The 288,358-nt window shown below is 30.9% G+C and overlaps 9 protein-coding genes and 4 long non-coding RNA genes across 13 annotated transcripts; 4 read left to right on the top strand and 9 right to left on the bottom strand.

The window, feature by feature from the left end:
* Window positions 1–7,522: 7,522 nt before the first annotated feature.
* On the bottom strand, window positions 7,523–107,829 carry LOC127279696 (uncharacterized). Its single transcript, XM_051302232.1, has 4 exons — window positions 107,486–107,829; window positions 58,909–59,031; window positions 24,053–24,197; window positions 7,523–7,985 (listed from the first exon to the last, which is right to left on the bottom strand). The coding sequence occupies exons 3-4, from the start codon at window positions 24,171–24,173 to the stop codon at window positions 7,636–7,638; spliced, it is 471 nt and encodes a 156-aa protein (XP_051158189.1). The 5' UTR covers window positions 24,174–24,197; window positions 58,909–59,031; window positions 107,486–107,829; the 3' UTR covers window positions 7,523–7,635.
* Window positions 96,393–129,672, top strand: LOC127279708 (uncharacterized). The gene is made up of 7 exons (XM_051302236.1): window positions 96,393–96,609; window positions 96,747–96,918; window positions 96,990–97,993; window positions 98,074–98,143; window positions 98,275–98,443; window positions 98,555–98,663; window positions 129,529–129,672. The coding sequence occupies exons 1-7, from the start codon at window positions 96,478–96,480 to the stop codon at window positions 129,670–129,672; spliced, it is 1,800 nt and encodes a 599-aa protein (XP_051158193.1). The 5' UTR covers window positions 96,393–96,477.
* A 12,107-nt stretch (window positions 129,673–141,779) lies between these two features.
* On the bottom strand, window positions 141,780–142,679 carry LOC127279709 (uncharacterized). Its single transcript, XM_051302237.1, has one exon. It carries the CDS (start codon window positions 142,677–142,679, stop codon window positions 141,780–141,782), a length of 900 nt encoding a protein of 299 aa, XP_051158194.1.
* Window positions 142,680–160,498: 17,819 nt separating this feature from the next.
* LOC127279702 (uncharacterized) lies at window positions 160,499–163,440 on the top strand. The gene is made up of 5 exons (XR_007842671.1): window positions 160,499–160,616; window positions 160,686–160,901; window positions 162,734–162,954; window positions 163,095–163,174; window positions 163,273–163,440. It is a non-coding gene; the product is annotated as an uncharacterized LOC127279702 (long non-coding RNA).
* A 3-nt stretch (window positions 163,441–163,443) lies between these two features.
* LOC127279707 (uncharacterized) lies at window positions 163,444–164,855 on the top strand. Its single transcript, XR_007842675.1, has 3 exons — window positions 163,444–163,605; window positions 163,741–163,854; window positions 164,219–164,855. It is a non-coding gene; the product is annotated as an uncharacterized LOC127279707 (long non-coding RNA).
* A 3,394-nt stretch (window positions 164,856–168,249) lies between these two features.
* Window positions 168,250–169,473, bottom strand: LOC127279710 (uncharacterized). The gene has a single exon (XM_051302238.1). The coding sequence runs from the start codon at window positions 169,471–169,473 to the stop codon at window positions 168,250–168,252; it is 1,224 nt and encodes a 407-aa protein (XP_051158195.1).
* A 2,397-nt stretch (window positions 169,474–171,870) lies between these two features.
* On the top strand, window positions 171,871–173,435 carry LOC127279711 (uncharacterized). The gene is made up of 3 exons (XM_051302239.1): window positions 171,871–171,908; window positions 172,106–172,190; window positions 172,560–173,435. The coding sequence occupies exons 1-3, from the start codon at window positions 171,871–171,873 to the stop codon at window positions 173,433–173,435; spliced, it is 999 nt and encodes a 332-aa protein (XP_051158196.1).
* Window positions 173,436–176,064: 2,629 nt separating this feature from the next.
* LOC127279713 (uncharacterized) lies at window positions 176,065–179,025 on the bottom strand. Its single transcript, XM_051302240.1, has 3 exons — window positions 176,790–179,025; window positions 176,412–176,681; window positions 176,065–176,357 (listed from the first exon to the last, which is right to left on the bottom strand). The coding sequence occupies exons 1-3, from the start codon at window positions 179,023–179,025 to the stop codon at window positions 176,065–176,067; spliced, it is 2,799 nt and encodes a 932-aa protein (XP_051158197.1).
* A 17,454-nt stretch (window positions 179,026–196,479) lies between these two features.
* On the bottom strand, window positions 196,480–197,809 carry LOC127279699 (uncharacterized). The gene is made up of 4 exons (XR_007842668.1): window positions 197,527–197,809; window positions 197,114–197,197; window positions 196,886–196,964; window positions 196,480–196,748 (listed from the first exon to the last, which is right to left on the bottom strand). It is a non-coding gene; the product is annotated as an uncharacterized LOC127279699 (long non-coding RNA).
* Window positions 197,810–242,042: 44,233 nt separating this feature from the next.
* On the bottom strand, window positions 242,043–242,747 carry LOC127279705 (uncharacterized). Its single transcript, XR_007842673.1, has 4 exons — window positions 242,671–242,747; window positions 242,500–242,595; window positions 242,285–242,420; window positions 242,043–242,150 (listed from the first exon to the last, which is right to left on the bottom strand). It is a non-coding gene; the product is annotated as an uncharacterized LOC127279705 (long non-coding RNA).
* A 21,912-nt stretch (window positions 242,748–264,659) lies between these two features.
* Window positions 264,660–265,931, bottom strand: LOC127279714 (uncharacterized). The gene is made up of 3 exons (XM_051302241.1): window positions 265,708–265,931; window positions 265,037–265,450; window positions 264,660–264,753 (listed from the first exon to the last, which is right to left on the bottom strand). The coding sequence occupies exons 1-3, from the start codon at window positions 265,929–265,931 to the stop codon at window positions 264,660–264,662; spliced, it is 732 nt and encodes a 243-aa protein (XP_051158198.1).
* A 5,932-nt stretch (window positions 265,932–271,863) lies between these two features.
* On the bottom strand, window positions 271,864–273,660 carry LOC127279715 (uncharacterized). The gene has a single exon (XM_051302242.1). It carries the CDS (start codon window positions 273,658–273,660, stop codon window positions 271,864–271,866), a length of 1,797 nt encoding a protein of 598 aa, XP_051158199.1.
* A 1,036-nt stretch (window positions 273,661–274,696) lies between these two features.
* LOC127279691 (protein PFC0760c-like) lies at window positions 274,697–277,514 on the bottom strand. The gene is made up of 4 exons (XM_051302225.1): window positions 276,533–277,514; window positions 275,620–275,788; window positions 275,154–275,473; window positions 274,697–274,905 (listed from the first exon to the last, which is right to left on the bottom strand). The coding sequence occupies exons 1-4, from the start codon at window positions 276,705–276,707 to the stop codon at window positions 274,760–274,762; spliced, it is 810 nt and encodes a 269-aa protein (XP_051158182.1). The 5' UTR covers window positions 276,708–277,514; the 3' UTR covers window positions 274,697–274,759.
* Between the last annotated feature and the right edge of the window lie 10,844 nt (window positions 277,515–288,358).

The raw sequence follows: 288,358 nt of genomic DNA on the forward strand, positions 1-288,358 counted from the left end.
CCACTAATAAAATGCAAGTTTGCTAAAACTTGCATGGAAACAACGAGGTGTTGATTGCAAAATCAACCCTCCCACAACTTAAAATTGTATACCAACAGGGTGTGATCGTTGCCATCGAATTATTCTTCGAGAAGCCTTATTTTGTTTTTCCCGCAAAAAGGCGGATGATTATTAAGTTTTACTCCCACTGAGAGTGGTTGAGGTTCTGTTTGTTCCCCGTAGTAAGGGTTGAAAGTGTTGAATTTATCAATAAAATACGAGTGTATATCCTACAATTAGTGAAAAATATTAAATTATAAAAAAATCGTTTAAAAAAAACAAGAGAAGAAAAATATAAATATCCAATTATCAAAGAGCCATAAATGTTAAAAGTGCAAATTACATTTAAAATTCAGAAAGTGATTCTTTAATTTTTTTTTACAACAATTGTTTATATCTCAAAATTAACTATTTGGAAAATTCAGGTTTGGTGAACCCAAACTTCTGAATTTTTAATAAGCGGATTTTTATAATATTAAAATAATTGTTTTCAAGTCAATAAATATTACAATTTTAGAAAAAAGACATTTATAGAGAACAGAAAAAGGAAAAATATACTTCCGCATGTTTGAGAATCATATATAAAATATACGAAGGTCAGATTCTCAAGCGTTCAAAAGTAATTAGATACTTTTCGGTATCATTTATTTTACTATCATTTTGGTGAGTTTCTCTGGATTTATATACATTTATATACATAAAACATACACTATCACACTTACTTCAAAAACACGAATTATTTTCTTGTTGTTAAAGTCATTTCTTTTAATATTGAACTCTTTATTGTGCTTGCAATAAATGATATTTTGTAAGACTTGATTTTGTTAATCAAGTAGCTTAAAGTAAATATAATTTAAATTGTAAACCTTTTCTATTAAAAATCAATTGGGAAACTAAATGTAAACTGTTTGGGGGTTGAATGAATAAATGTAATCTGGTTTTATGTTAATTCAAGTTTCGATTTATTTAATCACCTTTATATGTTTTTATCTCATTTCTTTTCGTTAATCATTTTCAATAAAATACCGTCTATTCGGGTTTATGGAATAAATAATATTTCTAAGTGACAGTCCACTACCTTTTTCTAACTTGTTTAGCGAAGAGCAATTTACGCGTTCCAAATAAGCGGAATTTTTAAATAATAAAAATTGGTTTTCTTTCTAAATATTTATTATTTCTTTTTAAATTAAAACACAGGCCTACAGATTTTAGACCCAGAAACCGGAATAGTCATTTCCGATGTAATTTATCACGCTAAATCCAAAAATGACAAGCAAATTGCTCTATCACGTCAGCATTTTTAGATATTCTAACCTAAAAGTGTAAAAAATGCCGTTTTTGGCAATATTTGATACTCTATAAAATCGACAAAATTTTTGTTTAATCATTCGTCCAATTTTTTTTCTCTGAGATACAGCCATTTGCGTTTTACATTGCATGAACTAAAATCTCATTAAAAAAGAAAAATATATTGCGAAGTACTCATGGCACTGAAAATTGTTACTCAGGGGGTTTTAAAATCGCTAATTACGAATGTGATATCAGATTCAAAAATCTGACATTCAATTCGTAATCAGCGACCCTAAAAAACCCCAAGTAATGAATGACAAGCGAATTCGGTAAATTTTTTACAAAGTGTCCGCCATATGGGATTCGACATTTTGAAATTCAAAAATCTGACGTCAGATTCGTAATTAGCGACCTCAAAAATCCCCGAGAAATAAGTTTCAGTGATATGAGTACTTTGCAATTTATTTTTCTTTTTAAAAGGGATTTTAGTTCATGTAGTGTAAAACTTAAATGGTTGTATCTCAGAGAAAAAAAATTGGATTAGATCGAACCTAGAAAATTTTGAAAGGAGAAATATAATACTTTCTTTTGAAATTTGGACCAATGATTAAAAAAATTTTTTGTCGATTTTATAGAGTGTCAAATATTACCAAAAACTTCATTTTTCACGCTTTTAGGTTAGAGTATCTCAAAATGTTGACGTGATAGAGTAATTTCTTTGTCATTTTTGGATTCAGCGTGACAAATTACATCGAAAATGACTATTCCGGTTTCTGGGTCTGACAAAATCCAAAATTTTGTAGGCCTGTGTTATCTATCTTTTTATTTTTGTTTGTTAATTAACATCCGTCATTAACAGCTAAGATTAAATATTTGCAGAATTTTTTGAATTTTTTTAGAATTTTAATGTTGATAATATTAAATTCGAAAATTTTTCCGCACACCATTCGAAAGCTTACATTTTTCTGCAAATTTTAAGGGGTATTTGAACCTTTTTGGGATTGAATATAAAGTGGGCAGTATGAGTGTAAAACTGAGAAAGAATGACCCATAATTATCCAGAGAAATCAACTATTGCTGAAATAAGCGATAAAACTTTCGAATCAGCGTCTAGGGTTTTTCTTCTATTTTTCCTGCTTCGTTTGTGTCCTTCTACTGGGTTGATTTCCAATAACATCCTAAAAAATATTTTGTTCTTTAAGTTTTTGAGATCAGTCAAATTTTACTATTTGAAACATGTTTTTGTAATTACCTTTGAATAAACTCCAATGTTAATGATTTTTTTCGTCGTAATTATAGCCATACGTATAATGGCTTAAAGAAAATAGAAGTAAACCTTCCAACAGGCTGTCCGACTTAACCAGAATGGTATTTTCAACCACCACAGACGTTTGACAATTTCCCTGGTAAATTGACAGATCTGTAATGTTAAATTTCCAATTTTATATTTTTATCTTTATTTCCTCATTTGTAGCTTCTTTATTCTGAAATTTCAATTAATAATATACAATAAGTAAAAAATATTGTTATTTAAGTGCTTAGAAAAAAACTTACTATCAATATATAGAGATCAGATTCCTTAAAAAATGCTAAAAGGAGCTAAATAAAGCCAACTGTTTTCGGATACTGACTTTTTAAATTTTCCGATTGTGTTTTAATGTCACTCAAGATGGACTGAATATTTTTTATTTTTACATTCATATTATTGGAAGATTAAAAATGGCCGCTTTGTTTTTCGGTATAGAATATGAAGACGACAGTATTTCTTTCCGACACCGCTCGCCTCTACTCGATACTTGAAATTTAGTTTCCCCGACAAGAATTATTTAATGCAAGAAAGTTTGTTGTGACGCGTTTCGACACAGAATTTAATGTCCTCATCAGATACATTTCTGTAAGGATAAATGGTTTTAAAATTTGTTCCAAAACATGAATATTTGAGAAACATTTTACACAAAATAGATACCGACATAGTCACGTCTGTTTCACTTAGTTATTAACATATGTATTAAATTTTTTTTATATTTATTATGATATTAATTAACTTTTTTCATAGTTTTACGGATTTGAAAATGAGAATGTTACCCTTAACGTCAAAACTTCAACCCCCTCTACTTTCTACAAATATTTTTTTAATGAGTTTATATTTTAGGGATTTATTACTATCATATAGGACAACAATTTACCAAAGTATGAAGCCAATCCCAGAACATTGACTTTTTGGGCTGGGGCGATTGAAAAAGAATCTCTCGTATAGAGAGTCTAATATTCACAAAGGTTGGTTCACAAAGCGTATATTACGAAATATTTTTTATGAGATTACCTGTAAATAAATATAACTTAGCTTTTCAACATCAGTTTTAAAGTTAATTGAACTATTTTCTTTTAAGATATAATACATTTCTATTATTTTTCGTTTGCGTACATTTTTATCAGGGATTAAAATTTTAACCTCGTTAGATGAAAAATTAAAATGATGTTTTAATTCTGTTGAATGTTTACAAAGGGTAAATTATTTTCAAATTTATTTATAGTTTTAAAACCAACTTTAATATTATATTTATTAAAAATTCTAATTAAAGTACCTGAAAATTATTTATACACGGAAGTGATACAATGTTTGAATAGTTTAAGTTTTTTTCAGTTTTATTAGTATTATCGTAATATTCAATTATTATTATTATCTTATAATAATCTTTGTATTCATTCCTTCCGTCATTCATTCACATTTTCTTAGCACTTGAATTTTCACATTATTATTAGATTATATATACATATATACCTTTGCTTTGATAATTAGGGTTCTCAAGGGTTTCTACCTAAAATTTGTTTTGTCAAAACAGCCTTCGGTTGAGGGTTCGTAAGATGGTCGATGACCTTTTAAATACTGTCCTGTAAGGCGAAGTTGTGTCCCCCAATTTACTAGCCCGGCCCGAACAATCACCATGTGGTTATATGTACTGGAGAATAAAAAGCAAGAAGAAAATTTTTGGTGCCAGCACCTTTGGATTAAATCGGTTTAAAACACATCATGTAAGTTTATTGAATTGAACTAAAATTATAAAACTTTTCAATATTAACATTTATTATTATTGGATCAATATATGCTCGTAATCGTGAACTTCTGAGGAAAACGAATATGTCAAAATAAATTAAACAATGTTTATATTTAAGAATTTGATAATTTTATTAAAAAACTCATTAAGCGTCGTAAAATAATATTGTCATTAAGCCCGAGAACGCCACACAGACCCCCGCTGTAATTGACTTACTCGAGGTCTGAGCCCGGGACAGGCCGATAGAGTGAGGGTATACCACTTCCCTTTTCAGGACCCAATCCGTGATCGCTCGATTTGTCCAAACAGACTTGGGTTGAGGGAAATTTTTTTTATTATTGTATATGAGAGATTCTTTTTCAATCGCCCCAGCCCAAAAAGTCAATGTTCTGGGATTGGCTTCATACTTTGGTAAATTGTTGTCCTATATGATAGTAATAAATCCCTAAAATATAAACTCATTAAAAAAATATTTGTAGAAAGTAGAGGGGGTTGAAGTTTTGACGTTAAGGGTAACATTGTCATTTTCAAATCCGTATAACTATGACAAAAGTTAATGGATTTTAATTTATCTATAATGAATTTTATTGCATTTTTCACGTACTTTTCAAAAATCTATACGAAATTTAAAAAAAATAATTTTTAACCCCTTTTTTTTCAAAATCAACCCTTATTTTTCGATTTTCACCCCTTCGGGTATTTTTTTTTTTTTTTTTTTTATTTTCATTGGAAAGCTGAGGTTTTTTCCGATGAGCTATGTAAATATGAAAATGGGACAACAATAATTTTGTGAGTAACAGAATATTAAAGTAGGCGGTGCCGATAAGGGGTGTACCTGGAGATCATCTTTGAGGATTTAGATAGGCACCGCCTAATTTAATATTATGTTTCTCACAAAATTATTGTTGTCCCATTTTCATATTTACATAGCTCATCGGAAAAAACCTCAGCTTTCCAATGAAAATAAAAAAAAAACAAAAAAAAATTCCCGAAGGGGTGAAAATCGAAAAATAAGGGTTGATTTTGAAAAAAAAGGGGTTAAAAATTATTTTTTTTAAATTTCGTATAGATTTTTGAAAAGTACGTGAAAAATGCAATAAAATTCATTATAGATAAATTAAAATCCATTAACTTTTGTCATAGTTATACGGATTTGAAAATGACAATGTTACCCTTAACGTCAAAACTTCAACCCCCTCTACTTTCTACAAATATTTTTTTATTGAGTTTATATTTTAGGGATTTATTACTATCATATAGGACAACAATTTACCAAAGTATGAAGCCAATCCCAGAACATTGACTTTTTGGGCTGGGGCGATTGAAAAAGAATCTCTCATATGCAATATAGATGATAACCGTTTAATCCCCGTAAGTGAGTAGTGTCGCTAAAAAAAAGCTTCTAATAGTCTCAAGTAACTTAACTTGATTATTATAAATAAATTTTGTAAAATTAAATTTTTTTTTCGTTAAATGAAATCTACCATTCAAACTTCCCGCTATAGGAACAATTTTTCCAATCCTATTGGAAAAGCGGCGTTAGAACACAATTTCGTAAGAAGAAAAAAAAATTTTTTTACCGAAGGTGTAAATGCACCTTAAAACGTTTGTATACCTCACCGATTCCGAGTATACTCCAATGGTACACGACGCAAGTATACTCGGGATTGGTGAGGTATACAAACGCCTTTATTTTTTATATTGAAAACAGTGAAAAAATTTGATTTAATTTTGGAGAGATCCTTTTGTAAAGTCAGTCTATGGAGAGAAATAAAAATTTTATTTATTTTAGGAAAGCTCTTTTGTAGCCACATTTTTTTGCAAGTTTTTGTAGAATATGTTTGTGTACAGTCAGTTTCTAAAGGTTCGAATATTTAGCATTTGTTTTATTAATATACAGTAACTATGTGTAGAGTCCGTCAGATAAGAATAAATTTTCATTAATAAATTATTTTGTAGAATTAATTGTATATAATCGGTCTGTAAGTAATCAGAAAAGGTTGAACTGGGTCCCTGCCATATTGCCACAAATCGAACTGAAACCTGACCGAGCTTCGTCAACTTTTCGGTTTCCACAATCCGCCAGGGAAAATAAAAAAAACGATTTTTTTGACCTAAAAAAGTTAGGAAACCCCTTAAGGGATATGTTTTAATAAAAATGTTATACATTATTAATAAGTATAAAATAAAAATAGATAACGATTATGTAGGTACATATGAAATAATAAATATGCCGACAGAGCAACGATTGTTTATGAGAATTGCAAACCGCGTTAAAGTGAAACGAATTTTTAGTACATGAAAACAAAAAATTCGAATTTTACAATTATGGGTTAAAGGAATTAAAAATGTCAAAGTATATCTTGTTAACCCTTGCGTGCCTGAGCTGGATCCCTCGGACCCAGGCAATTTGCTTTTTCATCTACTTCTATTTAAGAAAATTATTTTTTAGAATCGTTATCAAATTGGAGAAGCTGATGCTGATTTGTAATCAGCGACATCAAAAAACCTAAGAATACTCAGTAATACTTAAATTACAGTTAATTACTTTTTTGTACTGTACACTCATATCCGCCTTGTCAAAAAAGGTGTCACGACGCGACTTTTTGTCGGCTATTTATGTACCTTGGAGTGTCAAAAGATTAAATATTTTTTATAATTATATTTGCAAAATATTACAATTATAATTTAGAATTGAAATATTGAATATCCTGCTATTATATCTTGTTGTTTATAGAATTTAAGTAGCTGGGTCTCTAGGACCCAGCAGAGGCACTCACGTTAAAAAGTGAACCCAGGCACGTGAGGGTTAAAAAACTTTTACTCTTTTCACATCTTACATTCGTTTAAATTAATTAATTATCTTTGGAATTTGATGCTCTATCTAAGATAAAATAAGATATTCTGGTGCATTATTACGAGTAAATTACAATAAAAATGTAGCGATCGTCAAAGTATGTTCCGTATAATTCATGATTCTTTTCACAGTTGTTCAATTCACATTTTATTATTGCACTTTAATTTTATCATATATTATAATGTATGCAACAAAATGCATCAACCGCAAGCTTACTCTTTCATCATGACATTTTAACCTTTAAGAGATTTTTTAAAAAAATTTACTATATTTTAAGATCTTAGTTTTGTAATGTTTATTTTAGAAATGTTTAAATAGAGAAATTGAGTGTAACAGTACTATGTAACAAGACAAAAGGATAATTTATTGTCTTCTTGTTATCGATTGTAATTTTTAAATTCGTGGTTTGTATGTTAAGGTAACATGAAAAGTTTGTACATCTATTTCTGTACAATCTTGAGGTCCTACAGTAATATTTCGTTCTAAAGAATTATATTTTTTTTCTGTTGTAGCATCTTCCTTTTTGGCAATGCCTTCTGATTGTTGGTTCACTAATACACTAGCTGAACTTAATTTTATAGTTTCTAGAGAATGAGATTTGCAGGTTTCTATAGCTCGAATTTTTACACCATTCTCTTTGTTTTTTCTTGATGAACTACGATGTAGATGACATTTTTCTTTAGACGATGTTTTGCGAAGACATGATCTTTTAATTGAATCAGTACTTACACTAAGTCCTGTAGCTGAAACAAAAAAAATTTTATTTTGTGTTAAAAACAATTGTCAAATTGTATATTAAGTGGGGAAACTCGTGAAAAATGCATTTTTTCAGAAATTTTTAAAAAACTGGTAAAGTTTATTGAATTAAATACCTTATACCTTAAATACCTTAAAGTATAGCACACCTTAAAGTACACAATAAAAGCTTTATAAAAAAAATTTTTTTAAATATATTGTATCTTTGATTTTACGCCGTGCAGCCTACTGGTCACAAATCTTGTAACTTTCCAGTGGGCACCGGGACGTCTAAAAGACGTCTTTTTTGTCCGCGGACATCCTGATAATGTCTCGAAGACATCATAAAGACATACAAAGGACTTCTTTAAGACGTTCTATGTCTGACCAGAAGACCGTCTAAAAGACATCCGAAAAGGATGTCTAAAAGACATCTAAAAAAGACGTCTTTAGGACTTAGAGATTTTTTTTTCATCAGAATTTTTTTTAAGTTAAAACACATTAATTACACAGCCCCACAAAAAAAATGTCATGTACTTTTGACCGGAATACCCTTACCCTATTTATTTTGACGCGCTGACAACGAATCCGAAGTCCGTTTTGCTCCATCACGTCAGGATTTTTTTCTAACCTCAAAAAACATGTCGGATTTTGAGAAGTAGGCGATTTTTTTAAAAATTGATGTATTAACTTCAAACTTGGTATCTGGGGGTTTTTTGTGTCGCTGATTACGAATCTGAAGTTAGATTTACAAAATCAAAAATTTGAAGTAAATCTTAAAATTTTTTCAAAATTCGTCCGCCTTATTGGATCTGCCATTTTTCATTTTGAAAATCTAACTTCAGATTCGTAATCAGCGACACAAAAAACCCCCAGATACCAAGTTTGAAGTTAATACATCAATTTTTTAAAAAATCGCCTACTTCTCAAAATCCGACATGTTTTTTGAGGTTAGAAAAAAATCCTGACGTAATGGAGCAAAACGGACTTCGGATTCGTGTTCAGCGCGTCAAAATACATAGGGTTAGGGTATTCCGGTCAATAGTACATGACACTTTTTTTTTGTGGGGCTGTGTTATTTATTATCTTACTTCAATTTCGACTTTATTTTGATTTTTGTTTTATTTGTACACGTTTATATAGAAACCAGGAAGGGAAAAATCCACCCGGACATGGGATTGACTCCGCGATACATTGGGTTCAAACTCTACGCCTTAAGCATCTGAGCCAACGGAGACAGACAAAATCCTTTACAAAGTTTACGAACTTATTTCACCGAGCTCTGGAGTGAATTTAAAAAAAATTTTAAGGTAACTCAAATTTTCCAGTGGATTATGTCTCTGGGTGGTACTAGAATGAAAATAAACGTTAAATCAAAAAAATCCACTTGGCGTTTTTGGCGAAACTTTTTTATTTAATTAAAATATAATATTGAAATGTTGAAAAACAATTTTTTTTCGTGAGTTTCGTTCTAAAATATGTCAAAAATCACAAAACGCAAGATCAACGAGCACTTCTCCGCTTAATAAAATTTTTTCTAGTAATTACAAATTTAAATAATTTTCATATAAAAGCTATACAAAACGAATAATTTACATATCCTAGAAATTGTTTTTATGCGTTACTTACATTTTTAAAAATGTTCTTCTTTAAAATAAATTTGAGGACACGATGACAAAAAGAAGATAGACGTTTTTTTATAATTATTAAAATATTATTTTATTGATTTTTTAATTGATTTTAACACTTCTCTATGCTCACATATTATCAAATTCATATCGTACTTAATTTATTTCATAGTTTAAAAACATTTTATGTGCTATTTGCGAAAAAAAAAATTTTATTGCAAAACAACGCGAAAAAAAACTTGGCAATTTTTTCGAACAGTCATGTACATAAGGCATGTGATTTTAAATTTTGAAAGATAACTGTAAATAATTTATAAAAGGAAACTAAAATTTTTGTTTTGGTGTCGGTCGGTGTTGGTCGATTTAGAACTTAATATAATAAGAAGGAAAGGATATGCGGAAAATAAAAATCGCCATAACTTTCAAAAAAATGAAATTTTTTTGCTCTATTTAAAATAGTGACGTATTTTATTTGGAATTAGCGGAAAAAAAATTGCAAAATAATTTTGTTGCTTAAAATAACGCCAAAAAAAATTTGGCATTTTTTTCGAATAGACATGTATGTATAGTATGTGATTTTAAATTTTGAAGGATAACAGTAAATAATTTATAAAAGGAAACAAAAATTTTTGTTTTGGTGTCGGTGGGTGTCGGTCGTTTTAGAACTTAATATAATAAGAAGGGAAGGATATGACGGAAAATAAAAATCGCCATAACTTTCAAAAAAATGAAATTTTATTGCACTATTTAAAGTAATAACGTATTTTATGTGCAAATAGCGGAAAAAAATAAAAAACTGCAAGAAAATTTTATTGCAAAAAAACACGCCAAATAAAATTTGGCATTTTTTCGAACAGTCATGTACATAAGGCATGTGATTTTAAATTTTGAAAGATAACTGTAAATAATTTATAAAAGGAAACTAAAATTTTTGTTTTGGTGTCGGTCGATTTAGAACTTAATATAATAAGAAGGAAAGGATATGCGGAAAATAAAAATCGCCATAACTTTCAAAAAAATGAAATTTTTTTGCTCTATTTAAAATAGTGACGTATTTTATGTGGAATTAGCGGAAAAAAAATTGCAAAATAATTTTGTTGCTTAAAATAACGCCAAAAAAAATTTGGCATTTTTTTCGAATAGACATGTATGTATAGTATGTGATTTTAAATTTTGAAGGATAACTGTAAATAATTTATAAAAGGAAACAAAAATTTTTGTTTTGGTGTCGGTGGGTGTCGGTCGTTCTAGAACCTAATATAATAAGAAGGAAAGGATATGACGGAAAATAAAAATCGCCATAACTTTCAAAAAAATGAAATTTTTTCGCTCTATTTAAAATAGTGACGTATTTTATGTGGAATTAGCGGAAAAAAATTGCAAAATAATTTTGTTGCTTAAAATCACGCCAAAAAAAATTTGGCATTTTTTTCGAATTGACATGTATGTAAGGCGTTTTAGAACTTAATATAATAAGTAGGAAAGGATAGGGTAACTGTGGGTATTGCTGTGCGTGATGGTATTACTGTCATTTTAAAAAAATTATTATTATATATAATTTATAAATATATTTTTTTTCAAAATGATTACAAAATTTATTATAAATTTTACTTAATGGAATAGTCAATAAAAATGTGCATTTCATTAATTGGTTATTTAATTATTTATATTTAAAATTGATTATGATTGAATTCCATGAAATTATCAAATATGGCTGCCGTGAACACTTATTCGGAAGCGTTAATATTTTCAATATTTTCAATAATATACACAATTCAGTGTTATTACTTAATTAAGTATGCTTCAATGTTATAAAAAAATACTAATTTATCTTTATATTATTTATTTATAATTAATATTTTTTATAACTGTATTACCAGCAATAATTTCACTGCTTGTTGGCATTACTGTCATTTTTAAATACGTTAACTGCGCAACTCGCCGCAAAGGTAACCTTATCTTTTTGTTGACGTTTCTCTAACCTCCATTCTCATAGACAGCTTAATTAATTAATTTCTAGTTAACTTTAGTTAATTTTTAGTCGTGTGTAATCAAAATAGTTAAGTAAAAAGAAAAATGGATAGTGAAGAAAAGAAAAATGAACGAAAAAGACAAGAATTTCGTATTTAAAAGAAACCTTAGCTCTCGCTCTCGAGGAACTTCGACACGGGAATTCTTCTGACATGCGCAGCTCGACATGCAGCTCGATTTTAACAGTAATGCCGGCACAGTAATTGCCGTTTTGTTAGTAATTACCGCACAGAAATACCGAAATTTTAACAGTAACACATGCATTTGCCATTATTTTTTAAATGGATGTTTTAAATAAAAAAATGGCCAAACTAATCTCGAGTTTAATGATTAAGTAAAATTTAATAATTAAACTTTTATCTACAATTGGAATAACAACATTTGATGTATTTTTGAGGTTAAATTGAGCTTTGCAAAGTTAGCATATACAAAAAAAGCACAGTTACCCTATAACGGAAAATAAAAATCTCCATAACTTTCTAAAAAATATAATTTTTTCATTCTATTTAAAATAGTGACCTATTTTATGTGCTATTAGCGAAAAAAAATAAAAAATTGCAAAAAAACGCGCAAAAAAAAATTTGTCATTTTTTTCGAATAGACATGTATGTAAGGCATTTGATTGTAAATTTTAAAGGAAAACTGTAAATAATTTATAAAAGGAAACGAAAAATTTTGTTTTTTTCCGTCGGTGTCGGTCGTTTTAGAACTTAATATAATAAGAACTAGAGATATATTCCTCGCTCGCTAACGCTTGCTTGGTTGAAGTTTTACTTTTTTTTCTTTACGTATTGTAGTTTATTCATATGTATATTTATTTTTTGTTTTAAATTATTATTGCATTATAAATTATAATAATTCAATTTTTTTAATTATTAAATTACTTTTTAAAAAAAATTTAATTTAATGTACTAAAAGAAATTTTATATGTCTGTTGACCTAAACTCTGATTTTATTCTACAATAATTATTGTAAATTGTTTCTCTTTTTTCAATTGCTACTAAATGCTATGTAAGGAAAACTGGTGAGGGCCTTACCACTTTCCCTAACGAGTACCCTACTTTTTAAAATTATATAGTATTCAAATTTGTAAATCTAAAAATATATTTTTAATTCAATATAATTAATTAGTATTTTTAATTAATTATTTAATTAAATATATAATCGAACTGATCCTCGTATTTATTAAAGCCAAAACGAATGTTAAATCGTTTTAGCGATCACCGTAATCAATCATTTTAAAATCTAAGTGTTATATCTTCGGAAATGTGCATTGATTGAGTGCATTTGTGTATGATTGGGAGTGAGATGAGATGCTTTATTCTTTGTTTTTTTGTAAAATTGTCAAGAATTTATAATTAAAAATTCAAATTTTATAAATATTTTTAAAAAAATTTTATGGTGTTGCTGTTATTGAAAAATTATAATACAATGTAATGAATATGAACATGAAACATCAATTCAAAAAACAAGATTTATTGATTCATTATATCGAAAAAAATAAAGATATATCAAATTTTAAATTATTATTGTTTAATAATAATTAAATTCTTAAATCATAACAAGTCTTATTTGTAACAAAGTCATTTGCGACGCCATAATTTCAGTCATGTATGAAATTATTGACATTTTTTTCATTTTCCATTTCCATTTTTTAATATTATATAATAAAGGAACCCAAGCAGCACGGTGTTTCCCTTCAACATCCCTTGAATATCACCGTATAATATTCCCATGATTTTCTAAGAAAACCAAAATATATATATATATATCCAAGTAATATTGAGGGAATATTCCAGTGATATGGATGAAATATTCCACGGTTATATTAAATTAAAATTTTTTTTAATCTTCCTCATTATTCAAATAACAATCTATAACACAATTCCATGATTTCAACACTTAAAAAAAGTGGTTCATTTCATGACAATATTTAGCTTCCTCATCTTGATTAACAGCACTTATACTATTAGTTTTAAAAAATTAAATTTTTTGTGAAAAATAATGCCAGCAATTTAATTCTGACAAAAATCAATTAAAATTTCTATATAGGAAAAATTTATTTAAAATAATTCAATTAAAAAATAAGGAGAAATGTAAAAAATATCGAATTAAGAAGAAAAAAAATTGATAAAGATGGTCAGTTAAAAAATAAAATAAAATTTAAGGAATATCGTAAAAGTATTAAAAAAAATTGAAAACGATGTGATGTTAAAAATTAAAGATGAGGAAAATGATAAACAATTACAATAAAAAAATATCGACAAATGTAGAAGATATTGGAAAATGAAGAAATAAAATTGCAAAATATTGAAAAATGTAAAGAATATCGAGAAAATTGTAGAAAAAGAATATTAGAAGCCAATAATAATATTAATTCAAAATGTTGGAAGTTAGCAAATAATATAGTAATTTTTCAGAATAAAGTTAAGACAACAAACAACAAAAAACCTTTTAAATATATTGCAATGACCAAAGATGAAGATAGAATTACAGAAAGTTTTTTAAGAAATTTGGATGTTATTTGTCAATTTTGTACAGCTAAGCATTTTCTTTCAGAAATGTCAAAGGATAAAAAGTTTAGTACATGTTGTCATAAAGGCAAAGTTTTGTTATCTGAAGATCCATTATACCCTGTAGAATTAATGGAAATAGTATGTGGTCAAACTGCAATTAGGGTAACGGCACCAGTGAAAGAACATTTAAGGAAATGCATACTTTTATCATTTATTATTTTTGAATGCAGTTATTGAAAATTTTTTTACCAATTTTTTTTCGATAGCTAATTAAGTGTAGAATGCGAAGGTCATATTTAATTTTCATAAATATAAGATGTTAATTAAAATTTTAATTAATAAGTAAAACATACCTATTTCACCAGTGAAAGAACAAATTGTCTAATGAAAGAATTTTCTGCATCCAGTGAAAGAACGATGTGAAATATATATTTAAAATATATTTAAAAAATATATTAAAACATAGATAAAGTAATAAAATGTTTGTAATATACTAAAATAAAGGTAAATTAATGATAATTATGAATATTTTTTAACTAAGTTTGCAGAATCTTATTTTTAATTGAAAATGCATTTATAACCTACAATCAATCATCTAGTTGCAATTTATTTTGACAATATTATTGTAACCTAACAGTGTTAACCTATTTGATTTTGTCATTTTTTTGTTTGACTTCAGACTATTCGTTGAAGGTGTTCCTTCATTGGATTGCATTGGAACCAGTGAAAAAACATTTCTGTTCTTTCACTAGTAAATAAAAAAAAAACCCCAATGACGGAATTTGCTTTTCTTATGGCAAATTAATATTTTATTAGCTTTTAAATGAAAAGAAGTATTTCTAATACACAAGATAAATTTAGTTTAAAGAAGACCGACGATTTAAGGCAGTTTAAATTAGTTAAATGTGAAAAAAGAAATAACGTGTCAGAGAAGAGTTCTTATTGTTGAAGATAAATTTGCAACACAACATTTAAAAAATTTTTTTTTTATAAAATTTACGTGCACACTTGGCTTCAAGTAGATTTAGGTTTTGCAAAAATGGTGACGAAATCGGGAAGTGGCATGTTATTCTTCTTTATTTAAAGGTTTAAAAAACGTAAAGACCAAAATCTTAGCTGATCCTTTTCTCAAGTTATTGTCAAATTAAAATTTTTTTAACGAAATTTATATAAGATAATAAGAGAATAATTATTACACATTAGTTTAATTAAAAAATTTAATGTTTTAGTAACAATTAACTATCTTAAAAATAACAACGAAGATATTTTTCTTAATTATTTTAGTTTTAATTAACAAATTTAACACATTGGAATCATTGACAATTTTCTCAAAGGTGTTTTGAAGAGAACTCGATTACTGCTTTTTTGAATCGAATTAAATAGGTAGGATCGTCAATCAAATTAATTTTGTAACGCTCCCAAAACTTTAAAAATTCTCGGTGAATTGATTCACCAGCCTGTTCTGACCACAAATCTAAACCACGATTTCCTAAAAAACTCAAACTTTCTTGAATGTGTGATACTGCGACATGAATTTTTAAAGTTTCGGTAGCTTCCGTACCTCTAAGCACACTTGGTTTCAAGTAGATTTAGGTTTTGCAAAAACATCACACATTCAAGAAAGTTTGAGTTTTTTAGGAAATCGTGGTTTAGATTTGTGGTCAGAACAGGCTGGTGAATCAATTCACCGAGAATTTTTAAAGTTTTGGGAGCGTTACAAAATTAATTTGATTGACGATCCTACCTATTTAATTCGATTCAAAAAAGCAGTAATCGAGTTCTCTTCAAAACACCTTTGAGAAAATTGTCGATGATTCCAATGTGTTAAATTTGTTAATTAAAACTAAAATAATTAAGAAAAATATCTTCGTTGTTATTTTTAAGATAGTTAATTGTTACTAAAACATTAAATTTTTTAATAATAGATAAGAGTTATATCCTTCCATAGTTTATTTAGTGTTTGTATAATATATGATCTTGGGAAGGTAAATTTGAATAAAATTCAAAAGTGTGTCGTTAAATTGGCGACGTTTCGTTGGCTAAGGTTTGCCAACCTCATTAGGCTAGAAATTTTTTATTAAAACATATAGATTACACTTCAATTTTTATAAAGGTCCGACAGTGCTTATTTTTATGTAAGTTATCAACAATGACATACCTAAATTAGTTAGAACATATGCTAACACGTCAAAATAAATTAAACATTGTCAAAATTATAAAAAGTTAAAAAATAAAAAATAAAAACTAAAAAAAAAACTAAAAAAATCGTTCCACACTTATAGAAATAAAATTTCAAATATACGGAAGTCATATTAGACCGGCAGTTCACTGTCAACTGAAAGAAATTAGAATTTATTGAAATTATAGAGTCAAGATAATATATTTGTAAATAAAAGAGAAGTCAATGAGCTGAAATGTAAACATCGTTTGAAATGAGAGACAAGTTCTTTCTCATGGACACGAGACCATGTGTCTAAGTAAAGGAAAGAATGTTTTGTTTAAGGTGAAAATATCTTCCTTCCTGTTAATAGTAGAACGATTTGTTTTTATATGAAGCATTTCAGATATTCGTCTTTTTATAAAATTAGGTTCATTATCCAACCTTAGCCAACGAAACGTCGCCAATTTAACGACACACTTTTGAATTTTATTCAAATTTACCTTCCCAAGATCATATATTATACAAACACTAATTAAATTTTTTAATTAAACTAATGTGCAATAATTATTCTCTTATTATCTTATCTAAATTTCGTTAAAAAAATTTTAATTTGACAATAACTTGAGAAAAGGATCAGCTAAGATTTTGGTCTTTACGTTTTTTAAACCTTTAAATAAAGAAGAATTACATGCCACTTCCCGATTTCGTCACCATTTTTGCAAAACCTAAATCTACTTGAAGCCAAGTGTGCGTGTTAAGGGGGGAACACCAGTTGTAACTCAAAAAATAATGCTTTTTTCAAGAATATTTTCCAAAAGAACAATGAATCTTTTTAAAGAATACTATTTATTAGTTAAAAGTACATGTAAAAAGCTGTAATTTAAAAGAAAAAAAAATTTTTTTAACAAAAACTTTTGGAGATATGAGCCATTGAAGTGGCGTCTTAAGAAAAAAGGCGAATTGCGGTGACCAGCATTCTGCAAGTATACTTCGTCTGAAATACAAAAATGAAATTGATTTACATTTATTATAAGATTATCTAGTTCGTGATCGAAGGATTAAAAAAAAAAAAAAATTTGACAAAATGGCGACCTGTCAAAGTCAAAAGTATGATTTTCGTTAAAAAAATACGGTCGATTTTCAGCTATATAAAAAAAAGTTTTGCATAAAAAAAAATCCTTCGATCACGAACTAGACTTATATGTGTAAATGAAGCACACTAAATTTTAAATAAATCCGTTTAATGGTATTCGAGTAATCGTGGTCACCGACTTGGAAAATTTTGTTTCCAAGTTACAAAGAGTCATCGATTCCTGGACCATATAATAACTCTTCCGCAGTGGTTGCCGATTCTAAAATGCCAATTTGTTGCCATCTGTCGTTAGGGTCAGGTATGGCTGGCCACCTTGTATGATTCCACGACACATTTCTAAATATGTATACTTTAAGAAAATGCACAAAAAAAATCGATTTTTCGAAAGTTACAACTGGTGTTCCCCCCTTAACTCTCTAGGTATCTTAGATACTAAAGACGTAAATTAAATAAGGAACATAAAAACATATAATTTATAATACCAAATTGCTTATTACACTAATTAGAATGCAAAACATGAAATTTGTTCCTCAAGTCTTTAAAATTTGTGGTCAAATTTACCATAACACATATTCATTACACCGTCCGACACGATTTTTCACACACGAAAAAATCAATGATTTTCATAAACTAGGACCAAAAAAAAGATACCCGTGTCTGGCCGTTTTGCTATATCAGGTCATTTTTTGCTTTTAGGGGTAAAAACAGCCCTTAAGGGGGCGTCTACTTTATCGGGTCAAAAAAGCGATTTTTTAAAAGTTGTCTTAACTGAAAGTACAACTATCAGAGAATATGCTCTTAAAATATTACGTCAAAATACAAAGTATTTTTCGAGTTACAGCTTGTAGAACGCAATAAAGCGCGTGGCCTGGCGCGCGACTCCACTCGCAGTCTCTAATACTTTTCATAATTTGTTGCGCTTATCTACTATTATACCAACCATTAAAATTACCATTTATCAGTAAAATGTCGTCTTATCCAAGAGCTACCCATACACAAATAGTCGTTCATCGAGGCCGCGAAAAAGACGTAAGTTTTTAATAAACAGCACTTACATGTTTTTCAATCTTTAAACTCGTTGTTCTCAAAACACTGTTTTTGTAGTTTGTGTATACGATAGACAAAAATCTATTCAACCAATTAAGGTCTACCTGGGCTTGTTATGAAGATAAAAAGTGTCTCTTCTGTATGAATTAAATTTGTTTTTGATAGAGTTACATTTAGTGCTTTCTTTTAAAAAAAATGAAATTTTTTTTTACAACCCTAGGTTGTACGCAATGGGAAAATTTCAGCAGCGAGGCGTTATATATATGGCGTTTATTTTATTATTAAATTCTATTTTCATTTAATCAAAAATTATATTTCAAAGATTTAAATATATAAGAAAACATACACTAAATCTCGCATCGATTTATTTAAATATGTTTGAGAAAAAAATTCCTGAAATGTACGCATTTTTTTACCTTCTAAAGTAGGCGCCCCCCTTAAATGAAAGGTGATAGGAAATCTTGTACAAATTAATAATTTTTTATGAAACCTGGTATCTCGGGGTTTTCCAGGTCGCTGATTACGAATCTGATGTCAGATTTTCAAAATTCAAAATGGCGGATCCAATATGGCGGTCGAAATTTATAAAAATTTACCAATTCATTTGAAAGTTGTTACTTAGGGGTTTTTTGGGTCGCTGATTACGAATATGATGTCAGATTTAAAAAATTCAAAATGGCGGATTCAATATGGCGTTTGAAATTTATAAAAAAATAATATTCTCAAAAAGCAGAATTTCTGATAATAGTTTTGTTTTGTACCGTACAATCCGTATTTATTTTTAAGAATGAATGCCCACATTAATGTTGAACCAATATGTTCATCGTTACATTCAATTAAGTACCTTTTTAAATATTGTTATAAAGGAAATGATTGTGCTTTAATTGAAATGAAATCTATTTTTAATAATAAAATTACAGTCGAAAAAAGGAATGCAATCATGATAATAGTGAAGTAAATAATATGGAGTATGATAAAATAAAACAATATGTGAACACAAGATATGTATGTCCTTCTGAAGCAATGTATGGAATATTAGAATTTAAATTGCACGACATGTCACATACGCAGTGGCGGATCCAGGGGGGATCAATAGGGTCATGACCCCCCCTGGAGCAAAATATTTGTATTAAAAAAAAGGTCACACAAAGGTGGTCGACGGACGTCGATCATCTATGGATGACCCCCCCCTGGAGTAAGTTCTGGATTCGCCACTGCACATACGATTTACAGATTAGCTGTTCACAATGAAAATGAACAAAATGTATATTTCAAAGAAGGTTCAGAAGAAATTTGTTTTAATAAGAATGTAAATACGACACTGACTGCATGGTTAGCTTTAAATAAGACAGATATAGGAGTAAGAAGTTTATTCTATTCGGAAATTCCACAACATTATGTCTTTAATAAATGCAGTAAGACATGGAATAAAAGAAAGATGTCCAAAAAGCCTATCATAAGTAGAATGTATGTAGTTAGTGCACGTCAACGTGAAAAATTTTACCTAAGATTATTACTATTATTATTGCTTGTGAAATACAATATCTAACAGCAATATGCGAACTTTTTGCCTACATATGTGTATATCATAATCCAATTAATGCCCGCGAATTATACGATAAATATAAAATGCATTTTTATTTTTCTAAAATGCAACCTGAACAAGGAGAAATATGGGCTCTACAAATAATCAATAACATTTTAACTATGAATACTTTTTCTCTACAAGATTTCAATTTACTAACATTAGATAATGAAATACATTTTCAAGAGTCTTTTTCAAATTGTAACTTACATTCATCTATTAATAATATAAATACTTTAACCGAAAATTAAAAATATATATTTGATTCTATCACAGATGCCATTTATAATAATAATGCAAATAGAAATTTTTATATTAATGCTGCTGCAGGTTGTGAAAAAATATTTGTTGACTCTTTTAAAATTGTCACCTATTTTATAAGCTATTAGAAGAAAAAAAAATTGCAAAATAATTTTTTTGCAATAAATCGCGCCAAAAAAGAATGTGACATATTTTTCGAATAGACATGTATGTAAGGCATGTGGTTTTAAATTTTGAAGAAAAACTGTAATAAATTTATAAAAGAAAACGAAAAATTTATTTCGGGTGTCGGTCGGCTTCGGTCGTTTTAGAACTTAATATAATAAGAAGGATATGAGGGAAAATGAAAATTTCATCATCGAAGCCTTTAGCGACGTAATAATTTGTGTATTAATTTATAAAAATAATACATGCGTACATTTTTTTATAATACACACTAATACATTTTACTTAAAATTTAAAAACACTTACATTCATTCTAGCCTTAACCCATTAACGACCGCCAGGACGAAAAATTTACCTTCACTTAGCAGCTGTTATTTTATATGAAAAAATAATTCAAAAAATTCAGGATAGCCCATTTCTAACGTAAAATTTATCGCTCTTTTCGATTTTAAAGTCCAACTTTAATTATAATTAAATCCTTAATATTTATAACAATTTTATTGCAAAAAAACATGATTTTCTGCAAAAAAATTTTTATTCAAAAAATATTTTGACATGGAAAACCACAGTTGAATTGCTCCGAAACCCAAAATATCGCGTCCTCGAATACCCAGTTACAAAACTATATAGTTGTGAATTTTAAAATTTAAGATAGCGGACGACAAAATGTCGATTTTCCACAAAAAAAGATTTAAAAAATACTATTTTGCAAAAAATAATATATTGATGAATTATTTTTATTTCTGCACAATATACTTATGTTTTTTGGGTCACTCAACACGAATACGGTATAAGTTATCAAAAATTCAAAATGGCGGCTATTTTAAATCCGCCATTTTGAATTATTGAAAAGTAACTTCAGATTCGTAACCGGCGACCCCAAAAAACCCCGAGTAACAAATTTCAGATAAATCCATTGAGTTTTTGAAATAATTGTCCGCTATATTGGATCCGCCATTTTGAATTTTTGAAAACTTATACCGTATTCGTGTTTAGTGACCCAAAAAACATAAGTATATAGTGCAGAAATAAAAATAATTCATCAATATATTATTTTTTGCAAAATAGTATTTTTTAAATCTTTTTTTGTGGAAAATCGCCATTTTGTCGTCCGCCATCTTAAATTTTGAAATTCACAACTATATAGTTATGTAACTGGGTATTCGAGGACGCGATATTTTGGGTTCCGGAGCAATTTAACTGTCGTTTTCCATGTCAAAATATTTTTTGAATAAAAATTTTTTTGCAGAAAATCATGTTTTTTTGCAGTAAAATTGTTATAAATATTAAGGATTTAATTATTATTAAATTTGGACTTTAGAATCGAAAAGAGCGATAAATTTTACGTTAGAAATGGGCTATCCTGCATTTTTTGACTAAAATTATATTTATGAAAATGTATTATTATTGAAATACATTCTTATAATATTTTATTTGAGGAAATGTGTTTCAAAATATTTATTAACTATTAATTTTAACGTCCTAATTACGCTGTTATAAAATAAATTTAATGTAGGATCTGGAATGTAGGATCTGGAATGTAGGATCTGGAATGTAGGATCTGGAATGTAGGATCTGGAATGTAGGATCTGGAATGTAGGATCTGGAATGTAGGATCTGGAATGTAGGATCTGGAATGTAGGATCTGGAATGTAGGATCTGGAATGTAGGATCTGGAATGTAGGATCTGGAATGTAGGATCTGGAATGTAGGATCTGGAATGTAGGATCTGGAATGTAGGATCTGGAATGTAGGATCTGGAATGTAGGATCTGGAATGTAGGATCTGGAATGTAGGATCTGGAATGTAGGATCTGGAATGTAGGATCTGGAATGTAGGATCTGGAATGTAGGATCTGGAATGTAGGATCTGGAATGTAGGATCTGGAATGTAGGATCTGGAATGTAGGATCTGGAATGTAGGATCTGGAATGTAGGATCTGGAATGTAGGATCTGGAATGTAGGATCTGGAATGTAGGATCTGGAATGTAGGATCTGGAATGTAGGATCTGGAATGTAGGATCTGGAATGTAGGATCTGGAATGTAGGATCTGGAATGTAGGATCTGGAATGTAGGATCTGGAATGTAGGATCTGGAATGTAGGATCTGGAATGTAGGATCTGGAATGTAGGATCTGGAATGTAGGATCTGGAATGTAGGATCTGGAATGTAGGATCTGGAATGTAGGATCTGGAATGTAGGATCTGGAATGTAGGATCTGGAATGTAGGATCTGGAATGTAGGATCTGGAATGTAGGATCTGGAATGTAGGATCTGGAATGTAGGATCTGGAATGTAGGATCTGGAATGTAGGATCTGGAATGTAGGATCTGGAATGTAGGATCTGGAATGTAGGATCTGGAATGTAGGATCTGGAATGTAGGATCTGGAATGTAGGATCTGGAATGTAGGATCTGGAATGTAGGATCTGGAATGTAGGATCTGGAATGTAGGATCTGGAATGTAGGATCTGGAATGTAGGATCTGGAATGTAGGATCTGGAATGTAGGATCTGGAATGTAGGATCTGGAATGTAGGATCTGGAATGTAGGATCTGGAATGTAGGATCTGGAATGTAGGATCTGGAATGTAGGATCTGGAATGTAGGATCTGGAATGTAGGATCTGGAATGTAGGATCTGGAATGTAGGATCTGGAATGTAGGATCTGGAATGTAGGATCTGGAATGTAGGATCTGGAATGTAGGATCTGGAATGTAGGATCTGGAATGTAGGATCTGGAATGTAGGATCTGGAATGTAGGATCTGGAATGTAGGATCTGGAATGTAGGATCTGGAATGTAGGATCTGGAATGTAGGATCTGGAATGTAGGATCTGGAATGTAGGATCTGGAATGTAGGATCTGGAATGTAGGATCTGGAATGTAGGATCTGGAATGTAGGATCTGGAATGTAGGATCTGGAATGTAGGATCTGGAATGTAGGATCTGGAATGTAGGATCTGGAATGTAGGATCTGGAATGTAGGATCTGGAATGTAGGATCTGGAATGTAGGATCTGGAATGTAGGATCTGGAATGTAGGATCTGGAATGTAGGATCTGGAATGTAGGATCTGGAATGTAGGATCTGGAATGTAGGATCTGGAATGTAGGATCTGGAATGTAGGATCTGGAATGTAGGATCTGGAATGTAGGATCTGGAATGTAGGATCTGGAATGTAGGATCTGAAATGTAGGATCTGAAATGTAGGATCTGAAATGTAGGATCTGAAATGTAGGATCTGGAATGTAGGATCTGGAATGTAGGATCTGGAATGTAGGATCTGGAATGTAGGATCTGGAATGTAGGATCTGGAATGTAGGATCTGGAATGTAGGATCTGGAATGTAGGATCTGGAATGTAGGATCTGGAATATAGGACCTGTAGTTTGCTTATTTTAGTTGTTTAGAATTTTGAACAGAGCTCTGTGCCGGGGTTGACGTGAAACGTCCCAGATGTAAAATTGTAAAAAAATTTAGTTAGCGCTTTCTTTTAAGACAGAAATTTCCTTCTTTAGGTAAACATCTTTAACAACAGTTTTTCAGTGCAGTCTATTTAAAATTTTAAAATAATATTAAAGTAATTTACCTAAATTTCCAGAAGATGATTTATTCAAACCTCGAAGTATGTACAAATGTGTCGAATCATTATCAAAATCAGTCAGTTTCTCAACTTCGGGCATCAAAAACCATTCTGATCTAGTTTTCATACGCGCTGTTTGCCTTTCATGTACCTTTAATAATAAAATATCAAATTAAATTAACCTAGATTTAGTAAAGGGGTAAGTAGAGTAATCGAATAATAAATTTAGTTTAATAAATTAAATTTAAAAATTGAATGTTAAAGTATTAAGTAAGATACACTAGTAGACTGAGAGCCTGCAACGTAAGAATTCACGTCATTTCTTAAGGGGTTAGTACCCCGTCTTTTTTCAAAAACATCGAGTTTCTAAAAACTGCATATTCTTGTAGTAGATATATGTAGAAATCCTATGGAAACCATTATTTTGGTTAGAAACTTCGGTAACGAGGACAGTTTTTTTAAATTTAAAATGGCAGACTTTTTTTAAAAATCGTTCGGATTTGCTTGAAACTCTCTACTCGGGGGTTTTTGGGGTCGCTGAAAATGAATCCGGAGTCAGTTTTTCAAAATTCAAAATGGCGGATGCAACATGGCGGACAAATATTTAAAATCACTGGAAACTACTTACTTCAGACGAATACATTAAGTTTTTTCAAAAGTTGTCCGACATATTGGATCCGCCATTTTGAATAACTGACCTCTGATTCGTAATCAGCGACCCCGCAAATCCCCAAGTAAAGAATTTTACAAGGATCAATAAAAGATATCGGTTTAATTAGTAATTTGTTCATATAATTTGTTTATAACAAATTACGTGTGTTCCACTAGAACATAATTTTACAAATCACAAATCTGTAGGAGTACTTTAAGTGTATAATAATAATAATAAATATTTCTATTTTGTTGATAATACATACGATTCACGCAGGAAAAAGGTACTTTTTATTTGTTTATTTATAATAATATAATTATATATACAAAATGAAAATTAAAGATTGGGGTTTAGCAATATCTTAAAAATTTAGTGATGATTATTTTAAGTCAAGAAAATCGAAAATTGTTAAAAAATTATTAGTTTTACGCTGTTTTCAGTGCTTAATGTATATCCTGTGTAACGTCCTGCGTTATTTTATTAAATTTTATGTTCTTTTTTCTTTTAATTTTTTGTAAATTTTGTATGGAAAACATCTGTTTTATCTAAACTACGTCTCATATTTTTTGTGTAAATTGTTTGTCTTTCTTTTAAAACCGATAACGAGACAAAGTACTTTCAGTAGTCTTCACTCGTGGGATGCACTTTGAAATTTGGAAAATTCAATATAGATAAGAATGTAGCTATTAAATCTTTTAGAAACTCTAAAGTGCATCCTTCCAGCTGTTGACTGCTGGGGTCTTTTTCATATCTTATCACTTTCCCACGAAGGTCCAAGAGTTTCTACCATCAAATTACATCTGTTAGTCATAAAACTATAAAAAATATTAGGATACAAAGTCTGTTGTATTTCTATTTTTCTAAATAATATCTCACACGTCGAATAAGTGAATTTTAAATAATTTTAAATAATTCTTAAAAATATATTTTTTTTAATTTTTAGTTAAGTTTTAATATTAATGTTTGGAATTTCAAATTAATTTATTATTTATAATTATATAGTTTTAAAGGAGAGGGGAATAGAGGATGGATTGGTAGAAAGGATAAAGCAGTTGTACGAGGACACCAAGGAACGGGTGAAAATTGGGAATAGGTTGGGGAGGGAATTTTGGTTGGGTAGAGGGTTGAGACAGGGCTGCCCCCTGAGACCAATACTGTTTAATATGTTGATTGCGGATCTGGAAGAGAGAATGAGGAAGAGAGGTAAAGGGGGGGTTATACTAAGGAATGGAAGAATATATACGCTGGCGTATACGGGTGATGTGGTTTTGATGGCGAAAGATGAGAATGGAATGAAATTGTTAATGAATGAATTTGAGAAATATGTGAGGGAAAAAGACTTAAGGGTGAATGTGGAGAAAACGAAAGTGCTGAGATTTAGGAAAAAGAAGGATAAAGAAGAGATAGAATGGAAGATGAATGGTAAATGTGTGGAAGAGGTGAATGAGTTTTGTTACTTGGGGTATTGGTTTATGTATAGTGGAAAGCAGGATTTGAATGTGGCACAAAGAGTGGAAAAAGGCGGGAAAGCAATGGGTCAAGTATGGGGAATCGGAAAAAGGAGATTTGAGGATGACTGGAGAAAAAGAGAGTGGCTGTTTGATGCGTTGGTATGGTCGATAGTGAGTTATGGAGTGGAAATATGGGGGTGGAATGAAATCGGGAAGTTGGAAAGTATGCATGAGAGATATTTGAGATGGACGATGGGGGTGGATTGGAAATGCCCGGGGTATATGTTGAGAGAGGAAATGGGTAGGGAAAAAATGGTGACGAGGCAGAGAAAGAGGGCGAGAAATTTCGAAGAAAAATTAGAACAGGGAAAGGGAAGTAAAATAGCGCAAACATGCTGGGGATTAATTAGAGAGGGTGAGAGGGGGTGTAAAAGATGGGAAAAAGGAAGAAAGGATGCGATACAAGAGGGGAGAGAAAATATGGGAAGGGGGAGGGATTTAATCGAGGCCTGGGGGTGGAGAGATAGAGAGGAAAGGTGGAAAAGGATCATGGAATCAAAGTACAATAAATGGTACAAATTTATTAAAAGGGAGGAAATGCCGAAATATTTGGGTAGAAGATTAAGGTATGAAAGGTGGAGTAGGGTATGTAGGTTTAGAATGGGTGAAGGTATGAGAGAATGCAAGTATTGGTTGGAAGAGGATGAAAGGAAATGTAGAATATGTGAGTTGGAAAGTGAAGATTGGGAACATGTGTTGGATAGATTTAATGGATGTTTGGGTGGAAAAAAAGTGTTAAGGAAAGAGTGATTTGGATATTGGATGAGAATGGTCAGGGCGAAAGATGGATGAATGAGCTGGAAGATTTGAAGAAAAAGAGGACTGAGGGTTTAATTTAAGATCGTATCCGTGGGGAGGGTTAGTGAAAAAGTAAATTTGAGGATGCCAAAAAGGGCACAAAAGTACTGGAAACGAAAGCCCTGGCACTGGTTGACAAGGCACGATAAAGTTATTTAGATTGTAAAAGTAGGTAGTAATAAGTTAGGTAGTTTTAAGTTGCGTTAGTTTTAACTTATAATGTATTTGTAGGTTAAGATGGTATTAAGATTGTATGGTTAGGAGTTTTGAACCCTGTATAATGCAGGGAGAGTAAATAAAGATATATATTTATAATTATATATTCAAATTACTAAAAAAATAAAATTAATTAAATCTTAATTAACAATTTAAATTAATATTGAAATTGTAAACATTATTATGAAAATAATTAATCATTTACACTATAAGTAACAGAAATTTTACATGTTTCTTTTTTAACTATTGTCATTTAATTATATATAATTAATTTTACTTAACTATCTTTTATATTTATATATATGTATAAAAAAAGGTATGTGTGTGTAATTGAAAGTGTAAATTTTTAATATTATGTAATTAACTATTCATAAAAACATGTATTTCATAAATAATTTTAAGAATTTTTGTACTTTTGAAAATTCGTTTAAAAAGTGAATTTTGGCTCCATCTTTTAAAAATAGTGTAAACTATAGTTCCCCACTTTTTCGAAACACCCTAATCTTAAAGATACGCCCACGCAAAGTCATCACTTGCAAGGCTGGGCCTGAAAGATCCAATGACATCTTTCTTTTAGATAAGTTTTTCATAAAAAACCCAATCACTGATCTTTTTAACTTCCCACTCTATAAAATATTCATCTCCAAATTTCCACCCAACTAAAAAATTTAAGTAGGGATAATAATATAAAACCTGAAGATTTGAATTAAACAGGCAGTCAAAATTCTAAAGTCAAATTTCTCAAGTTCAATTTCTTAATTCTCAGTGCAACAAGTCAAATTTCTGCAGTCAAATTTCTCAATTCTCAGTGCATTTAGTCAAAGTTCTAAGTTCAATTAATTTAACTCTTAATTCTTAATCACCATGCCAAGACTCAAAATTCAAATTTAAACGAATTTTCAACGAGCTTCAGCAATTATAAATAAAACAAAAAAAAGTAAGTACTTTTATTCCATAATAAATTACTTTTCTCCTCATATCTATTTTTTTCTTGTCATACTTCTAATTCCGAAGGTCGTGGTGCGATTAAGTTGCGCATTTTAGTTCTTTCATTCCTTAAAAGATTTGATCGTTATTTTTTTTATTAAACACCTTCCGAAAAGATTTTGGTGTATTCAGTGCATCATTATCTTTTCAATCCTTTTAAATTCTCCTTCAAATAAAACTAACCAATTTGACAGTGTCCCGAGTTGTGGACAATGCGTCTAGACTCAAAAATAAATTAAAATTTATTAACTATGTTGCGTTATCGGACGTAACACCTTTCTCAAAAGTGCCAGACGAATGAGAAGCAGACGAATGAGAATTTGGCAGTTTTTTTTAAAAAAAAGGTAGAAACAACATTAAATAAAAAAATAAGCAATTCTATCCGATAGAGAATTCAAGTTTGCAATACATAAGCCTATAAAAGGACCTAAACATACTATTTTTTTCAAAAAAATTGATGCCAGACGAATGAGAATTTGTCTGGTCACAACGCAATCATGGTCACAAATTGAGAAATCTTGGTTAATAGAATAACAAATTAAATAAAACTCGCGTGGTATCACATTTAGTTTAGTTTAATTAACAACAATAACGAACTGTAACTCCATTAGAATTTTGATTTTTAATAATTTTAACGTGTTTTCAACTGCCAGACGAATGATGAAAAAATCCAGGGACAAAATTCAAGAAGATATTTTATAAATAAGGTATAGAGTAATGTCATAATTATTTCCATATTAATAATCTACAACTATTCAAAATTACTAATCCAGTATGAATTTTTCTCTAAACACTTGAAAAATAATATTTTTTCACAATATGAACTGTCAATTACACTGCGGGACATGCCAGACGAATGAGAATTTAGCACTTTGATGTGTATTTTTTGCAAGAAATATTTTTTTTCGTCGGCTGCTTTTTAGTGCCACAATAGAAACCATTTAGATTTACAATTTTCATAAAAAAATTATTTTTTTCAAAATTAATATACAAAATAAGCTTGACGGCTCATAATTCCCTCGTTTGTAGAATCACCCATATACATGGAGAGAATTTTTTTAAATTCCTGTAGCGTACTAAGTGAAAAAAAGTTGATCAGATCGGGCTGTAACTTGCACATAGTTTAGCCCTAGGAGTAAGTAATTTAACCACGAAGTATTGTTAGGTTTTTTCAGGAGGGGGTTGTATTTTTTTGAAAAATTTAAACAGTGAATTTTTAAAGACTTGTAACTTTTAAACAAAAAGATAAAAAAAAATTTGACCTATATGTTTTCAGAAGGTTTTTTGTGCTCTTTCAAAGAATTAAAAAAAATTTCAAAAAATTCAAAATTAGACATTTTATTGAAAATCAAAAATATTTATGACTTTTTTTTAAGCTCGTTTTTTTTTATTTTTCAAATTTTTTTTAGAAAATTTAAAACTTATACTTTCAACACAAAAAATTTGGACATGTCCTTCTTCGTTCCCATCGAGATATTAATTAATTAATTAATGTTACTAAAAAATGATATATTTTATAAACAAATAAAGTAATTGTAATTCTGATGTTACTAAATGAAAATTAACGTAATTCCGAATCCAACGAGCACTATGTGGAGTTCTTTAAATTGTTGGATTGTTAATAAACAATTAGCTAACATTGAAATTGTTTATAAAAAATGCTCTAATCCAAAACAGTTTATATAGGGCTTGTTGGATGCGTAATTACGTGAGCATTCAATTGGTATCTTTAGAATTGCAATAACTTTATTTATTTGTAAAATATTTTATTTTTTATTAACATTAAATAATAAATTAATTAATATCTCGAATGCAACGAAGATGGACATCTTAATATTTTTTGTGGTGAAAATACACATTTTTAGCTTTCAAACAAAAAAAATAATTAAAAAAATATTAATTAATTAATGTTAATAAAAAATGAAATATTTCACAAATAAATAAAGTTATTGCAATCCTAAAGGTACCAATTAAAAGTTGACGTAAATCCGCATCCAACGAGCCCTATGTGGACTATTTTGGATTAGAGGATTTTTTATAAACAATTGCCATGTTAGCCAATTGTTTTTTAACAATCCACTAACCCAAAGTACTTCATATAGGGCTCGTTGGATGCGGAATTACGTCAGCTCCTAATTGGTACTTTCAGGATTGCAATAACTTTTTTTATTTATGAAATATTTCATTTTTTATTAACATTAATTAATTAATATCTCGAAAATAATAAAGAAGGACATCTCAATATTTTTTGTGGTTAATATACACATTTTTAGCTTTCAAAAAAAATAAATAAAAAACATGAAAAGGACCGAACTTAAAAAAAAATTCGAAAAAAGTTTAATTTTCAAAGAAATGGGTCAAAATTTTAATTTTTTGCAATTTTTTTTCACCATTCGAAGGAGCAGGAAAAAACCTTTCGAAAACATATAGAACAAATTATTTTCGTTCTTTCTGTTTAAAAGTTACAAGTCTTAAAAAATTCACTGTTTAAATTTTTCACAAAAATTCAACCCCCTCCCTCTACGACAGCATATATACATGTATATTAGGGCGTTTTACAGAAAACTTTTTTTCGATTTTCTAAAACCTTAACCCGAAAGTAGACTCCTTTTGACCCACAAAATATGTCAGATATTTTTCAAATTTTTTTGAAGGTCATTTCGAAGTCGCAATTTCGATTTTTATGCAAAATTTGTGCTATTTATATAAATTTTTTTTTATTTTTAAGTGTTCAAAATTTAAAAACTATGCAAATTTTTACTAGAGGTTACCAAATCAGTTAAAAATATTGTTCCTAGTTAAAAAAAAAATGTTTGAAGCTTACTTCTATGACTTTAAATGAAAAGCGGTCTCCTTCACGTTCAAAGTTACTTTTTTTAGATTTAAATCCTCTTGAAAAATTTAATTCTTTTTCAGCATGTATAAATAGACAATATACCTTAATTCGGTAAACTTTTTTTTCCCAATTTAGTAACCTCTATCACTAAAGCGCATAGTTTTAAAAAAATTGATAACTTGAAAATAGAAAATAAATTTTTTTATATATAAGAAGCACAAATTTTGCATAAAAATCAAAATAGCGACCTCTAAATGACCTTCAAAAAATTAAAAAAAAATCTAACATATTTTGTGGGTCAAAACGAGTCTAAATTAGGGTTAAGGTTTTATAAAAAAAAAAGTTTTCGGTGAAACGCCGTAATGTACATGAACCTACATAAGAATATGTACAAGAACATGTACTTTTTCTTGTACACAAATATTAAATATATTTTCTTGTACAAGATCGTGCACAGTATCTGGTACAAGATCTGATACAAGAAGTAGAATTTATTTTATTTTTGAAAATGCAAAAACTGACAAAAATTAGTTAAATCTTCATAAATTGGAGTATTTTTATCCAATCGGGTTCGTTAACTGTTTATTTATAAAATTAATATCTATTCAAATAGGGCTCGTTAGATGTAGAATTTAAAACGCTTTAATACCGCTAGAAGAGAAAAAATATTTAAATTAAAAAATTAACGATGAAAACATCAGTTACAGTTGAAAAATCGAGAAAAAATGACAACTTCTGAACATTTTTGTAATTTTTCACTTATAAATATTAATTTAAACAAAAATAACGAATATGGGCTAAAAAGCTCTGTTTCTCAGCTTCAAAATGAAAAAAAAATTTGAAATCGGTGCAGAAATAAGGAAGTTACAAAAGTTTTTATGCATAAACATACGTAAAAATGGTTTTCCGGATCTAAAATGAAAATTTAGGGGTGTTTGGAGAATTTTATATACACTATTTTTCTTAGTTTTTTGTGACCTACAACCTCCAATAGGTTTCATAAGAAGTATATTAAAAAAATTTTTTGTAGCACCGTGTAATCTATATTAATAAAATCAGATTTTTGTCTGTACATTGCTCAGAATGCAAAATTTTTGACATAGTTTGTTCTTATGAACAACAAGGAGTCTAAAAATGTCCATAAAAAAATAGTGTCCGCAATATTTTGTTCCAGCATCACGTAAGAACGGTTTGACCGATTGATTTGGGTATAATTTTTCTGGGTCATTCCATTTTATTTCATCTATAGTCGTTGCAGCCTATTTTTAGAAAAATTTGATATTTCGTATTAATGACTTTGAATATCCGTACAATTCATTTTTGACAATTATTTTATGAAATTTTTTTTATTTACGTTGAAATTTAGTTTTTAAGTTGAGTTGCACGGAAAATAGGTTAGTTTGACAACTTTGGAAATTTTATAAAAAAGAACAGAAATAATTTAGTTATTAAATTTTTTTTCATTGAAATTTGTTGAAAATAGTCTAATTTACCAATGTCAATTGATAATTGTGAAAAAAAAGGTCAAAATACTACGTAAAAATTAATATTCAAACTTACCTGTAAAATGTCAAAATTTGTCACATCCCTCACAACAAAAGGATATTCAGGATATCCTTGGGACGTCCTGGGGATATCGATTTGTTTTCGGCGGTTTGGATATCCCTGGGATATCTTAGAGATGTCCATGGATATCCAGAGGATATCTTAGGGATATCCGAATCGCCAAAAGCAAATGGATATCCCCAGGACGTCCCAGGGATATCCTGAATATCCTTGTGTTGTGAGGGATTTTATTTTTATTTTCCAAGAAAGTTTATAAATATTATAAAATTCATTACTACCTAACAATAAGTACCTTCCAAGTACTTTCACATGATATGTTGGCTTTTTATTTTTATAATACAGAAATATGTGAAATTTTACCTTGAATGTTGAACTTTTCAGGATTTTATCTGATTTTGAACACTTATATCTTCACAGGCGATTAATGAAAAAATCCAATTTTGGTTTTAAAATTTAAGTTAAATCTTCTTTATTCATCTTATCAAAATTTGGTGATGGAGAACGAGCTATTTTTTATTTTTATTCACTTTAAAAAATCCACCGTAAAATACGAATTTGAAGGTTAAAAAACAAGTATTTTTATAAATAAAATTCACACAAATAAATCTATATTGAGAAAACCAATTTCAGTTTTATAAAATTACTTGTTTTTTTAACCTTTAAATTCGTATTTCAAGGTGGATTTTTTAAAGTGAATAAAAATAACAAGTAGTTCGTTCTCCATCACCAAATTTTTATAAGATGAATAAAGAAAACTTAACTTAAATTTTAATACCAAAATGGGATTTTTTCATTAATCGCCTGTGAAGATATAAGTATTCAAAATCTGATAAAATCCTGAAAAGTTTAATATTCAAGGTAAAATTTTATATATTTCTATAATATAAAAATAAAAAGCCAACATATGTGAAAGTACATGGAAAGTACTTATTGTTAGGTAGTAATAAATTTTATAATATTTATAAACTTTCTTGGAAAATATAAATAAAATGTACCAAATTTTGACATTTTTATACATTATTTTGCTGTAGACTTTAATCCCTACAAGATACGAATGAAAAAGTAAACAATAATTTTAACTATCCTTGCCCCAGTACCGGGACAAGGATAGTTAAAAGAATCCAAATACTAAAAATGTCAGAAAATCTGTAAATTTTCGTTTTCTTTATTTTATTGGATTTAGACAACAGTAATTATATTAATTACAAGTTTTAAATTACTTAGGCAATAGTTTTTATGCAATTGCAAACATCAATTTTTAACATATTGATTTCACTGAAAAAATTTTTAAAAAAATTTTGGGGGGTTTAACCCCCATTTTACTAAAAAAATTTTTTTAAATCCTGAAATCTCAGACAATTTTAATACCCGAGATCATATTCAGCGCCCAAAAATACATTAGAAACCACTTCAATATAAAAAAACAAAACAAAAGTTTTATTTTTTAATCCTGTGTGATTGATTCCGTTCACTGAAGCTATTATTAACTTTGCATTACACTGTTGACATTTTGCACGTTTTTCGCTTATAAAATAAAAAAAGGTTATACTTATATCGACGTAGTTGATAGGCTGTGGGCGTTCTGGATAGTAGGAATCTGTTACCGACATTACCGACATTTTTGTCGAATATTATAATTGCGAAATATTGCGCAACTGTAAAAAATGTTTGGTATTTCCTGTCTTGACGTGTTAAATATTATTTGACATTATCGCGATTAGATTTAATAAAATAATATGTTGACAAGTTTATAACTTCCCGGTTTTTTGTTTTATTCGTAGAATTTTTGTTAAAAAAATATCCCTTTCAGGTCTACAGTAGATTACATAACGTAATTTGTTTAATCTACTATTGGTTTTTATAATTTATGATGATTGATATAGGAATTGTTTTTGTTAATAATAATTATTATCTCATCAGTCTTGAATTAAATTTTGAAAACGATTCAAATTCCAAACAGTGTAAAAAGAGAAGAGTTGCATTTTCGAATAAACAGTCTCTTGAAGGAAATTCAAGGAATAAAACACAGCCTTGAAAGTGTACAAATTTCTCGTCGTTTAGTAAGAGATTTTGAAAAATTAAATATATGTAAAAATGAGCTTCGCTAAATTAAACAGTGCTGGTAAAGCAAAAAGCTTTCTTCCAACAAAGAAATTAAATGAATTGGAAAAGAATCAATTGTACAACGTTTTGAATGTGAAAACAGTGAAAACCAGATTTGGACTCAGGGTTGTCGTCGAATTTGAAAAGCAGTTTCAAGCGTTTTTACCGAAGAGAATTGCGGATGTGATTAGTGAAGACGACACTTTATTACCATATTTAAAAGAATTAACGGCACAGCAAAAATTGTCTATTAAATATTTGGGAGGGCCTCATAATTTTATTGAATTTGTCGAACTCTGAAAAAAGTTTAAAATGGATTGTGTGCCAAAAAATCATCTAATTTTCTCAAATTCATTCAACCTGAATTCATCTTTCACAAAACAACTGACAACAGGACCCGAATTTTCAACAACTGGAGAATTAATCAATGTTGTAAAATTTGTGTCAAGTCATCCGCGAAGTAATATTTCTTTTGATTTTGAAGATTGGAAAATTTTAAAACATCATATTAGGATTATAGGAGCATATTTTAATGGTGAAGAAACTCCTCGAGAAATAAAATGCGGTAATTTTCACCTACGATTTGGAATTTTATATGGAGAAAATGCAGTAGCACTAGAGGATAGAAGAGACAGACAGTTTTATTACCCGTTTATTTTTAAAGAAGTATCTTTTAAAATTTTTGAGAATATTATTCCATGTGTTAATCAGCGACTTGAATATTTATTTTCTATGCGTTTAAAAGAAGTGTACAAGTTAATTGTATAATCTATTGTGGAAATTTTATTTTATACACATGTTTTAAATGCAAAAGAAACTGAAGTTTTTATTTAAAAAAATTATAAAGCGTTAATGATAAGACTTGAAAGAAAAAATGACTTTTCATCCAGTTTAGAATTTAAGACTTTATTTGTTGATATAATTACTTTTAATCTGAAACATTTGTCAACAACTATTTGTGAAGTTATTCGTAAAGATGGTAGCATTGGACATAGTGTAATATAAACAACTTGTGTAGAGGCAGGCTGCAAAGAAGTAAGTGAGCTTGATATGTGAGATGATATGTGCGATGACGTCATTACATAATACAGATATATTGTACTTGATTCGTGAAAAACTAATTGATTTGAATTTAAATCTATGGAACGATGATGATTACGATAAATTAATGTTAGCTATAATAGATTATTGTAATCTATCTGAAGCATTTTCTTTGCCGTATTAGAAATCAGATTTGAAAATTTTTTAAAAAATTATTCCTGACGATTATTGTATTTATTCATTAATGTATAGTGATTATAAGTTTTCGAATCATTTTTTAGAATTTTTTCAAGAAATTTTTGATTGGACAACAATATGTTGTTTTGAATTGAGGGATATAGATAAGGATCTTCTATTCAGAATTTCACCTGACAAATTAGAATGGCAATGTTTATGTAATGACTTACAATTGTATGAAGAACTATTACTGTAAACAAACATGTAAGAATGTGAGAAGAGGAAAAATAAATGTGAAGTAATGAAAAATCAGCTTTTTTATTTTTTTAACCTTCCTTTATTTATAAAATTTTATTAAAATACATTATAAATCTGAATCATTTATCCAACTATTATGAGTATTATCAAAGCCTAACCATTTTACAAATAATTTTTTACCTTGTTTTTCAAGTATTTTTTCTACTAAATAAATATTTGAATATTTAACTTTTGAAAGTTCCTGCTCATAAAAGCTACCACTAATTGGATTATCTTGGTAATCTTTAAAAAGGTAAGTTATGGGTTCTGTATTTTTTATATGACTAACAGTAAAAATTTCTGTAGTCCAATTCGGAGTATATCCTTTTTCAAAAACATGCTTAAATTTACTTATACGCACTTTATCTCCTACATTTTTGAATTTTTTCTTTATTACAAAAAAAATTTTCTTTTTGTAAATATTAATTAATAATTGTTTTTCATTTTGTGCAGTTACATTTTTTGGTTTCATTTTTATAGTTTGATGTTTAGTATTATTGTAAGAAGATATTAAATTAGATAATATATCTATCCACTTGTAATTACCGTGCAAACTGAATTGCATCCACATTTTATTTTTTAAAGTACGATTAAACCGTTCACAAATTGATGCTTTCAAATTGCTATAAGTAGAGTACATATGAATATTATAATTTTTCATAAGATTTACAAAATGTGAATTATAAAATTCTTTTCCTTTATCTTCTTGTAAATTTTTCAGTACGCGTTTTTTACTTAAAACAGATTTCATTGCCGCAGTAACATCTTCACCTTTCTTGGACTTTACGGGAACAGCCCAGGAAAATTTGGAGAATACATCGATGATGGTTAACATATATTTGTAGCCTTTATTTTGGCGCTCATATGATTGCATTTCAACGAGATCAGCTTGCCACGTCTAGTCGATACACCGAATGTCGACATTTCTTCGTTTATAATTTTTTCTCGCTGGTTTGTGTAACTCTTTCACCAACTGTAGTTTTTCATTTTCCATTTTTATAAATCTGGCTTTCCTACTGGTGTTTGCAATCTGCTGTCTAATCGAGAAATACTCTCTTTCATAGATAACAACTTTTCTTCAATATGCGTTTTAAGATTTTCAAAATTTCTTGTTGTAGTATCTTCTAATGCTGAAATTCTTACATTATTGTCAGTTCTTAAAGATTCTATTACATCATAGATGGCGTTTTCTTTAGTTTCTATAAATTTGTTTATCGTATTCATATTCACTGCATCACCGTTACTCTCAGGATCCGCCACGTTACATAATTTTTTATTTTCTATATTAAAATCTCCCTTTGGTGTAAGTTTAAAACCAAGTCCTGGAGGACCGCGATTTGGAGTTTCTGCACTCCTAAACTGACGACCGAATATATCGATGCTCATCTTGCAAATGATATAAAATTGAATATGTTAATGATTAATAAATAAATCTAGCCTCCCGTAATTCTTCAATAATTGATAATATCTCATTATTATGGCTAGGATTTCCAGCAGCTTTAGAGGCTAAAAGTAATCTTAAACGATCGACTAATTCATTAGGATCATCCCAATAAATATAATCAATATTTTTGTCCTTTCGATCAATCATATAATGTGCAATTAGACCTTTACCAGAATGTGTGGCTATATAATTTACGTATTTTAAACTCTTTCTGTCACGAATAGCGCCATCCGTTTTGAAATATTTTTTATGAGCATTTGTGGAAATAACAATATCTTTATAATTTTCACGATCTTTCAAGCTGATAAAATTTTCTTCAGGTACCTTTTTAAATAAAAGTTCAAGTAAACCCTTAGTAGCAGAATAACTTGAGTTGTTAATTAAAATATCATTTTCTTCAAAATTTATTATTGAATCACCAATCATTAATTTTCCTTGAGTTAATTTCCTAACACCATATACATTGTCTAACTCCTTTTTTTGTTATCTAATAATTTAAAGTACACATTTATAATATTTTCTTTTAAAAATATTTTTGGAGAACTTAAACCTTTTGACGTGTTATATTCAATATTTTTATTATCAGCTGTTCTAAATGAAATGTCATTATCATTATCTTCATTTTTAATTTGCAAAAAAATCGTTGTCATTGTTTACATCAATGAAATCAGAATTTTCTTCATTCAATTCTTGTTTGTATTCATCTTTTGTTTCTACTTTTGTTGGATGAATATGTTTCACTATTTCAATATCGTCTACTAACTTTTGAATAGGTGTTACTATTGGTTTAAAAGTATCATTTAAAGACTGTTCAATTTGTTCCCTGCCTAATTTTAGTAATCTATGTTTCCGTCGAATCGCTTCACTCCCTTTAGCAATTTCTCCAAAAATTTTTTTTTGTCTTAAATTTTGCGTAAACGTCATGTCAGTATTTACATAATCATCGTAAATGTGCTTAAGATTCATTTCATCTTGCCTAAATAATACTAATAAATTAACATTATCACGAATTAAATGTTTCGGAATTCGCGCGTCAGTTTAGCATAAATAAAAACAGTCAACCGCTTTATGTCTTCCCATAGCAAAAAAGGCCTTAATATTATCTTGTTTCTCACAAGCTACATCATCAAATATAAACATTGAATTAGGTCGCGCATCGTTTCGTGTTATAACATCTGCATGCTCATTAAATGCAAAATATTTAACGCCATCTACGGGTCGCAAGATACTTTCCAAAAATTTATATTTTGGTTGATATAATGATTTTGAGTAGATATATATATGGGACGTTTCATGTCAACCGGACCAGATCTCCATCCGAAATTCTAATCAACGAAAATCAACTTATTACGGCTCAAAATAATCGTCAGCTCATACTGCTTCGAATAAAAAGTGGCGAATTAAAAAATTCAAAATGGCGTCCTTACTGTACCATGTTTTGCAAATTTTTTTAATAACTCAGCAAACAAATGTATTAATTACCTTAAGAAAATAATTGCAACTTGTTGGATAATGGGTCACTCTTATATTTTTGGGGTCGCTGATTACGAATCTGAAGTCATATTTAAAAAAATTGAAAAATTCAAGATGGCGGATCCAATATGGTGGACATTTTTATTAAAATTTAATCAGATTCGCTTGAAACTTGCTACTCGGGGGTTTATGGGATCGCTGATTATGAATATAAAGTCAGATTTTCAAAATTTAAAATGGTGGATCCAATATATCGACCAAAATTTTTTTTAAAATTGTCAGTTTTGCTTGAAACTTGTTACTCGGTGGTTTTTAGGGTCCCTGATTACGAATCTAAAGTCAGTTCTTAAAAATTTTCAAAATTCAAAATGGTGGATCCAATATGTCGACCAAAAATTTTTTTTAAATTATCAGATTTGCTTGAAACTTGTTACTCGGGGAATTTTGGGGTGGGTGACTACGAATTTGAATCTGGATTTTATAAAATAAGATTAGTGGTTTTAAAATGGCTAATAAAATATTTAAAAATTGGATGGATTCACCACCTTTAACTCCATAAACCACCCCTTTCACATTATTCAATTAGTTGTTTTAAATTTTTCTTCCATACAAATTTAGGCTTCATTTAAAAGATCTTAAATATCATAAAAGTAATTTTTCAAAACTACCCTTAATCCCCAAAACTACCCCTTAATATAGAAATTTAAGATTTTTTAAAATTTACTCTACATAAATCTTTTATAATTTTAGCTAATTTGAGGATTTTAAATAGCCTAAAATTAAATTTTGAAAAATCTACCCTTAAATTACTTTTTTAAAATTTTTCCTTTCCTTTATATAAAAATTTCCTCTATATCATTTTTTTACAATTTAAGCACAACTGAAACTTTCAAATATTCTCAAACTTAATTTCAAAAACTGTCCTTAACTCTAAAAACCTTAACCTCAAAAATCAGCCTCATTACATTTAAGTTTATAAATGCAAACAAATTTTACAATTTTACATTTTATAAAATTAGAAGATTAATACAATGAAACGACAATGTAATTTTAATCATTGAACTAACAACATGCCTTCTGTACAAGTAGAAAATTTACGACAGCAAAAATATATTCTTGGTGAAATTGCTAAAGCGAGTGAAGCGATTCGACGGAAACATAGATTACTAAAATTAGGCAGGGAACAAATTGAACAGTCTTTAAATGATATTTTTAAACCAATAGTAACACCTATTCAAAAGTTAGTAGACGATATTGAAATAGTGAAACGTATTCATCCAACAAAATAAAAGTACAAACAAAAGATGAATACAAAAAAGAATTGAAAGAAGAAAATTCTGATTTCATTGATGTAAACAATGATAACGATTTTTATGCAAACTATGGTGTTAAAGAAGCGTCTAGAAAATTTAAAAAAGAAGAATAATAACCGACTTTTGCTGAATGGTAATACTGTGCTTAAAGAACAATTGATGCTAGATGACGCAACTGATGAAAATAATTCGATTAATAGTTCTCCGAATTTCTAGACTTGCGATTCTAATAACGTAAAGAAAATAATAATAATAATACAATTCATTTTGCTTCCTCGTGGAGGAAGCTTTGTAGTCCTTTCGTATATAAAATTTTTCAAAATGGCCTAAACAAATTTTTCTCTATATAAAAACATGTTATATGAGTTTCTGATCAATTGTCCGGATGTATGTATGTGTGTGTATGTATCTGTGGACCCTTTTTTTGTGAACACGATAGCTTTAACAGGTTTTAATGGATTTGAGTAAAATTTGGTAGGCTTATTTATCACATTAATATCTTAAAATTGACCAAAGGATTTTAAAAAATATCCCAAAAAAAAAAATGTTATCGTCTTTTTTCCAAAATTTTTTTTTAATCAAAAAAATTTTTAAATAGCATTTAAGGTGATATATAATAAAATCGTATTCCTTACGTCAAGATAAATTGATTGCTATAAATAAAGTATAGATTTGATTTCAATTTAAAGAATTAATAAAAGTTAAAAAATCAAAAATTCTCATTTTAGCTATAAAATTTTGTGTATTTTTAAATTCAAATGTAGACATGAAATATTGTTATTCCTTGCATTCAATTGATTCGATTGGTGTATATAAAGTATTCATTTGATTTAAATTTAAAGAATTAATAAAAGTTAAAAAATCAAAAATTCATATTTTAGTTGAAAAATTTTATATTATTATATTATTTACGTATGTTTATTTCAATGTTAATGCTTTCTTTACGAAAAAGCAAATTTTTTTGCTGATCGTAAAGAGGAAGCAAAATGTTCATGTAATGAACATCTGAATTTACAACTTGTTTAATAAATAATCAATTTTTGACAGAATAATAAATTGCTGGAAAATTTAAAAATGTGATTGAATCCTTAAAAAAAGATAATGCATCCCTTTCAGAGGAAGTAGAGATGTTAAAAGAGAGCTCATCGAAAAAACGTCAAGAATTGGAAAATAACAAAAATGTAATAAATTTCTTCAAAGATGAAGTACAGAGAAAAGAAGAGAAGCTGTCCAATCTTCGAAAATTAAATGTGGAATGGCAAAAAGCAGGATTCGATAATTACAAGACGTTATTAGGTAATTTCAAGTAATTCAATTTGTATTACTTATTTCAGAAAATAATATACTTTTCTTTTATAGAAGTTTACAATGCGACAGTAGAAAACTCTTCCACTCCCCAAGAGGGCTTTAAGCTCCCTGCAGTCGGATTCATCACAGAAGACAGAAGTCAGGTTAAATATTTTACTTCTGTTATGTGCATGAAAATATCACAATTTAAATATTTTTTGTTAGACGTCTAGGGTGAGATAGTTATGGGTTTTTTAAAATAAGAAAACCAAGGTTTTTTCCTTTGATTTTATACTTTCTTGAAAACACATTTTCATAAAAATTTTTATTGTCATAGTAGTAAAAATTATTATTTTTATTAACTTTTTTAAACAAACTAATGTTTTGGACATTTAGTTTCCTCACTTAGTGTAACAAATTTATCAAATTTTTAAGTTGATCTTAAAATTCTCTGATGAAAGTTGACCAGATTTGTAAAACATGAGTCATAAGAAATTATGTATTGACACCTTATACAATATACAATTTTTAAATTTAAATAAATTTTTTACAGATTCATGTTGGTAGGGGCTTATACTTATCCATTCTGGCATGGAATTTAGCTTTTCATATACCTAAAAATAGCATATTACTTTTGCCAGAAATATTTTGGTTGCTCTTTGTGGATACGATTACTTATCAGACACTACTGTTCCTGGCAAGGGAAGTAAAAGGAATCAACAAACTAAAGTTCCGCAAAAAAGGCTGGATCCGAAAGTTTTGCTTGCTGTTAGAGGTAGAGGAATCACCTTTTTAAAAAATTATTAACAAATATCATCTACTAAATAAGTTTTAATTTAAAAAAAACTTCTTTTTTTCTTTCATTGTGAAAGAAGACACATATTTACAGTCAAACCTGGATAAGTGACACCTGGATAAGTGACACCTGGATAAGTGAAAAACCTCTTTAAGCGACGGAAATCGCCAGGTCCCTTCATTTTCCCATGTAAAAACCTCTATAAATGAGAATTTGTAAGTGACCGATATTTTTTTCGGCCAGACCTCTATAAGTAAAAGATGCGCTTCTCGAACCTCTATAAGTGACAATTCTTTCATTTTATTTTCTTGGATTGACCTCTATAAGTGAAAGACGCATGTTTCGAACCTCTATAAGTGAAAATCGTTTCCGTATTTAAATTTTCAACAGGGCAATAGAAATGAGTAAACAGTAAATAAAATGTCAATAGAGGTATAGAAACAAAGGCGCTTTGCTCAAATAATAATTTGTACACTCGGTACGCAGAAAATTTTAGATTCAAACCGACCGTAATAGGTCCAAGAAATTTCAATTCCAAAGCTTCAGGAAGTTTTAAGTGCTCTGGATACGGTCCATAGATTTTTTGAATTCTCGACGAATATTGATTAATCTATTTTTGATAAAATTTATGAAATTGAAACTTATGTTAATAATAGTGTAATCAAAAAACAAACAAAATTGACAGACTTTTTTCATTCAATTAATTAATTAGTATTTATGTTAATAAACGATTCATTTTCTGATAACACTTTTTTTCAAATAAATAAATGAATGAATTTAGTAAATTTCGCATTGTTAATTTGATTTGTCAAAACCTCTATAAGTGAACGCAGCCATGCTTGAACCTCTATAAGTGCGAGAACCTCTATAAGTGATAGAGACCGCACTTCGACCTCTGTAAGTGAAAACCTGTATTAATGAAAAACCTCTATAAGTGATAAAAAATTGTTGGTCCCTTGGGATGTCACTTATCCAGGTTCGACTGTAATAGGAAAGTGCAATGATATTTTAACTCATATTTTTTTCATTTTTTAAATTCATGTTTCTTTTAGACTTCTACAGTCACTATCTAGTTACGGAAAAAAAGTGGAAGGAATAAGATGCTGATGTCGCAACTGGTAAAGTTCATTCTTATATTAGCAAAAAAATTGCTCAAATTAAAGAAACAAAAGAGAAAACGCTTAAAGAAAAAAAACAAAAGAAACTCTTAGGTACAGTGGAAGAAGAATCTCCTGTTCACGATGCCTCATTAAATGAGAATAGATCCGAAATTGCAGAAGGATTGACTTACGAATCAGTAACAGAAGTGTTTTTTGGAAGAACGAGATGAAGAAACTTATGTAGATATAAATAGTACTGAAATTGAAATTGACCTAGGAAACGGAAAAAAATTTCTCTTTCTGATTTGGATGAAAGTCAACTTCTTGATCTCACAGTTAGTAACAAAGAAGACCTTTACAATTGGACACCACTTTAACTAACATAAAGTTCAAATATTTCTTATTGATTAGTCATTAATATCTTTAGTGCAATTTCACAAAAAATTCACTACTTTTTGGAGTACCGTACCAAATTCACTTGATACTTCGTAAGTATATATTTATTGGTCTAAAGTTTCAGAAAATAAATTTTTTAATTACAACAATAGTTGTAAGTTTGTTAATTAAAAAATATGGGAAATGATAAATTCATTTCAAATAATTTTTCAATTAGGCGAAAAATGTATTTTTATAAACATCAGTATAGAAAGTGAAAATAGATTTTATAGATAATCGTCTCTTGTTTTTTAAAATTTTTAATAAAAAACCAAACTTATCTATTTTTATAAATGGTTAAATGATATATTTATTTAAATAATTTTAAGAAAATTGTATAAATGAGCAATTGTTTATACTTAAAAAGTTGATTTGCAAAAATTTTAGATCGATAAACGTAATTGTTGCCAAGTTTTAAATCAATTGACGAAAGTGCTCCGAATAGAAGTAAATTTCTTATGAAACTGTTCTTCAATGACTATATTTCATCTCTATTTTAACAAAAGATTGATCTTCTTATTTCACTTGTAAATTCATTTTTCTCATCGTTTTATGTTAGCGCAAATTGCTTAATATTTTATTTTAAATTTTAATTGAACTTTCCATTAATAGTATAATCATGTTAAACAGTTAAAAGTTCTTTTACAAATTGGCTGTTATCACATATTGTGATAAATATTTTCTTTCAGTTTAAAAAATATTACAATTAATATTGCACACTGTACAAAATATGAAGTACTGTTCATTGAAAGACTGCATAATACTTAAAAATGTTTATTATTTATTACTATTCTTTGTGTTTTATATTTTAAGTCTTAATATAATACAAATAAGGCGTTGTCCGCAGTGGCGAGACAGCCGGTGTGGCGAGACATTAGGATATTTCAGACAGCTGAACTGACTGTGCTGGCACTTCTGGTCTGAAAGTCAAGTTTTATTGTGCTTTAACTTTTCAATATGATACATACGTTTTTGATGTACGAAATATCGCTATACTGATAATAACAGTTTCAAGATATTTTAGAAGTTTTATTTCCCATCGGTATAAGTGATAATATATAAAAATTTCCGGAATTTTCTGAAGGGTTAAATGTTTTGAGTCTTTAGTATTTAAGTTTCCTTCAAAATTTCCAGAGCACTATGAATTATTGTTCGATGCATAGAATTGTACATCGTCATTACCGAAAAATGCTGTTTCCGCATTGGCGAGACACTTGTTGTCGGCAGTGGCTTTTTAATATCTAATAATATTGTACATGTCCTAATGAATTTGATATAATTTTTGTACGTTTTGTCGACAATATTTTTCATAACTATAGTTTAAATTGAAAAAGATGAACAGGAAGAAAAGCTTATTTGTTTTTAATAACTGTGACATGGATTAGCGGCTCACAATCAGAAAAATATTTGCCTGTATTTTTATGATTGAATGAAACAATATTATGATTTAAAGGCATCAATTATTATACTCTTTCTCTTTGATTCCTTTGTTTTTGTTACGTTTGAACGATAAAGACTCTGATTTTAAGATAGTGTCTCGCCACTACGGACGATTTTTTATGTCGGTAGTCGCGAGACATTATCGTAAATCGGCAATAACTTTTTTTTCCAGTTCTGTAACTGTATAAGTTAAATTTGCAGTATAGAGTCACACCTGTCCATGGATATATATACAGACTTGATGTTCTTGAAAATGTGAGTGCTATAACAAAAAAACAAAACGTGTCTCGCCACTACCGACTCTCCCTTACATTTTAATTTTTGTGTTGAAATTAAAAAAATGATAAATGTCTGTAATTGAAAAGTATTATTTGTATAAATATGGAAGGTCTTCACAATAGAAATTGTCATTGCACGAAACTTTTAAGTATTGACATCTGAGATTGCATAATACTATAAAATGGTTACTTACTAATACCAAAAATCGGACACAAGGATTTCTAAAACTATCCACACAATTTTTTTGGGACCATTTTTTCAAAAAGTCAAAAATACATTTTTTGATAAAAAAGCTTTTTATTATAAAAATTTCACTTTATTTATTTTGAAAACGTATTCTTTGCATTAAAACGAATTTTTTAAGCTATATTAAGTTCATATTTTACCTAAATTTATAGATGAAATCATTATTTTTATTTTTTCAAAAAATTTAATTTTTTTGTTTTTGTTAAAATTTTTTTTTCTTTTTTCTTAATAAAAATTTTCAAAAATTTTGTAAATTTAAATTAAATAAAATATTTTCTGCGAGGAAGCATAATGTTCGGAAATGAACATCACATTTATGTAATATAAATGTCCACCCCTTCTTGTTTTATTCTATTGCAATGACTGTTAGCATTTTAATGCCATCTAATAGCAGCTTCCTCTTTATTCGGAATTTATCTATTTGTGGACAAAAACGACATTAAATTAGATAGAAACGTTTCTATTCTTTTCAATCCACTTCTTCTTACCGGTCAGTTAATAGTGATAAAAAATTTTGTATGGTGAATTCAACAAGGTACCCAGTCGAAAATCCTACGATATGTTAAGCTGAACAAAAAGTTGTTTTGAAGTATTGAGATAACCATTAGAGAATTGTGAGACAGTAGATAACTAGCTATAGAAAACTTTCAGGAAGCCTGTTATGGCCGATTTTTCGCTTCCACGGAAAGCTTGAAAATAACAAATTTTGTACGTTTTAAACAAAGCATTCAAGTAGCTTTGAGAGAGTTATCAAAGAGTTGCAGGATTTTGCATATACAAAAAAAAAGCGTTCAGGTGGCGAAAATTAAATGAAGCGTCATGGATGTTTCAGGAAACAGCGGAAAAATGACAATGATCAAAAATTAAATTTAACCTTTCTTTCCATCTTTATTTATCTCGTAAAAATATTATGTATTAGATTATTATATTTAAATATTGAAGAATTAAAGAAAAATTATTTACGTCAGACTCGGTATTTCCACAGTCTTTTTAAATTTATTCTAAAAGAATAAAGAATATATTATTTATAAAAAATATTCATAAATATCAAGTTTAAAAATAATAATCTTTTTTTTTAAATATTAAATATTTTGTCTTTTTTTAAGAAATTGTATTCATTATTCGATATAAAAGGTTTTCACCGTGTTCGTATTCCTAACCCCAAATTTTGCTCAAGTTATATATAATTTTTTTCGTATATACTTTAAGTGTTTAAAAATAAACGTTTTCTTTGAAAAATAATTTTTATATAATATATAAATAATAATTATTAATTGTATTAAACGGATTTACAAATTACTATAGAATTTTTATGATTTTTCGATTTAGTTTAATTTAATGAAATTATTCTAGTTTTCAGAAAGTGTAAAAAAGGTAATTAAATTACATATTAATTTGTAACTTGTGAAAAGCAAATAGAATTGCTTTCTTACACATTATCGCATTAAACAAGGCATTAGGAAAGCATTCACCAAGCAAACTGGTAGACCTTTTGCTAGAAGCTGTCCACAGATATTCAACAAGCTGTAGAAAAAGCTTCCCGTTAAGAAGTCAGAAAGCAAATATCACAGAATTTTAGGTCTAATGTATAAATAGTTGCCATGAAGCTTTTGAAACCTTCATAACAGTTACCTGAAGGCCATGTGAACCCTTCAGGGAAACTTACGATTTTCGACTGGGTAAGTTATAATATTCAGAAAAAAATCGGAAAAGTGCAAGTTGCACTCTCATTAAAACAGAGGGTTCCGTACCCTTAAACCTAAAATTTAAAGGGGGTTAAAGTGTGAAGACAGGTGGAAAAATTACAATTTTGCTTAATAATTCCTGTAATGTGAGCATGAAAACACATAGTCACATAGATCGAAAATCATCAGTTTTTCCTTGAAAACGCTATAATAATCAACTTTAATCGTTCTTGATATATTTTTTTGTAATCTACACTTAAAAATACGTAAAAATGTATAAATTTGAATCCCTTAAGATAAAATTTTCTTCTTAAATTAATATCTGTTTTTTGAAATCGTGTACCCCCTCCCCCTAGCGGCCACACAAATTTATCTGGAGGGCTGAAATTTACTACACATGTGTATTTTTGCGTGTAGATTACAGGAAAAATATATCGAACTTGATTAGAATTGATTAACATAGCGTTGTCAAGGAAAAACCACGAATTTTTAAGAAAAATCCCTAAAAATAACTATATACCCCACCTAGCAGCCACATCTTATGACATAGAGAGCTCAAATTTGGTACACTTACGTATTTTTACGTGAAACTTACAGGAAAAATATAGCGAACTTGATTGGGATCGATTTACATAGCGTTGTCAAGGAAAAATCAAAAATGTCGAAAGAAAACGGTTTTATCCCCCTAGCGCACACAATATTCAACCCAGAAAGTTCATTTTAGGTGTATAAATGTATTTTTGGGCGCAAATTATAGGGAAAAAGATGTGAACACGATTGGAGTTAATGATTAATTTTTATCAAATTTTTAAAGAAAAATGATAATTTTAGATAAAGTAATGTATTTTGCGACCAAAAACTAAGAAAATTTTATCTAAAGTAATTCAAATTTATATATTTTTACGTATTTTTAAGTGTAGATTAAAAAAAAATATAGCGAGGACGATTAGAGTTGATGGTCCTGGTGCTGTCAAGAAAGAACTGATAATAATAGAAAAAATCATGAATTCTCTCCCAAAAACGAAGAAAATGTTATCTAAAGGGCTTAAAATTTATTCATTTTTACGCATTTTTGTGTGTACTCGAAGCGAACTTATTTGATATAAAGACAAATGTTTCAAAAATATGTGTTGTATGACAAATAATATAAATGATACAAAAAGGAACAAATTTGGAAAAAAAATTTAAGAAAATTGTTCCTCCTTTGGTATAAAAACAAATGTTTAAAAAATATGTGTTGTATGTTAAATAATATAAGTGATATAAAAAGGATCAATTTTCTTAAATTTTACAAAATTGTTTATATTTAATATACAAATATATTTTTACGGGAAAAATACGTGAAAAAAAACGGTCGCGATTAGAGTTGATGATTAACTTTTTATCAAGTTTTTCAAGAAAAAATAACAATTTTAGGAAAAAAATGTATTTTTCCACTAAAAACAAACAAAATTTTATAAAGGAAATCAAATTTTTATATATTTCAACGTATTTTTACGTGAAAATTACAGGAAAAATATAGCGAACTTGATTCGGATCAATTTACATAGCTTTGTCAAGGAAAAATCAAAAATATCGAAAAAATAGTTTAATCTCCCTAGCGCACACAGACTGTTCAGATTTGCTGTATAAATGTATTTTTGTGTACAAATTATAGGGAAAAAAGGTAAGCACGATTGGAGTTGATGATCAATTTTTATCAAATTTTTAAAGAAACATGATAATTTTAAGGAAAAAATGAATTTTTCCAAAAAAACTAAAAAAGTTTATATCAAGTGATTCAAATTTATATATTTGGACGTATTTTTACGTGTATATAACCCAAAAATATAGCGAGGATGATTGGAGTTTAATTTTCAGGTGGTGTCAAGAAAAAACTAATAATTTTAGAAAAAAATTTTATTTATTTATTTATTAATTAATTAAATTTATTATTTTCACGTATTTTTATGTGTAGATTATAGAAATAATTTAATAAACATGATAAGAAGTGGAAAAAGTGGAATTTTTCCTCGAGTTTATTTCTTCAGACGTTACAAATTTAAAATAAAAAAAATCGGACAAGTGCGAGTTACACTCTCACTGAAATCAAGGGTTCCGTACTCGAAGCGAACTAATTTGATATAAAAACAAATGATTAAAAAATATGTGTTGTATGTCAAATAAAATAAGTGATACAAAAAGGAACAATTTTGTAAAATTAAAGAAAACTGTTCCTCTTCGTCCAAGGGTAATTGTTCCGGGTGTCTAATACACCCAGTGGACAAAAAACCATGTTCGTTCTAAAAACGTTTTAAGGACGTTTTAGAAAGTTTCATGTCTGCCAAATAATGTTCTGGAACATTACTTAAACATCCATGTTCTTACAACGTTCCAGAACATTATTTGGTGGACATGAAACGTTCTAAAACGTCCTTAAAACGTTTTTAGAACGAACATGGTTTTTTGCCCACTGGGCATTCTTCGTCAACGGGACCTGTTCTCCAAAAATGGTTTACGTTTATATTATCGGGCATAGGCATAAAATTTAGGTAAAAACGAATACTTTTGAATGCAGAATGGCACTTTTTGAGGTCACTGATTACGAATCTGATGTTAGAATTTCTAAATTCATTATGGCAGACGAATTTTTAAAAAGTTCTTGGATTTGCTTAAAACTTGTTATTCGTGGGTTTTTGGGGTCACTGATTACGAATCTAAAATCAGAATTTAAAAATTCAATATGACGTATCCAATATGGCAGACGAATTTTTAAAAAGTGATTGGATTTGCTTGAAATTTGTTACTCGGAGGTTTTTGAGGTCGCTGATTACGAATCTAAAGTCAGATTTTTAAAAATTCAATATGGCGTATTCAGTATGGCGGACAAGTTTTTAAAAAGATATTGGATTACAGTAAATATTCGGTAAGGTAAAACGATTCGAAGTTTCGGTTTGCGTTGAATCAGGTACTGGATGTACAGGAATATGGATGGGAATAAACTTCCACTCATTCTCGATGTCAACGTCTCGATTGAGTTCCTTGGGTGATTCAGGAGGTTCGATTTCATCTGACACCATCGGTTTCTTGTGTTTTTTCGTTTCGTTGAGCATGGGGGATCATATTCCCTAGCAAAACAGATAATTTGCTCAGCTGTTTGTCGGTCATATTGTTCGTAAACACTTTCCCAATCATTATCGGATCGTGATTGGAAACGAAAGTATACTGGTACAGAAGATTGCAAATTTTCGGAACTAACACTATTAATCCGCGAATTTTGTGTTACTTCAACAGTTCCTTCAATGTTAGAGACTGGTGAATCCATGTTTTCGAGATTGACGGCTGCTGTTACCGTTTCAGATGCATCAATCGAACTGCTGCAAATAAATACTCCACCTCGCGATTCGTCCGGGGGGACTTTGGATCGATTGTAGCCATTATAACGAAACGTGGCCGGTTAAAACAGTAAACGTATAGCCTTCGAGATAGTACCTAAGTTTAGAGATACACCAAACGACTGCTAGGCACTGTTTTTCTGTAACCGGATAATTTCTTTCGGCATTATTTAACATTCGACTACCGTACGCGATTAATACTTCTTCTCCGTCGATTTCTTGAGTTAAGACAACGCCTAGTCCATCTTTATTTGCGTCGGTCTGCAGACAAAAAGGCACAGAAAAATCAGGGACAGCAAGAACGGAAGCCGTCGCCAATCTCTCCTTCAATGTCTTAAACGCAACGTCTTGTACGTTTTCCCATTTCCACTTATTTTTCTTTTGCAAAAGATTCGTAAGTGGTTTCGCGAGCGTGGAACAGTCGGGAATAAATCGGCAATACCAGGAAACGATACTAATGAAACGACGTAATTCAGTGGTATTTTCTAGCGTTTTAACCATTTAAGGACGGGAAGGACACTTTTTTAGAGCAATTTTCAATGACATATTTCTCTGCGACTAAGAGTTTTAAAAATTTGAGAGGAAGTGTGTCTTATGTATTCGATATCGCTATTTCAGAATCCATATTCAAAATTTTGAAAAAATCAACATTCAAAAAGTTACGGCCATGTTTTTGAAAAAAAACACGCTTTTTTGAAAATTTTTTATTGTAAATTATTATTTTTCGAAGCTGTTCGCTTTAGGACATGCATAAAATCCTAAAATATCGTATCCTAAATGTTCAGACATGAAAATGGTGCAAAAGGTTTTTTTTTTAATTCAAGATGGCGTAACAAAAATGGTGTCCAAATTTAAAATTTTTTACAAAATCATAACCTAGTGGACGAAATTTTAAAAAATGCTCAAATGTGCTTGAAATTTGTTACTCGGGAGGTTTTTGGGGTCGCTGATTACGAATCCGATGTTAGTTTTCAAAATTCAAAATGACGGATCAAATATGTCGGACGACATATTAAAAAATTGATCCAATTTGCCTGAAATTCGTTACTCGGGGGTTTTTGGGGTCGCTGATTACAAATCTGAAGTCCGTTTTTGAAAATACAAAATGGCGGATCCAATATGGCGAACGACTTTTTAAAAAAGGCTTAAATTTGCTTGAAATTATTTACTCGGGGGTTTTTGGGGTCGCTGATTACGAATCCGATGTTAGTTTTTCAAAATTCAAAATGGCGGATCCAATACGGCGGACGACTTTTGGAAAATCTTATGCAATTCGCTTGAAACTGGTTACTCGGGGGTTTTTGGGGTCGCTGATTACGAATCCGATGTTAGTTTTCAAAATTTAAAATGGCGGATCAAATATGTCGGACGACTTTTTAAAAAATTGATCCAATTTGCCTGAAATTCGTTACTCGTGGGTTTTTGGGGTCGCTGATTACGAATCTGAAGTCCGTTTTTGAAAATACAAAATGGCGGATCCAATATGGCGAACAAATTTTTAAAAAAGACTTTAATTTGCATGAAATTATTTACTCGGGGGTTTTTGGGGTCGACCATTACGAATCCGATGTTAGTTTTTCAAAATTCAAAATGGCATATCCAATATGCCGGACGACTTTTGGAAAATCTAATGCAATTCGCTTGAAAATGGTTACTCGGGGGTTTTTGGGGTCGCTATTTACGAATCCGGTGTTAGTTTTCAAAAATTCAAAATGGCGGATCCAATACGGCGGACAAATTTTTGAAATTGTTAAATTCGCCTGAAATTTGTTACTCGGAGGTTTTCGGGGTCGCTGATTACGAATCTGAAGGCAGATTTTGAAAATTTTCTTAATTCAAAATGGCGGATTGAACATGGCGGATAAAATTAAAAAAATTAACCCAATTCGTTTTAATTCGCTTCTCGAGGGTTTTTGGGGTTACTAATTACGAATCTGAAGTCAGATTTTTAAAATTTCTAAAAATTCAAAGATGGATCCAATATGGTGGACGAATTTTTTAAAATCGTTCTGATACGTCTGAAATTTATTACGGTCTTCCACACAACCACCATCATCATAAATTATTCATCAAAAAGACTCCAAAAACCCCTGAGTAACAAGTTTCAATCGAATTGCATTAGATTTTCAGAACGTCGTCCGCCATATTGAATCCACCATTTTGAATTTTTGAAAACTAATATCGGATTCGTCATCAGCGACCCTAAAAACCCCCGAGTAACGAGTTTCAAGCGAATTGCATTAGATTTTCTAAAAGTCGTCCGCCATATTGGATCCGCCATTTTGAATTTTGAAAAACTAACATCGGATTCGTAATCAGCGACCCCAAAAACCCCCGAGTAAATAATTTCAAGCAAATTAAAGTCTTTTTTAAAAATTCGTTCGCCATATTGGATCCGCCATTTTGTATTTTCAAAAACGGACTTCAGATTCGTAATCAGCGACCCCAAAAACCCCTGAGTAACGAATTTCAGGCAAATTGGATCAATTTTTTAAAAAGTCGTCCGACATATTTGATCCGCCATTTTAAATTTTGAAAACTAACATCGGATTCGTAATCAGCGACCCCAAAAACCCCCGAGTAACCAGTTTCAAGCGAATTGCATAAGATTTTCCAAAAGTCGTCCGACATATTTGATCCGCCATTTTGAATTTTGAAAACTAACATCAAATTCGTAATCAGCGATCCCAAAAACCTCCCGAGCAACAAATTTCAAGCACATTTGAGCATATTTTAAAATTTCGTCCACTAGGTTATGATTTTGTAAAAAAATTTTAATTTGGACGCCATTTTTGGTACGCCATCTTGAATTAAAAAAAAACCTTTTGCACCATTTTTATGTCTGAACATTTAGGACACGATATTTTAGGGTTTTATGCATCTCCAAAAGCGAATAGCTTCGAAAAATAATAATTAACAATAAAAAATTTTCAAAAAACCGTGTTTTTTTCAAAAACATGGCCGTAACTTTTTGAATTTTTTCAAAATTTTGAATATGGATTCTGAAAGAGCGATATCGAATACATAAGACACACTTCCTCTCAAATTTTTAAAACTCTCAGTCGCAGAGAAATATGTCATTGAAAATTGCTCTAAAAAAGTGTCCTTCCTGTCCTTAAAGGGTTAAATTCAACGATTGCTTTAATTTTATCTGGGTCAGTATGGATACCTTTTCCATCGACGATATGACCAAGATACGTTATGCGCGTTTTGAAGAATTCCGATTTTTCCGTATTGATTTTCAAATTCGCTTCGCGTAAGCGTTTCACAACTCTCCGGACGTTTTTCAAATTTTCGTTGACCGTGTTGCCTAAAACAATTACGTAATATAAGTAAACAAAAGCATATGCCGGGTTCGGAACAAGAACTTTTTCGACGATTCGTTGGAAGCTTGCAGAGGCGGAATGTAATCCGAAGGGCATAACTTTGTATTGTTACAACCCACGACCGAAAATGACGAAAGCTGTGATCGTACGACTTTCTTCAACTAAGTTATGTTCCAATATCCGTTACGAAGCTCGATTTTCGAAAAATATCGCGAATCTCTGAGTTTTGTGAATGAGGGAAATACCGGACGAGGTACAATCTCTTCATTCCTTGTCGCTCATGGTACTACCATTGGAACTCCTACCGCAGTGCTACCGCTTCGTGCAGTGATGAGTCTGACGCTCTTCGCCTGGGCTCTGACATCGGTCACCGGTGGGGGTAACGTTGCGCCTGATTGGTCGGTAGGATTCGGGAGCCGTAGACGCACGAACTTTATACTTGCCTGCGCTACACAAGTTACTAGTATGACTTAAACAAATTATGTTAAATAAACATTATATCAAATGAATATTATTTAAAATAATAATTATAATAAATAAACATTATGTCATGAATAATTGTGTCAAACAAACATTATGTAAAATGAAAATCATAGCAAATAAATATTATGTTTGTAATGTTAGTTAATTGTTAAAGCCGGGAAGACCGCTCGCCGGATGGAGCCAAGGTCAAAAAATAATTGTGAAAGAGAAAGATTTCGTGAAGCGCCATCTACAAGACTGTAGTTATTACATAATTTTATTTGGAGGACCTTATCCTTGAAGCCAGAGAGGAGAGGGGTAAATTCAATAAAACACCTTAGATGCATTCAATACATATATTTAAGAATAAGAAAGAAAAGACCGTTACAAAAAGAAAGTAATTTATAAGTTTGTTTTACATGGCTCACATTATTTCGTCGCCGACAGATTTCGAAAAGGTAGAGAACGCTGCCATGTAAATTAAAAGAAAAATAGAAAATTAAATAAATTTTCGGAAGCCGCAGCTGGCTTAATCATACTTCTCCATGAAGACCCTAGGTGCGCTGAGTGTCAATCATCTAGAATTTTACAAAGGAAACGGCGGATGTTAATTCGTACCCAGGTCTATTTTGGAAATACGCTCTGGAAGCCCCACAACAAAATAATGGGAATCTTCGTAGTCCAGGTATGGCGACTAGCCAGGCAGTCCTCGAGGCACTCCAGCCATACCTGAAATTTCGGGTAGGAATGTCAACTTAGGGGACGAACGTCATCCCCAGGAAGTACCCTGAGGGATAACTCGATCCCCTATCTTCTTCGTTGGACGAAAGAGACGTATCTCTATTCGTGCAACGAAGGGGTGAAAACCGAGAACGGAATGTATGGGAGGAAGATTCGTCATCGGACATGGAAGCACCCATTGTCCAGACGAATGGTTTCCTTATCTTCCTAAAATAGAGAGAGAAGCGCCTCTACTCTAAAGTAGGAATACCCAGCATCCTCCTTTTGGTTTATAGCGGGCCGAAGGTTTGTTCACACACACAGAGAAGCTCCTCTAGTGTGTGATTCCAAACCTTTCCTCCAGAGATAGTAAGAGACGCACCTCTATACTAGCTCTGGAAGCACGGGAGGGAATATTTCTCCTGTTGTTCATTGATTGTCATAATCGTTCACTCACACAGAGAAGTTCCTCTAGTGTGAGATCACGATCCTCGCGTTCAGAGTTGACAAGAGGAGCGCCTCTATGCCAAAGCTGGACGTGCGAGAGAGAAGAGACTCATTACGCATTGCCCCTCGCGTAGTCACCTCCGCTAGTGCGAGTCGATGGCGGAAGCACCCGCATATCGACGCTCACCCCCAGCTGTGACTAGGCAAGTTGGCCCGAGAAGCACCTCGAAGCCAGGCAAGAAGCGAACTGCCTCAAATCGCCCGTGTTCTTCTCGTATCTACTCTTCCCGGCTTTCGGTAAGAGGTAGTACGAGAGAGGGGAGGGCGGCGCGAGATAAGCGACGCAACAGTCATAACAAATAAATATTGTCATAAATAATTGTGGAAAATAAATATTATGTTATTGAATATTATAACAAATTAATATTATAAATAAAAGACTATGATTTTTGTTTGTCTTAATGGCATTTTAATAAATATTATAAAATATTATAATAATAAACATTTATATATTATAAATTTAATAAATAAATATTATATTTAAAAAATGTTAAAACAGATTAATATTATGTAAACAATAATTTATACAAAATGAATAGTCAATTGATACTTATTGTAAAGCACAATTATGACCAATTAAAATTATATAAATACTAGTTCTGTCAAATTTATTTATGTTATAAATAAACATTATGTCATTTGAGTTTTGGGGAAAATACTGGCAAGCCTTAATTGACAATTTAGTTATTAATTATATTAGGCAAATTCGAGTACTATCATTATGCTACTCGGCACCATCAAAGATGTTACAAAAAATATGGTTATGTTACCCACTACAATCAGGATGTTACTCCGTACAATCTGGATTGTAACTAATAGAATCTAGATAGATAGAAAGATAGTCCGTATATGTAAAATCAAATATGGTACCCTTGTAACTTTTTTATTTTTGTACCGATTTAAAAGTTTTTTTATTTTGATGCTAAAAAGCAGGGGTTTTTAACCCACATAGAGTTTTTTCTTAAAAATAATATTTCGAAGAGAAAAGTTAAAAGAAAGTTTAGAAATTGTCAGTTTTTCTTAATTTTTTATTTTTAATTCTTTTATGAAAAGTGCTTCTGAAGTTTTGACAATTTTTCGTATCTTGGTCTTTTTAAGAATAAGTTTTTCTGTAAATATTAATTTTATTTTCCATATAAGAAAAACAGAGATAGCCTCATAAATAAAATTGCAACATCTATAAATATTTATTTTTTGCACTTCCATTTGGTCTTCTTTCCCGTAAACCTTGGGCAAGTAAGTGATGATCAAGGTGACAGATTTCATCAAGAAATATATAAACAATAAAAAACGCTTTTAAAAGGAAAGCACAGTGAATACCCTACTGAAAATCCCTGTACAAGATCTTGTACAATTTCCTGTACAGGATCAGCAACTGAACTTGTACAAGTTCTGACCAGTTCCTGTACAGGAAAATGCATACGAATTTGGAACAAGTTCATGTGTGAGATCTTGTACAAGATCTGGTGCAAGATCTTGTACAAGAAAGATGCTTGTACAAGAAAATGTTCATGTACAATTTCATGTATAAGTACTTGTACATGAACACATCCATGTTCTTGCACAAGTTAATTCATGTTTTTCTTTACTAAAAATTAAAAACTTCAAAGGCTGCGCAATAGTTTACTTTAACCTTTACAGCTGCGCAATAGTTTTTAGCATGCATGAGTTACGAATCTTAGTGGTTAAAAATTATCAAAATCTCAAATTTTATTAAAAAAAAAATTTTACAACTATTTCATGTGCAAGAACATGAACGTGTTCATGTACAAGTACTTATACATGAAATTTTACAAGATCATGTACATTTTCTTGTACAAGTATCTTTCTTGTACAAGATCTTGCACCAGATCTTGTACAAGATCTCACACATGAACTTGTTCCAAATTCGTATGCATTTTCCTGTACAGGAACTGGTCAGAACTTGTACAAGTTCAGTTGCTGATCCTGTACAGGAAATTGTACAAGATCTTGTACAGGGATTTTCAGTAGGGTATGATCTCCGAATATTGCTGCACGCTTAAATGTCACGAGGACGATTCAAAGATGAAAATAAAAAGGCTGAATAAACAATTCTAATTTCAAAATGGTTTGAACTTTCGTATATTTTTTTAATTTAGTAATTAATTTTAAGAATGTAAGTTGAATTTTACTTAGCAATGAAAACATTCTTGACAAAAAGTATATTTGTAAAACATGTTACAATTTCATTTTTGAGGCTAACTACGTTTTTCTTATATGGAAAAACATAATTAATGCGGTAAACATCAGTTAAAGTTGTAAAATTGAGAAAAAACTGACAATTTCCACACTTTCTTAGAACTTTTCTCTTGCAAATATTACTTTTAACAATAAAACTCTATGTGGGTTGAAAATCCCTACTTTTTAGCTTCAAAATGAAAAAAAATTATAAATCGGTGCAAAAATAAAAAAGTTACAATGGTTTTAGTCATAAATATACGTGAAAACGGTTTTTTGGCTCTAAAATTAAAATTTGGGGTGTTAGGGAAATCTTTAATATACCATTTTTCTTAGTTTTTTGTTACCTCCAACCTCTAGTAGGTCCGATAAAAAGAGATTTCGGCTCTCGCACAGTGTTATTTATTATATTATAATTATATTATTATTTTATATTTTAAATTATATAACTTATACGAATATTAAACAAAATTATATGGTTTACTCAAAAAGGTAAGTTTTATAACTAGCACATTCGAGATCACACTAATCGTGTGACTTATCGACTACCGTCTGAAACAACATGGCTGTTGAACAAGCCGAAGATTATTACCTGAGGCAAATAGCTTAGACTTTTCGTACTCTCTGCATAACGATTCACTGCTCGGAGTTCATCTAATGTTAAAGTAGCATGGTCTGATGCATGACTGTCATTGCTTAAGGACTTGCTGGATACCTAAAAAAAAATATATTTAAATTATATTTTAATGGTCAAAAAGCAATTCTCATTTCAAAAAATGTGTTTTATTCTTCACAATATCAAAAGATTCTTGCATAAGAAAATATGCTACCGTTTGCTAGGTACGTCTTAAATAAGACAGAAATATCATTTTATCCTGTATTATCTCATTTTATACATACATATGGGGATCCCAGGTGAACTGATCAAGGTTCAAAACATTTTTTCTCCGATCACGCTTAACCCCTTCGTTGCCACAGACACGTTAAATTTTTCCGTGCTCTACGTGGCATTGACGCGTTTACGCGTCAACCATTCATTTCATATACCCTTTCGTGCCCCAGCGAGTCGTCCGTACGGATTTGCTTCAAACCTCCCATTCGGAGGTTTTTAGGGTCGCTGTTTACGAATCCGATCTTAGTTTTTCAAAATACAAAATGGCGGATCCAATATTTCGGACAAAATTTTCAAAAATTACTTGAATTTGTTTAATAATTTGTACTCAGGGGGTTTTTGGAGTCGCTGATTACGAATTCGATGATATTTTTTCAAAATTCAAAATGGCGAATCTAATATGGCGGACTTTTTTCAAAAATCGTTTGGATTTGCTTAATAATTAGTACTCATGGGTTTCAGCGGTTGCTGATTACGAATTCGATGTTAGTTTTTCAAAGTTCAAATTAGTGAATACAAAATGGCGGATTAATTATGACAAAAATATTGGTTTCTTTAAAAAAATATTGGATATTCGCGAAAATGGGTATCTTAGGGATTTTGGTGTGGCTTATCAGCCATTTTTAATTTTTCAAAATTTTAAGAATCTGACTTTAGATTTGTAATCAGCGACAGAAACCCATTTTTAAGAAAATACAATGATTTAAAAAAAATTCTGCTATTTTGAATTTTGAAAAACTAACATCGAATTCGTAATCGGCGACCCCGAAACCCCCCGAGTAGTGAGTTTCAAGCGAATCTGAACGATTTTTGAAAAAAGTCCGCCATATTGTATCCGACACTTTGAATTTTAAAAAACTAACATCCAATTCGTAATCAGCGACTCCAAAAACCCCTGGATACCAATTTTCAGGAAAAGAAATTTTCTGTACATTTTGGGCACTTTTTTCGAATTCCTTCAGCCAACGAAAAGGTTAAACTCGGGGCATTTGTAGTATTCATAGATGTTAATGTTTGGTAAAAATATTTTTTCATTTAGTCCAATATATTTCGAGGGGGGGAAGTGAAAGTTTTGGATTTTACGGTACACCGCATGTTTCAATAATTTTTTTTCTTAAATATCAAAATAAATTTTTTTATCAATATCAGTTTCGAAAGCTTTTTTAAAGTTCTTGCGATTGGTAAAATGCATTTTTTAAGAAAATTTTTTGACCAAAAAAAATAAAGCTCAAAAATAAGTTTGACTTTTTCGGGTTAAAAGATACTATTTTTTTAAATCGAAAGCTGAGGATTTTTCCAAAAGAAGTATACAGTTGAAAAAAGGGGCAAGAATGTTTAAGGAGGGAAACTCTTGTAAATGCACGTTTTTTCAAGATTTTTTAAAAAAGTAGTAAAGATTATTGAATTAAAATAAAGCGGACCTTAAAGTGTACAATTTGTATAATAATTTTTTAAATTAAAAATATTGTAAAATGGCAGCTTTGCATGATGAAGAGAAATTAAAAAAAAAATTTTAGGAAATTTGGGACAATTTTGAAAAAAAATAAATTTTTTTGTAAACAATCTACACACAAAAAATCTAGTCTCACTTTTGTTGGGACTTAAAATGAGTCAATGCTAAACTACATAGAAAGTGGCGCCACCAACCTGTCCCATTTTTGTTTAATGTAATGTAGTAGATAAGTAATGTAGGTGTTACAAAGCGAAAAATTTATTAATTAGAATTTATCAACTTGAAGGTTATGGGGAAGCACTGAGCTGCCAAATTTCAAAGAATTAAAACGTGTTACTTTAAAAGACTCTAGAATTTTATTTATTATTTTGCGGGATCGTTTATCTTATTTTAAAAACGTTTCTGCTAAGCCACTATTATCACTATTATCATTTTAAATTTTGATGTTCAGAGTGCAAAATGGGTATAACACACAATAAAACAAAAATTACCCCTTATTAGATTTATTCAATTGAAGAAGCTCAATAAAGTATCAAGATTACAATTAAGTTGAAAAATACCGAAAACAAAACTTGTCGTTTACTTAAAACTACATTAATGAAATCGATATAAAGAAAAGAAAATAATTAAATGGAACGATAAGTAAAAGTTTTTAGTCCTTACCAATACGGCTTACAACTACCGTCAGAAGTCGTTGATGCTCAAAGCTCACAGTTTGTCTTCTGGCGGGCAAAAGAAAATTTTAGTATCGCGAAAGCGCGAGAATTTTGTGACTCCGCACGACGTTGAGACGGCGTGAGCAAAAAACTATGCAACCAGCCGGTTATAATTCGGGTTACGACTCGCGGACGGGCTTAGTCGCGGCGTTTCTAAATCCTTTCAGAAATTAGCACTTGCCAGACCAGAGCCATGGAAAGGTATTAATTTCAAGATTAAGAAAGTTTTACTGCGATGGTTGAAATCTTGCGACAAGCCTCTAGCCCTTGTCTTTGTCTTAGGTGGGATAAATTTTAGAATTTAGGGGTAATTAGAATTAGGAGTAGGGAAACTGACTACAGCTTATTGGTCATTTTATTTTTGCTGACGTTTTGGATCTCACGCTGGTCTCCGTGGGAACGGAAATTGCATGAAAATCTGATACTTTTCTGAAATAATCGAAATTATAACTATAATAATTTTTTAACAATAATTATAATTACAATTCGAAAAATATTCCCTTCTCTTATTTCTGTATCCTAAGTTAATATAAATCACAGACAATAATTTATTATTGCTTTTTAACAATTATTTCTGTCAGTTATATAACTCCAGCATTTCATTGCGAACTGGAAGTTGCAATGAAATGTTTAACTATGGCATTTTATTCCATTGGTATAAAATATGGATGAAAGATTTGGAAAAGTACATTGAATATTTGGCGTAAGTGACATTCTTATGCACACATACATTTGCTTTGATGCTGTGATCCGTCAGCCTATAGGCAGCCAGGGGAAGAAGAAGAGGTTTTAATAGGAGAGACAGCGAGTAGAGGCAAGCTACACTGGACACAGCGCCTGTATAGAACGCTTGAATGTAAGCACATGTAGTATGCACGATCGTAAGATGGTAAGGGTACATGTAGCCAAGAAAGTCCATGGTGATGTGTGTTGTCGTAACTGGACCAACACATGCGAATCCACAATGGAGGTTTTTACTGCAATACATCTATACGTATTTCTTTCTTTTTTTAATTCTCAAGAAATGCTTTTCTTTCTCCTCTTTTTTTACAACGAAGATACAATAATGAATATTATTGTTATTTATTTAAAATATTCACTGTAAACTTGATGGTATCATTTTGGAATGCAATGTTTTGATTCGATATAAGGTATCAAATTGATCCAAATATTTGGATCATTTTCAAGAAATGATCCAGAATATGGGATCATTTTTTGATACCTGAATTGGTATCAAAGTATAACAGTCATGGCTGGCATGCTCTTATTGACAAATTTATTAATTAATTTATTCACTGCACTGAATATTCAGATATTAAAAATACTTTTATTATGAATTTTAACAAAGAGAGAAGCGAAAACTTATAAATTGCGAGCAATTAAATAAGAAAATATTTATTTCGAAATAAAATGAAATTCACTAACCTTTATTTTATGTTTATCACATAAGATTTAAGTTAATAAGTTCACAATCTCAACACTTGAAAATTTTTAATTATTTTTATGGTTCAAATAATTATCAATATTTTATTTATTATAAATGAACAAAATTTAAGCAATGCACGCTTGATAAATATTTCTAATGCGTTGTCAATTAATGCAATTAATAATTTCCTATTACACAATATCATAATCGACATATATGACATTTGTAGACAAACAGGGTTGGGAAACAAGAGCCCAAAATATGTTCGTCCAAAGCAGAGTTGGGTAGTATTGAAATTATGTCCAACAATAATTTTCAGAAAGTGTATGCATTTTCCAAATTCTCGCTATAAGCACTCAGTTATCACGAAAAGGTTCTCAACCTGTTTATAAAAGTATAGTTTAGTTTCATTGATTGAAACATTTAATTTAAATTAACATTAAACATTTAATTTTAACATTAAACATTAAATTTCATTAGTTAAAACATTGCAATTAAGAGGTGAACGTGAAACAGACTATAGTTTTTCATGTTTTTGATCAAGACAACGTTCGACACTCTTATCAGAATTTCTAATTAATAGAATTTTCATTTGTCTGAAAAAAGATCGCAACATTTAAATTTTTTTCATTATTTTTACAATTCAAATTATTTTTAACAAAACTATTAAAAAATAATTATTCAGTTTTTCCCTATTTCAAAATTACATGTCCGTTAACTTTAAACGTGAAACAGAATCCTACCCAACTCTGCTTTGGAAGAACATATTTTAGGCTCTTGTTTCCCAACCCTGTTTGTTTACAAATGTCATATATGTCGATTATGATATTGTGTAATAGGAAATTATTAATTGCATTAATTGACAACGCATTAGAAATATTTATCAAGCGTGCATTGCTTAAATTTTGTTCATTTATAATAAATAAATTATTGATAATTATTTGAACCATAAAAATAATTAAAAAAATTTCAAGTGTTGAGATTGTGAACTTAACTTAAATCTTATGTGATATACATAAATAAAGGTTAGTGTATTTCATTTTATTTCGAAATAAATTTTTTCTTATTTAATAGCTCGCAATTTATAAGTTTTCGCTTCTCTCTTTCTTAAAATTCATAATAAAAGTATTTTTAATATCTGAATATTCAGTGCAGTGAATAAATTAATTAATAAACTTGTCAATAAGAGCATGCCAGCCATGACAGTTATACTTTGATACCAATTCAGGTATCAAAAAATGATCCCATATTCTGGATCATTTCTTGAAAATGATCCAAATATTTGGATCAATTTGATACCTTATATCGAATCAAAACGTTGCATGAGTTGATCTTAATTCTTGTATCAACTTGATACACACAAGAAAACTGTGTTATTATTATTTATAACTAACGCGGATGCATTAATTGCGCCGAATATGCGTGATACAATATTAGAGTAGTCCTATAAACGCAACGCGCGCTATTTTACACTCATATGTGTTGGAATTTTTTTTTAGAAAATCACAAATTAGGACTAGCTGTTGATTATTCTCAGCGTAGAAAAGAAATGATTTTATCATAACGGCCAACTTCGTTTCCTTTGCGGGCCAAAATCTTTTTTTTAAATTGGAAATTAATATTTAACATTCTTAGCGCTATGCCAGGGTTCATTGTTATTATAGCACGGGCAAACCAGCACTAACAATAAGCCGTTATTTATTGAAATTATTTAAATTACCCGTGTACACAGGGAAAAAAAGTCTTACTCCGAACATAGTCTAATTTTTTATTTTGATTAGAAAGTAGCCGCTAACTAATATTGTATACAGTTTTGATTATTTTTTGTAAGTGTAATTTGTTTTTAAATTTATAGTTGATGATTTCTAAAGTTTGGGTTGTAAATCAGTACACATCACTTCACCAAATAAATGATATATTTTGAATTAAATTGAAGAAAATTAACAATAATCTCAATGCGGAATTAAACTAAATGTAATTTTTAATGTAATCAAAGCTAATTAATTTTAGAATTATTGGATAAATCGCGAATAATAAAATTGCTTTTGCGAGCACATGTTTTCAAGAGCGAGGCCCGGAAGTTAGTGGTTTTAATTTATTGATTTGCGCAACTCGAGTTACTTGGCGAAAAACAAGTTCATCACTATATCTCGGGTTGTCAACCGATAGGCTTTCATTAAATAGGCAAATTACTTTAATTTCGAACAAATATTAATCACAAATAATGGTCTAAAAATGAGCCGTTGAGGTCTTAATGAAAAACGAGATATTAATATGAAAAATATTTAATTCTATTAGATTCAAAACAAGCCTTTGTGGTCTTGGACTCAATACAAAATTTTATTTGCTAGAAATGAGATGTTAAAAGTCTTCAATTAAGCCCATGAGGTCTCTATACTATTGAGTTGTAACTAGACGTACAACGAAATTGCGCGAGTGCAAAGTATCATGGACGCCTTTCCAAAAATGTGACGCGTCTATAGTTAATCAGAACTAAAAGAATTAATTCAAAAGACTCACATCTTCATTCCTGTATAAAAAATTTAAAAACTATATTTATAAAACATTTTCATATCATGAATTGTTTGTTTTATATATATATATATATATATATATATATATATGATTTATATCAATAAGATGTTGTTTGATGTTTTGAAACTTGTGTAAAATTTCAATAATATGCTGTTGACAGGTTTCATAAAAGTTTAGGTTATGTTAGCTAATTTTTATACCGCGCAGTGGCCATAGACATATAGAAATGGACCGCTCACCACTCTGGAGAGACGGGATATGGATGAGTGAGAGAGAGAAAATATCAACTTATCCTATACTCTCTCTTTCTATCAAAATTTGATTGGTTAAAGCATTTTGTGACGTCAGTGCTCCAGGGCTGCGCTTTGTAGCAATAGTACCTTGTACATGTATTTATGGTATCTTCCAAAGATACACGTGTGAAAAATGTTGATTTAATTTTTGATTGTAAATAAGTGATTTTTAGAAATAATGGTGGTAAAGTGTTGTTATTGTCATTGGTCCTATAACAAGGACAATGGATCTGTAATTTTCCATAGGTAAGTTAAAAATTTTATGTTAAAAATTGATTGAAAACTACAAATGGTTTACATAACCTCAAAGTCAAAAATTAAATTCACGTAGTTATTACACAATCAGTGTATTACTTTTCACCGAAAAAATTCCATATTTCTTTTTCTACATTTACAAAATTCAACCATGGGTCCACTGATTCCTTCGAACGTCCCTGCTTTGGAAAGAGAGAGTGTGGGATAAGTCGTGTCTTTCTCTCTCTTACTTTTTTCCTTCCCGTCTCTCCACAGTGGTGAGCGGTCCATTTCTATATGTCTATGGCAGTGGCTTAATTTAAGCCTAGGTTCAGGCTTGTGGCTACTTTCTATTTCGAAAGGCAGCTGATTGTTAGCCCCTACAGTAGGCTTAATGTAAGACTTATTCTATGAGGGAGTTAGAAACTATATCAGTCTAGTTTGTGTCCCATATTGAAACTAGCTTCTTTTCGGGTTTGAAACAAAACTTATTTTATCTTGTGTATCTTGGAGGGAGTTTACGAATTCCTTAAAAAATGTCATGGAATTTCGATTCAAGTTTTGAAAAGGGGGTATAGTATACGTAGATCCTAAGATCGGTGTCGAAATTCAAAAAAAGCATAAAAAATCGCGAGGGATGTCGCGTTCGCAAGGTAACGCTGGGGTGGCGATGCGCACGCGAGAGACAGTTCGCGGCCTGCGTCAAGCGAGAGCCAGCGAGTAGTAATGTCGACCTGTAGCTCGGATGACTGAGAGTCGACCCGTACTACTGTAGAGCCAGATTTTTTCGTGCTAGCTGCGTAGTAGAGAAGACACTTGTGTACATGGAGCCTTTTAAGTACAAAGTTAACTTCTGTCACGTCACCGTAAGAATTTTGTTATAAATAAATAATAATAATTATAAATAATTAATTTGTATAAATAAAATAAAAAAATATTTATGTAAAATTAATTTTTTAAATAAATAAATTTGTGAATAAATAATTGTTTTTAAATAAACAAATATTTGTAAACAAACAATTGTTTATAAATAAATAATTATTTATAAATAAACTAATGTATTTATAAATAAATAATTGTTAATGATTGAAACTAATACTTGAAAAACAATTGTTTCAAATATATAAATAAATAATCATGTAATTAATATTAAAAAATTATCAATATGTAAAATTAAAATATTTCTTAAAGATGTACCTAATGTAATTAATATTTGGTGTTATGAAAGATGATCTAAAAAGAAGAAAATTAACATACAGAGTCACCACTACTTAGAAAAAAGCCATAAAACGTTTTCGTGTCTGTGAGGTACCGATTTTGAATTGAACCCATAGAGGCGAGCTGGTATCGACGCGAGAAATACATTTGAAAATATTACTATAAAAAGGGAAACCTTTCACTACGAAGGCAGTCCCAAATTATATACACGGAGTTCGTCGTAGCGAGTGTTAGATACAGTTTCCAAAATTATCATAGTTCTCAGTGGTTACGTGCGGTAATAAAAATCTTTAACGACCAGAGGATTCAATCTTAGGAGGTCACTATCACATAAAAACCTAATTGCAGATTTCTCAATTTACATCTTAAGGTAACCGTACCAAACATTATAAAACATAAAGGAATATTTGATTGTCTTTCTTGTAACAATAATTATCAAGAATGTTTTATTTTTTTGTGTAAAATAAATAATTTTTATATTGTTTTAATATAAACATTAATTTAATAAACCTTTCCCTAACTTAATTAATTTAACTAAGTTAAATTAAGGAATTAGAATAGGGTAAAATTATAAGTTCAGACAAGGCAAAATTAATAATAATATAAATTTTAAATAAATATGACATGACACTTCATTGTTTCTTCCTTTAATATACACATATATATGCATAATAAAATTTCTTTTTTTAATTGAAAATTAACATAGATTCTATTTGTTATTATTTAATAATACTCCAATATTATTTTTAAAAAATAGTTGTGATTTTAAGATCGTTGTGTCAAATTTTATTTAATAGACTTACTAATAGTATATTTAGTAGATATTTAAACCTAATAAAAATTAATTTTACTTTTAATTAATTAAAATATTTTTTAATCCGTCTTCATTAAATAGTATATTAGTATTAAACAATTTAGTTGACTTGAATCCATAAAAAAGTTATTGCATCAAATACTCTTCAATTGTTGCAACAAAACGAAATACCTGATTGAAATAAAGAAATGATTAGTCTTAAGTAAACCATTATTTGCAATAATTAAATTCACTTATCAAATTCAATTCATTATTTACCTGAACCAAATACGACATATTAGGTTTAAACAAGTGTGGTTCAAATAATTTAAGTTATTTAAATCAAATACATATTGCTTGGAACCAAATAAAAAAATATTTGAACCAAATAAATATTTTTCAAACAACTTGAAGTATTTGAATCAAATAAATCCCTTCTTTTTCAGTGTACATTCAAATTTCGTGTGTTTTTATTATCTAATCCTACAAGAAGCAACGTTGCCAAGCGTTGTGCTGCGTATCTTCTAATTGTAAAAATGCTGCTTTTTTAAGGGTGTTTGTTAAATTTGGACCCTGGAAACCAGCGGCTTATCAGCTAGAAGGGGGGTGCTAGGGTTTGGACTGGAAGATATATGGAATTCAGCAGAATAAATCAAATAGTTAAAACGGATTTCGAGAAATATCTCTATTTTATTATGGGCAGATACAACACTTCTTGTGTTACAAAAAGACTAACTATATCTCACCTTATTTGGTTGGTACGCCATCTTGTTTCAATTAAGTACTAACCTTTTAGTATATGAAAGAGCGCGATTATTTGAATGATTCAGAAATGCTTATTTTAACACCCCCTTTCAATTCTGTAATCTTACAAATTATCTTTTACCAGTATTACATAAAATTTCTGCTATTACAAAGCTTTTACATTTAAACGATTTCTGAAATACTTGAATTTAGATCAGAGTAATTGTTTTGTAAACATGTCTGCTTCTTGCTGATTTGTTTGGATATAAAAGAACTTAATTTTATTTTCAGCTACACAATCCTTTACAAAATAGTACTTTCCGTCTATGTGCTTTGTTCGCTTTGGTTCTAAAGTTGAGGCCATTTTTATACAGCTTTGGTTATCCTCAAAAATCTTTATTGGATAAACATCAAGATTTGCAACTTCTAACAACATTTGAGCAAAAAAAAAACTTTCGGTTACGCAACTCGACAATGCAACATACTCGGATTCGGCGCTAGAAAGAGTAACAATATTTTGCTTTTTTGTTTTCCAATAAATCGCATTATTGCCCAACTTTATTACAAAACCCGTAATACTTTTTCGATCAACAATACTGTTGGCAAAATCAGAATCTACATAAGAGATAAATTGAACGCCTGAATTAACACATTTTGTAAACTTCAAACCAAAATCTTTTGTTTGCTGTAAATATCGTAAAACATTTTTCAAATGATGCCAGCGCTCTTCAGAATAACAGTTTTGAAATTGACAGAAATACGTTACGGAAAAACTGAGGTCTGGTCTAGAACCTAACATCAGGTACATCAAACAACCAATCATTTCGCGGTAAAACAACTGTTTATTTACAGTGTTCGAATGTGCAGACAATTGAAGTTTTGGCTGCATAGGCAGATCCAATGGTTTACATTCACACATGTTAAATCTTTTTAAGATTTTTTCGATTAATTCCTCTTGAGAAATATGCAACTCATCATCGACTTTGACAATTTCTATACCAAGAAAATGTATTTTCTTGTTATCGAGTTCTACAATCATCTACATATACCAATAAAAACAATATCATCATTGAAATACAAACAAGGATCTTTTTTTGAACGTTTGAAACCCAAATCGGTTAAAACTTCATGAAGAAGTGAATTCCAGCATTTTGATGCTTGTCTAAGCCCATACAATGACCTGTTCAATTTACATACCAAATTTAAGTCGTTTTTGCATCCATCAGGTGGGTACATATAAACCGGCGTCTCCAAGACATCGTTCAAGAACGCCGAACTCACATCCAATTGTATGACATCCAAATCATTCTCAAGAAACATCGATAACAATAATCTAAGGGTCACCATACGAGCCACTGGTGCATACACATCCTCGTCCAAATTTTGTTGTAGAAAACCTCCAGCAACGAGGCCTGCCTTTTTAATCACTACACCATTTAACACTTTTTCACAAAACACACATTTTGAGTCGATAATTTCTGAATTTTCAGGTGGTTGTACCAAATCCCATGTTTGATTCTCTTCGAGAGAATTCATCTCGTCCTGAATTGCTGCTTTCCAACCGTCATCAAAAATTGCCTCATTGAAATTTCTAGGTAGATCAGATAATAAACAACCTGCTGATAAAGCTGTCATCAGATTCGCCTTAAATTCTGGATTGAAGTCAATCTCAAAATCTTCTAAGTGTTTTGGAGGTTTTCTGTTCCTCGTGCTTCTTCTCAAATTGACATCTTCTTCTGTTTGTTCCGTATTCTCGTTTGTTTTGTTTTCCTCGTTGACTTGCGGTTCTTCGATGACTTCATCATGAGTAATTATTCTGATTGTTTTCTTTGTTTTAGTTCGTCAAACACTACATTTCTTCCGAGAACAACCTTTTTGTTTTCTCCATCCCACAATCTGTAGCCGTTATCTGCATATCCGACCATTACTAATTTTTTACTGTGCGAATCTAGTTTCGATCTTCTATCTTCTTTCGGGATAAGATTATATGCAATTGAGCCAAATAGTTTTATTTTGCTCATGTCAGGTTTCTCGTTGTACCAGATTTCTGCCGGAGTCAGATTGATTGGCAAGACACTGGTTTGCGTTCGATTTGTAAGAAATACAGCAGTCCTTACAGCTTCGCCCCAAAGGGATTTGTCCAGATCGGAATCGAAAATCAAGCATCTAGCTTTGTCCATGATAGTGCGGTTATATCTTTCCGCAACACCGTTCTGTTCCGGATTCCTTGCGATTGTAAATTGGCATTTTATTCCCTTTTTAATGCAGAAATTCTTCATCTCGTCAGACGTATATTCGTCTCCATTATCACACCGGAGTCTTTCAATTTTCGTCTCGAACCTCGCCTCCACAAGTTGAACGTATTCTTGAAATTTTTGAAAAACTTCACTTTTCTTTTCTAACAAATAGCACATTGTAAAATGCGAATAATGATCAATGAAGGTTACGTAATATCGTTTTCCGTCATATGTTGATGGATTTATCGGACCACAAACATCACTTGATATCACTTCCAAAATGCGATTTGCTTTCCGTTCCTCAGGCATATTTTTAAACGGAAGCCTTGTTTGTTTTCCTTTTAAACAAATGTCACATGTACCAGGAGCGGGAAAACGAGATGAGTGCCCCATCCTTCTGTGTTGTAGCGCATTTTCTACAATTGCATGAACACAATCACTGGAATTACGTAATGAGTTTAATGTCACGATATATAAATTTCCTTGTAGATTACCCTTTAATATCACTTCACTATTTTTCATTATATAAACTTCTTTATTTTTGAACAAAATGTGAAATCCTTTTTCTTCCAACTTTCAAACAGATAATAAGTTATAAAGTAACTTGTCACAACGCCATACGTCTTTAATCACAATATCTTTCTCGTAATTTAACTTTAAACGTAGATTTCCTTGTTCTGTAGCTTCCATCGTTTCGCCTTTCTTTGCTACATTTATCAAATGCGAAATTGATTGTCTATCTTCCAAAAGATTTCCTGTAGCTTTGTTTACTAAATGATTTGTAGCACCACTGTCGATTATGAACTTTATTTCTTGTAAACTGTGATTAAAACTCGTCAATGAACTTTCAGCTGTTGTTAAAAACGATATCGTATTTTCATCTTCTGTATTTTCTCGATTTTCTGCTACATTCACTTTTTCACTTTGCTTTTTAATTTTAGGACATTCGAATTTTTTATGCCCTACAACACCACAACCGTGATATTTAAACGGAAAAAAGTTTTTCTGCACATTTTTTTTTTGTTGAAATTTTTATTCCACTTTTTCTTATAACCTGATAAAGCTGCTTGATTTTCACTACTTTCTGATCGAGCTTTTATTTATCGCGATTCTTCCATAAGCAATTTATTTTTCACAAAATCGATTGTTATCATCGATTCGTCCTGACAGAACATTATATCAATTGCAGTCGTTACTGTTTGATAAGATTCGGGCATTGACGTCAATAACTGTAACACGATTACACTTGATTCCATTTTTCCATCGGCACTTTTTAATTTATAAACTGTCTGTTCAAATTCTGTCAAAAAAACATTCAACGCTGTACCCTCAGTATATTTTAAACTTCTAAGTTTCCCTTGTAACTGAACTCGTGTTGAAATTCCTTTTTTCTGATAAGTATTACTAACAAAACTTTTGACAAAAAAAACTGCTCACTAATAAACTTCCACGAGTTATTTACACATTTCTCGTTCCCACCGAAATAACATAAAATGATCCTGGGCCCATAACCTATGGAATTCAGTAGAATAAATCAAATAGTTAAAACGGATTTCGAGAAATATATCTATTTTATTATGAGCAGATACAACACTTCTTGTGTTACAAAAAGACTAACTATACCTCACCTCATTTGGTTGGTACGCCATCTTGTTTGAATTAAGTACTAACCTTTTAGTATATGAAAGATCGCGATTATTTGAATGATTCAGAAATGCTTATTTTAACAAGATACTCTTTAGTAGCAAGAAGCGGTGCTACTCTCGCAGCCTCTGGCACCAAGAATACAAATGGTGTGAGAGGACCGAGCAGTACCTGAGCCAGGGTTATTGGGCTACCGTAAGTTTACATGCTTATTTTATCCTGGTTTTTATTTAAGTTATAAAATTTTTTTTTTATTTATATTTCTTTGTTGTTTTTTAGGAGGATTTTACAAACCCGGGAATAGTGCGACAGACCGACCCTAGGTTGGAATTTATCGTCCGCTGTTGGGAGTCTGGCGGAGGAAACAAAATTATGTAAGTTATTTTGAGAAAATATATATATATATATACCACACATTTACATACATGGGCGACCAAATATATACTATATAATAATTTTCATAAGATTATTGTTAATTATTTAAGAACATTGAGGGAACTTTTAAAAAATTATACGCCTCCTTGCATCGGAGCACAGCCCCTCAAGAGAGCACTAGCACTCTCTTAATTACAGAGGTTTCTCTGAAAGGAAGGACTAGAATAGCAGCGCGCTGGCAAGTGGTAAGTGAACAAAATAAGCAGACAACAAAACTCTACTCCTCGATAATAGTCCTATTTCCATTATTTCAGAGTTTTCACATCAAAGTGGAGGGAGGTTTTGAGGAGACTGGTCAACGGGGCTTTCTATTGTGGTGGGAAACCAGGATTCATTTAAAAAGGCGAAAATTCAGGAAGGACCTTAAAAGGCTGGAAAATCTCAATATTGAGTAATGAAGACGGAGATTTGACATAGAAGAAGGAAGGGAAAGAAATGAAAGAAGACTCGAAGAAGGAAAATGGAAAAATTAGTCTAAGATTACACTGAGAAAATATTTAGTATCATCTACCAAATTTTGGTTCTCCTTACCAAGTGTTATTTAATATAGATGCAAATAGACCGTTTGGTTGGCAAAAACAAAATTTTTTTTGAATCATTTAGTTCGGTCTACAAAATTTTATTTTTTTTGTTTCGCACAACTAAGTTAATGTTTTTAAGCAATCGAAAAAATTTGTTTATTTATTTTTTTTATATTTTTATTCGCTTTATATAATTTCTAACGCAAAAAAAATTAATACTGTTGGGGCTTAAGCCCTTAGACTACGCAATGCAAGTTGAGAACGCTGATCATTACTGTACGAATCCTACTAACAATTGAGATCAAATCATTTTTAAAAAAAAATTTTTTAGAGCCAACCAAACTTCCCGATTTATTGCAGCTTTTTTTTATTCTGTAGTGACAACCATATTTCAGTAACGCGAACCTTGAGTACCTTTTACTCAACTAAATTATTTTCTTATCACTACAAAGTTATTTTTTTTAAGTCTAAGAAGAGTACTAAGATTACTAAGACTACTAAAACTAAGTTTATTATCAATTAATTAGTTCAAATATTCTGGTTTTAATTATGTACCCTTTCATACCTTCACTTTGTTTATAAAAAAACAATTTTAATAAAATATTTTTCTTAAATTTTAAACTTAACTTCTCTTTATTAACGTTTCTTGACTTCCCCCAATTTTTTTAAATAAAATTTTTCTCTCCATTTTTTCTTTAAACAAAATAAGAGGCCTTCTTAAATGAAATTATCAGCAAGACAAATTAGAATTAACTGGAGTAATGCTGGTTGGAGGTGCTGGACGGGTATTCGTGTTAGTTTCTTCGAGTTGGTTTTCAGTGGAGATCTTAAGGGTGATGAAGATGTAAGTGCTGGCTCGTTTTCGCATTCCTCTAGATACTTCACAATATTCAGTTTATTTTTAACCGTAGATGTTGATGTTGATTTCAGTCATTTAATCTTCGAAAATGCAGTATCTTCGGACGTTGCTGACTTTTTTTCGCATTAGTGTTGTAGTTTACTCGGAGGATGCCCATTCCTTTTCAGAAATTAGTTGGTCACTTCTGACGGTTGCAATTACCTTTCTCGGAGCTGCTACTGCTTCCGTATTCAATGGAAATGTATTTTCTACACCTTGATTAACTAAGACACAAGGAAAGATTGTTCACCTTTTAAATGTTTTAGAAGGTAGTAAACTTTGCTTCTGTTGCTTTCTCATAAGGCGATACAATTCTTGATCCGGTTAATAAATAGTTATATTTCGATAATAAAGACGAGAGATCTGTTAAATTTAGGTGCAGGTCTGATTCGAAAATTATTTCAGATTCTTTGATCTGTGATGTAGTAGCCGGTATAATTACATCCTTGGCATTAATTCGTCTATGCTTATCCTTGGTCCGGCTAAAGGAAACTTGACGTCCTTCAGATTATCCTGTACTTCTTGCAGGATAGGCTCCAGTTGTTCCGATGTGATGAGACCCGGATGAAGGTTTCCTTTCCTAGCTTCATCATCCGCTTTCAGCATCGTTGTTGTCGCCTGGATACTGTGATCAAGTCCCAACCTCAATGCCCTAGCCAGAGCATACGTCAGATTCATCCGTACCATTTCAGCTGGTGATTTCCGACGGTCTACGTGACAGAGTAGGTCTTGAAGTTTTCCTTGCAATTCTTTCAGCAAGGAGCCATGGTTTTGAATCTGTGAGAGCAGCGTGTCGAGTTGTGATCAGACTACATGAGTTTGTTTGCCTACTAGATGAGATAAGTTGGCCGCTCGCGTCTTTAAGGTTTTGGATTGCTTTGTTAAATTTTTCTCCATCATCATATGTCAACATGACAGCTATGGGTCCAGCGATCTTTACGAGGAATACCAGCAATGGGACTGCTCGTCGTTTTTGTAGGTGAGAAGTCATCTTCCTGGGTAAGGTTCCTTTAGTATTATCTAATTCCTCGATTTGGGCTCGGAACTGTTTTTCTGGCTCCGACGCCATTTCCCACCTATCTTTCCACTGATAAATCCCCACTAATTCTTCACACCATTGTTCATTAGATCTGCACTGCCTTCTTAGCCTTTCCAGCTAAACTTCAAATCATCGAAGAATAGGCATTGTTTACCGATATCAAGGAAAACTGTGATTCTCCAGTTGCTGACAGATCTCCTCATTTCACCGATGTATTCAAAATACATCCTGCTGCTGGCCTTGAATAAGGTGATTTGGAAAGGGTCATCGTAGTTGGTCCGATTGGATCTGTTACAGTTGCTTTGAGTTGCTGGTGCTACTGGGATTCGGAAGAGACACAGCACTATTAAAATCATCGTGGTCGTCGTCTTTGTACCTCAGCTTGTATACTTTTTCTAAAGAATGCCACATTAGTAAAAGTTAAAAGAGGGGTTATCGATCATAAATGGGCAACCATGACCTTGTCCCAGTGTTTAAAAAATCTTTCGCCGTTTTCATTTTCTAGAATTACGTTGTTGTTTTGCGTGAATCCTACGATGGTGTACGGACCATCCGCTCGCCTATCAAATTTATTCGTTGACTTCCTTGTAGCCCTATCAAAAAAAATACACGTGTAATTACAGGTGTAGTTACACGTGTAGATTTGGCCATATGCAATTAGACGTGAAATTCGTACTTCGAATTTGAAAGTAATTTTTCAAAAAATTCCACGTGTAATTACACGTAATCTATGCTTTGATGTTTCTTGAATATTTTAAAAACTTTTACACGTGTAATACATACTTTGAAACTTTTTTAATATTTTAATTGTTACACGTGGAACTATACTTTTATATTTTTGACAAAATATTGTCATACCGAAATTTTTTGGACTTGATATTTTTATGTATCTTTACGTTTCTTGACCTCAGGAATACAAAAATCATATTTTTAAAAAATGTTGTTCTGTTTGTGTGTGTATATATACACAACATTTTCTTGAATATCTCGAATACTGTAATAGCTAAAAGAAAAATTTTTTTTTAAATTGTTGGACAAATAATGAGAGTACTTTGACCAATATTAACAAAGATTAACTATTAGTTTTTAGCATTTTAAAATTTTTGAAAAATAATTTTTTGCTTATAACTGTTGGAATTATTGTATATTCGCGCTTATATCTCGCTTGACTCTAGCAGTAGTTGCTCCTACGTCACAATCTTATGCGCACGCATTCCTTCCTACTTCTTGTTCTTGCTTCTACCGTGAACGTCTCGATTATCAACGAGCTCCAAATAAAAGACCGTATTTATCCTTATTTCCGTGTTTTTATTTACTACATCCTGCCCTAAATAAACTGCATGCCGACAGGTTATGGGTCCAGCAACGATTCGACTGCGCTGGATGTAGTATTCGGTAAGAATTGTCGAAAATTCGGTTCGTCGAGTTTGGCGTGCTCGCGGCGTCCTTGGCTTGTCGCGCGGAAGCCATTGTGATATTGTGTGTGACCAGAACTGTAACGAGGGTTCAAACGATTTGGAACGAAGTGTGAGAAGATGTGAAAGGGACTCTTATTAAAAATGTCGACAATAAGGTGAGTACGTACTCGAGAACGAATAGACGCTCTGTGCGTTGGCCATTTTCTGTGCAAACAAGAAAACACATTTCAAAAAGATTTTTTTCTTTGATGACTATTAACGACAGGAATTTGGGTTGCAAAAGGTGGAACGAATGGTTTGAGTGGGTGGAATGTTTTACATTTCAATAATCCAAATTTATTTGACGACGGTTGCAGTTCTGTTTAATAACTGTTTTTAACTTTTATATAAATAAGGCTTGGCTTCTTGAAGTTTTCAATGAACGACAGTATATATAACCTATAATTCACGAATAGCTTAATTCTCGAGAAAAGATATTTTAAACTAACGAGTGATTATTTCATTGCATTTTATTTACTAAATATCTTTAAATTTAATTAACGAGTTTATAATCAAAGTCAAAAATATTAATATAATAATTAAATTAAACGATTTGTGAACGAAATTGTGCATAAAAAATTTGACTATTGGTCAGTAAATTTTCTACCTTATCCGCTGTGGTTTGGTAAGTGTATTGTCCGCTAGATGACAGTCTTTAATTGCAGAATAAAATAAATACGACTGTTTTGGTGTTGAATAATATTTACAGTAAATGACAGTTTTAACACTAGATATATATGGTTAAGCTCTAGTAGATGACTGATTTAATGACGATTATTTGATGGATGTGTCTAGTAACAATTCCAACCTCAAATTAAATAACAAGTGAAAATAAAAAAAGTTAATTTTTAACGAATGAAAGAGTTAACCTAAAAGTTGACTGTCTTGTTTCATATTTTATTTAATGAATGTTACAAGAAATAAAATTTATTTAACGACTGTTGACGAATTTAATAACTAGTTAATTAATGATGGTAATGCATTAGAAAATGAAAAAAGAGGTATCAATACATAAAATTCAAAAATAAAAGAAAGTGCACAAATAGTTTCTGTTTAAATTATATACATGTATAGGAAACGATGTTTCAGCTGAAAATATTACGACTGTTTGACTGTGTTAAAAATTCTGTTGTAGAAAAGAATTAAAATACGAAAGTGTTTATATTTAAAGAGTATACAGTGTGACGAATTCATTTTACTATATTTTACTGAATTTGTTATAACTATATAGTTTATCAAAAAGTACTTTTTAAACAAATATTTAAGTTAATACTTAATTATTACTTGACGCCGTTAAAAATAAAACGCTACAAAACGAGAGAAGGACCAGTTTTACAAACGAAAGTTTATATTTTGACGAAAAGTTTTGTTTTATTATGACAGTATTTAATGCCGAGGAGTTATAAACTCTTGAGAATTTACTTGTGAAATTCTAAGACACATAAATCCGTTTATCTGGGTTGTTTCTTTTTGGGCGGAGTTGTGTTCATTCCCGAAAAACTGAAACAACTAGGTTTGTTTTTCGTAACTATCGACAGTAACGAGGGTTGGAAAAACGAATCAGTTCCAAATCATTTTAGCATGTGTTCTGTTTTAATGTTTTAGGAGCAGAGTATCTTTGAAGCACAAAAATTATTGAATGACAGTTTTTCTTGGTTGTGTCAATTGACAAATGTTTATTTTGAAATTTAATTATCGATTTGTTTTTAAGGTGAAATTCACTTGAATACAAATGAATAAGTGCGGAGAAAGGGTCAAATCCAGTTGACGGCGACGTTCGCTAGCGTTGGAAAGTTAATACCCAGTGGATTTTGCCACAAATAACTCTGAATATTCCAAGAAAATTGACAGAAATTTATTTTCTGATCCAATCAAAGGAACGATAATCATCTGGAAAATTCAGAATTTTATCTACGACTGTTCAATTTCTTCGGATAATGGACGATTAGTAATCGAATTAAAATCAGATTGTTTACGACAGTATACGAATGTATATATAACGATTTGTTTATATTTAACGACTGTACGAGTGGGTTATCGACAACATTTTTAAGTGACTGTTTTATAAACTTTTAAATATGTCTGGTAAATGTGTCGCCAGAAGAAAATAGAGGTCCTAGAAAGAAAAATAATTACGAAAAGAAGAAATTGATTAACGAAACGATTAAGATTTCTATCCCTCAGAACAAAACTGAGACAATTAAAACGTCTGTTGTTCATAAACAATGACTGTTGAGGACGGTTAAAAACGATAAATTACAAAACGACATGTAGTTTAAAGATAGTAGAAACGAAAGTAAATTAAATAATCACAATAATTATTTATAAATTATAAAAGGATGTGTAATTCAAAGATAGTAAATACGACAGTGAATTGGAAGACGATTATTTATGAATTATACAACGGTATGTAGTATAGCTTAAAAATAAAAGTAAATTAGAAAACGAGAGTAATGAACGAAATGATTATAAAAACGAAAGTATTTTTATAATAAAAACGAAAGTATTTTTAATAATAAAAACGAAAGTATTTTTAATAATAAAAACGATGTTGATCACTATAAAACGAAAGGAGGTATTGACGATCAATCAGAGACGGAAAAGAAAGATTACAGAACGAAAATTTATTTTGTGATTTTAATCATAAATGAAAGTTTAAATGTAAACGACAGTATTAACTCAAAATTGGAAGTTTTAGCCCTTTTAAAGATATAGTGCATGACAAAACGACACTTAGAACGACTTTGAATATGACGTTGATGATGCATAACAAAATGCAAGAGAAGGAAAACTGTAATTTCAACAACGAGACAATGATATTAAACATCTAAAACGAGTTAGAATTATAAATAAATTAGTTCTTTCACAAATTTAAAAGGACGACTGTTCCTCTTATTGAAATGACATAAGTAGAAAATAATAAACGAGTGATTAATAAAAAAAATAAACGACAGTAACCAACAATGATTTTAAAATTAATAACTGATGCTTTCAAAATTAAAGTTTGAGAGGCAACTGAAATCGAATTTACTAGTAAAGACAGTAATATTAATCATGATTATAAATTAAGTTCACCAGTTGAGTTCAAATATTTATACGAGTTGTTAAAGTGTAAATTACAGACGGTAGATTTGTTCCATATTACACCGTCCGACAAAATTCAACTTTTATTTTAACACACGAAAAAATCAATGATTTTCAGAAACTAGGACCAAAAAAGAGATACCCGTGTCTGGCCGTTTTGCTAGATCAGGTCATTTTTGGCTTTTAGGGGTAAAAACAACCCTTAAATGAAAGGTGATAGGAAATCTTGTACAAATTAATAATTTTTTATGAAACCTGGTATCTCGGGGTTTCTCGGGTCGCTGAATACGAATCTGATGTCAGATTTTCAAAATTCAAAATGGCCGATCCAATATGGCGGTCGAAATTTATAAAAATTCACCAATTCATTTGAAAGTTGTTTCTTAGGGGTTTTTGGGGTCGCTGATAACGAATATGATGTCAGATTTTGAAAATTCAAAATGGCAGATTCAATATGGCGTTTGAAATTTATAAAAGTTCGTCGAATTCACTTGAAACTTGTTACTTGAAGATTTTTGGGGTTGCTGATTACAAATTTGATGTCGGGTTTTTAAAATTCAAAATGGCGAATCCAATATGGTGGTCGAATCTTTAAATCGTAAAAATAAGCGTCTAAAATTTACACAAACGTAATACAAGAGTTGTTATGAAATGCTTCTATTAATTTTATTTTATTGCATTATATTTGTTTAATAAATTTTGATTATAACCTTTTGAATTTATTAATTCTAATAGAAACTCAATTTATTAAAAATCACTTAAAATAAAAATTTTAAAATGTTGGCTTGCAAACTTTAACAAAAAATTCATCTAACATTTAAATTTTCCAAATTATTTTTCAGATTTGTGATTTTCACCTTTATTAGATTTGGCGTTTTTATTATTCTTATCTGACATCATTTTCGTACTCAGAGACGCTGAAAGCACTTAGATACCAAGTTTTATAAAAAATTAACAATTTTTATAAATTTCAACCGTCATATTGAGTCTGCCATATTGAATTTTAAAAATCTACAATCAGATTCGTACTGAGCGACCCCAAAAACCCAGAGATACGAAGTTTTATAAAAACTAATAACATTTATAAACTTCGACCACCATATTCGATCCGCCATTTTGAATTTTGAAAACCCGACATCGAATTCGTTATCAGCGACCCCAAAAACCTTCAAGTAACAAGTTTCAAGTGAATTCGATGAACTTTTATAAATTTTGACCGCCATATTGAATCTGCCAATTTGAATTTTAAAAATCTGACTTCAGATTCGTACTCAGCGACCCCAAAAACCCCTAGATACCAAGTTTTACAAAAAATAATTAATATTTATACATTTTGACCGCCATATTGGATCCGCCATTTTGAATTTTCAAAATCTGACATCATATTCGTTATCAGCGACCCCAAAAACCCCTAAGTAACAACTTTCAAATAAATTGGTGAATTTTTATAAATTTCGACCGCCATATTGGATCGGCCATTTTGAATTTTGAAAATCTGACATCAGATTCGTAATCAGTGACCCGGAAAACCCCGAGATACCAGGTTTCATAAAAAATTATTAATTTGTACAAGATTTCCTATCACCTTTCATTTAAGGGTTGTTTTTACCCCTAAAAGCAAAAAATGACCTGATCTAGCAAAAACGGCCTGACACTGGTATCTTTTTTTTGGTCCTAGTTTCTGAAAATCATTGATTTTTTCGTGTGTGAAAAATCATGTCGGACGGTGTTATAAATACGACAATTACTTCTCTACAATCCTTTTAACGATGAGTTAAGAGACGAACAAATTAAAATTTTGAGACATTAAAATTGATGTATAGCTAATCAAACGAAAATGTTATATATTAATATAGTAAATCAGGTATATTAAATCAAACTATTATTCCGTCAATGCCTAATAATATTTTCACCTAATTAAAAAAATTATATTATATTATGTCTTAATAAAAGTACCTATTTATTATTTCGATGGTAAATAACTAAATGTGCAAACTAAAATGAAAATGCAGATTTGGTTAGTTAAGATAAAGAAACGATTAGTTGAGTTTCAAATAATAACAAGTTTCCTGATTTAGTAAATAAAATATACAATATATACAAACTTATTTTCAGAGAATTCTGTTATCAATTCGATAGTTGTTTGAGTCAGGTTCTTGATTCATTTAAATAATAATCATGTGAATATTTTTAATCCAAAAATGAACGATTTGTTTGCGTCAAGTTTACATTAAAATCTATAGGTTCAGCTACTTCAGATAATTTTTTGTTTGTTTTTGACACGACTGTGGTTTATGAAAAACCGAATCAAAATAACGAAATTATGAAAGCCTGAAGAACAAATAAACAAACGACTTGATCAAAACGACTGAAAAAGATACAACTAGTGATAATTATAGATTTACCAAATTTTACGAAAGGACAGTGATAAAATGATGGACGACAGTTGTAAAAATGTTAACAATTTTATAATTTCAAGTATTGGCACTTTATAATAAAGTGAAGATCTACGAATGAAAACAAACTACTTATAATAAATATTCTAAATTAATTTATGCCTTTTGGGCATTCTCATAACCATTATGCAAAACTAATAAAACTATACAAATTGATACGAATTGATTATACGAATGTTGGGAATGTCAGTCTGTAGAGTTACGACAGTATTCTAAATTATAAAGTATGTTCATTAATTAAGTAAAAGAAGTTTTACTTTTGAAACGACAGAAATAAAATAACAAGACCGTTATAAACTATTTATTCGAATCATTAATAATAAAATTTTATCGTATACACTTTCTCAAAAACATCTGGATGCTTATAAACGATTTTTCTCGAAAATCTTTAGTTGAGAAACTGTAAACGAAATGAGTTTTTGCTTAAGAAAATTTATTACAAGATCGCAAAATTTGTTTGACAATAACGAATATATTAATGAATAATTGAATAAAAAATTAAATTCACAAGAGAAACTTTTGAGATTCATAGTCAGAAAATAGATGAAATTAGTTAAAACTAAAATTTTTAAATTTACGATTGTTTTGCAAAATTAAACCTTATCGAGTTTAAAAGATGAGTTCATTAGGACGGAAAATAAAACACAATAGAAATTTTTATTGTACAATTCATATTAAAATTAGTGACGATTAGTTTACTCTTAAACAAACGATAGAATCTAAAAATAAAAACCATTGGTTACGAACAATTAATAACGAATTGTATTCTATGATAAAAAGTTGTCTTTGCTATAATGGATTAACTAATGACAGTCAAGAATGATAAAAAAAAGTCAAATATCGATTTGAGATGAGCTTTTCAAACAAAAAATACGACAGTTTATGATCTGTTAAATTCAAAGTAAGGTTAGTAATTTGAGATTTAAAAAATTAAAATTTATACGAATTAAAAGATATTTATGCGATAGTATCTAGATTACTTTTTGTACGAACAGTTTTAGCGATGACAAATCATAATAATTTTCTAGAAAGTCAACTATTGATTTACGTTGACGATAAATTATTATTTGTTAATAACGACAGTAGAAAAATGTTAAATTATAAATAAGAAAATGTTAGAAATCGAAAGACATGTTGATAAATTTGTTTAAAGGTATAAAGTTAGGTAAACTAAAATGTATGTTAGATATGAGAAAAAAAAAAAAAAAAAACGACTAAAACACTACAGAAATATGACAGTTAAAAATATGACAAAAAGCATACGTTGAGAAGAATTTAATAAAATTTTGTCCAGATAATTGTAACATCCCGGTACCAAAAAATTCTTAAAAGAATAAATCTTGAACAAATTAAATTATCTCTTTTAAATAAAGGTCATTACATACATATGAGTCATTCACGATGTTAATAGTGAAAGATAGATGTAATATAACACCTCTGAATGCTGAAGACTCGCATAAAGCAGATGTGTTATATATATAGTAGATTAAAGAATTCAATAAGATTATTGATCATTACTCGATATTAATATTATTTTTCATAATACCAATTGTCGATCACTATACATCCTAAGTGACTGCAATCAACTAATTAATAATCAATAGGAAAACTAATGCAGATATATAATAGTTTTGATTGTCATTAGTAAATTAAATTAAACATTAAATTCATAGACATAATAATAAAAAGAACTTTGATACTTTATACATGTTTATATGAACTGGCAAGAATACGTGACTTTTGCGATATTAAAATATTGTATGTGATTCTTGCGGTTTTTGCAAAGTATGATACATCAATGAATTAGTATATAAACCCCCATTTTTCTATAAGAATTGTCAGTTAATCGGACGAGCTTCTGCCCGAATAGTGTTTAAGAATAGGCCCTTCAGTTTTGTAACTGTTTAAACTTCGTTTTTAAATCCCCCAAGTAGCACGATATATCAACCAGATGTCACGGTGATATCACTGAGGAATGTCACCGTGACATCAGGAAAATGTCAAAATGTCCGCCTTACGGTGATATTACACGGTGACATCGAGGTGATATCATGGTGACATCAAGGTGATATCACAGTCATATCACGGTGATATCACCGTGATATCATGTTGATATTTTACAGGGACTTAAAATTTTTAATAATTTAAAAAATAATAATTTTTAAAAAATTTTAAATCCCTGTAAAATATCACCGTGATATGACTGTGATATCACCTTGATGCCACCATGATATCACCTCGATGTCACCGTGTGATATCACCGTAAGGCGGACATTTTGACATTTTCCTGATGTCACGGTGACATTCCCCGGTGATATCACCGTGACATCTGGTTGATATATCGTGCTACTTGGGTTGAGACTTTTATAGAATCCCGTCGGGAGTTAAAATTTAACTCTCTTTTTTTACAGTGTATCTCAGAGATATCCCATGGATATCAAAGATATCTCTGGGATATATCAATTCGTAAGATATCCATGGGATATCCCAGGGATATCCTTTTGTTATGTGGATGATTAATAAAAGAACATTGAAAAAAAGATTTGTTGAAAGGAAAATATTTTTAAAAAAGTGTGCGTTGAGAAAAAAATATGTTGAAAAAAATGTACGACGGAATAATAATAGGTTTGGAATTTTAACTATTGGGAAAAATGGATTGCGAAAAGATTTCCGCCCACCATTAATTATTATTGCAGAAAATCTTCAAATTAAAAATAGTTTATTGTAATAAACTTATCATTTTTTATTCAAACATTACATAAATTATTTTGATGAATTGAACTTATTACACGGAAAAACTTTATTCAAGAAATATTTCATATTTTTTTCTCAACGCACACTTTTTTAAAAATATTTTCCTTTCAACAAATCTTTTTTTCAATGTTCAATGTTCTTCTTCGATTAAAAATGAAGTGAAAGTGAAGTGAACTTCGATTGAAAATGAAGTGAAAGTGAAGTGAACTTTGAGGGAAAGTGAAGTGAAAATGAAATGAACATCAAGTGAAGTGAAAGTGAAGTGAACTTTGAGTGAAAGTGAAGTGAACTTCAAGTGAACTTCAAGTGAACTTCAAGTGAAAGTGAAGTGAAAGTGAAGTGAACTTCGAGTGAACTTCGAGTGAAAGTGAAGTGAAAGTGAAGTGAACTTTGAGTGAACTTCGAGTGAAAGTGAAGTGGAAGTGAAGTGAACTTCAAGTGAACTTCGAGTGAAAGTGAAGTAAACTTCAAGTATCGGTAAGGGCAACGACGACGACGACCTACGAACAATCTTTTTAATATAATAAGGATAATAAGGATTTTTTGTAAACTGCCGCCTGCATAAAGCAGCCAACTGAAAATTCCCGAATGAAATCCTATATTGTTTCCTATATGTAAATCTATGTGAAATCTTAGGTTGAAATTTCAGAATCTACATGAAATCTTATATGATTTCTTATGCTTAAATCCATTTGTGTTATCATGTGTAAGAATGCACATGAAATCGTGTTCCATTTGACATGGAAAAATTTTTCATAAAAATGATAAAGGATTTCACATTGGGTTTGACATGGGAAAAATTTAAAAAAAATGATAAAGGATTTCACTTAGTATTTAACATGGTATTTAACATGGGATTTGACGTGGGAAACGAGTCTCCTCGTTTTGATTTTTTCCTATGTCAAATCCTGTCTCAATTTCCCATGGGGTTTTATATGGGAAACCATATGGTTTCCTATATAGGAGTGGGGTTTTACAAAGTTTTTGTCATAGGATCTCATGTGGTTTCTCATGTGAGGATTTTCAATAGGGTATACTTATCTTTTGCACCTATTCTGGAACCGCCATAACGTGTATTCTTGGGAAGTATGGATGGAGTGTACTTGTTTTTTGGTGCGAAGAAAAGGAGAATGCATAATACTCGAGTATACACTTTATCAAGCACGTGCTAAAAAACCAAATTCGGAAACGGCTTAAGGCTGCAGTCTTATAATAGCGTTTTGTGTTTTGTCATTATACCATTAGTGGAAAAGAGATACAGATATATGTTTGCTATGTTTACACTCATGGACTAATTTCAAATGCCATTGGAGTGCAACCTGAATGTGATTGGTTAAAACATTGCAATTAAGAGGTGCTCGTGAAAGAGAATAGTTTTTCGTATTTTTTACTAATACAGGTGTGCTGGTTCTGTCGTTATTTAGGAATTTTTATTCTTTACAACTTTATACTGAGCGAATTTTATAAGTTTTATAAGTATACGAGTATGGAAAGCGTGAGATAGAAAAGGGACATAGTTAGTTTCTGTCCTTTTCTATCTATTCTATATCCCACTCCGTGAACTTCAGTGAATCCCGCTTAGCGACAAATTCGAATTGCAGCTATGTTGCAATTCTCCTGAATTCGACAAAGTTGTATTGAACTTCCAAATTCTCTATTCGTACTAATTTAATGCATAAACATTTGTACTTTATTTTTTTTCAATTCCCGTACTCGTATACTTGATTCTGCTTAGGCCTTTATTCTAGTCTCCTTCAGCACGAATTTCGAAAAAATTAGCTCAGTATAAAGTTGTAAACAAAAAAAATTCCTAAATAACGACAGAACAAACATACCTATATTAGTCAGAAATATGAAAAACTAGCCTCTTTCACGTGCACCTCTTAAGGGGGGCGCCTACTTTAGAAGGTAAAAAAACTGCGTACATTTCAGGAATTTTTTTCTCAAACACATTTAAATAAATCGATGCGAGATTTAGTGTATGTTTTCTTATATATTTAAATCTTTAAAATATAATTTTTTGAATAAATGAAAATAGAATTTAATAATAAAATAAACGCCATATATATAACGCCTCGCTGCTGAAATTTTCCCATTGCGTACAACCTAGGGTCCACAATTCTTATCTAAAACAAAAAAACAAAATTTTTTCTTTAAATATACATTATTGCCTTCTGTATGAATTAAAAGATTTCAATAGAAAGTAAAAACTGACATTTTTACATGACTTTTTAAAAAAAAAATTTAATTTTCGCCAAAAAAAATCTCATTTTTTCTTTAAAAGAAAGCACTAAATTTAACTCTATCAAAAACAAATTTAATTCATACAGAAGAGACACTTTTTATCTTCATAACAAGCCCAGGTAGACCTTAATCGGTTGAATAGATTTTTGTCTATCGTGTACACAAACTACAAAAACAGTGTTTTGAGAAAAACGAGTTTAAATATTGAAAAACATGTAAGTGCTGTTTATTAAAAACTTACGTCTTTTTCGCGGCCTCGATGAACGACTATTTTTTTATGGGTAGCTCTTGGATAAGACGACATTTTACTGATAAATGGTCATTTTAATGGTAGGTGTAATAGTAGATAAGCGCAACAAATTATGAAAAGTATTAGAGACTGCGAGTGGAGTCGCGCGCCAGGCCACGCGCTTTATTGCGTTCTACAAGCTGTAACTCGAAAAATACTTTGTATTTTGACGTAATATTTTAAGAGCATATTCTCTGATACACTGTAAAAAATTTTGGAAATTTTTCTATTGGAATTGTTAGAAATATTTCGAAAAACGTTACGAAAACGATTTTTCTACACAAAGTTCGATATTTTTCGAAAAGTGTAGAATAAATTCGAAACTGTTACGAAAAATTTCGAAAAGTCAGTAAGATTAAATAATTTTCGTAAAGTGTAAGAAATTTTTCTACATTATTTCGAATATTTTCTTAACTAAATGTGAATTATAACAAAATGTTTTGAGAAAATTTTCATTTTTGTTGAGAAATGTAATTATCTACATTAATTCGAATATTTTCTTAACTAAATATGTAAAATACAAAAATGTTTTAAGAAAATTTCCAGTTTTTGTTGAGAAATTTAATTTTCTATATTAATTAGAATATTTTCTCAACTAAATATGAATTAAAACATAATTTTTTGAGATAATTTCCATTTTTGTTGCGAAATTCAATTTTCGGAAAAATGAAAATATTTTTCTACTCTGAAGTGAGATATGTTCCTAACAGAATTAAGAAAATTTTCTTAACAATACAGAAACTTTGTAAAAAATAATTGTTATCTTAAATTTAGTTTAATAAATTTTATTTTTTATCAAAGGGTAAATATTTATCGGGGTAGTGATATTTCACGATAATATTGAAAGAATATTTCGCATTACTATTGAGGAAATATGAAATAATATGGTAATCATGAAAATTATAATAATTGTTTTAAATCCTTTGATATTACCGGCTAATATTCTTTTAACTTCTTGAGTATTCAAAATGAATATTATCATGATATTTAATACAAATATTAAATAAGAAAAATAGTATAAAATAAGAATGTTTTAAAATTATTTTGGAGTAGATTGATATTTTTTTAAATTTTTAAAAAAAATTGTTATTTAGCAAGCAGTTAAAAGAAACTGTTTCCTATTGTAATTATAAATAAGCACTGGTATAAATTATTGAAAATCATAAAATATTATTATATATCCTGAAATATTTTTTCTATAAAGTAAGGATAGAAAATTTTTTTCTTATCTCCAAAATATTTTGTCTTTTTGAATAGTTTGTCACATCTGGTTTGGCTTATGTTGACCAGCTATAAAGGTTTCCTATTGCAAGAGGGACTATTTTATGACGTTTTCGGTACCCGTTTTTTTTCATAGATGTATGCAAACCCGAAGTTTGTGAATTTTTTTGTTTTGAAATAGAAATGTTCGAAACTTGTCGATGTTTTCCGAGGACTTTTCTTCAAAAAGCCTTTCGATCCTCAGTTGCTCTTCAGCATTTGCTGGGCAGATACTAAATCCGCGAGTGACAACTCTAAATCAAAGTTATTTTCTCTGTGAAGTGATCGGTTCGAGGATTAATATTGATATATATAATTAAATAACAAGGTAATTACTTTTTAAAAGTATAAATAAATTTAATGTGACGCGTCGCAGAGAAAGGGACCTTAGAAGTAAAAAATAACAGGTTGTATTTTGAAATTTTAAAGTAAAAATATACAAACAGGATTAAATTTTAATGCAAACCAGTGATGTTTAAGTCTTTTCTTTCTATCTTTCTTCTTCTAAAATTTTAATTAAAGTAAAACTGTCATAAACATAACCTACACTGGTAGAAAAAATTCGTGGCACTAGCTAGCACTGCTAGATTACATAAGCGCCACCATGTAATCTATAGCAGTGCTAGTTAGCGCCACGAACTTTTTCTACCAGGGTATAATTAATTTTCGTCTAAGGTACCTTTCTTGGCAACGCGTCACAAATGAATATAAAATATTATTATTTTAAGTAGACTTTTTCTTGAATCAGAAGCCATCATTTACAAGATATTAATTTTTCTGAATTTTAATGATTTTTTTTTTTTGAATGATCATAACTTCCTTAAAAATGCATCAATTGTAATAGTTTCTTTAAAAATGTGTTTTTAAACATACTTCTCAAAAACAGAAATTGAAAATTTTTTTCAAACGATATTACTATAAAATTTAAAAATTTTAAAGATAAAAAGTCACTTTTCTCTATTAAGAAACGTGAACTTGAGTCGAAGAACCGACTCTTCGTTCGAACCGCACGCTCTCATACCAGTCGGGTAGCAGTGAGCACCTCTTAGGCACACACTGCTACCCGACTGGTATGAGAGTGTGCGGTTCGAACGAAGAGTCGGTTCTTCGACTCAAGTTCCAGTTTCTTAATAGAGAATCGGAATTTGAATTTTTTAAAAATATCTCCATTTTTTTATACTACTTACATTTATGTATATTGGTGCGGTGTTTATGAAAATTATACTGACAGTATAATGTAATAATTAATTAAATATTTATTAAAAAATAATATTTGTGATGGTAAAGCACAGATACGTGCTAATAACAATGAAATAGATAGCACATTTTTTTACTCTATCATTACAAATAGGTAGGGTAAGTCCAGGGGAGTTGGCCATAGTTTTTTTAAAGGCCTGTAAAAATAAGAAGAAAGTGATTTATGTATTAACTTTTATTGCTAATTAAACATTGAACATTTAACTTACAAATAATAATAGAAATGATAAATTTTTTAAATGTAAACAATCTTAAAATTAATATTTTCTAAAAAACACGTTTAGCCATCTCTCCCGGAATGTACGGAGGAGATGGCCATAGGCGTATGGGAGAGATGGCCAATATTTGAATATCATTCTTTGGCTTTTCGCTTTATCAGAATTCTTAATTTAAAGTGATTAATCACAGAAAAAACCTAGTCTTATTTTTGCTGCTGTTCAAAATGAGTTATTATTATTTGATCATATTTAAATTTGAAAATCTTTGTTGGAGTGTCTTGTTGTAATATATGTCATAAAAAATGTCATTTGCCACAGAATTAATGTTTTTTTATCGAACACACGAATCTCAAGGGTGCCAATAACTTAAACAGTATGGCCATCTCACCTCGAAAAAACATGGCCATCTCTCCTAATGTAAGAAGACAAATTGACACAACTAAAATATAAATAAGTAAATAAAATTTTTGAATAAATGTAAAGTTATGACAAAGTTTGGGTCATGTACTTTACAAAAAAACATGAAATTCAAAATTATTCTATAAAATAACATAACACCAGTGGGAAACGTAAACTCATCACTTTTTTCTGAACTAGTCAAAATAACAAATCAGATTTTTACATACTTTTTCAATATTTATCGTGAAGTTTTTTCTTTTAATTGTGATTTGCCATAAAACAAAAAGAATTAATCTTTAATAAGCGATAACTAGCAGCAAATTCTATAAAATATTTGAATTGGCCATCTCTCCCGCATGTCCAACTCCCCCGGACTTACCCTATCATTTTTTAATAAATATTGACAACTATAGATACTTTTATTTTATTTTTTAAAGTATTCTTAGCATTTTTAAAATTATCACGACTTAAATAATGTAAATAAACAATTTTCCTATTAAGTAGTAATAGTTCTAACAATGCTAAAAAAAATTATAGAAATTTTATATATGTGCATATTATAATTTTTAATATATATTTTATATTTAGAAATTCAGAAAAAAGTTAAATATTATTAATGTTACGTTCTAAATTTGAATCAGTGAAAAAGTCACTGGTCTCAAATCAGTCGCTAAATTCTAGCTATTTGAATCAGTAACATTTCACTGATTTTCAGTCAAAGTAATTAATTCTCCAATGAAATGTCACTAACTGTCAGTGAAAACCACTGATTCAAATAGCTAGAATTTAGCGACTGATTTGAGACCAGTGACTTTTTCACTGATTCATATTTAGAGAGTAAATAGTTAAATAATAATTAATGTTAAAATATCAGTTAAATATTATATATACTAATACTATATACTAATTCAGAAGAGATTGAAATTTTTTTGCGCATCCTGTTATAAAAGAGCGGATTTTTTAATGAAAAATATAGCCAATATAAAAAGGAATGTAACATGTGTTACTTTTCCTATAAGGAAACTCTAGAGGACACATTTAAAATTTGAAAGGCCTTTGTACCTGGTCCGCAATAGACGGGTAGAAGGGTCTTTTATGGTTTTATGCCTCAAAATTTGTAAATGTATGTATATATGAAAAGGGACCACTTTTTCGATTTTATTTTAGGAAATAATCGCAATCAAACTACAAAGTGTTCTTCGTTATATTATGCATTCACGATGACTTCATTGTAATTAAAACAACTAATATTCTGATTTTTAATTAACATGGGAGCTAATGGTAGATTTGAACTTTAAACTCATTTTTCTCTATTAGATTTTTGGCACTTCTAACTCATACAGAAAACTCCAATAGTACCAAAGTGGTATCTTTTCATCCGGACGTACACATATGTTTGTTTGATTTTCATGTAATTGGCTACATTTTTTATAAAAAAATTTAGAAAACGCCTTTTTCAATTTGATGGGTTTTGTTAATACCTTCTTCAGAATATAAATCTATAAACGTTGATTATATAATATAATCATAGTAATATCCCGCGTGGAAATGAAACTATGAGTAAAATCATAAAAACCATGGGCGAAATCGATTGCCAAGGAAGAAACGATTAGACCCATGGTTTAAACCTTGGAAAAAATCTCAAAAACCATTGCTTATGTTCGTTTCCCATGGTACAATTTCCCGTAGGAAATTTTTTTTTAATTTTACGGATTTTTAACCATTGCTAAAATCTTGGAAACAATGGGAAAATTAATTTTTTAATTTTACTAATTTTGGGCCATTGCTAAAATCTTGGAAACCATGGGAAATTTTTTTTTATTATATGGAATTTGGACCATGGCTAAAAACTTGCAAACCATGGGAAAATATTTAATAATTTTACGGATTTTGGACAATGGCTTAAAACTTGCGAACCATGGGAAACAATTTTTTAATTTTACATGAGCAATGATTTTTAAGATTTTTGTCAAGGTTTAAACCATGGGTCTAATCGTATTTACCTTGGCAATCGATTTCGCCCATGGTTTTTATGATTTTACCCATGATTCCATTTCCACGCGGGATAAAATAAATATTTTAGGTGAAACATAATTAGTGTACTGACCCTACATACAATAAAAATTAATGTATGAATAGTAAATACTTAGAAGAACAATATGTTTACAGTTTGAAATCATGTACTTCTGCTGCTTTTGCATCCATCAAACGAAGAATTTACTGGAGCACTTGGATCATCAAAAGTTCCATTCTAGTTTGAACAAACATATATGTTGTGGTTGGCAAAATTGTAAAAGAGTTTTTAAAACAGTCGTTTCTTTAAAATTACTTATTTTTCGTGTACATAACATAAAATATCGTAATGAATTAAATAAAAGTATTTCATGCAATATTATAAATAAAGATGGCAAGTTCATTTGTAATGTTTCATATTGCCGTAAAAAATACATTAATTATCAGCTATTTATGAAGCATTTAAAAGAGCATTTAAACAACAACAAAAGTGTAAAATGTCCCATTGTACAATGTAAAAAAAATTACACTAATGTCAGTTCATTTACATCTCACTTATCAAGATGCCACTCACATATGTCTAATGCAATTATAACATCAGTAGACAAAAGTGAAACAAGTGTAAAAGAAGTATTTGATACTAATGCATCTTTTATAGGCGATGAAAACACTCACAGTCCTATGTATCATGATAATGAAATTCCCATTTTAGAAGAAGACAATCAGATCTTAATGGTACCGCACGCAGAAAGTGAAGATTTTGAAAATTTATATTTAATTAATATGGCTCAAATGTATATGAAACTGGAAGCTCAGTTTTTGGTGCCTGCTTCTACAATACAATATTTTATTCTTGAGTCAAGAAATATTGACAATATAAGAATGAATCTTCTAAGAAATCGAATACGTGATGAGCTTCGTACATCAGGAATGTCTAATCTTCAAGCAGAGGAAATAATAAAAGCAGTTACGGACAAGGATCCATTTACTAATTGTCATTCCCAATTAAAATCAAATTTTTTGAGAAAGAAGTTGTACAAGGATCGTTTTACTTATGTTCAACCAGTACAATGTTCGTTAGGGATTATTAACGGAAAAGAAAGATTTTTTCATTATGTTCCTCTTAGAAAAACTCTAAAAGCTTGTTTTCGGGATAAATCTTTTAATATTAATTTAGAAACTCCTGAAAGTAATAATACAGATGTTTTAAAAGATTTTTCTGATGGAAGTGTTTTTTTGAATAATGATTTCTTTAAAAACAATCGTATTTCACTTAAACTTATTTTATATCAAGACAGTTTTGAAGTAGTAAATCCTATTGGTCCAGCACGTACAAAACATAAGCTTTTAGCAGTATATTTAAGTATCGGAAACTTGCCTGACTATTTGCGTACACATATTAATACAATACAACTTGTTGCACTTTGCAATGAAAAATTCTTTAATCACGAGAAAGTTTACGGTAGAATAGTCAATGATTTAATTAAAATTGAACGAGATGGAATTGAAATATCGCCAAATATATTTGTAAAAGGTACTATTGCATTTATTTGTACAGATAATTTGGGAGGACATGGGTTAGGAGGATTTGTTGAAAACTTTAGTAGAGCGGAGTATATTTGTAGATTCTGCTTAATTACTAGAGAAGAATTCTATAAAAATATTATGCGTAATACTAGCACAGAAAATGAAGAACAAGGAGTTGAAGATGAGAATGAGAAAATCAATGACGAATCTGATATAAATGATGAAGAAATTGGAGAAGATGTAGAAAGTGATGAAGATGAAAATAATGAAGAAAATAATGAGGAAAATGATGAAGAAAATGAAGATAATGAAGATAATGAAGAAAATGAAGAAGTTGAAGAAGATGAAGAAATTGATGAAAATGAGGAAGATGAAGAATTTGTAGAAAGTGAAGAAGTGGGAAATATGGATTATGTTTCTATATCGTATAAACCAAGAACGATTAAGTCATATAATGAATCGATACGAAAAAAGAAAAAAAACGCATTGCATTATGAAGGAGTAAAGTTCAATTCTGTTTTCAATCGTTTGAAAGGATATCATGTTTGCAAACCTGGATTGCCATCATGCTTCGCACATGATTTACTTGAAGGCATAGTAGCTTTCAATTTTTTTTTAATGATAATGTACTTTGTCGGAAAAGGCTGGTTTTCTGTTGAATTTCTCAACAGGAAAATAGATTCTTTTAAATATTCTCATTCTGATGGAAGAGATAAGCCCACCAAAGTACCAGAGAAAGGAAAAGGAAAGAGAATAGTTGGCGGAGCTTGGCAATTGTTAGTACTACTTCGATTATTTCCCCTTCTTGTAGGAAACAAAGTAAATCTTGATGATGATGTTTGGTTGTGTCTTATGAATCTAACAGAAATTGTCGAATGGTATGCGCCACGGAAATTGATAAATCTTTTGTTCCCCATTTAAAATTTTTAATAGATGAATATCTCAGTAATAGGAAAAGATTATTTCCTAATATAAAATTACGACCAAAGCATCATTATTTATCTCATTACCCTGAATTGATCCTCCAATTTGGTCCTTTAATAAAAGTTTTTACATTGCGTTTTGAAAGTAAGCACACTTTTTTCAAAAGAGCAATAAGACATTTAAAATGCTTTAAAAATATTACATTAACTTTATCCGAAAAACATGAAATTTTGCAAAGTTTTTTGCGTGCAGGAGGTGGATTAAGATGTGAGATTCAGCTACTCGAAGAAATTGAATTTTGTATGTTTCGCTATTCGGAAGATATTCAAAAAGCGATACGTAATGCAAATTTATGTGGAAAAATTACTGAATGTTCAGTTGCTATGTTTAGAGGTACTCAATACAGGAAGGGAAATGCCCTTGCTATAAGACAAGAATCATATGAAAATAATGTTGAGATGGGAAAGATTGTTCTTATTTTATGCAATAATGAAGAATCTTTAAATATAGTTGTGGAAGTTGTGGAAACAAATTTTCAATCAAAACTTCGATTATACGAATTGGGTTGTCACTTAAGATATGAATGTATACCCATTAAAAAGTTATTAAGTTATAGCCCTTTACACATTTATGTACATGATACTAAACAGTATGTGAAACTGAACTATGCTTTAACTTCTACATCTTTGTGTTGATTCTATACTTATTAAATCTAAATATAATTAAGTAATTTATATTAAATATTGTTTGGAATAACTTATGAATATAATAATTTTTTATTTTTTATATTAATTTTAAATTTGTATGCTCTATATGTTAATTATTTATGAGTCTAAAACTTCGCTTAAATATTGAATTTAAGATAATATGTTCTTCTTTCTTCAAACTGTTTGTATTATTATTAAGTTTTTTTATATCAATGTACACGTGCATTCGACGAAATATTCTACCAAAGATCTAACTCTTTAAAAATGATCCGCTTCTGTCTTTAAACAAATTTGCAAGATGCAACATTTAATAAAACAGTAAGTAAATATTTTGCAATAGTAATGTAAAATGTTTTCCCAGAATTTTACTATTGTAAATCAATGCCTAAAAAACAAAAATTGAGGCCTATTGAACTGATGTATAATACTAACCTTGTTAAAAAAATTTGAAATTATATTTAAAATTTATAAATCTGTTTTTTTATAGAACAATTATGGTTTCGCGCTTGTATAAAATTACCAACCCAAGTAGAAATAGCAGAAGTCTTGTTTGTGGTAATACCTTAGAAGAATTGATATCTGAAGCGTGCACAAATTTGAATATTAACTTGGACTCATCGTGTAAGGTATTATTATTTCTATCTTGTTTAATTGCATTAAATATTGTTTTATTATGTAACTCCAAGTTGTTTATTGTATGAAGAATTTTATTTATTGAGCAGTGTACAGTTTTCTTAAATTTCATTTTTTCCCGATTTTATAGATTGTTCTTGAGGAAGATGGTACAAGTATTTCAAAGATGTGTATTTTGGAAAGTCTGGCGGAAATGTACCCAAACGTCCCTTTACTACTGATGGTCGTTTATAAAGATGCGCCCTGGAAACCGATTTCGGAGATTGTTTCATCAGCAGTGTCAATAAGTCCAACTATTACAAGTAATATATTCAGTTATATTTAAAAATTATTTTATTTTTTATTGTTTGGTTATAATAATTTGTTGTTTCAGATCAACAAAATGAAGGTTCACAATCTTCTTCTTCCTTCAATATTGAAGAACAAAATAGTATTGTAAGTCTGTCACCATCCAGCAGCGACAGAATATCAGCTCTTCCTTGGGATTCTATAGTTCCCAAGAAATTAAAAAATATTGAATCGAATCCTTCGAGTTACGTATTAGATTTTATTAGAAATGCCGCAGACTATATGATGGATGATTTAAAAGATGACAGATTCAGCACTGCAAGACGTGTCGCAGAACTTATGGTACACAAATTTCCTTATGTTTTTGGCTTTTCAATATGGACTGAAAATGAGTCTCGATTAGAAATTTCATCTGGTGTGAAGTCTTTGCAAAAAAGACTGTATGACCGTATTAAGAAAACTCAACAAGGGAAAAAGAAGCGTCCACGTCCTGCTGACAGCGATGAAGAAGACAATACAACGAATTTAATTATAGAAAGATACGGTAAAAACCAGGATAGTTATGGCTGTGTAGCATACGAACCTCCACTTCCAGAAAATGAGACAAACGAGACTCAAAATATAATGAAAAATAGCCTTTTGCTTTCTATTTCGAACCCTGAGATGCAGCTACCAGTTGAAGATGAAGCAAAGTATTTAAATCTTACCTACGCTACCCAGCGAATTAATTTAAATAGAAGGGAACAGCTTCACTTGAATTTGGCAGATATATTACAAAATCATTGGCCCCATTTAAAACAAGAAAAACATTTTCTTGCACATGCTGAGACTTTGCTTGGCAAAAAAGTTCAAAACATATGGCTTGAAAACGCAAAAAATAAAATTCCTGCAATTTACGAATATTTCAGAGATTATTACACGAAATACAAAAAGGCAACAATAAAACCTAAAATTGCCAAAAATTTGGAGTCAGTTTTGAGTGAAATAAAAAATGCTTCGTCAACTTTGGATTCTTCATTTCCAAAAACGATTGGATTTCTTCCACTTCTAGCCTCTTTTTTTAACGAAGAGCCTATTTTTAAATTGGCTGTAAGTATAACCTATCTTTTGAATTATGATTCGACAATTAAAATTAACAAATATTTGTACTAAAAAATTTTTTTTTTCAGGACATTGACGCTTCGGATGAGGAAATTATAAAAATGGCTAATGTTACACGTCCTATTCTCATCATAAAAGGTTTATATCATGTTTAATTATATTTATAATTTATACATAAAATCTTTATCAATGTTAGTAAGTAGTTAATAAATATTAGTACACATGTAACAATAATTACTTAATAATAATATTCTTACGTTTTCTTTCAGGAAGAAGTCTGTTTGACGAATCTTTACAGTGTCTAATAGTAGTCGAAGATACGATTCTAATAAGAACTTCCAATGTCTTACAAGGGATTTTCTTATTAGTATTATCATACTACGTTTATGGGTTTAATTATGAAGCAAAGAAGGCATCGACCTTCGAATTTATTCAAAGGTAAAGATTTATATATATATGTTATATTATACTTATGTATAAATATCCAAATTTTCCTTTTAATTATTATTTATTAATTTAATATTAAAAATGTTTTCACATTATTTTCAGACTGCTTTTAGATATAAACCCATCAAACAAAGGCAGTAGGAGGCAAAGAAAAAGTAAATCCCAAAAATTAAATGAAGAGGATTCAAGGACAGCCAAATTAATAAATAATGTAATAAAACATATAAATCATTGTATTTGAGGGGGGAAACTCGTGTAAAAAAAAATTTTTACAAATTTTTTTTTGTCATGCAAAGCGTATTTGTGTATTTTAACGATAAAAGTTTTATTTTTTGATTTTGGTTGAGATTTGAGACCAGTAGGCTGCACGGCGCAAAACCAAAGATCTAACTTTAAACGCCTGTATCGCTGTCATTTTGCAAGATTTTTAGTTTAAAAAATTATTATACATAGCTTATATTGCTTTAAGGTATGCTTTATTTCAATTCAATAAACTTTACAATTTTTTTGTAAGAAAATCTTGAAAAAACTTGCATTTACACAAGTTTTTTCCCTTAAGTTACGAGTATCTATAAGTTGAATATTTTAATATATTCAAATCTTATTAATGTTATAATTGAAAAATATGTATAACTTAAATTTTATAAACTTTTTTGAAAAATATATAAATTGTATCTAATTGTAAGACAAATGTAAAGTTTTTTATATTAATTAATTTAAAAAAATTATAAATATCTGTAAGTTACCAAAACTTTGTCACACATAATCATTAATGCAAATATAGTTAATGGAAAAAAATCAAATTGTTTTTAGAAATTTTTCTCAATTCTTGGTTAGAAAAAATCAAAAGTAGTTACGAAATTTATCTTAACACGTTGCTAAAAAGACCGAACATAGTTTTGAAATTTTTCTTAACGCTTTATTCGAAAAAAATCAAATATTTTTTAGAAAATTTTCTCAATTTTTATTTAGAAAAAAGTCGAAAGAAGTTTCGAAATTTATCTTAAGGCGTTGCTGAAAAAATCGAACAGAGTTTCGAAATTTTTCTTAACGCTTTGTTCGAGAAAAATCGAATAATTTTTAGAAAATTTTCTCAATTTTTATTTAGAAAAAAGTCGAAAGAAGTTTCGAAATTTATCGTAAGAGGTTGCTGAAAAAATCGAGCAGAGTTTCGAAATTTTTCTTAACGTTTTGTTCGGAAAAAATCAAAACAGATTTCGAAATTTTTCTTCACTAATATTTCGAAAAATTTCTAACCTTTTCGAAAAAAAACTGGCAAACTATTTTTCGAAAAATTTCGAAAAAATTTTTTACAGTGTAGTTGTACTTTCAGTTAAGACAACTTTTAAAAAATCGCTTTTTTTGACCCGATAAAATAGGCGCCTCCCTTAATTGCAATGTTTTAACTAACCACATTCAGGCTGCAGTCCAATGGCAGTGTTTTGAAAATAGTCCATGAGTGTAAACATAGCAAACATATATCTGTATCTCTTTTCTACTCATGGTATAATGACAAAACACAACACAAAATGCTACCATGAGACTGCAGCTTTTTTTAGCGCATACTTGCGAAAGTGTATACTAGAGAAGTGTGGGTTGTTTCCGAATTGGGATTTTTAGAGCGAACTTGATAATGTGAATACTCGATAATTATGCAGTGTCTTTTACTTCGCACGGAAAAACAAGGACACTGCATACTTCTCAAGAATACACTTTAAGGCAGTTCCAGAATCTTATCTCTGTTTTCCAACTTTACAATTTTTAATTCATACTTGATAAGGCGGTTTCAGAATAGGTACAAAAGCCAAGTGCAAGTCCAAAGTGCCAATCTTATTAGTGCGAAAGAGTTAGGTAGTATATCTTTTTGTCTTGCATTCATGGGATTTGCATTTGGAGTTGTAGTTGCACTTGCTTTTTGCACCTATTCTAGAACATCCTATAAAGTGTATACTAGAGAAGTATGCAATGTCCTTATTTTTCCGTGCGAAAAACAAGGACACAACATACTTCCCTAGTATACACTTTACTATGTATGCACTATAATAATCCGAATTCGGAAACGGCCCTAACTTCCTTAGTAAACACTTTGGCCGTTTCCGAATTGGGATTTTTAGTGGACTTTCGATAAAGTGTATTACAAACCGCAGAACTGCGATACGCCATCTGGTGTCGACCCACTTGTGGTAGCTTTTTTTTGTTCCGTCTCCCTTTTAACATATGTTTAAGAGAGAGATGAAATATCAAGATGGCTACCGCAAGTGGGTTATTTTTCCCATGATTCCCTATGATTTCTGATCCTAATAGCCGGGAAGTGTGCTGTGTCCTTTTTTCGCACGGAAAAACAAGGACACTACATATTTCCCGAGTATACACTTTATTAAAAGTACGCTAAAAATTCCAAATCGGAAACGGCCAAGTCCAAGTGCATATCCCATGAGTGCGAAAGAGATAGGTAATCTGTCTATTGTAGAACCTCTATCTAGTGTGCACTAAAAATAATAATTCGGAAACGGCCTATCAAAAATGCGCAAAAATCCTCAATTCAGAAACGGCCTCAATGAAACTTTTGTTACAGTCACTCCTTCACTCCGGCCAATCAGAGAGTCAGTAGATTTAAATTTGAATTTTCTGTCTCTCTTACTCTTGTACTGCGTAGTGGGAGGCTGCCTGTGTAGAAGTGATAGGTAAAAGTGCTTTTCTGAAGGTTTTCTACATATAATACATAAACGACGTATTATACGTATAATACTGTAGAAAACCAGGTTTTCGACATTGTAGCCGCATTAACCTCTTTTTGTTATTTACGTTATTTACGATAAATCAAGGTGTTTTCACAATTTGGTCATCATCAATGTTTAAATTATTTATTTATTAAGGAAATATCAATGATAAATAATCACTTTAAGTTAAAGTTAGTTTTTCAAATATTAATTGAGTTTGATTCTTATAAAAATCTTGAAAGATTGACTTGCTGAGAGGATTATTTATTAATAAGATGCAAATGGTTTTAATTAGTACACTGATGTTTTTATTCAGTTAATTAGTAGAATCTAAGTTCTTAGAATACTTATGAAACGTGCTATTCGCGCTTGCTTTTCAAATTAACTCTTTTAATAAATCGCACTACTAGTTCAAACTGTCAGAGATGACCTTGTATGCAGGTGTTCCAACTGTCAGAAATGACCTTGTATATATTGATCGTATTTTCCACTCAACAACAGATAAATTCCCACACAGCACAACATCTTACACCAGGCCTACAGCAGGCTTACATGTAAGGTTTGTAAGGTAACATCGTAAGCCCATAGTAGACTTACAGTAAACCTAAAATGTCCGCCTTACAGTAAGCTTACATGGTAGGGTCGAGGTAAGCTTACACGGTGAGGTCGAGGTAAGCTTACATGGTAGGGTCGAGGTAAGCTTACACGGTGAGGTCGAGGTAAGCTTACATGGTAGGGTCGAGGTAAGCTTACACGGTGAGGTCGAGGTAAGCTTACACGGTAAGGTCGAGGTAAGCTTACATGGTAGGGTCGAGGTAAGCTTACATGGTAGGGTCGAGGTAAGCTTACACGGTAAGGTCGAGGTAAGCTTATGAGTAAAGGTTGTGGTAAGGTTATTATTAAGTTGTAAGGTTGAGGTAAGGTTGTGGTAAGCTTACAAGGTAAGGCAAGTTATATTCAAATAATAATATTAATAATAAATAAATATTCAATAAAAAAATTTTTCTTTTGCCTTATTCTATTTTGGGAACCTATCATTTCGCAGAAAGTTTTGAAAATAAATTTGGGAGGAGTAGGATTCGAACCCGGGACCGAAGTATATACCTAACAACCTAACCAACTGAGCTAAACGGGGAACTGACAATGAGAAAAGTAATCTTGCTTTTAAGGAGTTGATTATCTTCTTGGTTCCACTTTAAAAGTAAGATTACTTTTCTCATTGTCAGTTCCCCGTTTAGCTCAGTTGGTTAGGTTGTTAGGTATATACTTCGGTCCCGGGTTCGAATCCTACTCCTCCCAAATTTGTTTTCAAAACTTTCTGCGAAATGATAGGTTCCCAAAATAGAATAAGGCAAAAGAAAAATTTTTTTTATTGAATATTTATTTATTATTAATATTATTATTTGAATATAACTTGCCTTACCTTGTAAGCTTACCACAACCTTACCTCAACCTTACAACTTAATAATAACCTTACCACAGCCTTTACTCATAAGCTTACCTCGACCTTACCATGTAAGCTTACCTCGACCCTACCATGTAAGCTTACCTCGACCCTACCATGTAAGCTTACTGTAAGGCGGACATTTTTGGTTTACTGTAAGTCTACTATGGGCTTACGATGTTACCTTACAAACCTTACATGTAAGCCTGCTGTAGGCCTGGTGTAAGATGTTGTGCTGTGTGGGTTAACAATAATACTTGAATTGTTTATTTTATGGCAACCTACCCAACCCTGCAGACAAATACCAAAGCAGCGTTACAAACTCATGTATAATACGTATATATTACATGTATAATACAGAGATATTTCTGCTGTGCAGGCAGCTGAAGGTGTGACCGTACCTTCAGATATAATTTTATAAACAGGTTGAGAACCTTTTCGTGCTCACAGATTAGAACTTTCGTAGCCAGAATCTAGAAAGGCCTTTTGTTTTGTTTTCGTGTCGTTATGCAAAGCTGCGTCTACAACAGGAAAAAAATGTGTATCGTTCGTGTAGTATTGGCCTGTGTACATATGTATAACAATTCTTGAACAGAGTTAGAGTACAACTATGATTAAGGTTATGTTATATTCCGTAAATTTTTAATTTTTTTTGTTATATATTATTTATTAAATATAATATTTGTTAACTAATATCACAAATATGTTGTCAATTATATACCAACAACATACACAACACACGCACTTCAAATTTTCTAATGTTAAATATTCAATTATTATTTCAAATTAATTTAATAACTATTTATAATTTTATTTTTCATTTATTTTAATTTTAAAATCAATGGTTATTTCGCAAATGAATCGAGATTATTGAAATTCATATTGCGAAATAACATGAATTAAATTACAAATCAATTTTGCTAATTGTGGACAAATATATTTTTTTCTTGTTCTGTAGTGAAAAAAATGAGATACGTATTTTTTTCTTTTTTTTTTGAAAAATTTTCGAGTTATGAATTTTCAAAATTTCAGTTTCTTCAATGTAGTCCTATTTTCAATGGCTCAAAACTCGAAAAAAATGGATTTTTTCAATTTTTCATAAAAAAAGAAAAGTTTCAGTCTTTCTTTCACTTTTCAATAATGATAACAAAAAAATTTTTTTTCATTTTTTATAAACAAATTAAGTTTTTTTTAATTTGGATATGATATTTAAAAAATTTTTTTTTTTAAATATACCTGGAAATACTAAGAAGATTTTGCAAAAAAATTTAGAGTGGGCCGATAAGTTTTATAGGTTTAAATAAACATTTAAACACCGCACGCAGCATTTTTCGTATTTTTAAAAATTAAAAAAATTTTTAAACTGTTAAAAATGATTTTTTTTCATTTTTTATGGAACCTGAAATCATATTTCACTATGAAAAATGAAAAAAAAATAATTTTTAACAATTTTACAATTTTTTTTAATTTTTAAAAATACGAAAAATGCTGATCGCGGTGATTAAATGTTTATTTAAACCTATAAAACTTATCGGCCAACTCTAAATTTTTTTGCAAAATCTTCTTAGTATTTCCAGGTATGTTTAAAAAAAAATTTTAAAAATATCATATTCAAATTAAAAAAAACTTAATTTGTTTATAAAAAATTGATATTTTTTTAAATAAAAAATGAAAAAAAAATTTTTTGTTAACATTATTGAAAAGTAAAAGAAAAACTGAAACTTTTCTTTTTTTATCAAAAATTGAAAAAATACATGTTTTTCGAGTTATCAGACATTGAAAATAGGTCTACATTGAACACGGTGGGTAGGAAGCGACGATAGGTTGAACAAAAGTGTCAAGAAAAACTGAAAGTGGGGTTGTATTTATGGATGATTGTAGGTGAAAAATCCGTTTAGAATGAAATCCTAGCTGCTCCTATTTCAAAGTTATCCACATTTTAATTTTTTTAATAGGATCAATTTTTGAAAAATAGAAAAGGCGCGAACATTTCTTTGTGTTTGTGTGTGTACGTGTAGACATATGTTCACATACGATTTCCACACTTGTAGCCAAATATAGCATCCTTTGTAATTTCCCAATTATAAAATAATAAATATTAAGTGTTGAAAGTCACTAGTAGACGTGGCAAATAACACAGCCCCACAAAAAAAAAGTGTCGTGCGCGGCAGACCAGACTAGTCATTTCACATGTATTTTGACGCGCTGAACACGAATCCGAAGTCCGTTTTGCTCCATCACGTCAGGATTTTTTTCTAACCTCCAAAAACCTGTCGGATTTTGAGAGGTAGGCTATTTTTTTAAAAAATTGATGGATTTACTTCAAAATTGGTATCTAGGGGTTTTTTGGGTCGCTGATAAAGAATTTGAAGTTAGATTTTCAAAATTCAAAATGGCGGCTCCAATATGGCGGACGAATTTTGTAAAAATTGATGGATTTACTTCAAACTTGGTATCTAGGGGTTTTTTGGGTCGCTGATTACGAATCTAAAGTTAGATTTTCAAAATTTAAAATGGCGGCTCCAATATGGTGGACGATATCGACCCTTCAAAGGGTCGAATTCCGCCCTTACACACGAAACTAGGAGCAATTAAACAGTTTGTCAAAGCCTTAGATAAAAAAGGAAACTGTTTCAAATACCTGGAACAAAAGTTTCCAGAAATCTCTGATGCGAAACTAAAAGAAGGGGTTTTCGACGGACCTTGTATTCGCAAATTGTTAAAAGATGAGCAATTTATCACCAAGATGAATAAAAAGGAGAAAGCCGCATGGCTTAGTTTCAAAGCAGTTGTCGAAAATTTTCTGAGTAATCACAAGAGTGAAAATTGGGAGCAAATAGTTAGTGATATGATTAAAAACTTTGGTAAGTTAGGATGCTTAATGAGCATAAAGTTGCATTACTTAGACTCGCATCGGGATCAATTCCCTGAAAATTTGAGAGATTACAGTGAAGAACAAGGAGAACGATTCCATCAAGATCTGAAAGATTTTGAGCTTCGTTATCAAGGAAGAAGGGATGTAAATATGATGGCCAACTACTGTTGGATGCTGAAAAGGGATATTGTACATGGAGGCACCAATTTGAAAAGAAAACCATTACACAGATCCTTTGAGGACAAAAGAGTGCGCTACCATAAAAAGACGTAAATACCTTACTTATGTATATAAGAATTTCCATTTCTAGTATTGAAAATCTAACTTCAGATTCGTAATCAGCGACCCAAAAAACCCCTAGATACCAAGTTTGAAGTAAATCCATCAATTTTTACAAAATTCGTCCGCCATATTGGAGCCGCCATTTTAAATTTTGAAAATCTAACTTCAGATTCGTAATCAGCGACCCAAAAAACCCATAGATACCAAGTTTGAAGTAAATCCATCAATTTTTACAAAATTTGTCCGCCATATTGGAGCCGCCATTTTGAATTTTGAAAATCTAACTTCAAATTCGTCATCAGCGACTCAAAAAACCCCTAGATACCAATTTTGAAGTAAATCCATCAATTTTTTAAAAAAATAGCCTACCTCTCAAAATCCGACAGGTTTTTGGAGGTTAGAAAAAAATCCTGACGTGATGGAGCAAAACGGACTTCGGATTCGTGTTCAGCGCGTCAAAATACATGGGAAATGACTAGTCTGGTCTGCCGCGCACGACACTTTTTTTTTGTGGGGCTGTGTTATTTGCCACGTCTACTAGTGACTTTCAACACTTAATATTTATTATTTTATAATTGGGAAATTACAAAGGATGCTATATTTGGCTACAAGTGTGGAAATCGTATGTGAACATATGTCTACACGTACACACACAAACACAAAGAAATGTTCGCGCCTTTTCTATTTTTCAAAAATTGATCCTATTAAAAAAATTAAAATGTGGATAACTTTGAAATAGGAGCAGCTAGGATTTCATTCTAAATGGATTTTTCACCTACAATCATCCATAAATACAACCCCACTTTCAGTTTTTCTTGACACTTTTGTTCAACCTATCGTTGCTTCCTGCCCACCGTGTGAAGAAACTGAAATTTTAAAAATTCATAACTCGAAAATTTTTCAAAAAAGAAAAAAATACGTATCTCTTTTTTTTCAGTACAGAACAAGAAAAAAATATATTTGGCCGAATTTAAAGGGTCGACGAAAATCTCACGTGATTTTTCCCATATATAAATCATAAAGGTAATTCAGGTGGTTGAACCGATCACGCCACCAATATAATGCAAGTTTGCTAAAATTTGCATGGAAACAACGAGGTGTTGATTGCAAAATCAACCCTTCAACTACTTAAAATTATATACAAACAGGGTGTGATCGTTGCCACCGAATTATTCTTCGAGGAGTCTTAACCACTGACAGTGGTTGAGATTATTGTTTATTCCCCGCAGTAAGGGTTGAAATTGTTGAATTTGTAGGTCGGTAATCCTGGAAGTACCACTTCCACAAAAAAAGTTTTTATATATGCCCACATTTAGGGCTCAATTAGGGCTAATTTAGTACCACATGCAAAAATTTAGGGCCTTTTACCTATTTAAAATAACCCTTGGTCCTGCTAGCTTGAAGTCAAGCTGGAAGTACCACATAAAGGAACCTAAATATTTTTCAAAATTTCTTCCATATGAATTTAGGGCTCTCAACTGGGACTATTAAAAATTTTCAAAGACCACACCTACGTACAAAAAACATCCCCAATTATTTAAACTCGATTTAATCAAACAATTATCATATAGGAATTATGAGCTAAATTAGGGTTTTTTAATATGCAGCACTAGGGTCAGCCGGGGTAAATCCGAACAGGGGGTAAATCCGAACGCTAATTATTTCAGCTTAATTAAAATTTTTAAAAATAAGTTCGATATGAGAATTTTTACCTCAGATCCTCTTCAAGAGATTCTAAGTATTATCCCATTTTTCGTTTGTTAATTAGCAACAGCATAAACAAAGATAACGAGTATTGCAAAAAAGATTGAAAATCAAAGATGACACTCTTTCAGTATTTTGTCTCGTATTTGAAGAAAAAGAAGCTGAAAATTTATTTTATTATTTATAATTGTTTGTTATGAATACTAGAACAGAAACTATTTTTCATTTTTGCCTTCTGTAAAATTTTATTAATAATATCAGACCGTTCGTATTTACCCAGGAAAATTGGAAAACCGGGGTAAATCCGAACGGTATTTTCAATAATTTTTTTTTACATCAGAGCCACACAAAATTGTTTTTCTTTCATTACACTATTATTTTAACATTATAAAAGTACATAGAAAAAAGTTTTTCTTTCTATACGTATCTTCGTTAGTAATTAATAAGCAGAAACTTAATCTCTGTTCTCTCGAAGGAGTGTTTCAATTTTTTTGCCAAATGGTTTGTTGAAAAAAGTTTTTTAGGATCTTAATAAAATTTGGTATTCTACAGTTTTTGGGATCGCTAATTACCAATTTGAAGTCAGTTTTTCAAATTTCAAAATGGCGGACGAGAATTAAAAAATTCATTGGATTCGCTCGAAAATTGTTATTCGGGGGGTTTCAGGGTCGCTGATTACGAATTTGGAGTTAGAAAATTTGATCATTTTTAAAAATAATTTTTAGGAAAGTCCGCCATTTTTAATTTAAAAAATTTGACTTATTTTTGTATTTACATTCAATCACTCCAAAATACTTTCTGTAGCAAGTTTTGCAAAAATCCGTTATGATTTGATAAAGTTATTGAAGGTTTTAATTGTGTAATGCATTTTAATTTTTAACCTGTTTGATTTTTGTATTTGGGACGTTTCATGTCAACCGGCCCAGAGCTCCATCCAAAATTCTAATCAACGAAAATCAACTTATTACGGCTCAAAATAATCGTCAGCTCATACTGCTTCGAATAAAAAGTGGCGAATTAAAAAATTCAAAATGGCGTCCTTACTGTACCATGTTTTGCAAATTTTTTTAATAACTCAGCAAACAAATGTATTAATTACCTTGAGAAAATAATTGCAACTTGTTGGATAATGGGTCACTCTTATGTTTTTGGGGTCGCTGATTACGAATCTGAAGTCAGATTTTAAAAATTTTCAAAATTAAAGATGGCGGATCCAATATGGCGACCAAATTTTTTTAAAAATTATCAGATTTGCTTGAAACTTGTTACTCGGTGGTTTTTAGGCTCGCTGATTACGAATATAAAGTCAGATTTAAAAAATTTTTAAATTCAAAATGGTGGATCCAATATGGCGACCAAATTTTTTTTTTTAAATTATCAGATTTGCTTGAAACTTGTTACTCGGGGGTTTTTGGAGTCGCTCATTACGAATCTAAAGTCAGATTTTACAAATGTTCAAAATTCAAAATGATGGATCCAATATGGCGAACAAAAATTTTTTTTAAATTATCAGATTTGCTTGAAACTTGTTACTCGGGGATTTTTGGGGTCGATGATCACGAATCTTACGTCAACTTTTAAAAATTAGGTCACAGATCACGATTCTGATGTAAAAGTTGTTAAAAATTCAAAATGGTGGAGCCAATATGGCGGATGAAATTGTAAAATTCGTTTGCATTTATAAACTTAAATGTAATGAGGCTGATTTTTGAGGTTAAGGTTTTTAGAGTTAAGGACAGTTTTTAAAATTAAGTTTGAGAATATTTGAAAGTTTCAGTTGTGCTTAAATTGTAAAAAAATGATATAGAGGAAATTTTTATAAAGGAAAGGAAAAATTTTAAAAAAGTAATTTAAGGGTAGATTTTTCAAAATTTAATTTAAGGCTATTTAAAAGCCTTAAATTAGCTAAAATTATAAAAGATTTATGTAGAGTAAATTTTAAAAAATCTTAAATTTCTATTGGGATCTGACATTCGTACACATGCCATCTGGTGTTGAAAAATGTAACTAGTTTTGGATAACTGTTTGTGTCACTTGCAATTGTAGTTCCGCTGTCATTGTTAATTATTTTATCATTATGAATGAAGCTACATTTTTACCGCGTGAGAAATCTTCCTCCAGAATTAAGTGTTCTGTGAGAGGCTGTGGCAGTACTGTAGCGAAAAATTTAAGCGTAATTTTCCATAAATTTCCGAAACCAAAACCAAAATTACACGATTTACACCACACTTTATAATGTGCCCGGCTTGCAAAACGCGTTCACCTTCAATAAATTTTCGTTGAGCAGGATTTGTACCTGCCCATGCGCAAATACTGTCCATAGAAATGAACATTTTCTGCATCCCATGTTATTCCCATGTAAATTCACTAAAAGTGTTACCCAATTTACGCCATATTGCTTTAGGCCCCGCCCCCATGTCAGATCCCAATATTAAGGGGTAGTTTTGGGGATTAAGGGTAGTATTTTGAAAAATTACTTTTATGATATTTAAGATCTTTTAAATGAAGCCTAAATTTGTATGGAAGAAAAATTTAAAACAACTAATTGAATAATGTGTAAGGGGTGGTTTATGGAGTTAAAGGTGGCGAATCCATCCAATTTTTAAATATTTTATTAGCCATTTTGGAACCACTAATCTTATTTTATAAAATCCAGATTCAAATTCGTAGTCACCGACCCCAAAATTCCCCGAGTAACAAGTTTCAAGCAAATATGATAATTTAAAAAAAATTTTTAGTCGACATATTGGATCCACCATTTTGAATTTTGAAAATTTTTAAGAACTGATTTTAGATTCGTGATCAGGGACCCTAAAAACCACCGAGTAACCAGTTTCAAGTAAAACTGACAATTTCAAAAAAAATTTTGGTGGATATATTGGATCCACCATTTTGAATTTTGAAAATCTGACATTATATTCGTAATCAGCGACCCCAAAAACCCCCGAGTAGCAAGTTTTAAGCGAATCTGATTAAATTAAAAAAAAAATGTTGGTCGCCATATTAGATCCACCATTTTGAATTTTGAAAATTTTTAAAATCTGACTTTAGATTCGTATTTAGCGACCCTAAAAACCACCGAGTAACAAGTTTCAAGCAAATCTAATAATTTTTAAAAAATTTTGGTCGCCATATTGGATCCGCCATTTTGAGTTTTTAAAATCTGACTTTATATTCGTAATCAGCGACCCCAAAAACCACCGAGTAGCAAGTTTCAAGCGAATCTGATCAAATTTTAATAAAAATGTCCTCCATATTGGATCCGCCATCTTGAATTTTGAAAATTTTTAAAATCTGACTTCAGATTCGTAATCAGCGACCCCAAAAACATAAGAGTGACCCATTATCCAACAAGTTGCAATTATTTTCTGAAGGTAATTAATACATTTGTTTGCTGAGTTATTAAAAAAATTTGCAAAACATGGTACAGTAAGGACGCCGTTTTGAATTTTTTAATTCGCCACTTTTTATTCGAAGCAGTATGAGCTGACGATTATTTTGAGCTGTAATAAGTCGATTTTCGTTGATTAGAATTTTGGATGGATGTCTAAGCCGGTTGACGTGAAACGTCCCATTTATATATGATGCATTATTACATAATAGGTCTATTATCGTATTTTTTTGAGTTTTTATTTAAGTTTAACAATTGCAATAGGTACTTTAAATTTATTTGCCCTAAGATTTTTCTGAAATACAGTGGCGTTCGTATTTACCCCGGTATTTTAGGAAAGTTGCAAAGTATCGAGGTAAATACGAACGCTAAGTTTCCTGCGATTGTAATTTATCAAAAAATTTTGCTACCCCATAAAATTGTTCTATGGAAGTAAAGTAACAACTTCATGCACCAGAATACCGGAAGTATTTTTTTTAAAGAAAAAACTTATGTTATTGTTGAAACTTACTAAAAGCGTTCGGATTTACCCCGGTTGACCCTAAATGGACTTTTTAAAAGTGCACCCCCAACCACTTCAGCCAAGTAACTGATGGATAGTCAACCACAAAAACTACCCTCAACTAGTTAAAACTCAATATTTTCAAAAACAAACACATACGCATTTAAGGCTAATTTAGGGCTCTAAAATATACTTAATTAAATGGGGACCATTATATGTAAAGCTGAGCCCAGAGGGCAGCACCATAGCAAGATCGTGGAGCGCCAAATTTTTGATTTCGGTTAAAATGACATTTGATTTTCTTCTTGTTTTTGATAAAATAAAAACATGAGTAACGAGATAAATAAATATTTTTCTTGGTCGTGTGTGCAATTGAAAAACGAATTACGTAAGCGAGGACTTCGTCTTACAGGAAAAAAGAAAGTTTTACAAGAAAGGTATGTATAAAATAATATAATACATCAAAGAAAATGTGTAAATATATGCAAGTATAATCATAAGTAGAAATCTTTCTCACATAAAGTTTCAATAAATTATGTTTAATTTGTCTTAAAATTATTAATATAATTAATAATAATAATAATTTATTATTAATAAAATCCATTAGTCCACAATAAAATTCTGCTCGAAGTTTTTGTTGTTGTAAATGAATATATTTTAATCGCTCGCCCTTTACTTTCGACCAGACATCAACTACATATTGCTGAGTTGTTTTCCCTAATGCTAAACATGGATTAAGTGCTTCTCTAAATGAAAGACGAAACATGTTAGATTGTAAGGCAGTAATATTGTGACTGCCTTGAGTTTGTTTTATGTTTACAGTCCATCCCTGATCACCTGAAGGAAACATTAAAGAATAAGTCATAGGGTCAACATTCGCACTGAGGTTGGAAATTGGAATACTTTTGGAATCTTTAGGATGTATATGTTAGGCTCCAAATGCGAAAACGGTCATTGAGCGAAAAAAGCGACCACAACGCGTTGTGGCTTATGAGATTTGTCCGCAACCCGAATTTCGTTTCGTGGCTTACCTAAAAACGGTCACAACGCGTTGTGGCAAAGTTAAAACGATCAAAAAGCGAATTCGTTTTACGTTTCTTCTTATATTGCACCACAACGCGTTGTGGCAATAAGGAAAGGCCACAACGCGTTGCGGATGGTTGTTTGAATTCAAACACTTGAGTAAAATATTAAACAACAATTTAATGAAATAAATGAAATGAACAATATTAAGTGCCTCTTGCACTTCCTGGAGTAACGTTTCGTATCGTTCATTATTAAAAATAGTACTATGATCTGGGCTTGTCTTGGTTAATTCACCTAATTTATTATAAAAAGCAACTTTGCTTGGAGTCATATTGAATAGCGCACAAATTAACGTTTACTCTATTCGAAATACGAAACAAAACTAAACGATAACTTATTCGCAGTTTGTTTACATTACATTACGCTATAATGTAATTAATCAAACTATTATATAATTATTTAATATTATTTTGGAAGTGTGTTTAATTTCCAAACATAATGAGAAAACACGTTACCTATTACAAAATTTAAATTATAATTTTAATTTAATTTCTTTATATTGATATAAATTTAATTTTTAAATGAACTGATTATTAATGTTATTAAAATATGAATGATATAGATGTTATGATTTTTATTTTCAAGTGTGCTAAAAATTATTTATTTTATTAATTTACTTATAAATATTTATTTATAATGTATTTATTAATATTTATTTATAATTTACTTATAATAAATTATAATTTTTAATTATTAATATTTTACATATTTCTTAAGTGTTTGAATTCAAACAACCATCCGCAACGCGTTGTGGTGCAATATAAATAAGAAGATACGTAAAACGAATTCGCTTTTTGGCCGTTTTGACTTTGACATAACGCATTGTAACCGTTTTTGGGTAAGCCACGAAACGAAATTCGGTTTGCGGATAAATCCCATAAGCTACAACGCGTTGTGGTCGCTTTTTTCGCTCAATGACCGTTTTCGCATTTGGAACCTAACATATACATTTATTATTTATTCGTTATTTAATCTTTCTTTTACAGCTGCCTTTGAATTAATTATATATTTACGTTTATCGTCATCATTGGGTGAAGAGAGTATGTACAATGATATACTTGTCCATGAATGCGAAAAACATACGGACCTTTTCCATTTGGAACTTCTAATTTAGATACCATGCTAGCAAAAGCAAATGAACTGTTATACAAACGAATATTTTCTCTGTAATTTTTACCCACAGAGGTAGACTCACCTAATAAATTGGTTAAATACTCAGGATACGGTGTTAAGTCATTTAACTTTACTTTCCCTTTGTGACAACAGCTATTAAAATTATTATCTGAAGACCCTTCACACATAAAGTTTAACGATTTACAAAACTTACATTCAACATTTAACAAACCTAAATAATTTTTAGAAATATTTTTTTCATCAAATTCATCTAAAGACATAATTGCAGTTCCTAATGTTTTCAACTTTTTAGTATTCTTTTTATTTATTTTATTGGTTAAATCTTTTTCTTGACGCTCTTTTTTATTAACCTCCGTTTCCAATAAAAATTTAATATTCTTACATACTACATTCCTTTGTTGGTGCTCTTTCTTTCAACCTCTGTTTCTGTCAAAATTTTTACATTTTTACGCATTAAATCATTTTCTAGACGCTGCTTTTTTCGATTTTTGTTTCTAAACGCAATTTTTTATTTTGGAAAAAGGGAAAAATTTGGATTTTTGCACTTTAATTCTTCGATGTGGACAATAAAAAGTCGCTACCACTCGTTTTCAATAATTAAGTTTCTAGTTTCAGACGTTATTTTTGCAGGAAAAGGAAATAAACAATACTTTTTAAACATTAAGATTAAATGCTGCCTCATTCTGCTGTGAACGTAATCAAGAGTATTCGTCATTATATTAAAATATAAAGATGTTGCAAATGCTATTGCAAATATTCCACAATCAACACCATTTGATTGTTGATAAACTTTTGCAAAAACTACGGTTGGTTTAAAGGGATATAGTCTTTCTAAATATTTTATTTGATCCTCATTTAAAAAACTTTTATTAAGACTATTATAAATATAAAGTCTTAATCCATCATAATAAGTGTAAATCCAATGACCAAGACTACAAGAACCACTAAAAAGTATTTGAATATACTTTTCATTTCTGCTAATCGGAATAATTACATCAAGAATTTGCAAATACAAAGAGTTTTGCATATCGAAAACAGATTGTGATACTCTTGCAACTTCATCTTGAGTTTCCATTGATATTTTTCTATATCTATAATTTCTTTTTTTTGCATATCAAAATTTTTTTTGCTCTTCTTCTTTCGTATTTCTCTTTCTGTTTCATTAGGAATACGTTTTCTCAATCTATCATTCTCCTGTCTAATTATTTTCTGCTCACATGTAACTTCGCGCCTTGCAATCCTTTTTCTTTCCTTCTCTTTAATTAATCGAATTATCTTTTTATCATATTCTTCACTCAGGAAATTCTTCATTTCTGAATATTCAAGAGGTGAAATTTTGTTCACATTATTATTAGTTGTATGAATTATTTTCTTTTCACTAGTTTCATTAAGAGAATGTTTAATTTCTAAATCTTGTTTTAATAGAACTCTGTTAATATTATGACTGGGAAAAGTATTAAAAACAGAACAAGGGTTTAAAATATTATTTTTAAGTTCCTGAGCTCGATTTATGAAAAGACGCTTCCAATCATTCACTACTATCGAATTCCTATTAGGAGACGTTCTTACTGCCGGAAAATGATTTAAGCGATTATTTTCAAACATTGACTTTAAATGGTTTTTCATTCTGTTATTGTCAGTTTCATAATTTACGCTGTTTGGCATTACGTTAAAAATATAGATGTTGCAAATGCTATTGCATATACTCCACACTCAACACTACCAAAAGGTTGTTCATCAACAGCTACAAAGACTACTGTAGGTTTAAAAGGGAACAATCTAATTAAATATTGCATTTGATGCACATTTAAACACTCCTCACTAAGGCTATCAAAAATATAAAGCCTTACTCCATCGTAATAGACACAAATCCAATTACCATAATTGTCATTACCGCTAAAAAGTATTTGAATATGTTTATCACCTTCTTTAATTGGGACAATAAAATCAAACATTTGTACAAACAAAGTACTTTGCATATTAAAAAAGAATTTGAATCTTTTCTTAATAAATCTTCAAATTTGTACATATGCATGTAATTTAACTAATTTTTAAATCTTTAACACTTAAAATAACATACTCTTTTATGTTCATAGTATACTTCGTTCAATTTTATTTTTGATTCATGAAAATCTAAATATCTTTAACACCTTTGCTCACTCTTATATAAGTAATCAGTAGTTCATTACAAATAACATATATGAGGCAAAATTCCTGAAATGTCCGAACAAAAAATTAAAAGTTCTCGAATTTAATCCATACTTTTCTAAAATGTTATTATTGTTGGTGAAAGTCTAAAAATCAATTATTATTGAATTTAATAAAATAGTTTTTGAATTACAACGTTTTTAATTTTTGACTTTTGAAAAAAAAATTTTTTTTCAATGTACAATATTTATAAGTAGAATGCATAAAAGTTAACATATATATAATGATTTTTAAAGCTTTTTTGACGGCCTACACGCTGTTAATAAATTTTTTTTTTAAATAACATTTGACCTTGAAATTCAAGGTCAAAATGTTAATTTAAGTTTATCTCAAAATAGGATTTTTTAAAATTATTTTTAACTATCTCAATGGAAAGCTTGACTAATTTCCTACAAATCATGTAATTTTTAGAGTGGGATCTTTTAAAGTTTTTGAGTTATTAATTAATTAATTAATTAATTAATGTTTATAACAAATGAAATATTTTACAAACGAATAAAGTTACCGTAATTCTGAAGTTAGCAATTGAAACTTAACGTAATTCCGCATCCAACGAGCCCTGTATGAAGTATTTTGGATTAGTAGATTGTTAATAAACAATTAGTTAACATTGTAATTGTTTATTAATTGGTTAGTTTAGATTCACGATAACTTTATTTGTTTGTAAGATATTTCATTTTTTATTGTTATTTAACTAAAATTGAACAAAAATACTTCATATAGGGCTTTTCGATGCTTGTTGTTAGTAAAAAATAAAATATTTCACAAACAAATAAAGTTATGGTAATGCTGAACTTACCAATTGAAAGTTAAGGTAATTCCGCATCCAACGAGCCCTATATGAAGTATTTTGGATAAGTAGATTGTTAATAAACAATTGCAATGTTAACTACACTCGAACCTCGCTAACTGAGAACTGGATAACTGAGAAACCTCTATAAGTGAGAATGATTTTCAGGTCCCGTCATTCTTACATGTAAAAACCTCTTTATGTGAGAATCTGTAAGTGAGAATCATTTTTCTTGATTAGACCTCTGTAAGTGAGAAAAGCGCGTCTGTCAAACCTCTACAACTGAGAATTTTTTCTATTAGACCTCTGTAAGTGAGAAAAGCGCGTCTGTCAAACCTCTACAACTGAGAATTTTTTCTATATTAAATTTTTCTAAAAGTCAATAGAAATCAATAAACAGTCATTAAAATTTGAATGGACATATAAGAACAAAGGTTCTTTGTTCAAACTACAATTATACCTATCTCATAAAATAAAATTTAGTTTCAAAACGACTGTAATAAGAAGCGTTTGTGAATTTTAATATTTATTAATATTCAAAATGTCTAAGCAAAAACTTAAAGCTCTTTCGTTAAGTGAAAAATTAAAAATTATAAGTGAATTTGAAAGTGGTAAGAAACGAAATGTTATAGAAAGTAAATTTCATGTATCAACTGCCACATTTTATCGCATAATTAAAGAAAGGGATTTTATAAAATCTCAGTGTTTTGAAGGTCGTGGAAATATGAAAAGAAAACGTTCAGCTGAATTTGAAGATCTTGAAAATTGCCTTGTGGAGTGGATTAAACAAACTTTAGATAAAAGTATCCCTCTAGATGGACCGTTGTTGAAAGGAAAGGCTCTAGATTTTGCGAAAAAATTAGGAATGAAGGAATTTACAGCAAGTAATGGTTGGTTTGAAGGTTTTAAAAAACGAAATTCTTTAGTTTTTAAAAAAATAGTTGGGGAAATTAAATCTGTCGATCAGAATGTATGCGATCAGTGGACTGAATATTTGCCAACTCTTCTAAAAGAATATAACTCTGACAACATTTATAACGCAGACGAGACCGCATAATTTTTCAAGTGCCTACCGGATAAAACATTTACGTTTAAAGGACAAGATTGCCGCGGAGGAAAGCAAAGTAAAGACCGCCTTACTGTTCTTCATTGTGCCAATATGACAGGAACAAAAAAATTGCCTCTTCTTTTAATTGGAAAATCAAAAAAACCTCGATGTTTTAAAGGTAAATTATCTATTTCTATGTAATATAAAATTAATGATAAAGATGACAATATTATTCCATTCCAAAGCACCAAGATGTTATAAGTGCACTAGAAACTATTCACAGATTTTTGGAATTTTCGACAAATGTTAATAAATCAGCTTTCGACAAAATTTATGAGCTTGAAAATCATGTTAGAAATAGCTTAACTAAAAAACAAACTACAATAACAGACTTCTTTCATAAAGCTTAAAAAAATAAAAATTTGTTGTATTTTTTAAATAAATAATTATATGAAATTTCTTAATACGCAAAAGTGACACTCTATTACTGAAAAAACCGCACTTGAACCTCTATCAGTACAATAACCTCTGTAAGTGAGAGAACCCCCTCTTCGACCTTCATAAGTGAGAACCTGTGTAACTGAGAAACCTCTATAAGTGAGAAGAAATTTTCGGTCCCTTGGATTCTCACTTAGCGAGGTTCGACTGTAATTGTTTATTAACAATCTACTAATCCAAAATACTTCATACAGGGCTCGTTGGATGCGGAATTACGTTAAGTTTCAATTGCTAACTTCAGAATTACGGTAACTTTATTCGTTTGTAAAATATTTCATTTGTTATAAACATTAATTAATTAATAACTCAAAAACTTTAAAAGATCCCACTCTAAAAATTACATGATTTGTAGGAAATTAGTCAAGCTTTCCATTGAGATAGTTAAAAATAATTTTAAAAAATCCTATTTTGAGATAAACGTAAATTAACATTTTGACCTTGAATTTCAAGGTCAAATGTTATTTAAAAAAAAAATTTATTAACAGCGTGTAGGCCGTCAAAAAAGCTTTAAAAATCATTATATATATGTTAACTTTTATGCATTCTACTTATAAATATTGTACATTGAAAAAAAAATTTTTTTTCAAAAGTCAAAAATTAAAAACGTTGTAATTCAAAAACTATTTTATTAAATTCAATAATAATTGATTTTTAGACTTTCACCAACAATAACAATATTTTAGAAAAGTATGGATTAAATTCGAGAACTTTTAATTTTTTGTTCGGACATTTCAGGAATTTTGCCTCATATGAGAGATTCTTTTTCAATCGCCTCAGCCCAAAAAGTCAATGTTCTGGGATTGGCTTCATACTTTGGTAAATTGTTGTCCTATATGATAGTAATAAATCCCTAAAATATAAACTCATTAAAAAAATATTTGTAGAAAGTAGAGGGGGTTGAAGTTTTGACGTTAAGGGTAACATTGTCATTTTCAAATCCGTATAACTATGACAAAAGTTAATGGATTTTAATTTATCTATAATGAATTTTATTGCATTTTTCACGTACTTTTCAAAAATGTATACGAAATTTAAAAAAAAAATTTTTTAACCCCTTTTTTTTCAAAATCAACCCTTATTTTTCGATTTTCACCCCTTCGGGTATTTTTTTTTTTTTTTTTTATTTTCATTGGAAAGCTGAGGTTTTTTCCGATGAGCTATGTAAATATGAAAATGGGACAACAATAATTTTGTGAGTAACAGAATATTAAAGTAGGCGGTGCCGATAAGGGGTGTACCTGGAGATCATCTTTGAGGATTTAGATAGGCACCGCCTAATTTAATATTATGTTTCTCACAAAATTATTGTTGTCCCATTTTCATATTTACATAGCTCATGGGAAAAAACCTCATCTTTCCAATGAAAATAAAAAAAAACAAAAAAAAATTCCCGAAGGGGTGAAAATCGAAAAATAAGGGTTGATTTTGAAAAAAAGGGGACAAATTTTTTTTTTTTAAATTTTGTATACATTTTTGAAAAGTACGTGAAAAATGCAATAAAATTCATTATAGATAAATTAAAATCCATTAACTTTTGTCATAGTTATACGGATTTGAAAATGACAATGTTACCCTTAACGTCAAAACTTCAACCCCCTCTACTTTCTACAAATATTTTTTTAATGAGTTTATATTTTAGGGATTTATTACTATCATATAGGACAACAATTTACCAAAGTATGAAGCCAATCCCAGAACATTGACTTTTTGGGCTGGGGCGATTGAAAAAGAATCTCTCATATACATATTTATACCTGTATTAAAACCCCGGAACAAATACCACAAAAAAACCAACCCTTGGGCAATAGAATCTTTGTTAATGAGGAGTAACTCTGAGGACCCAGGTAATAATTACTTTTCTCCTATTTATTATATAGAAAAATAAAGATGTACCAACCCTTGGCCAATATAACCTTTGTTAATGAAGATTAACTCTGAGGAGCCAGGTAATAATTTCTTTATCCCTATTATCACATGGAAATATAAAGATAAAAGTAAAAAACTGAAGAGGTAATGTATATCTCTCTTTCTCACATCAAGGAATATAACATATGAACTTTTTCATTTAATATTGCATTTCTCTGTCTAGAGGATTCAAAATAACATAAGAATATCTTCGCCTAAAAATCTTACTCTTCTTTTTTTCTGTTTTCAAAATAAAAAAAATATGTATATACCAGTATTGGACCCTCAGAACAATTACTACAAACAATACCAATCCTTGGACTATAGAGCCTTTGTTAATGAAGATTAATTCTGAGGGGCCAGGTAATAATTTTTAAATTTTTTTATTAAAATTTTCTGGGGCTCTAATACAAGTAGGGGAGAGTGATAAACAGTGGGACAGTTTAAACAGTAGGACACTTTAATTTTCTGAAAAACTACGTAAAGAAACTCGAACAAAATTTAAATGTAAACCATTTGTATGACAACACACTATCTCCAAAAATTTTAGCCACATTGATTCATTATTTACAAAAAAAATTGAAAAAAACTGTTTTGGACGTTCCGGAGTAAATTTTTTTTTGAAATACAATGCTGATTTTTATATAGATAGGACAGTTTTAAAAAAAGTGTAATTATTACTTCGTTTACGCGATTGCTCAATTGAAACAGTGGGACATTAAACACTGGGAGAGGCAAAAATTTAAGTTTATGAAACGTTGATTTTGGCAACACTAATTATAAGTTGTGTCATCTATACGCATGCGCATTTATACTTACACAGCGACTAAAAATGTGATTTTTTTATGCTAAAAAATATTAAAAAATTCAAAATTTATAATTAATAGTTATTACAATTATTATATAGTGTATGAAGTAATATATACATACACATACATATATTATTATATATGAATATTTATTTTTATTTTTAAAACAAAAATGAATAAGATTAAGATTTTAGACGAAGATGTTCTTATGCCATTTTTAATTGTCTAGATTGAGAAACGCAATGTTAAACAAAGAAGTACTTATGTTATATTCCTTGGTGTAAGAAAGAAAGGTATGCGTTACCTATTCAGTTTTATACTTTCTTTGTAGCTTTTTCACGTGATAAAGGGAGAAAGACATAATTACCTGGGTCCTCAGAGTTATTAATTAATCCTCTTTAACAGATTGCAGGTCAAGCGAACCCTCATTTGCAAAATAAAGATATATCTTTCTCTCTCCATAACTTGTTCTTCTCTCTGTCACTGAAAACCCAGCAAGGGTCCTGACGGAATGAATGAATGACTGACTGCATGAATACGAAGATTATTATAAAATAATAATAATTATTATTTTTATCCTTCTTCTATTTTTTTCACGTATTCTGGGCCTAACAATTTTACATGCCTATGACAATCCAATATTTAAATCGTAATTTTCAAAAAAATGGAAAAGGGTAAATGTACCTAAAACAAAACATTTTTCCAACAAGGAAAATTCATAAAATTAATAGATCCAAAAGAAAAGAAAACAAGCATTTGGGTTAATAATAACTCATGCTTGATTTTATCAAGTGCATATTTTTATATGGTCTTAATTAATTGTTTTATTGCGTTTTCATCCCTTTAATTTCTCTTGATTAACGTAACTTGGCAGTTTCTTTTAAAATAGGATACACGATCCCATAAAATAAACAGAATTTTATTTTAATTTCGGCAGCTTGGTTACTCCAGGACAAACAAAAGGATAATAATTTTAATAATTAATATTTTTCAGTTCGTAATACTTTTTCCCTATGAATCGTATGAATATCACAATAAAATCAAAGAAGTTTTTTATTATTAGACACTTAAAGTTACTCATACAGATTTGTGATTTTTAAAATTGTGTTCTAGCAGATCACACTTAATTTGTTATTAACAAATTATATAAACAAAATGCTATTAATAAAAAAGATATCTTTTATGAACCTTGTGAAATTTATTACTCGGGAGTTTTTGGGATCGCTGATTACGAATCAGATGTCAGTTTTTAAGGGGTTACATGAGTCAAACAAAAAAAAGGTCGAAGTTTTTTTCTTTTTTTATTTGATAGTATAACATGACAAGAATATTTTCCCATAGTTTTATGGTAATTTGAATAAAACTCTAGGAAAGAGAGAGAATTTTCGAAAACGCTTTTTGGTTCGACCAGATTTGTAATCAGCGACCCCAAAAACCCCAGAATGAAGATTTTCAATCTAATTCAATGAAATAAAAAAGAAAATCCGACGTTTATAGCATTCAAATTTGAACGCTATTTTCTTAAAACTGCATTTTTGATGTCGGTAATCATGATTTCTCAGAAACTAATGAACCGATTTTTCTGAAATTTGGCCCACTTCTGCTATATAGTATTGACTAGTCGGTGTATAAAAATCTTCTGGAATGTCTAGAGTCAAGCTTGGCGCAAGCTAAAAAGCGTCTGACACCGCTAGTCTGGAAAGTCTGGCTTGGCCCAGTTCTGTTGGTACTTAACCACTAGTCAGACCCTAAATAGCGTCGCTGGTCTGGATGGTCTAGCCAGAACCAGCTTTGATGATGTTTACTATTTAAAGAAATTACATATAATAATTTCAAGTGGCTGTCTGTCCCGCATGTTCTATATATGTATATTTTGTCTGTCCGCATGTATTACTATATAAAATTCTTTCTTAACACATTTGAAGAGTGGGATATGTATCATTTCCTTATGGTGTCAACTAGAGAGAGAGAGAGAGGAAGAAAGAGAGAAGGAGAAGCGGAAACCATTTTGTCAGCCCACATTTGAAGAGTGGGATATTTAGCCCTCCTTTCTGGTTTCAACAAAACAGACAAAAGTAAGAGAGAGAGAGAAGTGTAAACCAATAAAATTTTTAAATTCTCCCTTCTCTCTACTTCAATATACAAACAAAAAGGAAAATGATTTTCTTATTGGTTTACATAGATAGCGCATATCCAATTCATTTTCAATATTTTTACTTGATAATTAGTTAGAAATATTTTTATTCAGTTTAATAATTACACAGTCCTGCGAGGGTGAGTTTCTAGAATGGCTGTACTTGTTTCTTGTAGTTTTTTATGCGCTGAAAACGAATCTGACCTTAAAAATGCTTCATCACGTCAGGATTTTTAGTAAATGAAGCCTAAAAGGTAAAAAAATTGCCATTTTAGCCATTTTTGATAATTTTTTTTGGGATAGAATTTTTTTTTCAATTTTCGACGAAAAAGTCGCATAGTACAACTCTTTAGCTTTAAAACCGATTTTTCAAAATTATTGTACGATTTTAAAAAAAAAAGTTATGACATTTTAAAATTAACAGTTTCAGTTACGCCAATAGACGTTATACCCAACGAATCTTTAGACAGTTCTTGGGAAAAATATTTTCTAAGAAATCTTGTTTCTATCTAATTGGCTTGAAATTTGTTACTCGGGGGTTTTTGGGATCGCTGATTACGAATCTGAAGTCGGATTTTAAAAATTCAAAATGTCGGATCAAATATGGCGGACAAATTATACAAAAAATGATCTAATTTGCTTGAAACTCGTTACTCGGGGGATTTCGGGGTCGCTGATTACGAATGTGAAATCGGATTTTAAAAATTGAAAATGGCGGATCCAATATGGCCTGCCTTAACTGGTTCAAAAACCTCAGAGAAACGAATTTTTATTGAAATTCTTTCAAAAATGGAGGCCATTTTGGATCGCACATTTTGAATAATTAAAACTGACAATAGATTTTGTATAAGTGACCACAAAAACCGTTGAGTTACAATTTTCAAGGTATTCCGACAATTTCTAATAAAATACGTCCGCCATATTGGATCCGCCATTTTGAGTTTTGAAAATTTGACTTCATATTCGCAAGCAGCGACCCCCAAAACCCCCGAGTAACAAATTTCAAGCGAATACAATGAATTTTAAATTTTTCTGACATATTCGATCCACCATTTTGAATTTTTAAAATCCGATTTCACATTCGTAATCAGCGACCCCGAAATCCTCCGAGTAACGAGTTTCAAGCAAATTAGATCATTTTTTGTAAAATTCGTCCGCCTTATTGGATCCGCCATTTTCAATTTTTAAAATCCGACTTTAGATTCATAATCAGCGACCCCGAAAACCCCCGAGTAACGAGTTTCAAGGAAATCTGATCATTTTTTGTAAAATTTGACCGACATATTTGATCCGATATTTTGAATTTTTAAAATCCGACTTCAGATTCGTAATCAGCAACCCCAAAAACCCCCGAGTAACAAATGTTGGGCCATACAATAAAAAAAGTGGTTTTCTCAAATAAGACCACTAATTTTCAGTATCAAATTCGTAATCCTTATGAAATTCTGCGTTCAGACATATTTATAAGTGCCCAAAATATTGGTCCCAATGTCTGAGATTGGGTCCAACATTTTTTGACAAACACATAAATAAATTTTTAAAAATCTTATTTTTGGGGTCACAGAATTAGAAATTCGAAGCTAATTTTTTAATTGGGCACAGAGCCCAATGTGAGATTCCACGGCCCAATGTGAGGCCCACAGTAAAGAAATTAGTTTTCTTAAATAAAACCCACTAATTTCCAGTATTCATTTCGTAATCGTTCTGAAATTCTGGGTTAAGACTTGTAGTACAAATGCCAAAAATATTGGGCCAAATGTCTGGGATTGGGCCCAATATTTTTGGAATTTCATAACGATTACGAAATGGATGGAAACTAATTTTTTACAGTAGGTCTCACATTGGGCCCCCAAAGATAAGATTTTTTTAAATTTATTTATTTGCTTGTCAAAAAATGTTGGGCAAAAAATTTTTTTTTTCATGAACTATTTTTTTCTTAAAATAGCATCTTCTTCTGAGCAATTTAAGAAAAATTGATCTCATTTGGATAACAGGAAAAAAGTTACATGGTCTTTTTAAAAAAACAAATAAATTTTTAATTGGAAATATCTCAAAAAATTTTAAAAAATTGTTTGTGGGCTTTCATTCTGTACAAATAAAGGAACATATTCACAACGTTTCAATAAAATTGCTCCAATCATCAAAAATTCTTGTGATCACATCCCATGGAATTGCTCTATAACGTCTATTGGCGTAACTGAAACTGTAAATTTCAAAATGTCATAATTTTTTTTAAAAAATCGTATAATAATTTTGAAAAATAGGTTTTAAAGCTAAAGAGTTGTACTCTGCGACTTTTTCGTCGAAAATTGAAAAAAAATTTCTATCCCAAAAAAAATTATCAAAAATGGCTAAAATGGCCAATTTTTTACCATTTAGGCTACATTTACTAAAAATCCTGACGTGATAGGGCATCTTGAAGGTCAGATTCGTTTTTAGCACATAAAAAACTACAAGAAACAAGTACACCCATTCTAGAAACTGAAAAAAGTTAAATTTTGCAGGCCTGTGTTATTAATAAAAAAAGTGTGCATTTATTTAATGTTCGGTACACTCACAAAACAGTCTATTTACGTAAAAAGGAATCCTTTAACCGTAAGCGGATTTTCCTCTCAATATTTGTCTAAGAGGATTTCCTTTTCTATTAAGAGGAAATTCCTTTAAAATATGTCCTTTAATTATTAAATGACTTTAGTTTACTATTTAAAGGAAGTTTTATTACTATTTTGATTTATTTGTATTATTAGTAATTAATTAATTAATTAATAATGATTAATAATTATTTAGTTATTTAATTTTTACTAAAGTTTAAAAAGTATTTCAAATTAATTATTAAATTTCTTCCATAAATTCGACATAAACTTTTGTTGAAGATTGTTAATTCAAAAAAATTGTGATTTTTCAAAACATAAATTTTGAAATAATAAAAATTTTAATATTTTCAAACAATTTTATTTAATTTAGAATGTACAAAATATTTTACACTTTGTTACTTAAAAATAAACATTTTTTTTAAACGCAAAAAATTATATTATTAATAAATAATTAATAATAATACATTATATAAAATTTCCCATCTGATGCGAAAACGTGTTTTTCAAACAAATCAAAATTAGATGATGGGGAAACTTCTAAAATTTGCCAAATTTGCGCGGCTTCAACTTGATACGCATGTACTAATTCATTAAATCCAACCGTTACCCATGATTTTAAAACAAAATAGAATTTTTCATCATTTTCGAAACTAAAAATATTTAGTATTTCGAGAAAACTAGGCTCAAAATCGTCTTGACTTTTGTCAACTAGAAACTGTCCTAATTTGTATTTTTTATTATTTATTTGTATCCATTTTGTCTCCCTGACAGTTTTTGAAGCTTCAGTAGTCGGAAGAAGATGACCAAAAGATTGATAATGTTTCATAGACTTAATTCCCATTTCCCAACTAAGACCTGTAATTATTTTCTTGCATTCTGAACTTACTTCTCCAAAATGGGTAGCCAATGTCAATTGGTGCTTTTCAGCAAGAGAATATGGAACATTCCTAAAATTTTTATTATTCTTTGAATACGCTAGAAGTTGTTGATGTTTTGCCTCAAAAGCCATACACCACAAGAGAATGATGGGACCTAATAAAAGAATCAAATCCGGATAATGTAGAATATAGTGATGTTTTGGTTTTAGTGTCTCCTCCGGAAATAATTCCTTGCGTAACGAGAAGTACTCTGATAAAAACATTTCAATAAGTTTACAGCTTCGATTTGCAAGCTTTTACACATCAAAATGTCTACAATTTGACGCAGTTTTAAGAACAGAGTCCACACTTGTTCTTCTTTCTTTATTAAATCACCAAAGAGGAAAGTGAAATACTTCACAAAAGTAATCATTTGAGACGCGTAGAAAATAATACATTTTTGCTTCAAATGCTTCGGACTAATTACTGGTGGCTTATCATTTTCATCAATGCCGTAATTGAAATTTAGAATTCTTGAATTGATATCATTTAATGAAGTATTAGTGCGTTCCATCAACTCTATTAAAATCAAAGCCATATCGTAACGAAAAAATCCTAAGTAAAAATCGTGCATTAAATCACTTGAAAAATTTTCTACTGCATTGTAGCTTATTAATCGATTAAATATGCACCGTTTGCCTATTCCAGTTTTGGAAATATCTCCTATCTTAAGATCTTCCTCATAATTTTTAGGATTTCTTAATAAATTTGGATCTAGTGCTTCGCCCTTACGAATAGAATCAATATCTGCTCTACAAATTATACAAGGATATTTTGCAATAAAACTTTCAGTAAACCCTAGCATGCCGTGTACTCCTAAATTGTCTCCTGCTAATATAAACATAGCAAAATGTACTTGAATAATTTTTCCGTCAATTTCAAGAGGAATCCCTTTTTTTAAGATTTTCCAATTCGTCTAAAAGGACTTTAAACATAATTTCATTACCGTATTCTACTCTGTCACTTGAATTGAATATTTGTGCTAAGAAAATATTTTCTAACTTTGTTGCGAATTCAGGAGAAAATGCAGGAATATTGTAATAAACAACACCTATTTTATTTTTAGAAGAGTCAGGACCTAATGAATTGCCAACAGTGAAGTCATCAAAATATAATACGAGTGGCACCACATATTTATTAGGAAATCTTTCCACAATATTTTTCCATAAATTACCTTGACAAAGGTGTCTGAGATTTCGAGGATCATCTTGTTTTATTTCAGTCATGAAAACATCAAGCATTTTGACATTATTTCCCTTTTTCTAAGAACTTTTTCAACACAGGTGCTATTGGAATATACTGTCCTACGGGTACTTTACCTGATAAGGCATTTTTTTCATTTAGCTGAATACTTTGGGGTGCAATATAAGATTTTGTTTCTAAAAGATGTTTTTTCGCAAATAACACAGCCCCACAAAAAAAAAGTGTCATGTACTTTTGACCGGAATACCCTAACCCTATGTATTTTGACGCGCTGAACACGAATCCGAAGTCCGTTTTGCTCCATCACGTCAGGATTTTTTTCTAACCTCAAAAAACATGTCGGATTTTGAGAAATAGGCGATTTTTTTAAAAATTGATGTATTAACTTCAAACTTGGTATCTGGGGGTTTTTTGTGTCGCTGATTACGAATCTAAAGTTAGATTTTCAAAATCAAAAATGGCGGATCCAATATGGCGGACGAATTTTGAAAAAATTTTAAGATTTACTTCAAACTTGGTATCTAGGGGTTTTTTGGGTCGCTGATTACGAATCTGATGTCAGTTTTCAAAAATTGATAATGGCGTATCTAATGTGGCCGATAGAAGTCCATGTTGGATATGCCATTTTGAATTTTTGAAATCTGACATCAGATTCGTAATCAGTGACCCAAAGAACCCCCAGATACACTATTGCACATTAATTTTTGAAAAATTTCGTAAAATAATGTCCCCCTACCAAAAAAAATTCAAGGGGTATTTCCACCCCATAAATCAGCTTTTGGGGAAAAACAAAACATACGTGTCAAATTGTTTTCAAAAAACTACAAAACTGCCAAGTTTCAGAAAAATCGGCGTATGGCACTTCCCTAGTGTTACTTGTCAGCAACTTAGAAAACCTGTAGATACCAAATTTCATAATAATCTGACAATTTTTTAAAAATAATTCCTTAATATTGAATCAGACATATCGAATTTCGAAAATCTGACATCAGATTCGTAATCAGCGACCCAAAAAACCCCTAGATACCAAGTTTGAAGTAAATCTTAAAATTTTTTCAAAATTCGTCCGCCATATTGGATCCGCCATTTTTGATTTTGAAAATCTAACTTCAGATTTGTAATCAGCGACACAAAAAACCCCCAGATACCAAGTTTGAAGTTAATACATCAATTTTTAAAAAAATCGCCTACTTCTCAAAATCCGACATGTTTTTTGAGGTTAGAAAAAAATCCTGACGTGATGGAGCAAAACGGACTTCGGATTCGTGTTCAGCGCGTCAAAATACATAGGGTTAGTGTATTCCGGTCAAAAGTACATGACACTTTTTTTTTTTTGTGGGGCTGTGTAATGAGAATTCAAATGTGTAAAACATTCAGAAAATGCAGAAAATAGATCTTTAATTTCTTCTTTTTTATTATCATCACAATCAGCCACCGAAAGTACAGCATTTTCAAATGATTCGAGTACACCATTATTTAAAAACGAATCACATTCTTTAACTACTTTCTGAACAACAGAATATGGAAGCGATCTTGAACCATTAAAAGTTTGTACAAAACCATTTGCTGCATTTTCAATATTCTCTAAAAAGTTTTCTTTTGCTATCTCTGATTTTTGAGAATTATTTACAGACACTGTAACTGAAGACTTATTATCTAAACTTGAATTTATAAAGTCAGTTTTACTAATACTGCAGTTATTAGAAATTTTATAAATCGAAGTAGAAGTATTTGTTTCTGTACTTGAAAAAGTTGACGAAGATGCTTTGTTCCCTAAGCCTAAACTTACGAAATCATTTTTTCTAACATCGCAATTGTCATGAATTTCATAGGTAGAAGTAGAAGCAATATTTGCTTCTTTACTCGTAAAACTTGCCGAAGATTCTACGTCATTTTTGGAACAGGATTTCAAATGTTTCGTAAACGGAATTTTTCCAACAAAAATTCTTCGACAACTAACGTTACCACAAGTGTAAGGACTCGTTTGTGAATAATGATGTTCATGTTCATAGTGTAAAATTAATTGTAATGTAGTCAAATAAGAATTACTACATTCACTGCATTGGAACATGATTTACGTCAAAAATTAGAAAAATATGATTGATTTAAGGTTGATTTTTTCGGAAAGCAATCAGATCGTTAATTGCGCGTGTAATAACAGGTATTTTTTTGTCAACTTTTGGAAGATGAATATCGTACAGCATTTTTTGTAAGAAAAGCCATATGTGATAACAATCTGGTGGGAATTCGATGTTTAAAACAAAATATAATTGAAAGAGAAAGTCCAGAGCATTGATTGTAGATGAAAATGACCACAACTGGTCGTCCAGAGAAACGAAAACATTGTCAATTGTAAGTAAATCTGTCGATATAACAGCTAAACACGGCTGACAATGAGATTTGTTTACTCTGTAGCGTTGTTGTCTTTTTTCAATATCTGAAATTAAAGTGTGTCTTGATTTGGCACATACAATCAAACCATTTTGCACTTCTACAATAGTCGGATTATTCATAACGCCATTTGTCTTGACTTTACTTTTCGAGACTAATAAAAAGGGTAGCAACATTATTCTTAAAACATCTAAATCAATTTTAGTCGACGAAGAGTCCTTCGAGATGTTTCCATTGTTTATTGCTTGCATTGCAACATCTTCGACTTGAATAACGTCTACTTGACTTTGGTTAACGGGTAGAGACGATTCATAAATTTCACACAATTTTTTCCCATCGGGTTTTGTGATGTTTCTTTTCTTAAGTGCATATAGATCTGCGAAAAGGTTATTCCAATAATTTGTCGCTCGCAATTCTCTACCAGGATATAATTTGTCAAAATCGAGAAAAATCTGTAATATATCCAAAAATTAAATTAGTAATAATTAATAATTTTTTGATTCATATAAGAATTATAATTTGAAAATAATTTAAAATTAAATAAAAATTTTTATTGTATAAAGTACCAGTCGAGTCGCTAAATCCGAGTTCAAAACAGGCCACTCGGTAAGAAGTTCTTCGAGACTTAAATTTTTAATTCGTTGACGACGATATTCTGTCGTGGTTTTCCAATGTGGTTGCACTTCTTCCTATTTTCTGTGCGTCTTCAGCCAATTAATGTGACCGGATGCAGATTCTTCTGGCAGTACATAAATAGGTGCACTTTGAACCGGTAATTGAGGTGATTTTTTTTCCAAAATTCCGACCGAACGAAGGCGAAACAATACGTTTCTCCATTTATCCGCTAGTTTACCTGGTAATTTTTTTTTATTAATTTTAGTTTAAGTTTTAGGTTTACTTTTAGTTTTATTTTTAATTTTAGTTTTAGTTTTTAGTTACAGTATGATTGTAAATTTGTTGCTTATAAGTATATCAATTAAAATTTTTTTATACAGTACCCTTCGCATTCTTAGAATCATTTCCATCTGATAAAGGTTTAATGTAATAAATGTCCTTTGATTCAGTTGAAAAAATTTTCAGAATTAAATCAGACAACCTGTCAAAAAATTGCTGCGGCTTTTTTATATCTCCGACTTTGCACCGATTTATTAAAATTGATACTATTGTTGAACGGTCCTTGTCATCAAGCAACGAGCCGTTCTTACATTTCCCTAACACAGCTTGTCCCTCCAAATTTTCAAGCAAGAGAGCTTGAATTAACTAAAGGAATTTTAAAAAATATATAACAATTTTCATTCATTTAAAGAAAATGACTTTTATCATTTTATTAAATATAAATTAATTAATAATTATATGTTAAAGTAATTTTAAAAAAATTACTTCTCTATTTAAAGAATTATCAGATAGATACAGTGACGATGAAATCAAAAAGGCTTCTGTTTCAGAAAGGATTTCATCACTTGAAATTAAAAGTTTTTGATTTTCGGCAGGGCAGGTATTTTTTTCGTTCAACGGTATTACATTAGAGCTACTAGAAGCATTAGAACAATTTCTTTTTTTATTTAATTCGTCAGAATCACTGTTAAATTTTCTTTTTGAATTGAAATTTGATTTTTCCTTATTTTGACTTAATAAACGATCACCAAGATCATGATGATCATCATCAATAGAATTTTCTTCAAAGGGAAAAACCTGCAATTTTTAATAAATTATATTTTACTTTTCGAATATATAAATAATTATTACAATTATCTAACAACTTAAAGTTTTGTAACTAAATAATTATTATTATAAAAATTGCGTAAATTACCATTGCACCGTTCAAATTTAAATGATTAAAATTATTTTCTTTTTCTTGTTCGCTTTTGAAAAATTTTTGAATTAGAATTTTTGAACCGATGCTAATATTAAGGTTATATCTTTTGAAATCATCGTCACACATTAGTTTCAAAATATCAAAAGTAATATCATTTTCTAACATAAAAAATAATAAGAATATATAATTTTAGTATAAATAAACAAGGACAAAATATGTAGGTTAATCATGTGATAAGTTCTTAGAAATTTCGATTTTACATTATTTTGTATATATTTACAAACTGAAGAAAATTTATTTTAGAAAAAAATTTTTTGTGGTCCAGGGGTGCGTTCACGTAACTCTCACCCTCACTCTCACCCTCACTCTCACTCTCACTCTCACTCTCACTCTCACTCTCACTCTCACTCTCACTCAAAAGGTGAGAGTGAGAGAAAAAAATTTTTGAGTGAGAGTGAGAGTGAGGGTGAGAGTGAGAGAGAAAAATTTTTGAGTGAGAGTGAGAGTGAAAAATTTTTGAGTGAGAGTGAGAGTGAGGGTGAGAGTGAGAGTGAGAGAGAAAAATTTTTGAGTGAGAGTGAGAGTGAGAGTGAGAGTGAGAGTGAGAGTGAGAGTGAGAGTGAGAGTGAGAGTGAGAGTGAGGGTGAGAATGAGGGTGAGAGTGAGTGTGAGAGTTACGTGAACGCACCCCAGTATATAAGAATTAATAATTCACTTACCGATTAATATATCCAAATCACTTTTTTTTACTCCGAATTCGTTTAACTTTTCCATTCTTTACGAAAATCAGTGCAACTTTTGATATACTAACTGACACTAACGTCAAATCAAAAGAATTGACTATCCTTTTGGGTTAAAAGGATTTCATTTCAAAAACAAAAGAAATCGTTTACTATTTAAACCTTTTTCTTTTTTTCAATAAATTTCTAACATTTTTAAATTAAAAAGATTACTTTAACATTAAAACTATTTCTGCTAACCATGAAAGGACATGATTTAAAAGGAAATTAGTTTTATATTAAATAGATCATTTCTGTGAGTGTAGTGTTCAACTGATTGTAAAAAGAAAAAACTTATTTCCATCTGTAAAAGTATGTAATCCTTTTTTTTATTAAACTCATTAAGGAAAAAGAAGCATAATAAGACAAAAAACTTTGGAATATAATAAATATATTGCTTAAGAAATTTTTTTCTTTAGTATCGAATGAATCCATCTATTTTTATAATTTAAATATTAAAAAAATGTCCTCCTCATGGTAATATTGACCACTGTCATAGCAACGGTTGCTTTAGAAATCAACTATTGCCATAGTAACTGTTGGCATAGTAACTTTTGCTATGCTAACTATTGTCATAGTAAGTAACTTTTGCCATAGTAAGTAACTGTTGCCAGGGAAGCAGTTACCATGTACGAAGGACGGACGAAAGCCAAAACGAAACTATAAGGCTTTTGGCCCTGGGCTACGAAACCCTAAAAATTATTAAAACTTGCGGTGTACTGTAAAATTCCAAAACTTTGACCTCCTCCCCCTCAGAAAATACGGATCTATAATCTAAATGAAAAAATATTTTTACCAAAAATTAACATTTATGTCCTGGGGATGACCGGAAAGTTTAACATCCCTAGGATGTCTCAGGTATATCCGTAGATTTCTTGAGGACATCCTAGAGTTATACAAATTTCCGGATGCGGGTAGGACATCCATAGGATATTATTAAAAGCCCGTTGCTGTTAGGGGGTAATAAAAAATTCTGACATTAAATGTCTTTCAAACCACATAAGAATTATGTCAAGATAATGACGAATAAGAATCAGATTACATAACATAAGGCTATTTAAAATATCAATAAATTTAAGCACCATTAAATTAAAATATTTTAAAATTTGTAATACTATTTTAAGGTGAATTATACAGAGGAGGATTTTTGTGGGGTAAGTTGTCAAACTTACATATGTAAATTGCATTAAGAAAATCATGTTACAAAAAGAAAGGTATGTTAATTAAAGTGACGCAGATTTTAAAATTATTGATGAAGAAGGAGAAATGCTAAATGATAATTATGATAAATGATAATAAATTTGAAAAATTGTTGAGAAGAGAATCTAATTCTAGTTTCAACATGCAAAGTACCTTGTATTTAAATATGCTTGATCAAATTTGTTCTATTAAAAAAAGTCAAAAGCATATTCAAATACTTTTTAGTGGTTCTTGTGTTGCTGGTCATTGGATATGCACTTATTACAATGGAGCAAGACTTTATATTTATGATAGTCTTAATTTAGGTTGTTAAAATGAGGATCAAATGAAATATTTAAATAGATTATATCCTTATCAACCACCAGTAGTTTTTGCAACAGTGCATCAACAACCGAATGGTATTGATTGTGGTTTATTTGCAATAGCAATTGCAACATGTATATTCTTCAATTTAAAACCAAATAATCTTGATTTCGTTCACAGTCAAAAGAGAAATCATTTAGTTTTTATGTTTAGAAGTAATCGTTTAAGTCCCTTTCCTTCTATAAAGACATTAGATAATAGGCGTTTATTTGTTGAATATGGTGAAGCTGTTCAGGAAAGGTTAAATAATAAATATAATAATAAATGTTTGCCAAAATTATTTTCGGAATTAGATATTTTACTTTGAAAAATTAATCCATATGCTGAAGCATTTAGAATGATGCGATCTTTTGAGATTGAAGAAGAAAAGCGAGCGGCTTTAACAGAGAAGCCTGTAAGAGATATTGAAATGTGGATTAAACGTAATAAATTATTAAATAATAAAACTTTAAATATTCCGCATTGTAATGAAGTAGCTGTTGTATTTGCTAACGAAGATGGCGAACCTCCCATGAAACGTGATATATGTATACATCCAAAAAGTTTCAAAAGTATTCCAATTATAATTATTCAGTACAATTATGTATTTTTGTATTTTTAAAGAAAAAGATAACTGCCCAATGAACACATTCCACAATTATTCTATAATATGAAAAAACATAGTTCTAGAATATTTGTACCAATAAAGTTATACAACTATTCTAAAACAAAGGAGTAATAGAGTTCTAGAACGTTTCAATAATGTTACAGAAAAGTTCTGAAATTTTGTTCTGGAATTTTTCTGTAACAAATGTTCTGTAATTATTTTAGAACATTTTAATCGCAAAGATTATAGAACTTTGTTCTCGTTTAAGTTCTAGATCTGTGTTGTTACTCTGTTAGGTAACATATCTAAAACGATATTCTACAATCGTTGTAGAAAAATATAGAGCATTATTCTGAAAAATTCGTTTTATATAATTAATTCAGAATACGAAAGTTGAAAATGTTTTCGAAATTTTGTTCTCTTTTTATTATATACCTAACAATTTTAAGTAATGTTTACATACTTTTTTTAAATTCAGTGTTGTTTAACAATTGTTTTTTAAATTATAAATTTATTCTAAATTTTGTCAAATAAAAACAACAAAAATTCTTTACAGTTTTTGTAGAAATTACAAATATGTGACATGAAATGAATTCAAACTTTGAAATATTTACTATATTACTATCTATTTATTAATTTCTATATTCACACAATTTTACTTTAACAATTATTGTAAAGCATATTTAGTTATTAAATTTACGCGCGCTTTGGCGCGCGTAGACAGCTAGTTTTATATTGAACCCATTTAATTGCAAAATTATAAAACATAATAATAAAAAATAATTCTTTCTAATTTTTTTTATATTGAAAATTTTAAAACTATTCTTAAATAGTTAAATTAAGTAAAATTAATAATATAAATCACGATTTTTAGAATTGTAGTTCACATAGACAATTTGAAAAAAAATTTCCAGTCGATTTAGCCACGATTGTTAAAGCGTTTGATTACGTCTTAGGTTAGGTATAGGTTCGATCCCGTGGGTGGTAAATTTTAATTTAATTCTTAAAATTTAATGTTAGACGTGCAAGTTTACTAAGTTAATAAGAATTGTGGATACTAATTTTTATTGTATGCGCAATTTTTTTAAGTTCATAAATATAACAAATGTTTCTTATAAGTTAAATCAATTAAATTTAATAGAAAATGCTGGTCATCTGTCCAGCGCCAAGTCGGACCATCTGACTAGCCCGTCTGGTCAGCGTCTGATCGTTTCTAGCGTTACACTTTTGGCCAGCCGCTGGCCAGAATTTCTGGGTAGCTACTACTCTGGAAACTAGGCGATCTGGTTAGAATCAGGCCAGCCCCAGAAGGTTTTTTTACACGGGAAAAAATATAACTCGTACGAAATGGGTTAAAGTATACTCTTATACATCTTTATTTCATAATAACGGATAACAACATTTAAGAATCAACTCTTATGAATCAAAGTCAAAACCACTTTCTCGAACTTATTTTTAGTGTACTAAAAAACACAATTAAATGCCTTTTTCCAATATGTTCCTACATGTTTGAGTTGCGTGACTAACCCGCTGGTTCGCAAGCGCTGTGACGTCATCAAAGCATTGATACCAATTGCGAACAAAAAGTTTGGCTTATGTTTTTCTTATCCCTGTTTTCCAACTTTACAATTTTTAATGCAAATGTTTCTCGACGATTTTTAATAATTTTAATTATTTAATATTTATAATTAAAAAATTCAGTGTCTTAAAATCATAAACCAAACCAAACTTTCTGTTAGCGATTGGTATCAATGCTTTGATGACATCACTGCGCTTGCGAACCAACGCGTCAGTCACGCAACGCAAACAATTAGGAACCTATTAGAGAAAGGCCTCAAAACAGCTTTAAACTTAAATCTTATGGATAAATATATCTACTTTTACAGAACTTAAACAATTCTTTATTGATTTTATTTGTATCCAGAACGTTGTAGGGAAAAATTTTTCAGTTTTAATTAAATAATTTTTTCGTCGTTGTTACAATTACTACGAATAATTAAATTTACATTACCTGAAAAAATTCATTTCCTTCTAAACTAACCGACAGACGAGTGTAACTTTCCATTAATGTATTGTCTGGTTTCATACCTAAACAAGAAGTCAATTCTAAACTTTCAGGAACATGCATTAATGCAGTAGTTGATTTAGATTCTTCTTTTCGAAACATAGCTGAAACAAATAATTGTCAGATTAAGGGGGGAAACTCGTGTAAAGAAAAATTTTTACAATTTTATTTTCTTGCTTTAAAAATTAGTTATTTTATTAGTTATTTAATTAGCTACCAAATACAGTTAACGGTGCGCATGAGATCGCTTTATTCTTTCGCTTTCCTGTCAATATAATTTTATTAATTGTCAGAAGCAAGCACTATTAACAAGTGATAGTAAATCTTGATTTTAGTTCAATAGTTATTTTCGAATACATAACGTTTTCAAGGCAATAGTTAAAACTATACTTTTTTGTTTCGAAAACTTTAAGGCTTAATGGGAAGTTGCCAATACTTACGATTGGTTCAATAATGGGCCATTCTTGGCGCCCAATCGTTTTCACGCTACTGACAATGATTGGCAGCCAAGCATTGACCTAATATATGGCTGCCAAGAAAACAAATCTGATTTTCAAAGGCAACAATCATTGTCAAATTATTGGCAACAATCATAGGTAACCAAGAATAAGCCAATATTAAAAATTTTAATAATTAAAACAATCAATTATTTTAAAAAATATTTTATTTTTATTATTTTTTAATAATTATTATTTTATTTTAAATAATTCAATTAAAATAAAAAAATGGTCATGACAGTATATAGTGAAACCATTTCTTCCAAAAAAAGTTTGTCTCACATCCTAAGAAAAGGAGATACATGGGGCAGAAAAACATTTTAACGAAAAAAAAATTTAGTTCACTTCTAATATACAAATCTAGTGACACCTCAACTGCGAGAAAGATTGATGTTCGCTCTCTCTATATGGCGTTAAGCGAACTAAAATCCAGAGCAGAGCCAGCCGCGCAGCGTGGGAACATTTGAAAAATTTGAATTAATTAGATATTTTATTTCTTACTTTCAAACAAATAATTAGATTCATATAACAATTAATGTAATAAAATTTAATTTAATAAATAATTATTTATAATAATGTTATATTTAATAATTAGTAAAGCAATTTTTTTCAATGAAAATTTGACAAAAAAATTATTTGTGGCCAAAAAATATTAGGATACGAAAATTATTTGTAGCCCAAAAAAATATGACGATGAGAAAATAATTTTTTTGTCAAATTTTCTCTGTAAAAAAATTATTTAACTAAAAACTCCAATAATTAGTTGATTAATTTTTTTTACTACCTTAATTTTTTAAAAAAATTATTCGTATCACAAAAAAATATCACGATGAGAAAAGAATTTTTTCTTCAAAATTTTCTTAATAAAAAATTATTTGAAGCCCAAAAAAACATCACCATTAAAAACTAATTTTTTTTGTCAAATTTTTTCTGTAAAAAAATTAATTAACTAAGTAACGTAATAATGAGTAAATTATTTTTTGCAACACTAACCTCTAAAGTTAAATTTTACACACCAAAAATTGTGTGTAAAGAAGCTCTTTTTTAAACGGTGTGTAAAGTGATTCACTTTACGCACTGAAATTTACTTTACGCACTGAAATATTACTTTACACACTGAAATTTACTTTACGCACCGAAATTTCTCTCACATAATATAAGGATTGTTTTAGACTATACAAAACCACAAAATTAAAAAACGAACTTTACTATTAAATTTATACACTTCTGCTTAATGATATTTTTCCTGATCTTCGATTGATTTTTTTATTTCTATACAATCGAAATTATTCTAATAGAGAGTTGGAATTCCACATAATAGGTACTTAACTTAAGAGGTGGGTGTTGCAAAAAATGTTGTATGATACACGTGCGTAAATCTGATTATACTCGTGTGCATCACTCGGCCTCGCCTCGTGCTGCAAACGTCACACTCGTATAATCACTCACTTTACGCACTTGTATCATAAATAACTATTTTTTTACTACGAAAATTTAACAAACAAAATATTCGTAGCACAAAAAAAATAAAACGATATGAAAATAATTTTTTCTTTAAATTTTATTTGTAAAAAAATTATTTGTGGACCAAAAAAAAATTTCACGATGTGAAAATAAATTTCTCTTTACATTTTCTTTGTAAAAAAGTTATTTGTGACCCAAAAATTTAACAAAAAAATTATTTTCTCATCGTGATATTTTTTTGGGCCACAAATAATTTTTTACGAAGAAAATTTAAAGAAAAATTTATTTTCTCATCGTTATATTTTTTTGTGCTACGAATATTTTTTTTGTTAAAGCGAACATCTATCTTTCTCGCAGTTGAGATGCCACTCGACTTGTATTTATTATTATTTATTTTATTTGTTTTAGGACAATTGTCCATACAAAGAGGTTGCGTCTTTTTACAAAATAACACAAAATTAAGTAATAACATTCATTTTTCCTAGTATTGAGATAAAAAACGTATAAAAATTAATGACAGTTTCATGACGAGGATCATTCAATACATTAACAACGGCATTAATCGTGTTTCTCTCATTGCACTCAACAGTAACAAATTTCATTCTCTCTTCATGATAAAGTAAACATTCGACCAAAATATGGTGTAATACGTCACCTACTAACAATCCACATCCATTGCATGTGCCACATTCTTGTAATTTGTATATTTTTTTATTAAACTTAAGTGAGGATTGGTAAATGTTAAAAAGTCTGATTTGTGACATAAATCTATTGTATTTTAAAGGTTAATTAATAAGAAAGTATTGTTGGAAATTGTCTGAAATAGATAGGTGTGGTAGGACACACAGTGAACGAGACTCACACAGGTTTCTTAAATCTTCCGCATAAAGAAAATTTTGGTAATCGCCAACCCATGGAACTTTGTTTGCTCGTAGGCTATCCAAGGTTAAATTCTTCCAGTCATTTTCCTTATCAATGTATTGAAATATTTTTCCTGTTTGTGAATACCAATTATATTTAGAATACTTATCGCCGCTTTTTGATATAGATCGTAGTTTTAAAAAACATAATTTAGGATATCGTTGATCATTCATGTTTAAAATTTTCTCTATATAATTCAATGTGTGTTTGAATATCAAAGCTGATAGTTTATATGAGCCCGTCTCTAATCTAATCGCATATCCGGGTGTATTTCTAGGTAAATGCAAAATAACCTTATAAAACAAAGACTGTATCTCCAAATACCTCCAACCCCATATGCCCCATACATTAAAACACTAATGACCAAACTGATAAAAAGTTTTCTGACTGAACACCAGTTTTTTAATTTTTCGATCAACGAGGTCGTTGTACTCAGTGCTAATTTAGTCTTGGATACCGCATTGTTACTGGCGTTCAGAAATACTGCAGAAAAGGGAATACCTAAATATACATAGCTCGAGGCTATCTGAATTTTTTTATCTTTTTCAATAAAAAACGAGTCATATTTTTTGTCATGACCGTGTCCTCCTTTTTTTGAAGATTACTATGTTGGTCTTGCTAATGTTAATATACAAATTGTTTAATTGACAATATTTATGAAAAGCTCTCAAAATTTTTTTCATTTCAATAGCTGAATCCGCGAGCAGGGCTATATCATCTGCAAAGGCCAAAAGGATAATCTGAGTTAAGTGATTCAGCGACACACCCCTGATACCTTCTTTCCTTAAAAATTCCTCGATGTCCGCGATGAAAAGAGTAAACAAAATCGGACTCATAACCTCTTCCTGGAGGACACCCCTCGTGAATCTTACCGGCTCCGAGATCCCCGCCGATCCCCCAACCGCTATGGTAGCCTTAGAATAAAGATCTTTTAATATTCCTTGTAATTTTTTTTTAGTAATTTTTTCTTAGTGAAGCACTCGTCATCAAACAATGGCTTTGAATTAAATCCGAACCCATGCACCCTTTTAACCATTCCCAATTTTATGGCATTTACAGTAATTACATTAATTAAATTATCTCCCCATTCATCAATAAAATCAATATCTTTTGAGCCTATATCAACTTCAGGCGATTGGTATTCCCAAGACTGCATAGGCTCGGAAAACTCATCTAAAAGATTATTATTCCACTTGAGGCCAGAGGTTGAGGACGATAGCTTGACTTTATTACAGAGACTAATAAGAACTGGGAAATGATCCGAATTCGAAACAATAGTGATCACTTGCAAATCAACTATGAAGTCCAAACCATTAAGGTTCGACCATACCATGTCAATTATAGATCTACCAACACCGCTGACAAATGTAAAATTTTCTGGGTTGTCACTCCGGGATCTGCCATTAACAAGACTGAGGCCACTATTTTCCATACCAGTATCTAAATTAACTCACCTTTTATCATGTTTTATATCTAAACTATCTCTTTCATGATCAATAAATAAATTTTTCGATAAAAACTCGTGTGGTAATTGATTCAATCTCCCACTCTAGGATTAAAATCTCCTCCTATGTACAATAGCAGATTCGGGAATTTAGATATAACAATATTAATTTGATCGTCAAGAACATTTAAAAAATTAGCAAAATCAGCATTTGGGCCAACATATACAAAACCTACGATAAATTTAAAATTCTTATTTTCAAATTTAATAAAATTACAATCATCTGTAGAATAAAGTTTTTCGGCGACATATTTACTATTATGAAAGGCGACGATGAGTCCTCCCTTCGCTCTCCCTCTTAGTGCTGTCCGTGTTGTCGAGCTGTAAATAACATCAAAACCCTTGAGGTAAGATGCCATGTAGTAAGTTGGATCGTAGTCTGCCCAAGTCTCGTTGATACACACAATATCCGCCTCATTAATCGTTGGTAGTATATCTGGCAAGTTTCTCAATCCCCTGGCATTCCAAAATACAATCCTCGTCGGGTTCACTGACTGCTATGACACCTCTGACTCATTCTTCTTATCATTTCGCATCGGCTTACTAAGATAGGAAGAAATTATTTCTCTGGTATCTCGAACCGGTTGACTTTTAATTTTCTTATTATCACCATTCTTTTTGTTTGTTTGTGTTCTAGATTTTTTGTTGTTGAGGTTGGGAGTGGAATCATGGGTGGAATCGTCAATCTCACTAGACACTCTCACTTGTTGATCCTCTTCGTTTACAATGGTATCTTCACCAGTTGAGGATAAATATTCCGAGACCGTAACTGCATCATAGAATTTGTTATCCATTACCAAGTATCTGCCTTTGATAGAGACCACTATTCCCTGTTTTTCTAAGAGTTGTTTATAATCCAGAAGCTCTCTATGTTCTTTCCTCCTTTTTTCTCTGATCTCCTTAGGAAGATCATTCGAGAGTCGAATATTATTTTTACCAAAGTTTACAGCTTTTTGGAAGATCATCGATTTGGATCCCTGGTTAGTCAAAGTAACTAGGATAGGTCTAGCACCAGCAACTTTACCCAGTCTCCTTGTAGCCACAATGTCCCTCATTTCCAAAGTAACTTCAGCGTGATGGAAAATATCTCTAAGCGTCTTGAGCAGATTTTCGTTTTCAGCAATCGTGTCTTTAACCTTGAACAAAATGATATTTTTAGCCCTCTCTCTGTTAAGGAGGGAGTCGATTTTTGATTCGCAGTTAAGAATTTTATTTTCCAAAAAATCATTTCTTGTCTCGAGTTTGTTGACCTTCTTAACCATGAGTGAGATCTCCTCAGTACGGGCAGCATTTTTCTTCACCAGCGCTTTTATTTCACTTTCAACTGTGTCAAGTTTACCACTAAGCTCTTTTTTAATATCAATTAACAAAGATTTCAAATCGTCGTTAGTGGTCATTTTCACAGTTCACGTTAGTGACACGAAATTAGAAATATTATAATTCTCGCACTGATTAAATGTAGATACTATTGAAACTATAAATGTAAACAAAACTTTCAAAGCAATAGGGAACGATTATACAACACGTCCGTTCGGCTCGACAGCCCAGACGCAACTTCCTCTTGACTTCTATATAAGAGGTGAACTAAAATTTTCTTTCCTTGGAATATTTTTCTGCCCCACGTCTCTCCTTTTTAGGATGTGAGACAAACTTTTTTTGTAAGAAATGGTTTCACTCAGGGTTGCCAGCACTTTTTCCTTATAATCGATGCCATTTTGCGAAAAATGCATTTTTTTAAAACGGTTACGTATTCCTCTAGATTTTTAGTTGCAGATATACTAATGCTTTTTTTTATGTAGCTGAATTCTGGACGGAGTTATGGTGCCCACCGCACGGCAATCGATTTTTGAAGCACTCCGCCATAAATTATTATTTTTTAATAAAAAACGATAAATTAATTTTATTTTACATATATAATTTTAATTGTTAAAAATAAATTATTTATGTAACTTTTATAGCTTTGCCATGGAAAGTTTTTGGTCTGCATTAATAACAAAAAAGTTAGAAGCGGATTTTTGAGAGATGTTTTTTACTCAAATATTTTTGTCGGGTGGATTGAAATGATACCGAAAATATTTTTAAAAATATGAAAAAATGTTTCGAAAATGGTTTTCTAAGCGCAGCGTTTACTGATTAGTGTCATGAAGTACAATAATAGTACAAACAACTATCTCAGTAAAAAAATAATAGGGAGTAAGAGAAAAGAATTGGCGATGACCAGCGGTTTCGCGTCTAAACCAAATTGGGAGGTTACAGTGTATTCTTTTTTTCTTACCTTGAATTCTTTTTAAGCTGAATCGATTGAATTTACATTTATTGATTCGAGTTGGCATTATAAATGAAAGAAGTGATTGTTGTTAACTGTGAAAATGACGATTACGAACAAGAAGTATGAAATTTTGTTAAATTGTGAAAAAGATAAATTTGATTGACAGGCAGTATAGTGTTGATCTATTACCATATAATTTAGGCTGTTTTTGTGGTTCGCGCTGTGAGCATAAGTGAATCTTTTTAGAAAAAAGGTAGAAAAAGTTAACTTATTCACACAGCGCCCTCAGCGCGAAATAGATCAACACTATGCTTTTACCTGTCAAATTTGTCATTTTCCCAATTTAACAAAATTCCATATTTCTTGTTCGTAATTGGCATTTTTACACTTAAGATCAATCACTTTTTCATTTATGATGCCAACTCGAATCAATAAACGTAAATTCAAACGATTCAGGTAAAAAGAATTCAATGTAAGAAAAAAAGAATTCACCGTAACGTCTCAATTCGGTTTAGAGACAAAACCGAATTCAGCTTAAGTCACCGCCAATTGTTTTCGCTTACTCACAATTATTTTTTTTACTGGAATAGACATAACATGACTATGTCAATACTTCGTAAATGTTATTTTTGCTGTAACTGTGAAAAAAATGCATTTCCCAACACACCCGCTGTGCTTACCCACCCGACAGTAACTTATATTTTTGAGAAACGCGCGATTTTGGGCAATTTGAATGCGGTGCGACTTTGGGCGACATATATGCGCAGTGACTGCGATTTGAACAAGTAGGTATCTGGCAAACTTGGTTTCACTATATACTGTGAAGACCATTTTTTTATTTTAATTGAACTATTAAAAATAAATAATAATTATTAACCCCTTCACTGGCAGGGTCATAGAACGCCATTTGGAACGCCCCGCCAGTGAAGTGATTAAAAAATAATAAAAATAAAATATTTTTTAAATAATTGATTTTTTTAATTATTAAGAATTTTAATATTGGCTTATTATTGTTTGCCAATGATTGTTGCCAATCCTTGGCCGATCTTTCGCAGTTAATAAAAAATCAAGCCTTTGAAAATCAATTGTGTTTTTTGGCAGTCATTATATTAGCCTAAAGCTTGGCTGCCAATCATTAGCTGTAGCGTGATCATTCCAAGCTATAACAAATGGTGGTTGCCAATCATTTTTTTTAATAATGGCAGGCTGTTTGCCAAGTATGTCCCATTATTGAACCAATCGTTCTTTTCCTATTGGAAGGAGGCTGGACCCGTATAATGGGGTCAAATTATCAAAACAATTTTTTTTATTAATTATAATAATAAATATATAATATTTATTGCGTAACCGTAATCTGCGTAATCTATTATTTAATAATTAGTTTCTTTCTTTTCTAAATAGCAGCGTTATACATATATATTATACAATTTGTATTTAAAGGGTACTTTATTTTTGAAGTCCTGTATATAAATAATATATATATATACAGTCGCCTCTCGATAAATTGAACTTCAAGGGACCGTAAAAACAGTTCAAATTACCGAGAGTTTTATTTATCGCATGTTTTAATTATCGAGGGGAAATTTGGGGAAATTCAAAATAACAGGAGTATTGAAAATTTAATTTTTACGTATTTTAAAAAGACATTCTTTACAGTTGGATATAGTCTATGTAATCTTTTTTGTTTTAATGTACTCAAACGTGCAATATCTATATATTTTTTTCAATTGTCATTAGATCTGTAAAAACTTCTCCGACTTCCACGCGAAGTGCATATGAGTGCAAAGCATTCAAAGATGATCTCGCCTCTTTCAATGTGACATCTTTTTTTGTTGCTCCTCTCTCTACCACCTCAATAACTATTTTCCTTTCGGAAAAAGATAAATTTTTATTGGTTCTTAGAAACATTTGAAACGATATAAACCGAGGCAGATAGCAAAATGAATTAAGAAATTACTCAGCATTGTTAATAATAAGGTAATTAGGTATTGTATTGACAAATGAAACAATACAATAACTATTATTAAGAAGAGAATATTTTGTACGTAAATATGTAAATTTGTATCGCAAGAAAAGTTCAAATTATTGAGAGTTTGGTCTGGCTGAATTCAATATATAGAGAGTGAATGGAGAAATTGACCAAAAGATACTTTTAATTATCGAGAGTACATAAAACCATTGTTTATTTTCAATTTACCAAGAGTTTTTCAAGGGACTGGACTGTTACTTCAATTTAACGAGAAATTCAAATTATCAAGAGTTTAATTATCGAGAGTCAACTGTATATATATATATATATATATATATATACTGTAAGAGGAAAAATCTATGAATCAGTCCTAAGCGTGCGTGCGAGTTAGACGCTCATTGACCAACGCATAAGAATGAATATAATTGTAAAATTGTAAACCTAAAAATTCGATATTTTTAATACAATTTTATAAACAAATTACATTATCTAGGGGTTCTACCCCTCTGATTGTGATGAAACTTAAATAAAGTGTATATGGCAGTCTCCTCTTTAAGTTCCAAAAACAAAAAATTTGTTTTTTCCACTGGAAGTGTATTAAACGAATTTTTTATTGTGACGCGCGCCATATCACCGTGAGCGTCTCACCTGCCGAACATCCAAACATACTGGAGCATGATGCGCGAAAAGAAGTGGTTTACATTTTTTGTCTATTAGTAAAAATTCTACTACCGTTCCTTAGTTGAATTCACCTGTGTTAACTCTCACGTGCCTGAGTTCATTTTTTGAAGTTCGTGCCTGAGCTGAGTCCGAGGGACCCAGCTGCTTAAATTCCATAAAAAATAAGATTTAATAGCAGGATATTTAATAATGTAGTTCTAAGTTATAATTGTAATATTTTGCAAATATAATTGCAAAAAATATTTAATCTTTTGACACTGTGGGGTACATAAATAGCCCAAAAAAAGTTGCGTTGTGGCACCTTTTTCGACAGGGTGAATTTAAGTGTACAGCACAAAAAAAGTAATTATTTTAATTTAAGTATTACTGGGAATTCTTAGGTTTTTGGGGTCACTGATTACAAATCAGACGTCAGATTTGGGAAATTTTAAATGGCGGATCCAATATGGCAGACGAATTTTCAAAAATTAAACATATTTTCTTGAAAATAGTTACTCGGGGGTTTTCGGGGTCGCTGATTGCGAATTTAAAGTCAGTTTTTCAAAACTCAAAATTGTCAGATCCAATTTGGCAGACAAATTTTTAAAAATTAAACATATTTGCTTGAAACTCGTTACTCAGGGGTTTTTGGGGTCGCTGATTTCAAATCTGATGTAAGTTTTTCAAAATTTAAAATGTCGGATCTAATATGGCGGATAGAAAAATTAGAAATCAACACAAGTTACTAATATCAGATTCGTAATCAGCGACCTTGAAAACCCCTGAATAACGAGTTTCAAGCATAATCGTCAAATTTAAAAAAATATATCCGCGATATTGGTTCCGCCATTTTGAATTTTAAAAAAGTAACATCAGAATTGTAATCAGCGACCCAGAAAATCCCCGAGTTACTATTTTCGGATGAATATGTAAAGTTTTTTCAAAAGTCGTCGGCCATATTGGATCCGTTATTTTGAATTTTGAAAAACGGACACCGAATTCGTAAATTTTAAATATATCTTTAAAGGCTAAATTCAGCGTAGGTTGTCGCAACCCTGCTTACAGTGATATGGCGCGGCGGTTAGCGCGGGTCACAATAAAAAATTCATTTAATACACTTGTAGTGGAAAATACAAATTTTTTCTTTTTATAACTTAAAGAGGAGACTGCCATGTACACTTCATTTAAGTTTCATCACAATGAGAGGGGTAGAACACATAAATAATGTAAATTGTTTATAAAATTGTTATTAAAAATATCGAATTGTTAGGTTTACAATTTTGCAATTATATTCATTGGAAAAAAGCAATTTTTTATATTATCAGTATAAGTTTTATTAATTTATTGCAAACGTTTGTTGAGTTATTAATTTTTCTTTAAAATGTTGTTAAATTTGTTTATGCAAAAAAACTAACAAAAATTTAAAATTTCAAAAAACGGTTAAAAGTGTTTTTTTGTTTTATTATAAACTACAGATTTTCATAAAAGTTTTAACATTTTAGAAAATCAGTGAAAATTTGCTGACCAGAAGTTGCTCTTATATTTTCATTAAAAAAATTTGTTTTTAAATTTGTTTAAACAAGTGCAACAAATTTTTTTTAACATTTTAGGGTAGTTGCTTTGTATTTTTAGGACCTTAAACTGTAAGAAACCACCATAAAAAAGAAATCGATTTTTTGGTCGATAACACCGTTTTCTCAGACCCGGTCACATATATGTGAACTCTATTTACAGGTTAGAGTTAATCAGGATCCTTAGAACTTACGTTCTTTAATGTTCGTTTATGTCTGAACTTTGTTGTTTTCCTTCTTATCTCATCTCCTTAGTGGGTGTGTTAATATTATTTTGCCAAGAGCAAAGAATGAACTTCATTGGTGCTTGGAGAGTTTTCTGCTAACTTGGGATAAAACGGAAATAAAGTTTTTAAACTAATAGTTAGTACAACCGTTTTAACCTTGTGTCCGTAATAAACTTAAATTAAGGACGATTTTTTTTAGGATATGACGGTATTTACAATCATAAATTGCCTATTTTTAAATACAAAATTGTTACGACATAACAGTACATGAAAAATGCTTTAAACCCTATTGGCAAATTAAAATCCATAAAGTTTTGAGACAGTTATGTGGATTTGAAAATGCCAATGTAACTCGTGACGTTGGAACTTTTACATATAGGCAGCAATTTACAAAACTTAGAAGCCAATTCAATAACTTCTCATTTTTAACCTGGACAGATTTAGTAATTTTCATCCATACAAAGGCTAAGGCAAATTGATGTATCCCTGAGATAAAATTTTTCACCAAATATTTTTTCAAAAACTTGATTTTGTAGAAGTTATGGAGGGAAAAGAAAAATAAAAAAATTTATTTTTCTTGAAAATTACTGAACCAATTTTAATAAAATTTATACAAGTTATGTAAACTTAAGGGGAGTTACGGTGATTTTTATGCTTTTTTCAAAGATTTTTTTTATAGTGAAAAAAATATTTATTACTTCCAATTTTTAAAAATAAAATACATGTCTAAAAGAGTCAAAAACAATTTTTTAAAAATTTGTATTAATCAACTACCGAAAATGGCTGCCGAAAGTGGCACACTCTAAAAGTATGTCTTTTGAATTTTTCGACAAAATTTTGCAAATTAAATTGATTATAACTTTTTAAAATATTAATGAAATTTAAAAATCCTAGTTAACACGAAAACTACACATTCAAGGAACATACTGTCCATATTTAAAGTTAATTGGTTGAATAATTTTAAAATAAAAGTGTGACAAAGTTAAAAATATGCATTTTCGAGAAAAACGCGTTTAAAGTTTTTTAAGTGTAACAAAAAAGTGATTATACTCAATTGGCGATTTCGGCTCTGTGCATAGTACATTCTTCGGATTGTAAAAGATCAAGTAATCTAATGCCAGTCAAGTAGTAGTGAGTACCTCTAAGCCATTTAATGCCACCCGACTAGTATAAACGCGTCGATGTTAAATTTAAAAATTCAAAATGTCGGATCCAATATGGGAGATGACTTATTTTAGAATTCATTATATTTGATTGAAACCCGCTACTGGGTAGTTTTTTGGGTTGGTGATTACGAATTTGGAGTCAGTATTTCAAAATTAAAAATGGTAAATCTAATATGGCGGCCATAATACCATGTTTAATCAACATGTAGAAACTGCCATAGCGCCATGACAATGTAACTTAGTGTTTATAATAACAATAATTATATTTCATTTAAAATATTTTAATAAAATTATTTTAATAACTTTCAAAAAAGTTTAAGTGCAAACATGATAAAGCTCTAGATATTTTTGTAAATATAATACTTGGATAACTTACATTCTAAATTAAATTTAAGTCCCCATTTTTGGCATTCGTACTGCAACCAAGTATTTTCTGCTTCTTGTGATAACTGCCCTATAAAATTAAAACCAATTAATTACAAAATAAAAATTATCATAAGTAAATTAAACATTTATTGTCCACACAATATCTCTCACCAAGCCTAAAATAAAACCTTCATTCAGGAATAAAAAAAAAGACCATGTCTTAATAGTCTAAGAGCTAGCGACAGTTTTAGTGAAGGGTTTTTTATAAGGCCTATAATTGGAGAATAGGTGCCTCCTACACTCCTCTCTACAAAAATGCAGGTCTGGATGCATTCATCCCCTGCGTTTTCACATATGAGACAGTTAAAAAAGTCGAAAATTTATTTAATATTTATAAGGACCAGACTCATATGGTGTCAACCCTTTATGTCTAATTGTCATTAAAATATGCCACACCTGTCAACCTCTGCCAAGGACGTGCCTGACTCGTTGTTTATTAGTAAAAAATTGTGGAATTTGCAGCGTCTTTTATAAGTCCGGCTTTTTTTGGTACTATTCCACATGTACTTCCTGCTAAATATCCTATCTTCCTATCTTAAAATCGAGAAGTGTAATCGACTAACTTCAAGAGTAGATATCATTCCTTATTGGTTTAAATCAACGTCGTGAAATCTTATTTTGCTTAAAATCAAATTCGTGAAATCTGATTGATTAGAAGTGACAACAGGTAAACTGCAGCTAACTTCAAGTGCAGATACCTTTCCTTATTGGTTGATTTCATATTTTCTTTAAATTTTATTGGTTAATATATCGTTTTCATGATGGTTGGTTAGTTAACATACAAAGATATTTTCTTAAAGAGGCACATTTACCATTAGTGATCTGACGCCACGAGACCTATCGCGCGCCACAGCGCGCGTGTTTTGGGTTTTTGTTAAGCAAATATAAATTTGTAAAACATATTTACTTGATCTATAAGAAACACAGAGCTCTACTCCACTGTTAATTTCATCCACATCAACATTTCGTGCAGAGAATATTGCATGTTTTGCTAAATCATCATATTTTCGTCTGGTTATTAATTCTCTGAAAATTCTATCTACTAAATCATTGTTTTGTACACAATGTTCTAGAGAAACTAAATTATTATTACTATCATTTAAAGTACTGTCTCCATTTGCTAATAAGTATTTCGCAAATTCAACTTTTTAGGTGAAATTCGCATATTTTGTAATAATGTAAAAGTTTTAAAATAATTCCATAAAGTACTGATTCTAATAGTTAAATTGATATGACAACATTTAAAATTTCATCGACAATATCCTCCTGATTATAATTCAACTGAAAATATTGAATTTCACCAATGTCTTTATACTGATGCAATAAAATTTTGTTAGTAATATCATTATCTACAACAATGTTTAAATCATATAATTATGAAATTTCCTTAAAATTTGGAATATCAGATCCTTCATGACGAAGAAAATTACATATTTCAATATATGTTCTTTCATAAGCATCAGGTGATGCATAATTTTGTTGAAAATCTTGCGACTACGAATCTTTGAATTTCTTCCATAGTTCATTTGGGTTAAATGGTTTACAGTATATTAAAATGCGTACAAATAAATGTCTTAATTGGCGGGGCATCATCCATACTTCTCTTCCTTCTCATTCTTTATCTTCTTCGATAAGACCTAACGCCAATCATGAAATTCGAAAAGTTTCATGTGCTCTGTTATCAACTGTACGCAAATGTTCAAAACTTGTAGTACTCTTCTTTACTGTTAATTCCCATATGAGATCCTTTATAAGATCGCTTATGGTTTCTTATATGAGATTCTATACGAAATCTTATAAGGACATCTCATAAAAAAAATCTCATTAGAGTCCACTTAGGATTCTATATAGGATCCCATAAAAGGTCGAAATTTGAAAAATAAAATTTGTAAATATCTCAAAAACGGTAAGAGATACGCAAAATCGGACAAAATTTTGAGTTCATTTTATATAACGCAAAAATATTTTATGTTGAAAACCTAAAATATGTCTCATATTTAAAAAAAATAACTACTATATATTCCCATGTGGGATCCTATGTGAGATCTCATATATAATTCTATATGAAGACTCATGAGATTTTTCTCATGAGTTTCCATATAGGAATCTTGAATCATGTTTCTTATAACAATAACACGGAGTACAGGATTCTCCGATGGACAGAAATTTTATCCTACCTTCTTCAACTTTCACATAATTGTTCCGTGTTAAACAAAAACTTACGTAAGTGACATTGGCGCTTAGGCTGATTTTGATGCATTTTACTACTGAAAAACCGACCAAAACAAGAATGTCACTTACGTAAGTTTTTGTTTAATACGGCAGAATTATCATCAATCCATTGCTGAAATAATCGTCCACCGTTTAACGTTGTCATCTCTAGACGCTATTTGAGATTTGATACATACAGTGCCGCTCAGCAGATTTTGCCCACCTTTGAGAATTTTACGCTTGGCGAAAAGTTTTATATTTCGGTTGCTAATAAAGATATAATAATGAGTGAGGACTTTTTTGAAAGCTTATATCTTCTACTTTTATGATATCTAAAACAGACATTAAAAAAAAAATTTTTTTATTGTTTAATTGCTCAAAATAAAAATCCAAAATTTCCGGTTTTTTTTGTAATTTTAAAATCGCTGCAGTTTTTAAACCAGTCAGCACATTTTAATCGTTGATAAGCCATTTGAAAGCTAATTTTATCACCTTTAAAATGATTCCTTGTAAACTTTAATACGATAATTTGTAACAAAGATATGGACAATTGTTTAAAAAAACTGCACTTTTTTTCAACTAGTCATAACTCAAGAACGATTGATTTTTGAAAAAAATTGTTCAGAAGAAAAATGTGCCTTTTTATGTATAGAATTAGAAAAAAATATTTAGACATAAAAAAAAATTTTTTTTTTTTTTTTTACATATTTTGATTTTTTTGAAAATCAGCACTTTCTGTAATTAGTAATAAGTCGAGAACGGTTAGCTTTAGAAAAAAATGTTCAAGATAAAAAATGCCTATTTTTATGTATAGAATTAGAAAAAAAATATTTCGAATTAAAAAAAAAAATTTTTTTTTACATATTTTGAGTTTTTTTGAAAAACAAAATTTTTTAAATTACTAATAAGTCGAGAACGGTTAGCTTTTGAAAAAAATTCTTAATATAAAAAATGTGTATTTTTATGTTTAGAATTGAAAAAAAACACATTTTTTATATTAAGAATTTTTTTCAAAAGCTAACCGTTCTCGACTTATTACTAATTACAAAAAGTGCTGATTTTCAAAAAAATCAAAATATGTCAAAAAAAAAAAATTTTTTTTTTATGTCTAAATATTTTTTTTCTAATTCTATACATAAAAAGGCACATTTTTCTTCTCAACAATTTTTTTCAAAAATCAATCGTTCTTGAGTTATGACTAGTTGAAAAAAAGTGCAGTTTTTTTAAACAATTGTCCATATCTTTGTTACAAATTATCGTATTAAAGTTTACAAGGAATCATTTTAAAGGTGATAAAATTAGCTTTCAAATGGCTTATCAACGATTAAAATGTGCTGACTGGTTTAAAAACTGCAGCGATTTTAAAATTACAAAAAAAACCGGAAATTTTGGATTTTTATTTTGAGCAATTAAACAATAAAAAAATTTTTTTTGTGCAACACGTATATAGAAAGTATCATTTTACATGCCTGTAAAGTAGGCGCAAAATTGTACTTTTCCGCACATGTGCAGCAAAGTACTTAAAAGGATATTAACCAGAATTAATGCTCTTTTCTATGTTATATACATGAGTATACTACTGTAATTTATTGCAGTATACGTTTTCTATGTTTAAAATACTTATTACAGTAGAAAAAAACATGTATATTACGTTAGAAAATACATGTTCCGAACCCTGCTAAACACTGCGTATGCTGGCGCCATCTTTTAACACAAAACGGAAGGTTTTAGAACTTTGACTTGTGCTCGCTAGTGACAGTTAGATTTGTTTACAAATTTTGTTATCTCTTCGAGTGTTAATGGTTAATAATTGATTACTGATAATGGAATTAGAAATTAACGAAGAAGAAATAACTGATTATTTAACTCCTCCGGAAATTGCTGCGGTGGCAGCACAAGCAAAATTAAATTTATTAAAAACTAATTGGCCTTTTCCTTTAAATAGGTGTTGCACAAAGTACTGTGTGCACCACGTACGAAAGAACATTTTCCGACTTCGTGCAAATTGCTGCCCTCGCTTCGCTCGGAGCAGCAAACTTCGCACTCGTCGGAAAACAGGTTCTTTCCGTACTTGGTGCACAATATACTATTTAATGTCTGTTTTAAATATCATAAAAGTAGAAGATATAAGCTTTCAAAAAAGTCCTCACTCATTATTATATCTTTATTAGCAACCGAAATATAAAACTTTTCGCCAAGCGTAAAATTCTCAAAGGTGGGCAAAATCTGCTGAGCGGCACTGTATATGCAGACCATGAAACACGCTTATTAGAATTAACACAAGTCATATTTAGATCGCAACCTCTCGTACCACATGGTGAAATAATTGATATATCCATGGCTCAACATTAGGGTTCATAGAACTTACATATTGCAAATTTTTAGTCCTTTTATTATACAAAGTTACGTTTGATTCTGGAATATTACCATCTGCAGTTGTAGTAAAAATTGCAGCAACTTAATTAACCTTGTGTACATTGTATCGTCTACAATCCGTTCCAGGTTTCAATGAAAATAATAATTGTTATGTTTAGTCATTGTTTTTTTATTTCTTCATGTATCGTACGGTAGTATTGTGCGAATATGTTACAATCCCGAAGAGAATTGTTAATTGCATTAATAATATCCCAGTTTAATGTCCGAAATTGTATACATCGAATGTCTGGATTCGTTCAGATCCACAATAAATAATTGAGGTGCTGATAGTAAAAGTGGGTTATAATTTGAATGGGAGTAAAAATGGGTTAAAAGCATTGCGAGCAAAAATGGATTAAAATATTTTGATTAATTTATCTATTAAGAAGAGATATTGATCACTTTCCTTTTACAATTATTATTTAAATAAATATTCCAAACCTGAAATTATTATAAAAAAGTATAAATGTTTTTACTAAATAGATTAATTAATTAAAATATTTTAATTTTTGCTCGCAATATTTTTATCCCACTTTTGCTCGCACTCAAATTTTAACCCGCTTTTGGTATCAGTGTCTCAATTGTCCAAATAAAAGACTGTCATTACCTTCCCTATTGAAAAAATCGACATCGTTTAGGTCGTAGAAAACTACGTAGAAGTATATGTAAGCAACGACACAGTAGGTGATGTCGTATAACACTGCGTAAACATGGATGGATACTACGTAGAAATTAACATAGTTTTCAATGTCGAAAATTGAGATAGTAAATGACATGGCTTACGACATCGTTAACTACATTGTATAAGACATTGTAATGATTTATCCTATAACTGACGATTTGGTTTACCTCATAGTTTACGGTATGGTTTACAACATTTAATGGTATATGCTATGAGTGACGATTTGGAATACAAGTCGTTAACGACATAGTTTACGACATGATTTGAAACACAGTTATGGTTCGTGCTGTGACTGAGGATCTGGATTATGATGTCATTTACGACATGTTATACTACATGGGTTACGAAATGTTTTACGTTATAATTATAAGGTGATTTTTAAAACCTTTTTGCCAATTAATTGTATTATTATTTTGCATTATCTTTACGATTGTTAACCATAGAGAAAACAACATAATACATTTTGTAGAATAATTTCACTTTATTATTAATTAAATTATAAATAGTTTTTGTAAATTTTTTATTACAGCTTAACATTAAAATAGAAATGTTTAAGTAAAAAGTGTACTTAAATTAAAATCTGTTGTCAGAAAATTGACTTTTAATAAATATAGATAGAACTGTTTAATAAAGAATTCTAGTGGAAAATTTAAAAACGTATGAGTATTCCAATTAACTGATCGACCAATATCATATAGCAAATAGATGTCCTAAATATCAAATTTTAATATATATATAGTTACAAAATGCCATGCAGATAACCCACTTGTTCAAATGTTCAGGTAAAATGATCTTAAAAGTAAAAATCATGCAAAGTAATGACTATGGTTGCAAATTAAATTTGCAAAAGTTATTATATTTGAAAATGATAATCTTATCTTCCAGTATCCAAAATTCTAAATAAGGAAATTTAGATAATTAATTATATTTTTTAACAAAACGAGTGACATTGATTTTGAACAAAGATAAGTTAAATATGTAAATTATCTTATATGTATAATGCCCAAATGACAAAGTTAGCAGAATTTTACGAAAATTAATTTATTGAATTTTAGGGAAGCAACTCCCTGTAATTTACAAGGAATAACTCTTGGGAATTTATAACTCACTCGCTCCTTGAAATTTCCCAGAAAATTCTTGGGAAAATGGGAGTCGCTCGTAAGAAATTCCCGAGATTGATATATTTGTCTATAATTGAAATTAAGTGCATTTTAAAAAGTATTTTATAATGTATTTAGAGAATTGGAGTGAAGTAGTAGTTTTAGACTAAAATTCTTCGTTAAAATCTTATGCATAAAATAAATAAATTTTGTAAAAAATAGTAACAAAAAAGATAGGCTTACAAGTTTACTTTATTACATTGTCTTTAAATGCAATATATTAAAAATAATATGGAATAAACTGTTAATTTTTTACCCTCAGATAGAACTGTACATATCGACAATTAATCTTTAAATTTTTCGAGAAGCCGTCTGAAAGTATAAACTGAAATATCCCACCTGAAAGAAAAAATTTAATATTCATAACGAGTTCTTAGTAATAGTGCAGATTTGGTACAGCACATAAATATTCGAAGTTATTCACAACCATGTGAATACAAACTTTTGCGATGTCATTCGTTCAAATTACCGATTGTTCATCATATATGTGTACAATTTTTTGCAAAGAACTGCAAACATTGTTGTAATAATATTTTGAACAATGGTATATTCATTTAGATTTTTTTGATCTGGTAAAAACGAGTGCAATTTTACATAGGATGTATTGTTTAATTGTGCATAAGAATTATTAGATTTTTTATTATTTCTTAGTGACGATATATACAAGCAGCCATTTTTTACAATTTTTTGATAAAAAACGCTATTTTCAGGTAAATTTCATTTATGTGAACAATATGCACTTTTTTTTGAAAAACTAAAATATCGAATATCTTTAATCTGAAATGTTTGCTTAGCAGTTGTACCGATAGTGTTACAATAATTTTTCACAGTAAATGAGCTAAATGGAAGAACATAGTTTTTTAACATTAATAAACTATATTTTAAACTAATTTGTCTGCATATCTGTTGATGCACTCCTTTAGCTGCGTGGATAACCTTTAGCAAATCTCCATTACCTTATTTAAAGGCATAAGCATTATGACACCACAATGGCCCTCAATCCAAAACACTTTTTGACAAATGCAAAAACAAATGCAAAAACAAATGCAAATTTAAAGCCATAGCCACGTTTGAGTATAAAACTTGTGTTTGGGCAACAAACTCATGCAGTAATCTATCTGCTAAATCGGTTTCATCGACTCGAATATTGTCTTTAGTTAAGATATAAATCGCCTCTACAAATAATGCCCAATGCATTAAATGTTTTTTTGGTAGTATGTCATTAAGAATTATCATACTATAAAAAAGGATGAAATTCTCCAACTCGCGGGCTTTCCAAAACTGATTCTCAGAAAACGCTCTAGTCATTCTCATTATTTGATGGGGTACTTTTATATTAGCCATAAGTTGATCAATTTCCAAAATGTTATTTTTAGAGAACAATCCACATTTTTTGTTGTTTCCAAACCACATTGTAGCGAATTGCTTTGCAATTCCAGCCAAACAATGCATGGGTTCAACAACACACCCGTAAATAATATTATAATGAGATAGACGAATTAGCTACGATGGATATTTGATACCAAAAATTGGTTTTTTTGACGAGAGAGCTTTCTCCATGTGATTAATCGTATTAGAAACAATTATTTTTTTCGGAACCTTTGACATCAATGGGAATTTAATACACCCTGACTTTGGATTATTTATATTATATTGAACCCATACTCCCGGATGAAGACAGTGGTTACAACTATAGTGTCATTAAACTGTGTAAATCCTTGAACATGAGCGCGAACAACTGAATCGACGCAACAAATAAATGTAAAGAATTTTATGCACATATTGGTACCGTTTATAATGCACTTAATTCCTCTACTAGAAAGCTCATTCATAATATCTACAAATGGTTCCAAAAATACATTCATATTTGGCTTTTCTTTCCCAACCAAAGTCCAGCTAAAATCAATTCTTTCGTCCTTACTTGAAATGGTAATTCATTTACCATTAAAAAAATTGGCTAAATAGAATATTTCGAACTTTTAAATAATGGCGCACCATCAGTGTTAAACACAACCGAAGCATAACTGATGCGTTTATTTTCTTCGTTTAAACTTTTAACGAATTCTCTATACATTTTACCATCGTAAATTTCGTTAAATTGGTTTCTTTCGTGGACTCTATCATTTATAATATAATTATAGTAATCACCATTTCATTCAAGTAAGGAGCGAATGGGTGTTTCTATATATCTAACATCACAAAAAATCATTAAAATCGTCACTTTTAACATTTGTTGCTGTTTTACATGATTTACACTTTATAGAACGATCTTTTCTTTGAAATTTCCCGATATAAGCATGACATTTTGGACAATTTGGATTATTAATGAGGATAAAATTGTAAAATTACATTTTTTACTTCAAAATATCATTCTTGGTAGTATCTAATTTTGTAAAAAATAATAGGTAAATAGTATTTCGTTCTAATAAAAACTATTTACTTTTTTAAAATACTTAATGAAGATTTTCCATTTTATATTAATCCGTTGAAAATAAAAAATTTACTACTTATTAATCAAAATTTAATGAGGTTATCTTTTGAATTTGATATGATTTTGTTGAAAACTAATTTTGTACATCTCATTTAATCTCTTTTTGAATTTTTCTGAATGAGATTGAACTTTAATTGTTTTTTTTATTGAAACATATAAATATTTTTTTAGAAAAATTTATTAATTCAGGGTTTTTGTTTTTAAATTTTTTGTTTATTTCTATTCTGAAAAGCTGAATTTTCCGTATAGAAAATAATTCAAGATTTTCAAGATGCGGTGAACGCTAACATTAAAAATCTTAAATATATGTTTAACAAAAAGTTTACCGCTTTTTTCTCAATAAATGGTTCTTCAATATTTTTTACAATTTTAAGAAATTCCATGTTTTCAGGTATAGATTCTGATTCCAAATCTTCTGTAAATTCTTCATCCATTGAAATTGACTCCACTGAAGTCTCTGTGTTATCTAAATTATTCCAAGAATCCACAGGCTTAATAAAGTATACTTTATATTACATTTCTATTATAAATGTAAAATAGACTTATAAAGAGAAGATAAAATGAAAAAGTAGTTGATACACAAACTAATCGAAATTAAAAAAAAATTTTTTAAATTGAGAATGTAATAATCTAAAAAGGTGTAAAAGGAAATGTATTAAATTATCTGTTCCTTATATTATCATTAAATTTTATTTTTAAAAAACCTTTTTTCATTTATTAGTTATTTTCTGAAAATAGAAATAAATATTTCTTTACAACTCACGTTTTCTAGGCGTAATTTTTTGTATCTGCACCATGATGGAGCTGGAATTTCATCAATTCATCCAGGTTCTAAATATTCTTTGTATCTCCTGGATTTTTTCATTTTAAATTCTTGAAATAATTTAAATTGCTTTATTAAATTTTATAATACATATATGCTTATCAAATATTTTAATTAATTAATTTTTTTAACTATGAAATTGTAATTATTTGATTTTTATATCAATTCTAAATAATATTTAATAAATTTAAATTCCCTAAATAAATAATTAATAAAATAACAAATAAATTTCAGATACACTGATATATTATTTTAAAATTTGCATTACAAATTAAATTTTGGTACTTACTTTTTCAAGAAATAACAGTTAAGTAAAAAATTCCAACTTAACCAATTCACATAAAAATTTATAAAATTAATAAAATTTTAGGTAATTTGTAGAAAATTTTGAAAACATTTTCAGCTTTTCAATACTTTCTACACATAAAATTAAAAAAAATTTTTTTGATCAATATTTTACCCGTATTTTCAAATGCAAATAGGACCAATGAGAAGTTTACATTGAAAAATGACGTATATTTTCAAATTTTTATTTTCTTATGTCAAAATGTCTGTCAAAAAAACAATACAATGTATTAAGATTTAATTTTCCTAGTTACATTAAAATAAACATTTTCAAAAAGGATTTTTAGTTTGTGTCACATTTGCGAAAAAAATAATTAAAAATGCCTATATCACACGCATACGTATTTTATACGAATGGCAAGTATGAAATTGTGCCTATTGCTTTAATTTCAAACTTTTTTCCCAAGCACGAAAAGGATTTCCAAGCCAATAAAAAGTATAAAATATGGTGAAAAATTGACTCCGAAAGAAATAAAATTTTGCTCAACGCTTACATTTTATTACTGGGATGTATGTATAATTGTTTTTAAATAAATTCAAAATCCCAAAATTTTTGTTAATGTAAATTAATTAATAAAAATTTGTTATTTTAATTAATTAAAACGAATGGCTATTAAGTTCTTTTTTTCGAAACAATTATTTTTTAAAATTGTTTGTTTTTAATGACGTTGTTTGTTATTAAATAAATTATGTTATTTAAGCATTAATGAAAAATTTTAGATTTTAAGAAATGTATATTTGCTGCTTTTTCTAATTTCCTCACAGAAATTAATGTTATATTTTTGTTCATTTAGGCAGTAAGAAGAACGTTGAAAAAAATGAAAATGATTCTCGTGTAAAATTCCCCAACAAAAGAAACATGAGCTTCGCATCGTCTATTAGAGAGGTTAATAAATGAAAAACCGTAAAATCAAAAGTGGTGAGATTATATAAGCACATAGTCACTTTTAATATAATTTTAAAATTAAAAACAATTTTTTTCTTGTAGAATGATAAAAAAAACTTGAAGCCTTGAGAGAATCAGCAAAACGAAATAAAGATAGAAATATTATTAAAAGATACAACCAATTAAGAAATTAGCGTGAACCACTTTGGGAATCATTAGAAGATTTGCAAGATTATGATTTCATGGGAACCCAAGACACGGTTTTACTGAGTCCGAGCTTATCTAATACCCTTGAAACTAATAGCAGTAATATCAGTGGTAAATAGAATTTTTAAACACTTTTTTAAATAATTGTGAATTGATAAAATAATGAGTTCCAAGAAAAAAATGTATTCTTAAATATATAAAAACAGACACAGGGTGTCTTTAAATTCATACCAGTTACTATTTTTTAGTTGCTGCAAAATGCATTTGCTGCATTTAATTCAAATATACAATTTTAATGATTAATGTTAGAAATTCTAATTTTTTAAACTCAATCAAATTACTTTTGTCTCTGTCATAAAAAAAGTTTCTAATTATATATTTCTAATCCACAGGAAATCAATTACTTACATGATTAAAAATATTTTTCACAAAAACACTGATTTGAAAAGCTTTTTTTAAAATTAGTAAAATGGTACACGGTGAGCTTCGTTTTGGTTCAACCTAAACTGCCTGACCCTTCTCAGGTTTTTTTTTATATCAATTCGGTGATGCCTCACGATCATTTTAAGACGAAAATTAAAATAATCGTTGGAGGGAAACTCAAATTATATTGATTTTTAAATTTTTTTTCTAGATTCTTGAAGATATTTTCATTAAAATACCGTTTGGTAAAATACTTATTGCTTCAAAAGCTACAATTTAACATAAAAATAGATTATATATAATAATTAAACCATTTTGATACATAGAATTAAGAAACTGTTTAAAAATAGTCGAAAAAACTGAAATTTTTCTAATTTTTTAAACTTTACTCCTTTATTTAACGTTATTTCAATAAAGTCATGTAGAAGTGAATTAAAGTACATAAAATTTCCTGTAAATCAAAAAAAAACTCTTCTATCTATTATTGTTACAAAAATATGGTCATTTGAATTTTAAATTTAATGGATAAATAGTTAAAATTTACCATTAGGTCTAGATTATTTGGTAAAATTGTTTTCGCAGAACCTCATCTCAATTCCATAATTAAATCGCATTCTTTGTGAATACAACGGCCTTCACGCATTTTAAAAATATCGTGGTTGTTACCAAATATTTGTACCTTACCATTTACTTTTTAAAAAAGTAAATATTTTAAATATGATTATGTTGCATTTTTCAAAATAAACGGATTTTTAAAAACTACTCAAATCTCTCTTATAGAAATAGACATTCTTTAAACCAATGTAACTTTCGATGTAAGTGAGATAAATCAGTTTTTTCAATTTGAAACTGTTCAAGATTAAACCTTCTTATACGTATTATATTCTGGAATTGAGATGAGGTTCTGCGAAAACAATTTTACCAAATAATCTAGACCTAATGGTAAATTTTAACTATTTATCCATTAAATTTAAAATTCAAATGACCATATTTTTGTAACAATAATAGATAGAAGAGTTTTTTTTTGATTTACAGGAAATTTTATGTACTTTAATTCACTTCTACATGACTTTATTGAAATAACGTTAAATAAAGGAGTAAAGTTTAAAAAATTAGAAAAATTTCAGTTTTTCGACTATTTTTAAACATTTTCTTAATTCTATGTATCAAAATGGTTTAATTATTATATATAATCTATTTTTATGTTAAATTGTAGCTTTTGAAGCAATAAGTATTTTACCAAACGGTATTTTAATGAAAATATCTTCAATAACCTAGAAAAAAAATTCAAAAATCAATATAATTTGAGTTTCCCTCCAACGATTATTTTAATTTTCGTCTTAAAATGATCGTGAGGCATCACCGAATTGATATAAAAAAAAATCTGAGAAGGGTCATGCAGTTTAGGTTGAACCTAAACGAAGCTCACCGTGGGTATTAATAAAAAAATAAATAATTTCAAAAATTTACATTAATAATAATGATAATAAAAATAATAATTTAATTGTTATATGTTTTAGAATATTTAAGAAATTCGTGTGAACCACTTCGGGAATCAGAAGAAGATTTATTTATTTTTATTTATTTTTAACTAAAAACGATTTTAATTTTATGCTTATTTGGAGCTTCTACTTCTGGTGCATATCAAAGGCAGCAGTCTCCTCAATCTGGACCATCAGACGAAGAAGATCACTCAGATATTGAGTTTTCTGAAATACCACTTGAGGATCTTCAAGAATTAGTAAAAATAAAATAATTATAATCTTTTTCATTAACAAAAAGTATTCTGATTTAAATGAAAATTATTCCTAATTATTTATAACTTAAACGCAATAATCAATTAAAGTCAATTAAAATCATCGTGACTATTCCTATATGTAGATTGCACTACCAGGTCAAAAAGTTGCGAGACAAATGGTGGAAATTGAGAATCGTTTCAAGAAGAAGAAACTGACGATTTGGTAAAAATTAATAACATAAATTAATTAATAAAAATTAAATAAAAATAATTAAATAAATCAGCTTCATTAAAATCCTTGTCATATTTTTCAATATATAGAATGCACCAAGAAATCAACAAATTGTGAGACCACTTGCGAATCCTGAGGCATTGTCAGGAGCGAGAAGAAATGGAAATGGAGAACCGTTTCAAGAAGTAGCTGACGATTGAATAAAAATTAATTAAATAAATTAGTTAATAGAAACAAAACAAAATTAAATAAAAATTATTAAATAAATCAAATTTATTAAAATCCTTGTCATATCTTCCAATATACATATAGAATGCACAAGAAATCAACAAATTGCGAGTCCAATTGCGAATCCTGAGGCGTTTTCAGGAGCAAGAAGAAATGGAAATGGAGAACCGTTTCAAGGAGTAGCTGACGATTTGGTAAAAATTAATAAATTTAATAAATTAATTTATAAAAAAATATAATTGGAAGAATTGAAATAACTAAATTAACATAAAATAATGAAACAATAAATTCAAGTCAATTAAAATTCACGTAATATTTCCAATATTCAGAATGCATTACAAAATAAACAAGCTAGACGAATTGCGCATCCTCAGGCATTGATAGCAAGAAGAAATAGAAATATATATGTCAATGGTGAAAGATTTCAAAGGGCTGAGGATCTGGTAAAACAAAATTAAAGTTTTTATTCTTGTAACTTTCTTCTTGTCTTGTAAAATTAATAAAAGAATCTTTAGACACTTTTTCAATATCAATTAAATTTTTAGGAAACTTTGCAAAATTAACATTATAAGAATTAATGAGAAATTTTTAAGTAGACATTCTAACTGTCTAATTTTTTACAAAAGAACTTAATTTAATTAAGAGTTAAAATATTCTTTTTGAAATAAATGAAATTAATTTTAAAAAATATATTTTATATTTTGGTTGAATTTTGATTAAAGAGACAATATTGTTATCTTTTTTAGTGTGAATAAAGCATATAGTCGAAAAATATGTCAGTACTATAAATATTATACTTTTTTCCAGATATATTTGACTCCTGATACACCAATTCATAAAGATATTTATGAATTGATGAAAACCAGGTCGGATGCACGATTCGTAAGGGAAATGGCTCAAACAATGTGGGGAACTGAAGGACTTCAGCAACGCTGCTTGAATGTCGAAAGAGCTAACGCGCGAAATAATGGAGAAATAAGATGAATGCCTCTCACTCCCGAAAAATATGAAATGTTAATGTATAATAAATTTGTAAGATCCTAATTTTATTTTCATCGTAGATTGCCTTTATGAGAAAATCAATGAGTCAGGTGTAAAAGGAAAGCAAAGAGCGCTACGCATGAAAAAAATTCCAAAGATCATGAGAGCTGAATTGTATGATGTCTGCAGAAGATTAAAATAAGTTGACTTACGTTAAGAAATATTCTAATTGACATTTCTTGAAACTGTTAAATCAATTTCATTTTTCCGTTCTTTTTTATATTATTTCCTACGTTACACTTTCACATAATACACTACTTACACTACTACTTAAATCACGTCCAAAATAACATAAGAGACCACGTCCTAAACAATGCTATATAAATTACAATTATATAAAAAATCATGTCGTAAAACACATTTTAAACCATGTCCTAAACTATGTCGTTAACGACTTGTAATCCAAATCATGTCCAACCATGTCCTAAACTATGTCGTTAACGACTTGTAATCCAAATCGTCACTCATATAGCATATACCATTAAATGTTGTAAACCATACTATTTATTATCATTTATTGTCATTTACTATCTCAATTTCCGACATTGAAAACTATGTTAATTTCCACGTAGTATCCATCCATGTTTACGCAGTGTTATACGACATTACCTACTGTGTCGTTGCTTACATATACTTCTACGTAGTTTTCTACGAGTAGTAGGGCTGTGCCAGTTCTAAAACAGTTTGACCTTGAACCCTTTTTTCAGCCCTCTTGGCCCCCCACCACCCCCTAATTTGCATATTAACCCTTTCATTCACCACCCACCACCCCCTAATTTACATATTAACCCTTTTATTCACCACCCACCACCCCCTAATTTGCATATTAACCCTTTTATTCACCACCCACCACCCCCTAATTTGCATATTAACCCTTTTAATCACCACCCACTTTCAACCCTCTTGGTTACCCACCTTTTGAATTTTAATCCGTTTGATCACCCCCCACCACCCCTTACCACCCACTTTCAACCCTGTTGGCCACCCACCTTTTGAATTTTAACCCTTTTGGTCACCCACCTTTTGAATTATAATCCGTTTGATCACCCCCCCACCACCCCTTACCTTCCACTTTCAACCCTGTTGGCCACCCACCTTTTGAATTTTAACCCTTTTGGTCACCCACCTTTTGAATTATAATCCGTTTGATCACCCCCCCACCACCCCTTACCTTCCACTTTCAACCCTGTTGGCCACCCACCTTTTGAATTTTAACCCTTTTGATTACCACCCACCACCAACCCTTACCCCACCTTCTTTCAACCCTCTTGGAAACCTACCCCCCCCCTATTTTTCATATATATTTTTAAACTTTCACCCTTTTGGTCGCCCATCCACCCTAATTTGCATAACCCTTTTCAGTATAAACATATACGGTCCCAAAAATTCAAAAATCATAATTAGAACCTCGAGGAACAAAGGGTTCGCGAGATACCGCGCGGGACTGTGGGTGGTTGGGAGTGGGTGGCACACAGTGGATGGCTCAAAAGTGAAAGGTGCGCGGCAGATGTGCGCGTACGGTCACCGGGGCCCGTTGGTAGTCCATGCGTCAAGTGGGGATGGAGTTCAGTGGTGGGATGTTGTGTATGGTGGGGACTACATGTACCTCAGGCGATTCTTGTGGCAAGAAAAGTCATTCTGTTTCAGCTTCCAGTATGAGCAGCAGTAGACCTTCAGCACTCCCAGCAGTAGAATTAAAATAGAGAATCCCACCCACATTCCTCCCACTTGGTCACCCTCTACCACCCACTCACGTCATTTTAAGCTTCCCTCCAACTTTCCACCCACTAATTTGCATGCCGATTATATTTTTCATGGTATGTAACTATTTTACCATATACTAATGTTGTTTTTTAGAAGAAAAAGGCACTTTTTAAAACTTCTTTTTTCCATGGTAAGCCCCTATTTTTCAATGGTAACTCTACTTTATCATAGACCGATGTTACCGACTGTTGTCGCAAGATGGCGCTGTTTCTCGCGGGAATTTTTAAATTTTTAACCCCTTTGCATAAGTCCCTATTTTTCAGTGGTAACTCTACTTTACCATAGATCGGTGTTACCAACTGTTGTCGCAAGATGGCGCTGTTACTCGTGGGAATTTTTAAACCTCATTGCATAGTCATTTTTTTGAACATTCTACCCACTTTCCTCCCACTTGGTCACCCTCGACCAACCACTCATTTTTTAGCTCTTCTCCCACTTTCCACTCTCTTGACAACCAGAGTGGGGTTCATGCGCACTCCCTCTCTCGCCCCATCAACATTGCGCGCGCATTATTATAATAGAGTGGGGGTACATAGTATATGGTGTGTTGCGTGCGCAGTTCTTTTTTAAAGTGGGAGAAAAAGAAGAGTGGGGTTGATGGGATATAATGCAGAACACAAGCCCAGAGATAGCATAACTGTTACAGATATACTGATGCAACAACATCAACAGCAGCCACAGCATTAGCATCACTACTCCATCTTCTATAAGGTATATATATTCTACTTTAAATCCTTTTTTTTAACGCACTCCCCTCACAGCTTAATATTGATTTTTATATTAAAAATTTTCCATTTACTTCTGCTTACAGATATAAAAAGAAATCATGGATTTACAAAAACTCAACGCTATTGGTCACATGGAAAGCTTCCTGCCAACAAAACCGCTTGCTGAGTTGACTCCAAATGCTTTATATACTGTAACCAAAATAAAGAGGGTGCAGACAAAATTCGGAGGTAGGATTGTAGCAGAACTAGATACTACATTCAACACTTTCCTCCCAGCAAGGTTCGCGAAGCTGTTCGAAACTGAACCTGCATCATTCACAATGATGGAAGAAGCCGCACAATCTCAAAAATTACAATTAAAATATATCGGCGGCAAGTTTAATGTAATCGAATTTGAATATAAGTAATATTAAAAAATTATTAAAATATAAAAAGAAAAAATAATTGTAATATAAAATTGTAAATATTCATAATGTGAGAAAAATAAATGTATTAATTTACATAAAAAAAATGGTTTCTTTTCTTATTTTACCTTCATTATTAGTCTTAATACTAAGGGTATAGGTTCAAGTAATAAATAGACGTTTTTTTATTTTTTAAAAACTAATAAATTAATTTATTCAGATAAAGTATTTAAAATTTATTATACATAAGATTCAGAATTTTCATAAAAAGATTTTAAAGTAGTATAAGTACAATCCACTTCATCGACGCCATCTGATAAATTTCTCAATTCATTCGATACATTCAGAAACCAATTTCGAAGAATCATAACAATGTTTACAGCACAATGATTAGTTTGAGTAATATGATGTGTACATGTAGTTAACAATGATTCAGTTTTAATATTTTTAATCGCTGGACAGTCTATATCTTCTAAATTTTGCACATTTAACAAATATTTTTCTAACCACTGCTTTTTTTCAACACCTTTCGTGTAGATAGTTTTTGCACCTCGTAATGTTTCTTGTATAATAGTACGCAGTTCATCATAAGATACATCTCCAGACATCCAGTGGATTCCATGATAATTGTTTGTTAGCCAGAGATTTTCACTTTTATAACGTTGAGGTAATGAATTCCAAGCACATGGAGGTTCAAAGAGGTAAACTCGAGGTTGAGCATCAGCTTCAAGAGGAAGTATAGCCAACTCTTTGAAAATGAAATCGTTGCAGGGTTTCTTGAAGCCTTGAACGTCTACGATGAACTCCATCCTGGAATAGAAATAAATTTCTATCCCAGGAACGTGAGTTATATACCTCTCAGTTCAACCCCCACTACTTTCATTTTACCCCCTCCACTGTTTTACATCTTCTTAACTATACCGCTGATTGGTTTATACTGTACAATGCGATCATGTATGATGAGGCAATAAGCAGTTGTTTCAGCAGGTATATTATTTCTAGCTTCAAATTCCAAACGTACATCAACTGACGTTTGTTTGAGAAACTCGTTTTGTTTTGAACAATCAATAACAATTAGACGAGCCAATGATTTAAAAGTGTCAAGCTTTAATATGGGTTCAGAATCTCTTCCATAGTAGGAAGATTGAAAATTAGCATACATATCATAAAGTATAGAATATTGATTTTGATTAAAATTTAAATTTAAATTTCCATAAGGATATGATTGTGAATTCAAAAAGAGTTTTACATTTGTAATGTCGCAGTGATCAAAATAACTGGCAGACTTTTTACGTTTATCTTTTCTTCCTGTTTGGAATCCAACAATTACATATCGAGGCTTCTCTAATTGTGTTGACGATTTTATTTGCCACATGACTCTTGTACTTGACGGAATTAATGGATATTCAAACATTTCCCATGATCGAAAACTCATTGAAATTAGTGGATCTTTCTCGATAAATTTCAATAATTTGATTTTATTATTATCAGATGGTAAAACATATGGCACTAACCATTCCACTTTATTAATTTGTACTTTGAACTGTTCATCTGCACCTTCGCCCGTTTGAATAATAGAATTTAAATCACTACGTGCTCTTATTAAAATCAGTTCATGTTTCGCATTCATAACAATTTTTTTATAATCTTCAGCAAAACCAAAAATCATACCAAGTGGTACTGATACATCAAAATATCCATCTTGTAATGACATTCTTGTATTCAATTCCATATTCAAAATTCCTGCATTTTCAGCGCGGTTAAGTTGAGGTGGTGTTAATGAAACCAAGCTTTTCATAGTAGTTGTATGTCCAACATACTTGCAACGGTCAATCTCAATACCATTCAATTCATAACGAATTTCATCAAACAAATAGGCTATCGCATTGTTGGTGAAATGAATATTTTGTGTGGCATCAGTTCCATCAGCATTAGTCAACCTTCCAAAAATATGTAATACACTATTGCTTGGTAAAATAGATAAGTCTTGATTTTGTACAATAATGCGAATTTCATCACTATTGTTAAACGATGAGGATGCATATAGTTGATGACTGTGAATCTCATAATTAGCTATGGATTCATCAAAATTCACTGATGCTGGAATGCTGAGAATCTCCGCCATTTTTCTTATAACAGCGACACAAAATAAACAAGAAAAAATTTTCTCCTCTTCTCTTCTTTCTCTTCCTTAGTTTTGATTTCTGACTCGTAGACCTAGCTGCTTCAGGAATTGTCGACTCTGAGGTGTTAACACCTTGCGAGCTGTATTCAAACTGATCTTCGATGGACATGGTGTTTGAGTTTTATAACTACTTCCGACTTTTCGATTATAAACAATACCCATTACATTGATTTAATGTGTAAACGGATTGTTATTGTCTCTCCTCTAAAATTAACCAAAATACCGTTCTGATCTACTATACGTAGCTGAATGTTATGTATTGTCCTTACGGCGACTGGAAGGTAAATGATGTGTGCTGGAACTTCTACAATCTTATATCCTGGTGGAACAGTAGGGAAAAATTCATGTATAGTGTGAACTTTTTCACCATTTATATACGCTCCAGTGGTAATACTACATTCAATGCGTAGAGCATTCACTTTCAATATTTTTACAGGTAAATCGGAGAAATGTTTTAAATTCGGCATTAGTTTGCGAGCAGTGAATCCCAATAAACTAGCAATAGAATCTTCAGGAGTAAAGTCAATCCAAAGATTTGATTTAATATTGCATCCTAATGTACTATTGTTGGAATCTATTGCTAAATAATCTTCATCTGGTAATTGACGTCGCAAATATTCTTCTATATCTTTAATTTCATAACTACCTGTAGGTATAGTAAACTCAAAATCATCTATGTAAAATTTGTTGGAACTTTCATCAATATTAGGAATTGAGTTATATGTAAATAAATCAACAAGTCCAAGTGTATAATTTTTATTAGGTGAAAGTTCAATAGGTGGGAAGTATGAAGCCTCGAGAACTGAAGACTTTCCCGTTAACGTTAAAGTAAAAGAGTCATTCATGTTGGACATCTACTTTTATACTGATGGTTATAATAGTTTACATATTCTTATATAGATTAAAACTGTTCTTAACGTTAAGTTGCTTACATAAGAATTTAAGACATAAATGACCACATATAAATGTATCAAAATTTTGATATCTCTCATGATTATATTTTATATAGCTACCAACACCAAGATAAACAATGATTATCAAGATTAATTATGGCTGATTCACATTTATAAGGTTCTGTAATAGGTAATTCATTTCTCATAAAAATTTCAATCCTTTTCCTTCATGTGGTTTAATATAAAGACCAAGTCCTTTACGATAGGGTTTCAAATATATACCCTTTCCTATAGCAATGGCCTCCATTGTTTCATTATGTCGATGAGCTTCTGAAAGTTGTTTTTTAGCAGCATTAGCATCATTTACTGCTTTTACAATACCACTGACTCCACCACTAAGTGCTCCTAATGCACTAAGCCCGGCAAAAATTGGTATTAGCGGTAAAATACCGCCAACTTTTGAAGGTACAGGAAGAATTCGAGGTGATGAAATTTTACATTTACTACCAAGATTTTTAACTGCATTTTGTGCACCAATCATTGCCGTTTTAATAGTGTCCGTTGCGTTATGATTTTTTTTCATATTATTTTTAGCAGCATGAATAATCTTCCCTAATGTCATGCGTTTATTTTTCTTGGAAATTGTATTCTTCTTCTTCGCCTTCTTCGACTTCTTCTTCTTCTTCACAATCTTTTTCTTAATATTATTATTATTTTTTAAACCCATCCCAAATTTAGATTTAGCTTTCATTATATTAGTTACAGCTAATGCAGCTGCTTTTTCACTAATTTTAGCGTCCTTGGAAATTACTCGTTCCCACGCCTTTTCAGCTAGTATTTTGTCTGCAGTATTTCTTGCAGCCACGTCTTTATCTTTTGAATAGGCTATATCATGCTCCTTACAAGCCGTATCCAAGGGATTTATACCAGGATCCCCTCGTGCAAGACGTTTTGCCAACTTTGTTCCAGGTCCACAATATTGATAACCAGGAATGTGACACTCGAATGGTAATTTGTTAATTAAAGTATTGAGAAATCCTTGACCACTGCAAGAATTTTTCTTCACTTTATCGTGAGTAATCATTCCTCACTCGACAATGGTCTATAACCAACTGATTGAGGGCGACTATATAAGTGGGGTATTTATAGTTTTTTTCGTTAGTCAATTCCAAGATGCAGTTCAAGGTACAAGCTGTACAACTCCCGATTGCAAATGTGGATAACCTCATTGAAACTTAAGATAATGGGGTTAAACGACATGGAAGTTTATTTTCAAATAGTATTCGAGCAGCTTTTTGTGGACCGTCAAATTGTGGAAAAACGAATGCACTTCTTTCTCTGATTATACATCCGAATGGTTTAGGATTTGAAAATATATATTTATATTCAAAATCATTACAGCAGCCGAAATATAAATTTTTGGAACAAGTACTTAGTAAAGTAGATGGCATCGAGTTCTGCCCATTCAGTGAACATGAACAAGTTTGTACACCTAAAGATGCAAAAACTAATTCAATTTTCATTTTTGATGATATCGCTTGTGAGAAGCAGGACAATGTTAAAGCGTTTTTTTGTATGGGGCGACATGTTAACGTCGATAGTTTTTATCTTTGTCAAACATATGCTCATATTCCAAAACATCTTGTTAGAGATAATATTAATTTGCTTGTGCTATTCAGACAAGATGAAAGGAATCTCAAGCATGTTTACAATGATCATGTTAATACAGATATGACGTTTACACAGTTTCGAGATTTATGTTCAGTATGTTGGAACTCTGACAGATATGGATTTGTAGTTATTGACAAAGATAGAAATATAAATGATGGAAGATATAGGAAGGGATTTGATTGCTTTATCCAGTTATAAATATTAAGCATTTCAAGAGAATTGTATTAGTTCAGTTTGAGACTTTCATAAATAAACATGTTTCGAAAGGAGCGAGAGACACTACATCAAATAGCTGCAGCAAGTGATGCTATACGTCGAAAGCATCGTATTCTTAAAAGTGGCAGAGAGTCAGCTGAAAATATATTGAAAGAAACCTTTCAACCATTAGTTACTCCATTGGAAAAATTAGTAAATATAACTAAAAATCCTATAAAGATTGAAAATTTTCAAAACCATGTAAAGAAAGAAGAAGAAGAAGAAGACTTTGAATCATCTTTTAAGACTGCCATTAGTAAAGATACACCTTTCAACAAATCTATTTATAATGATGATGTAACGTTTTATGATCCTATTTATGAAGAAGAAGACATGCAAAATTTATCAAAAGAAAATATAATTGATAGATTGTCAAATCAAGAGAATCATAATGTTATTACTAATGAGCAAAATAATAATATACTTAATGATGACTTTCATGAGCAAGGCATGTACGATATTAAAGATGAAAGTAATGTGGTTAATACTGTGGAAGAAGATTCTGATAAATTGACAAAGAAATTTCTACAAATGTTGGACAAAAATAGAAAACAATATATTGATACAGTTTATGGAGTACGTAAACTTCCCGACGGTACATATATGATTGGTAATACGCAAATTGATTTTGAAGGTTCTTACATTAACCTAGTTGGGAAGAAAAAATATTCTAAAACGGATGGATTATTAGAACTCATATTCCGTCAAAAACCTGATCAGAAGTTAACAAATGCTAATGATTTCGTAAACTATAAAGAAATCCTGCGTAGTACGAATGCATATAGAAAGAACTATAGTCCAAATAAACCTATTCGTAGTAATAAGACTTTCAAATATACTAATGTTATTGCAAAACTTTTGCTCAAATCTGGAGATTCTTATTTGAAGAGAAAAACTCAATTACCACAATTTATGACGGTGAAGAAGGAATCATATCCAGACTATGTCTATTGGGATGATCCAAACAAGATTGTTGAGCGTCTACGCTTACTTGTCGCATCACAACAGGCTGGCAATTCAAGTCATAACAATGAAATTATGTCAATAATTGAAGAATTACGGGAAGCTCAAATTATATATTAAGAGTGAACTTGTAAAATCAAGATCATTATTATATTGAATATCGTTCTATCAAGATCATTTTTTGTTACAAATCCTTGAACATGGATGATAAAAAGTTAACAGTTGTGACAGAGTTACATAGGCAAGCTCGGAGAAATTATCCACGTCGAAAATTAGAAATGCATGGAATTGATGAAACCTGGCAAGCAGATTTAGTTGAAATGATACCTTATTCAAAAGTTAATAAAGGTTTGAAATATATGCTTACAGTTATAGATATATTTTCCAAGTATGCATGGGCTATTCCAGTAAAAAGTAAAAGTGGAAAAGATGTTTCTGAAGCTATGGAATCTATACTTGTGAATGGACGTGTTCCTAAAAACTTGCATACTGATAAAGGGAAAGAATTTTATAATTCTGTATTTGAAAGTTTAATGAAATCATATAAAATTAAACTGTATTCAACTTATAGTAATTTAAAAGCTTCAATTATTGAAAGATTTAACCGCACATTAAAAAATATGATGTGGCCACAGTTCAACTTACGAGGAAATTACAAATGGGAAGACATTTTACCATCTCTTGTTAAAAAGTATAATAATAATAAACATCGTACTATTGGAATGAAACCTAAAGATGTCAGCAGAGAAGATGAAAAGAGACTGTTGAAACGCATATCCAAACAAAGGAAAATTTTACCTAAGAAAGCAAAATTCAAAGTTGGTGATAAAGTGCGAGTTAGCAAGTATAAGAATGTTTTTGAAAAAGGATACACACCCAACTGGACAACTGAAATATTCACCATCACTCAAGTAAAATCAACAAAGCCGGTAACATACAAGCTGAAGGATTATCAAGATCAACCCATCGAAGGTGGTTTCTATGTAGAAGAAATTTCCAAAGTCAAATATTCAGATGTTTATCTTGTCGAGAAAGTTCTTAAAAATCGTCATAATAAAGTCTATGTAAAATGGCTTGGATTTGATAATTCTCACAATAGTTGGATAAATAAATCGGAAATTTAAAATTTTTTAAAAGTTAAAGTTAACTATTTAAAAAGTTAAAGTTAACTATTTGAAAAGTTAAAGTTAACTATTTGAAAAGTTAAAGTTAACTTTTAAAAAAGTTAACGTTAACTATTTGAAAAGTTAAAGTTAACTTTTGGAAAAGTTATATGTAAAATGCATGTAAATATTTGAAAAGTTAAAGTTAACTATTTGAAAAGTTAACGTTAACTATTTGAAAAGTTAAAGTTAACTATTTGAAAAGTTAAACTGAGTTTGAAGTAATGTTGAACTAAAATGTAATAATGTCTTGTATTTATATGGAAGTTACTTTTAAATAAAATATGTATAAAAAATGTAATCTTTTTAGTGAATTTCTTATTTCCTAACTGTTAAACTATATTAAGGTTCTATTAAATAAAAGTAGACAAAGTTTGAATGTATATAGAAAAAATTTTTCATTTATTTAAAAACCAATGTGTATAACAACATCAATAAAATATTTATCAATATAATAAATAACATCAATAAATATTCATAAATATACATAAAATTAGATTTCTCTTTTCTATTTACAATATAATACTTATATTCTATTACAATAAATACTTAAATTCTATTTTATAATTCTATCATTTCTACATCGTTTTCTATGACTTTATCTCTTTCTATAATATAATGACCCCATGCAAGAGTGTCAGTGTTGTGTTTCAATAAAAATCTTTTGTCATCGTAGGGACTTAGGGCTATTTTTTTCTGTTTTAAAGTAAGGACCTTGTGGAGTTTGGAGCGAATGGAATATTGAGTTCGAGATTGGATTTTAATATTTTTTAAACAATAAATGTAATCATTAAAAGTTATATGTTTCTTAACTACATTAGACTTTACACCTTTTGCCTTTTTTAAGAAATCTTGATTATCCACACGTAAACTATACATTTTACTACGCAAACCAACAAATTCAGTGACAATCCTCCCATTGCATTCGTCTTTCATAAGACCTAACACTTTTTTGTTGGCTTGCGGAATGCCATATACATTATTCATGGGATAATCAGAAGTATCAAATTTGAAAATGTCTGCTCTCATATCAGAATAGACATCCTCACATTTGATATTATAAATAAGGCTGTCAGTGTCAGTATAAAGCAGTTTACAATTCATTCCATACTTTTTCCTCATGTAATCATAGTGAAAATCATACATCAGAGTTTTTGAGATGTCTAACACGCTAAGACCTATATAAATCGGCTTATTCATGTACACCTCAGTCTTCCTAAGTTCCACGGCTATCAAATTTTCGTTAAAGATAGCTCGCGTGTGGAACTTAGGTTTAGCAATTAAAGCTTCTGCCCCATACCTACCCTCCCACTTTGTCACGAGTTTCACGTTTACGTGATTACGTACATTCTCCATTGTCTTACCATACACCGCATTGTTCATTAATTTAAACAAGTTTTTCTCGAATTCATTACTAGCCTTTGTTCGTTGACTAGTATTGGGATCTGAAATACTGCGATACGCCATCTGGTGACGACCTCGTTGTGTCAGCCATTTTTCGTTTCATCCTTTTTAAAATATATGTAGAAGAAAGAGATAATAAATCAAGATGGCTAACGCAACGAGGTCAGTTTCCCCATAATTCCCTATGATTTCAGATCCCAATTGAAATCGACATAATCTTTAAGCCAAGTTGACTGTTTAAATTGTAAAATGCGGTGGATGTGAACCAACATAAGCCCATTGGCTAATGCTTGTTTAAGTGCACGATAATGGAGAATGTATTTTCGTTTCGGTTGGAGAGTAGTTAGAAGCTTTTCTTGCTTTGACCCTGGTGGTTTCAAGTGTTCAGGACAAAATGGGAAATCATTATGCATATTATGTAGTTCTGTAGGATAATCTAAATCAACTTCCAAAATATAACCTATAGTTGCATCATCTACAACGTTAAAATTAAAGTTATTGTCAAATTCTAAAACCCACTTGAAATCACCATAGGGAAGAGACTGTACCATGGCCCAACCATATAGATTATTAGCGTCTAAATATACAATGTAAGAAGTCTCCTCATTGACATTGTGCTCTTTCATATATTGATTATTTGCTTTGGCATAACGATTTGTACATTGACTTATACCCCCTCTTATACCACGTTCAATAAACATTATCATATCAATGTCAGTGAGCAGTTCTAGTTTTACATTTGTATATTTTAACATAGCATCCCAAGTAAAACCCGGTGTCGTGCAATAGTGTGCAGGATCTTACCCGTATGCTTTTAGGCATTGTTTACGGAAATTTTCAAATACATCAGCAAGCAGCAAGATGTCAGTTTTCATATATAAATAAACATAATCACAAAGATTTTTACAATTAAATTCTGACCATACTTGCTGAGCATGTAAATATTCTTGATCTGATATATTTGAATCATTCAATGTACTATAAAAACGTTCTTTTTGGGGTAACTGAGTTTCTTCGAGTTTTTCCTTAGATTCGAGATACTCGTAAGGAAAAACTCCTTTTCGGGTTAACAAATTAACTTTATTATCGCTATAGTTTGAAAAGTTTGATTTAACAATTTTGTATTCGTTTAAATATGATGCTAATTTGTCTAAAGATGATGCCATAAATCTAAATGAATCTATGAATCTAAATTTAATGAAACTTGCTTCAACATGTTTGGTAAAACTAATATATTTTTCCTTGTTAATGGGAAGAACGTCAATTTTACCTTCAAACTCATTCGCGATTGCTTTAATAATAAAATGTGCATCATAACCACTTAAATTATGGAAGACTACAGGAACTATTCTAGAATCTTGATAATTGACATTACAATCTTGATGGGCTGCACCTCGATACACCCCAGTCAGATGGCAATGATCTCTAACTTTTACTTCTCCATGCTTGATAGTTTTCATACAAATATGGCAAATATTAGCTACTTTAAATGCGGCTTTTTGATCTGCATTTAGAGTATCCATTGGAATATTTACCATAAATGTAGGTTTAATTTCTTCCGCCAACTTTTTCAACTCTTTTGCAAACCATCTCGCCGGATCTTCTTCATTCCTGGGTGATGCCCGGTATTCATTTAAAGAGTCATCATAACTCTTTAAATAGAATCCAATGCTGAGAAGTTGATGTTGTTGAACTACTTCTGTGTGACATCCCATAGATGAAGAATTCTCCCCTGGAACTAGTAGACTCTCGCAATCTGCATAAATGATGAATGGTACTTTTTCTTTATTACTAAAGTTCTTGAATTGGATACTATTATATCCAGGTTTAGGTAAGATGATTTTGGTGTTATTCATTTTCTGGCAATCCTCAACGTGCTCAGTAAGTTTATCGTTGCTTCTGAAGTAGTGAAGACAGCGATCGCAAAGAAATAGCGCATGCCCATTTGATGAAACTTGGTTATTTATAAGACGCGATAAAGATTTTATCCAAACATAGTGGAATTTGTTGGAACTTCCGGAATCTTCTTTATCATCATCCTCATCAATGTAGTGACCATCAACGCGTAGAAGATTAACATGTTTGGATTGTTTCTGCGAGGTTAGGTGTATTGGCGAGACTGTGAATTTCCCCTTTCGTTTAACAAGACAATAAACGTTTACTGAAATATTGTTAAGCACTTCAAATCTTGTAACGTCATTGAGTGCTACGGGGAATTTAATATTAGTGAAATTTAAATGATGTTGAATATATTCATAGTTTTGCAAACGAGATGGGTTTGAAGAAGCTTCATACAATGCCGATAATATTGCCCACTTGAAGCATTCATTATCCTTTTCATTTCTAACATTGACACAGGCACGTTTAGCTTTAATAGATGGCGGTAGATCAATGAAAGAACCAACACGCAAAGGATTGTATTTGTTAATATTGACATCTAATCTATGGATTGAATAGAGTTGCCAATTTGATTCTTTATCTTGAAAATCTTCAATTTCTTTAAGTGTTTTCTGCTTTACATAATCATTATACCAATCGCGTAACTCAGTTGAAGGGAAAATTGACTCTGTCTTATTAATGAAATATTTTATATCGAATTCTGTAGTACCGTCAGGTAAAACCTTTTTATATTTTGCATTGAATACTGTATATACTTTCAACGGACCGAACGTGTCTAAGCAAGTTTTAATGTGATTTTCAAAAGGAACAAAGGCATCATCTAAAAATTCATTAACATCTAAGTGACTTAAATTAATGACTGTACCGGTTTGTAATCGATTATTAAAAGCCGAATCAGTTAGAGCCCATTTAATTTTTTCATTTGATTGATTAAGTCCTGCACCGCGCTTCATCAGCGAATCAAAGTGGCATTTCAAGTAATTTATATGATGTAATAACGTTAAGATCCTATGTTTTTGAGGAACTGAGAAGCTATATTTTCTAAAAAATTTAATTAAAATTGCATAATTTTGTATAGACTTGTGATGCCATTGAATCGTGATGAGTCGATCCTCATCGGAATTTCTAGAGCATAACTCTATATTGGCAGCATCAATGAAATTGTCTAAGGCTTCACAAATCTCATTGAAACTATCAATAGAGGTGTATGGTTTAGATGTTTCGATATTTCTACGATTAGCCATTTTTTTTTTAAATTCTGAAAAAGATTGTATGAGGATTAGCTGAAAAATCTGAAAAGAACGTTGAAAATAACCTAAAAAAAATCTGAAAAACCTATGAAGAGAATTTGGAATAAGTTGTAAAGGAAGTAGTGGAAGTGTAGGGAGTGGGGTGGGGTATAGTCCTCGATGACAACTGCTTTTTAAAGATGTCTACCGAATACGATGTTGCGAAGCTTCACTTTGCTCGTTTAAGTATAACTGAAACAGAAATAAAATTACAATCAATTTAATGTACATTAAGATAAATGTTTGCGAAAGACATGTAAATTGAGTAAACTTACAATGCTGCTACACAATTTGGCAATGCAAATGAATGTTTGTCTCTTGTAGGAATATTAACTTGCTAATTTTTTTGAATCTATAACAGAAAAAAAGGATTATGATTAATTTGATATAATTTATACATAAGAAAATATAAATAAGATTAACTTACACTGATGCTCTTGGTAATGCTTCTTCAACAAAGTTTTGTACTGGAATAAGACCTCTGAAGAGAATTGCTGTAGATATATGACTAGTGCCAGAGGTCTGATGCTGCTGATTCTGGAAGCTAGAACAGAATGACTTTCCTTGCCACGGGAATCGCCTGAGGTACATGTAGTCCCCACCATACACAACATCCCACCACTGAACTCCATCCCCACTTGACGCATGGACTACCAACGGGCCCCGGTGACCGTACGCGCACATCTGCCGCGCACCTTTCACTTTTGAGCCATCCACTGTGTACCACCCACAGCCACCCACTCCCAACCACCCACAGTCCCGCGCGGTATCTCGCGAACCCTTTGTTCCTCGAGGTTCTAATTATGATTTTTAAATTTTTGGAACCGTATATGTTTTTACTGAAAAGGGTTATGCAAATTAGGGTGGATGGGCGACCAAAAGGGTGAAAGTTTAAAAATACATATGAAAATTAGGGGGGGAAGGTGGGGTAAGGGGTGGTGGGTGGTAATCAAAAGGGTTAAAATTCAAAAGGTGGGTGGCCAACAGGGTTGAAAGTGGGTGGTAAGGGGTGATCAAACGGGTTAAAATTCAAAAGGTGGGTGACCAAAAGGGTTGAAAGTGGGTGGTGATCAAAAGGGTTAATATGCAAATTAGGGGGTGGTGGGTGGTGAATAAAAGGGTTAATATGCAAATTAGGGGGTGGTGGGTGGTGAATGAAAGGGTTAATATGCAAATTAGGGGGTGGTGGGGGGCCAAGAGGGCTGAAAAAAGGGTTCAAGGTCAAACTGTTTTAGAACTGGCACAGCCCTACTACTTCTACGACCTAAACGACGTCGATTTTTTCAATAGGGTTCTGTATATAAAGATGTATTCATTTGATAATATATCTGACCATGTAATTTAAAACAAAAAGGTCCACGACGTGTATTATTAAAATCTACTAAATTTGCATTAAAGGATGCAAATGCAAGTGAATTATTCTAACATCGAACACGTTGATGAAAATGATTTGATAGTTCCTGTGTTCTATCAAATAAACTCTACAATATTGGTGGTAGCATAGGGAAAACTTCCTGTATAACTTCATCAAGCTTATAACAATCATTAAACGAATTTTTATCCTAACAAATAGGACGTAATATTACAGTAACATTAAAATGTCCTCCTCATGGTAATATTAGTGAAGAATGAAGCAAGGATAGTTAGTTGCTGTTATGCTTAGACGGTTTGCTCAAAAATCGCGTCATTCATGGTATATCAGTTTAATAAAAAAAAAAGTAAAATTGTAATTTGTAGTTTATTGCAGTAAAATTTCCTTGAATTAAAAAAGTAACCGTGCCCAAATAACACGGTACGTCACATAAATATCATTGGAATATTTTTTGGAATATTCCTGTGATATATAATGGAGATCAAAATGTCCGCTTCATGATGATATCTCAGTGATATTGGGAGTATTCTCCCATTGATATGAAGGGAATATTTCACGGAAATGATTTTTTAAATATTTTTATAAATTTCTATTTTTTACAGTCTTGAGCCACTCTAGTAGCACCACATTTATAAAACAGCTGTTCGTTACATATTTGTTTCAGAACAGATAGAGAACAAATCTGAAATACAGTGATAGATCTATTATGTTACATTTTTGTAACACTGTTCTATAACGCTGCAGTAACAACGTTACTTTAAAAATTCTAGAACTAATTAAACACAAATGTTCTAGAACAAATGTTACATCTTCCTTATAGAACAGAGTCAGAACAACTGTTGCAGAACAGGTCTAGAACACAATTCCAGAACTGTTCTATAACAAAATTGTAACACTTGTTCTAGAACAAGTTACACTTTTTGTTCTAGAACAGTTACATAATGTGCACGCTGGGTTTATTTGTAGAAGGTAACTACAGTCATTTATTGTGGATTTAAACGAATCTATAGACATTCGCTGTAAACAATTTCAGACATTAAACCGGGATATTATTAATGTAATTCACACTCCTTTTCGGAATTGTAAGATATTCGCACAATCCTACCGTAATTGTCAAGGGAAAATTATTTGATGATGTACTTGCATATGTGTATGTTGTTGAGTATCAAAAGCGTGGATTGTCTCACATGCATTTATTAGCAAACTTATGTATATTTATATTTTATATTTTTTGAAATAACTTTTTCTTATATAGAAATATTAATAAGTTCATGTCAAATTTGTATTCCTGGCATGAAAACGAATCGATTGATGTATATTAACTTCACATTTTATCAATATTTATAAAATTAATCGCTATTTTAGTTGTACTATTTCATTTAATCTTAAATATAAGTGTATTATGATGAGGAAGCTAAATAGTAATTAAATAAACACCTTGTTAAATCTTCTTTTTTGACATTATTAGTATAATTATAGAGAGAGCAATATGGATCATTCCATACCAAGTTACCGCTGCATTTGAGGTTAAAATCAGAGCTAGAATACTAATATAGGTAGATATATTGATCATTTCACGTCAAATAGTGGATGGGTGTGAGGTTAAAATCAGAGCTAAAATACTAATTTAGGTACATATATGGGTCATTCCACGGCGACGCACAGTGGGAAAAAAATGATCCTCTGTGGACAAAAATCTACCGACAACACAAATCTTAATCGATTTTAATATTTTTTTTTTTAAAATACTCGGAGAGGTTTTTCCTGTAACGCACAACTGCGATAAATTTGATTTATTTCAAACTAACCTTAAAAATGATACCTATATATAAAATTACGTTATTAGGATGGTTTAAAAAATAAAAAAATGATTAATTTTGATATAGCAGAGAGTATTGTGAACCCTTTTTGATCACTGAATGCGAATTTGACATTAAAATTGCAAAATTTTAAAATTCAAAATGGCGGGTGCAATATGGCAGGCAATGTTTTATAAAAGTCACCAAATTCACTCGAAAGTTGTTATTCAGGGGTTTTTAAGGTCGCTGGTTACGAATCTGAAGTCAAATTTCAAAAATTCAAAATGGCGGATCCAATATGGCGGATAAGAAAATCAAAAACTAATTGGATTTGCTTGAAAGTTGTTACACGGGGGTTTTTTGGGTCGCTGATTACGAATCCGATGTCACATTTCCAAAATTCAAACTGGTGGATCCAATATGGCAACCAAAAAAAATTTTAAATTCACTAGATTTGCTTAAAACTTGTTACTCGGGGGTTTTCGGGGTCGCTGATGACGAATCTGATGTTAAATTGTCAAAATTCAAAATAGCGGATATAAAATAAAAAATAGGAAAAGAACTAAGCGCAATTGCGCCTACATCTAGGGTTTCGTGGCGCTTTAAATTTTAATTAAAAAAAATCAAAAATAAATAATTTAAAAATAAATAATAAAATTTATTTTATAAATTAACCTAAAACATTAGGTAAAATGTCCATTCGATAATGTCCACTATTAAGACATGTCAACTCTTGGACATGTCAACTATAGAGACATGTCAACTATAGGGACATATCAACTACTGGGACATGTCAACTATAGGGACATGTCAACTATATGGACATGTCAACTATTGGGACATGTCAACTATTGGGACATGTCAATTACTGAGATAGGTCAACTACTGGGACATGTCAATTGTAGGGGCATGTTAACTAATGGGACATGTAATGTCCATTCATGTAATGTCCATTCGGGAAAATGTCCATTCAGTAAATGGAGATTTGGGATCTGTGGGGTCCCAAAATTTGAATTTGGGAGCTATGGTGCCCCAAATTTTGAATTTTGTCAACTATAGAGACATGTCAACTATAGGGACATGTCAACTACTGGGACATGTCAACTATAGGGACATGTCAACTATTGGGACATGTCAATTACTGAGACAGGTCAACAACTGGGACATGTCAATTGTAGGGGCATGTTAACTAATGGGACATGTAATGTCCATTCAGTAAATGGAGATTTGGGATCTGTGGGGCTCCAAAATTTGAATTTGGGATCTGTGGTGCCCCAAAATTCAAATTTGGAAGCTATGTTTGCCCAAAATTCGAATTTGGGATCTGTGGGGCCACAAAATTTGAATTTGGGATCTGTGGGGCCCCAAAATTTTAATTTGCGATCTGTGCCTTAAAATTTTATTTTGGGAGCTGTGGTGCCCCAAAATATACTACGGACAGTCGGACGCCAAAGTGAAACTATAAGGCTTTCGGCCATGGGCAACGAAACCCTAAAAATTAATAACTTTTTAAAAATTTGATCGCCATATTGGATCCGCAATTTTGAATTTTTGAAATCAGACTTCAGATTCGTCCCAATAGTTGACATGTCCATATAGTTGACATGTCCCTATAGTTGACATGTCCCAGTAGTTGATATGTCCCAGTAGTTGATATGTCCCTATAGTTGACATGTCTCTATAGTTGACATGTCCAAGAGTTGACATGTCTTAATAGTGGACATTATCGAATGGACATTTTACCTAATGTTTTAGGTAAATTTATAAAATAAATTTTATTATTTATTTTTATATTATTTATTTTTGATTTTTTTAAATTAAAATTTAAAGCGCCACGAAACCCTAGATGTAGGCGCAATTGCGCTTAGTTCTTTTCCTATTTTTTATTTTATATCCGCTATTTTGAATTTTGACAATTTAACATCAGATTCGTCATCAGCGACCCCGAAAACCCCCGAGTAACAAGTTTTAAGCAAATCTAGTGAATTTAAAATTTTTTTTGGTCGCCATATTGGATCCACCATTTTGAATTTTGGAAATGTGACATCGGATTCGTAATCAGCGACCCAAAAAACCCCCGTGTAACAACTTTCAAGCAAATCCAATTAGTTTTTGATTTTCTTATCCGCCATATTGGATCCGCCATTTTGAATTTTTGAAATTTGACTTCAGATTCGTAACCAGCGACCTAAAAAACCCCTGAATAACAACTTTCGAGTGAATTTGGTGACTTTTATAAAACATTGCCTGCCATATTGCACCCGCCATTTTGAATTTTAAAATTTTGCAATTTTAATGTCAAATTCGCATTCAGTGATCAAAAAGGGTTCACAATACTCTCTGCTATATCAAAATTAATCATTTTTTTATTTTTTAAACCATCCTAATAACGTAATTTTATATATAGGTATCATTTTTAAGGTTAGTTTGAAATAAATCAAATTTATCGCAGTTGTGCGTTACAGGAAAAACCTCTCCGAGTATTTTAAAAAAAAAAATATTAAAATCGATTAAGATTTGTGTTGTCGGTAGATTTTTGTCCACAGAGGATCATTTTTTTCCCACTGTGCGACGTGCAAACTTGAAACAGCGGCGGCGTTCGCGATACTTTTTTATAACATAGCCCCATTTTTTTCCACTTGAAGACATCATTTTTAAAAGAGTAAGAATATTAAAATTATTTAAATTATATCTAATTTTTGAGGTTATGTTCGTTTCTTGGTTAGGGGTTATTGAGGTTATATATGTCGGACACGGTCTTAAACACACGGTCTTCACAGTGAAAATTCTCATAAGTTTTGAGGTTATGTTGGTTTTTTCGTTGGGGGGAATTTCCTGCCAAAATTTGCCCTAAATTTGAGGTTATGAGGGACATGATACTGCCATTGTAATAACCGACAGTGTGAACAGTGTAACTTCTTTAGAATGTGATGAAATTCGAAATTTCATTGAAACTCAATATCTAAGTCCCGTTGAAGCATATGATAGAATATTTAGAAGACCAATACAAAATAAAAGTCATTCTGTTACCTGATTTCCTGTTCATTTACCTCATAAATACATCGTTACTATTAACCAAGAAGATAATGACGATGCTATCAGATCCGTTTTGCAGATTTGGACAATATTATTAGAATACTTTGCTTTAAAAGAATGTGATGCAGAAGCGAGGCAATTTACATATGCAGAATTTCCATGTTATTATGTTTTCAAGAAGAAACGTGGTGAAAGTACATTCAACTGGTTAAGCCCGGCTGAAAAAACTTGTACAAGAATATGCACAAGTTCTTGTACATGTTCATTAACGAACTTGTACATTTTTTTTGTACATATTCAAGTAATGTTCTTGAACAAGTTCAGCATCCTGAATTGAGACATATTCTTGTATCAGAACTTGTACATGATCCTGGACAAGGAAATATACTTGTACAAGAAAATGTACAAGTTCATTAATGAACATGTACAAGAACTTGTACATATTCTTGTACAAGTTTTTTCAGCCGGAAGACGTGAAAGACTTTTTAATGTCATTGGACGTTATTATTCTATTAGTCCGAGTGAAGATGAACATTTTCATCTCCGTTTACTGTTAATAGTAGTTAAAGGTGCTACAAGTTTTGAACTTGTATTACGTCTTATCAAATATGGTGAAGAATGGGATCCAGCTTTGACTTAAGGAGAAGTATGGATGATGCTCCGTCAATTAAGACATTTATCTTTACGCATTTTAATATACTGTCACATAGTTAACCCAAATAAACTATGCAAGATTTTTAACAAAATTATGCATCTTCTGAAGCTTATGAAAGAGCATATATTGAAATATCTAATTTTCTTCGTCATGAAGGATCTGATATTCCAAATTTTAAGGAAATGACACAATTAAATGATTTAAATATTGTTGAATTATAAACAGAAGGATATTGTTGATGAAATTTTGAATGTTGTCATGTTAAATGAAGCAGTGCCAAATTCTAAATGTTTTTACACTAATGGACCTGGGGGATGCAGAAAAACGTATGTTTATACTTTATACAATTTGTTCAGAATTAAAGAAAAAATTATTGTACTAGGGCATTCACAGGCATTGCAGCTATATTACTTCTACATAGGAAAACTGTTCATAAAACGTTTGGAATACCTGTTCCATTATTTTACCATTATGTAACAAAAATTAAAATTTAATCAAAGGAAGCTGCATTGATAAGGGATAATGATGTTTATATTTGGGACGATGCAGGGATGGCACTACGTTATGCTATGGAATTAATTGATCGAACGTTAAGTGACTTCATGAATGTTGATATTCTATTTGGAGAAAAAGTTATGTTATTGGGTGGCACAGTGAGCTTAGACTAAATTCAACCCAAAAGTTCTTGGTTATCCAATTTTTTTTCTATTATCATTTTAGTCATGACACGCGATAAATTTAAGACCAAAACGAAAAAAATTAATTAATAAAGTTTTAAATAAAATTAATTTTTTTAGTTCAATTAAATTAACGCCTACAAATTTCAGTTTGCCTTCATATCTTCCTATTGCCATCGAGGAATATGTTCCAATATAAAAAATGTTGATAATTACTTTAAAACGGTACAAAATTCAAAAATAGACGTAAAAATAGTCGTTTATCGTCAATTTTCCAAAAATTTCTCACCTGTGATGTATATTACAATATAATGACGCAAAGAGGAATCAAGTACTTAGAATTCTGAGTTAAATAAAAAAAATTCAGTTTATCTAGGATAGTTTTGAATATATCATCATTTAACTCCATCCGTCAGGGAGAACCATCCAGATTTTTTTTAATTTATCCATTAAATTCAGTACTTTAGGGAATCATTTTAAAACTTTTACGTTATCTCAAAATATGGGAACTTTACCTAAAGAAGTTGAATTTGCAAAATACTTATAAGCAATTGGAAACAGTACTTTAAATGCTAGTAGAGGAGAGTGGGGAGTTGTGCTCCAGGTTTTGTTTTTCGATGAAAACTATTACATAAATTAATAAAAAGTTGAGAAAAATTCGATCCTTGGAAGGAATAAAGTAACATAAAAATTGTATGTTATTAATATTGTTTTTTGACAATAAACAATATTAATAAAATACAATTTTTATGTTATTTTATTCCTTCCAAGGATCGAATTTTTCTCAACTTTTTATTAAACATTCCGGAAGGGAAAATCCTTACTCTACAAATATTACATAAATGTTTTATTGACTATTCTATTATATAGAACTTTTTGTACACGTACAAACACAACTATTGGCATAATTGATTAATTAAAATTTTAAATAGAAATTTTTCTTGTTTTTCGAAAATACTGGTTTTATGACTTTTCAAAAACAGTGGGGAGTTATGCTCCACCGTTGAAAATTGAAGAAAAAGACATATTTTTAGAATATTCTTTATTTAAATTAGGAAATGTGAAAAAGTAAGATAACTTACATCAAATAAAGTAATAGATAAGATAATTAAAGATTAATTTGTGATAGTTTAGATAAAATTAAATTATTTTAAAAATAATTGAATACAACTAGGTAATTAATTTCATTTACAGTGAATACAGATGTATAAAGTATCATTTCACTAAAGAACAATATTTAAATTGCATAAAACATTCTAATTATTCCTTTTCTTAATGAAATCTTCTATTTTTAATATAGCTGACAAACATGCCAGGAGTTCTTCTTAAAAGTTGCAGGAAACTTTTATACTTAGAAATCGAACAGAATTTCGCTCAGATTTGTACATATTGTATAGTAAAGATTTTCGCACAGATTTTGAACAGATTTGTACAATAAAGATTTTCGCACTTGCACAGTTCTTTAAAAATAACAGTTTCGAACAGTTTTTTAACTAGTAAGAATTTCGCACAGATTGGAAGGAATTTTGCACTAGATTACAGTTGTACAAATTTTGGCGAATATCAATAATTATGCGTAAACTGAACAAAACAAGAAGGTAAAGAAGAGAACTCGCATAGTAACATGGCAAAGAGTAAAACTGCGCGTAAAAAAGTGGTAGAGAGAAGAACTGACTTCCGTAGATTCTTTTTGCCTTTTATATACAAGTCTGTAGGCTAAAAAGGCAAAAGAACATCCCATCGGGAAGAATTTGTTTCATAGGGAAGATTTGTGTCAAAAACATTCATTCTACCCGATCGATACAATTGAAACACAGAGTAAAAGAATGCGTGGGTGACCCTTCATAATACTTCTCAACTCAGAGATACATATACAAATAAGTTTGTTTATAATTTTTTAATTTGTTTCAACAAATATTAATTTTATAAATTTTATGCAAAAAATACATACATGTTAAATACTTCACGGGAACATGACAATGGTCATAGAATAATTAATACATCGAATGTTTATGCGAATTTTTTTTGTACGTTGAAAAGTTAGTACTGACAGCTAACACAAGCACACAAAAAAAAGTTGTCTGTTTCTTGATCTAGACATACTATTCCTATAGTATTTTGGCACGTTGAAAACGAATATGAAGTCAGAATTGCTCCATCACCCTCTGATTTTTTTTAAATCGAAAAAACCACCCTTAACCGGACAAATTGAATCTTAGGGGATAAAAAAATTAATAACAGATTTTTTAATTAAATAGAACCTTACAACTGCGTATTTCGAATCCACTAACTCAAACACAAAGCCAAAACTGATCCAGCACCTTCTGGGTTTTTTTTAAATCGAAAAACCACCCTTAATCGGACAAATTTAAACTTAGGAGATAAAAAAATTAAATAACAGATTTTTTTAATAAACAGAACCTTTCACTTTACCTAATTTTTTGCTCCACTAACTCAAAAACAAAACCAGAACTGATCTAACACCTTCTTATTGTTTTCAACCGTAAAAAACCATCCTTAATCGGACAAATTATAACGTAGGAGACAAGAAAAAGAAAATAAGAAATGTTTTTTTTTTAAACAAAACCTTATACCTACGTATTTTTGCTCCACTAACACAAAAATAAAATCAGAACTGTTCCAGCACCCTCTGAATTTTTTTCAATCGAAAAAACCACCCTTCATCGGACAAACTCAAACTTAGAAGTATTATAAAAGTAACAATCTTTTTGGCATGATGGTTTCTTCCGTATCATAGATACAGAAAATTTTATTTGTACTTGCTTTCGAATTTCCTCTCAACGAAATAGCTAAGTTTGAATTTTTATAATTAAGGGTGGTTTGTTTCGTTTAAAAAAAATCTGAGGGTGCTGGATCAGTTCTGATTTTATTTTTGTGTTAGTTGTGCAAAAATACATAGGTGTAAGGTTCTGTTTATTAAAAAAAAAATTTTTTTTAATTTTTTTAATCAGCTTTTGAATTTGTCCGATTAAGGGTGTTTTTTTCGATTGAAATAAAATCTAGAGGGTTCTGGATCAGTTCTGATTTTATTTTTGTGTTAGTGGAGCCAAAATACGTAGTTCTAAGATTCTGTTTAATAAAAAAATCTGTTATTTAATTTTTTATCTCCTAAGTTTGAATTTGATAATTAAGGGGGTCAAAATACTATAGGAGTGATATGTCTAGTTCAAGAAACAGACAACTTTTTTTGTGTGTCTGTGTAATTTTTATGCAATACACATTGTGATCACTTTGAAAAAATTAGTGGAGATGGCCTAAACATAATTAGACAAAAAAACTATTAAAAAACAATTTTAACACACTATCTGTAAAGTCACGAAAAATTATTTCAAGGATGACGGGTACCACTTAAAAAGTTAGTTCTTAACGAGAAAAGAATACGCCAATAGTTGAAATTTGTCATATTAATTGCCATAATAAAAAAATTAACGTGGAGCACAACGAGGCACAACTCCCCACTCTCCTCTAATTATAATTTAGAAGCTTCACAACATTGCATACAAAACAATGATTTAGTTAATACAATTTTCAGAGAACTAATAACGAGACGAAAATACGATGATTTAGCAAGAGTTGCAATATTGTCTGCACGAAATGTGGATGAAATTAACAATAGAGTTGGTCGGTCTCGTGTTTAAAAAAATGTTACAGTTGCGTAATTTTGAACAAAAAATGATGAACTGTTCGAGTAGGTGTGGAACGGAGATACTTCCCAGTGAGGGAAAATGCGCGTGGAAGATACGCCGACTTGATATCTTAACTCTCAAGCCATCCATTTCACGCGCATTTCCCGTCACTGGGAAGTATCTCCGTTGCACGCCTACTCGAACCGGCCCTTATTTTTTATTCAAAATTACGCAACTTTTACTTTTTGTTTAACATATTTAGCAGAGGTATTTCGGTTTAGCTTTTTTATGGTGACATTTATATGTGAAATACTACAAAAAAAAGCCAGACTTATAAAAAACGCTGCAAATTCCACAATTTTTAATTAATATATAACGAGTCTGGCACGTCCTTGGCAGGGGTTGACGCTCTACGCTTGAGGCGGACGCCTTAAATCCAGTCAGGTGTTTTAAAAATGGAAAAAAATAAAAGTCAAAATTCTTTAAAAACGCTATCCTATAAAAAATAAAAATACGCACTTTTTTCCTTTGATATTTTTTAAAAAAACGAATATTAAAATTAATAAAGGTAAAAAAGTAGAAAAATTGTTTTCCATAATTTAATTGACGATCGAGGGAATTTTTACTCTATAGAAACTTCTGGCAACAAAGTTTTTCCAAAAGTTTGGAATTAATTCTTTAAGAAATAAAGAAATTATAAGGAAAGTAGTGAAAAAATATTTTTCTTCATACTGCAGCAACAGCAGCCATGACACCCCACGGCTTAGTTTCTTCAGGAGCGTTTTCATTATATAATTCGCCCTACACTCGAACATAAGGTCAAGATAATTACATATAAATAAATTTTTGTAACAATTATCTTTCAGGTTAAAAAAATTTTATTATTTAATTTAAGGACTTTTATCCACGGAAATGTAGACCTCTAGAAAAAATAATTAATTAACATTTAAATAATTAAAATAACATTATTAATTGTACTTTCTGAAAGATGAAATAATAATTTCCAAGAAAAAAATTTGTAAACATGCAAAATTTATTTGTTTATACAATTTTCATTGTATGAAATTTTTTCGTGATATCGCTTCTACAGAATTTTTTAAACATGATTTGATTTCAATGTAATATGGATTAATTTCTTCAGAAAATGATTCTCTACAACTCCACAGTGGGGATTTTTAAACAAGCAAGCCGTTTGGCCATATTTCATTGAAATCAAATCATTTTTAAAATATTACGTTAAAGCGATAAAACAAAAAAAATGTATCCTTTGCAAATTGTAAAAACAAATAAATTTTACAAGCTTTTGAATTTTTTTCTTGAAAATTAATATCTCATCTTTCAGAAAGTACAATTAACAAAATTATTTTAATTATATAAATGTAAATTAATTATTTTTTTCAAGAGGTCTGCATTTCCGTAGATAAACGTCCTTAATAAATATATATTTCATAATAAATAAATAATTATTATTGTATATTTGAGTGTAGGGCGAATTATATAATGAGAACGCTCAAAGAAAAAAAGGTGCGGATTTTTATTTCATACAGGATAGCGTTTTTAAAAAATTTTGACTTTTATTTTTTTCCATTTTGGACCACCTGGCTGTATTCAAGGCGCCCGCTTCTAGTGTAGAGCGCGTTATAGAATCAGGGTCCTCCATTATAAGCCTTAAAAAGAAACCTTCATCAAAACTATCGCTAGCTCTGCGTCTCTAACCTCTATTGGATTACTGGCAGAATGTTAGTGGTGATAATTGTCAGCAGGATTAAACATGAACTTGACTACACGGAGAGAACTCTCTTACTAATATCGCACAAGTAGGTGTCGTTCGCTTTTCGTAACAGAAGCGCCGTGCTAATTTAGGTTAGATTCATGCGTTAAGTGCAACGCTAGTTCCTGTGCGCTAGTAGTAAAAGTCACGTACGAATTCTCCACTCAACTGTTACTACAAACGCTCCCCACTTCTCCGTGCTGCATTTGCTCGAAATCCATGAAAAATCAGCATGGATTTCTTGCAAATCGAGGAAAAACGTTACTCGCGTGCGCGACGAATTTCTTGTCCTATATATATATATATATATGACTGAAAAGATAATATAATGAGTAAATTTACTTTTCATTTATTTGTTTTCATTTTTTCCTCTTATTCATTTATTTATTTCTTGAATATAATTATTTTAAGTTGTACATAAAGAACTTTAAGAAGCAAAAATTCAAAGGTCATTGAAAGAAATTCCGCTCTTCAAAATAAATTCAATTGTCTCTATATATGTATATAAATATATGTATATATATATAAATTATTTTCTGGTTTATTCTTACAATTGCAGTTAGTTTATTACAAAAATAAATTTTTATTTTCACTTTCTTTTGTATGCATTAAAATTAAAACAATTTAAAATTTAAAAACAACAATTAAAATGAGAAAATTGTATATAAAAAAGATAAAATAAAAATAAATAAAATTTTATAAATATAAAATAATACAAATATAAAATATTTATATAAAAAATAGTATAAAATAATTAAATAAAATTATAACATATTTGCAATAAAGCGTAAGTGAATTAAGATTAATTTCAAGATAATTTTTTTTATATTTGTAATAAAAATTTTAAGTATGAAATTATATTCGAAGCTATTTTAATGTTATAAATAAATTTTTTCAAATAAAATACATCAGTTTCAAAAATATAATTCATTATGTATTTTTTTTGTTTAAAAATTTTTGAAAATTCATATATCTTTTTATTGCCATAAAAAATATTTTCAAAATTGAAGGTTTTAAAATAATTAAATTATTTAAAATTGAGGTGGTAATTTTAATTTCGTTTTAAAAATCAAGGTTTTAAATTCGACATAAAAAAATGTAGAGATAAAATGTTTTAAATTTTTAGTTTACAATGTCGATCTTCTTACAAAACTTCCTTATTACATTATTTTTAAAACTGTTTATAAATATTTTTCAGTTATCTCATAAAAATATAAATTTATTATGCAAACTTACATAAAAATCATTTTCAATACAATTATACATTTAAAAATAAAACTTTTATATCTTTACATTGCCTTGTCTTACGTTCATACGTTAAATCTCGTGGCAATAAACTCGTCAGTTTTCTTTTTTATATAAAGACATGGAGGCAATTTCGGAATCAATTCAATATTAATGAAAAGAGAACAGTTGTGGTCGTTAGAATTAACTCTGTACGAATGATAGTAACTGTCAAAATAAATAGTATCGAATTCGCTAATTAGAAACTAAACGCTATTGTTAACTTTGAACACTTCTTTAATTACGCCAAATTTAGGATAATCCTCTGTAATTTTGGTTATGAGAACCGTTCCTTCAGAAAATCGATTTCCAAGGATTTCGATGTATTTTAAACTCATGACAACACTACTGTGATATTTCTGGAATTAGTTTCTTTAAAATGATTAATGCATTTGAATTTTTCACTGGACCTAACGAAATCTCTTCTTTTAAATTTTTACAAAACTCCATATTGTAACATTGCTGCAATTGATGTCGAAGGGCGATTGTGTAGGGCAAGTTAATATTACTCGTTTTACTGACAGCTGTTTTTTTTTAATTCTTTGTTTTTTCTTTCGAACATCAAAGTAGAAAAATGAATAACTGGCTCATTCAATAACATAATAGTCACATAATGAATCAAGAAATGCATTTTAGGTTTCAGTGGACCAATGAGAGATATAAATAAAGAATTATGCTTTTTGATTAGATCTTTGAGGTTTTCTATTTTTCCTCTTGTTAATCTTGGAGACGTTAAAACAGCAAATAGATCGCGGAGAGCTATATACAATTTCCAGTGCTCATTATTTGCTGGAATTAAGTGTCCTACCATTAGTCCAAAGTACCTAACCAGGCAGAGCATTTCCGAAGCGAACTGTTTGATTTTTAATTGTTTAGATCCGTTTTGTTTTGAGCATAATACAAAGGTCTCGGTTTATTCGGTTTTTCAAATTCGGGGTATGGAAAGCTGTCAATCATGTTATTTATCACATCAAGCTCCAGTATATACTCATTTATTAAGTTCTCTATTACTCCACCAAGCGTATAAACTGCAAAGCCTTCTGGACCATCGTGCGCGAGATCAACAGCTAAATTTTCAGTAATATTGTACTTTTTTAACAAGTGAAATATGCATTTTTCTACTATGTCTGTTCCCTTAGCATCATTTTTTAACAAATCTTTTTCGTCCGAGTCACGAGTTCTCAGTAATTTTTTAATTTTTTCAACCATTTGTTGGCATTCGCTAGAAGAAGCTTCACAAATCCTACAGAAATGATCTGCGTTAAAGCTAATTTGAAAACCGCATATAGAATTGATTCCTAAATTGTCTCCTACAACAAGAATGCACTCAAAAACAACTTTAATTTTTTCCCCATTAACAGTAATATTAATTCCTTCTTCAGATAAAATAATTAGAGTTTCAAGGGTTTTTGAGAAAACTTTGCTATTTCCGAATTCTTTTAAATGCTTAGAATAACAAACCGTGGAAACAAAAATATTTTCCAATTTTGCAGTCTATTGAGGGAGTAAACACGGAAACGATACATACGCTCCACCAAACTTTTGCTCGCCCGCATGGCTGCCTAAAGGGTTGCCAGTTTGAAATTCGTCGAAAAACAGTATTATCGAAAAAACGATTTTATCTTCATTTAATGGACAGTATTTTTTTAGCCAAAGATCTCCTTGCACGATATTACTCAGAATGTCTTTTTCTGTAGAGATCTTTTTCACATAATCATCCATTTCTTTAAACATTCCCGGTATTTGGAAAAAGTTTTCGAAAGTTTTGTTTAAAGGGACGTGAACTGCATGGACTTTTTTCATTTTCACTTCAGTCTTATTTTGATCCTTAATTACATGTACTGCTTCTTCTCCAATCTCAAACGTTTCCGGAGGTACAAACAAAGTTTCCTGCTCATAAATTTTAAATCTTAAATGCTCAGTACTAAATTTATTGAAAATGTGTTTGTTATTTTCTAAAATAAACTGAACTTTGTTTTGTGATTCTTCGTGTGTTATATGATTTTTTATTTCATTTTGTATAAATGAAATATAATGGTCTGAAACGAAACTATCTAATGACGATATTATATCGTTGACTGCCTTTCGCGATAACAGTGAATTATTATAAAGCTCGAGAGTAAATTTCAACATTTCCCTATCTAAGGATACTTTCTGTGAACCTATTGTACTTTTTAAATTATTTATAAAATCCATTTAAACTTGAAAAACGATTCTTATACCATTAACGTAAGAATATTAAAGCTTCTGTAAATTTTCAATAACACTTGCTACTGAGACAAATGTATCTTTAACTTCGAATTTGTAAATATCTTTTTCTATAAACTGCCAAACATGATTGCATACAGGTGACACCTTTTCGTTAAAAATTTTCATACATTGAAAGCAAAGATCTACTGCCAAGGTCGGTGAAAGGACTTGATACTTGTGATTGTCTAATATCACATAAGCTGATCTAATCTCACTCAGTGACGGTCCGTTAATTATAACGTACGGCTGTAGACGAATTTTGTGGTCAGTGTGCATCTGCTGCAGCTCATTTTGAACCTCTTCTAGTAATTTCTTGAAATTGTCAGTTTCCTACATATTCAATAATAATTTTAAAAAATTGCTGAGCATAAATATAATTAATTTTGTAAAGAGTAAAACCATTATATTTTCACGAAAATTGTTACGATCTATATTTAAAAAAAATTGATACTCTTAGCAATGATTCGGGATTAGAGTCCGAAATAAAAAGAATTACAATAATTAATAATTCTCTTAAAATATCAGTTTTAAATAGAGCAAAAGAAGGATAAAATGTTTATTGCTATAATATCTGATAGATGAAAAAATGATAGCTTTGCTCACATTTAGTGATTTAAATTAATAATTCAATGAAAATAATAGAAAGTTTTAGTTAATTACACTACCGCCCTCGAATAGGCAAAAGGGAACGCCTCTTTTACTTGATTGAAAAAAGCTTAAGATGTACAAAATAAAAAGAACGAAAATTTTTCGTATTTTCTCTCTGAAAGCTGATAAAATTATGAAAAGAATGTCACAAAACAAAGAATTTTTGTTAAGTTTTCTGCCAGTTATAGAAAGAAGTGAATTTTGCATGATTTTCTTAATTCTTCAATTTATCGGCAACTGATTAATGATTTTAACGTTCTTGGATTAAAATTAGTTTTACATTAGGTGGTCTCAATTTAATAAAGTTGTTTACCTGGTTTTAGATTTTCTATGAGTCCATTTGTCGTTTTTCTTGAATCCTTTTAATTGTGGTTTGTTGGGGATATTGTTTGGCCGGTTTGAATCCTAGACTTGTACTTGATTCTGTGTATTGACAATGGTTTCTGATGACATATGGGATATTCCATTTTGTATTTTGGACCAGAAATTCTTCTTTTGAATACGGGTTTAGAAATAATTGGCTTCAGAAAAAAGGGGGGCTGAAAATAAGTGAACGAATTAATAGGAAGACAAAATTAAATGATAAATTAAAACTTGAATTAAGTTGAAGTAAATGACTATACTTACTTAGGATAAAACAATGACATGACGAGGAAGCACAAAACAATATACTTACTAATAAAATATTGTTATAAAAACGTAGAAAACAGCCTTTTTTTTACAAAAAATTAACTTGGTCCCGGGATTCCAAAGAGCTAAAAAAAATACCACAAAGAATTAATTCTTATTAAAACTATAATTTTTTTTTTAAAGGCAAATCAAATTAATTAAAATTGTTTAAAACTAATTTAAATTAAAAATCAAAATTTCATTTAAAAAAAAATGAAAATTAAATAATAATTACATTATAAAAGGGGATCTAAAGAATTATGTATAAAATTATGCTTATCTGATGAAATATTGGCCAACAATAATCCAAAACACTAACCTGAAACAAGAAGGGAAAAATTAATATTATTTAGAGTTAAAAAAAAAAGAAAAAAAAAAAGGGGGAAGGTAATAAAGTATTTAACTATAACAAATAATATAGATATAGAAGGAAAGGAAAGGATTAAACATTAAAACAATTTTGAGGTTAGGAAATCTGTCAAAGTATAAAAGGAATAACAAGTCATTTAAACAAAGAAAAAGGGAGAATGAATAAATAAAATTCAAAATTAATTCAACCAAAAGTGAATTATTAATAAAGGTATTTTAATTTAAAACAAAAAAAAATGAAGCATTAGTCGTATTAAAACAACTACAATTAATACTTACGAAAAGAATGCACAAGTAGTTCCTATCGAGCACCACTTCACTCATTATATTATTTATTATTATATAGTATAATATTGAAAAAAAATTCGCTCTTGAGATCGAATTTTTTCTATATGGGGGAGAGTGTAACATTGTCAGGTCTAGGTTGGGTCACTGTTTAGAGGTTGGGAGTGCTTCCCGAAGGCCGATTCTACAATAACATTATGAGAAAATGTAAAAACTTACGTAACATAACGTAAAATGTGAATGTAAAATATAAATGGTAATTTATATATATAAATTGTTGCAAAAATGGTCTGATTTATGGATTTTGAGCCGACTTATTCACAAAAATAAATATTTAGAAAATAATATGTATATATTTAATTTTAAAAATCGATTTGAGATTATATATAATAATCTTAATAAAACAATTAGAGTGATTATTGAAATTAGAATCTTATAAATAAATAATGAAAAGTTAAACGTTGGGTACAAACAAATTGGGTTAAGATTATAAAATTCATAAAGAAAATATTCAAGTAATTTAATAATTAATGTTAATAATTATTTTTAGATAAGTACTCAGAAAGGGTTTTCTGCAGTTTCCCCTTTTCTCTAGAGGATTGTTCTAGGTGAATACGAGTACTTGTTAAGCTTCGCTGCAGAAAAAAAATTGAGTCTTGATAATTATAAAATTATAATTATAATAAAATTATACGCATAAAATAAAGAAATGTAATCAACATTTAATTTAGGATAAAACGTAGAATAATAAAATTTCAAGTCGTAAAATATTCACAAATAAAGAGATAAAATTCATAATAAATGTGCAGGTGTCTCTAAAACGCAAAATCTTTTGCGTATTAAATAAATAAATCCATAAAATTGAGGTAATAAAAGGGATAAATCATAGAAATTCTCAGAAAAAAACAAGAATACTGCGTAAAAGACTAGAAATCTTGTGAGAGAAATTTTAGATGTCAATCAAAAGAGGGTGAAAATTGTTCAAAAATAAAATATTAGGGAAACCATGCATTAGTAAAACGCAATTATTATGACTCATTTTAAGAAAATACGTTGCGGAAATGTTGAGTGAATCATGTGTAAAAATCCAAGATGGTACCTGAAAAAATGGGCAGAGAATGAATGTGATTGGCAATAAAACATAACATGGACTCCAAACCGTATGCTGTAATTGGATGACAGAGTAATTGGGGGAAAAGGGACCCAAGTTAGGAGTAGGAAGAGAAATATAAAAGCTAAATTTTAGAGTAGAGAGTTAGATTTTTGAGCGATTTTCAAGTGCGTTGATTTGAAAACTCGTCTCTTTCAACGCGATAAAATATAAAAAGGAAAGGTTAGATTATCAGGATAGTGAATCTATTCTTTTAAGTCGCGAATCAAGACTCAATTTCAAAAACAATATTGAAGTTTTAAATAAATCAAGTTTTTCTGTTTGAGTGAAATTTGTTGTTTTTTTATTTAAAAAAAAAATAATACATAAAAAAAACTAATTATTTACGTTAATTATTGCATAAGAAATAAAATTATTATAAGTTTAATAATTTACTATAAACTTCTTTAAATTTCTGTGATTTAAAGAGAAAACAATTTGAAAAAGCTTTCTCAACAAGTAAATTCTTTTAAGAATTTAAAATCGATTTGAACTCAGATAATTGTTTTAATAAATAATAAATATTTAAAATCTAAAACACAGAAGAAAATAAGCAAACCATTGTGAACAGTGCATTAAGTTTCAAGAAATCCTTAAGCTGGCTGTTACAGACGATTATTTTGGTGATAGCGAGTTGGGGTTATCTAAAAAATTAATTTTCTTTATACGTGTATGCAAAAACCTCGTTTGGCAACCACTTTCAGCTATCCAAAATAATTGAATCCCTCACCGTACACGCGGACGACGAGCAAAATGTTTTGGTCACCATTTAACAATGAGTAAAATATTTTGCTCATCGTCCGCGCGCACGATGAGGAGTCAATATACGGAATGAAGATTTCACCTATAATAAACAACTCGCAGTCACCAAAAAACATGGTTGCACTTACAGGAAATATTGAGGCTAGGCCGGTACCTTAATTTTCCATGTCGCTCACTGATTAATAGATGGCGCAACGATATATTTCGCTGTGGGGATTGCAGCACGATAAATGCGGTTCCTGTAACTGCGCGACTTTTCTCTCGCACGAAAAGCGAGATACTGAATGCGTGACGTTTCTCTCTCTTACGTGAAGAGAGATAGAGAGATAGAATGCATGTTCGTCTGCTGTTCAGTTGCGCTGGAACCACGAAATGCTAAGCACGCACTTGGCGTAAATATATATAATTAAAAGTTAAATAAATCAAAGTTTATTAATAAAATATTATTTATTAAATACAATTAATTTGTCCACAATTGTGGGGATTCCTACTGAACTTCTTATAAACATTTATATTAATAAAAATCCCACATCGCTGCATTGCATTGAAATTTAGAGTGCCGCCAAGTGCGTCATCTGAAATTTAGATGCGGAAAATTCCCGTGCCTAAACTGTGATTTCACCTGTCATAGTGTATACTTCGTTTATAGGTGTAATCTTCTTTCAGGTTAGGCTGTTCTATAAAATTTATTATTGTTACTACGAGATTAATTCTGAAAAGCGTGTTTTTCTAACCACAATAGTGAAATTCATCGCTGAAGATGAATATCGTTTGATTTTGTCAATTTATTAAATTTCAAGAAAATAGTTAGTGAGGATGGTAAGGACCCCGCAGGATTTACATTAGTTTTGGCTCTCAGTCGATTTTTGTGTAACTTTAGGATTTGATAGTTGTTTGCATTCTGAACAACTTTTTCCTTTGGCAAATTGCTAGATATGGAGCTGGTTTTAAAATACAAGCAATTGAAACCCTTAAAATCGTTAAACGCGGTAACTACCGGAGTTTCAAATTTGAACAGTTTAAAAAGGATTGAATATTGTTTTAAAAAAATAAAATTACATTTTTATGCACTCAAAAGTGCTTTTGATACTTCCTAGAAATGAACGGTAACAACGCATTTGGGGTTGCCACCCTTATGTCCAACAAACAACCCCTAGCATTTACATTCTCCGTAACTTATGTTCAAGATTCAGATGAATCTAATGTTTTCTAGGATTTTTTAATAATATGATTTCAGACAATTACAATTTATCATAAGAGATAAAGTCATTTACAAATCAACCCTTAAGATTAGAAACCAACCTCTTTACCTCAATCTTCATGCATTCAAAAGTCGCTTTTATCTCTACAGAAAAATGTGTACAATTGTTTAAGGATACACTTTCATTCAATTCTAATTGAAATTAACGATTTTAAGGGTTTCAATAGCTTGTATCTTAAAACCAGCTCCATATCTAGCAATTTGCCAAAGGAAAAAGTTGTTCAGAATGCAAAAAACTATAAAATCCTAAAGTTACACAAAAATCGACTGAGAGCCAAAACTAATGTAAATCCTGCGGGGTCCTTTGTTTTGTATTTTAATATTGTAGTTAAGATGGTAAATAGGTGTCTCCTATTAAGTATTTCATTAACCTAATCATATCTGATAAGGTAGAAATTTAATTGACTAACAGTCAAATTTTTATGTACAAAACTCGTACAAATATTTTTCGTACATGGTTTCTAAAAAAAGTGGGTCGTTTCTCGCTGCTGGGGTATGATCCCAGAACCTTCTTATTGCCGGTAAGATGCTCTACAAATTGAGCTGCAGAGAGACCCGATTCCACTCAATTCAGTAACCATGCACACGACTTTTCAACGTCAATATTAAGAACTTTACAAAATATCTAGTGATGACGGTAATTTTGTTTTGAATTTTAATATTGTAGTTAAGATGGTAAATAGGTGTCTCGTATTAAGTATTTCATTAACCTAATCATATCTGATAAGGTAGAAATTTAATTGACCAACAGTCAAATTTTTATGTACGTAAGATGCTCTACCAATTGAGCTACAGAGAGACCTGATTCCACTCAATTTAAAAACCATGCACACGACTTTTCAACGTCAATATTAAGAACTTTCATGAATTCATGAATTCAAGAATTTCATGAAAATATTTATGATTTTTCGAGAAGTATATTGGTGGAGGGAGGTGTTGACTTTGCAGACGAAGATTGTATGTTTAAGAATATTGTAAAATTCATTTTTATGTTTCATTTTCAGCTCCATGATGACCAACGGGTTCTTTCTATTATTGAAATATATTCATAAGTCAAAATTTTGCATTCGACACATTTTTGACGCCCAACGTGACTTTTTTTTCATTGGAAGAAACTAATTTTCAATGCCATGATTGTGTTCACATATTCATGGTACTCAACTTGTTTCAACTTGTCGCGTTAAAATAAGTCATAGTGTCTCAAACGCGGAAAAGTAGCTTCCATTTCAGCCCTTTCGCACGCGTTAAATAACACTTGAGGAACAAAGTTTTCACCTATTGAGTATTAAAATATGGCTCCCATTTTTTCTAACTTTTTTTTTAATACTGTTATAGGATTTTTTGCTATCAAAAAAGTACGGCTTTAAACTGCTTTTCATGCATGACATTAAGGCGTACTTGCTTTTGCGACGACGAAATAGACACCTCTTTACAATTTTTTTTCACAGACATTTTAATATAATTTTAAAAACTTTTTTTATACCTAAAAATACATTAATAAAACTACAAAAATCAAAAATTGTTTTGTTTTTTTATTGTTAATTACGATTTGTAGAGGGCGCCAAAGTAGAAATCTAAAATTTGTAAGGTTTTGCGGCACCCACTGTAGAGCCGCTCCGGACAGTCCAAAATCAAAGAACTAAAATTTTTTTTTTAGTATACATGAATACCCAGTAGACTTATATCATGGAATTAAGAAAAATTTAAAAATACAAATTGGCGTCCTTTTAAAATTAAAATTTAAAAAATCACTGTGTTTTTTAAGTTTTTTGCTATAAAAAAATGTAAAAAAATTTAATTTTCAAAACTTTGATAATTAGTCCACTGAAGAATATGTTTTCTAATAACATGCAAAAAAAGAAATTCTCAAAATCTCGTTTAGAATTTTTGTTACATGGGGTACCAGTTTTAAAAACATTGTTTCGAGAATAACAAGTTTAAAGTTTATGTTCACATCGTTTTTGCTATAGTTTTTGCGTACATGCAGGTATGTATTCAGGTATATATATATATTATAAATATATATATTTTTTTAAAAATCAGAATTTCTTCATAATACTTTACACACGTATTTTTGGCATTATAAGGATTTAAAAAATGTAAAAAAATTCAAAAAAATTTTTTTCAAACGCAAGTAATCCTTAATCATTAATTTCACTTATTACTATTTTTACAAATAACTCGTTTTTTAAGTTATTTTTTGTACGTGTAATCAAATTGCTTTGCTTTACCAATATTATATTTTATTGTATTGTAATGAACTCAATAACCATGGCATATTTTTTCCATATATAAATGTAGGGGAAAGTGGAGTGCCATCTCACTGAAGAACAATATTTAAATTACATAAAACATTCGAATTATTTATGAATATTGCGAAATAAAAATGGAGAATGCGTATTAGTATGAAAAACTGTAAAATATGATGTAAGGAATAACTCCTCACCAACGCTGGAGCATAACTCCTCATTTTCTACATTTTCAAAATAGTCATAGAAAAATTTGATACATTGAATGTTTATGCGAATTTTTTTTGTACGTTAAGAAGTTATTAATGCCAGCTAATTTTTATGCACTTGTTAATTATTTGGGTAGCAAAGAGAGAAAAACTATTTTTATTTATTAACACATTTATTATATAAATATATATTATATATTAACATATAAAAAATCAGGAAAAGAACCAGGCGCAAAGCGCCTACATCTAGAGTTTCGTGGCTTTTTAAATTCATATCAAAAGTAAACGGTTGCTATGGAAATGATTGCTATGGAAATGGTTGCTATGGTAATGGTTGTCATGGAAACGGTTGCCATGGTAACTGTTGCTATGGAAATGGTTGCCATGGAAACAGTTGTCATGGTAACGGTTGCCATGGAAACCATACGACTGTACGAAGAACGGACAGACAGATGACGGACGGATGGACAGACGATTGCTAAGGTATCTGTTTCCATGGGAACCATTCGAGTGTACGACGGACGGACGGACTCCAAAGCGAAACTATAAGGCTTTCGGCCCTGGGCCACGAAACCCTAAAAAAGATTAATTTGTTTATTTAAAAATGATCTTGTCTATACTCAATCGAGAAGTATACTGAGTGTGTCAAGCGCGCATCCCCACCGATGACGTGATCCACTACAATTCTAGAGATGGCGCGATATATATTCAAATTCAAATATAAATTTACTTATAAATTAACACACCTCCTTAAATTTATATTGAATGAAATCTTTATAATAGTTTTAACATCTTACTAAAATTTTCGAATTTGTTTCGTTCGAGAAATTTTGTTAAAATGTCTGCAATATTATTTTCCGTGTAGATATTTACAATATCAATTATTTCTTTTTTCATCCTGTAAAGGGCAAAAATGTTTGAAACTTTTTGTTTCGCAAAGTAAATTTTGAAGCGAATGAATATTTTGTGTTAATAAATTGATCAGAAACTAAACTTACCTGTCCCCCACTTTTGGCAAGTCATTCTTCCAATACAATTTCACAATTAATATCTAGTAAGGACAAATCAACATTGGACATAAATTTGGCAGATATTCCATGCCGCACTCAGTCTGTGGAGCGCTGTGTTAAACTTGTAACACAAGCCTCCTTAAAAGTTTATAGACCAGAAAGACGTGATGGGTTCATAAGAGCAACCCTCACCTCTCGTGAGGGTTGAATCTATGCCTAAATTTGATACTAAATTAGAGTTTGCTATTCCGCAATAATTTTCTACATCCATTTTTGGTTGGTTGGTTGGGAAGGGAGTGGGTGGAACTCGCTTTGCAGCCACCTTCATGTGGTGAGTTCTGAGCCGTACAAAAAAGTGCGGGCGAAGAGCTGCACAAAAGAAATAACATTTTTATGTAGTGTACCACAAGTTTATTCTATCTACATAAAATTAGCTTGTTTGGACATCACTTGCGAAGTATAAATGATTACATACCATTTTTGGTAAATCTATTCAATTTTTCTTTAAATTAGAAAACTTTAAATGCGTTGCGTGAACGGAAGATATTGTCCGATTTCAATTTTTCGCTCCAGTCTACTCTATAGGCGCTTCTGTGGGAGACCAGGGTATTCCCCTTTCCTTCTGGAGAACCGGACTTCCTATGGGTACGTCCGTGGAAGGCTAGTGAACCAGGTTCACACATGAACACACACAACAAGACCGTTTTTGTCGAGTTGAGACGCTTCTCTCGACCAAAACGATGCTCCAGGACGATTCCCTATCTCGAGGTGCTTTTCGGGTGGGGGAGACTCCTGGGGAATTTTCATTTGCAGTAGCTTCGTGTCGGGCATGAATATGGGAACCAAATCCTATATCTAGCTTCTCCCCGATTACGTGATTAATCGACCTCGCATGCACGACCCTAGTAATCGTCCGTATCGTTGCTAAGGGGTTAACTTCTAGAGCGTACTCCGCGCAAATTTAAAATCAGTCATCCTAACTAACGTCTTCGCGTTTGTGTTCATTGGTAAAATACGATCTTTCTATTTACAGAATAACGGCGAGCGAAAACGAGCTAGCCTAGTCCTTTTCCTTTTTATTATTATCCTAGAGTCATGTTTTATTCTTGCATTATATAGAGTCATGTTTTATTATTTTATTTTTTTTGCATTGTATAGATTTATATTTCTTTTGCTATTTTATTATTGTTTAGTATAAATCTTTATTCTTTATTTCTTTTATTTTTTAAAATATATTTTCTTACGATGGTTTGAATAATGTTTTATCACTGAACTTAACCCTTCCTTCCGAGATCACAGAACTCCTACATACGTAAACTTGTATACTGAAATGTAGATGGCGCTTCACGCCCTATACGGAGAAAACTAGAAACTAAAGTAAATTATGTACCCGAACTCCATCCGGCGAGCAAATCCTTTGGTTAATAAAAAATCCGATCATTACAGTACAATAGTTCTTCAATCAAATTTCTAAATTTAATGTCATTACTTACTGAATGCGCAGGTTTTAATTGTAGATTTTGTTCCATAGGCGTAGCATACAATTTCGCATTTTCGACGTTATATTTTCTGGATAACGATTAAATATATTTGGATTGATCTAAAGTAATTTTGTGATTTTTGCGATCGTATTCAATGTTTATACCGAGATAATTTTTTACTTCTCCTAAATCTTTCATAGCAAATCTCATCGCTAATTTATCTTTAGTCATTTTCATTTTCTTTTCAATATTTCCACAAAGCAATAAGTCGTCTACAAAAATTATTAAATAAATTTCATCGTCGTTTGTCGTTCATTACATATAAACAGTAATCATTTTCAATTTTAACAAAACGTAAACTTTTCAAGAATTTGTCTAAACACTCGTACCAAGCTCTTGAACTTTCTCGGAGACCATAAAGAGCTTTTTCTCATTTATACACTCGACCTGTTTTATCATCAAATCCTATCGGTTGTTTTATATAAACTTCGGTTTTCGCGATTTTAATAAAGTTTGTTCAAAATTTAATCATTACCAATCGAAAAAGCATAAAAAAATGTGTCAGAATCCACGAGTTTTATTCCAAATTTAATGTCTGAAAGATATGAAAAATAAAAATATTAAAGAAGTTATGGCTTCTCAAATATTAACGATTGCATTTTTTCGCTTTTATTAAAGTTTGTTCAAAATTTAATCATTACCAATAGTAGATAGGCTAGGGGAGTTCTGGATAGTAGGAAACTTTTACCGACATTACCGACACTTTTTTAGCGAAAAAATTAGGGTTGCGCAAATGAAAGGAATGCTTAGTATTTCCTGTTTGTCATTTTTGGAGGGTGCATTCTTTATCGATGACGTATTTCAGGTTCTTTGTTATCACGTATTAATTGTTTAAACATTTGCGCGATTAGAAATGTTATGAACAATATGTTGACAAGTTTATAACTTCCGGCAATCTTTATCTGTTTTTTCCCTTTTTTCTTAGAATTTTTTGTTAGAAAGTATCTTTGGAGGGTGCATTCTTTACGGATGACGTATTTCAGGTTCTTTGTTCTCACTTATCATTTGTTTAAACATTTGCGCAGTTAGAAATGTTATAAACAATATGTTGACAAGTTTATAACTTCCTGCAATCTTTATCTGTTTTTGTTTCCTTTTTTCTCAGAATTTTTTTTAAAAAGTATCCCTTGTATATTGAAATAAAAGTATATGACGTCATTTGTTATTACTCTACCTTTTGCTTTTTATAGATTATGATGATTCATAAGGGCATTGTTTTGGTTAATTATAGTTATTGTCTCATCATGTTGAAATTTGATGAGTAATTTTTTTAGTATATAAACGGTATTATTCGAGGGGTTTTCAATCAGTCTTGAATAAAATTTGGTGAATGATCCACATGTCAAATAGTGCAAAGAGAGCCGAATTCCAGTCTCGCATTAACAGTTTTTTAAAGGAGATTAAAGAAGTAAAGCAGAGCATTAAAAGTTTGCAAGATTTTCGTCAATTAATAAAAGATTTTGAAAAATTATATAATTAGTAAAAAATGAGCTTTGCAAAATTAAATAATGCTGGCCGAAGATTTCTTCCAACAAAAAAATTAAATGAATTATTAGAAGAAAATAAACTGTATACTGTTTCGGACGTGAAAACTGTGCAGACCAGATTCGGACTCAGGGTTGTTGCAGAAATCGAAAAAGAATATCAAGTGTTTTTACCGAAGAGAATTGCTGATGTAATAAGTGAAAATGAATCTTTATTACCGCATTTAAGGTATCACATCGGTAAAACCGTTTTCTATAAATTTTCTTGAAAATTTTACCATATGTTCTTATTATCATTCTTGACAAATTTGCAAAATATGAAGAATTATCGCCGTACGAAACCAGAGATATTAGCAATCAAAGTTGCTTATTTTGCATGGGAGACGGGACTAATGTATGGGGGAGAAGTACATTTTCATAAATATCATCAGAAGTTTTCTATAAATTTTTTTCAAAAAATAATGTTGAATTCACGAATAAATTTGGAACTAAAATATACAAGGAAAGGCCGTAGCCGGATAAGCAGGGTCCTGCGGCCCCCGCTCAAATTTCGTCAATATTTACAGGATCAATTAGTCTCAGTATGAAACTTTTTTTCGCCAAGTTTCAACTTCTAAAAATAATTTTGAAAAAAGTTATGGCATTTTAAAAAAAAAAATTAAAAAATGGATTTTCTCTTAAGCGTTTATAGTTTTTTAATCGGGTAAAAAATATGTTATAGGGGAAGCAAAAATGCATCTAACAAAAATTTGGCGACCATTTTTGTGTAGTGGAAGGGGTAAAAAAAAAATTTTTTTTTACTTTTTATATTTTTTAAAAATATTAATTGACTTGGCACAATCACCATATTTTTTTCCTTCAGTCTTTAACATCCAAGAAGCAACATATTTTTTTGGCAGCTCGATCTGAGGGGTACTTGCCCGTTAAAATTTAAAAAAACTTATTTTTGGCCCCTAAAATGTATGGTATCTCTTGAAAATGGGAGGCCAACATCACCGGGCAAAGAAAATGTTAAAAAGGAAGCAAAAATGCATCTAACAAAAATTTGGCGACCATTTTTGTGCAGTGGAAGAGGTAAAAAAAATATTTTTTTAATGTTTAAATTTTTTAAAAATATTAATTGACTTGGCACAATCACCATATTTTTTTCCTACATTTTTTAACATCCAAGAAGCAACATATTTTTTTGGCACCACGATTTTTGGCCCCTAAAATGCATGGTATCTCATGAAAATGGGGGGCCAACATAACCGGGCAAAAAATATCTTAGAAGGAAAGTGTGACGAAACTATATATATATATATATATATATATATATATATATATATATATTGAGCACTGTTAGTATATCTGCTATATATAAGAAACAATAAGTCTTGACTTATACGTCCAATGAATGCACAAAGGGTGTAAAGAGTCAGTACTGACGTAGACATATGTTTTACACCTAGATTAGATATGCTAGATTTATGTATAATGAATGCTCAAGGAATGTGACTAAAGTAAACAAAATGAAGAGAATCACATAATTTATTTGATATATTATACCTTGGATAATTTCATATACATAGTAATATAAATCCTCCACTGCTAAAACTGTTATAATTGAATCGAATAGATTGGCGGAATACTGTGCATATGATTGTGCACTAAGAGTGTTGCAGAACTAGTAATAGTAACGAAAAGTACACGAATAATAAATGTTATTGCATTTATGATAAGTTAGATATACTAAACTTATGTTAATATAGTTTTATATAAATATAATATTAATGAAAAAAGTGCCGTGCACTAAAAATACACTTGACTTTTAATAATTGACTGTTATTTTACTTAATGTTTCACAGTAAAAAGTAAATCTTATATTAAGGTTAATCTTAAATTAAATGATTCTTGGAAATCAACATAGTCTTAATTTAAAGTGAGCCTTGTATGAATTTAAGGTACTCATAAATCTGAATTTACAGAGTGTTTGAAATTCAACCTTCTTTGAGCCTTAATTTATAAAAGCTAAGTCTTAAATTCAGCTTGGGGCTGCTGCTTTTACCAAAAAATTGCCTTCAATATAGCACATAAAAAGTTCTGAAAATCAGCTTACATACTCCCTTTTTAAAATCAACAATGCCTGTCTTAAAAATGTTGCGTCTTAAAATAAGACTTAATTCCACCCTTAAAATAAGATTCTCTTTTTACTGTGTTCAGTTTCACTCATAAAGCTGCCAAAAGAAGGCACACATTTGCATGTAAAAAAGAAGGGAAGAAAAAATAGGGTGATTGTGCCAAGTCAATTAAAAATTTTAAAAGAAAGTAAGAAGTAAAATATATTCTTACACCTTCCACTGCAGAAAATTGAACACCAAATTTTTTTTAAATGCATTTTTGCTGTCCTTTTAACATATTTTTTGTTCGGTTATGTTGGCCCCCCATTTTCATGAGATACCATGCATTTTAAAGGCCAAAAATAAGTTTTTTTAAATTTTAACTGGCAAGTACCCTTCAGATCGTGGTGCCAAAAAAATATGTTGCTTCTTGGATGTTAAAAATGTAGGAAAAAAATATGGTGATTGTGCCAAGTCAATTAATATTTTTAAAAAATATAAACATTAAAAAAATATTTTGTCACCTCTTCCACTGCACAAAAATGGTCGCCAAATTTTTGTTAGATGCATTTTTGCTTCCTTTTTAACATTTTCTTTGCCCGGTGATGTTGGCCTCCCATTTTCAAGAGATACCATACATTTTAGGGGCCAAAAATAAGTTTTTTTAAATTTTAACGGGCAAGTACCCCTCAGATCGAGCTGCCAAAAAAATATGTTGCTTCTTGGATGTTAAAGACTGAAGGAAAAAAATATGGTGATTGTGCCAAGTCAATTAATATTTTTAAAAAATATAAAAAGTAAAAAAGAAATTTTTTTTACCCCTTCCACTACACAAAAATGGTCGCCAAATTTTTGTTAGATGCATTTTTGCTTCCCCTATAACATATTTTTTACCCGATTAAAAACGCGATTTTCTCAAAAACGTGTTTTGTTTTTTTAACAATTTTTTTGTAGATTGTTTATAAAAAAAATTAATTTTTCTTCCTCAAAAAATTTTTTTCCAATTTTCTCTTCGTCATACAAAGCGTATTTGTGTATTTCAACGATAAAAATTTTATTTTTTGATTTTGGTTGCGATTTGCGACCTGTAGGCTGCACGGCGCAAATTCAAAGATCTAACTCTAAATGCCTGTAACGCCGCTATTTTGCAATATTTTTAATTTGAAAAATTATTATACATAGCTTATATTGTACATTTTAAGGTATGCTTATTTTAATTCAATAAACTTTACTATTTTTATGTAAAAAAAATTTGAAAAAATGTTCATTTACACGAGTTTCCTCCCTTAAGTAGGAACGCTAATTCGGTGTTTTTGCCAGTCTGGACAAGCAGCGTCGAACACTACTTGGACCGCCCTGCCAGTGAAGTGGTTAATAAAATTATATTGACTAGAAACCGAAAGAATAAAGAGATCTCGTGCTCAATAGCTCATCGTTAACTGCATTTGATAGCATTTGAATTGATAAACTTATGTTTAGGGGAGAGTGGAGAGTTGTGCATCATGGAGAGTCGTGCTCCTCGTTAATTTTTTTATTATGGCAATTAATATGATAAATTTAAATTATTGGCATATTCTTTTCTCGTTAAGAACTAACTTTTTAAGTGGTATCCGTCATCTTTGACATATTCTAATGTTTTTTGGGTCGCTGATTATGATTCCGAAGTCAGATATGCAAAATGGCGGCGGCATTTTTAAAAATTTATTGAATTCGCCTGAAACTTGTTACTCGGGGGGTTTTGTGGTTGCTGATTACGTATCTGAAGTCCGATTTTTAAAATTCAAAATAGCGGACCAAAAATGGCCTTGACAAGGGCCGATTGATGTAGTTTTGCAATGTGCAATTATTGGGTGACCTTGAGAAAGCCCAATTGATATAATGTTGCAAAATGTAATGAATGGTTGCTTTGAAAAAAGCCGATTGATATAGTTTTGCAATATGTAACTATCAGGTGGCAATGATTGAGTGGCCTTGGAAAAGGTCGATTGATAAAATTTTGCGTATTACACCTTAATTAATGTCATGGATTTTAATATTGCATAACAGCAAGAGGTTCAGATGCATTTGAATACCTCAATATATGTAACTGTTTTTCGGATGTTATAACACCGTCCGACACGATTTTTCACACACGAAAAAATCAATGATTTTCATAAACTAGGACCAAAAAAAAGATACCCGTGTCTGGCCGTTTTGCTATATCAGGTCATTTTTTGCTTTTAGGGGTAAAACAGCCCTTAAATGAAAGGTGATAGGAAATCTTGTACAAATTAATAATTTTTTATGAAACCTGGTATCTCTGGGTTTTCCGGGTCGCTGATTACGAATCTGATGTCAGATTTTCAAAATTCAAAATAGCGGATCCAATATGGCGGTCGAAATTTATAAAAATTTACTAATTCATTTGAAAGTTGTTACTTAGGGGTTTTTTGGGTCGCTGATTACAAATATGATGTCAGATTTTAAAAATTCAAAATGGCGGATTCAATATGGCGTTCGAAATTTATAAAAGTTCATCGAATTTACTTGATACCAAGATTTATAAAAAATAATTAATATTTATAAATTTCGACCGCCATATTAGATCCGCCATTTTGAATTTTCAAAATCTGATATCATATTCGTAATCAGCGAGCCCAAAAACCCCTAAGTAACAACTTTCAAATGGATTGGTGAATTTTTATAAATTTCGACCGCCATATTGGATCCGTCATTTTGAATTTTGAAAATCTGACATCAGATTCCTAATCAGCGACCCGGAAAACCCAGAGATACCAGGTTTCATAAAAAATTATTAATTTGTACAAGATTTCCTATCACCTTTCATTTAAGGGCTGTTTTTACCCCTAAAAGCAAAAAATGACCTGATATACCAAAACGGCCAGACACGGGTATCTTTTTTTTGGTTCTAGTTTCTGAAAATCATTGATTTTTCATGTGTGAAAAAAAAGTTGAATTTTGTCGGACGGTGTAATAAACGAGTAGGCACTTTGAATTTTCGTAACAGCAGTTGCTACAGAAAATCTTCTTGCAAGTGAGCGTTTAACTCTATTATGCTGTTGTTTATTGTAAAAGATTATCTTAGTAGCTTTCATGTGCTTTTTTGCAAAGTTAAAAAACTTTGTGCATTTAAAATTGCATTTTCTGGTTTGGCCTGTAAGCTTGCACGAGTGGCTTTTGTCTTCAAAGTAGCGCCTATGACATAACATGATCCTTTTCCACGGAAATGCCACTCTGCATCAACATTAAAATCTTTTTTGTGATGAACGAGATTATTAATTTGAAAACGATTTTTATAGTGTTGCTTTGACCCATCAGTAGCATAAAAGATTTTACTTACTTTTGGACAGACCTTTTTAATTTCAGGTAATACTGTTTGTTGCATTAAATACACTGTAGGTGTGTCGTGATTTGTACTATCTGATAGTAATATAATACTACAGTGCTCTACTTTGTCTCCAAGCTTATAGTAAAAAATGAGTGGATGTACGGTGCATTGATCATTATTATAATGAAACCCTTGAGTCGTGTTTTGTATAACAAGGCATAGTTTTCTGAAAAATCGCACTGCAAAAGAACCGCACCTTCTTCAAGATTATCTTTTTTATATTTAAAAAAGTTTGACGGATTCTTAGCAATAAAATGATGCTGTGTAAACTTTTTCAAATCACCAAATAATTCAGAAACATAATCTTCCTCCGAAAAATATAACTGCTTCAGAGTACACCTATTGGTTGATTGCCAAGACCTACAAATTATTTAATCTGACTTCAGATTTGTAATCAGCGACCCCAAAACTTATACATACACATCAACGACATCAGAAAACATTCAGAAATGTCCGCAAAACGTTTAACACAAACTAAATTCAAAATATACGAAAACACAGCCCGCGGAGCAACCGACACTTTAATGTTTAATGCTCATAACTTTGTCAATTTTGTTCCGATCTGCTTGAAATTGTTACACAATATTCTTGAAATATTATACATCATTTAAAAAAAATGCAAAAATAAATTAAATACCATACCCCCCCTTAAGAAACATTGTTTTTTTTCTAAAACAGATGAAATTTTGATAGAAAAATTTTCAATTCCGGGACATGAAGAACACTCTAAGAGGAAGCATGATCGTTCAGGATTTTTGCATAAACTTAGATTCAAACAATCGTTATAATCTCTGACGATGATATCCGTATCAAAGGTAAGTTTTTTTGAAGTTTGCAGCATCAATCATCATTTTGAAATTTTCGTGGATAACGCAAACTCACACACACACACTATGTGTACCTGAAGAACCAGTAAAAATACAATTTTTTGGGCGCAGCTCTGCAAATTAAGTAAACTATATAGGCAATTCAGGATATTGTTCCTGAAACTGTGAATGTAAAATTTTGATGTCAGAGAGTAAAAGTCTTTTTTGTACTTTTTCAATTTTTCATTCACCTTTACAGAAACCATGTTTTTTATTTGCAATTATACGGCTATTTTGATCATACTGATAAAAGTCTTAAAAAGTAACTTTTTACCAATTTTTGCTCTTGGTGTTGCTAAAACTCCTTCTGCTTTTCTCAGAACTTTCGCTTTTTTTCCTTGTCTTTCAGAACAACCAAATTCTAAAACAATTTGTCGAACACTTCAACATTCAGGAGCTGTTGTAAGTATATACAATCTTAGAGGATCATTGCTTGTAAGTGAAGAATATTTCTCCTTAAGTCCACATTCTTCTAACTAGTCTTCTCTTGACAAATATTTTTTTACTTTGTGGTTGTTTTGTCTTGAGTGACTTTTCGATTAAAGAACCTTTCCTAGACAATTTTCGACATTTGCTGCAAATTCTAGCATTTCTAGACATCTGTGGAAATACTTTTAATAATTCTTTTAATATTTTTCTTAAATCTGAACCCTTATGTTTTTGTCGGTTAAAAGGATAGATGCACCTATCTGCATGGAGCAAACCTCAAGAAAACTATTTTTCACTCTCTGCTATAAATTTGATAATATTATATAAAAAATAATATTGCAAAACTAATGCCAGAAAGAAGTAATAGAAAAGAAGAATGAAGAAACGAATTGAAAAAAAACTGAGAAAATAGCTGAAGAAAAAAAGAAAAAAAATTATGACAAAAAGAATACCTCAAATAGGATAGAAGAAAGAACTAAAGAAAGATAGAAAATAGAAAGCTCTGAAAAGAACTGATCTCGTTTGTAAACGAACATACTACAACTACGACTTCACCACCTAGCGGATAAACGAAAAACTGTAATGTGAAGAGCGCGAATATTTGAAAATGATTTAAGCATTATAAATAAAAAATCAGATAATAGTACCCTATACCCATGTATTTCGGTGCGCTGAACACGAATCTAAGGACAAATTTGCTCCATCACGTCAGGATTTTGGCATACCACATTTTAAAAACCGAATCCTATTCGCTTAAAATTTGTTACTCAGCGGTCTCGAAAACCCTCAAGTAACAAATTTTATAAAAATACATCGATCTTTAAGAAAATTTCTAGAAAAAGCAAATTTTCAAAAAATTCGTCCGTCATATTGGATCCGCCATTTTGAATTTTGAAAATCGGACTTCAGATTTGTAATCAGCGACCTAAAAACATTAGAATATGTCATCGTTCAACATTTATTGGAGAGTTGTGCCTCACATCATATTTAACAGTTCTTAATTCTACGAGATCGATCGTGTTTTGTATTTTCGTTACGCAAATATAAATTTGTCAACATTTCGTGCAGACAATATTGCATCTTTTGCTAAATCATCGTATGTTCGTCTCGTTATTAATTCTATAAAAATTGTATCCATTAAATAATTGTTTTGTACGCAATGTTTTGAAAACAACTTTCAAGCAAATTCAATGAGTTTTTAATTTTTTAATCCGTAATTTTGAATTTTTGAAATCGAACTTCAGATTCGTAACCAGCGATCCCAAAAACCCCTGAGTAACAACTTTCAAGTGAATCTGATGACTTTTATAAAACACTGTCTGCCATATTGTATCCGCCATTTTGAATTTTAAAATTTGCAATATTAATGGCAAATTCGCATTCAGTGATCAAAAATGGATCACAATACTCTTTGATATACCAAAATAAATCATCTTTTAAACCATCTTAATAACAAAATTTCATATTTAAATGTCATTTCTAAGGTCAGTTGGAAATAAATCAAATTCATCGCCGTTTTTCGTTATAGGAAAAACCTCTCTTAAATTAAAAAAAAATAGAATCGGTTAAGATATGTGTTGTCGGTAGATTTTTGTTCACAGAAGGTCATTTTTTCCCACTGTGCGTCGTATGCTGTTAAACTATTTTGATAAAATTGTAAAATTAGTTCTGCATGGAGGTCCGAATAAATTTTCTCGAGTAGATTTTTCACTGGTTTTTTTTCTTGTAATTTGTTAAATAAAGCGCTAATTCGTATAACGAACGCGATTTCGGTTTCATTTTTAACCGAACACTGAATTTCATTCGTGATCTGTTAACCGTCGTTTGAATAGCCAAAGATTTTTTTTAAAGGCTGAAAATTCAGACCACATGTTCCAGGTTGATACCAGTCACAAGGGTAAGAGGCTCAAAGGAGGGTAAAAACGTAAACAAATTACCAAAATTACGTTTGTGCAGGCGCGAAAGAGTTTGTGTTGTATTACAGTAAGAGAGAGTGACGTCACGAGAAGTGCTCTCTCTCTGTCGCATGGAGTGAAACGAGAGCGTGTGAGATGACGTCACCTGGTGGTTTCGGCATCCGTACCATAACCGACTCGCTAAGAGAGACTCCCCGTATCGTTAGGCGGGTTTATGTGTTCTCTGGGCCTGTGCCGTAATCCGACTCGTAAAGAGTGACTCCCCGTATCGGATAGGTGGGCCAGAGACCCTGCACGTAACGTAAACGCCCGTTGAGAGAGACTCCCTGTACGATTTACGTTAGTGAAAGTGTAAAAGAGGGTTGGGACCTGAAAATGAAAATTGATTAGTAGGCCTACGGTAGTAGGGTGAAAGAAAAGTAGAAAAGTTCAGTTGAAAGAACCTTTATTTTGAAAGTACGCAAGAGACCTACACGCCGCTAGGCGGCAAATCTCTGCTGCCTGGTGCTCTATTACTCAGACCTTATATACACTTAGCAAGTCATCTTGATTGCGAGTGAAATAATAACTTCATATTTACTACAGAACAGCGCTCGTAGCGTTACGATTACGAATATAAAGTCAGATTTTAAAAATTCAAAATGGCGGATCCAATATGGCCACCAAAATTTTTTAAAAATTATCAGATTTGCTTGAAACTTGTCACTCGGGGGTTTTTGGGGTCGCTGATTACGAATCTAAAATCATATTTTAAAAATTTTCAAAATTCATAATGGCGGATCCAATATGTCGACCAAACTTTGTTTAAAAATAATCAGATTTGCTTGAAACTTGTTTCTCGGGGGTTTTTGGAGTCGCTCATTACGAATCTAAAGTCAGATTTTAAAAATGTTCAAAATGGTGGATCCAATATGGCGAACAAATTTTTTTTTAAAATTATCAGATTTGCTTGAAACTTGTTACTCGGGGATTTTTGGGGTCGATGATCACGAATCTTACGTCAACTTTTAAAAATCAGGTCACAGATCACGATTCTGATGTAAAAGTTGTTAAAAATTCAAAATGGTGGAGCCAATATGGGGGATGAAATTGTAAAATTTGTTTGCATTTATAAACTTAAATGTAATGAGGCTGATTTTTGAGGTTAAGGTTTTTAGAGTTAGGACAGTTTTTGAAATTCAGTTTGAGAATATTTAAAAGTTTCAGTTGTGCTTAAATTGTAAAAAAATGATATAGAGGAAATTTTTATAAAGGAAAGGAAAAATTTTAAAAAAGTAATTTAAGGGTAGATTTTTCAAAAGGCCGTAGCCGGATAAGCAGGGTCCTGCGGCCCCCGCTCAAATTTCGTCGATATTTACAGGATCAATTAGTCTCAGTATGAAACTTTTTTTCGCCAAGTTTCAACTTCTAAAAATAATTTTGAAAAAAGTTATGGCATTTTTAAAAAAAATTAAAAAATGGATTTTCTCTTAAGCGTTTATAGTTTTTTAATCGGGTAAAAAATATGTTATAGGGGAAGCAAAAATGCATCTAACAAAAATTTGGCGACCATTTTTGTGTAGTGGAAGGGGTAAAAAAAATTTTTTTTTTACTTTTTATATTTTTTAAAAATATTAATTGACTTGGCACAATCACCATATTTTTTTCCTTCAGTCTTTAACATCCAAGAAGCAACATATTTTTTTGGCAGCTCGATCTGAGGGGTACTTGCCCGTTAAAATTTAAAAAAACTTATTTTTGGCCCCTAAAATGTATGGTATCTCTTGAAAATGGGAGGCCAACATCACCGGGCAAAGAAAATGTTAAAAAGGAAGCAAAAATGCATCTAACAAAAATTTGGCGACCATTTTTGTGCAGTGGAAGAGGTGACAAAATATTTTTTTAATGTTTATATTTTTTAAAAATATTAATTGACTTGGCACAATCACCATATTTTTTTCCTACATTTTTAACATCCAAGAAGCAACATATTTTTTTGGCACCACGATCTGAAGGGTACTTGCCAGTTAAAATTTAAAAAAACTTATTTTTGGCCTTTAAAATGCATGGTATCTCATGAAAATGGGGGGCCAACATAACCGAACAAAAAATATGTTAAAAGGACAGCAAAAATGCATTTAAAAAAAATTTGGTGTTCAATTTTCTGCAGTGGAAGGTGTAAGAATATATTTTACTTCTTACTTTCTTTTAAAATTTTTAATTGACTTGGCACAATCACCCTATTTTTTCTTCCCTTCTTTTTTACATGCAAATGTGTGCCTTCTTTTGGCAGCTTTATGAGTGAAACTGAACACAGTAAAAAGAGAATCTTATTTTAAGGGTGGAATTAAGTCTTATTTTAAGACGCAACATTTTTAAGACAGGCATTGTTGATTTTAAAAAGGGAGTATGTAAGCTGATTTTCAGAACTTTTTATGTGCTATATTGAAGGCAATTTTTTGGTAAAAGCAGCAGCCCCAAGCTGAATTTAAGACTTAGCTTTTATAAATTAAGGCTCAAAGAAGGTTGAATTTCAAACACTCTGTAAATTCAGATTTATGAGTACCTTAAATTCATACAAGGCTCACTTTAAATTAAGACTATGTTGATTTCCAAGAATCATTTAATTTAAGATTAACCTTAATATAAGATTTACTTTTTACTGTGAAACATTAAGTAAAATAACAGTCAATTATTAAAAGTCAAGTGTATTTTTAGTGCACGGCACTTTTTTCATTAATATTATATTTATATAAAACTATATTAACATAAGTTTAGTATATCTAACTTATCATAAATGCAATAACATTTATTATTCGTGTACTTTTCGTTACTATTACTAGTTCTGCAACACTCTTAGTGCACAATCATATGCACAGTATTCCGCCAATCTATTCGATTCAATTATAACAGTTTTAGCAGTGGAGGATTTATATTACTATGTATATGAAATTATCCAAGGTATAATATATCAAATAAATTATGTGATTCTCTTCATTTTGTTTACTTTAGTCACATTCCTTGAGTATTCATTATACATAAATCTAGCATATCTAATCTAGGTGTAAAACATATGTCTACGTCAGTACTGACTCTTTACACCCTTTGTGCATTCATTGGACGTATAAGTCAAGACTTATTGTTTCTTATATATAGCAGATATACTAACAGTGCTCAATATATCTACCTATATTACAAAAAGATATCGCCGCCAACGCCGCCGCTGTTCCAAGACTCTGAATATAGCCGCAAGTCAAGAGAAGGGGGGGGGAGAAGAGAAGGGGGAGGGGGGACTTGCGGCTATATTCAGAGTCTTGAAACGATCTTAACCATTAAATTTAGGGTGGGGGGAGGGGAAAAGGAGGGGAAGAGAGGAGGGGGATGGGGGTTGGCGCGCGAAGCCGCTGTTCCAAGACTCTGAATATGGCCGCAAGTCAAGAGAAGGGGGGGTAGAAGAGAAGGGAGAGGGGGGACTTGCGGCTATATTCAGAGTCTTAAAACGAACATAACCTTTAAATTTAGGGTGGTGGTGGGGAAAAGGAGAGGAAGAGAGGAGGGGGGATGGGGGTTGGCGCGCGAAGCCGCTGTTCGAAGACTCTGAATATAGCCGCAAGTCAAGAGAAGGGGGGGGTAGAAGAGAAGGGAGAGGGGGGACTTGCGGCTATATTCAGAGTCTTGAAACGAACATAACCTTTAAATTTAGGGTGGTGGTGGGGAAAAGGAGGGGAAGAGAGGAGGGGGGATGGGGGTTGGCGCGCGAAGCGCGCATGGGGCATAGCCCCCTAGTATATATATATATATATATAGTTTCGTCACACTTTCCTTCTAACATATTTTTTGCCCGGTTATGTTGGCCCCCCATTTTCATGAGATACCATGCATTTTAGGGGCCAAAAATCGTGGTGCCAAAAAAATATGTTGCTTCTTGGATGTTAAAAAATGCACAAAAATGGTCGCCAAATTTTTGTTAGATGCATTTTTGCTTTCTTTTTAACATTTTCTTTGCCCGGTGATGTTGGCCTCCCATTTTCAAGAGATACCATACATTTTAGGGGCCAAAAATAAGTTTTTTTTAAATTTTAACGGGCAAGTACCCCTCAGATCGAGCTGCCAAAAAAATATGTTGCTTCTTGGATGTTAAAGACTGAAGGAAAAAAATATGGTGATTGTGCCAAGTCAATTAATATTTTTAAAAAATATAAAAAGTAAAAAAAAAATTTTTTTTACCCCTTCCACTACACAAAAATGGTCGCCAAATTTTTGTTAGATGCATTTTTGCTTCCCCTATAACATATTTTTTACCCGATTAAAAAACTATAAACGCTTAAGAGAAAATCCATTTTTTAATTTTTTTTTAAAATGCCATAACTTTTTTCAAAATTATTTTTAGAAGTTGAAACTTGGCGAAAAAAAGTTTCATACTGAGACTAATTGATCCTGTAAATATCGACGAAATTTGAGCGGGGGCCGCAGGACCCTGCTTATCCGGCTACGGCCTTTCTCGATACAAAAAAGAAGTGTTTTAACTATTGCCTTGAAGACGTTATGTATTCGAAAATAACTATTGCACTAAAATTAAAATTTACTATCACTTGCTAATAGTGCTTGCTACTGACAAGTAATAAAATTATGTTGACAAGAAACGGAAAGAATAGAGATATCGTTAATTCCATTTGGTAGCAGGATCATGTTCTACACACGGTGGGCAGGAAGCAACGATAGGTTGAACAAAAGTGTCAAGAAAAACTGAAAGTGGGGTTGTATTTATGGATGATTGTAGGTGAAAAATCCGTTTAGAATGAAATCCTAGCTGCTCCTATTTCAAAGTTATCCACATTTTAATTTTTTTAATAGGATCAATTTTTGAAAAATAGAAAAGGCGCGAACATTTCTTTGTGTTTGTGTGTGTACGTGTAGACATATGTTCACATACGATTTCCACACTTGTAGCCAAATATAGCATCCTTTGTAATTTCCCAATTATAAAATAATAAATATTAAGTGTTGAAAGTCACTAGTAGACGTGGCAAATAACACAGCCCCACAAAAAAAAGTGTCATGCGCGGCAGACCAGACTAGTCATTTCCCATGTATTTTGACGCGCTGAACACGAATCCGAAGTCCGTTTTGCTCCATCACGTCAGGATTTTTTTCTAACCTCCAAAAACCTGTCGGATTTTGAGAGGTAGGCTATTTTTTTAAAAAATTGATGGATTTACTTCAAAATTGGTATCTAGGGGTTTTTTGAGTCGCTGATGACGAATTTGAAGTTAGATTTTCAAAATTCAAAATGGCGGCTCCAATATGGCGGACAAATTTTGTAAAAATTGATGGATTTACTTCAAACTTGGTATCTATGGGTTTTTTGGGTCGCTGATTACGAATCTGAAGTTAGATTTTCAAAATTTAAAATGGCGGCTCTAATATGGCGGACGAATTTTGTAAAAATTGATGGATTTACTTCAAACTTGGTATCTAGGGGTTTTTTGGGTCGCTGATTACGAATCTGAAGTTAGATTTTCAAAACTAGAAATGGAAATTCTTATATACATAAGTAAGGTATTTACGTCTTTTTATGGTAGCGCACTCTTTTGTCCTCAAAGGATCTGTGTAATGGTTTTCTTTTCAAATTGGTGCCTCCATGTACAATATCCCTTTTCAGCATCCAACAGTAGTTGGCCATCATATTTACATCCCTTCTTCCTTGATAACGACGCTCAAAATCTTTCAGATCTTGATGGAATCGTTCTCCTTGTTCTTCACTGTAATCTCTCAAATTTTCAGGGAATTGATCCCGATGCGAGTCTAAGTAATGCAACTTTATGCTCATTAAGCATCCTAACTTACCAAAGTTTTTAATCATATCACTAACTATTTGCTCCCAATTTTCACTCTTGTGATTACTCAGAAAATTTTCGACAACTGCTTTGAAACTAAGCCATGCGGCTTTCTCCTTTTTATTCATCTTGGTGATAAATTGCTCATCTTTTAACAATTTGCGAATACAAGGTCCGTCGAAATACCCTTCTTTTAGTTTCGCATCAGAGATTTCTGGAAACTTTTGTTCCAGGTATTTGAAACAGTTTCCTTTTTTATCTAAGGCTTTGACAAACTGTTTAATTGCTCCTAGTTTCGTGTGTAAGGGCGGAATTCGACCCTTTGAAGGGTCGATATCGTCCGCCATATTGGAGCCGCCATTTTAAATTTTGAAAATCTAACTTTAGATTCGTAATCAGCGACCCAAAAAACCCCTAGATACCAAGTTTGAAGTAAATCCATCAATTTTTACAAAATTCGTCCGCCATATTGGAGCCGCCATTTTGAATTTTGAAAATCTAACTTCAAATTCTTCATCAGCGACCCAAAAAACCCCTAGATACCAATTTTGAAGTAAATCCATCAATTTTTTAAAAAAATAGCCTACCTCTCAAAATCCGACAGGTTTTTGGAGGTTAGAAAAAAATCCTGACGTGATGGAGCAAAACGGACTTCGGATTCGTGTTCAGCGCGTCAAAATACATGTGAAATGACTAGTCTGGTCTGCCGCGCATGACACTTTTTTTTGTGGGGCTGTGTTATTTGCCACGTCTACTAGTGACTTTCAACACTTAATATTTATTATTTTATAATTGGGAAATTACAAAGGATGCTATATTTGGCTACAAGTGTGGAAATCGTATGTGAACATATGTCTACACGTACACACACAAACACAAAGAAATGTTCGCGCCTTTTCTATTTTTCAAAAATTGATCCTATTAAAAAAATTAAAATGTGGATAACTTTGAAATAGGAGCAGCTAGGATTTCATTTTAAACGGATTTTTCACCTACAATCATCCATAAATACAACCCCACTTTCAGTTTTTCTTGACACTTTTGTTCAACCTATCGTCGCTTCCTACCCACCGTGTACAGATAGGAAACTAATTTTTAAAGAAAAAAAATTCTAAAAAATTTTTTTTTACACGAGTTTTGCCCCTTAAACTAAAATTTTTAAAAGTATACATTAATTTTAATTAACACAAATTAATATTTCAATATTTTGGACATCAAGGAACAAGAATATGATATTAAAAAGTTCGTTTTCTGAGGTTATCAATGTTTTTTAGACGTTGAAATCGGCAATTTTTAATACTTTTCAACAAATGCCGTTACACTTTTACTCAATTCTTATGCAATAAATTTCAGATTTTTTATTGAAAAATGATATTAATATACTTTCTAACTTGTAAAATGTAATAATAACAACAATAATAATTATTATTATTATAAATTATTAATATATAAAAATTATTACATATTAATATATATTGTATAAAATATGTTATATATTCCCTATTGAAAATCTCTGTACAAGATCTTGTACAACAAAATGTACATGTTCAGCAGCTGAACTTGTACTTGTTCTGGTGATAACATGTTCAAGATCTTGTAAAATTTCGGCACCAGAATTTGGAACAAGTTCTTGTACGAGAACTTGTACAAGATCTTAAACATGTTCTCACCAGAACAGGTACAAGTTTAGCTGCTGAACGTACATTTTCTTATAGAAGATCTTGTACAGGGTTTTTCAATAGGGTTAATAATATTTTTATTTTTATTATTCTTGCTATTATTACATTTTACAAGTTAGAAAGTATAATAATATCATTATTCAATGAATAATCTAAGATTTTAAGGCTACAATCTTACAAATATAAAGCAGGAAAAACTAATGTCGCACCCTACTGAAAATTCTCATGAATAGGATCTTATATAGGATATCACATAAATTCATATATTAAAATCCACATAAAATCCTACATATATTCTCATATGAGGCCTGATAGCAAAATATCCCCAAAAAAATTTTTGACTGATTTGAAATTTTGGGGGAGATAGAGGGGGTCAATTTTATTAGTTTTTCCTGACACCGCCTACTATTTGACTTTTTTCTGTCAATAAATGCAATAAAAAAAATTTTGGCAGGTGTGTTTTTTGAAGGTTTCTTCATGCTCTTTCTAATGGTGAATTTCGTTTTTTAAAATTTTTGAATTTTGACCTTGATTTTCTATAAGTAAACATAAATTTAAAAATCGGTCCGATTTTTTTAAATAAATAATTGCAAACGAAAGCTGAGGTTTTTTTCCGATCTGTAAATAAATTTGCAGAATACCGATTTTTTTTGTTTTTGAGATATTAAATATCAAAGATTTATTTTAATATGCGCGCGTCAAAATTCAAAAATTTTAAAAAACGAAATTCACCATTGAAAAGAGCATGAAAAAACCTTCAAAAAACATACCTGACAAAATTTTTTTTATTGCATTTATAGACAGAAAAAATTGAAATAGTAGGCGGTGTCAGGAAAAACTAATAAAATTGACCCCCCTCTATCTCCCCTAAAATTTTTAAACAGTCAAAAACTTTTTTTTGAGGATATTTTACTATCAGGTAGGACAACAATTTTCCCAAGTTTCACTTTTTTTCGGAAAATCAATTTTTGAACTCAGGACATTACACGTAAAATGCCTCATATATATGGGGTAAAATTCCTGTAGCGTACTAAGTGAAAAAAAAGTTGATCAAATCTGGATGTAAATGACACATAGTTTAGTCCTAGGGGTGAGTACTTTAACCACAAAGTATTGTTAGGTTTTTAAAAAACTGTAGGAGAGGGGGGGTTGAATTTTTTTGAAAAATTTAAACAGTGAATTTTTGAAGATTGTAACTTTTAAACAGAAAGATGAAAAAAATTTAACCTCTATGTTTTCTAAAGATTATTTCCTTCTCTTTCGAATGGTGCAAACATTTTTCAAAAAATTCAAAATTCGACCCTTTTTTTGAATATCAAAAATTTGTTGACTTTTTTTTTGTTAGGTCTTTTTTTATTTATTTATTTTTTTGAAAGTTAAAAATGTGTATTTTCACCACAAAAAATATTGAGATGTGCTTTTTTGTTATTTTCGAGATATTAATTAATTAATTAATTAATGTTAATAACAAATTAAATATTTCACAAATTAATAAAGTTGTTGCGATTCTGAAGCTACCAATTGAAAACTGACGTAATTCCGCATCCAACGAGCTCTATGCAAACTTTTTTGGATTAGAGGATTTTTTATAAACAATTTCAATGTCAGCCAACTGTATATTAACAATCCACTAATCCGAAGAACTTCATATATGGCTCTTTGGATGTGGAATTAGTCAACTTTCATTTAGTAACGTCAGAATTACGATAACTTTATTTGTTTATAAAATATATCTAATTAGTGTTAATAACAAATGATATATTTTATAAACAAATAAAGTTATTGTAATTTTGACGTTACTAAATGAAAGTTGACATAATTCCGTATCCAACGAGCCCTATATGAAGTATTTTGGATAAGTGGATTGTTAATAAACCAATGGCTAACATTGCAATTATTTACAAAAAAATCCTCTAATCCAAAATAGTTCATATAGATGCGGAATTACTACAGCTATTTATCTTCATTTAAAATGTGTTTAAGACACCCGTGAGTATAAGCTTATGATTATTTAGAGCCATAATAAATTGATTTTCGTTAATTAAAATTTTGGAGAAATCTTCGGCCCGTTTGACGTGAAACGTCCCATATATATCTATATTTAAATTTAAGAATAAGAAAATGTACTTACTGGAAACAATAGTATCAGGTGGGTATCGGAAACTGAATATCCAATCTTCTTCAACTTTTAGAATTCTTCCAGTTATTCTGGCGTAAAATTCATAATTGTCTTTTCCAAAAAGGTTTGAAACACCAAAATTGTCTATAATAAATTTCATCACTTTTGTTGCAATCTAAAAAATATAATTTAGTTAATAATTTACGCCTTTCAGTTAAAATTTATTATTGGATTTTAAAAAATAACTTATAAATCTCCTTTAATAATATTTGTGCAAGGAACTAGAAAAATTATTTGCTAATTTACAATTTTTGACATTTTTAATTTAAAAAACTTTACTTGGAATATAAATTCGTAATTTTTTTGTGTGCACAATAATTCCTACATTAGAAAATTGGAGAGTTTAGAAACAGTTAAAATAATCACATGTTATGTAAAATGATAGATTCCTTGTCAACTCAGAACAATATTTTTATTTGGAAAGCTGTCCCTGCAAACACGTTGTACAATAATTTTTCTATATAATTTAAATAACATTGTTCTAGAACTTTGTTACCATTGAGGGAATGTAGCAGTTATAGTAACAATGGGTAATAGAGTTCTAGAACAAAGTTCCTAATAATACAACAGTTCTATTTTTTTGTTCTAGATAATCAAATATAGAGAACTTTATGTGGTGGTAAACACTTGCAGGATGTAGTTTAGAATTTACCAGGGACTGTCTCGGACACGAAATGTTGTTGAATTTTAAGAAAGTGTCGTGTCACGATTTGGCACGTTTGAAAACAATTAATCGTAACGTGGTGCGACCCGACACATTTACAAATTCATAATCGTATCGTGGCGAAGCACGATACGTCTAGAAATGGAGAAATGTATCGTATTATGATTTGACAAGACACGGTAATTCTGCATAAACGTATTGTGTCACATAAAAAATATATTTAAATTAATTGGACGTTATCTATTATAATACAACATATATGTAATAATAATATGTATATAAAATAATATAATAATATACAATATATTTCATATATACATATATATACATATATGGGATATTCCACGTCAACCGGATCACTTACAGATCCAAAATTGAGCACAACAGAATAAGATCTTATAGGGCTCAAAATGTTCGTAGAGATAAGTACTTTGAAATGCAAAATGTCGATTTCAAAAATTTCAAAATGGCGGCCCTATACATTAGATACAATGCCCGAAAATAAAAAATCATTCAATAATATCGTCGATAAAAATTTAAAAAAAACCCTCAATTACTTCTAAACCTACAAAATTTCATGTATTTCTGTTCCTTGCTTACAAATAAGAAGCATAAAAAGTCAGATTTACAAATTTCGAAATGGCAGATCCAATATGGCGGATGATTTTTTAAAAAATCGTTTAAATCATTTAGATTTGTTTGAAAATTGTTACTCAGGGGTTTTTGGGGTCGCTAAATGCGAATTTAAAGTCAGATTTTAAAAATCCAAAATGGCGGGTCTAATATGGCGACCAAAAATTAAAAAAATCTTTAGATTCGCTTGGAACCTGTTACTAAAGGGTTCTTGGGGTCGCTGAATCCAAATTTAAAACAAATTTTAAAAATCCAAAATGGTGGATACAATATTATTACTTTGTGGCCTTTAAAAAGGCCGATTGATATTATTTTTAATGGGTAATGACTAAGTAGCCTTAAAAAAGGCTGATTGATATATAAATTTTAAGTTTTAATAATTTGGTGTCCTTAAAAAAGGTCCAATTAATACTCTGTAATACTTAAGGTAAGGTTCCAAGGCAGTAGAGTGTCTTTTCGCTGTTGTCACGTCACCGTAACTTTGCCAAGCGCATACATTTGGTAAAGTGTTATAGTTACAAGCTATAGCAGCTGCATTGTTTAGAAACAGAACCTTTGCTGTCGCATCACTGTAACTTTTCTAAGCGCATAGGCTTGATAAAAGCTATAGTTATAGGTATAGTTACAACAGCTGCAGTTTTTGTCCTGTATAAGATCAATTCTACAGTCGCGACAGTAGCCTGACTTACTAATTTGTATTAAAATTGGTTGTTCTTACCTGTACCCTTAGCTCAGAGCCTTCTGCTCTGTAAATAAAACAGGAAAATATCACTGAATCACCGAACCGGACATAAATAAAATATTATTTCTAAAATTATTGTCTTAATTTGAGACGTAACACTGTTAATGTTTTATTTGGTCCTGGAATGAACGCATGGGATATTTGGATATTTTGTACCCTTGGAGGGTTCGACAATCTTTTAGCGAGGAACCTTTGAACCCTTTGATGCTCTTTTTATTGTCACGATGGTACATAAAAATTTGATTTTTTTTCTCCTTGTATTGTAGTGAAATTTACTTCTCGTAAATTTTAATACAATACTTTGATAATAGAATTCACTTGTCAGCATAATGCGACGAGAACGGACTCGGGCTTTATTCTTGAAATGTCATATATGCACATATTATTATTATTACAAATATCTAAAACAAAATGTCATAAATATCACCAATAAAAATATGTGCATATATTCTAATATTATTTCTACGAGCATTCATAATTAAATATAACATTGAAAAATGAAAATTAAATTCACATAGATAATTGAAAATCTTTAATTTTAGTGCTGTAAATGCTACAAGTGTGTTAATGAACATTGCAACCGCGTTCAATATGTTGCGGCAATGTTCCCAATCCAAAATTGTAAAAGTTAGTAAATGGGAATGTTGCGAATGTGTTAATGAACATTGCGGCAGCGTTCTGAGCGCATTAAACGTTGCGGCAATGTTCCCCACTTAAAATTAAAGAAAGTAGCGAACGGCAATGTTGCGAATGCGTTAACGAACATTGCAGCAGCGCCCTAAATGCGTTGGACGTTGCGGCAATGTTCATAATTTAAAATCTACAGGAATTATTGATTGCAAATGATAACAATAGATACCTTATTTTGTGAGGCACGCTATCATCACTTGTAGGTCCAAAATGAGTATAATTAAGCATAGAAACCACATTAAAAATTGGACTTCCCGCGGAAAAAGAAAAAAAATGTATACAAGATAAAATAAAAATTTTAAATAAAAATAATACTTAAAATAAAATCTACGCGATGAGCGTTTCCGTGAACAAAAATTCTTTAGCTCCCATCTTCTTCTGCACTATTTTATTACGTATTCTGGGCCTAACAATTTTACATGCCTATGACAATGCAACATCAAAGTTGTAATTGTTACAAATGGAAAAAAGGGTAAATATACCTAAAACCAAAACATTTTCCAACAAGGAAAATTCATAAAATAAACCCAAGAGAAAACAAGCTTTTCAATATAACTCGTGCTTGATTTTATGAAGTGCATATTATTATATTTGGCTATACCATTAAAAGAAAATAAAAACTCAGCATTCTTGGCATAGTAACAGGCCCAGAGCTCACGCCTTATTCACGTGTTAAAAACCCTTAGTCCACAAAATTTTCCCACCTGCAGTCTCTAAACGTTCATATAAAAGAGCATCGCGGAAGTCAATTAATTGTAGTACAACTCTCATTCGCGAGTCAGCTCTGAAAATTGGAGGGACGAAAATTTAAAGTGAATACTTAACGCCGACAAAGTCCAACGGAAATCGTGTTTAATAAAAATCCAATAATTTGAATAAAATTAAATTATTGAATTTTTGTCTTTTTGACCGGCCAGTCCGCACGTGTGGTGCCTGCGCTGTTTAGATTCGGTGGACCCGTAAGTGCATTCTTGTGCGCTACCAATTGACATTTTCGCGCTTTGATAAGTGTGTATATTTTTCCGCCCGTCGGATAGCAGCTCGACGCCTCGCCCTCGTTAGCTTGCGACGGTATAATAAGCAGTAGAGTAAGTTTTTAAAAACATGTATCGTTCCATCTTCTTATCTTACTGTATTATTTCAATATTTCAAAGTCGAGATTTATTTTTATAAAATAAATATATAAAAGGGTCTTAATTGTTTTATTGTGTTTTATCCCTTAAATTCATTTTCGAATAACGTAACTTGGCAGTTTCTTTTAAAATAGGATACACGATCCCATAAAAATAAACGGAATTTTTTTTTAATTTCGGTAGCTTGGTGCCTCCAGGACATAGGAGATAATAATTTTAAAATTAATATTTTTTCGGTTCGTAACAAGCTGATGGTGGCAGCGGTGGGATTTTTCCTTACGTTGCTGCCAGCTACGTTATCGGAACAATTGATTTTCATCAATTGTCACCTTAAAGTTTTTCAAACATTTTTTAATTTTGACAAAATTTCATGTTTACTTTTAATTTAAAATTCTTATAATTATACCTTACTAACATTTCAAGACTAAAAATCAATTATTCTAATTTATTGAGTGTTTGATTTTCTTTTTCTTATATTGAAAGAAAAGTACATAATGACTTTGTCTTAAAAATAAATTCTGGATTATGGCTCTCCAACTTATGTTGTTGATGATGACGCAATCCTAATTTATGATTTTGGCTCTCGGACCTTGGTCGTTGATGATGACATTATCTGAGACATTGGTTCCGAAAATTCTTTCAGTTAAAAGAAAAGAATAGTTAAAAACTTTAATCAACTAATTTCAAACTTCTTTTTGAGAATTGTGTAAGAGAGAATTTTTCCGAGGAAAAACCTTTCAATTTCTAAGTGCATTCAAAAAGTACGTGACGACCTGTTTGAATTGCGAAAAATTGTGAATTTGGCTCTTCGACCTTGGTCGTTGATGATGACTCATTCACAATTTTGATTTTGGCTCTCCGACTATGTCGTTGATGATGACTAATCGAAATTCATAACAGTAACTCTGGAAATTTGTTTCTTTTCGAAATAAGGACAAAATTCTCATTGAGAAAAACCTAAAGAATAAGAAAATAGAGACTACCCTCGCTAAACACAAAATTGTTACTGAAAATCAAGTTTAGGTAAAATCAGAATATAGATTGCATGCCTTAAATAGACGAATTAAACCAGAGTCACAAATTAAATTAGATTATTTTGTGACATATAACCCAAAACATCCACTTCACCACGGAGGTATTGTTAACCGACGAGAATTACAGAAACTCTCTCTCACACTTGTTGAATCAGCTGACGTGCTTCCTCATACGACTAAACAAGACCTTAGAGTTCGAAAAATAGAAACGGTCATTTTCACGTTTAAAAGACTGAATGGAAAAATAATTTTATCATAATCAAATATTTTTTTTTGTCATGACTAAATTACCATGACTATTCGAGTACAATATAACAGTGCATAAACTGTGACAGTACATTCGGAACACCTCTGGAATAGTTTAGAAATACCTGTCAATAACGATACTAAACTTAATTATATTTGTGAAACACAACTTAAGACAGACTGCGCGATTCTTGGTTTCCCGTCGGGAGACTGCATAAACGACGAATTTGCAGAAATCTTAGGCATTGTTTTTCTACCAGTAAATGGAATCGAGATCTGTTTTTGTGTAGTGGACTGTTTCTTCTCGCAAGATTGTCACATTACAACGGGAATAATTGGCAGACAAAGCGCCATCGAATTGGAATTACTATTATTCCAAAATTTAGAAATACTGTTTGAAATTTTCTTTTTAAAATTTTTTTCACTTGAGGTTTTCCCTTTAAGAGAATTGTGTCAAAACGAAGTTTTAGAATCATTAAATTGATTAGAAAACCAGTTACTCTCCATCGCTGTTGTGGGTACGACACCGAGAGATCGGAAATTCCTATGTTGCATTTGAATAATTTTCCGAAAAGAAAAGCGAGATAGGAAGAAAATAAAATTCTCTTTCGCATCTCTTAACATTCAAAAGAGCTGGTTTCAGTACGATCTCACCGTGAGAAAAGCTTCTTGCTGAGTTGTTACACTGCGAAAATTCTCTAATACGGAAAATCTGAGTCCTGAGAATTTCCTTAATATCCATGCAGAAAAACCGTTACAAAACGAAGTTTAAGAATCATTAAATTGATTATAAAACCAATTACTCTCCATCGCTGTTGCCGGTACGACACCGTGAGATCGGAAATTCCTATGCTGCATCTGAATAGTTTTCCATAAGGAAAAGCGAGATAGAAAGAAAATACAATTCTCTTTGTACCTCGAAGCGCTGGTCTTAGTACGATCTCTCTGTGAGGAAAGTTTTACTTGCTGAGTTGATATAAATGTAACGAATTCTTGGCGTGGAATTAATGAAGATTAGTGAAAAAAAGGAAAATTTTCGATAATGGATATTTCAAAATGTCGTCCAGTATAAACGGATTTTCTATCAATAAAAACCCTAGAGGAAAAAGAGCAGGAAAGAGGTGGGAAAAAATTGCAGGAAAGAAGAGTACACCCACAATTACAGAAAAACAACCAGCGACAAAAGTTCCGAGTTCGGAAATTTATTATAACCTTACAGAACCGACATTAAAAATCAGACCCATTAATAAAGTGAAACCTTTGTCCCCAGTTGTCCTTCCTGTAGCAGGTCCAATTAACCCCCAGGTTCCCCCTCCACAAGCTCGAGTAATTGACCTTGAAAGAGAGGAGGAATTGGCTCGTAGCAGAATAGAACTCTTACAACAACACTTAGACGATAGTTCAAACGACTCTGAGGAGACTACGGCATATGACAGTGACAAACAAATCAAATCAGCCAACGCGATAAATTATAATAATTTTCCGCATGCTCAATTTCCTTGAAGCAAGTTCGCAGGAATATTCCGCGCAGGCGTAAGAGAAAAGAAAGTAGAAATGATAGTTTGTTCCCCTTTTCAAAAGGAATAAACTGACAAGTTTGCGTGTAAAAGAGCACACAAATATATGTATATGTGTTCATAGGCATATACATATGTATATTTAAACACACATATCATCACCCCTTATAACATTTCAATTTTTCTTGTCAATTAAGACCCTGTTGGCAAAAATGCCGGACCATTCTGAAGATAATCCCGGCGCAAGGGCCGGGAATAATCACTCCCTATTAGAGGCAGAACATGCCAATATGACCCTTTGACAGATCAATCAGGATACTACGGCCGCCATGGCATCTGTCCTCGAATGTATGACCCTACAACAGAGTACATACCACATCCCTTTTTTCGATGGAAAGAATCCACCCTTAAAAGAATTTCTACAAGATGTAGCAAATAGTGTCGTATTCTCCACAGACGCCATAGAACCGGGTTTCCTTAAAGCAGTCCTTAATAAGATAAGGGGCGCGGCTAGGAAAAGTGTTAGAGATAAAAATTTCAATAGAGTGGACGAGCTTGTCGCTCATTTGCAAAAACGATTTGCATCTACAAAAAAATACCAGTGGTATTCCGAAAATATTATGAGAATAAGGATGAAACAATCCGAAACTGTGTGGGATTATAACGATAGGTTGCGCGGACTTTTAAGTGGTGCAAAACATGCCCTCGAAGCAAAGTATAATACAGGATTTCGCGAAGCCGATGTCCCCAACGCGCGTACTCGTGTGTTTCCCGAAAATGAACTCTTAATACAACCGAATATAGACTGCGCCCTCGAATCTTTCATTCGGGGACTACCAGAAGAAATGTCAATTTTCGTTGACACTAGAAATCCCGTAGACTTAGAAAAAGCCTGCGAACATGCCCTTCGCGCAGAAGAGCGCCAAAAATACTCGGATAAAACCAGGGCATCTTCGTATCATATTACTAGATCCGAGGAACGACCAAGGTCCCCCAGCCCTTATTCCAGACAAGCCGAGAAACCATCTTCGGACAAACGGAAATCCGATGGCGAAAAGGAAACTTCGATTCTGAGATCATCACGAGGATCAAATAATGAGACGCCCCAGTTTACCCTGAGCAATTAGCGGCCTTCTACAGGACGATGATGCCTCAATTCATTCCACCTATGAATTACCAACCTCCTCTTCAACCGATGGCGTTCCAATCCCCTCCTATGCAGCCCATGGTCTACCAACCTACCCCTGGACAGGCAATGGCATACCAACCTAACTACAACCGGCAGCACTCAGAATTTAAACCAAGTGCCACTCCACCCCGTTCGGTATCCCCTGGTCCGCAAGGAAGTTCAAATTCTCCACAAGGAAATTTAAACTTTCAGCCGACTCGACGCTTAGACGCGGCAGCGAGTCTCACTCCCCAGCGTCAACGGAGCGTCCACTTTGCGGACAACCAAATAGGGTCTTTAGAGCAGGATCCCAAGCCGAAGACTCCCTAGTAGTGCAGTTATCTGCACCTGAATTCAGGATACCTAAGGTCAACTTTCTGGTGGATCCTGGATCCGACACAAATTTGATCAAAGTGTGTGTATTGAGTCCTGACCTCACATTTACACGAAGCAAATGTGCTGAGATCACTGGAATCACGAATCACACCGTGAAAACATTGGGCACTGTCGAATTAACACTCTTCGACATTCCTGTAGAATTTCACATAGTTATAAATAATTTGCCCATTTCTACACATGGAATTCTAGGAAGGCCCTACCTTCGATTAGAGCAGGCCCAAATTTCATTTAGGCATAATGCTCTTGTCACTATTTCTAAACCAGTGACCCCTATCCCTTTTATAGATAGAGAATTACTGGAAGCGAAAGAGATTTTAAAACCACAAATAAAACCTTTTTCCAGAGTCCTTAGTTTAACAGCAAGGACAAGAAGACCCGTGGCAATAGACACTGCTCACCCCGAACTATGTGAAGGATACCTCCCGCGAATACAAACTCCAAAGGGAATTTACCTAGGCGAAGCCTTGGTATCTAACAAAGACAATATTTGCCATGCAATGGCAATCAACACTACCGAGGAAGACGTTGATGTACATATTACCCCGCAAGAAATAATTCCTTTTGATTTTTGTAAATTTCCAGGAGAAGAATTTTCTGATTCCGATACGGAAGGACTCTTAATCAATTCCAAAACCGAGTACTCCGATCGCGCAGTGAAAGTGAAAAATGCCCTACATGTGTCCCATTTGACCCCGGAAGAAAAAGACTTTGTGAATCGATGGGCAGAGGACTTCGTGGATATCTTTCATTTAAATGGAGAAATGCTTTCGTGCACCCATCTGATCCAACACAGAATCCCGACAATTGATGAACAGGTTATTCGAAGAAAACAATATCGCTCCCCTAATAAAGCCCTAGAGCAAATAGACACTCAGCTCCTTAAACAATTTCATAACGGTATAATCGGGAATTCTAATTCAGATTACAATTCTCCACTTTTAATAGTGCCAAAAAAACTTGACGCCTCTGGCGAGAAAAAGTGGAGGGTTGTTATCGATTATAGGGCCCTAAATGAAAAGGTCATAGGTGATGCTTTCCCCCTTCCCAACATCAGCGCCATCTTTGACCGCCTCGGGAAAGCTAGGTACTTCACGTGGTTCGATCTTGCGAGCGGTTTTCACCAGGTTGAAACACACCCGGATGACAGACACAAAACTGCATTTTCCTCACGCAATGGACATTTCGAATATCGGAGAATGCCTATGGGAATTAAAAATGCACCCCCCACTTTCCAACGACTACTCAATAATGTCCTAAGTACAATGCTCGACACGGAAGCATTTGTGTACTTAGACGACATTATAATTTACTCGGACACACTCGAAGAACATGATAGGAGAGCACGCAGACTCTTTTCCAAACTTCGAGAAGCTAATTTAAAATTACAACCCGATAAGTGCGAATTTCTAAAAACAGAAGTAGCATATCTCGGCCATATAATAAGCGAGAATGGCATAAAACCAAACCCGGATAAAATCGAAGCTATTAAAAATTTTCCACAACCTAAGACCCAAAAAGAAATTCGAAGCTTTTTAGGACTCTCAGGATATTATCGCCGGTTTATTAAAGATTATGCTAAATTAGCCAAACCCCTATCCGACCTACTTAAAAAGGACAACAAGTGGGGATGGAATGAACCCCAAAAGAAAAGTTTTCTAAAGCTTAGAAAATACCTCTGCCGCAAACCTATTCTGCAATATCCAAATTTCGCCGGAAGGTTCAAATTGACAACTGACGCTTCGGAGTACGCAATCGGTGCAATACTCACCCAGGAAAAGGATGGGATCGATCTACCTGTCGCATATTTTTCAAAAACATTAAACGAAAATGAACGAAAATATCCTAAGGCCGAAAAGGAATGTCTGGCAATTTTGTATGCTGTAGAAAATTTCCGACCCTATCTATACGGTCGAGAGTTTACTCTAGGATGTGATTTTGAACCAGTTCACTGGATGTCTTATGTTGAGAACCCTGGAGCGAGACTCATGCGTTGGAGACTCAGACTCCAGGACTATCAATATAAATTCGAATACAAGCCAGGCAAGATCAACAGAATTGTTGGGGCACTTTCCAATAACCCCTTTGAAAGAAATGAAACAAAAATGGATGCAACTTCCTCTTCGGACTCAGATTGAACCGATGATACTAAAGAATCAGATCCAGAAGATGATACCTCGCATCCGGAACTCAAAACAGAACGATTCAGGGCACTCCTTATTAACACACGGTCTTCTTTCAAAAATAAGGGCAAGGACAATGTACAAACGAACCCTAAAAGGAAAAGTAAGAAAGGCAACTCACAGGAAGTAACGAATCCAAGGACCAGATCATCAAACCCCTTGGAGCTGCGTGGTGAAGCGACTGAGGGAACGTAAAATGAAATCAAACAACAATCCCCCTGGCGGAAAAGAAGACAGTTTATCATCCGAAGAAAATTTTCCTGACTGTGATTATGAAGAAAGTTCGGATCCCCCAGTGTTTCGATCAAGCAGTAGCGCCTTTCCCAGCCTCCCACCTAATATTGTGAAAACAAACAACCCTACCCCCGAAAACGCCCCAAAACCAGTTTCACCCCCAAGTCCATGGACACCCCCGTTGCTAGACTCGTATACGAACGTTTATGTGGATGGAGCGTGTTGTGACAATGGCGGTGTACGACCCCGCGCAGGTATAGGAGTTTGGTTCGGCCCGGATCATCCCCTCAACGTTTCACGAAGATATAGAGGTAGACAAACAAACAACGCATCCGAAATCGAAACCCGAATCTGAATCAAGTTCCTCTACTTCATCAGAGTCATCCGAAGCAGAACCTGTTACAGAAATTCCCAAAGACAAGATCATTATTCAAAGACCTCCTCGACCCCCAGACAGCGAAGAAAGTTCCAATTCTCTCGCCGAAGAAGATGTGTGTGAGCCAGAAACTAGCCTAGATCGATCGGTCAAAAGGTTTAACGAAATCATAAAGAATCGTTCAGATCAAACTAACCAAACCTTAACATAGGATAATAAAGGGATGCATAGGACCCCTAGAAAGAAGGTCTACGTTTCTGATGGAGATAGTGATCATGAGTACTTGGAGTATCTGAAAACCCTGGACCCATGTCAAGAGAATGATGATGCACAATTTGAGGAAAGACTAAAAAAAAATTTGGAACAGATAGACAAGAGCCGCGTTGAAACTCAAGAAAGTGAGAAACCCCCTTCACCGAAACTTGAACTTCTCCCCATCACCACAATGGATACCCCACTAACGAGTAATCCCTCCCCCACGCGAAAAAGGAGTATAGTCCGCTTTAAAGACATTCCCGAAGTTTTTGAAACCCTTAAAATCGATCATAACCTTGCCGCAAGTTTGCCATCATTCACTCCTGGTCGGGTAACAATCCCCGAAGCACACTCCACCCCCTTTTTGAGGTTTTCGGATTACAATAAAGGAAAACAAGAGGAAAAGGTGGGAAGAAAACACAAATCACGCCCCGTAGATTAACCCCTACAAGTGAGTTCGGAAGTAAGACAAAAAGGAACCTATTAATGGACCTATACCTATACAAACGAGACAACTACGCCCACTTTACTTCCGAAGACTGTGGACCCATTGACCCCATTGTGAAAATTTTAGTGGCAACCGAAAAGATCGAACATCAGAGACAGTAAACCAATTAAAGGACAGGTGTATGTCACTATCTGTGGACGCTATAAGGTATACTCAATTATTGTAAAAAAGCGACATTTTGACGAAATCAATTGGAATGACGTAATCACTGGGCTAACAAACTTGAGACATGCTATGACCTTAGACAATCAGAAACATTGCCGAATGGCCAATTCGGGTGACCTTCTACGAGCACTCCCTCAAAATGAAATGACGGAGCTTTTAGCAGGAATATTCCGCGGTGGCGATATAAATATCACACTATGCCACGGAAAAATCGAGGTACCACACTTACAATTACGCCCCAAGATAATATCAGAATTTCATGGCAGTCTGATTGGAGGACATAAAGGTATAACCAAGACTTATAGAAGAATACGTGAGAGGTATTATTGGCCTAGAATGCGAGACGAAGTCACAGAGTATATTCGCAAATGCAAGAGTTGCTTTGCGAATAAACTCGCCAGGGCTCAAACTCGTGAACCTATGCTAATAACAGACACCCCTGCGCAACCCTTTGACAAAGTGTCCCTAGATACCGTGGGAAATCTTCGAACTACTCCTAATGGCAATAGACACATACTAACAATGCAGGACAATTTCAGCAAATATTGCATTGCGGTCCCCATACCAGGCATAAAAACAACCACCATTGCCCATGCCATAGCAGCAAACCTCTTTTCTGTATATGGAGCGCCTCGATGCGTCCTTACAGATAGAGGAGGTAGCTTTATAAGCTCCCTAATGCGGAAACTTGAAAGCATCTTTGGGGTAAAACAAGTTACGACTTCCGGATACCGCCCTCAAACTAACGGAGCCTTGGAAAGAAGCTATATTGAATTGACGGATTATATTAAGCACTACGCTCAAGATTTTGACGATTGGGATCGTCTACTTCCTTTTGCCATGGTCAATTATAACACGCCGGTTCATGAAGCTACTAACCTAACCCCATTCGAGTTAGTTTTTGGACGAGTAGCCCGGATCCCTTTCTCCCTACCACTTAGACCAGAATTAGAAACCTATAGTTCATACCTAAAGGATCTCGTGGTCCGATTGCACGAACTTCAGAATCTGGCAGCCGACAAGCTTAAAGGAGCAAAACAACGCTCCAAAGAATTTTATGACCGAAAGTCAAGACCATCGAAGGTCAAGGTTGGCGACCAAGTCTATACCTATAAAGAGGTTAGGACGAACAAGTTTGACAATTAAGCTAATGGTCCGTACACTGTTGTAGGGTTAACCCAATATAATAATGTCATTTTAGAAGATGAGAATGGCGAAAGATTCGCCAAACACAAAGACAAGGTGATGGTTACCTATCTCTAACTATCACCTTCACAAAAATTTGCTATTAACATACATTACAATTTTTTATTAAAAAAGATGTACTTGGCACAATACTTAGTCATTTTGCACCTCTCCAACTCACTGATCGTGAAGGCGCAGATCAATCCAATCCCAATAGAACCAATTGACGGCCCCGGTTACCAGATCACCCCACTTGACATAAGTAGTGGGATATATTACAAATATTTGGGAGAAGTAAGAAGGTCAGTCAGTAATTGGAGGATCAGCATCTTCCTGGACATCGGCAAACAAGTGAGGCATTTCGAGGATTTGAATTACAAACTGAACGACGTGAAGCAGCAATGCTTTCCAAAAGAAGAATGGTGCGGAGTCCGAATCGAATCATTTCCCTGGGAGGACCGATGGGAGATAGCTGCAGACCTACAATGAGAACTTCAGCGGCAAATAGAAGAACTAGAAAGAACACGCCAGAATCTTCCTATATTGGTATCATCACAATTTCGAGCTCGGCGCAGTGTTCCCCTTTTTGGATTCCTTGCAAAGATTGCAGGACCCATAGCTGGTGTACTAAACTACGAAGATGGTGAACATTACGAAGCAGTTATGCAAGAATTGAATGAAGCACAAGCAAACTTATCACACCTTGTTGGAAAGCAGACACATGTGGTTAGGTCTCAATTAGAAAGTCTGCATAGTCAGGTGCAACATCACGACGAAGTCTTGCAGGAACTACACCAATCTTTTGACACCCGGAATAAGGAACTAAATGGACAATTTAAACATTGTGAATTCCAAGAATAATCCAAACTCCTGGACAAAACACTGGCTGCCATAAAATTGGGACTTGATCACAACATCCTAACGACGACAACAATGCTAGACGCAGTTCACGATGCTAGAAGAGGACATCTTCATCCTGGAATTTTATCTTCAGAACAATTGGGACCTATCCTCAACGACATTAGAAATAAAGCCACTGATGTTATTTTCCCCATACCTGGACCCAAGTTCAGCGTTGACGAATTGATTCAAGTAGCCACAACCAGTATTCTATGCGAGGACCACAAAATCAAAATTTTGATAGACATTCCTCTCCTGGAACAAGATAAATATACAGCATTCAAACTGCATCCACTGCCGACCGTTCAAGGTGATTTTGGAAATGGATCCGCCAGGGCATACGTGAATCCTACATACGATTACTTAATCGTTGACAAAGAGCAAAGAACCTATCTTCTGCTTAAAAATGAAGATTGGGAAAATTGTAGAACAACGACATCGTTTCATGCATGTCTGAAAAAATCACCCATTTACGACCTTCAGAATAGACCAATCTGTGAGGTATCGCTGATGACTAATCCCACAGACGAAGTATTAAGAACCTGTGATATCAGAATTACTGCAAGTCTAGAATCTTTTTGGAAACCCTTGCGGACCTTAGCAGCCTGGCTTTATTCCTTCGCCAAGCCGGAAGTGTTACTGATAATCTGCCACTCTGCCTATCCGATCAAAATAAATTTCACAGGTACTGGGATAATAAGGTAAGCCCCAGGATGTTCAGCAAAAACAAAAGATATAACCATCCCAGCAACAGCAACTCAGGTAGGCCAAACGGAAATCCTATACGAACCCGAGTTACACCTGGATATAAAACGGATTTCAAGTGTATTTTCTACCTATTCCCATTTAACGACTACGATGGAAGTTGAAGAGAGCAGCCGAACAAAATCAAGGATTCCGAGTTTCGAGACCAACTTCAAAACTCTAGAAGAATTGGAACAAAAATTAGAGGATTTTGCGATGCAGTGTAAATGGAAGTACCATCAGTCCATTCTTGTTTATGGATCATACGGAGGATTTATTCTTCTCAGCTTCGTCACTCTTCTTCTCCTGTGTAGAAACTCGATCACTAGAAAGATCAACATTGTCACCAACAAAAGTAAATTAAAGAAGGATGAAGTTGACCCCGTTTTGAAAGCAGGCTATAGGAAAAAGAACCATGGCGAATACACATATGTTTAAAGATCTAAGGAAATCCTTTCAACATCAGTGAATTTGGAACAAGGAGCAGAATTCCTGGAGATAACCTTAACAGCTAACGAACCTGTGTCACGCCGGCAAACATCAACTCCAGAAACACCTGAGAATCCTATATCAACAACCCGATCCTGACAATTAAATTTCGAAGACTTCAGAATCCTGGAAAAAACACAATCAACCACATCATCAACATCGACCAACAGCGTCAATTTATCAGCGAAGAACTACTTGAAAAGGGTAATTGTATTACCCATACAAAAACTTCAACCAGTCTAGTTGACAAACAAAAGAGCGCGCTATGTACACATTGTACCCATATATATATATATGACTAAAGTTTTTTTTTGGTTTAATTTTTCTTATTTGTTTAGTTTTGCCTTTTTTTAAATTTTTTTTATTATTATTATTTTTTGCATGAAAACCTACGATCGATTTCTTTAGTTAATTTCAGCACCGCCGGTACAGATCCTAGCACATTCTCATGTAAAAGAACAGAGAACTCTCGTAGAGGGAGGCTTACGTGGTCTAACCGCCGAACTACCACTTGAGCCGCCCTCAATATTTGTCAGACATCCTTTCCTACCACATTGTCAAAGGACTGGGTGCAAATGTGCTCTAATGAGACATCATCACCTGTCTAATGAGTTGTGGGAGTTTTTGGTCAGTGCCTGGTTGATGGAGAAATCGACCGTGGAAAACTATATCGGGTGAATTTCACCCGATATTATTATAATTATTGTTACCTTCGGCAGTTTCGATATATATATATATATATATATATCACTACAATTTTTCCTGAAACCAGAAATGATAAAATGCTTTTACTTACCGTGTGATGAATCATCAGTTGCTAAATGCTCCTCTCAGTTTTAGTCTCAAACGAAAAATTGTGATATTAAAAAAAAAGGGAAAGAAAGAAAGAAAAAATAATATCGAGAATATTATCCTATTCAAGAAAATGGAGTGTGCTGGTAGCTCTGTAATTTAAAAAAATAATAATAATAATAAAATAAAAAGGGGAAGGAATAAAATCAAGATTTGTCCAAAATTTATATATATATATATATTCAAAGTATAATTTTGTATAATTTTTTTTAGAAAAAAAAGGAGAATTTTATAATGAAGTTTTGAAAAATATTAATTTTGCAATCAAGTCTATTAAAATTGAAATTTTTGTCAAAACTTTATTTAAAGCATAATTTTGGTTTAATTTTTTTGGAGCGCGCGAGAAAGAGAAGAGATTGGACTCTTCACCGTAGACCGGGGTGGCAGCATTTGGGACAACCGGGTCCAAAAGAAATCCCTCCGAGCCAAGTGTCTCCCAAACTCGGTTAACCGGAACATTGATTTTCTAAAAAAAGGAGAAAAACTCTTTTCTCTCTCTATATTTTTTTTCCTCCTTTTCTCTCCCCACTCTTTCTGTTGTCAAAATTATTTTTTGTTTAGTTTTTACGATTCTATTTAAAAAAGGGGTAAACCACTCACCAGCTGCCATCTTGCTCTGGTTTTCGACTCCTGACCCCGGGTCTAGTAGTGGCACTGTAAAAAAGTGATTTTGAAGGCCTTGGAAACCGGCTGGTACCCGACCTCCGGTGCCACTGGTAATAAGGAACAGAGTGGGCTAAAAAGAAAAGAGAGAAATAAGGAAAAATTTAATTGCACATACACACATGTACTTGCATGAACACATATATACTTACATTACGGGGTGACACCTATCTACACTCCACTTGCCCTGGAGAACAGGCACCCTTCCCATCTCCTCCCGGACAACCGTGGGTGCTTATGAAATTAGGCTGCAACAAAATAAGAAAAGGGTTACATATACTATTCTCTCATATGTATGTAGTCCTACATATATATAAACATACCGTCGCCTAGTAACTCCGACAAAGATACTGTCCACTTTTCTCGCAACAGAGGTACTTCTGGTACCACTGTGTCCGGCTGAACCTCTTTCTCGGGCTACTGCTCCGAAGAAGAGGATTAGCCCTCCACAGTTCCTATTCATTATTACGAAGGGGAGCCGGCCTCCAGGTCCCAAACTCTACGAAGAATCTAAAAAAAATATATATATATATAAAAATATATTCATATATATATATATATCCTAAATTTTTTTTTAAACAAAACTTCTTTCAAACTGTTACTATTAAGTAAGTAGTTTTTCAAAATATCGACGAAAAATTGACAATTTCGAAAAATTGTAAATTTTTCCAATCTTAAGAATATTTGATGATTTGTCGAGATTTTGTAAGAACTTGACGTATTTCAAAATGTCGACGAAAAATCGACAATTTCGAAAAATTGTAAATTTTTCCATACTGATAAATATTCAATGTTTTATCAAGATTTTGTATGAACAAACGTTCTTCAAAATATCGACGAAAAATTGACAATTTCGAAAAATTGTAAATTTTTCCAAACTTAAAAATATTTGGTATTTTGTCGAGATTTTGTGAGAACTTGACGTTTTTCAAAATGTCGACGACAAATCAACAATTTCGTAAAATTGTAAATTTTTCCAAACTTAAGAATATTTGGCATTTTGTCGAGATTTTGTAAGAACTAACGTTTTTCAAAATGTTGACGAAAAATCGACAATTTTGAAAAATTGTAAATTTTTCCAAACTTCAGAACATTTGATGTTTTGTCTGCATATAAAATTCACCAAACACCCCTAAATTTTCATTTTAGAGCCAGAAAACCATTTTTACGTATGTTTATGCATAAAAACCTTTGTAACTTTCTTATTTCTGCACGGATTTCAAAATTTTTTTTTCATTTTAAAGCTGAGAAACAGAGCTTATTAGCCCATATTCGATATTTTTGTTTAAATTAATATTTATAAGAGAAAAATTACAAAAATGTTCAGAACTTGTCATTTATATCGCAATTTTTCAACTTTAACTGATGTTTTCATCATTAATTTTAATTTAAACATTTTTTCTCTTCTAGCGCTATTAAAGCGTATTAAATTCTGCATCTAATGAGCCCTATTTGAATAGATTTTGTAAAAAATTAACTGAATTATTGTAGTTTTTCTCTTTACAGATCTAGTAGCTGATTCAAGAACATTACAGTTTATTCTTTTCTTTTTCATTCTTAATTGTTTATGTATAGTATTTGTCAAGTTCTGACAGTTTTTATTCCATGTTGGTCATGCTAACAATGAGTTTTTTTTAACAAATATTAATTTTATAAATGAACTATAAACAAACACAATTGAATAAAAATACTCCAAGTTGTAAAGGTTTTACTAATTTTTGTCATTTTTTGCATTTTTAGAAATAAAATAAATTCTACTTCTTGTATCAGATCTTGAACAAGAAAATATATTTAATATTTGTATACAAGAAAAAGTACATGTTCTTGTACATATTCTTATCTAAAAAAAGCCGATTTGGAATAAGAAATATATAATTTTTTTAAAAGAAATAAAAGTGAAATGTGACAGATTTACCGACAATTTATTATGTGAGTAGTACTTATATGGCTTTTTTAGACTTCGAAACATTTATTTTATTCATTTATAATGTAAACTCGAATAAACAAACGTCAATTTAAATATTCAAAAGAAAAGAATTCACAGTAAGAAAAAATAATTCACCGTAACGTTCCAATTCGGTTTTTTCGACAAACCGAATTCAGTTTAAGTTACCACCAATTCTTTTCGTTTACTCCCAATTCTTTTTTTTACTGGGTAAACATGTACAAGAAGAGAAATAATTTTTAAAATAATTTTTTCTCAAATCTGGTGCAAGAAGAAGTACATTAACCTGCACAAGCATATGTATAAGAACACATACATTTTCTTGTATACAAATATTAAATAAATCTTTTTGTACAAGATCTTGTACAAGTTCTGGTACCAGAACTTGATCTAAATTCTGGGGCACGAAAATGTATATTTTCTTGTACAAGATTTTGAACAGGGATATTCAATAGGGTATAAAATAACAATTTAGAAATATTTCTATTAACCATTTAACGCCCAAATGAGCTGATTCTCGACTTGAATTTCAACCTTGTACCATTAACAGAAAATTTTTTTTTAAATATCAGACAAATCATTTCCGACTGATTTTTTATCGCTCTTTCAAATTGCGTGGTCAAAATTTTCAAAAAATAATATTTAATCCCTCTTTTTTTCAAAAAATAATATTTAATCCCTCTTTTTTTCAAAAACACCCAAAAAATACAAGTTTTTGTCATGTAAAATTTTTTTCAATTGCAATTCTTTCCAGTATATCATTTTTTGTTTATTCTTTAAGATATAAAAAACGTGCCCCCGATAGCTGTACTTTAAAAATATGCATTTCAACTTTTTATTTTTCTTTATTTTTAACTCAAAATGGCGCCTGAATGTCAAAAAATTTTCAAAAATAATGTTTGTAAATTTCTTTTTTTCAAATTCGCTTAAATTCGCCTGAAATTTGTTACTCGGAGGTTTTCAGGGTCGCTGATTACGAATCTGATGTCAGTTTTAAAAAATTCAAAATGGCAGATCCAATATGGCGGACGATTTTTGCAAAAAATTATCGGATTCTCTTAAAACTCGTCATTTGAGGGTTTTCGGGGTCGCTGATTACGAATATGCACTTGCTTTTCAAAAATTCAAAATGGCGGATCCAATATGGCGGACAAATACTTCAAAAAATTATCGGATTCTCTTGAAACTCGTTAATCGGGGGTTTTCGGGGTCGCTAATTACGAATCCGATAACAGTTTTCAAAAATTCAAAATGGCGGACGATTTTTGCAAAAAATTATTGGATTCTTTTCAAACTCGTCACTTGGGGGTTTTCGGGGTCGCTGATTACGAATATGCACTTGGTTTTCAAAAATTCAAAATGGCGGATCCAATATGGCGGACGACTTTTGCAAAAAATTATCGGATTCTTTTGAAACTCGTTACTCGGGGGTTTTCGGGGTCGCTGATTACGAATCTGATGTCAGTTTTCAAAAATTCAAAATGGTGATTTTAGTTTAGTATATTTTATACTTTTGTAATAAACAATATGGGCATTTAGGGCAGTACTGTACATTTCGATAATTAGGTCGAAGCGAACAAGTTTGTCGCACATATTTCTATTGCTTGTTAAAAGATAAATTCATAGTTTTTGACATAATAATTTGTTATTACTTTTACACCATGCCACGCAAAAGAAGATCAGATTCTATGCCTAATTAATCAATTCCTTCTAAAACTTTTCGCAATAAGTCCAATGATTCGATTATTCTAAACACTCGTCGCACAAGGTCAATGGTTAAAATTCAAGTCGAGAATCAGCTCATTTGGGCGTTAAGGGGTTAAAACAATATGAGAAATCTCGAATTCCAATACTTCAGTTAATTTTTTACAAAATCTATTCAAATAGGGCTTATTGGATGCAGAATTTAATACGCTTTAATAGCGCAAGAAGAGAAAGAATGTTTAAATTAAAATTAATGCTGAAAATATCAGTTAAAGTTGAAAAATTGCGAGAAAAATGACAACTTCTGAACATTTTTGTAATTTTTCTGTTATAAATATTAATTTAAACAAAAATATCGAATATGGGCTAAAAAGCTCTGTTTCTCAGCTTCAAAATGAAAATAAAAATTTGAAATCCGTGCAGAAATAAGAAAGTTACAAAGGTTTTTATGCATAAACATACGTAAAAATGGTTTTCTGTCTCTAAAATGAAAATTTAGGGGTGTTTGGAGTATTTAATATACAACATTCTTCTTAGTTTTTTGTGATCTACAACCTCCAATAGGTTTCATGAGAAGTACATTTTTAAAAAAAATTTTTGTAGCACCGTGTAATTGATTCCAGACAGTTAGTGGTCAGTCCTGTGTCATTAGCAGCAGATGAGGCAAGGCTGCCGGAATCTGTCTGAGACATAATAGGTGATCGAGGACGACAACACTTAGAAAATGCTTCACTTTCTAAAACACCCACGCGATTAGCACAACTTCGATGGTATGGAGAAGCACAGGATTTACAAAAAATTGCATCATTAACTGTTTTATTACAAAATAAACAGACTTTAGCACTAAGATCATTTCCTTTAGATCCCATTCTTAAAAGAAACAAAAGCTAGGTTAGAATTATAAAAGTTTTTTGAAAAAGTAAAATATCACTAAAAATTATAACTGAAAGAATCAACTATGATAAATAATGGTAAAATGCCACTAAGAGTTTATAATAATACACGATCCGTATAGCACAAAATCAGAATAACACGAAAAGTTCATATAATACGAGAGCGTAACTGAAACACTTTGAAATAACAGGCAGCCAGGGCCGGAATTTCGTAAAATTGTAAATTTTTCGAAACTGAAGAATATTTGATGTTTTGTCGAGATTTTGTAAGAACTGACGTTTTTCAAAATGTCGACGAAAAATCGACAATTTCAAAAAAATTGAAAATTTTTCCACATTTTATGAACACTCAATGTTTTGCTGTTCAAGTTTTTCTTTTTTCTTCCTTGTTAAAATAAAATTTTGAACCACTTACCCTTTCTCTCCTCTTAATCCTGCCAGAACTGCCTTTAATCGAATGGCGGCTTCGATTTTTTTAAAATTTGTTTCCTCTTCTTCCAAGAGCTCTCGCTCCTCTTTTTCCTGAATATCTGCCGGCCTCATTCTTTTCACTTTCTGGAAAACAAATAACAGTCCCTGTCGTTGATAGGAAGTTCGTGAAACCACCCTTAGAAGGAACTCACTTAGCACTTCACTATCACTCTCACACATTTTCTTTCTTTAATTTTACACACCCGAATCGCGCGTTTCAAAAAAAAGGTGTGGACTAATTAAGAGCTGCTGGCAAACTGGCAAGGAGCTGCACGTGTATTGTAGGGAAATTTACGTCTCGTAAATTTTAACCTCCTTACGGTTTGTCCCGAGTTAACTCGGGGTAAATTGACTGTGCCAAAACGGTTAACCCCGAGTATACTCGGGGTAACTGAATATTTAATAACTCGTTAACAATACATCGGAATTACATGATCCAAAGTGGAAATTCAAGCTAATGTTCTATGCTTTTAAAAAATATTGGTTTGCAATGATAAAAAATTTTTTTGTCAAAGTTACATAACTTTAAATATTAGCTAAACAAGTAAGTTTTTCAATAAGTGGATAATGTGCATTTAATCAGAAAGTTTATAAAAAAAACATACTAAAATCGTTACTCGGGGGTTTTCGGGGTCGCTGATAACAAATCCGACGTCAGTTTTTCAAAATTCAAAATGTCGGATCCAATATGGCGGACGATTTTTGAAAAAACTTAATATATTTGTCTGAAAATAATTACTCAAGGGTTTTTGGGGTCGCTGATTACGAATCCGACGTCAGTTTTTTAAAATTCAAAATGACAGATCCAATATGGCGAACAAATTTTGAAAAAACTTATTAATTTAAATTAACCTGTTTATCAAAATTATACGTTCAAAAAATGTTTCATTCCATACTTTTTCTTTTTAGAATTACCAGATTATGAGTTTTAAGCCAAATTTATATGCACATATTATTATTATTATTATTACAAATATCTCAAACAAAATGTCAGAAATATCACCAATAAAAATATGTGCATATATTCTAATATTATTTCTACGAGCATTCATAATTAAATATAACATTGAAAAATGAAAATTATATTCACATAGATAATAATTGAAAATCTTTAATTTTAGTGCTGTAAATGCTACAAGTGTGTTAATGAACATTGCAACCGCGTTCAATATGTTGCGGCAATGTTCCCAATCCACAATTGTAAAAGTTAATAAATGGGAATATTGCAAATGTGTTAATGAACATTGCGGCAGCGTTCTGAGCGCATTAAACGTTGCGGCAATGTTCCCCACTTAAAATTGAAGAAAGTAGCGAACGGCAATGTTGCGAATGTTGCGAGTGCGTTAATGAACATTGCAGCAGCGCCCTAAATGCGTTGGACGTTGCGGCAATGTTCCCAAACCAAAATTGTAAAAGTTAGTAAATGGGAATGTTGCGAATGTTGCGAGTGCGTTAAAGAACAATGCAGCAGCGCCCTGTATGCGTTGGACGTTGCGGCAATGTTCATAATTTAAAATCTACAGGAATTATTGATTGCAAATGATAACAATAGATACCTTATTTTGTGAGGCACGCTATCATCACTTGTAGGTCCAAAATGAGTATAAATAGGCATAGGAACCACATTAAAAATTGGACTTCCCGCGGAAAAAGAAAAAAAAATTTATACAATATAAAATAAAAATTTTAAATAAAAATAATACTTAAAATAAAATCTACGCGATAAGCGTTTCCGTGAACAAAAATTCTTTAGCTCCCATCTTCTTCTGCACTATTTTATTACGTATTCTGGGCCTAACAATTTTACATGCCTATGACAATGCAACATCAAAGTTGTAATTATTACAAATGGAAAAAAGGGTAAATATACCTAAAACCAAAACATTTTCCAACAAGGAAAATTCATAAAATAAACCCAAGAGAAAACAAGCTTTTCAATATAACTCGTGCTTGATTTTATCAAGTACATATGTATTATTATATTTGGCTATACCATTAAAAGAAAATAAAAACTCAGCATTATTGGCATAGTAACAGGCCCAGAGCTTACGCCTTATTCACGTGTTAAAAACCCTTAGTCCACAAAATTTTCCCACCTAAAGTCTCTAATCGTTCATATAAAAGAGCATCGCAGAAGTCAATTAATTGCAGTACAACTCTCATCCGCGAGTCAGCTCTGAAATTTTTCAGAATCATAAAAACGATTTTGAGACGCCGGGACTATGCCCGTCCGTGAGTCGGTTTTTAAATTTTTACAATCTACTACAAAGATAGTGATTAAAATTGGACGGACGAAAATTTAAAGTGAATACTTTACGCCGACGAAGTCCAACGGAAGTCGTGTTTAATAAAAATCCAATAATTTGAATAAAATTAAATTATTGAATTTTTGTCTTTTTGACCGTCCAGTCCGCACGTGTGGTGCCTGCGCTGTTTGGATTCGGTGGACCCGTAAGTGCATTCTTGTACGCAACCAATTGACATTTTCGCGCTTTGATGAGTGTGTATATTTTTCCGCCCGTCGGATAGCAGCTCGACGCCTCGCCCTCGTTAGCTTGCGACGGTATAATAAGCAGTAGAGTAAGTTTTTAAAAACATGTATCGTTCCATCTTCTTATCTTACTGTATTATTTCAATATTTTAAAGTCAAGATTTCTTTTTATAAAATAAATGTATAAAAGGGTCTTAATTTTTTTATTGTGTTTTATCCCTTAAATTCATTTTCGAATAACGTAACTTGGCCCTTTGCCACGTGCTGTAGCATACGTGTGCCATTCTGCATCAACTCCAAAATCATTTTGATGGTTCATAAGGTTTATCGCTTGAGATTTATTTTTGTAATGCTGCTTTGCACCCTCTGTAAAATAAAAGACTTTGGTCACTTCGGGATAAACATTTTTAATACAGGGAATGACCATTTTTTGCATTATGTACACTGCCGTGTACATCATGTAGTCGTGGAGTTTGACAATAATATAATGCTTTTATGCTTAATTTCAACGGACGTTTTATAATATATTAATACCGAACATAGGCATAATTTTCTGAGAAGTGACACTGAACTATTACTTCTCCCCTTTTAACCACTTCGCAGGCAGGGCGTTCCTGTTTTAGGACAATTTTTAAAAACAATACTCCGCTTTTATTTATCACAGAAGAATATTTCTATGGTTTTGACATCTTGGGAACACGAAAATGATGATAAAAATGTCGTTTTTTTAAATTAAAAATTTTTTTTATGTTGAAAATGACCAATCAAAATGGCGGACCATTTTTTCAAAAATTAATATATTCGCTTGAAAATCGTCACCCGGGGGTTTTTTTAAATCGCAGATCACTAATCTGAAGTCAGATTATTCAAATTTTTAAAATTCAAAATGGCGGATCCAGTATGGCGGACAATTTATTCCAAAAATTAATATATTCGCTAATTTGTATGAAACCCTTCTGCATTTGCTGGAGAATGTATTCTCCACCCAGATCCCGCCACGTGTAGGCTGCAAGAATAAGAACATATAACATAATTAACATATCATTATTTATATAATTATGTATTATTTTAAATATTTATAGCTTTTATTATTATTATTACTATTTTTTATATTATTATTATTGATATATTAATATAATAATCAGCTTCACAAAAAACCCCAGGGTGACGATTTTCAAGCGAATATATTAATTTTTGAAAAGAATTGTCCTCCATATTGGATTCGCCATTTTGAATTTTGAAAAACGGACACCGGATTCGTGATCAGCGACATCGAAAACCTCCGAGTAACAAGTTTGAAGACAATCTGACAACAATTTTTTTACATATTTGTGTTTGAAAGTGGAACGCCTTTCTGGGAAAAATATCAAAATTAGTCACTTTCAACATAAAAAAATTTTTTTAATTTTAGAAAACGACATTTTTATCATCATTTTCGTGTTCCAAGATGTCAAAACCATATAAATATTCTTCTGTGATAAATAAAAGCTGAGTATTGTTTTTAAAAATTGTCCTAAAACAGGAACGCCATTTCACGATTTTCGCCACTTCTGACCAGGCAACGTGGAACGCCATTTGGAACGCCCTGCCAGCGAAGTGGTTAAGGTTTTCGTTTTTTTCAGCCGCAAATGCGGATTGTGCCTTTGAAATAAAATGATGAGGAATCAAAGCGGTTAAGCGTTTGCACAAATCTGTAATGAATTCTGTCGTCGATAAGCAGTGTTGTTGCAGAGTGCGCCTATCTGTTGATTCCCATAAACTAAAAAAAATTTCAGTCACTCGATTTTCTTCTAAGATTTCTTTAATATAATTAGAAAATTTTTCGATTCCAGGGCAATGTTCGCATTTAGAGAAGTAACACTCTGGTGTACGATTTTCATATAAAGCAAAATTTATGCAGTCTTTCCAGTCATATATTGGGAAATTCGAATCTGTGGTAAGCTTCACAATTTCAGCAGCATCAACCATTACTTTAAAATTTTCATGAATGATGCAAACACAAACACTGAGAGTACCAGCAGAACCAGCGAGAACGCACCATTGTGGTCTAAGTTCAACAAATTTGCTTAGTCCTATTGGAAAATCAGGAAACTGCTCTTTAAATTGCGTATGCAAGACTTTTAAATCGCAGAGTAAAAACCGCTTTTGCATATTTTGTTTCACGTTATTAATTTTAACGCTAACAACGTTATTTTTATTTGGCATAATTTTGCCATTCTAATGGATATGCCGAATTCGTCCGCAGTTTTTCGAATACTCCAACATTCAGGTGCCATTGTGAGAATTGTTATCCGCAATGGATCATTATCCGGTAAGCTATTATATTTCTTTAATACCGTTTAAAAGTTCTTCTAACTCATGCTCACGAGACAAATGTTGTTTTTTAGGTGGTGATACATCGACATCTTCATCATTATTTTTAAAATCAGTTACTACTAATTCATCATGTTCAACATTAGGAGTACATAATTTTCTACAAACAACACAAATTTTTGAATTTTGTGGTAAAGATGGAAACAATTCTAGAATTTTTTCAGAAACATTTCTTAAATTTTTCCCGACGTGACCATCATTTTCCAAAGGATTAATGCACTGATTTAAGCGAATCATCTTTTAGAAATAAAAAGACGAATAAAGAATACAAATACCAAAACACAAAAATAAAAAAAACAATAAGAACAGAAATGAATATTGAAAATGAAGAAAGAAAAGAAATGAAAAAAATGAAATCAAGAAAAAACAGAAAAAGGAAAGAAAAGAATAGCTCTGAAAAGAACTGATTTATAAGACAAGAACACAAAAAATCTACTTAGTTGCGAAGGCTCACGAAAAATTTGTAATATTTCTATATTAAAAGTTGTCTGTACTTATGTTTCATAACGCATCTCGTTAGTGAGAGAATTTAATTTCATTTCATTTTCTCCACCTTGCGGAAAAAAGGTGAACTATAAGGTAAGACGCGCATCTTACATTATAGTTCTTTTTTTGTCCGCAAATTATGCGAGCGCGAACTTTTAAAATTGATGTAAACTTGATAAATTATAAAAGTGTAAAGTTACGTTTAATGAAATAAATATAATAATTATTATAATAATTATAATAATAATAATTATTATAATAATAATTATTATCTGGTTTGATAAAACATTTATTGAAAAATATATAAGCAATCAAATATTTGAATAAAATAATTTTTTTTCAGTGTACTTTTTTTAATTTTTGACCTTCAACTCTCATATTATAAACAACCTATATGTTAAATTCGTAATCAACGACCCCAAAAACCCCAAGTAACAAGTTTCAAGCAAATCTTATGATTTTTTAAAAATTTTGGTCGCCATATCGACGTAAACATTATTATTATTATTATTATCGTAAATAATCGTACTTCAAATGTCAAAGCTATATAATCAAAATCTGAGATGCGATTATATTAAATGGAAATTGAGATACGATTTTATTATTCGGAAAATGAGCTACGTTCATATTAAACTAAGATCCGAGTTACGATTATATAATTTTGACATTTGAAGTGCGATTATATGTAAGGAGGCGTCGATATTGTATCCACTATTTTGGATTTTTTAAATCTAACATTAAATTCGTAATCAGTGACCCAAAAAAAACTGAGGATTTTTTAAATTTTTGGTCGCCATATTGGATCCGTCATTTTGAATTTTTAAAAACTGACTTTAAATTCGAATTCAGTGACACAAAAGACACCTGAGTAACTATTTTCAAACAAATCTAAATGATTTAAACAATTTTTAAAAAAATCATCCGCCATATTAGATCTATCATTTTGAATTTTTAAAAACTGACTTTAAATTCGTAATCAGCGACCCCAAAAACCCCCGAGTAACAATTTCTAAGCGAATGTAAGGATTTTTTAAACTTTTTTGGTCGCCATATTGGAACCGCCATTTTCAATTTTTCAAATTTGACTTTAGATTCGCATTCAGCGACCCCAAAAACCCTCGAGTAACAATTTTAAAACATATCTAAAAATGATTTAAACAATTTTTGAAAAAATCATCCGCTATATTGGAAGTAATTGATGGGTTTTTAAGATTTTTATCGACGATATAATTAAATAATTTTTTATTTTCGGGCATTCTATCTAATATATAGGGTCGCCATTTTAAAATTTTTGAAATGGCCATTTTGCATTTAAAAGTACTTGTCTGTACGATCATTTTGAGCCCTATAAGACCTTATTCTGTTGCGCTTAATTATATTTCAAAGATTTCTGAGAAATTGGAAATTTTATACAATAGTGTAAACAAATAAAATAAAGAAGTCGCATACAATAAAAATTGTTGATCAACAGCTTGACAGTCTATTAGATGTTTTATAACATTTCCGAGAAATTTAATTAAAATAAATATAAACTAAATATACAGGATTTATCATAACCGGATACTATCAGAAAATAATAAATAAATCATGGAATATTCCTTTACACGCATAGCAAAAAATTTAGCTGTGGTTACTAATTTTGATAGATCAGTTAGCAAACATCAGTTTGCATCTGTAAGCAATTAATTAATTTTTTATTTTCTCGTCCGTCATATTGGATCCGCCATTTTGAATTTTCAGAAACTAACATTGGATTCGTAATCAGTGACCTCGAAAAACCCTAAATAACAAGTTTTACACGAACTTGCCCATTTTTAGTCATTTTTGAAATGAAAATTTTGAAAATTTTAAAAACTGATATTACATTCGTAATTAGGGATTACTTTTTTTAAATTCTTTAAATCATAATTAAAACGTTAATAAATTAAATTAATCTAATTATTTTATTGAACAAAATTTTTTTTAATTTTTAGTGTGGTTTGTTTACATACAAATACAATAAGTTGTTAATAATACAAAACGAAGAACATGAAAATAAACAGTGTAGGATGAAAACAGAAATTCGTGGAAAAAATATATAATATAATATAATATAATATAATATAATATAATATAATATAATATAATATAATATAATATAATATAATATAATATAATATAATATAATATAATATAATATAATATAATATAATATAATATAATATAATATAATATAATATAATATAATATAATATAATATAATATAATATAATATAATTTAATATAATATAATATAATATAATATAAATTTAATAATTTACATTTAATTTTGAAATATATTCAATCTATATCTATTTTATTTTAATTTTATTTCCTTAAATGTTATTGAACATTTAATAAACTGTCAAGATGTTGATTGATGTAGGTCAGCCCCACGATACGATTCTCAAATTGTTATTATGTCTAGTCGCGCCACGATACTTTTGGGAATTCGTAAACGTGTCCAGCCGCGCCACGATACAATTCGAAATTTCTAAACGTATCGTGCTTCGCCACGATACGATTATGAATTTGTAAATGTCGGGTCGCGCCACGATACGATTGAAAAGGACCCCGCACTTTTTACACTGAAAATGGCTTTTAGCCAAATCTTTTGAAACTCTGTAGTTTTGTACTTTAAAGCTTCCTGAACAAAAAATCCTTATGCCAAAATTCAATTCTATGAGTAGTTTTTTAGCTACAGCACTTTCGAGTTAAAAAATAATAACGTAAAAATAATATATTTATAAATGTTTTCTTTTTCACAAATGAATCAAAATCGCTCAAAATCTGTTAATCGGGGGTTTTCGGGGTCGCTGAGTACGAATCTGTGTTCAGAATTTTGGAATTTAAAATGGCGGATCCAATACGGCGGACGCCCTATTCTATTGTGTTAGATTAGATTTGACAATTTTTTATTCGTTTATTACTTCAATTCTTTCTTCCTGTCGTACTCAGCGTCCTTAAAAACTCCCGAGTAATGATTTTGAAGTGAATTAAAGTGATTTTTCGAAAGCGTGTCCGCCATATTGGATTCTCCATTTTGAATTCCGAAATTCTAAGCACAGATTCGTACTCAGCGACCCGGAAAACCCCCAAGTAATGATTTTGAGCGATTTTGATTCATTTGTGAAAAAGAAAACATTATTTCATAAATACATTATTTTTACGTTATTATTTTTTAACTCGAAAGTGCTGTAGCTAAAAAACTACTCATAGAATTGAATTTTGGCATAAGGATTTTTTGTTCAGGAAGCCTTAAAGTACAAAACTACAGAGTTTCAAAAGATTTGGCTGAAAGCCATTTTCAATAAAAAAGTGTGGGGTCCTTTCTAAAAATGTCGGGCCCGCCACGATACGATTAATTGTTTCCAAACGTGTCGAGTCGCGCCACTACACGACATGACACAAATATTTCGAGACAGTCCCCGGAATTTACAAACGAAAACCAAAACATTTATTAACAATAAAAATGTAAAATATATAACCGTTGAAAATCGGACATAGAATATCTAATATGCTCTAATAAGAGCATCTTGGAGATGATGTTAACAAAGGTCTTTTTCTCACGCCAGGCCCAAGAGTCCTAGTCGCCAAGATTTTTCTCAGCAATAACCATTGTGTTAGTTCCATAAAATTAAAATATCATGTTATAATTTATTACGATTTTTTAAATTTTTAAATAAATAATTATTTCATTTTATTTTAAAAAAATAAAACATTGTATAAAAATATACTATTACATTGGTCAACAAAATTTTGCCACAAGAGCAAACGTAATGTTCTTAAACAACTTCAGCATCCGGAATTGAGACATGTTTTTTTACCAGAACTTGTACAAGATCCTGGACAAGAAAGTGCACATGTTATGTACATATATTTTGTGCAGGTTTCATGTAAATTTTCTTTGTACCAGATGTCGAACATGTTCTGGTACATGTTCATTTATGTTTTCTAAATTAAAAATTAAAAGCTGCGCAGTAGTTTTCTTAAGCCGTTACAGCTGCGAAATAATTTTTAGCATGCATAAGTGAAGAGTCTTAAGAATTATAACTTATTAAAATTTCAAATTTTTTCAAAAACATTTTTAAACAAATGTTCTTGTACCTAGTCAGCACAAAAACTTGCAACAACCTTGCGGCATTATAAAAATGCCAGGTTCCCAAACTTGCGCGGCAAACTTCCAGCAAGATTGCCTCAAGTAACAAAATGTCCCACCTTAGCAAGCTTGCAATGAAAGGTTGCGGCAAGCTTTCAAAACAATGTTTCCGCAATCTTGCAGTGAAAGATTAATGTAAGCTTGCACAAAAAGGTTCATATGTGGTTAACAGAACCTTACAATATGCTTGCTGCAATCTTACAAAACACTTGTGCTTGAAATCACAAATGGAAAAAATTTAAATTTTTTATTTATTAATTTTTGCTTTCTCGTGGAAGCAATCTTCCTTCTTCTTCTTTAGAAGATAACATTAACAGGTTTTAATCGATTTAGATAAAATTTGGTAGGCTCATTTATCATATTAATATCTCAAATCTGACCAAAGGATTTTAAAAAATACCCAAAAAAATAATTTTATCGTCTTTTTTCCAAAAATTTTTTTTAATCGAAAAAATTTTTAAATAGAAAAATTTAAGGTTATATAGAATAAAATCGTATTCCTTACGTCAAGACAAATCGATCAGTATATGTAAAGTTTTAATTTAAATTTAAAGAATTAATGAAAGTTAAAAAATCAAAATTTTACATTTTGGCTATAAAATTTTGTGATTATTTAAATTTAAGTTTATTGATGAAATAATTGTATTCCTTACATGAAAACAAATCAATTGGTATATATAAAATTTACATTTGAGGTAAATGTAATAAATTAATGAAAGTTAAAAAATAGAAAATACACATTTTAGCTGAAAAATTTTATATTTATTTAAATTCAAGTTTAAATATAAAATAATTGTGTTCCTTGCATTAAAACGAATCGATATAATTGTAAATAATTATAAATTATATATTATTTTTCATTAATATTTAGAAATTTCGGTTAAAATATGAATTTTTGATTTTTTAACTTCCATTAATTCTTTAAATTTTACTCAAATGTATAGGTACTCTAATGTTTATATTATTATATTATTTTTGTATGTTTATTTCAATGTTAATGCTTTCTCCACGAGGAAGGAAATTTGTTTGCTGATCGTAAAGAGGAAGCAAAATGTTCATGTAATGAACATCTGAATTTACAACTTGTTTTTCTTTGCATTATATTTTTTTATGTTAACTTAATATTACACGAAAAAATCTTGGGGGTTATGGGGACATTTTGTTACTTGAGGTAGTGTTGCTGGAAACTTGCCGCGCAAGCTTGGAAACCTGGAATTTTTATAATGTTGCAAGTTTTTGTGCTGTCTGAGTACAAAAACATAAACGTGTTCATGTAAAAGTACTTGTACATGAAACCTGCACAAAAAATATGTACAAGAACATGTACATTTTCTTGTACAAGTATATTTTCTTGTCCAGGATCTTGTACAAGTTCTGGTACAAGAACATGTCTTAATTCCAGATGCTGAACTTGTTCAATAACATTACTTGAACATGTACAAGTTGATTGATGAACATGTACAAGAACTTGTACATTTTCTTGTACAAGTTTTTTCAGATGGGTACAAATGCAGTATGGCATTTTCATTTTTTATTTTAAATAAAAAAAATTATTCATTTAATAATTTAACAGATTTCTTTGAGGTAAACTTCTAGAATTTTTATAATAAATAATAACTAAAATCGATATCTTCATACTATATAATAACTAAAATAGTTTTATTTTTAAACAGTCAATTATAACTTATCGTTGGTATTTATGCAAGTTCTAGATGTTTACTTCTAACAAATCTTTTTAAAAATAGTACCTATTAATATACTTATTTTTTGCTTAAAATGAAAAATAAAAGCTTGTAAATGGAAGAAAAATAAAATCTACCTACGTGTTTTAAAACTTTTCAATGGCAATAGTTGAAAAAATAAAAACTGTTATTTGTCTTGAAAAAGTAGTTTCATGTCTTTTTATTAATGCAGCGTATTTAAAAAAATTTTAATCGGTCAAGAATTGTGAGCTCACTGGCGATTATGAATTACCGAAAGTTAACCCAGCTGGATTAAGTTTCGGTTAGTTTTCAGTTTCCTTTTGGTTTCATAAAAAAATCCTTAATAAATAGATTAAATATGAAGAAAAAATGTATTTTGAGAGGTAAATGGATGTTTATAGAGTTGATTCTTATAAAATTTACAATAAATAATGTAATAAATAATTATTTATTAAAGATAAAGTTTGGCCTTGAATTCTCACTGTAGTATTCAATGGGCATTTTTCAAATTTTACATTAATCAATATAATATAAAGAAAAAATAGATTTATATTGATAAAGAAATATAAAATACATAAATTTCAATTATTATTATTAGTACTAATTAATTAAAAATAATTAATATTTTTATTGAATTCTAATATTACCTGAAATGATGAATGAAACTACCTTACCGACCGCATACGGTAATGAAAAAATTATAAGCTGGATGTTAGCTTAGTTCAAAAGTTAATACAGAGGTCTCTGCTTTCGCAAATATTGACGTAAATTTTCAACGGAAGAGCAAAATAGTACATTCAAATGTAAACATACCTTCGTCTGCCATATTCATAAATTGTTTTTTGTAAAATCTGTTTAGCGAAGGGGGAAAATTTTTAAAAATTTATAACTCAATTAAAAAATAATCAATTCGTTTATTAAACAATATGCTTTTTTATTATTTTAAAGATAATAATAAATTAAATTATTAATAACAAAATAATTAATATTATTATTTTTATTAATTTAATTTATCGACTTTAAGGAGCGAAAAAAAGACGTTTTAGTTTACTATTTTTTAATATTATTTATATAACTAGCAACTTTGTCGTCCGCAAGCGGCAGACTACGTTGCTAGTGGGCATTAACCATATTTTTTATTCATTTTTTTTCAAAAGAATTTAATATTAGAAATGTAAAAAAAAATTTCTTTATATTGGATCTACCACCCAAGTAGCACCGAATATTGCTTGAATGTCAAGCTGATATCAACCAGGAATATTTTTGTGACATTCAGGCGATATCATAATGTCCTCTTCACGGGGACATTCCTCGGTGATGTATCTATGTGACGGTCTTTCACACAAAAAATGTAACGCATTACAAAACTTACATTCTACATTTATTAAACCTAAATAATTCTGTGGAACTTTACTTTCATCGAAATCTTCAAAAGACATTATTGCAACTCCTGCACTTTTTTTATTCCGATTATCGTTTTTACATGTCAAATTCTTTTCTTCACACATTCTTTTCATCTTCCGTTGCCGTAGAAAATTTTTTCTTCTTACATGACAAATTATTTTCTTGACGCACATTCTTTTCATCTTGAGTTACCATTGATATTTTTCTTTTCCTACATGCCAAATTTCTATCCTTGCGTATTTTCTTTCCATCTTCAGTTTTTATAGATAATTTCTTTTTTTTGCGCTCATTCTTTTTTATTTCTGTTTTATTACGATTACGTTTTCTCAATCTCTCATTCTCATGTCTTATTATTTTCTGCTCATATGTAACTTCGCGTCTTGCCTTCCTTTTTCTTCCCTTCTCTTTAATTGCTCGATTTATCTTTTTATCATTTTCTTTACTTAGAAAATTTTTCATTTTTAAATATTCATGTGGTGAAATTTTGTTCACATTATTATCAGTTGTACGAATTATTTTCTTTTCACTAGTGTCATTTAGAGAATGTTTAATTTTTAAATCTTGTGTTAATAGAACTCTGTTAATATTACTATTGGGAAAAGTATTAAAAACAAAACAATAGTTTAAAATATAATTTTTATGTTCCTGAGTTCAATTTATGAAAAGACGGTTCTAATCATTCTCTATTATCGAATTCCCATTGTGAGACGTTCTTACTGTCGGAAAATGATTTAAGCGATTATTTTCAAACATTGACTTAAAATTGTTTCTCATTTTGTTATTATCAGTTTCATAATTTACACGGTTTGAGATTACGTTAAATAATATAGATGTTGCAAATGCTATTGCATATACTCCACACTCAACACTACCAAAAGGTAGTTGATCAACAGCTTCAAAAACTACTGTTAGTTTAAAAGGGAACAATCTAATTAAATATTTTATTTGATGCACATTTAAACACCTCTCATTAAGGCTATCAAAAATATAAAGCCTTACTCTATCGTATTAGACACAAATTCAGTGACCATAATTGATATTACCGCTAAAAATTATTTGAATATGTTTATCACCTTCTCTAATTGGGACAATAAAATTAAGCATTTGTACATACAAAGCACTTTGCATATTGAAAAAAGAATTGGAATCTTTTCTTAATAAATCTTCAAATTTGTACATATGCAAGTAATTTAACAATTTATTTCTATTTTCAATAATTTTTAAATCTTTATCACTTAAAATTACATACTCTTTTATATTGGCCATAGTATACTTTGTTTAATTTTATTTTTGATTCATGAAAATCTAAATATCTTTAACCCTTTTGCTCACTCTCTCTAATACAACCAATTTTACCTTTTATTAAATATAACCAATTTTTCCTCTAATTCAATACAACAAATTTTACCTTTTACTAAATATAACCAATTTTTCCATTAATTCAATATAACCAATTTTTACTTTAATCCAATATAACTAATTTTGCCTTTTGACCAATAAAACTACCAAATATCCAAAAGAATGAGAGAACTATGTGTAACTATGAATCAGTAACTACTGATCAGCCAATAAGTGCAAAAAGGACACTCTTATATGAGTAATCAGTAGTTCATTATAAATAACATATATACGTATTTATACCTGTATTAAAACCCCGGAAGAAATACCACAAAAAAACCAGTTATTGGAAAATAGAACCTTTGTTAATGAGGATTAACTCTGAGGACCCAGGTAATAATTAATTTTTTTACATTTATTAGATAGAAAAATAAAGATGTACCAACCCTTGGCTAATAGAACCTTTGTTAATGAAGATTAACTCTGAGTACATAATGAAATGTACTGTAGGTTTACATTGACATCGGCACGTCTGACGTCTCGAAATTTTTTCGTGTATTCTCTCATGGAAATATAAAGATAAAAGTCAATACCTGAAGAGGTAATGTATATCTTTCTTTCTCACATCAAGGAAAATAACATATAAACATTTTCATTTAATATTGCATTTCTCTATCTAGAGGATTCAAAATAACATAAGAATATCTTCGCCTAAAAATCTTACTCTTCTTTTTTTCTGTTTTCAAAATAAAAAAAAATGTATGTACCAGTTTAGACCCTTAGAACAATTACCACAAACAATACCAATCCTTGAACAACAGAGCCTTTGTTAATGAAGATTAATTCTGAGGGGCCAGCAGTGGGATTACTATTAGCGCTAGTCGCTATGTAGCTCTTTTTGTTATTTAGAATTGAAAACTTACATATTTTTAGTGAAATTTGTTCCAAATCATGACCAAAATAAAATACCGTTGACAGTTTCTTTAAAACTTAAACTACAAGATGGTAATTTAGAAGACAATATAAACATAACCCCTCTAGATAAGGACATTGACATAGAATTCATGTCAATTTCCTAAAATATTTTATCTACGTAGCAAACAAATACAACATGAAGGTGGAATCAATTCTCTAACTTCATGTTTGCCAACTGTTAGTTTCAAATAAAATAATTAACTATAGTGACGAAATAAATTATACTTTAATTTAATTTAAAAATAATTTATAAAGGAAATAAATTTTTTAATTTAATTTAATAAATAAAAATTAAGAAAATTAATCTTATTGCAAGAATTAAAAATAATAATTGCATGAGGTTTTAAATTAGGATATTCTTTACAAGCCTAAATTTAAAAATTGATAAATTTTTTAATTAAATTGATTTAAATTTTCATTTCTTGAAAAACTCTTTAACTTACACAAAATGCCCTATACATTTTTTTAGTGAAACCTTGCGTAAGAACAAAAATTCTATTTCCGAGGTTATATCTTCAAAATTTTTTTAATTAATTTTTTTTCCCATTTTAGACAATGTCTAATAGAAACTTTAAATCCTATGAAAAAGATAATAAATATAAATGCAATAAATATTTAATTATTAATATAAAAAAGAAAAGTAAATAGTTTATTATTATTGGATAAAGTTGAATTATTTTCTTGATTTTTTGTAAGAATAGAAATTTGTAAAATAAATGTTTTCTTTATTTCTTTATTATTATGTTTTATTTGTTTATAATTATTAATTATAAAAAAATGTAAGGTTAAAATTTAGAAATAAAAGTGTTAATATAATAATATTAATAATTATCGTTGCCTCAAATTGCTTTTTTTATAACTTTTGAGATTTGAAGTGTTACACTTGAAAAATTTGTCAGGCTTTTAGATATTTCTTTTAATTGCTTCATTTCTTCATCGTAGAAAATCCTTATGAATTTGACACATTCTTGATTCTAAAAAAATACACAGAAAAACAATTGTACCAACCTAAATCCATCAAAATGATAGAATTTTTTTTAGTCACCCGATAGCAAGAAAATTTTTTAAAGTGAATGTAGCTTTGAATCGCTACGTAGCGAAATCTTCGTAGCGCTATCGCTATTTGTAATCCCACTCCAGGTAATAATTTAAAAATTTTTTTATTAAAATTTTCTGGGGCTCTAATACAGGTAGGGAAAAGTGATAAACAGTGGGACAGTTTAATTTTCTGAAAAACTACTTAAAGAAACTCGATTAAAATTTAAATGTAAACCAAGTTTATGACAACACACTTTTCCAAAAATTTTAGCCACATTGATTCATTATTATTTACAAATAAAATTGAAAAAACTGTTTTTGACGTTCCGGAGTAAATTTTTTCTTGAAATTCAATGCTGATTTTTATATAGGTAGGACAGTTTTAAAAAAAGTATAATTGTTACTTCGTTTACTCATGTTTTTAAGTATAATATCCAATAATTTAAAATATTTTAAAATTTTACAAACAATTTTTATTTAAATAATTTCTTGCGATTGCTCAATTTAAACAGTGGGACATTAAACACTGGGACAGGCAAAAATTTAAATTTATGAAACGTGGATTTTGGCAACACTAATTATAAGTTGTGTCAGCTATACGCATACGCATTTATACTTACACAGCGACTAAAAATGTGATTTTTTTTATGCTAAAAAACATTAAAAAATTCAAAATTTATAATTATTACAATTATTGTTCGGCAACATTTGAAAAGTAACACTTGATAAGAGAACGACTATTCAAATTTTCCTCTAAATTGTTTTTAGGTTATGACCAAATTATGACGTATGATCAGCAGTACTGTAAACGTAAAAAAATAATAGCAATTTTTCATATGAAACTTGACATCGTATTATAAATATGTAAAATATTATTAAATTATGAGTGTTTTGCAACATTTGTTAACGTTATTTAATGCAAAACATATATATATTTACAAAGTATGAAGCAGAATATTATTATTGAAACAATTATTCATTATTTAATAATAGGTGTCCCACTGTTTAACACAAACCTTCAAAACAAGAAAAATGTATCAAGTTCCAAAAACTTGAAATTTTCTATTTAATTACAATATAATTTAAATAGAATTTAAATAGAAGTCGAAAAAGTCGATTTTCTATTTTTAATAAATTTAATTAGTTAATAAAAATATTATAATTATTAAATATTATTATTATTATGAGACATTAAATAAATAGTTTTTTTTTGCTTAGGGACTTTTGGAAAATTTTGTACACTAAACAAAATAAGCTGACGAACTACTACCAGCCACAACCCACTATAACCGGTCAACCCTTCTTGGGAGCTTTTTATCCACCCTCGGTACTGTCGTGAAGACTTTTGCCTTTGAAGGTGGCGCTCCTACTCTGTTGTAAAGCGACTTCATCCATTCCTGCGAACATCCTGCGTTATCAATTTTAAAAATAAAACAAAAATCAATGTCAATGCGGAATTAACAGCACACTAGAAAAGAAAACAATAAAAAGTCAATAAATAAAATAAAAAATCAAAAATAAAATTGTAAAAAAAACAGATGAACACATAAAACATAATATAAAACTGTAAAACGACTAAAATAAATAAACAGAGAAAAAAAATAAACATAAAATTGTAAAAAGACAATAAAAGACAAAATAAATAATAAAATGAACAAATAAATAAATAGAAAGTGGAGACTGTCAATTACGCCTTCCTGCGGCCATCGAGATCCTTTCTCATCATAACCGTGATGATAAAGGTCTCGATGAACCGCCAGTTTTCTAGGAACTGGATCATCAGCGCTACCATGTTCTCCGGTGCAACTGTAGAGTTTACACCGGTAAACATGGCCTGCCTCTCCAAGTCCCATCTACTGCAGGCAAAGAGGGTGTGCTCTGCCTTGTCCACAGGGAACTGGCAGTAAGCACACTCCTCTGTCTCTTTCTTTTTAAAGCGCTGCAGGTACAAATTAAAACATCCGTGACCTGTCAGCGCTTGTGTCAAGTAGTAGGAGACCTCGCCATGGTTCTTACCTAACCAAGTGGCTAGTGTCGGTATAAGGCGGTAAGTCCATCGACCTTTTACCTCATTATACCATCTTTCCTGCCATTTTTCGACGAGCCTGTGAATCGAAGCGGATGCGGTCTTTCATGAATCGATCTTCCTCTTCCGAGGAATTCGCCTCTTTGAGAAGGAGGATGATTTCCTCCCTCTCAAGCGACAAAAGATATGCTGGCGGGACACTTGCAAGGACCTGCACAGCGATCGTAGATACTGTCTAATAAGCAGAGACAATACGCGAAGTAATGCATTTCTGCGCGGACAGTATTTTTTTGGCAGATGGTGGAACATATTTTCGTTCTCAGGGAGGGAGCCCACGCTGGTGCTGCATAAAGCAACTTAGCGTGGGCGACACTCGCCACCACTCTCCTTTTCTTCTCACGAGCGCCTCCAACATTTAGCATCACCCGTGCTAAGTTAGCCGCACATTCAATCGCCTTGTTTGACGCCGTAGGCATGTGGTGATGGAAGTTTAACCTTCCATCCAGTTCCACACCAAGGTACTTAATATGTCTCCTCCACTTGATCTCGAATTCGTCCATCACGATTCGTTGGGCTTCATAACCACGTCTGTCTGCGACCAGCAATGCTTCGGTTTTTTCCGGGGCCATTTGAAGACCTCTGGTTTTCAGCCACGATTAACGCGTCGTCCGCAAAGCCGACGATCACCGCACCTTCGGGCAGGTCCATTCTCAGGAAGTCATCGTACGATACATTCCATAAAAATGGTCTTACCCTCGAGCCTTGAGAGGCCCCACGCTGCATCTCTTCCTTGAGAACTGCCTTTATAGCATCAACTGTGGACCGACCTTTGCGGAATCCAAAGTGGTAATCGGATAGACTATTCTCTCCGGTCAAGTGAGATTGCATTCTCTGCAGAACCATGTCCTCTAGAAGTTTGCCCATTGTATCCAACAGGCATATAGGCCTGTAGGATAAGACTTTATCCAAAGGTTTGTTACCCTTTCTTAGGAGGACCAGCCTTTGCCTCTTCCAGTCTGGAAAGAACTCTCCTCTTTCTACGCAGAGATTGAAGATGTCCAACAAAATCAGGGGGAAAGCAACAATCACCTCTTTTAGGATCTTGTTGCTTATCTCATCGATTCCAGGCGCCTTGCCTGTCTTCAATCTTCTACCTGCTGCTTCCCATTCTACAAGAGTAAAGAGTTCTTCCTCAGTGACTATGCAAGAACTATGCACAGTGGTTTGAAATCAAAAAGTAGGGTTCATAACAGTCTAGAGCCTACAAATCGCAACCGATTTTGGAATTTTTTTAAAAATAATCTTTAATAAAATTGTAAGAGATCCCTCGAGCCCGATTTTTGATTTTCAATTTGCATAAATAATTATATTAATATAAACAAATAAAAAAACGTACTTTTTTACATATTACTCTTATTTTCAAAAAAATATGTAAAGTTTTTATGGTTAGGTATTTAAATTTACTCCTCTGGATCTCTCAATTGTAGAATGATGATATAGACCTATTAGTAAATTGTTATAAACAAATTGTTAATTTGGGCAATGATTTCAATTAATTTAAATGAAACTGATTACTCGGGGGTTTTGGGGTCGCTAACTACGAATTCGATGTCAGTTTTTCAAAATTCAAAATGGTGGATCCAATATGTCGGTCAAATTTTTAAAAATCGCTTAAATTTGCTTGAATCTGGTTACTCGGGGGTTTTTGTGGTCGCTGATCACGAATTCGATGTCAGTTTTTCAAAATTTAAAATGGCGGATCCAATACCACGAACGAATTTTCAAAAATTTATTGGATTCGCTTAAAAAAAATTTCTTAGAAGACATTTAAAATTTTAAAAAGACTGGCGTATAATTTATATACAGTAACAAAAAGACCTAAATAACAATTTTCAATCCAATTTAATTTTTACAAAATTGTCTACCTTATTGGATATGCTATTCGATTTTGATTTTTTGAAAAACTAACATCGAATTCGTGATCAGTGATACCAAAAACCCCTGGATCACTATTTTTATTAAAATCGATCAAAGTAATTATTTAAAATTAAAATTTGTTTATATAATTTGATTATAACAATTTATAATTTTTTCCTAAAATTGATTTTTTCATATCTTTAATACAAATCTCGAAAGTTATAAATTTTTGAAAATTTATAATTATTTAATTTTTTCAAATTTAACTTCAATTTTATATTATTTATAATTTGTTATATCATATTTTAAATAATTTTTAATTTTACCTAAGCTGAACTTATAATTGTTCCCTATTCTAATTCCTCAATTTAACTTAGCTAAATTAACTAACTTGGGAAGAGGTTTATTAAATGAATGATTTAAAAAAAATACAATATACAAATTATTTATTTAAAAACGCTGAATGTTCTCAATTATTATTTCAAGACAATTAAACAATTATGAATTCTATTTAATAAGATTTGGTAAGGCTACCTTATTTTATGTTGTGGTGGAGTTACCAAATTTTCTTCGTGAGTTTTGATGATTCGGTATTCTATTGTTTTTTTACGACCGCTCGTAAAAGTTCTGTATTGATGGGTGTCACTGTTGAAACTTAGACTTCCGTATATATTAAAACTGTATTTTAACACAGAAACTCCGTACGTATAATTTTTTGGGACTGCCTTCGTAGTGAAAGGTTTCCCTTTATGTAGTAGTTATATTTTCCAATGTATTTCTCGCGGCGGTACCAGCACGCCTCTTTGGGTTAGATTCAAAATCTCTGTATGCTTCGCCGTGGCCCTCCCGGCTTCAGAATAGCGCGCCTGTAGCCCACTGCATGTCGTAAAAGGCGACTAAACCACCCCGATCTCACCCTGCCACCAAACGAGGAGGCGTAGTGCGTTCAAGTCTCCCTTTACACCGGTTCCACATGTATGCGAAGTAGTATAGTCGTTGCGAGCCCCGTATCCCCACTGCGCCATCTACTCAATGCACTCCCCTCCGTGACGTCAGAAGGGGAGTGTATTGAGTAGATGGCGCAGTGAGGATACGGGGCTCGCAACGACTATACTACTTCGCATACATGTGGAACCGGTGTAAAGAGGGACTTGAACGCACTACGCCTCCTCGTTTGGTGGCAGGGTGAGATCGGGGTGGTTTCGGACTGCGGTCCGACACTTTGATCTGGGAGCGGAACCTCCGCGTGGTCCCCGCTGGAAGTACAGGATGCTTGTCCTCGCTAACTCACGCCCACTCTTGTTGGGGTGTTATCGGGGCCAAGTTGAATGTAACTAACCGCTCCGCCACTTCATTGGGCACCCTCTTCTTGCACTCTAAACATCGTCTATCTTGTGTTCACAAGAGCACAAAGAATTCTATGTCGTAAGAGGCGTTTTTCCATGCCTGCAGTACCTTGTGGTGAAAGTAGCAGAAAGAGGGTTGCATGAACATCAGGGAATATAGCCCTCCATGGGCCCAGGTATCCCATAAGGACTTCGGTCCTGTTGTTTTAAAAGCATGCGCAAGTCTGACTCTGTATGTTGATTTCCTTGTTTGTAGATCGTCTTTCATAATTCCAAATATCAAGAACATTACAATTTTAAGAAATATTATAATTTTATATAATGATCATTTTAAATATATTTTAGCATTTATTATGATTATTTCGTTATTAACATTATTATTTATTTATATATTCAATATTTATAAACAATTGATTTACTCTCAAATATTCGTTTTATTCACAAATACCTGTCTACTCATAAACAATCATTTATTCATAAATATATTTGTTTATTTATAAATAATTATCTATTCATAAATATATTTGTTTAATCATAAATAATTGTTTATTTACAAATATTTGTTTATTTAAAAAAAATTATTTATTTACAAATGTATTTTTAAAAAAATTTAATTTTACATAAATATTATTTATTTATAAAAAAATGTTACGGTGACGTGACAAATTAATATTCATGATTATTATTAATTAACGTTTAGAAAAATAACTTTTTTGTAATTTGTCATTAATTAATTGTAACGTAAATAATAAATTATTTAATAAATTTAAATCGTGCTAATTTTATTGATAGTTCCTAATTAATCGATTTAAAATATTCGCGCGTTTTAAGAATATAGTTCTTCTCGTGTCCGCAAGGTGTCGATGTTTGAGTCTCGATAAATTCTCTCATTAATGAAATCGATTAATTGAGAACTATCAATAAAATTAGCACGATTTAAATTTATTGAATAATTTATTATTTACGTTATGAGCGGGCGTCAAAGCGGAGAGATCGTCAACACTGTTAGTGAGGGGACAGGGGGGCGAGAATTTAGGCAGGCTTCTATTTCCACCAAAAGTGTAGAGAATTCCTCAAAGGTAAGTAAATGTTCGCCGACTACTCTTTTCAGATGGTGTTTGGTGGCCTTGACCCCAGCCTCCCAAAGACCGCCGCAATGAGGTGAGTTGGGTGGAATAAAGTGCCACTTAGTTCCGTCATTGGCGAGAGTGGTCGCAACTTCACCATAAAATTGAGAAGATGAATTAAACATTTCTCGTAGCTCTTTGGCTGCTCTCTGAAAGTTCATACGGTTGTCGCTGTAGAGCTGAGAACACAGACCTCGTCTACCTACGAAACGGCAATAGGCAGACAAAAATTTTGCTGTGATTAGGTCGCTCACTACTTCGAGGTGGATCGCATGAGTGGCAAAGCAAATGAACTAGGCAATGTACCCTTTATAGGAACGATTTCCGCCACCTTTCGACATACGAATCTGAAAGGGACCTGCATAGTCAACGCCTGACGTAGCAAACGGACGTCCAGGATTGACTCGGGCTTTCAGAAGATTTCCCATTAGTTGCGACACTAAGCGAGGCTTTAAGCGCTGACAAGTAACGCAACGGTGAATTTCAGTTTTAACTAAGCGTGTTTTACCAGTGATCCAAACATTTTGGACCAAAAAGGATGTCGTCAAGGTGAGACCTCCATGAAGAGCGGAAACGTGAGCCTGGTATACATAAAGGCGACTGAGTGCAGAACGACCAGATAAGATAGGAGGATGTTTGGTTTCATGGGGCAGTGAGGAGTGACACAAGAGGATTTCGTTTAGGTAAAGAATCTTTAGTTTTTATATGTTTAATTTCAGTGCTGAAAAAGGCTGTTTGAGATAAGCTGATAACAGTATGACGAGCTTCCATGAGTTCAGAGGTGGTAAGAAACGAGGTATTCGTTTGCTTTTCCGCTTCCCTGTCACGCAAATTCATTAGTGGACGTCGGCAATACGCCACTACACGGATCAGCCGTGATAAACTAGAAAATCTTGAAAGGATTTCGGGTTCGTTGCATTGTTTTAATACGTGCAATGATCTAGATGCTTCAGGATGGTTGGGCCAATTTTTAGAAGATAACGTGAGCCAGTTTGGTCCAGTCCACCAAATTGCCTTACTGCTAAGTTCGATAGGTATAACACCACGAGTGGCCAGATCAGCTGGATTATCCTTTGTTGGAACGTGCCTCCATTCATTTGAGGGCAGGTCAGTCTGAATAAGGGCCACTCTGTTGGCAACAAAGGTTTTCCAGTGACAAGGATGTTTTCGCAACCAAGAGAGAACAACTTGGCTGTCAGACCATGCGTAGACGGGAAGATCCTTAAAGGCGGTTAGTTTTTTCACATGACAAATTAATATAACAAGAAGAGCGGCAGCGTTTAATTCAAGATTCGGGATGCTTATTGTTTTTACAGGACTGATCTTGGTTTTTGCAGTTAAAAGCGAGGTGTGACATTTTTCATTCCCAAGGAGACCCTGAGATAAACTACAGCTGTATATGCGCGAGAAGAAGCATCTGCGAACCCATGAATTTGACATCCCACTGTTGGTAAGGTTCCTAACCAACGGTTTATTGGAATAGTCGTCTTTCGTTGGATTCCAATGCAGTCCTAAAGTCTTAACGGATTCTGTTCGAGCGATCTGTTTGTCGTGTTCAGGAGTCCCAGGCTGTGTGGGAGACGGAAGAAGTTCGGGACAGTTAGCTGACCATTTATCTAATTCTATTCCGGCAGAGCGCAAGATATTACATAGTTCATCGCGTTATTGTACGGCCAGCTCAAGTTCGTGAGCTCCGTCGAAAAATTCGTCAACATAGGCGTTATTCTCAAGACTGTGAGCACCAAGAGGAAATCTATGTTTTTCATCTTGCGTTAATTGCATGAGAGTGCGGATAGCTAAGAACGGTGCACATGCTGTTCCGTAACTGACCGTGGTTAAACGATATTCGACAGGTGGATCATTGGGACTGAGAGACCAAAGAATTATTTGTAAGTCCTGATCATCTGGATACACCCGTATTTGACGGAACATTTTGACAATGTCAGCAGTGAATACAAAACAATATATATTCAACATTGTAAGAGAATCAGAGATATATCGCCTTGAAGAGGAGGACCTGACATGAGAAATTCATTTAAACTTACATTTTCCTTTGTACGTCGGGACGCATTAAACACGACACGGCATTTCCAAGGATCTCTCTAAACCAATGCGTGATGAGGTATATACCAAGCACGTGGGTTGTTAATTTGAAGTTTGGAAACTTTTCCCATGTGACCCAATTGCTCGTAAGCTCTCATGAAATCGCAGTATGCATCCGCGAGTTGACGATCTCTGTCGAAACGACGATGCAAACTGGAAAGAGTACTTAGGGCTATTTGGCGAGTTTCTGATGAAGCTTTAGGCGGATCGGAATTTAGAGGGAGATGTACCATATGACGACCCTCCGGGAGACGAGTGGAATTGTCAGCATAGAATTGCTCACAAAGAATATCATCCGGTTTCCCTTTAGGGGGGGTGTCTGAAATTTCCTCTAAACTCCAGAATTTCTCAAGCGAGTTTTGAAGGTCATCATTTTGAACAAAATGCAAAGCTGCAGATTGATTTGGAGAAGCAAGATCCGCCCGCCGTGACAGGCTGTTATTTATCGACCCAGAAACAACCCATCCTAGGGTAGTATCTTGGACTATTAACGAAGTGGTGTGAAAACGTTTAAGACCTGAACGCAAAATTCGACAATAAATGTCAGACCCTAGAATTAAATCAACTGAGTCGGGTTTGAAAAAATGAGGATCAGCCAAGGATAAGCCCTCAAATTGATTAATGTCAAGTTCAAGGAGTTTTCTAGAGGGAAGATGCGACGTGAGACGTGGGAGAACTAAAGCGTGAGTCTCCAAATGGAAGGATGAGTTGTGAATGGAACGTAAAGAGATTTGAGCAGTGGAGCGTGCGGTTCCAGGAACTGATGCACCCATACAAGTTAGTGAAATTCCAGTACGGCATCGAGGCAATTTAAGTAATTGAACGATAGATTCTGTTACGAATGAGGCCTCAGAGCCCTGGTCAAGCAAGGCCCTTACTCGGACCTCAGTCCCTCTGGGAACCGTCAGAATGACTTGCGCTGTAGCAAGCACCACAGAGTGTTTTGGAGCCGACAGACTGGCCGTCAGCGTTGAGACACGGGTGGTCAGCGTCGGGGCATCGGTACTTGGTGCCGAGGTACTGGCGGTCAACGCGGAGACACCGGTTGGTGTGGTTTGCGTAGGAGCAATATTAGAATTTTGAGACATCTCTGAGCTCTGAATGGGAGCGTGGAGACTTGAGTGGTGTTTCTCTTTACAAGTTAAACACCTCCGTTTTGATTCGCATTTTTTGGAGTGATGGGCACCCAAACAGTTAAAGCATAGGTGTAAACGACGTGCTTCGTTACGACGCTCAGAGGTTGATTTTTCAAGGAATTTTAAACATGACCCGATATAATGTTCCCCAGAACACAACGAACATTTCCGAGTAAATCCCTTGGAACCCTGCAATTTGGAGTTCGCGCTTATGTGAAATGAACGTTTGGAATTACCGGAAGATTTAGACTGAGACTGAGGAGCGCAGCTTTTATTGATTTTCGATTCAGAAGCTATCATACAGAGCGCATTGGAACGTTGATCAAGGAATTCAACAAGCTCATCAAAACTGGCGAAACGTTCGGTACGACTGAGATTTGAGCCTGATTCAGAAGCTCTCGACAAGGCTTGGCGATCCTTCGCGCTCAATTCAGATTCCCAAATTTTACGAGATTCAGGATCTAGTCGACTTGTTAGGATATACACAAGCCAGATATCCCAATGTTGGAGAGGCATATCGAGATTTTTTAAGGCACGTACGATGCGTTGAGCCTCATCACTGAATGACTGTAGTTCATTAGCCGATTCTTTTTTAAGATAGGGTAGACTCATCAACGCCGTTAAATGGCTGTTGACAGTCAAACGGGGTTTCGAGGGCATGCCAAGTTGATAGGTAATTAGCGTTGGTAGTTTAAACGTCTTTAACGAAATCTGCTGCATTGTCCGTTAGAGATGATCTCAGGTATTGCAGCTTAGTGACATTAGATAATCGCGGGGATTCATGAACAAGGGAGATGAATAGATCACAAAAGTTATCCCAATCTTCATAACGACCGGAAAATTTTGGAAGATTTAACTTAGGAAGTTTAGCCATTCTGTGACCGATGTCAGAATCGTCAATTTCAACCGCACGTCTTTTCACGGTTGAAGAAGTTTCAAGTTCACCCAAAACTTTCAGAAGAGAATCTTGTAGTGATTCATAAGCGGCCTCCATGAGAGCGAAAACATCGTTCGTAACGTAGGGATTATCCGCGGCGTCATCCCTAGCAATAATATCCGCGTGAGCTTCCCGAGATTCATCCCAAATTTTATCACTTGTCTTGATCCTTTTTTGTTGACGATACCAGCGGTTAAATCATTTACATTAGCTGCTTTAAATCGGTCATGAATGCGGGTAATCTCAGCGGCTCGCGCCTCTTGCAGGGCTATGAGTTTTTTTGTACTCTGTAGAACCATTTTAATTTATGAACGGGAAATGAAAAATGAGAAGAGAAGTCGAAGTGACCGTAGAATGGCGGTAGAGGCTGAGTCCACAATAGAATGAAAATCGCGTGGCGTGCAAACGAGTGGCGAGTGGTGCAGGGCTGTGTTGGCAGTATTGACAACTGTCGAAAAAAATGTGTATGCCCATCCAGTGGCGTCGCGTAGCGGTGATCAAGAAGACTTAAATTTCAAGTTGACACTTGTGTAAAAGATTACAAGGTTTTTTAAAAAGAAATTATATTTTAATTTAATATTCAGAGGTAAGTGTGTAATCAATTGTGCCAATATTTATTATTATATTTATTAGATATATTTCTTATTAATGGATTATTTTTTAATAATATGTTATGAAGTACATTATTATCTTTTTTTTGATGATATATTGTAATGAATAATTACAAGACATTTAAATTTAACTATTTATTTTGTCCAATGAAGGTTGTTATAAAATAGTAGTAATTTTAAGTAAATATGTATAGTAAGTCTTAAATAGTAATTATTGTCGCTGTCGTCTTTTCTCTTGTATTAGCAGTCTAATCTCGTAAAAACATCTACCTCGGTTTTCGTTCAAAACTCGACGCCACAATTCTTTCAAAATCATAAAAAAATCATTTTCTCCTTCAATCCTGCGAAGATGAGCATCTGTAAAAAATTATTTTTAATTGGAAATCAAATTAAATTACATAGCAGTAAATTTATATTAGTAAGTCATAATTTTGTTTATACGTTGCTTAGTAGTTTTCAATTTTGTTTTTACTTCAACGTTTTAAACAACAGGTGATCCGACAAGTGACAATAAAAAAGTTTATCAGCATGAAAAAATTTGCAATAATGTAATAAAAATTAAAAATAAAATATGTATTTGTTAAAAATTTCTAAAATAAAAATACCTTCTTGACGTTGCTCATTTTCTCGAAGATTTTCATCATCACCATTGACATCATCATCTTCATCATCACCATTATCTTCAGGATTATCTTCACTATTATCTTCATCATCTTCGCGAAGTAGATCGTCAACATCATCTTCAGGACGATAATCGGCATCATCATCTGCAGGACGATAATCGGCATTATCATCTGCAGGGCGATAATCGTCACCATAATCTGCAGGACGATAATCATCACCATAATTTTCGTGACGATAATCGTCATCATCAACATCATCAACTTTCTCGTCATTCACCAACCTGTGTTGACTACTTTTCGTTCTGTTGAAATAGAAAAATATTGTTTTAATAGATTGTTTAACAAGTTATTAAGAAGAAATTATATATATATATATATATATATATATATATATATTGTTTTTTTAATTATACAATATTACATTTATTATGGAAGAGGTTATACATACTTAGAAGAGAATCGAGGAGAATTCTCCAAAAAAGCCATAAGTCTAAAATATTCTAATGAGTTAGTTTCATCCGGAGCTGCCGATCCTGAAGGAATGTATTCCTTGTTCTTATCCTTTTGCTTGTAATAATCTTTCTTCAAATTGTCCCATATTTTTTCTAATTCTTTAGCTAAAAAGATAATGTTATTTTAATATGTCAAGATTATGACATTGTTTATTTTTATTATTCTTTATTTCTGTTCTATTTTCGATTACATATTTCTATTCAAAGTTTTTAAATTCTTGAGATTTGAAGTTGGAGTAACCAGAAAATTAAGATTTTTTAAATTTAAAAGAATTTAAAAATTTTTGAGAATTTAAGTTTATTTACTTAAATAATATATATTGTTATTTATTTATTATTATTATTAAAGCTAATAAGACATGTATTTTTCATCAAAATTATAATGTAAAAGAATTTTTTAAACTATTTACAAATATACAAACTAATTCACACAGACACAAAAATGAGGTCATGTTATATTTTAATCTTTTCTTTTATTAATTAATAATATATCTCCAAATCAACTCCGAATGCACGTACATATCTGATTACATTAGAAAATTCGTAATTATTCAGCAATATATTTAACAAATTTTATAGATTTTAAATAAATTAAATTCTCACAAATTCTTTTGAATGTAATCGTTGCCTCTATTCTCGGTAATATAACTGATATAACCGACCAAGAAGACTAGTCTTCTTGTAACCGACTTAAAATACTATCTATTCTTTATTTAGTTATTTTGTTTTATTTGTAATTTTCTTACAAAAAAAAAAAAAAATTCACAATTTTTTGAGTGAATTAAAACTTTTTTAATTTTTATATTAAGATTTAAACCCAATTGAAAAATTTAATAATAAAGTACATACCGGTAAACTGTTCATCACAAGTTATATCTATTATAAGTTCAGAGATTTCTGCCCATGCGTTTCGTCTTAAACTATTATCCCTATATGATTCCAATGACTTGTCGTACAAATGAGGGCGTGATCCAATCATTTGAATTAGAACTTCTATATAATCCACACTTTTGGACATTGCCATATTAGCCAGAAATTGTTATGAAAATTCAAATAGGAAAATTGTTTGCTTTTGCTGGCTTATTTATGCGGATTTCTTGATTATGTGTGAAGTCGCTCAGAATCGCTATTACTTAACGAGCGCATGCTTACCAACATTTGAAAGAAACCTACATGCATTAAAATGTTTTCAATTTGGTAGTTCTGCTTGCTATTAGCTTCATTCCGTACTATTTCTGATAGACAGTGCTGCTGATCGGCATTTGTTTTGAAAAGCGAGATATCTGAAAATTCTGTTACTCCGCAAATATTTTTAAAAAATGTATAAAAAAGTAGATCCTGACATGGATATGAAAATAAAACTAATAGAAATTGTGCGACGCATTCCATGGATAATCGACCCGAATTCACGCTGTAAATATAATTCAGGACTTGTTAAAAGAAAGAGTTGGTCACTGATAAATGAAGAGTTGGAAAAGAGCGGGTTCAAAGGAGTTGGTAAGTTTAAATACAATTTTAAATACATATATTAAACATAACAATGATTATAAATTATAATTATTTAGAAATTTTTTGGAAAACAATTTTATAAAAAAAATTTTTTTAGACACTAAAACTTATTTTGGTAAAACGATAATGTCGTGTATTCACGTCCATTAACATTTCTTTAAAAATGTTTTGACAATAATTTAAAGAATGCGTAGTTTCAATATTTGAGAAATTTAATAATTTTTTGAGTTTATTAACTACAATTTTATGTTATAAAATTTGTTTTCTTTACTCATGTTAATTATTACATGTACGAAATTGTATAACTATTATTATTTCATAATATAACTTTAAATTTCTTATATTTTTATTATTCTCATTCAAAAACTATTAGAAAATTATATATTTTAACCTAACCAAAACATAAATAATATTTTATTCCCACAAAGGACAATCGATAAACTTAATTATTATAAAATATTAGTTCCATAAATATAATTAAATTTTTAAAAAAATTTCCTTTTTTTTGTCAAACGTTTAGCAAATTCTAGTTTTTTGCAGATGTTTTTTCATTATGCAATAAATTATATGGTAATATAATTTGACGAAGGTATTTTTCTTCGTTTTATAAATTATATTGTTTTAAATTTTTTACTTAGAAATATAAATTCTATGACTTTGGCAATTCACATCTCTTTTTAAATTATATGAAAGATTAAAGATGCTTTTTTAAATAATAAAGAATTTAAAGCTAATTAAATATTTTTCTTTGTCTTCGACAAAAGAAGCAGCATGTGTAATATGTTCGCATTTTCGAAAACCTTTTATTATCTAAAAATCGATTGCTATATTTATGAGTAAATATATATAAAACCTCGGGTTTGCTTTGAAACACGATATCATGTTTTTTTAACTCCAATTCAAAATCAGAGGTATATATGGGACGTTTCATGTCAACCGGCCCAGACCTCCATCCAAAATTCTAATCAACGAAAATCAACTTATTACAACTCAAAATAATCGTCAGCTCATACTGCTTCGAATAAAAAGTGGCGAATTAAAAAATTCAAAACGGCGTCCTTACTGTACCATGTTGTGCAAATTTTTTTAATAACTCAGCAAACGAATGTATTAATTACCTTGAGAAAATAATTGCAACTTGTTGGATAATGGGTCACTCTTATGTTTTTGGAGTCGCTGATTAGGAATCTGAAGTTAGATTTTAAAAATTTTCAAAATTCAAGATGGCGGATCCAATATGTCGGACATTTTTATTAAAATTTGATCAGATTCGCTTGCAACTTGCTACTCGAGGATTTTTGGGGTCGCTGATTACGAATATAAAGTCAGATTTAAAAAATTCAAAATGGCGGATCCAATATGTCGACCAAAATTTTTTAAAAATTATCAGATTTGCTTGAAACTTGTTACTCGGTGGTTTTTAGGGTCGCTGCTTACGAATCTAAAGTCAGATTTAGAAAATTTTCAAAATTTAAAATGGTGGATCGAATATGGCGACCAACATTTTTTTTAAAATTATCAGATTTGCTTAAAACTTGTTACTCGGAAGTTTTTGGGGTCGCTGATTACGAATCTGAAGTTAGATTTAAAAAATTTTAAAAATTCAAAATGGCGGACATTTTTATTAAAATTTAATCAGATTCGCTTGAAACTTGCTACTCGGGGGTTTTTGGGGTCGCTGATTACGAATATAAAATCAGATTTTCAAAATTCAAAATGGTGGATTCAATATATCGACCAAAATTTTTTTAAAATTGTCAGTTTTGCTTGAAACTTGTTACTCGGGGAATTTTGGGGTCGGTGACTACGAATTTGAATCTGGATTTTATAAAATAAGATTAGTGGTTCCAAAATGGCTAATAAAATATTTAAAAATTAAATGGATTCGCCACCTTTAACTCCATAAACCACCCCTTTCACATTATTCAATTAGTTGTTTTAAATTTTTCTTCCATACAAATTTAGGCTTCATTTAAAAGATCTTAAACATCATAAAAGTAATTTTTCAAAATACTATCCTTAATCCCCAAAACTACCCCTTAATATAGAAATTTAATATTTTTTAAAATTTACTCTACATAAATCTTTTATAATTTTAGCTAATTTGAGGCTTTTAAATAGCCTAAAATTAAATTTTGAAAAATCTACCCTTAAATTACTTTTTTAAAATTTTTCCTTTCCTTTATAAAAATTTCCTCTATATCATTTTTTTACAATTTAAGCAGAACTGAAACTTTCAAATATTCTCAAACTTAATTTCAAAAACTGTCCTTAACTCTAAAAACCTTAACCTCAAAAATCAGCCTCATTACATTTAAGTTTATAAATGCAAACAAATTTTACAATTTCATCCGCCATATTGGCTCCACCATTTTGAATTTTTAACAACTTTTACATCAGAATCGTGATCTGTGACCTGATTTTTAAAAGTTGACGTAAGATTCGTGATCATCGACCCCAAAAATTCCCGAGTAACAAGTTTCAAGCAAATCTGATAATTTTAAAAAAATTTTTGTTCGCCATATTGGATTCACCATTTTGAATTTTGAACATTTTTAAAATCTGACTTTAGATTCGTAATGAGCGACTACAAAAACCCCCGAGTAACAAGTTTCAAGCAAATCTGATAATTTTAAAAAAAATTTTGGTCGCCATATTGGATCCACCATTTTGAATTTAAAAAATTTTTTAAATCTGACTTTATATTCGTAATCAGCGACCCCAAAAACCCCCGAGTAGCAAGTTTCAAGCGAATCTGATCAAATTTTAATAAAAATGTCCGCCATATTGGATCCGCCATCTTGAATTTTGAAAATTTTTAAAATCTGACTTCAGATTCGTAATCAGCGACCCCAAAAACATAAGAGTGACCCATTATCCAACAAGTTGCAATTATTTTCTCAAGGTAATTAATACATTTGTTTGCTGAGTTATTAAAAAAATTTGCAAAACATGGTACAGTAAGAACGCCATTTTGAATTTTTTAATTCGCCACTTTTTATTCAAAGCAGTATGAGCTGACGATTATTTTGAGTTGTAATAAGTTGATTTTAGTTGATTAGAATTTCGGATGGAGATCTGGGCCGGTTGACATGAAACGTCCTATATATATATATATATAAAGAATTAGTGTGCTCGGATGATAATATTAATTGATTAAACGATAAATTTGAAAGAAAAAATAATCCGAGCATTACAATTTTATTATAATAAATAATAATTAAATTCATTCATTCTTAACTGCCCTATAAGAAAACTCGTTATATCTTAGGAAGAAGAAACAGATCTGAAAACAATCTAGAGGGAATAATAGCGACATCGTTTTAAATAAATAACGTTTTTTTAATCTATGAAAAGAATTTCTTGATCAATAATTATTGATCAAGAAATTCCTTGCGGAAGAATTTTAAATATAATAATAATCCCTGAATAAAAATCCAACAATCGTGTTCACCCTGAAAATTAAAAACTGTATATTTAACTTGCAACTCTTTTGGATTAATAAAAGAAGTTAAATGTCAGGGATTTTCAATCATTAGTCTTTGTATATATAAATACTAATTAAAATTGCAATCTCATTATACGAGGCAAAATAACAAAAGACGCTAATAACAAATCATTTGCATTGCTCAATTCTTAATAATAATATTCTTCGGTTTCTGAGTCGAGTTGTTCGCACGTGGTTTTGTCGCTCCTCTATAATAGTGTTTTTTATAGTTTTTGACAGTTTCTTTAAAAAGCAATCGACTCTAGTTAGTGTTCACATAGTGATGCACTTGTGTGTGTGTTATTTTGACTTTATTTCACCTGCGTGTGCCGATTTTTGTGCATAAATTAGATTTTGGTCTGTACTATTCATATTAAAAACGTTGACTTGAAAGTGTCGTGCTTTATCATGCCGCCTCCTATACTTTCTTTGGAAATACCTAAGGGAGATATTTGTAGATGTTGCCAAAAAGTCATAAAAGTGGTTACACCTGTCCACTACATTGGATGTAAGGTCCCCTACCACCCTAGATGTGCAGATCGCAAAACAAAACCCTGACGCCTCTTCTATACCCACGTCCCCTGCTGATTCTCTTATCACATCTGACGATGACACACCTTCTCTGCCTATACCCGCTACATCTATTGAGGATCTCTCCCGCCAAATGACGTCACTTTCCGCAAAACTTATGACAGGCCTTGGTAAAGTTCATAGTACAGTTTTTTCACTGAAAAATGATTTTGCTGATTATGGTAAGAGGCTGAATAAGATGGAATCTTCTGTTTCCACACTTGAGGACAATGCTGTTACTATTTCTGAGAGGATTGACGTCAATGAATCTAAAATCGATCATTTGTAAAAAGTCATTACCTTGTTTGAATCTGCACTATTAGGTGAGTTCGAGGAACGACAAAGGAGAAAATCTAATTTTATTATTTTTAGCGTGAAGGAAATTTTAGATGATTCTGGAAGCTTTGACAATCACCGTGATACTAAAAGTATTTAAGGATTAATCCGCAATATTCTGCTTGCCCCTTATACTATTAATGTTCTTCCCTTAAAAATTTTAAGATTGGATAAATTTTCCCAGGCCCGCACACTTCCAAGGCCTGTCAAGGAACTGTGCAAGAACGTAAATTTAAATTCTATTATCAATTATGTAGCCATAAGACTTACACTACATGATAACTCGTTCAACGTCATTGCGTTATACATACCTCCTAACATATCAGCTCACGATTACGATTTCGTCTTTGAATCTATAAAATCTCAAGCACATACCTATTTACAAATTATACTTGTTTTATGTGATTTCAATGTCCCTAACTATGTAAAATATAATATTAGAGTTTTGTCTTTATTAAGCTTCGCAATTTATTTTGATAATAAACAAATCAATAATATTAAAAACCATAATGGTGTCAAGTTTGATTTGATCTTTACTAATATAGTTTACACTTCATATCACTCACCTATTCCACTTGTTATTGAGGATAATTACCACTCTGCACTCAGTATCGTTATCTCCTTACCATATACCAATATTCCTCAACTAAAAAATAATAACTTTTCTCCAGCATATACTAAACCAAAGTTTAACTTTACAAAAGGTGATTTTCCAAGGATTTATTCTGAAATTGCGGCTTAGGACTGGACTGAATTAAAAAACATTGATAATATTAATGAGGCGTGCTTATACCTTCAACAGAAAATTTTGAACACATTCCGGAAATTTATTCCTTATTTTTCTGACGTCAGTACTATCAATTGTAAATATTTGGAATGGTTCACTAAAGATATCATTAGTGATATTAAACTTAAAGACTCCATGTTTCGTAAAAATAAAACAATGAAATCTCAAAAAATTAAAGAACAAGTCCACCACCTTACCGGAAGCATAAAGAAACGAATTAACAACAATCAAAAACTTTATTATGATAAAATTGAATCTAGCTTCACCTCTAATCCAAAATTATTTTGGAAGATTATTAACCAAAATAAGAAACCACTCCGCATTCCTAACTCTATGAACTTGGATGATCAAACTTATAACAAATATTAAGAAATAGTAAATTCCTTTGCTACTTATTTTGCTAGTGTATACCAACAACCCGAGTTTGATCCTTGTGAAGAGAACGTGAATACTAACCTAAATTCTACGATTGATTTCCTTTTATCACCAACCGACATATCTCGAGCCATGATTTTACTAAGCGATAAAAATACAGCAGGTGTGAATGAAATACCCAGCTTCTTTTTAAAGTCTTGTTCCAACTTATTAAATCATCCACTCTGCTTTCTGTTTAATAAAATGCTTATCTCTGGTCACTTTCCAACTTTATGGAAAATAACAAAAATTGTTCCCGTCTTTAATTCTGGTGATAAGGATAATATAAAAAACTACAGACCAATTTCAATAATCTCAAACTTCGCTAAAGTCTTTAAGAGGTCTATTGTTAAAAATCTCTTTTCCATTATTGTTATCCCTAGCCGATGAGCAACACGGCTGTGTTAATAATAGATAAACTACCTCAAACTTTGTGTGTATTACTCAATCTATTAATGATTCTATCTCTGTTGATGCTCAACTTGATGTAATATACACGGATTTCTCAAAGGCTTTCGATGGTATTGACTTTAATCTTCTCTTTTCTAAACTCTCAATTCTTAACCTACCTCGAAACTTAGTTACACTTCTTCAATCCTATTTAGTTAACAGACCAAATACAGTCCACTATAATGGACTTTCTTCTCCACATTTCTTTCCAACTTCCGGTGTCCCACAAGGGTCTGTCTTAGGATCTCTTCTGTTCAATGTATTTATAAATAATATAAAATCTATCCTCTCAAGTAAGAAATTATTAAATGTTGATGACTTAAAAGTTTTTCATAAGATCGAATGCATCGATGATGCAATTTTCTTACAATCTAATTTAAACAAATTTGAAAAATGGTGTGAATTGAATAAACTGAAAGTAAACTTCCAAAAATGCTATGTTGTCACGTATGCCAGTGAGGAGTCCATCATCAGTCACGATTATTCATTATGCAATGAAATATTATCTAGGAGGGATACAATTTCTGATCTACCCAGTTGAAAATTCCGACCTCGTTTACGACGTCGTATTCTAAGTAGTTTGCGACGTAGTAAACGACGTAGTAAACGACGTAGTAAACGACGTAGTAAACGACGTAGTAAACGACGTAGTAAACGACGTAGTAAACGACGTAGTAAACGACGTAGTAAACGACGTAGTAAACGACGTAGTAAACGACGTAGTAAACGACGTAGTAAACGACGTAGTAAACGACGTAGTAAACGACGTAGTAAACGACGTAGTAAACGACGTAGTAAACGACGTAGAAAACGACATAGTAAACGACGTCGTAAATGAAAGCGGAATTTGGGATAGCAAACTACGTCGTTTACTACGTCGTTTACTACGTCGTTTACGATGTTGCAAAAATTATTTTAATATTATTTATTTAGTAATTTAGTAAGTCCAATATCCAATATTAAAAATTTTAATAATAATTTAAAAAATCAATAATTTAAAAAAAAATTTATTTTTATTATTTTTTAATAGTTATTATTATTATTTTATTTTTAATATTTAAATTAAAATAAACAAATGGTCATCAAAATATTAGTGAAACCATTTCTTCCAAAAAAGAATTTGTCTCAAATCCAATAAAGGAGAGACATCGGGCAGAAAAAAATTTCGACAAAAAAAAAATTTTCGATCACTGCTTATATACCAATCTAATGGCACCTCAACTGCGAGAAACAGTTATGATGTTCGCCCTCCCTGTGGCGTTGAGCGAACTTAAGTCCAGAGCTGAGCCATCAGCGCAGCGCGGAAACATTTGAAAAATTTGATTTTATTAGATATTTTATTTTATTTTAAATATGACAAATAATTAACTTAATAAATAATTAATGTCATAAATAATTATTAATAACATAATGTCATACTTAATAATTCGTTAATTAATTATTTTTAACGAAAATTTGACAAAAAAAAAATTTGTTGGCCAAAAAAAATATTACCATTAAAAAATAATTTTTTTGTTAAATTTTCGGAGTAAAAAAAATTTTTTTAAGACAATTATTTGTGACCTAAAAAAATATCACGATGAGAATATAATTAACAAAAAAAATTACTCGTAGCACAGAAAAAATTTCACCATGAGAAAATAATTTTTTTAAAATTTTATTTGTAAAAAATTTATTGGTAGCTCAAAAAAAATATCACGATGAGAAAATAATTTTTTGTCAAATTTTCTCTGTAAATAAATTAATTAACTGAATAACGTACCATAAAACGGGATTATTTCGCTCATTGCGGGTAAATTCGCTCACCCACTTTTATGCTTTATTTCAGCTTTAAAATAAATTAACTTCAAAATTAAATTTTTAATTCAATTATATCAAAATTATTTTTCAATTAAAATTTTTATAAAATTTAACAATTGTTTATAATTTAAAAAAAAAATAGCACAATAAAATTGCATTATTTTTTAAAAATTTTAATTCAAAATAAACTAAAATTCAATTAGTACCCGAAATTTTAATTCAAAATCAATTAAAATTCAATAATTATCCAAAATTTTCAATTTAAAATTTAATTATTTACCAAGTTTTCAATTTAAAATGAAATAAAATTCAATTATTTTCTAAAATTTCTATTCAAAATTAATTATCCAAATTTTCAATCAAAAATGAACTTAAATTAAATTATTATTATCCAAAATTTCAATTAAAATTCAATTATTTCCCAAAATTTTCAATTCAAAATGAACTGAAATTGAATTATTTTCCAAATTTAAAATCAAATAAAATTTCATTATTCTCAAAAATTTGAATTCAAAATTAATTGAATTTTCAATAATTTGAATTTAAAAGCATATAAAATTTCTAAAATTTTCCACCGAAATTTTTTTTTTTTTGAAATTTAATAATTTCAATTATAACTCTAAGGAAATTCAATTATTTTTAACTATTTTAATAATATTCTTTGAAAATTCAACTATGTGAAACCATTTTTCAATTAAAAATGATTTTCAAATTATTGTATTTTGTCCGCATTTTCTAATAAATTTTTAGTGAAATCATCTAAAATTTTAATTACAAAACACTTAAAGTTTCAATTAATTTCAAAAATCTCAATTTTAAATCTTTGAAAATTCAATTAAATTTAAAAAATGTTTTCCAAAAATTGTTTGATAAATTATTTTTAGTTCTGTAAAATTTAATAATTGTTTGAAAATTAACAATATCTTTTGAAATTTAATTATTTCTAAAAATTTCAACTTTAACCCTTCGAAAAGGATTATTATTAAAAAAAAAATTTTTATTTAAAAATCTGTAAAATATTTTTGTTAAAATGAAAAACAAATCCACTTTTTTTTGGAATATAAATCGACTAAAACGACTGTTTTGTGTCTTTAAGTTGATTCGAGGCCTGTGTTTTTATAATTAATATTTAATAGGTAATCGTTGGCCCCTGGTACCTTAAAAATAAATTTTTTTCAAATTACTATCTTGTACGAAATTTCCTGGCGCATCTTTTTTCTCATCATAAATTTTTTGTATTTGTATACAATTTTTGAATCAATATACAATTTTTAAATTATTATACAACTTTAAAAAAAATTTCGTTGGTAAACGTTGTGTACTTCAGCTTCGTAAATTGAATTTTCGAATTTGGAATATTAAAGGAATTTATTCCGAAATTTGGAAATACAATTATACAACTTTGGCAAAAATGAGAAAAAGAATTGTCAAAATTTGACACGTCATAAGATTACTATTCAAAAAAACACGTGAAATCAGAAAAGGCCAACTTCAAGTTAGGACAGAAAGACAGACCAAACATTTTATTATTATATAATTATATAATTAATTTTGTTTACAGAGAAATTTTGACAAAAATAATTATTTTCTCATCGTGATATTTTATTTAGGCCACAAATAATTTTTTTACTGAGAAAATTTTAAAATAAGTAAATTTCTCATCGTAATATTTTTTTGTGCTACGTACAATTTTTTTGTTAAATTTTTTTACAGAGAAATTTTTACAACAAAATTATTTTTCATCGTGATTTTTTTTAAAAACACGAATTTTTTTTTTCAAAGAAAATTTGAAAAAAAATTATTATTTTATCATTGTGATATTCCTTTGTGCTACGAATAAATTTTTGGTAAATTTTCGTAGTAAAAAAAACAACGATTTATTACGGTATTTAGTGAATTAATTGTTTTGGAGAGAAAATTTGACAAAAAAGATATTTTCTTATCGTGATAATTTTTTTAGGCCACAAAATATTTTTTTTACAGAGAAAATTTAAAAATAATTAAAATTCTCATCTTGATATTATTTTTGTGCTACAAATATTTTTTTGTTACATTTTCGTAGTAAAAAATTAAGTAACTAATAATTACCGTAAAACAGGGTTATTTCGCTCAGTGCGGGTAAAGTCGCTCACCCATTTTTTTGCTTTAAATTTGATTAAAAACTAAAATTTAGTATTTCTATTAACAAATTTAACATTTTTACCTGCTAATAAAGGTATTAAACTTTATTTTAAAGCTGAAATAAAGCATAAAAGTGGGTGAGCGAATTTACCCGCAATGAGCGAAATAACCCCGTTTTACGGTACGTTATTTAGTTAATTAATTTATTTACAGAGAAAATTTGACAAAAAATTATTTTCTCATCGTGATATTTTTTTTGAGCTACCAATAAATTTTTTACAAATAAAATTTTAAAAAAATTATTTTCTCATGGTGAAATTTTTTCTGTGCTACGAGTAATTTTTTTTGTTAATTATATTCTCATCGTGATATTTTTTTAGGTCACAAATAATTGTCTTAAAAAAATTTTTTTTACTACGAAAATTTAACAAAAAAATTATTTTTTAATGGTAATAGTTTTTTTGGCCAACAAATTTTTTTTTTGTCAAATTTTCGTTAAAAATAATTAATTAACGAATTATTAAGTATGACATTATGTTATTAATAATTATTTATTAAGTTAATTATTTGTCATATTTAAAATAAAATAAAATATCTAATAAAATCAAATTTTTCAAATGTTTCCGCGCTGCGCTGATGGCTCAGCTCTGGACTTATAGGCCTATGGACTTAAGTTCGCTCAACGCCACAGGGAGGGCGAACATCATAACTGTTTCTCGCAGTTGAGGTGCCATTAGATTGGTATATAAGCAGTGATCGAAAATTTTTTTTTTGTCGAAATTTTTTTCTGCCCGATGTCTCTCCTTTATTGGATTTGAGACAAATTCTTTTTTGGAAGAAATGGTTTCACTAATATTTTGATTTTTTAAATTATTATTAAAATTTTTAATATTGGATATTGGAATTACTAAATAAATAATATTAAAATAATTTTTGCAACATCGTAAACGACGTAGTAAACGACGTAGTTTGCTATCCCAAATTCCGCTTTCATTTACGACGTCGTTTACTATGTCGTTTTCTACGTCGTTTACTACGTCGTTTACTACGTCGCAAACTACTTAGAATACGACGTCGTAAACGAGGTCGGAATTTTCAACTGGGTAGGCGTTGTGTTTGACTCTAAACTAACGTTTAACTTACACATTCAAAATATGGAACTAAAAGCACCGAAAGCCCTGGGATGTTTAATGCGAAATTT

Source organism: Leptopilina boulardi, unplaced genomic scaffold, assembly GCF_019393585.1.
Source record: "Leptopilina boulardi isolate dan_hultmark-lab unplaced genomic scaffold, ZJU_Lbou_2.1 LbouV2_222, whole genome shotgun sequence".
Lineage (NCBI taxonomy): Eukaryota > Metazoa > Arthropoda > Insecta > Hymenoptera > Figitidae > Leptopilina > Leptopilina boulardi.

Bases quoted from the DNA above. Each gene is read 5' to 3' on its own strand.
- LOC127279696 (XM_051302232.1), bottom strand. From the start codon at position 24,173: ATGAAAACTAGATCAGAATGGTTTTTGATGCCCGAAGTTGAGAAACTG. The intron at 7,986-24,052 runs GTAAATTACTTT...TTTTTGTTTCAG, and splicing joins ATCATCTTCTGGAAATTTAG to CTACAGGACTTAGTGTAAGT.
- LOC127279708 (XM_051302236.1), top strand. From the start codon at position 96,478: ATGGTTTCGCGCTTGTATAAAATTACCAACCCAAGTAGAAATAGCAGA. The intron at 97,994-98,073 runs GTAAGTATAACC...TTTTTTTTTCAG, and splicing joins AGCCTATTTTTAAATTGGCT to GACATTGACGCTTCGGATGA. The intron at 98,444-98,554 runs GTAAAGATTTAT...CATTATTTTCAG, and splicing joins ACCTTCGAATTTATTCAAAG to ACTGCTTTTAGATATAAACC.
- LOC127279709 (XM_051302237.1), bottom strand. From the start codon at position 142,679: ATGACCACTAACGACGATTTGAAATCTTTGTTAATTGATATTAAAAAA.
- LOC127279710 (XM_051302238.1), bottom strand. From the start codon at position 169,473: ATGGCGGAGATTCTCAGCATTCCAGCATCAGTGAATTTTGATGAATCC.
- LOC127279711 (XM_051302239.1), top strand. From the start codon at position 171,871: ATGGCATCGAGTTCTGCCCATTCAGTGAACATGAACAA. The intron at 171,909-172,105 runs GTTTGTACACCT...TGTGCTATTCAG, and splicing joins CATTCAGTGAACATGAACAA to ACAAGATGAAAGGAATCTCA. The intron at 172,191-172,559 runs GTATGTTGGAAC...AACCATGTAAAG, and splicing joins AGTTTCGAGATTTATGTTCA to AAAGAAGAAGAAGAAGAAGA.
- LOC127279713 (XM_051302240.1), bottom strand. From the start codon at position 179,025: ATGGCTAATCGTAGAAATATCGAAACATCTAAACCATACACCTCTATT. The intron at 176,682-176,789 runs GTAAAAATCTTT...CATACGGGTAAG, and splicing joins AGTATGGTCAGAATTTAATT to ATCCTGCACACTATTGCACG. The intron at 176,358-176,411 runs GTGATTTCAAGT...TTAACGTTGTAG, and splicing joins GGTACAGTCTCTTCCCTATG to ATGATGCAACTATAGGTTAT.
- LOC127279714 (XM_051302241.1), bottom strand. From the start codon at position 265,931: ATGGACGAATTCGAGATCAAGTGGAGGAGACATATTAAGTACCTTGGT. The intron at 265,451-265,707 runs GTGGGCTCCCTC...TTCGATTCACAG, and splicing joins TTGCTTTATGCAGCACCAGC to GCTCGTCGAAAAATGGCAGG. The intron at 264,754-265,036 runs GTAATTGACAGT...TTGATAACGCAG, and splicing joins CTCGATGGCCGCAGGAAGGC to GATGTTCGCAGGAATGGATG.
- LOC127279715 (XM_051302242.1), bottom strand. From the start codon at position 273,660: ATGCCCTCGAAACCCCGTTTGACTGTCAACAGCCATTTAACGGCGTTG.
- LOC127279691 (XM_051302225.1), bottom strand. From the start codon at position 276,707: ATGGCAATGTCCAAAAGTGTGGATTATATAGAAGTTCTAATTCAAATG. The intron at 275,474-275,619 runs GTATGTATAACC...CTATTTCAACAG, and splicing joins TCTCCTCGATTCTCTTCTAA to AACGAAAAGTAGTCAACACA. The intron at 274,906-275,153 runs GTATTTTTATTT...AATTTTTTACAG, and splicing joins AAATGAGCAACGTCAAGAAG to ATGCTCATCTTCGCAGGATT.